This window comes from Amphiura filiformis, chromosome 7 (assembly GCF_039555335.1).
Source record: "Amphiura filiformis chromosome 7, Afil_fr2py, whole genome shotgun sequence".
NCBI lineage: Eukaryota > Metazoa > Echinodermata > Ophiuroidea > Amphilepidida > Amphiuridae > Amphiura > Amphiura filiformis.
The window spans coordinates 22,186,837-22,464,208 of record NC_092634.1 but is presented as its reverse complement, the minus strand read 5'-3'; the positions used below and the strand labels follow the sequence as shown (position 1 = coordinate 22,464,208).

The window sequence follows — 277,372 nt, the reverse complement described above, 5'->3', positions numbered from 1 at the left end:
ACTGTTACCGACATTATGATTGCCAGATAGTGGGTTTCACATGTTTTTTTTTATAATAATTATATATAATTGAAATACAGTAAATTTGGTAAGATAATTTATGACAGTTTTGAAAATTGTGTTAGCTTAAAATTATGGGGAAAAAGCAAACTTTACAGGCATGCACAATAAATTATTATCTTTATATTTCATGATTGTTATTGGGGCTGTAAAATTTTTTATTGGATTTTAGTGTCAAATTTGCAAGATGAGTCTTTGTCAGTTCTAATAGAGCGAAAATAATATTTTAGTGTCCAAAAGTTTGCTGTTGAGTGTATTTTTAGCACTTACAACATGGATCATTGTTTCAGTTGGTGAAATAACAAGTGTCTAGTATCTATTGAGAAATAATGATTAGCAATTTAATTACAGATCATATTCATGGAAATTATTGTCATTTAGGGTTGTATTCATGCAAATTATTGTCATTTGAAAATGAAAAACTGCATTTTTGTTTGTCTGGGGGGAATATTTCTTCAAATTATGCGAATTAATTTAAATATTTGTGGATTTGATGATGTTTTTATGCAGTGTTTTATTGCAGTCAAGATGGTAATTTTTAACCCCATGAGAACTACCTGCCTATTGGTCAAAAAGGAGTTTTCATTATTAATTAGACCAATCAGCAACATTGTTATAATAAAAAAAAAAAAAAAAAAAAAAATGGGGTGAATTATTTGCAAAACTCCATTCTGATTGGTGATTAAAAGGAAGATATCATGTAATTGACCAATCAGGGGCAATGTTAGATTGGCAGGTAGTGCTCATGAGGTTAATGTTTTGTGCAGCAATTTCAACATGCAGTTTGGTGATTATACATAATGTAAACATTAATTTGTTACAACTTGCATTTTTTTACCAATGAATATAAAATCATACAAACTTGGCAAAATTTAATTGTTTTAATGTGCATTTTATCTGCCCGAGTGGGATTTGAAGCCAAATTTATTTTAAGTGATAAAAAAGGTAGGATTTTGCCAAATTGTCATTCAAAACTGTATGCAATGGAAAAACTGAGCTTTTTATACAAAAAATTGCTTATCCTTTGTAAGTCTACACCCAAATGATTCCTGCATACAGCCGAATAAGAAATGTGCTATTTGTTGGTTGAGAATTAATATCTTAGCAACTTGAAATTAACCAAATGGACCACAATTCATCTTTATGGAAGGGGGTGGGCAATCTATTTTTAAATTTAACAAAATTTTAAATCAAGTAAAGCCTATTAAGCTGGATGCAGAAACCATAAATGAATGTGTAGCTCATAATATTACATAACCATGCTACATAGTGTACATTTATCAGGGTTATGGGGTCATTAAGCAACACATTTTGTAAATAAATGTTATTGTAGCCAATATTTTGATTATGGTTACCATGGTGGTTTATAATTTTTTGACCATGCACCAGCAAATAAAAGGCAATTTCATAAAATATAATAATGTTGTCGAGATATTTTATTTTGTTGATGTTTTCTTTGTATAGTCAAGTAGAAAGGCCAAAAACAGGGATGTAAATCTTCAGGATATTTCCTGATTTCAGGGAATTTTGCTTGGATCTTCCCTGTACAAAGTATAGGGAAATACACATTTTCAGGAAATGTTAAAGCAGTTTCAGGAAATTATGTCAGTGCTTGTTTTCATCCCTGTCAAAAAGAAGGAGAATGTAAATGTGCTCAAATGACACCCTAGGACAATCCCAGAAATCCATAGTTGAAATTGTATACATTTTAACTGAAAATTGTTCAAATTTGTAAAGCAAAGAAAGTATAATTTCCTCTGATTTAGAAAATATATAGTAAAATTGGGTAAAAGGGATATGCAAGGGTAACGTTTTCAGCAATTAGCAGGTCACTTTTTGCAAGTTAACCTATAGGCCTGTAATCTCGCAGAAAGTAATTGCCTTTGAAAAAAATGATTTCCTTCCAAAAAAATTAATTCCCGGTAGATTTATATAAAATTGAACTGGTAACAAGTGACTTGCAAAAAGCTGCCAAAGTGACCCCTGCATGCCAAAGTTGCCCCCTTTTTGCGGTACAGTTTGACCGGCAAATATCGACAGACTGGTAAGGTCAAAAACCTATGTTTAACAATCAAACTTAGTGATAATTTACCAAGAAAATTTCCCTGAATGGGTATTTCCGTAGCTTTCGACGTTTTCACGTATTTTTGTGCGACCTGAGAGCACATCAGATATATTGAATTGCATTTTGAATACGAGGAATGTCCTGATGATATCAAATAATTTTGACTTTTTTTAAGTCGCGATATAATACAAAATGTATGGCAAATTATTAAAACTTGACATTTTTTACATTTAATAGTGCTCCTAGTAAATTGTATAAATCTAATGATATGTACTTAAAGTGTATGTAGCTGGCATGATAAGCCGTCCATCATATGAATATTTTGACAGTTCGTATTAAAGATAAACATTTTTCCCCAAAACACCTAAAAATGTGGGTCTTTTGGGGGAAAATATTCAATACGAACGGTCAAACTTTTATTGATGGTCGGCTTTTCATCCCAGCTACATATATATATCGCGAATTCCAACAACAACAAATCAAAATTATTTGATATCAGAAGGACATTTCCCGTACCAGAATGCAATTCGATATGTCTGATGTGCTCTACTGTCCCACAAAAATACTATGCAAACGTTACTATCCTATTCCTTAACGTAGCCATGTATATCAATAATATAAAGTATAATAGGCCTACACATTTGTCATAACATCTCAAAAAAAGCAATTATCCCCCCCCCCCTTAAATAATGGCCATTATTCAAAAACGGGCCATTGTATTACAAATCTGTAAAATGCGTTGGAAGCAAAATTTATTTAGGCGCATTATGATACCTCATTTGATACGATAGCTCAGAAAGCAATAACACACCGGACAAATTAATGTAGTGATGAGGTCCAGATTTGAAAGTTACACTTACAACAATACAAAAACACTCAAATATCATTACATAGATTTCCTTCCATTATCCTGAATACAAATCAATAAAATTTACTGCAAGTTTCAAATCTTGGGTTTTTGATTTTAAATGTACGCTGTGAGGCTGTGACGTCAATATTTAGTCAATTGCTACAAATGAGGTGTCAAAATGTGCAGAAATAAGTTCTACTTCCTACTCATTTTACAGATTTGTAATACAATATCCCGTTTTTGAATAATGACAATTATTTAAAGGGGGTAATTTCTTTTTTTGAGATGTTTACAATAAATTGCTAAAAGCGTTCAAAAGGGGTAAATGTTTGGCCAAATCATTAAAAACGTATATTTTATGCCCACTTGTGAATTTTAGTTTTAGTTTTGACAAAAATTTTATTTTTTATATGGGATTTTTTTTTAAATGATTAATGCATTGCATCATGAAAAGTATTAGGGCGAATGTTAGGGCTCACTAAAAGCTAATCACCGACAAGAGCAGCGTGGCACACTGGTTGAGGTATTTGCCTTTGGTGCAAGAGGTCCCGGGTTCAATTCCCCGCAGGACCCAAAAAAAATAATTCCGCTCTCCCCGTGGCTCATCAGGTAATGGCGGGGCAGATGACCCATGACAAAAGACCTCGTTACAGTCGGTTCCGATCAGGGTGATAAGCCCGATTGTTGGATACACTTGACTGTCCTGCAAAAATTCTCCGACCAGTTATCTACGGCGACCCCCTTCGTTCACCAGGTCACTTGTGCCTGGCCGAAGTTTCGTCAGCGTTTTCTCCTAGATTTCTGTAGAAATTAACCCCACTTGAAATGAAAATAATAATCGGCGTGCGTTCGAGTCGGGTTTGAACGTTTTGTAATCCCCATAATTTTGGACCTGTATCAACCGATGATGACCGTTTGTCACTAAACAAAAAATGAAAGTTTCACCCATAAATTGCCATAATTATATTGAATGATGTTCATAGATATTTATACCCATGTGACGTTATAATTCTACATTCAAACTGTGAAGTTTCTAGCCCAAGAAATACCGTAGTTAGTTAAAATGTGACATTTTTGGCGTGCGAAACATCCTTTTTTTAATTGTTGCAATGAAACGGTAAAGAATACTTGCGATCAACTGCAAAAATATCAGATATGTGTTTAAGGGTACTGGGTCGATATAATATGAAAACAACTTGAACTTGAAGAAATGCAATCGGGAGAAATCGGTATGGCCATTGTGCGTCTATCCCCTCTGCATATACCTGTTTCCAAACTTTTTATTGTCACTCCCTTACAGGCTTTTTAGCCTGGCGTGGGTGTTTCGTATGAGCCTGGTCCCATCAGGACCTACGTGTGTCTCCACACGGAGCTGAGCGACTTTTTAAACAAACCAAAGAGGATGCTTCATTTCATGTTCTCTGCACAAACAAACCATTATTAATCATTGATCAAACTTTTTAAATTCTCCCTAGCGTGTGTTTGAAAATCTAAAACCAGTGAACGTAAAAAAATTGTAGACAATTTGCTATCTACAAAATAATATTATGCAAAATATATTATAGGATTGGAAAAAAAAGAAAAGCTGTTTATTGGAGTGCCGTGGTTAAACCAGACATGCCAGAGAAGATGAGAATCATCATTATGATGGTGGTAATGGCGCTGTGATAAGCATAAGCTGCCTTAATTGTCTATGGTTAAAACACTTCTTCAGAAAAGGTACACTTTTCTTTTCTGAATCTACTTATTTTTAAGGCACAAAAGAGTTTTGGTCAAACAATTACAGCATATTGAGCATAATACGATAATGATTTAAATTTTTCTTATCACAGCTCTGGATACACGAGCTTATCCTATAGAAATGATCGATTAACTTATGTATTCAATACAATTGCATATTTTGTGTTTGTCTGTTCATTGTCATTGAAAAAAAAATTCAATATGATTTTTTTGACAATCAATTTCTGTTCTCTGTTGAATATGTTATGATATTGATCATGTTGCCTCGAAAAAGCAACTAGGGAACCACGCAGTGGTACTGGCGACCTTTCGATTGGCATACTATTAAGTCTATTATGTTTATTACCCGCACCTACAACATGGATACCATTAACAAAAATGGATTTGGATAAAATCAAACCAAATTCCCACCAAATTTGTTTTAATTATATTACTTAAATGAGTATATTAGCCAGAATGAATGAGATCAACAAACGGAGGCCATCTGGGACAAGGAGTTTGACGAAGCCTGGTTTCAAACGATCTTTTCCAGAGGCACCGACTCATGCCAAGAAGAAAGTTGGTGGATATCTGATCGGTGATACGGTTGGAGAAGGCTCGTTTGCTAAAGTTCGTAGTGCTACGCATATATTGACGCAGGAACGGGTAAGATGACCTTACTATCATTAATATTTGAAATGTTATATTTATTGCCTTAATAAAGTTAGGGCCTACTATAATTGGCAGGTCCCTGCTATATACTATAAGCATGCATGAGAATATTTGATTTCCCGATTGTATATCGTACATCGTATAATTATGATTCTGAAATGTTGGAGAGACTGAGCTTCATCAGGATGTGCTAAGATCTGTTACATGTATAGGCACTAGGCCTATTGCAGTTTAGATAACATCTACATTTTATGTGATATTGTTACGCAAGAGTTCTTTGAGTCTTTCATTCCTGATTTTACTCCCGATTACAGAAAAATACTGTACTAATGGGGAATAAAAAATATCTGGATTTGCTAAATAGAGCATTATACTTGCTTCGATGCATAGTGCACTCATGCTTCTTTAGTTGAACCTAACAGGGAAGAAAGTTCAATTTAATATTTGCCAAAAGGGCCAAAACATGCATGCGTGCTCTAGAAAAGGTTGAACACAAGACGACATGCAAGATGCTCTCAATTTAAAGGTGCTGAGTTCGAATCTGCTGCATGTAAAATTCTCATTTTAAAGGGACACTACCAGGTACAGGGGTGGAATTTCAAAATTGCTCAAATCTTGTTGATAAGAGCTAGGGGTGTGAAACAGTCCAACTTTCGATCCCAGATTAACTTTCTCATAAACTAATGTAATGCACAAGAAGCGAAAATATGCCATTTTGAAGCTAAACTGGTCAAATTTGACGGGTTAAATCGGAACAAATATTTTAAGTATTATGTTCAAATATGAAGTCGCTTAGTTTGATCAAAAACACTCGTATTTTGGTCGATCCTTCGTGTAATTATTTCGTGTAAGCTAATCCTACCCCTAACCCTAAGCCTAATCCTAACCCTATAACCCTAATCCTGACCCTAAACTAACCATAACCCCCGGGGGCACTTCAATTTGAAATGGATATAGGTGTAGGGCTGGCGCTTTCGCACTAAGGGGCATTCGGTGAGAGCAACATGTAAAAATATGGGGTCATTGGGTGAGAGCATGATTTTTGGCATTCGGTGAGAGCAAAATGTAAAAATATGGGGTCATTGGTGAGAACATGACCTTTTTTTTAAATGGAATCTTTGGGTGAGAACCAAAACAGCGCCACAAAAACCTCGAAAATTGAATTTCTAGTTCTAAATGGCTTCAAATTTCTTTATTTTTTCAAAATAAGTAACAAAATCAGTGATAAATGAAAGTTGCTGTTCAAATTGAACTTGTAAGGGTCTTTGGGTGACAGATCAAATGGAAAAATAGGGGTCTTCGGGTGACAGAGCGCGGAGCGAGCATGTGTTCGTAAAAAAATATGGGGTCTTTGGGTGACAGCGATGCTGAAAAAGGGGGTCTTAACAGCCCTACATACGCGTCACCTCCAAAGTTGGAGTGCCCCCCCGGGCCATAACCTTAACCCTAATTTTGTGTAAAATTACATGAAATTGTGCGTAACAACGGGAGGTGATTAATTGGACCATCCCCCATTCAACATGTTCAATATCATAGCTTTGAATAATGGGTATTTCCCGCCGTCCCCTTGATTTACCCATATGGAATTCATTTAGAAAACACATTAAGAAAACGCAATTATAGACTTCTTTAGTCAAAATATGTCTTTTTGTGTTTTTTCCAATCAGGTTGCAATCAAAATCATCGACAAGAAACTGATAGCAAAGCGTGATTATGTGCGTCGTAATTTACGTCGTGAGGCCGCCATGCTGCAAAAACTCAGGCATCCATACATATCTCAACTATATGAAGGTATTATTATAACTTATTGTAACTGTTTATTATGTTGTTGTTTGTTTGGATTTTTGTTTTGGGGGAATCGAAGTCTTGTAATTGGCAAAACATCTTTTGAATTTCTAAAATCACCTTCAGACATTATACACTATTAAACTGTCATGTCATTTTGTTGAAGGAAACACACCATCTTTAGTAGCAAAGTTGGTTCAGAGGTTAAAAATCAAAATATACACCATCTTTAGTAGACTTTAGTGGCATGCAAAGTTGGTATTTTCAAAATAATAATGAAAAAAAACCAGATCATCTTTAGCAGCAATGTTGGTATTTTCAGAGGTAACAAAATCATAACTTAAAATGCTTTAAGTTATTCAATGTTGATCTTTAACTACTGTAACTGCAGACGGTTTTCAAAGTTAACTAGAGCGGTTCTCGGCTTTCGCGGTTCTCGGCATTCGCGGTTCTTGGTAGTGTGGGTTGGTCCGTATGTGACGTTTCTGTTCAGAACCTTGTGTGACCCTTCCCCCCCCCAGAAAAAAATCATCCGCCACCACTGGTTATAACAAGGGCCTTGTAAATGCAACTGGTGAGACAGAGCCTCGAATGACGTTTGTGTTTTCAGTCTGATTTCAGTTCCCTAACAGGTACAAAGTTTACGCATTATCATAAGGCCTACCAAGTATTGTATGTCCTATAATCTCTTATGTATGACATGGATCTTTACCATGATTGTGCAAGCCAAAAAAATATCATTTCAATACCCCAAACATGCGTTAAAAAAAGACCATGTTTTACACATGCAACCTGAAGTTTAGACATATAATTTAATTTTCCCTAAACCCTCACGCACGGGAAAAATCATGCCGCCACCATTGGTTATGACAAGGGCCTTTTAGGGTGCACACCAGTAAATAACCCCACTGACTTTCTGTACAGACAGGGGCCGGGAAAACAACTCAGTTCTTCAAAACTTCCCTTTCTGCAAGCAGAAGGTCAGATGACGACATCCATTGTAAAAATTAATATATGGATTTCAGGTTTTTTTCCAGAAATATTGTAAAAAGTTCAACCTATAACCCATACAGCTAACGCCACCTCACAAACAGCTTGGTGTTTCTGAAATGTAACACATTTTGAAAAAAAAAAAAAAAAGTCGGATCCTGCTAAATTTACACAGACAATCTAATTTACAGGCCTAAATGATGATTAAATATGAATCAGGGCCTAATAGTTGTCTTTTAAGCCTTTTCTAATGTATTACATTAAGTCATATTGCACATTTCCTCGTTTCAAATACTGTTTTTTTCCCTTCCAGGGTGTAGCTAGACTTCTCCGTACTCCACTTGCCAATTGTGCTTCTGGCTATTGCATTTAAGCATTTCTTCCCTGATTTAAGCTTAAAACTCTGATTATTATTTGTGCACAATTGATAGATTTTCACATCTAATCTTTTCAGTCACCGTACACCCTCTGTTTGTTAGCTTCCCAAGTGGACTACTGACTTTGGATTGCGGATAACTTTTTAACACGGGATTTCTGGCCTAACTAAAATTGGTCATGATGTAATGCATCTTTAAATGAATCTGGCTTGTGATTGGTCCCCCAGATATCGTTATTGATTGAACAAATTCATCAGGATCGGTAGAGTAAACTAGTAAACCAGAGTTCGTAGTATCTGATCCAAGAAAATGCACTTACTGTGTACGTTTCAACAACCACTGTTGTCTTTGTCAACACTTGATGAGGAGTGACTGCAATCTACTGACAACCAACGCTAGAGGGATATGTAAAATCAGGCGGTTTTTGGCGATTTTAGCCATTAAGCCCCCACCGCATAAATCTGAAAGCCCCTCTGAGCCCCCCTCCTGGAGACGCTATTGCAAAATCAATGGAGAAACTATACTACCTTGTTTCTTAATAAAATGTAACGGGTACATCAGGCAACTATGAGAGCCAAAAAGGCCTCAAATTGAGCAAAGAAAGACATTAATTTTCACGTGCATTTCAACCAAGACGCTTCATTAGCGGTGTTCGCCCTTAATGTCATATTATCATGACCGTTTTATTTTGTTTTATGTTAAGGGCTGGGGTATGAACGTTTGGACAGTATTTATTGTGGGACATTAGAGCACATCAGACATATCGAATTGCATTCTGAATACTAAGAATGTCCTGATATCAAATAATTTTGATTTTTTGAAATTCGCAATGTAATACACATTTTATGACAAATCATTAAAAATTGATATTTTTGATATATAACAGTCCTCGAAGTAAATTTTATAAATTTAATGATACATTCTTTAAGTATATGTAGCTGGGAGGAAAGGCCGACGATCAATTGAAAATTTTGACCTTTCGTATTGAAGATATGGATTCCCCCAAAAATAGGTCTTTTTGGGAAATAAAATCCATATCTTCAATATGAAAGGTCAAAATTTTCAATTGATCGTCGGCTTTTCCTCCCAGCTACATACACTTTAAGAATATGTCATTAGATTTATAAAATTTACTTCGAGGACTGTTATATATCAAAATTTGAAAAAATATCAAATTTTAATAATTTGTCATAAAATTTGCATTATATCGTGAATTTCAAAAAATGAAAATTATTTGATATGAGAAAGACATTCTTCGTATTCAGAATGCAATTCGATATGTCTGATGTGCTCTCATTTCCCACAAAAATACTGTCGAAACGCTCAAAACGCTCATTCCAGATCCCTTAAGTATATGTCATATTACATGTTTCACATTTGTACGATTTTAAATAATTCTTTATCATGTTTATAGGACATGCTCTGTTATATTTTTATATCCTCTTTTCATTCTTGAAAAGATAGATCATGCTTTTATTTCACCCATTGGGTATTTCTTTATTAATTTGTGTTTATAATATGGCGATTTCAAGTGGGATAATAACTCCTGGATGACGTAAGCATAATGTTGATAGATTTAAATATCATTATAAATAGGCACTTAATAATAATGATATTGAAATAAATTGATAAATAGATAAATTAATAGATAAATAAATAAAAGATATATAAGCCTAGATAAATAATAAATAAATGATAAACTAGGAGTAAATTGCAAACATTAAATATCTTAGAGCAAATGAGCATTTAATAAGTTTTTGCGACAAATATTTTGCCCCTTCTTGTACGTTTTATCATTATTTTATCTTTTACTAATTTTTTTGGGACATGCTCGCTTATTTATTTTTTATGTGTTCCTCTTATCATTTGTGAAGTATTTCTTTATTTTTGTTTTAGTACAAGTGATCACTGAGTATGTTTAACTGTGGAAATATCGGTAGATAAGATGTTTTTTATTTCACCCTTGAGTATTATTTATAAATGTATCAACATACATTTCACATGTCATGATTTTTCATTGTTTTATTTTAAAGCAATTCTTTATTGGGGTGCATGCTCTCATATATTAGGTGTTTTTTTTCATGTTCCTCTTGTCATTCTTGATAGATGGCTGTTTATTTATGTCGCGTGTTAAGTATTTTTTTAAATTTTTGGTCGAAGTGTATAATTATCATCACATGCTGTACGCTGTTTATTTATTTCGCCCTCATTTTCTTTACTTTTGTTTTTAGATCTTTAGTTCTTTATTTTTGTTTCTGTGAATATCATCCGAAAAGTAGGCCTTCTGCACATTATGATTTTTCCTTGCTTTATTTAACTCTTTACTGGGGTGCATGCTCTCTGCTGGTTTTTTTTCATGTTCCTCTTATCATTATTGACAAGATAGCACCTGCTGTACGCTGTTTATTTATTTCGCCCTAAATTATTTCTTTACTTTTGTTACTTTTACTTTATATCATGATATCACACGCTATGTTTTATACCAACCGCATTGTCTGGTTAAAGACAGTTCTTGTTTTAAATCCTGAATACAATGTCAACATTCAGTTCGTTCACCTCACAATGCGGTGCGATGTTATATAACTGTATATATTGCAGGGTTGCCAAACCCGCGATGTAATAGGCCTAGGTCAATAGGATGAGTTTTGAAGATTTTCCTCGCGACAATTTCCTGTCCTATAGACACCAATTGATGGTTAAGAAAAATATTGCATGACTTCTCAACATTGGCTTACGCGACTTCTGGTAGTTTTTTATCTCATAGAAACCAACGGTTGATAAAAAAAATATTGGGCGACTTTTCAATGATTTGACCCGCGGTTTGCCCTCATTTGTTTGGCAACCGTGGTCTGTGTTAAGTGAATATATTTCGGTAAGAAAATAATTATCATAGACCATGTAGACAGAACGGACAATAGTCATAGGCGCTCTCCTCCATTTTGAGAAATATACTTTTACACACACACTACATTTATAATTAAAATGATCAGCCTTAAAGTTTTACCTTTTAGTGGGTTAAGCCAAACCTAAGTGGATGAAATATAAATCAACACTTCTGGCACTGATTGGTTTCCGTAGTTGTTATATGGAATACGAGCTGTCTGTAGCTACAAAATTGTCTGCAAATTGGCTTTTGCCGGGCCTCTCTTTTTCGGCGTTTTTCTCATTAAATTAGGGTCCCGTTCAAATAAAAAATAAACTGGTGTCTAGATGTAATCACAGTTAACACACCAGGAAAATTATAGAATATACAACAACCTAGTTACACCTGTAGACTGCGAACAAACATGCACCTGGCCAGACCTGGCCGTAAAACAAAGTGTTCTCCCTACGGATACCCTTAAGGGTCACACAAAAAGTTATCAAAATTAATGTTTATTAAGTCAAACCCTTTAACACTCTTGCTTCTATTTCTCCTAATTAGTCATGGAAACCAGCAACAATTACTACCTCGTTTTGGAGTTCGCTGATGGAGGGGAATTCATGAAGTATCTATGTGAAAAACGTAGACTGAGTGAGAGGGAATGTCGTAAATATATCAGGCAACTGGTGTCTGCAGTAGATCATATGCATCGGGTTGATATCATTCATAGGTAAGGACCCCCCCCAATACACACACACCCCATCTGACAAGCTACCACACTGATGTTATGCACAATAATGCATACTATTTGCTAGCACCTATAGCAACACAAATACTGACAGAATACATAGCATGTAATATTAATTATAATATGGTTACTAAAACTTTCCATGCTCCGGATTTTCTAGCAAATTGATATAAAGAGTAGGCCCTGCGGTACTATAGCCACCACTGAAATAATACTTAATTAAGACCCACGGCAACGCCCGCAACTGACTTAGGCCTATACACTTGACACTAAGGTAGACTTTCCATGCCCTGGATTTCCTTGCAAAATGCTTCATGTAAATTTAGATAGAGTGCACAATTCTATTTACGCATAAAACATTCCGAATATAATTTGTATTACAAATATCCATGCGGCTTCATGTAGATTTTCCGTGTGCCGGATTTCATTGCAAAAAGTTTGTTTGTTTGTTTGTTTATTTCTTCTTTATACTGGGTCCATATTCAGGGGAAAATTATGCATATTACAGTTAAGTATTCCCCTGTTCTTCCATATGGCCCAGTATATGCATATTACAGTTAAATGTTATTGGAGTATTAATTATTGTTTAACAAATATGTAATAGGCCTACTATTGGACCCACCCCACCCCACCCCACAAACCATATACCGCATCCAAACATAACCACCATATGAACCCCATACATAATGATGTTCACACGTGTAAACCAAAATAATTTTATAAAATTGCATGTAGAATCTGTCTCAAATCATTCAACTTGTAAGAGTATAAAAGATTTCTTTTAACTGGATTTAATAATGCAATTATACCAACATGAATTATATCTTATGAAGATACCCATCTACTCAACTATACTAAATTAAAATAGATAATCAATTAATTTATGCACAAATAGAAAGCTGTTGAAATAATCGGCACTGAATTCGAAAAATAGTACTGTAGTCAATTTGAATGTACGTTTTATGTTATTTATTTATACAGGGATATCAAGGTAGAGAATTTTCTTCTTGATGAGGACATGAATTTGAAAGTTATCGGTAAGTTGAAACGAATGAAAACAACTCTCCCTTGAAAATATTAATGGCAAACTGAGACTGCGAGCGTATAAAGAAATTGTTTTCAGATACTTAAAAAGGCATTTCGTGATCCACATCATCACCACCACACCCCCATTTGTCTCCAAAAAAAGCTGAGATTTGTATACCACTGGAAACCTCTGGCTACATCATGTTTATGTACAAAAAATTCTTGCAGATAAATTCGTTTTTCAAATATATCGTGGAATTTGAATTAAGTTCTGGTACACCAGAACGAAATTACAACACATTGTCCATGGAGCAGCGTAATGCACATAATCATACATAACTTGTAAACGCAAAATCGAAATCAACTGAAATTTGTGGGAATAAGCTTTTTTCGTGAACACCTACAGAAAAATGTCATAAAAAGAGGATGCTAGGATCACAAAATACTTGGAGTTATAGGAAACTTTTATGTAAAATTGACATAAATATCATGCGTGGTAGGGACTACTGATGGATTCAACTATCTTATATCATGTACACCATTTAAATTCTTACAGACTTTGGATTGAGCAATATACTAGGCCCAGATGGTCTTCTAAGCACACAATGTGGGTCTCCCGCCTATGCTGCACCAGAAATATTCTGCAACTCAAGTTATGGACCAGCGGTAGATGTATGGAGCATGTAAGTAGGCATAATATCTAAAAGATGTTAGACGGTACCTCATTTCAAGAGCAAAAGTCAAATAAACAAGTTGAGCGAGTTTGAGAGCTATATCTATAGCAACTGTGAAGGGGGGTAGTCCGGAGATAGAAGAGCTGAAAAGAACAACCACACACACCGTCCGCGGAACACTAGAACAACATGAAACAACAACGACAACAATGCAAATAGACACACAACAAGATTCTGAACAACAAACCGCAACGACTAGGCCTACAAACCGTTCGTCAGGGAAGTGGTTACATAACTCCCTGGTAACTGCATTGGTAATTTTTGGAATGCCATAGACTTTGTCAGGGATATAAAGGGATAGGCATCGTAGCTATTACGTAACACACCGAATGATGTAGTTTAACTCTAGACAATAGGCGCCATATTGCAGGAGGGTTAGAGTTCATAGAGGAAACGTTAAAGGTTAGTAGATTAGGTCACCCAGGCACATCACTAATGTGTTTCACGAGTTGTAATACCGACAGGTAAAAACATTGATTTTGTAAAATTCTCCCGATTTTTTTTTTTTTTTAAATAAGGTTAGTACTTCAAACCATTCTTTGATGAATCTATGCAATATGACGGTAATTTTTGAAACATCTAAGAATCAATCTTAAACATCTTCATGATATTCATTTTTTGCGCATGGTCAAAGCATGCTCTTGCGCTATCCACAGACTATCCGGTGGAAACTTCAAAGCAACGATCATGCGTTAATATTTACAAAATGGCGAATGATGTAGTTTAACTCGAACAATAGCGTGACCGGCGTGACGTAGTTTTTGGCATTGTTCCTATATGCACTTTCACCCTCCTGACTTTGTGTTGCGATCATTTCGATCGTGGTGCAGAATTCAAAAGCGTGACCCAGTTGACATGGTGATAATCGGATTACACGTAACACTTCGCTGGCGAATATTACTGTTTTGTCTAAGAAATGATTCATTGCAGTAGCGTAGCCAGGATTTTGGTGTATAGAGAGTTCCCGTGTTTTCAAGCGGAACGGACTACAATAGTGTTTATAACGTGATTCGCACCGCCGTATTCCTCATTCCTTTGATTTGGTCAATGACCCTATTGGTGCTACATTCTACAAAATAACATTTGCTAATTATTGCGCGAGTGTTGGTATTCTGAAAATTGTAAACGGAGTTTAGGTTTCCCTCCAAGATGGCGGGTAACCCAAAACACGGGAACTCTCTATTGGGGCAAAGCCAAATTTTCTTTCCCATTTGTTAATTTTTGTCCCATATTTAGTAATATTAAGGCACTTACTCTTTGCCGTCCCTATTTTATCCCTGAAAATCTGCCCTTCCCCTTGCTACGCCCCTGATTCTTTGTTCCATGGACTAGAATGATGATATCAATGTGTTCTTTTGTTTCAGTGGTGTAAATATGTATGCAATGCTGACAGGTGAGCTGCCGTTTGTCGTTGATCCTCCTAATAACATGACCAAACTACACGCCCGAATCTTGCAAGGATGCAACATTCCCGTACATCTCACCAAAGGTAAATAATAATTTAGTCCTATAAATGTACTTCGTATATAGGCATTAGTGTATAATGTACATTTTGAAATTACTTGGTACTCTATAGGTCGGTAAACAGGAGTAAGATTTAATCTTTCCTATAGAGAAGTCCTTTTCAAAGGGCTGAGCTTTCGGAACTCTATAGCAAGTGCCATCCATCTTCAAAGCAAAGAAATGTTATTGCTCTGACGATGGCACTCGCTAGAGTTACGATGGCACTCGCTAGAGTTCCGAAAGCTCAGCTCTTTGAAAAGGACTTCTCTGGGAAAGATTTTAATCTTACTCATAATGTACATTTTTAAACAAGTATTGAATTTTGTACATCCATAAATTTTCCAATGACTTAATTAATATCCCCATCTTTGATCCGACTCGACCCGGCTTTCAAATCCAAAGACTGGACTGGACTTGATACTCGAGACTCGACAGCTCATTGACACCACTCGACTCGACTGGAGATTCGAGACTTCAGTGACTCGACTCGGCTCAACTCACGACTTCACACAAAACTGATCATTCCATTTTAAATCGTCACATCGTTTCAATGTTTCACACGAATTTTATTTGAAATCTCTTGATCGTTTTTTCCAGATTGTCAAGATTTACTCGGTAAACTCATGACGATCGGTGAGAGAGAACGAATTACAATCCACGGAATCATGAAACATCCATGGATCAACCGCGGCTATTCCCATCACCTGAAACCTTCCACCAATACAGGGAAATTACAGGACACCATCAACGTTGACGAACACATTCTGTCTTCAATGAAAGATTGCGGGTACAATGAAGACGATGTAAAAGAGACTGTTCTTGCCAATAAACCATTATCCGAGAATGCGTCGTATTATCTGATGATAAAAAGACTCAACAAAGGTTGGGGCTATCCCGAAGGTCGTGCTCCAGCCCCTTCCTACACCGAATCCACATTTGAGCATTCTCCTCGACCACATTCTCCTGCAGAATCTCTGTCTCCATCAATGTCTCCAGTTGCGAAGGTCGTGAGGCCACTTAGTGGAAAGACGAGACCGCAACACACCAACGGTAACATACAAGTATCTGAGGTGAATCGCAGAAATGAACAAGCGAGGCGACTTAAGAGTCCTATTGTAGGAGAAGATTATGGCGAATGCAATATTGTACCTTCTAGATTATTAGCCACGATCAACATCGTGAGATCACCTTCTAAAGAGTCCATATTTGAAGATATGAAAAGAACGCTTGAAAGGAGCATGACGAATTTAGATATCAACAACAATAGGATTTCTGATGATGACAGCATCTATCAAGATGCTGATGACGCCACTACGGTGCAGCTGAACACACCCGAACCACTTAGAGATTTGGAGAGTAGATTGTCGACTCATTCGCACCACAAGAAAGTAGCCTCAATTGTGTGTGATAAGAACGGCAGGACGGGAACTCTTTCATCTGCCTACCTTCAAGGCAAACCTGTTACCGAAAAGCAAGATATGAAAGATACTGATGTTGACAATAGAAGTACCTCAAAAAGAACTAGACTGTTCCATAAAAGGTCAGACAAAGAACGAAGGCACAGTAACCATGGTAACAAATCTGGTGGTTGCATTGTTATAGTTAACGGCAGGTTAACTGACACTGGGGAAAGTGACTCAAAACCGAGGACGATATCTAGGGCAGAGGGTGCTAGGTCGATCTCAAGAGCCGATGTTCCTGATAGAGTTGGAAGTGCTCTGAAGACCGGACAACAGAAAAGACCATTGCCGCTAAGAAATACGCCAAGATCTGAGATGCAGAGACCACATACAGAAGGGAGTGTGGACATAGGAAGAAGTGGCGACTTGTCCATGGATTTTGACAAGTCACCTTTTGCTGGTCGAGGTAAGCTCGAAAAGGTTATACATAATTATAGTATTTATTGTCCCTCGTCGACGACCCGGTTCGACGACTCAATAATCCGGGGAAATGGTTTTGAAGGAAATGTACAAAAAGAAATGATAAAGAATGTAAAGGGGTGTTAATGAAAGTGATGTTAATGAAAACATTGCGCTTTAACGAGAATGGTACAAAAAAGATCGGGGAACGGGAAAAGAAAGGGGAGATACATAAGAAGGCACACCTTATATACCGTAAACGTTCGCCTAATGGTGGTATGGAGTTCATGGAAATGAGAGAGCGCCATCCCTGTAAAAGCCGACAATTATCACTGATCATTAAGGGTACGTGTAGTTAAAGGATGAAACCTATCGACACATACAATTATGAGCAAGATCGAACAAACTTGTTCATGATAATGCGGTAATCATTCACCTGATACGTTGTGGCCCAGTGAGCAGAGCATTAGACTATAGTGCGAGGATAAAGAGAACTTGTGGAGAAGATTGATGGTTCGAATCACAGATTATGATGTCTGTCAATGTTTTTTTTCTGATTTGAGGAAATTTTATTCTCTATTTTCTTGATTTTATCTTTAACATTGTTTATATAATTTTATTATTTTATCTTGTATGTGTCTTTTTTCGTTTCATTGTAGAGTAACTCAGTCCATTCAATCAAATGTTGTAATGAACCTATTTGATTGTATAGGCATTTGTTATGTGTGTGACACGAACTGTCGCGTGCGCCAAGTCTTTCAATTCGCGCCAGTGTCCTTGCCTATGCATCAGTGGTCATAAGAGGTATATCATTTTATTCGAAAGGGGGGGTCCCAAATATACGGGGGTCATAAAGTCTTGGAAAGAATAATAACAGGGGGTCATAAAATGTTTTATGACCAAAATGTAGGGAGTCACACGATGACCACAGAAAGTGTGTTATTTTATTCAAAAAGACTGATTTCAATACAATTTAGGGGTTTGGGATCATAAAATTTTTGTTGCCGAAATAAGGGGTGCGCAAGTTTATTGACGCAGACTTTTTGTAAATTTGGGACCCCCCTTCCTCTGCCCCAATAATCCCTAGCTATATTTGTTTGAAACTGTTCCACGGAGGATGTATCATAATAGGCTCAGTCTTCAAATGATATAAATAAAATTTGAATGAGTGAACGAACAAAATCATACAACGACCAACTGAATAGAGGCTGTGCATATGAGGTATCATCCCGTAAATCTAGTGGCGGACTACTCAAATGCATTCAATAAAAGCATAATTGCATCTACCGCGACAGTTCGTCTCACACACATAACAAAATGCACTACGATCAAATAGGTTGATGACAATATTTGATTGAATGGACTGCACTGCGCCATGATTACGGGGAAGAAACCGGTTCAATTCTTTTGTTTGGAGCCAATCGATAAACACAAGGCCTCTATAGCTATCAATCATTGAATACTGGCTAGGATTCCACAACACAATGAGAACATGTTATAAGGCGCTTTGGAAGGCACACAATACCCCCAATGGCTTTCCATATTATGTGCACTCAACAACTATTCAGTATCGAAGCCCGGTATCGAAGTTACGTAATGTTACTATGTCAACGGGATCACGCGCTTAAGTAATGAACCACGATCGAAACAATCAGTACACAAAAAAGGCATATCAAAATAGCGTGATCGTAATGAACGCCATATAAACAGTGCTTGGTTCCGATACCATCGCGGAGTTACGTATAACTACTTCGTGGTCTGATAGTTATATGATCAATGGTCTGATCTTCTTGGGTTCGATCCTTTTAAGAAAAGAAAAAATAGCTGATCATTTATAATGCATAAATGAATAAAGTAGTTACACAATTTGAAACATTCCCTCATTTCAAATATATAGTTTTGGTTTCTCTATTGTTCAGAAACCAAAAATCAAGGGATTAAAATGTGGAGATGAACTGGTATGCAATCATAACACTATTGTGGTGGGAGGACACAAGAGGGTATATATAATCAAAAGTATAATGGCCTATAACCATACGTATATAATAGCCTATTGTGCTAACATTTTCATTATCGATATCTATCAACGCGGGCGTACTTTTGCCGTAGGTGGCACACTTCCATGACACCATAAAATTACACCCGAGTTCCGAGATTCGTTTGATAAGTTATGCATAGACATCGTTGAGACATAAAGTATGGATATATACGAGACCTAGGCCTACATGTAGAAACCATGGGCATATATTGAGGGGTGGGGGGGGTTTTGTTTATTTGTCTGAAATATAAACGATGCATGATGATGTAGATGATTTGATTATGAATTAGATTATTCCCCGGAAAGCACAACCCATACCTCTTACCTATGTTCCCTCCGCCACCTATATATAACCTCCTCCCTCCCCCTCCCCACACTCGATATCGACTCTTCCCTATTATTCCACTCCACTCTTGAGCCCCCTCTCTCCCTCCTTCCCTTCCCACTTCCAATGCTCTCTCCCCTCTGTTTCTCTTTCTCCCTTACCCTTACCCCCCCCCCTCTCCCCACCTCCCACACACACACACACACACCCTCTTTCCCTGGCGATCTCTTCTATCTCTATCTCTCTATTCTCCAATAAATAAATTGAATAAAAGTTAGTTTAAACCAGCTTTCTATGATATTGATCTTCCGTCATGCGACATGCACATAAATAGAGTTGTGCATAATAGTGTTTATATCAATGAAGTCATAATCTGTCAAGTGGCTATTGTAATGTCTGTGGAAATATTTCGATGGTCTATATATTTTCACAGTGAAATCAACTTAGGCTAATTCGTAGTCTCAAGTCAATGCTTTCAAACTAAATCAATGCTTTCAAATGTAGACTGCTTTGTTCGACTTCTCTGCTCGTGAATATTGCACTGCGAAATTTAAACATTTCTTTTGTATAGTTAGAGTAGGTAACTTCAAATCAAATAATTTTACGATCCACACCACTTATAAGAAACTGAAACCAAAACCGAAACTGACTGACACAACTGTTCGGATTTAAACAAAAGGTAGAAACAATGAGTTCGATATCTTATGATTCAAGTGGTTAGGCAGGACAATAGGAAACCACGTGACCAAAACCAAAACCAAAACTAAAACTATATATTTGAAATGAGGCATTGAGGCCGTTCTATTTTTCAAAGGTCATTTAACTGTTAAATGTAGTGGAATATATCACGCATTGATAGGTAGCAGGTGGAGCAAATTTTGTCAGCGGTTTTTGTTGCCGTTTGTTCGCAGTGCCTATTTATCTAAAAAATAAGAAAATTAAAATTAAATTAAAAAAATTCACAATATTCTTTCGTAAAATGGGGACAAAATCCAAAAACATTTCTTGACCCTTCTTCACATAAAAGTGGGGCAGAAATCAAGATTCGAACAAGTACCATTCACCATTCAAGGCGCACCCTCTACCGACTGAGCTAACGGGTCAGACAATAGAAGGGTGTAATTTTGAACTGAAGAATATTACAAAAATATGAAGAAATTACAATGTTATAAAAAGATTTACCAAAATGAGCTAGGTATAACGTATGAATCGATTTACAAATTAAGTCCAATGACACTTTGAGAAAGAATACCTGAAGAAACCCCAAAACATTTGCTGCTCTAGCAACTAACCTAGTGACCTAAAGTATTGGGTCATGTCACGATATTTTTTATGAGGCATTATGTCCAGGTTGCTCAATTTAACATACACGTATCCTTAATGCTGTTAAGATTTTACAAGGATGGCGCTCTCACATTTCTAAGAATCCAAAAGCGCCATTAGGCGAACGTTTACGGTATTATCCGTTGCTCTACAATCTATTTTTGTTGTCGCTTTGAGAACTTTGAGTTTTAATAATGATAAGTTTTAACGGTGAAAAATAATGACGATATATCTTTTGCAGACAAAACATGATGCACTTTGATGCGGTATGGTCAGATGGTAGGCCTATATTACCGCATATCCAACATGTCTATTACAACAGCTAGATTAAGGGTGATATTCCGTGGTACATTATTGAGATAGCGATTTTTGCGATCGTGACTTCTCTCTAGTCCGAAGGGTCGCTAGTCCGAAAGTTCTCTAGTCCGAATATTCTCTAGTCCTAACGGTTAGGGTTAGGGCTTATGGTTATGATTAGGGTTAGGGTTAGGGTTAGATTTAGGGTTTAGGGTTAGGGTTAGGGTTAATGTTTAGGGTTAGGGTTAGCGAGTCTTATTCTATATTCGGACTAGAGAACCCGATATTCGGACTAGCGAACCTTTTTCAGAATTCGGACTAGCGAATGGTAAGTTACGTGTTTGGACTAGCGAACATTTGGACTAAGGAGTCTTCGGACCAGAGAACCTTCGGACTATAGAGAGTTGTCACCTTTTGCGATTTCGTTAGTATAGGAGACTGAAATAACTAAATAGATAATAATAGTCTTACATAGTTTTGGTTCTCTGTAATACTTATTTGCAGGTTTTCCACAACATAAATTAGGTCTCTACTACTCAACATCAGGACGGCATACCAGGTCCGTAACTTACGCAACGTCGCCACTCAAAACGTCACCGTCGGCCCCCGGGCGTCCCAATAACGGACGTCCCAGACACGCCGGACAACGTCACCAACGGTCTTTCACGGCACCAAACCCAGTTAGATATTATAATGGTACGTTACCAACACCAAAACGACATCTGGCAACGGCACCTAGCAGTGGAAACTATGGCAACATCAGATCGACCAATCAAAAGCCTTTTACAAAGGGAGGTTTACCAAGTATTTTTATAAGTTCTTTTAAAAACATGTAATTTAATAAGAAAATATGTTTGAAATGACTTTTAGGGTTCAACAAGAACTTTCCCGTTGACAATCGTGGCCTCTCGAAATGTGTTAAAGAGGAAGCCCCGCCAGAGCAGTTCTTCTGGGGTGAACTAAACCTGCCTGGTTTTCAAATTAATCAGTGACAAGGTTATCTCTGAATTTGACAGGTGCTAATTGATGCAATCACATTAAAACATCAATTAGCACCTGTCAAATTCAGAGAAAACAGTGTCACTGATTAATTTGATAAACAGGCAGGTTTGGTTCACCCCAGAAGAACTGCTCTGGCGGGGCTTCATTTTTAATCTATTTAACAATCTGATCTCAGGGTACTATGATAATAAAAATAAATAATATGTATCGTCCCCTCCCTCACCGGGTTTCATATATTTTTCTTATTTGCTCCCTTATTTTCTCTCTAAAATTGTTGTGATGAAAAGACTAGCCTAATACATAGCCTATAGTAAGAAACGACAAAAACATAATTGGAACTTTCTCGAAAACTTGTGTTTGCTTCGCTGGAAACATGCACGGACCGGGAATCAAACCGGACCTCCCGAGTGGTACTGTGGCAGGCGAGAATTCTACCACGGAACCATCCGTGCTTCCTGATGTACGAATGCAAAATATTGTTCATCGATCAAGCCTCTTGTGAGAGAGAGAGCGGGGGGATTTAAGATATATGAGAATTTAATTGAGAACTTAAATTGACTTACATGCTTGGAGAGAGATGAAGAGAAAAATTAACAGTATTTTAAGAGAGAGATGGAGGAGAGAGAGAGAGAGAGAGAGAGAGACAGGGGAATTAAGAGAGGAAGGGGAGAGAGGGGAAAAGGAAAAAGGCGAGTGAGAGTGAGAAATTAACAGTATTTTAAGAGAGAGAGGGAGGGGAGAGAAGTTAAGAGAGGAAGGGGAGAGAGAGGGGAAAGGAAGAAGGCGAGTGAGAGGGAAGTGCATTTAACAGGCAAGATATAAATAGAATGGAGATCATTTATATGATTGAAGAAAGATCATGAAGAGAAAATGGTTATTGAAGAGAGAGTGGAACAAGCTAGAGAGGGAGCAGTGAGCAGTGGTGACTGAGATACAGAGAAAAAATAGGACATAGAATTATTTTTATAAGCTTTTATAGGCCTACGTTATAATACGTGTATAGGCTTTAGCTTCGTAATGTATATAGCATTAGAGATAAAAACAAACAAAACAACAGTATAGCAAAAACGCCAATATATTATTATTGAATTAAAATAAAAGGAAGCGGCTTAATTGCTACTTTACATACCCAGCTAGCTGAAGATGTTCATGTCTTATTTAATTTAATGTGTCAATAATTCAGTATAAATTTTTAATCAACTTAGATAAAGGGTATTGTTTTTCAACAATAAACAGTTATTATAGTGATTATCGATTGAAAAACTTAGTTTCCAATTATGCCAAATGCTAAGTATTGATTTATAGATAAACTTGATCTATAAACAAGGTTTCTTGCCCGATAAACGTTTATCTGTTGCATATACTGATGCGAGTTCCAACGGAATACGGTATTCCGTTCTTGAGATATTTCAATTTTAATATTCACCATGTAAATCAATACAGGCGCTAAATAGACACAGGGTACCAGAAATTATTACGGCATGTCTTGCGACGTTTTCTTTGATATAAAGATAGCAAAACCAGTATGAGAAACAAATTAATCATGAACTGACTTTTTCCCAGTCTGAATATTATAAGTAAAAGTTGTGTTTGACGGTATTTTGTTATTTCAATCAAAACATTCATGCTTATGAAACGTGTTTTGCAATGTTTCCCCCGTTATAATGAATCCATGCGCACTTTGCTATCTACCGAAGATAACTTAGATTTCATGTATTTTGTTATTTTTATCTCATGAACGAAACAGATTGATGTTTTTACAATTGTGATAGTGGTGCTATCTTTTCAAGATCAAATTACAATTACTAAGTGTTGCGACATTTTCTTTTGGTAGGCCTATAATTATGCTGAATCCACATATTTTTCCTATCTACTGAAGATAACTCAAATTAAAAGCATGTTGCCATTTTGTCTCAACGAGATAGCTTATTATTTTAGAACCGTGTTAGTGGTGCTGTGTATCTACTGAAAACAAAGAAATAATATGGCGGTCAAAAATAAACATTTTAAAAGCAAGCAGTAAATAAAAGTGTTTAAAGCAAGTGTTCACTGCTTGAAATTTTATTTGGATCTTCCGTAGATATATATAGCATCAGCAGGCCTCATTTGATTCTAAAATATCAATCTATCTCGTCCAGGAGACAAAAATGTCAACATAGGCCGGCATTTTATTTCAGTTTTATTCAGTAGATTGAAAAAGAAAACCGCAGGAATTTAAAATTAAACCAAAACAAAATGTCGCAATACATTAAACATTAATTTGATTCTCAGTAGATTAGCACCGGTAGGCCTAATTCGATTCGAAGATATCACTCTATCTCGCTCAAGAGACAAAAGTATCAACATAGGCCTGCATTTATTTCAGCTATATCCAGAAGATTGAAAAAGAATACCACAGGAATTTAAAATTAAAAATTAAACAAAAACAAAATGTCGCAACACTTGAAATTTTAATTTGATCTTCAGAAGATAGCACACCAGTAACATGATTTGATAAAATATCGCTTTAACTCGTTTCAGCAGACAAAAACGACAACCAACGGGCATTTAAATTTGAGCTATTTGCGGTTGATAGCAAAACCATACGAATTCAGCAAACACAAAATGACATCAACCAGATAGAGAAATGTAAAGGCTTTATTTCAAAGTTTGTTCCAGCATCATACGGTATTCCGTTCTTGAGATATTTCAATTTTAATATGTACCATGTAAATCAATGCAGGAGCTTTATAGACACCGGTACCAGAATCGAGCAAATTACGGCATGTCTCGACACATTTTCTGTTAATGGTATAAAGTTATGGTAAGTTCGTGTTTTTTACTAGCTACTGAAGATAGCTTAAATTAAATCGATGATGTAATTTTGGTCTCCAGTAGTGCTATCTACTGAAGATCGAATTAAAATATCGATGCAGTTAGGTCTGCAAAATGGTGTGACATTATTTTTGAAACAGAGTACGTGAACGTCATAACCGCAACGGATGCGAGCATAACGCGTGCAGCATCAATTAGCGCGTTGTTTTTACGCAATCACGTGCGATATTCGAACTAACATCTTCAGTAAGCTGAATTTATACTCAATCGCTTTTGCAGAAAAGCGATTTTCACGCATGCTCAATGTTTACTTACATTTCCAGAGCGTCATGCCGATCAATCGATTCAAATCGCGGAGGCAAAAACGACGTCGCTTTTGCAAGTTGAAGAAATCTCAACTTCCCAGCGATATCGCTTGACACGTGAATGCGTCAACCAATCATATACAACCAACTGGATCTATTATTTTGCTAATTAATTTACCTTTCTCGATTTTTAACTTTTAATGATGAATTTATTCAAAGCAATAATTATTGACAGCAACTGATGTTTTAAAAATGTATTTTGTGGCATTTAGAATATTTCAATTGTCGTCTGCAATCGCTATCGCCGTGATAAGCATAAATGCAAAAGCGACGGGCGATGCATCGCAAAATTCGGCGATTGCAAATCGCTTTTTCAAAAGCGATTAATCGCATCGCTCGGCGATCGAGTATAAATTCAGCTGTACATAGCAAACCACGGGTGAATAATACGTGCGTTGCGTGAGTTAGGGATTCAATCATGTTTCACCGTTGTTCATCACCGAGACGCGCCGGACGCGAGTTGTTAAACGGTGATGAACAACGGTGAAACATGATTGAATCCCTTTCAACAACGAAAAGAAGCTAAAGATCGTATAATTCACGATTATTTCACGAGGAAATGTCAGTTAATCATTGTCACTAAGCCTTACAAAAACTTCGATGATTTCTCTCTTAATATCATCAATAAAACTACAGAATAAAACGGCATAATTTAGCCGCTATCTGAAAATACTGAATTCAACTTGTAAGCTTGCATACGCACAAAGGTTCCAAGCATGACGAATTTTACGCGCTCTCGCGTAACGCGTAGTCTCGCTCGCGTTCGCGTATACGCTACAGTAAAAGTGTGGATTCATCACGGATTAACAACGGTTGGCTCCTGTACAAAGGTATATAGGAGGAGTTGTTGAAAAACAAGTTAATACTGAAAAGCTTTTGTTCACAAACGGACTTTTTCCCAGTCAGAATATTATTAATTAAAAGTGTGTTAGACAGTATTTTGTTTATTTCAATCAAAGCATATCTGCTCATGAAACGTGTTTTGCAATGAGTTTCCCCGTTATATAATGAATCCATGCGCACTTTGCTATCTACCGAAGATAACTTAGATTTCATGTATTTTGTTATTTTTATCTCATGAACGAAACAGATTGATGTTTTTAGAATTGTGATAGTGGTGCTATCTTTTCAAGATCAAATTACAATTACTAAGTGTTGCGACATTTTCTTTTGGTAGTATAATTATGCTGAATCCACATATTTTTCCTATCTACTGAAGATAACTCAAATTAAAAGCATGTTGCCATTTTGTCTCAACGAGATAGCTTATTATTTTAGAACCGTGTTGGTGGTACTGTGTATCTACTGAAAACAAAGAAATAATATGGCGGTCAAAAATAAACATTTTAAAAGCAAGCAGTAAATAAAAGTGTTTAAAGCAAGTCTTCACCGCTTGAAATTTTATTTGGATCTTCAGTAGATATATATAGCACCAGCAGGCCTCATTCGATTCTAAAATATCAATCTATCTCGTTCAGGAGACAAAATTGTCAACATAGGCCGGCTTTTTTTTCAGTTTTATTCAGTAGATTGAAAAAGAAAACCACAGGAATTTAAAATTAAACCAAAACAAAATGTCGCAATACATGAAACATTAATTTGATTCTCAGTAGATATAGCACCGGTAGGCCTAATTCGATTCGAAGATATATCACTCTATCTCGCTCAGGAGACAAAAATGTTAACATAGGCCTGCATTTATTTCAGTATATCCAGTAGATTGAAAAAGAATACCACAGGAATTTAAAATTAAAGAAAAACAAAATGTGGCAACACTTGAAATTTTAATTTGATCTTCAGAAGATAGCACACCAGTAACATGATTTGATAAAATATCGCTTTAACTAGTTTCCGCAGACAAAAACGACAACCAACGGGCATTTAAATTTGAGCTATTTGCGGTTGATAGCAAAACCATACGAATTCAGCAAACACAAAATGACATCAACCAGATAGAGAAATGTAAAGGCTTTATTTCAAAGTTTGTTCCAGCATCATACGGTATTCCGTTCTTGAGATATTTCAATTTAATATGTACCATGTAAATCAATGCAGGAGCTTTATAGACACCGGTACCAGAATCGATCAAATTACGGCATGTCTCGACACATTTTCTGTTAATGGTATAAAGTTATGGTAAGTTCGTGTTTTTTACTAGCTACTGAAGATAGCTTAAATTAAATCGATGATGTAATTTCTGCAAAATGGTGTGACATTATTTTTGAAACAGAGTACGTGAACGTCATAACCGCAACGGATGCGCGCATAACGCGTGCAGCATCAATTAGCGCGTTGTTTTTAGGCAATCACGCGCGATATTCGAACTAACATCTTCAGTACATAGCAAAACCACGGGTGAATATTAAATACGTGCGTTGCGTTAGAAACAAGTTAATACTGAAAAGCTTTTGTTCACAAACGGACTTTTTCCCAGTCAGAATATTATTAATTAAAAGTGTGTTAGACAGTATTTTGTTTATTTCAATCAAAGCATATCTGCTCATGAAACGTGTTTTGCAATGAGTTTCCCCCGTTATAATGAATCCATGCGCATTTTGCTATCTACCGAAGATAACTTAGATTTCATGTATTTTGTTATTTTTATCTCATGGACGAAACAGATTGATGTTTTTAGAATTGTGATAGTGGTGCTATCTTTTCAAGATCAAATTACAATTTCTAAATGTTGCGAAATTTTATTTTGGTAGGCCTATAATTATGCTGAATCGACATATTTTTCCTATCTACTGAAGATAACTCAAATTAAAAGCATGTTGCCATTTTGTCTCAACGAGATAGCTTATTATTTTAGAACCGTGTTAGTGGTGCTGTGTATCTACTGAAAACAAAGCAATAATATGGCGGTCAAAAATAAACATTTTAAAAGCAAGCAGTAAATAAAAGTGTTTAAAGCAAGTGTTCACTGCTTGAAATTTTATTTGGATCTTCCGTAGATATATATAGCACCAGCAGGCCTCATTTGATTCTAAAATATCAATCTATCTCGTTCAGGAGACAAAAATGTCAACATAGGCCGGCATTTTATTTCAGTTTTATTCAGTAGATTGAAAAAGAAAACCGCAGGAATTTAAAATTAAACCAAAACAAAATGTCGCAATACATTAAACATTAATTTGATTCTCAGTAGATATAGCACCGGTAGGCCTAATTCGATTCGAAGATATCACTCTATCTCGCTCAAGAGACAAAAGTATCAACATAGGCCTGCATTTATTTCAGCTATATCCAGTAGATTGAAAAATAAAAACCAAAGGAATTTAAAATTAAGGAAAAACAAAATGTCGCAACACTTGAAATTTTAATTTGATCTTCAGAAGATAGCATACCAGTAACATGATTTGATAAAATATCGCTTTAACTCGTTTCAGCAGACAAAAACGACAACCAACGGGCATTTAAATTTGAGCTATTTGCGGTTGATAGCAAAACCACACGAATTCAGCAAACACAAAATGACATCAACCAGATAGAGAAATGTAAAGGCTTTATTTCAAAGTTTGTTCCAGCATCATACGGTATTCCGTTCTTGAGATATTTCAATTTTAATATTTACCATGTAAATCAATGCAGGAGCTTTATAGACACCGGTACCAGAATCGAGCAAATTACGGCATGTCTCGACACATTTTCTGTTAATGGTATAAAGTTATGGTAAGTTCGTGTTTTTACTAGCTACTGAAGATAGCTTAAATTAAATCGATGATGTAATTTTGGTCTCCAGTAGTGCTATCTACTGAAGATCGAGTTAAAATATCCATGCAGTTAGGTCTGCAAAATGGTGTGACATTATTTTTGAAACAAAGTACGTGAACGTCATAACCGCAACGGATGCGCGCATAACGCGTGCAGCATCAATTAGCGCGTTGTTTTTACGCAATCGCGCGCGATATTCGAACTAACATCTTCAGTACATAGCAAAACCACGGCCACGGGTGAATAATACGTGCGTTGCGTGAGAAACAAGTTAATACTGAAAAGCTTTTGTTCACAAACGGACTTTTTTCCCAGTCAGAATATTATTAATTAAAAGTGTGTTAGACAGTATTTTGTTTATTTCAATCAAAGCATATCTGCTCATGAAACGTGTTTTGCAATGAGTTTCCCCGTTATAATGAATCCATGCGCATTTTGCTATCTACCGAAGATAACTTAGATTTCATGTATTTTGTTATTTTTATCTCATGGACGAAACAGGTTGATGTTTTTAGAATTGTGATAGTGGTGCTATCTTTTCAAGATCAAATTACAATTTCTAAATGTTGCGACATTTTCTTTTGGTAGGCCTATAATTATGCTGAATCCACATATTTTTCCTATCTACTGAAGATAACTCAAATTAAAAGCATGTTGCCATTTTGTCTCAACGAGATAGCTTATTATTTTAGAACCGTGTTAGTGGTGCTGTGTATCTACTAAAAACAAAGAAATAATATGGCGGTCAAAAATAAACATTTTAAAAGCAAGCAGTAAATAAAAGTGTTTAAAGCAAGTGTTCACTGCTTGAAATTTTATTTGGATCTTCCGTAGATATATATAGCACCAGCAGGCCTCATTTGATTCTAAAATATCAATCTATCTCGTCCAGGAGACAAAAATGTCAACATAGGCCGGCATTTTATTTCAGTTTTATTCAGTAGATTGAAAAAGAAAACCGCAGGAATTTAAAATTAAACCAAAACAAAATGTCGCAATACATTAAACATTAATTTGATTCTCAGTAGATATAGCACCGGTAGGCCTAGCCTAATTCGATTCGAAGATATCACTCTATCTCGTTCAAGAGACAAAAGTATCAACATAGGCCTGCATTTATTTCAGCTATATCCAGTAGATTGAAAAAGAATACCACAGGAATTTAAAATTAAAGAAAAACAAAATGTGGCAACACTTGAAATTTTAATTTGATCTTCAGAAGATAGCACACCAGTAACATGATTTGATAAAATATCGCTTTAACTCGTTTCAGCAGACAAAACGACAACCAACGAACATTTAAATTTGAGCTATTTGCGGTTGATAGCAAAACCATACGAATTCAGCAAACACAAAATGACATCAACCAGATAGAGAAATGTAAAGGCTTTATTTCAAAGTTTGTTCCAGCATCATACGGTATTCCGTTCTTGAGATATTTCAATTTAATATGTACCATGTAAATCAATGCAGGAGCTTTATAGACACCGGTACCAGAATCGATCAAATTACGGCATGTCTCGACACATTTTCTGTTAATGGTATAAAGTTATGGTAAGTTCGTGTTTTTTACTAGCTACTGAAGATAGCTTAAATTAAATCGATGATGTAATTTTGGTCTCCAGTAGTGCTATCTATTGAAGATCGAGTTAAAATATCCATGCAGTTAGGTCTGCAAAATGGTGTGACATTATTTTTGAAACAGAGTACGTGAACGTCATAACCGCAACGGATGCGCGCATAACGCGTGCAGCATCAATTAGCGCGTTGTTTTTAGGCAATCACGCGCGATATTCGAACTAACATCTTCAGTACATAGCAAAACCACGGGTGAATATTAAATACGTGCGTTGCGTTAGAAACAAGTTAATACTGAAAAGCTTTTGTTCACAAACGGACTTTTTCCCAGTCAGAATATTATTAATTAAAAGTGTGTTAGACAGTATTTTGTTTATTTCAATCAAAGCATATCTGCTCATGAAACGTGTTTTGCAATGAGTTTCCCCCGTTATATAATGAATCCATGCGCATTTTGCTATCTACCGAAGATAACTTAGATTTCATGTATTTTGTTATTTTTATCTCATGGACGAAACAGATTGATGTTTTTAGAATTGTGATAGTGGTGCTATCTTTTCAAGATCAAATTACAATTTCTAAATGTTGCGACATTTTCTTTTGGTAGGCCTATAATTATGCTGAATCCACATATTTTTCCTATCTACTGAAGATAACTCAAATTAAAAGCATGTTGCCATTTTGTCTCAACGAGATAGCTTATTATTTTAGAACCGTGTTAGTGGTGCTGTGTATCTACTAAAAACAAAGAAATAATATGGCGGTCAAAAATAAACATTTTAAAAGCAAGCAGTAAATAAAAGTGTTTAAAGCAAGTGTTCACTGCTTGAAATTTTATTTGGATCTTCCGTAGATATATATAGCACCAGCAGGCCTCATTTGATTCTAAAATATCAATCTATCTCGTCCAGGAGACAAAAATGTCAACATAGGCCGGCATTTTATTTCAGTTTTATTCAGTAGATTGAAAAAGAAAACCGCAGGAATTTAAAATTAAACCAAAACAAAATGTCGCAATACATTAAACATTAATTTGATTCTCAGTAGATATAGCACCGGTAGGCCTAGCCTAATTCGATTCGAAGATATCACTCTATCTCGCTCAAGAGACAAAAGTATCAACATAGGCCTGCATTTATTTCAGCTATATCCAGTAGATTGAAAAAGAATACCACAGGAATTTAAAATTAAAGAAAAACAAAATGTGGCAACACTTGAAATTTTAATTTGATCTTCAGAAGATAGCACACCAGTAACATGATTTGATCAAATATCGCTTTAACTCGTTTCAGCAGACAAAAACGACAACCAACGAACATTTAAATTTGAGCTATTTGCGGTTGATAGCAAAACCATACGAATTCAGCAAACACAAAATGACATCAACCAGATAGAGAAATGTAAAGGCTTTATTTCAAAGTTTGTTCCAGCATCATACGGTATTCCGTTCTTGAGATATTTCAATTTAATATGTACCATGTAAATCAATGCAGGAGCTTTATAGACACCGGTACCAGAATCGAGCAAATTACGGCATGTCTCGACACATTTTCTGTTAATGGTATAAAGTTATGGTAAGTTCGTGTTTTTTACTAGCTACTGAAGATAGCTTAAATTAAATCGATGATGTAATTTTGGTCTCCAGTAGTGCTATCTATTGAAGATCGAGTTAAAATATCCATGCAGTTAGGTCTGCAAAATGGTGTGACATTATTTTTGAAACAGAGTACGTGAACGTCATAACCGCAACGGATGCGCGCATAACGCGTGCAGCATCAATTAGCGCGTTGTTTTTACGCAATCACGCGCGATATTCGAACTAACATCTTCAGTACATAGCAAAACCACGGGTGAATATTAAATACGTGCGTTGCGTTAGAAACAAGTTAATACTGAAAAGCTTTTGTTCACAAACGGACTTTTTCCCAGTCAGAATATTATTAATTAAAAGTGTGTTAGACAGTATTTTGTTTATTTCAATCAAAGCATATCTGCTCATGAAACGTGTTTTGCAATGAGTTTCCCCCGTTATAATGAATCCATGCGCATTTTGCTATCTACCGAAGATAACTTAGATTTCATGTATTTTGTTATTTTTATCTCATGGACGAAACAGATTGATGTTTTTAGAATTGTGATAGTGGTGCTATCTTTTCAAGATCAAATTACAATTTCTAAATGTTGCGAAATTTTATTTTGGTAGGCCTATAATTATGCTGAATCGACATATTTTTCCTATCTACTGAAGATAACTCAAATTAAAAGCATGTTGCCATTTTGTCTCAACGAGATAGCTTATTATTTTAGAACCGTGTTAGTGGTGCTGTGTATCTACTGAAAACAAAGCAATAATATGGCGGTCAAAAATAAACATTTTAAAAGCAAGCAGTAAATAAAAGTGTTTAAAGCAAGTGTTCACTGCTTGAAATTTTATTTGGATCTTCCGTAGATATATATAGCACCAGCAGGCCTCATTTGATTCTAAAATATCAATCTATCTCGTTCAGGAGACAAAAATGTCAACATAGGCCGGCATTTTATTTCAGTTTTATTCAGTAGATTGAAAAAGAAAACCGCAGGAATTTAAAATTAAACCAAAACAAAATGTCGCAATACATTAAACATTAATTTGATTCTCAGTAGATATAGCACCGGTAGGCCTAATTCGATTCGAAGATATCACTCTATCTCGCTCAAGAGACAAAAGTATCAACATAGGCCTGCATTTATTTCAGCTATATCCAGTAGATTGAAAAATAAAAACCAAAGGAATTTAAAATTAAGGAAAAACAAAATGTCGCAACACTTGAAATTTTAATTTGATCTTCAGAAGATAGCATACCAGTAACATGATTTGATAAAATATCGCTTTAACTCGTTTCAGCAGACAAAAACGACAACCAACGGGCATTTAAATTTGAGCTATTTGCGGTTGATAGCAAAACCACACGAATTCAGCAAACACAAAATGACATCAACCAGATAGAGAAATGTAAAGGCTTTATTTCAAAGTTTGTTCCAGCATCATACGGTATTCCGTTCTTGAGATATTTCAATTTTAATATTTACCATGTAAATCAATGCAGGAGCTTTATAGACACCGGTACCAGAATCGAGCAAATTACGGCATGTCTCGACACATTTTCTGTTAATGGTATAAAGTTATGGTAAGTTCGTGTTTTTACTAGCTACTGAAGATAGCTTAAATTAAATCGATGATGTAATTTTGGTCTCCAGTAGTGCTATCTACTGAAGATCGAGTTAAAATATCCATGCAGTTAGGTCTGCAAAATGGTGTGACATTATTTTTGAAACAAAGTACGTGAACGTCATAACCGCAACGGATGCGCGCATAACGCGTGCAGCATCAATTAGCGCGTTGTTTTTACGCAATCGCGCGCGATATTCGAACTAACATCTTCAGTACATAGCAAAACCACGGCCACGGGTGAATAATACGTGCGTTGCGTGAGAAACAAGTTAATACTGAAAAGCTTTTGTTCACAAACGGACTTTTTCCCAGTCAGAATATTATTAATTAAAAGTGTGTTAGACAGTATTTTGTTTATTTCAATCAAAGCATATCTGCTCATGAAACGTGTTTTGCAATGAGTTTCCCCCGTTATAATGAATCCATGCGCATTTTGCTATCTACCGAAGATAACTTAGATTTCATGTATTTTGTTATTTTTATCTCATGGACGAAACAGGTTGATGTTTTTAGAATTGTGATAGTGGTGCTATCTTTTCAAGATCAAATTACAATTTCTAAATGTTGCGAAATTTTCTTTTGGTAGGCCTATAATTATGCTGAATCCACATATTTTTCCTATCTACTGAAGATAACTCAAATCAAAAGCATGTTGCTATTTTGTCTCAACGAGATAGCTTATTATTTTAGAACCGTGTTAGTGGTGCTGTGTATCTACTAAAAACAAAGAAATAATATGGCGGTCAAAAATAAACATTTTAAAAGCAAGCAGTAAATAAAAGTGTTTAAAGCAAGTGTTCACTGCTTGAAATTTTATTTGGATCTTCCGTAGATATATATAGCATCAGCAGGCCTCATTTGATTCTAAAATATCAATCTATCTCGTCCAGGAGACAAAAATGTCAACATAGGCCGGCATTTTATTTCAGTTTTATTCAGTAGATTGAAAAAGAAAACCGCAGGAATTTAAAATTAAACCAAAACAAAATGTCGCAATACATTAAACATTAATTTGATTCTCAGTAGATATAGCACCGGTAGGCCTAGCCTAATTCGATTCGAAGATATCACTCTATCTCGCTCAAGAGACAAAAGTATCAACATAGGCCTGCATTTATTTCAGCTATATCCAGTAGATTGAAAAAGAATACCACAGGAATTTAAAATTAAAGAAAAACAAAATGTGGCAACACTTGAAATTTTAATTTGATCTTCAGAAGATAGCACACCAGTAACATGATTTGATAAAATATCGCTTTAACTCGTTTCAGCAGACAAAAACGACAACCAACGAACATTTAAATTTGAGCTATTTGCGGTTGATAGCAAAACCATACGAATTCAGCAAACACAAAATGACATCAACCAGATAGAGAAATGTAAAGGCTTTATTTCAAAGTTTGTTCCAGCATCATACGGTATTCCGTTCTTGAGATATTTCAATTTAATATGTACCATGTAAATCAATGCAGGAGCTTTATAGACACCGGTACCAGAATCGAGCAAATTACGGCATGTCTCGACACATTTTCTGTTAATGGTATAAAGTTATGGTAAGTTCGTGTTTTTTACTAGCTACTGAAGATAGCTTAAATTAAATCGATGATGTAATTTTGGTCTCCAGTAGTGCTATCTATTGAAGATCGAGTTAAAATATCCATGCAGTTAGGTCTGCAAAATGGTGTGACATTATTTTTGAAACAGAGTACGTGAACGTCATAACCGCAACGGATGCGCGCATAACGCGTGCAGCATCAATTAGCGCGTTGTTTTTACGCAATCACGCGCGATATTCGAACTAACATCTTCAGTACATAGCAAAACCACGGGTGAATATTAAATACGTGCGTTGCGTTAGAAACAAGTTAATACTGAAAAGCTTTTGTTCACAAACGGACTTTTTCCCAGTCAGAATATTATTAATTAAAAGTGTGTTAGACAGTATTTTGTTTATTTCAATCAAAGCATATCTGCTCATGAAACGTGTTTTGCAATGAGTTCCCCCCGTGATAATGAATCCATGCGCATTTTGCTATCTACCGAAGATAACTTAGATTTCATGTATTTTGTTATTTTTATCTCATGGACGAAACAGATTGATGTTTTTAGAATTGTGATAGTGGTGCTATCTTTTCAAGATCAAATTACAATTTCTAAATGTTGCGAAATTTTATTTTGGTAGGCCTATAATTATGCTGAATCGACATATTTTTCCTATCTACTGAAGATAACTCAAATTAAAAGCATGTTGCCATTTTGTCTCAACGAGATAGCTTATTATTTTAGAACCGTGTTAGTGGTGCTGTGTATCTACTGAAAACAAAGCAATAATATGGCGGTCAAAAATAAACATTTTAAAAGCAAGCAGTAAATAAAAGTGTTTAAAGCAAGTGTTCACTGCTTGAAATTTTATTTGGATCTTCCGTAGATATATATAGCACCAGCAGGCCTCATTTGATTCTAAAATATCAATCTATCTCGTTCAGGAGACAAAAATGTCAACATAGGCCGGCATTTTATTTCAGTTTTATTCAGTAGATTGAAAAAGAAAACCGCAGGAATTTAAAATTAAACCAAAACAAAATGTCGCAATACATTAAACATTAATTTGATTCTCAGTAGATATAGCACCGGTAGGCCTAATTCGATTCGAAGATATCACTCTATCTCGCTCAAGAGACAAAAGTATCAACATAGGCCTGCATTTATTTCAGCTATATCCAGTAGATTGAAAAATAAAAACCAAAGGAATTTAAAATTAAGGAAAAACAAAATGTCGCAACACTTGAAATTTTAATTTGATCTTCAGAAGATAGCATACCAGTAACATGATTTGATAAAATATCGCTTTAACTCGTTTCAGCAGACAAAACGACAACCAACGGGCATTTAAATTTGAGCTATTTGCGGTTGATAGCAAAACCACACGAATTCAGCAAACACAAAATGACATCAACCAGATAGAGAAATGTAAAGGCTTTATTTCAAAGTTTGTTCCAGCATCATACGGTATTCCGTTCTTGAGATATTTCAATTTTAATATTTACCATGTAAATCAATGCAGGAGCTTTATAGACACCGGTACCAGAATCGAGCAAATTACGGCATGTCTCGACACATTTTCTGTTAATGGTATAAAGTTATGGTAAGTTCGTGTTTTTACTAGCTACTGAAGATAGCTTAAATTAAATCGATGATGTAATTTTGGTCTCCAGTAGTGCTATCTACTGAAGATCGAGTTAAAATATCCATGCAGTTAGGTCTGCAAAATGGTGTGACATTATTTTTGAAACAAAGTACGTGAACGTCATAACCGCAACGGATGCGCGCATAACGCGTGCAGCATCAATTAGCGCGTTGTTTTTACGCAATCGCGCGCGATATTCGAACTAACATCTTCAGTACATAGCAAAACCACGGCCACGGGTGAATAATACGTGCGTTGCGTGAGAAACAAGTTAATACTGAAAAGCTTTTGTTCACAAACGGACTTTTTCCCAGTCAGAATATTATTAATTAAAAGTGTGTTAGACAGTATTTTGTTTATTTCAATCAAAGCATATCTGCTCATGAAACGTGTTTTGCAATGAGTTTCCCCCGTTATAATGAATCCATGCGCATTTTGCTATCTACCGAAGATAACTTAGATTTCATGTATTTTGTTATTTTTATCTCATGGACGAAACAGGTTGATGTTTTAGAATTGTGATAGTGGTGCTATCTTTTCAAGATCAAATTACAATTTCTAAATGTTGCGAAATTTTCTTTTGGTAGGCCTATAATTATGCTGAATCCACATATTTTTCCTATCTACTGAAGATAACTCAAATCAAAAGCATGTTGCTATTTTGTCTCAACGAGATAGCTTATTATTTTAGAACCGTGTTAGTGGTGCTGTGTATCTACTAAAAACAAAGAAATAATATGGCGGTCAAAAATAAACATTTTAAAAGCAAGCAGTAAATAAAAGTGTTTAAAGCAAGTGTTCACTGCTTGAAATTTTATTTGGATCTTCCGTAGATATATATAGCATCAGCAGGCCTCATTTGATTCTAAATATCAATCTATCTCGTCCAGGAGACAAAAATGTCAACATAGGCCGGCATTTTATTTCAGTTTTATTCAGTAGATTGAAAAAGAAAACCGCAGGAATTTAAAATTAAACCAAAACAAAATGTCGCAATACATTAAACATTAATTTGATTCTCAGTAGATATAGCACCGGTAGGCCTAGCCTAATTCGATTCGAAGATATCACTCTATCTCGCTCAAGAGACAAAAGTATCAACATAGGCCTGCATTTATTTCAGCTATATCCAGTAGATTGAAAAAGAATACCACAGGAATTTAAAATTAAAGAAAAACAAAATGTGGCAACACTTGAAATTTTAATTTGATCTTCAGAAGATAGCACACCAGTAACATGATTTGATAAAATATCGCTTTAACTCGTTTCAGCAGACAAAAACGACAACCAACGAACATTTAAATTTGAGCTATTTGCGGTTGATAGCAAAACCATACGAATTCAGCAAACACAAAATGACATCAACCAGATAGAGAAATGTAAAGGCTTTATTTCAAAGTTTGTTCCAGCATCATACGGTATTCCGTTCTTGAGATATTTCAATTTAATATGTACCATGTAAATCAATGCAGGAGCTTTATAGACACCGGTACCAGAATCGAGCAAATTACGGCATGTCTCGACACATTTTCTGTTAATGGTATAAAGTTATGGTAAGTTCGCGTTTTTACTAGCTACTGAAGATAGCTTAAATTAAATCGATGATGTAATTTTGGTCTCCAGTAGTGCTATCTATTGAAGATCGAGTTAAAATATCCATGCAGTTAGGTCTGCAAAATGGTGTGACATTATTTTTGAAACAGAGTACGTGAACGTCATAACCGCAACGGATGCGCGCATAACGCGTGCAGCATCAATTAGCGCGTTGTTTTTACGCAATCACGCGCGATATTCGAACTAACATCTTCAGTACATAGCAAAACCACGGGTGAATATTAAATACGTGCGTTGCGTTAGAAACAAGTTAATACTGAAAAGCTTTTGTTCACAAACGGACTTTTTCCCAGTCAGAATATTATTAATTAAAAGTGTGTTAGACAGTATTTTGTTTATTTCAATCAAAGCATATCTGCTCATGAAACGTGTTTTGCAATGAGTTTCCCCGTTATAATGAATCCATGCGCATTTTGCTATCTACCGAAGATAACTTAGATTTCATGTATTTTGTTATTTTTATCTCATGGACGAAACAGATTGATGTTTTTAGAATTGTGATAGTGGTGCTATCTTTTCAAGATCAAATTACAATTTCTAAATGTTGCGAAATTTTATTTTGGTAGGCCTATAATTATGCTGAATCGACATATTTTTCCTATCTACTGAAGATAACTCAAATTAAAAGCATGTTGCCATTTTGTCTCAACGAGATAGCTTATTATTTTAGAACCGTGTTAGTGGTGCTGTGTATCTACTGAAAACAAAGCAATAATATGGCGGTCAAAAATAAACATTTTAAAAGCAAGCAGTAAATAAAAGTGTTTAAAGCAAGTGTTCACTGCTTGAAATTTTATTTGGATCTTCCGTAGATATATATAGCACCAGCAGGCCTCATTTGATTCTAAAATATCAATCTATCTCGTTCAGGAGACAAAAATGTCAACATAGGCCGGCATTTTATTTCAGTTTTATTCAGTAGATTGAAAAAGAAAACCGCAGGAATTTAAAATTAAACCAAAACAAAATGTCGCAATACATTAAACATTAATTTGATTCTCAGTAGATATAGCACCGGTAGGCCTAATTCGATTCGAAGATATCACTCTATCTCGCTCAAGAGACAAAAGTATCAACATAGGCCTGCATTTATTTCAGCTATATCCAGTAGATTGAAAAATAAAAACCAAAGGAATTTAAAATTAAGGAAAAACAAAATGTCGCAACACTTGAAATTTTAATTTGATCTTCAGAAGATAGCATACCAGTAACATGATTTGATAAAATATCGCTTTAACTCGTTTCAGCAGACAAAAAACGACAACCAACGGGCATTTAAATTTGAGCTATTTGCGGTTGATAGCAAAACCACACGAATTCAGCAAACACAAAATGACATCAACCAGATAGAGAAATGTAAAGGCTTTATTTCAAAGTTTGTTCCAGCATCATACGGTATTCCGTTCTTGAGATATTTCAATTTTAATATTTACCATGTAAATCAATGCAGGAGCTTTATAGACACCGGTACCAGAATCGAGCAAATTACGGCATGTCTCGACACATTTTCTGTTAATGGTATAAAGTTATGGTAAGTTCGTGTTTTTTACTAGCTACTGAAGATAGCTTAAATTAAATCGATGATGTAATTTTGGTCTCCAGTAGTGCTATCTACTGAAGATCGAGTTAAAATATCCATGCAGTTAGGTCTGCAAAATGGTGTGACATTATTTTTGAAACAAAGTACGTGAACGTCATAACCGCAACGGATGCGCGCATAACGCGTGCAGCATCAATTAGCGCGTTGTTTTTACGCAATCGCGCGCGATATTCGAACTAACATCTTCAGTACATAGCAAAACCACGGCCACGGGTGAATAATACGTGCGTTGCGTGAGAAACAAGTTAATACTGAAAAGCTTTTGTTCACAAACGGACTTTTTCCCAGTCAGAATATTATTAATTAAAAGTGTGTTAGACAGTATTTTGTTTATTTCAATCAAAGCATATCTGCTCATGAAACGTGTTTTGCAATGAGTTTCCCCCGTTATAATGAATCCATGCGCATTTTGCTATCTACCGAAGATAACTTAGATTTCATGTATTTTGTTATTTTTATCTCATGGACGAAACAGGTTGATGTTTTTAGAATTGTGATAGTGGTGCTATCTTTTCAAGATCAAATTACAATTTCTAAATGTTGCGAAATTTTCTTTTGGTAGGCCTATAATTATGCTGAATCCACATATTTTTCCTATCTACTGAAGATAACTCAAATCAAAAGCATGTTGCTATTTTGTCTCAACGAGATAGCTTATTATTTTAGAACCGTGTTAGTGGTGCTGTGTATCTACTAAAAACAAAGAAATAATATGGCGGTCAAAAATAAACATTTTAAAAGCAAGCAGTAAATAAAAGTGTTTAAAGCAAGTGTTCACTGCTTGAAATTTTATTTGGATCTTCCGTAGATATATATAGCATCAGCAGGCCTCATTTGATTCTAAAATATCAATCTATCTCGTCCAGGAGACAAAAATGTCAACATAGGCCGGCATTTTATTTCAGTTTTATTCAGTAGATTGAAAAAGAAAACCGCAGGAATTTAAAATTAAACCAAAACAAAATGTCGCAATACATTAAACATTAATTTGATTCTCAGTAGATATAGCACCGGTACGCCTAATTCGATTCGAAGATATCACTCTATCTCGCTCAAGAGACAAAAGTATCAACATAGGCCTGCATTTATTTCAGCTATATCCAGTAGATTGAAAAAGAATACCACATGAATTTAAAATTAAAGAAAAACAAAATGTCGCAACACTTGACATTTTAATTTGATCTTCAGAAGATAGCACACCAGAGAAATGTAAAGGCTTTATTTCAAAGTTTGTCCCAGCATCATACGGTATTCCGTTCTTGAGATATTTCAATTTTAATATGTACCATGTAAATCAATGCAGGAGCTTTATAGACACCGGTACCAGAATCGAGCAAATTACGGCATGTCTCGACACATTTTCTGGTAATGGTATAAAGTTATGGTAAGTTCGTGTTTTTTACTAGCTACTGAAGATAGCTTAACGCGGCTGTGTACTATAGACATTGTTTCTTTTGTTAAATTGAGTTTTTTTGATATTTTTGTACTTTGTTATGTTTTTTTATAAATACAAAGAATGAAAATCCAGATTTGTAAACACCAACTGCAATATTTTAAGGATTTTATTTCACTATTCCACTCGTGTTTGAAATTGAAAAGGAAAGAAAATCTTTGTTGTACCAGCCAGGGTACACGCGCGCAACAACGCATCGCTTTGCGTATCGCGCAATTTATTAACGCACAAATACGCTACGCATACGCGACGCTTATCTGCATGTGCGGCGCATCTTATAGAAACAACACGGAAGCACTAATTTCACAAAACCTAGTGGTCAAATGGCTCCGTTTTAGCTGATAAAATGTGGGATTTTTCAAGTTCTTTCCCCCGATTTAAATAACAAGTTATGAATGGATTTCGCTCAAACTTCTCAAGGGGCCGTGGAATTACCCGATGTTCATGTAATGTAAGGTAGAAAAACGAAAACTGCCGCATTCTCATGTGAGATTCGATGAAAGTGCAAAATGTGACCACTTTAAACTTCAACGGCCATTATTTCAATGTTCATTTTCTCGGTAAAATGACGATTTAGGTACACGATAACTCAATAAATACAGCATCTATAGGTAAGCAATTATGCTCATCATAAAAAGCATGATCGACTTAAGAAACGGTTTTCTCATTTTTTTTATATTTTGGTCTATTTCCGATTTTAGGCATCATTTTGTGGAAATATGCGTTTGCGAATTTTAAAAAGTTCATTTTGATGCTTTATATGGTCAATATCTCAAAAAATAAGGCCAATATCAAAAAACTAAAAAAACCGTTTTTGGAATGGAGCCTCAAGATTGAGATAAACACAAAATAAAATATTTTGGAAAGAGTGCTTTTTTGTTATGATGTACCGAACATATATTGCCAAAAACTCACTTTTTTGGGATTTTCTTCATAACTGTTGTTTTTACACCAAATCTATATTTATATTAAGATTCATTGATGTCTTGCCTTTATAAAAATGTATACTTTTATATGTCTCGCGCGAATAATTACAAAGTTATTGTACTTTTACTACATGCATGTCTGAGAGTACACAGCTGCCTTAAATTAAATCGATGATGTAATTTTGGTCTCCAGTAGTGCTATCTACTGAAGATCGAGTTAAAACAAACGGTAGGCCTAATTCGATTCGAAGATATCACTCTATCTCGCTCAAGAGACAAAAGTATCAACATAGGCCTGCATTTATTTCAGCTATATCCAGTAGATTGAAAAATAACCACAGGAATTTAAAATTAAACCAAAACAAAATGTCGCAACATGATTTGATAAAATATCGCTTTAACTCGTTTCAGCAGACAAAAACGATAACCAACGGGCATTTAAATTTGAGCTATTTGCGGTTGATAACAAAACCACACGAAATCAGCAAACACAAAATGACATCAACCAGATAGAGAAATGTAAAGGCTTTATTTCAAGGTTTGTTCCAGCATCATACGGTATTCCGTTCTTGAGATATTTCAATTTTAATATTTACCATGTAAATCAATGCAGGAGCTTTATAGACACCGGTACCAGAATCGAGCAAATTACGGCATGTCTCGACACATTTTCTGTTAATGGTATAAAGTTATGGTAAGTTCGTGTTTTTACTAGCTACTGAAGATAGCTTAAATTAAATCGATGATGTAATTTTGGTCTCCAGTAGTGCTATCTACTGAAGATCGAGTTAAAATATCCATGCAGTTAGGTCTGCAAAATGGTGTGACATTATTTTTGAAACAGAGTACGTGAACGTCATAGCCGCAACGGATGCGCGCATAACGCGTGCAGCATCAATTAGCGCGTTGTTTTACGCAATCACGCGCGATATTCGAACTAACATCTTCAGTACATAGCAAAACCACGGGTGAATAATTAATACGTGCGTTGCGTGAGAAACAAGTTAATACTGAAAAGCTTTTGTTCACAAACGGACTTTTTCCCCAGTCAGAATATTATTAATTAAAAGTGTGTTAGACAGTATTTTGTTTATTTCAATCAAAGCATATCTGCTCATGAAACGTGTTTTGCAATGAGTTTCCCCGTTATAATGAATCCATGCGCATTTTGCTATCTACCGAAGATAACTTAGATTTCATGTATTTTGTTATTTTTATCTCATGGACGAAACAGATTGATGTTTTTAGAATTGTGATAGTGGTGCTATCTTTTCAAGATCAAATTACAATTTCTAAATGTTGCGAAATTTTCTTTTGGTTGGCCTATAATTATGCTGAATCCACATATTTTTCCTATCTACTGAAGATAACTCAAATTAAAAGCATGTTGCCATTTTGTCTCAACGAGATAGCTTATTATTTTAGAACCGTGTTAGTGGTGCTGTGTATCTACTAAAAACAAAGAAATAATATGGCGGTCAAAAATAAACATTTTAAAAGCAAGCAGTAAATAAAAGTGTTTAAAGCAAGTGTTCACTGCTTGAAATTTTATTTGGATCTTCCGTAGATATATATAGCATCAGCAGGCCTCATTTGATTCTAAAATATCAATCTATCTCGTCCAGGAGACAAAAATGTCAACATAGGCCGGCATTTTATTTCAGTTTTATTCAGTAGATTGAAAAAAAGAAAACCGCAGGAATTTAAAATTAAACCAAAACAAAATGTCGCAATACATTAAACATTAATTTGATTCTCAGTAGATATAGCACCGGTACGCCTAATTCGATTCGAAGATATCACTCTATCTCGCTCAAGAGACAAAAGTATCAACATAGGCCTGCATTTATTTCAGCTATATCCAGTAGATTGAAAAAGAATACCACAGGAATTTAAAATTAAAGAAAAACAAAATGTCGCAACACTTGAAATTTTAATTTGATCTTCAGAAGATAGCACACCAGAGAAATGTAAAGGCTTTATTTCAAAGTTTGTCTCAGCATCATACGGTATTCCGTTCTTGAGATATTTCAATTTTAATATGTACCATGTAAATCAATGCATGAGCTTTATAGACACCGGTACCAGAATCGAGCAAATTACTGCATGTCTCGACACATTTTCTGTTAATGGTATAAAGTTATGGTAAGTTCGTGTTTTTTACTAGCTACTGAAGATAGCTTAACGCGGCTGTGTACTATAGACATTGTTTCTTTTGTTAAATTGAGTTTTTTTGATATTTTTGTACTTTGTTATGTTTTTTATAAATACAAAGAATGAAAATCCAGATTTGTAAACTCCAACTGCAATATTTTAAGGATTTTATTTCACTATTCCACTCGTGTTTGAAATTGAAAAGGAAAGAAAATCTTTGTTGTACCAGCCAGGGTACACGCGCGCAACAACGCATCGCTTTGCGTATCGCGCAATTTATTAACGCACAAATACGCTACGCATACGCGACGCTTATCTGCATGTGCGGCGCATCTTATAGAAACAACACGGAAGCACTAATTTCACAAAAACCTAGTGGTCAAATGGCTCCGTTTTAGCTGATAAAATGTGGGATTTTTCAAGTTCTTTCCCCCGATTTAAATATCAAGTTATGAATGGATTTCGCTCAAACTTCTCAAGGGGCCGTGGAATTACCCGATGTTCATGTAATGTAAGGTAGAAAAACGAAAACTGCCGCATTCTCATGTGAGATTCGATGAAAGTGCAAAATGTGACCACTTTAAACTTCAACGGCCATTATTTCAATGTTCATTTTCTCGGTAAAATGACGATTTAGGTACACGATAACTCAATAAATACACTACAGCATCTATAGGTAAGCAATTATGCTCATCATAAAAAGCATGATCGACTTAAGAAACGGTTTTCTCTTCTTTTTTTATATATTTTGGTCTATTTCCGATTTTAGGCATCATTTTGTGGAAATATGCGTTTGTGAATTTTAAAAAGTTCATTTTGATGCTTTATATGGTCAATATCTCAAAAAATAAGGCCAATATCAAAAAACTAAAAAAACGAGCCTCAAGATTGAGATAAAAACAAAATAAAATATTTTGGAAAGAGTGCTTTTTGTTATGATGTACCGAACATATATTGCCAAAAACTCACTTTTTTGGGATTTTCTTCATAACTGTTGTTTTTACACCAAATCTATATTTATATTAAGATTCATTGATGTCTTGCCTTTATAAAAATGTATACTTTTATATGTCTCGCGCGAATAATTACAAAGTTATTGTACTTTTACTACATGCATGTCTGAGAGTACACAGCTGCCTTAAATTAAATCGATGATGTAATTTTGGTCTCCAGTAGTGCTATCTACTGAAGATCGAGTTAAAACAAATGGAGTTAAAATATCCATGCAGTTAGGTCTGCAAAATGGTGTGACATTATTTTTGAAACAGAGTACGTGAACGTCATAACCGCAACGGATGCGCGCATAACGCGTGCAGCATCAATTAGCGCGTTGTTTTTACGCAATCACGCGCGATATTCGAACTAACATCTTCAGTACATAGCAAAACCACGGGTGAATAATTAATACGTGCGTTGCGTGAGAAACAAGTTAATACTGAAAAGCTTTTGTTCACAAACGGACTTTTTCCCCAGTTAGAAAAAAATAAATAAAAAGTGTGTTAGACAGTATTTTGTTTATTTCAATCAAAGCATATCTGCTCATGAAACGTGTTTTGCAATGAGTTTCCCCGTTATAATGAATCCATGCGCATTTTGCTATCTACCGAAGATAACTTAGATTTCATGTATTTTGTTATTTTTATCTCATGGACGAAACAGATTGATGTTTTTAGAATTGTGATAGTGGTGCTATCTTTTCAAGATCAAATTACAATTTCTAAATGTTGCGAAATTTTCTTTTGGTAGGCCTATAATTATGCTGAATCCACATATTTTTCCTATCTACTGAAGATAACTCAAATTAAAAGCATGTTGCCATTTTGTCTCAACGAGATAGCTTATTATTTTAGAACCGTGTTAGTGGTGCTGTGTATCTACTAAAAACAAAGAAATAATATGGCGGTCAAAAATAAACATTTTAAAAGCAAGCAGTAAATAAAAGTGTTTAAAGCAAGTGTTCACTGCTTGAAATTTTATTTGGATCTTCCGTAGATATATATAGCACCAGCAGGCCTCATTTGATTCTAAAATATCAATCTATCTCGTCCAGGAGACAAAATGTCAACATAGGCCGGCATTTTATTTCAGTTTTATTCAGTAGATTGAAAAAGAAAACCGCAGGAATTTAAAATTAAACCAAAACAAAATGTCGCAATACATTAAACATTAATTTGATTCTCAGTAGATATAGCACCGGTAGGCCTAATTCGATTCGAAGATATCACTCTATCTCGCTCAAGAGACAAAAGTATCAACATAAGCCTGCATTTATTTCAGCTATATCCAGTAGATTGAAAAATAACCACAGGAATTTAAAATTAAACCAAAACAAAATGTCGCAACATGATTTGATAAAATATCGCTTTAACTCGTTTCAGCAGACAAAAACGATAACCAACGGGCATTTAAATTTGAGCTATTTGTGGTTGATAACAAAACCACACGAAATCAGCAAACACAAAATGACATCAACCAGATAGAGAAATGTAAAGGCTTTATTTCAAGGTTTGTTCCAGCATCATACGGTATTCCGTTCTTGAGATATTTCAATTTTAATATTTACCATGTAAATCAATGCAGGAGCTTTATAGACACCGGTACCAGAATCGAGCAAATTACGGCATGTCTCGACACATTTTCTGTTAACGCGGCTGTGTACTCTAGACATTGTTTCTTTCGCAAAATTGAGTTTTTTTGATATGTTTGTACTTTGTTATGTTTTTTATAAATACAAGGAATAAAAATCCAGATTTGTAAACTCCAACTGCAATATTTTAAGGATTTTATTTCACTATTCCACTCGTGCTTGAAATTGAAAAGGAAAGAAAATCTTTGTTGAACCAGCAGGATACACGCGCGCAACAACGCACCGCGTTGCGTATCGCGCAATTTGTTAACGCACAAATACGCTACGCATACGCGACGCTTATCTGCATGCGCGGCGCATCTTATGGAAACTCCACGGAAGCACTGATTTCACAAAAACCTAGTGGTCAAATGGCTCCGTTTTACCTGATAAAATGTGGGTTTTTTCAAGTTCTTTCCCCCGATTTAAATATCAAGTTATGAATGGATTTCGCTCAAACTTCTCAAGGGGCTGTGGATTTACCCGATGTTCACGTAATATAAGGTACAAAAACGAAAACTGCCGCATTCTCCTGTGAGATTCGATGAAAGTGCAAATTGTGACCACTTTAAACTTCAACGGCCATTATTTCAATGTTCATTTTCTCGGTAAAATGACGATTTAGGTACACGATAACTCAATAAATACAGCATCTATAGGTAAGCAAATATGATCATTGTAAAAAGCATGATCGACTCAAGAAACGGTTTTCTCATTTTTTTATATTTTGGTCTATTTCCGATTTTAGGCATCACTTTGTGCAAATAAGCGTTTGAGAATTTTAAAAAGTTCAATTTGATGCCTTATATGGTCAATATCTCAAAAAATAAGGCCAATATCCAAAAAATAAAAAAACCGTTTTTGGAATGGAGCCTCAAAATTGAGCTAAAAACAAAATAAAATATTTTGGGGAAGAGTGTTTTTTGTTATGATGTACCTAACAAATATTGCCAAAAACTCACTTTTTGTGATTTTCTTCAGAATTGTTGTTTTAACCCCAAATCTGTATTTATATTAAGATTTATTGATGTCTTGCCTTCATAAAAATGTATACTTTTATATGTCTTGCGCGAATAATTACAAAGTTATTGCACTTTTACTACATGCATGTCTGAGAGTACACAGCTACCTTAATGGTATAAAGTTATGGTAAGTTCGTGTTTTTTACTAGCTACTGAAGATAGCTTAAATTAAATCGATGATGTAATTTTGGTCTCCAGTAGTGCTATCTACTGAAGATCGAGTTAAAATATCCATGCAGTTAGGTCTGCAAAATGGTGTGACATTATTTTTGAAACAGAGTACGTGAACGTCATAACCGCAACGGATTCGCGCATAACGCGTGCAGCATCAATTAGCGCATTGTTTTTACGCAATCACGCGCGATATTCGAACTAACATCTTCAGTACATAGCAAAACCACGGGTGAATAAATAATACGTGCGTTGCGTGAGAAACAAGTTAATACTGAAAAGCTTTTGTTCACAAACGGACTTTTTCCCAGTCAGAATATTATTAATTAAAAGTGTGTTAGACAGTATTTTGTTTATTTCAATCAAAGCATATCTGCTCATGAAACGTGTTTTGCAATGAGTTTCCCCCGTTATAATGAATCCAGGCGCATTTTGCTATCTACCGAAGATAACTTAGATTTCATGTATTTTGTTATTTTTATCTCATGGACGAAACAGATTGATGTTTTTAGAATTGTGATAGTGGTGCTATCTTTTCAAGATCAAATTACAATTTCTAAATGTTGCGAAATTTTCTTTTGGTAGGCCTATAATTATGCTGAATCCACATATTTTTTCTATCTACTGAAGATAACTCAAATTAAAAGCATGTTGCCATTTTGTCTCAACGAGATAGCTTATTATTTTAGAACCGTGTTAGTGGTGCTGTGTATCTACTAAAAACAAAGAAATAATATGGCGGTCAAAAATAAACATTTTAAAAGCAAGCAGTAAATAAAAGTGTTTAAAGCAAGTGTTCACTGCTTGAAATTTTATTTGGATCTTCCGTAGATATATACAGCATCAGCAGGCCTCATTTGATTCTAAAATATCAATCTATCTCGTCCAGGAGACAAAATGTCAACATAGGCCGGCATTTTATTTCAGTTTTATTCAGTAGATTGAAAAAGAAAACCGCAGGAATTTAAAATTAAACCAAAACAAACTTGTCGCAATACATTAAACATTAATTTGATTCTCAGTAGATATAGCACCGGTAGGCCTAATTCGATTCGAAGATATCACTCTATCTCGCTCAAGAGACAAAAGTATCAACATAGGCCTGCATTTATTTCAGCTATATCCAGTAGATTGAAAAAAAGAAAACCACAGGAATTTAAAATTAAACCAAAACAAAATGTCGCAACATGATTTGATAAAATATCGCTTTAACTCGTTTCAGCAGACAAAAACGACAACCAACGGGCATTTAAATTTGAGCTATTTGCGGTTGATAACAAAACCACACGAAATCAGCAAACACAAAATGACATCAACCAGATAGAGAAATGTAAAGGCTTTATTTCAAGTTTTGTTCCAGCATCATACGGTATTCCGTTCTTGAGATATTTCAATTTTAATATTTACCATGTAAATCAATGCAGGAGCTTTATAGACACCGGTACCAGAATCGAGCAAATTACGGCATGTCTCGACACATTTTCTGTTAATGGTATAAAGTTATGGTAAGTTCGTGTTTTTACTAGCTACTGAAGATAGCTTAAATTAAATCGATGATGTAATTTTGGTCTCCAGTAGTGCTATCTACTGAAGATCGAGTTAAAATATCCATGCAGTTAGGTCTGCAAAATGGTGTGACATTATTTTTGAAACAGAGTACGCGAACGTCATAACCGCAACTGATGCGAGCATAACGCGTGCAGCATCACTTAGCGCGTTGTTTTTTCGCAATCACGCGCGATATTCGAACTAACATCTTCAGTACATAGCAAAACCACGGGTGAATAATACGTGCGTTGCGTGAGAAACAAGTTAATACTGAAAATCTTTTGTTCACAAACGGACTTTTTCCCAGTCATAATATTATTAATTAAAAGTGTGTGTGACAGTATTTTGTTTATTTCAATCAAAGCATTTCTGCTCATGAAACGTGTTTTGCAATGAGTTTCCCCCGTTATAATGAATCCATGCGCATTTGCTATCTACCGAAGATAACTTAGATTTCACGTATTTTGTTATTTTTATCTCATGAACGAAACAGATTGATGTTTTTAGAATTGTGATAGTGGTGCTATCTTTTCAAGATCAAATTACAATTACTAAGTGTTGCGACATTTTCTTTTGGTAGGCCTATAATTATGCTGAATCCACATCTTTTTCCTATCTACTGAAGATAACTCAAATTAAAAGCATGTCGCCATTTTGTCTCAACGAGATAGCTTATTATTTTAGAACCGTGTTAGTGGTGCTGTGTATCTACTGAAGACAAAGAAAAAATATGGCGGTCAAAAATAAACATTTTAAAAGCAAGCAGTAAATAAAAGTGTTTAAAGCAAGTCTTCACCGCTTGAAATTTTATTTGGATCTTCAGTAGATATATATAGCACCAGCAGGCCTCATTCGATTCTAAAATATCAATCTATCTCGTTCAGGAGACAAAAATGTCAACATAGGCCGGGCTTTTATTTCAGTTTTATTCAGTAGATTGAAAAAGAAAACCACAGGAATTTAAAATTAAACCAAAACAAAATATCGCAATACATGAAACATTAAATTGATTCTTAGTAGATATAGCACCGCTAGGCCTAATTCGATTCGAAGATATCCAGTTCTATCTCGCTCAGGAGACAAAAAGGTCAACATAGGCCTGCATTTATTTCAGTTTTATTCAGTAGATTGAAAAAGAAAACCGCAGGAATTTAAAATTAAACCAAAACAAAATGTCGCAATACATTAAACATTAATTTGATCTTCAGAAGATCGCACACCAGTAACATGATTTGATAAAATATCGCTAACTCGTTTCAGCAGACAAAAACGACAACCAACGGGCATTTAAATTTGAGCTATTTGCGGTTGATAGCAAAACCACACGAATTCAGCAAACACAAAATGACATCAACCAGATAGAGAAATGTAAAGGCTTTATTTCAAAGTTTGTTCCAGCATCATACGGTATTCCGTTCTTGAGATATTTCAATTTTAATATTTACCATGTAGGCCCTAAATCAAATGCATGGGCTTTTATAGACACCAGTACCAGAATCGAGTTTCCTTCTATTTTTGTATAAAGATATGGTAGTTTTGGTAAGTTCGTGTTTTTACTATAATGAAGATACTGCTTAGAAAAATTGATGGTTTAAAAATTATTGTTTTTTGTTATTTTCATGATTGTGTAATAAACACAAATTTGAGAGTGTTAATGTGAATATAATAATGACAATAAAAACCACATGAATTTAAAATTAAACCAAAACAAAATTAACGCAACACTTGAAATTTTAATTTGCACACCAGTAACATGATTCTATATAGTCTGTGTTTTACATCCTTGCATGATTAACAACATAAATCAAACTTTTTCATATGTTAGGCTAAAAAAAAGTTGTTTGCTTGTATTCCACCGACCGACCCAATGTTTGAGGACTACCCATTTTTTAAATGTTTAATTTTTTTACAAAAATTTAAATTAGTATGCAACGCTAGCTGATTTTTTTTAACGTTTAAACAGCCGATTGTTTAACTGTTTAACCGTAAACGGAAATCAATATGCATTCATGTTGCTGTACAACCTAAACACCTTGTAACAACCTTAAACATTAAACGTTGTCTTTAACTTACTTTGCCTCTCAGTTTTACTTCCACAAGGCCATATAAATAGTAGGCCTAATAATAATAATAATAATAAAAAATTCGACCGACCGACCTTACCTTTTTGGATCAGTTGTAGTACAACACTCATAAAAAAACAAGTTATTTTATTATGTTTTATGTTTTTCTAAAGTGTTTTCTGATATTTTGCATTTTCCCCTTTTGAACAGAAATTGCCTGAAATTTTGCGTTATTTTTGAAAATGTTCTGAATTTTTGTGTTATTTTACAATATTCTGATTATTCTCTTTTTTCAGCATATAGAGTGTAAAAATGTGAGTGCCTATATAAATTTGGAAACTTGACCATCAGGGCAGAGAAGCCTACAGTTTTATAATAGTCTATAGGCCAAGTAAAATAAAAATGTTTCACGTCCGGATTTTTGAAAAAAAGGAGGAGGAGGGGGCTTTTTATTTTTTATTTTTTATCTCAAAATCGGTGTAAATACCCATAATTAGAGCTGTTTTAGCGTATACAATAAACGCCTGGAAAAAGGAGGAGGCCCTTTTTTATTTGTTGTTCTGAGAGTTACACCCCCTCTAATGATCACAAAACCTTCCTAAAGTGTTTCTTGTATCTTAACAAGACTAGGCCTATAGGCCTATATAGAAAGCATCCCAGCTTCCTAGACATATTTTTTGAAAAGTTATAGGCCCAACTGAATTAAAAAAAAAAACATATTTGAGGAAACCTCTAAAAAGGAAGCGGGAGGGGGCGTGAAAAAAGCTATAGGCCTACTGCAAAAACTCGGTTGTTGCAATACCTTCCTGGCGGCTTTTGTCAAAAATGACACCATTAAAGAGTGTACAAATAACACCCAAAAGTGTTAAAAAAAATTAAAGGTGGCAGTGAACAATTGCCCATGAGGCGAGACAAAGGTGACTAGCATTCGTGTTGGGAAAAATAGAAAAGAGAGAAAAAAAAGGTAAAGAAACGAAAACTGTGCTCACTGGAGCAATTTGTAAAGTAATTAACTTTATTTGAATTCATCATTTACAGCAGCAAAATATTTAGTACGGATGGGGTTCGAACCCATGCGGACATACGTCCATTGGAACTTAAGTCCAACGCCTTAACCACTCGGCCACCGTACTCCAGGATAACTGGCAGGCTCTCAAGCCATTTTATAACTAGCAATAATTCTGATAAAAAATACTGATTTAAAACCAATATTTAGCTTATTCATGCCCCATAACTCGGCATACATATATAGTACCAGCAGTATAAGTACCTAAACTATATTTCAATATCACGTATTTCATACAACGTGAAAAACCGGTAATTACCTTACAGTCGCATCATTTTTGCAAAGTTCAAACACTACAATCAACTTTGCGTGTCGTTGGATTTTTCTCTGCGGTAGTAGCGATGAAGCTATTATTAAGATTTTGAAAAATATTATTTTTCACAATTTTTGGTCAAATTGTGAATGATCACTGTCCATGAAAACTTCAAATAAATAAATATAATATACTTTGCAAGTTTAATTTAGATGTTTCAATCACAATTTGCTTGGAAAAATAATTTTGATAGTTGCTGCGGAAACACAACAACATCACGTGATAATCAAAACATTACCTTTGACCTCGCATGTCTGATTAATTTTTTTTCACGGAGAAACAGAACTGAAAATGCTGGCTAATGTAAACTGGATTTATCTCAACATATTGTGAGCTCGATGGCTCAAAAGTACTGCGTTAAAGTGAATGTTATTTGGGCATTTCATATGTTGTAATCGATGTTTCATTGTTATCCATTTGCCAGTAAAAATTGTTTTGTAACGGTTAAGCTTACTAACTCACACAGTCACACACACACACCGTCACTCACAGCGCCGGTGACAACGATCACTGACTTTCTGCACTGTCTGTGTAGGCCCTTCAGCTGTGGTACTGCATTGGCTTCATACAGTCTTCAAACTGATGAGCTGAGACACTGAATAGCTGCTTAAAATTTACGTTCAGAGGACAGCATATAAACAAACTTTGCATGACAGCGTAATGTAAGTAAATCATGAATTTTTTGGGTTTTTTTGTATTAAAGGGGCATTTCGTGATCCACAGCCTCATCCCCCACTTTTCTCAAAAAAAAAGTTGAGATTTTTATATCACTGGAAACCTCTGGCTACATAATGTTTATGTACAAAATATTTCTTGCAGATTAATTCGCTTTGCAAAGATATCGTGAAATTTGAATTTCGTTCTGGTGCACCAGAACGAAATTACAACGCATTGTCTATGGAGCAGTGTAATACACATAATCATGCATAACTCGCAAAAACGCAAAAATCGGAATCAACTGAAATTTTGGGAATAGGCTTTTTTCGTGGATATGTACTGAAAAATGTCATAAAAAGAGGATGCTAGGATCACGAAATACTCCTTTAAATGATCAATTCATTGTTTGGCAAATGCCATTTTACTCGAGAACTCTAGCTTTACACAGTGTCATGCTTCAGCGAATCTGACTAGATTTCGAATGCAATGGTCTCTAGCCTAGAATGTGAAGCTATCGGTGAGCAATTTCTTGGCTAGACTTATCGAGCAAATGGCATTGAATTGATCACATAATTCTTGTAAAAAAAGTCATTTCTTTAATAATCAATGACGAATGTTGACAGTGATCATTGTCAGTATCCAAAATAAGGAAAAACAGAGGTTGTTCTCACTCAAGTATAGATTCTTCATGTCATGCTTGTCCTGTGAAAATGTATAGGTCTACGTATTAACGTTGTCCTCAAAAATGTGCCATATTTTTTTTTATGTAAAAAAATCATTTAACTGAACATGCTGAACAAAATCATACGGTATGCTAGTGGTGGGTAGGTAGATCTTTCTTGATGATACAATTTAACATGACAAGTTAAACTTTAAACATTGAGTTTTATAATTTATTTATGTAGTGAAACCAATAAAATTTACAAATTGTCTGTTGGACAAACTAATAGTTCATGATTGTCCCCCAGAATTGTGCACAAGCAGACTGTACAAGAGGATGATTGCTTATTTCGAACACTGCTCTCAGAGTGAAGAAAGATATTAGATATAGTATGTAGTCAATCTAAAAAATTAAGTACACCCTAATAAACCTCTAATTTTACTCTAAGTGGCCTTCATTTGAGTTGACTTATAATTTGTTCTTACATTGATACATGTACCTTGTCTCTTCATTTGTGATATTGCAGGGGAATGTTTGGCCTGATGGCCAATTGCTTCAGATGCCTCAATAGGAGGCGACAGCCTCCCAGGTAAGATTGCTTTCATAATATATATTCAGATTTAATAAAACAAACCCACAAAATACATTAATAATATCATAATTTGAATACTGGTACTACACATACATGTACATGCACATGTTATTGGCAAGTTTTTATCCTAAGTAACAAGTTTGAGAAGCCAGGATATAAAAATCATATTCATAATTGTTTTTTTTTATTCCTGCCACCCTCCCCCCTTTTCGAGATTACTTATGTAGAATTAAGTGTGGTTGTCAAATTTTAATCTGTTGCCAACCAGTACAGCAGGGTGGGCAAAATTGAATCTAAAATCTGTTGCTATTTACTTCTCGGATGTGACAATTTACAATTTGAAAGCAAAGAGTGTGCCCACAAGCACCATTCACACATCGCATATGATGCCGTATGCTACGCCTGGGTCGGAAATAATTAAATCAATCACGCTACGTAATATTAACGTTGTTATTAGGCCATACCGGTACACCTTTTGTCCAAGAAATAAAAATAGCAACAGCAACCTACTGTAAGTTTGTGTTTCAATTAACCAAAAATGAGAGTGTGTTAATTTATAAGCATGGTAAATTTTTCCTAATTCCTGACTTTGTATAAATATGTATCTCCTGTTTTATTGTTTCAGGAAAATAACTCTTGTTTTAGTCGGCCTGGACAATGCTGGAAAAACAACGACAATCAAAGGAGTGCAGGGCGAATCTATTGAGGATGTCGCACCAACAGTGGGTTTCTCAAGCGTCAATTTTAAAATGGATCGTTGTGATGTCACGGTGTACGATCTTGGCGGTGGAAAGAAAATTCGCGACATTTGGAAGAACTATTACGCTGAAGTGTATGGTGTTATATTTGTGATTGACGCCAGTGATGAGGCGAGGATTGATGAATGTAGGGATGTATTACAGAAGGTGCTGAGACAAGAACGAGTTGTAGGAAAACGAGTTCTTGTGTAAGTAACAAATCACATCATGTGTTCATTTTATATAGACTGAATCAAAGTGCTTTCATATAATCATACTATGACATTAGTTTTTGGCAAATAAAAAATTAGGGTATTGGATGGCAACCCCTGGCATGTGTGCCAAAGTTTGCATGTACATGTAGAAACCTATTTAGTAGTACACTGGCTTTCTTTGAAATCGTTCCCGATTCGATAGCCAAGTTGCTCCAGCACACACAACACAGCAGAGACTTAAGATGAGATGGAGCACGGAGCATGACCTAGCAGTGTGCGCAATCAAATTTTTAGACAAATATAGCCGACACACAAGAGGAGTATGTTCTAAAAAGACCTGTTAAAATATAAATGCACTTATTGACTTCCGTAATCATTTCCTATAAGATCAATGTATATTAAGAAGTTCACTGCAGTTCTTTAGTGAAATGGCTAAAATTGGAAAACTATAGCTCCTGCCGCCCTACAGCCTACCCCCCCCTAAACTCGGCACTCTGCCTCAAAAGGTTGGGGTTAAGGTAAAGGATTGAATTATCATATCCTATCAGGCAAAACATGAATTGAGTTTGATAACTAAGCAGGTTTGGCTCACCCCAAAAGACTGCTCTGGTGGGGCTTCCTAAAGCTCTAGCACCCAGCACTCAAGTGTCAAAAATTGCAAAATCACATAGAATTTGGCCAAATTTAGGCAATTTTCAATAAAATTGTCAATTTCATGAAAATTCCCTCAAATACCACCCAGCACTAAAAATTCTCTAGCTACAACCCTGCGAGGAACATTTTACCTATTTAATTGATGTTCTGTATTCTGTTTGTTTTATTATAGACTTGCTAATAAACAAGACCAGGAAGGTGCTTTAGATGAAATTGATGTGTGTGATCAACTGAATCTTGAAGACATGGTCAATGAAAGCAAATGTCCATGTAAAGTGGTAAGTTCAATCTTTTGATGAGCACTATCACAACACTATCCCCCTAGGTGACTCTGTATTAGGGTCAAATTCTGCGCATAATTTGTAATTTTTTGGTAGGCTTCAAAATTGCTCCCAAAAACAATAATGAATGTACTTTACATGAAACACCTTTTTTTGTTCCAACTTGATTAATTTGGATTATAATGCTTTATCCAATATAGCAATCATGCTCTGCTGTGCAGGGTATCGGCAAGAAGATGGACAAAAGTATCAAGGAAGGAATGCAGTGGCTTTTACAGGGTATTGAGAGAGACTGGGATACATTACATGAGAGGGTGGAAGGAGAGGTAGCTGACCAGAGAGAAGCGGAGGCTGCGGCCAAGAAGGAACGGATAGCAAGGGTCAAGAAGATTCGAGAAGAAAGGTAAATTTTTATGCCTGCAAAAATGTGAATCTACTCTCAGGAAGAATTTCATTTAAATGAATATAGCATAATGAACATTTGTGCAGTAGCGTAGCGTCATAGAAGCATGAGGGGGCATTTTTCCCCCAATCAGACCTGGTGCCCCCAATCATGGTCGGTGCCCGTCCAATAGAATGACCCACGCTATGCCACTGTTCCTGTATACACTGCATAACTAACATGTGCGTACATGCCCGCGTAAGTGAATCCAATTCACTCCTGATTGTTTGGTATTTGCACACATTTGTCCTTTGAAATATGATCGCGTGCTGCTGTGTTCATTCAAATAAAATTATTACTGTAGGAAGCTCCTTCCAGGAGGGAAAATGTTAAGGAATTGGAGGGACATTTTACTTCTCCATTAAAGATAAGAAATTGTGTGAAACATTCTTGTAAAAGGTGTAGAATGTAAACATGTGTATCAAACCATGAAAATGGGGACATCAATAGAAATGTATCATATCTTCATTTTCATAAGTACACCTCCCATCCAATGGGCTATTCCAGTTGAAATCCACACTACCCCTGTGGAAGCTTTTGGAAATTTCTTCCACAGGGGAAGTATGTTTTTCAAATGTAATTGATTAGAGTTAATCATTTTGAAACCCATACTCCCTCCATACTGTGGCTTTACACCTATCTTCCACAACTGGAGTGAGTATTTCAAATGGAAGTTATCCAATTGTCTATTCTGTTCAAAATTCATACTCCCTCTGTGAAAGACTTTAGCTAAATCTTCCACAGGGGGAGTATGGATTTGAAATGGAATAGCCCAATTAGACACACCCTGTATCCTTAACCACAACTGGGTTTGTGCTAGAGTGGGAAAGCGCCAGTGTTAATGATAGTTATGTCTTCCTAAACATGGAAAAAATAATTTTCATTGTGAGCTTTGCTTTAATGATAAGGTTTATTCAGATATAATACTCAAAACAATTCCAAATAAAACAGGTACAATTACTTACCTTCACCAGGTAACTCTGGATAAATGAAAGGGCTATACAAGCTCAAACACATTGCACATGAATGTATCCACACATCCATATTGTTGTGTATTTGTTGTTACTTTTATTCATTGCACTCATATTCCAGGAATTTTGTATGTGTAGTGAGTTGCCAATCAAATCAGCCTGTGTAAATTAATATTGTGAATTGTGATAATTTTGTGTTACAGAGAGAAAAAGGAAGCAGAAGAAAAGAAAAGACTAGGCATTACAGAGGAGGAGAATCCTGAAGATGCAGATGTTATCATGGGTGATCCTTTCAAGAAGCTAGATAACAAATACTTTGACGGAAAGGTTAGTACAAGGTTGTTCTAGGGTGTTTTTTTTGCACTAAATTAGTTAAATGATGTTGTTTCCTTTGGCAGTAAGTTAAATTATTACGTAGCATTTTGAACTGTTTGAGAAAAGCTTGGTTACATAATGAGTGATCCAGTCACCACAGATATATTATTGTTCAAAACCTTGGCATAATAGTGAAAAGAGGAAGCTATTGTAGACTTGTCTATTATTGAACACACAACTCAAGCCTTTGGTCTATAATTTGGTTCATCTCAAGTTCGGTAGTGACGTAGGTGCGTAGTTCGATCACCGCACTATCGAATCGCGCGCGTAAAGTTAAATGCCCTGAGTGTACATGTACAGGGGCGGTTTGTTGGCACGCTTGTGGCTAAGCCGTGAAAGAGCATTGATGTCACTACCACACTTGAGGTGAACCAAATTATAGTGTTCTGTGGCTTTTAATGCTCTGTGTGCTCGCCATAAGCTTCAATATATAAAATCCTAAGTTTTGAGATATTTTCTCGAAATATCAAGAGATTTCTCAAGAACCACTGAACCAATACCAGGCTTGTTTGTACTCATTTTAAAGCATTTTTCATGCTGATTCCAAATGTAGTCATGGAAATGTTCAATTGTGAAATTTTTGAATTAAAAAAAACCAAAACTTGTTGTTTGCAGTCCACATCAGTGTGGAGAGAGTTGAAACAAGAGAGTAACATAGTACCTTCTCTTTCCTATACCAGAAACAAAATGAAGGTGGCAGCAAGAAGAAGAAGAAACAAAAGAAATCAAAATCAGAATCTAAGGAAAATCTTGCGGACAACGACCAATCAGAAACCGTCGCAAGCAAGTCATCCGACACCGTCCGAACAGTACCGAGTTCGGGCTCACAGGACCTTGATGAAACCAAGGGATCTGGAGATAGAGTGTCGTTAACCAAGGAGGATGAGGATACAGAGGATAAGGGTAATGGTATGGCATTAAAAGTGATGTCAGGAAGAGATGCAGATGGAGCAGAGGAAGATCCTGGTGAGTTGACTCGAGTTTACATAACATATTGTAGACTTTTTAATTGGTACAGGGTCGAGGAATAAATCCTGTAATATATTATTTTGAATTATCACAATTTGAAACTACCCCATTTTCAAACCCTTCCACAGATTCAAATATCAATCAGTGTTCTGTGTGTCCGGAGGGTCAATCACTGCGCACGTAGCGTTGTTCATTGATTGATATTTGAATATGTGGAATGGACTGAAAATGAGATACTACACCCCCTGATAAATTTTGTGACTAATTTTGCATTTTTTTCAAAAATAACTTCACACTGGTAACAAAAGTTATGTATATTATAGGGGCAAGGAATGCAATTACTTCACTGAAATTTCAGTGATTCAAGACAAGTGGTTCATTATATATGTTAAGAAATGAGGTACATTTGTACATTCTATCGGTACCTCTTTTCTTATCATAAATAACGTACCGCTTGTCTTGAGTCACTGAAATTCCAGTGTAGTAACTAGATTCTTTTGCCCCTATTATATACATAACTTTTGTTACCAGTGTGTTATTATTTTTTGTGAAAAATGCAACAATAGTCACAAATTTATCAAGGGGTGTAGTACCACCTTTAAAAGAACAGAGCGGTCAATTGTCAAAATTTAAAAATTATGTGATAGCTGATTTAATACTCAACCTCATCAACTACTTAGTTCTGTTTGGTTCAGGCACTAAATTATCCAAACATTAAAATTTCAGATTATACAGTTCTTTCAGGGACACCCTGTACCAATTCTAGGCCAGAGTCAGAAACAAAATAAACATATTGCTCTTCTCTTGTTTGAAGCTTTCCCCTTGTAAATTTAATTGGGTGAATCATTTAGTGTTCAGACATTGCTCACCATGGGAAAGTGTACAAAAACCAGGTACTACCCTGATCAGAACTAGCTGCACGGCCTTTTTCATCTACTGTGTCCTCTCCCCACAACTCAAATGTTGCAGTTTTGAGGCAGGAGCATTGTTACTTTGTTATGATCACCTAGAATGATGTTCTGATACTTTGTTGTATTAATATGCATTCTTTCATCGGAAGGAACTTGCAAGCTACTATAGGCCTACAGTTTTTGCACTCTTCGCTAAACTTTGAAGCCATGTCATTATAATTACACTATTTTCATTTTTTTTTTTCATTATTATTTTTTTCCTACAGATGAAACACCTCAACCTGAGGTGAAAAAGAAGAAGAAAAAGAAAAAATTCAAGAAAAACAACAAGACAGCACCGATGCCTTTGGACGATATGGACGATACAAACATAGCTCCACCACCAATTCCATCCTGGGCAAATCCCTCGATGCCTAATCAACATCCCTTATTGAAACAATCTCATCAACCAACATTAGAGCCTTTAATGGAGGGACCAACTCCAAGAATTAGTCCTAGACCAACTCCTAGATTACAGCCATTACAACCGTTACAACCCATTGGTGACAGTAAGTAATTTTACGCTTTTCACGGCTCTGATCACGAATTTAAAAGCAGTAAAAAATTTTTTTGACCCATAGATTTTAATGTGTAGGCTAGATGTTTGAAACTGTGAATACAAGAAACTGTAAAACTGCTCAGATGCTCAAAACAGTTCAAGTTGCAAAAAAAAAAATCATACTGCTGAAATATCCCGCTATGTACAGTATTATTTAAAACAGTTACTAGTCTCAACCAAGTCTTGAAGTTATACAGACATGTGCAACACATTAGGGGCAGATTAAATAGAATGTAATGAAGGTTGCTTATTTGAAGAAGAAAAGTAGTGACTTGCTCTGAAGTTTGTAAATTACTTTGATAATCATTTTGTATAATTATATGAAAATCTAAAGGTAAAGAAGAAAAGTGGTACCAAGTTATGTAAGCATGTTGGCTCACCTCAAGTAAGGTAGTCATGTAAGCATGTTGGCTCACCTCAAGTTAGGTAGTGATGGTACATGTTTCGTTGGTCGCAGTATCAAATCGCACATGTAAAGTTAATCATGCAGAGTGAACACACATGCATACAAGGGTGGTTTGTTGACATGCTTGCGGCATAACTGTGAAAAAGCATTGACATCACAACCAAACTTGAGGTGAACTAAAGTAGTGTATAACAGTTTGTGGTCGTATTAAATTTCCAACACTTTTTTACTCTTTTTTCCTTTACATTACAGTAAGCAGTAGAGGAGGCAATTTACCACCATTGAGTGATCCATTTGGACCTAGACGAACAAGACCAAACAGTGAACAAGATGATGAAGTGTTGACATGACAACAGTTACCATTACTCAGCACTGTCCCTTAGCAATTATACGCGTACCCTGTTTATCGCTTGAATTGAACCAACTAGGTCACGTCTGGGTCACACGATGTTACGCAGCTTGTTCAACGAATGAGGTACTGAGATTGTATGGTGTGATTCAATCAGCCAGTCATAACTCCACTTTCGTATTTTTGCAGTATGTTCGCTCCATCGACAAAAAGTGCCAAGAAACTTGGATGAAAAGTGCAGTTTTTATTCATGGTACTGTAATAAGGGATATTTAGTAGTGTTATTTTTTGTCCATTTTTTTTAACAGTTCTTAACAGTTTTATGATTGGTTAATTCTTGATTTCAATCACGGGTTAAAATTACATTTGCAGGCTTTATAATATCTGGCTGTGAAATCAACCAAGAATAACAATAAAAAATCAAACCTTGCAAATATTCCTGCTGGAATTGTTTCAATATCAACAGTAGATTATTAAGTTGTAAAAGTATTAGTGTTAGAAAGTTGTTTGTGCAATTATATGGCTGACAAATGTTGAGTTTTTAATTGAAAATGATGCAGGGTTCAAACCTGTTTTTTTTAAATAATAATAAGAAGTGAGTGAGGAATGTGTTTAAAGTGCCATACATGCAGAAAAAATGACCAACTCCAATTTTGTGTGAGGACCGGTTTTAAATAATAAATAAATAAATGTTGGTATTTATACAGCGCCTTTCACATGTGCATATGTACCAATGGGCTTTACATTTATTCCGCTGTTGTTAGAATATGTCAGCTGCCATACAATGCCCAAGGCATGCTCATACCTTTGGGCGGTGCTCAATGGACAATATTCATAACAGCTTCCCATTTCACCCTTGGGTAGAGAGAGCCAAGTAAGGTAAAGTGCTTTGCCCAAGAGCAGAACACGGTGGCATCGCCTGGGCTCGAACTCGCAATCCACAGATTCAAAGGCAGAGCCCGTACCACAGCGCCACTGTGCCCTTATAAATTCCTTATCTTAGAAGAAAATATCTTGATTATACAAATCACAAAATCCAGTCAGTTTTATGTTTTATTTAGTAAGCTTTATGGATGTATGTTAAACTGTCTATTAACGAAAAAGAATAATAAATTTGTAGAAACATATTCCCAAATGTTATCAGTTATTGTTATGTACTTACAAATCCATAGTTTTTTGTTTTAAACCCATCGGCTGATTGTAGGTTGTATTTTTATTATTTTGTTATACACATTTTATAAGTTGGTAATGATTTTTGTATGAGTTTGTAGCCTCATGTTAGAAAAAGATAATTATATTTGTTAGTGTGACTCTTGTAATTGTTAAAATACTACAGATGTGCAGGTGCATGTATATTCACAAAATTGCAAAAGGTATATACTTAATAAATGTATACAGTGACAATGAATTTGCTGCAGTGATTTTCTTTGTCAAATATTTTTAATATCATATTTTTAGTACTTATTTTATCCAACCAAATCCATGTTTTGTACTTAAAGTTTTAAACAGGGAAAGCTAATTATTGTGCAAATACAACATGGTTTCATGCAAAGAAAGTAGTTAAAATTACTGGGCCACTGCCATGGATGGTGATGATGATGAATTCCTATTGCATATAAAGTGCAGATAGTTATTCAGCAAAGGACCAGTAATTTTTAGTACTTTAACTCAATATGAACCAGGTTGTGTTTTTTTTTTTCTATACCTCATGAATATTTTTATCTCCAGAAGTTTGAATAAATGCAGCCAAGTCTCTTTTAGCTTTATTATAGGTTTGAGTACTGATTTGACAATCAAAAGATGTGGGATCTGTATTTATTATTAATCAGGTATGAAAATGTAACATACCTTTTGCAGCTTTATGTTGTCTATAGTGGGAATTTCAATTGAATAAACACAGCTTTCAACAGCTGTACTCGATCCAACCATGATCGAATATTGCATATTTCAAACTAAAATGTGAACGCACGACCTTGGATTCAAAACCAACCAATCACAAGTGTTTGCTTCTGTGTTACTCGCGCCAGTCACACACGCTGATGTACACCGCGCAGTGTCACAAAAAGTCGTCACACTACGTCAGGCTGTGTTCATTCAATTGCAATTTCCACTATAAGTAGGGTTACGTTATGGAGGAAGATCGTTGTAGGTTAGTGTTATGATTAGGGTTAGATATATTGATAATGATTACTAGTAGATATACATTATACAGGGTGTAGTGAAAACATCACTTTTATTGTTAGGTATATAGGGTACACCGAAAGTATTTCCATTAGCTAGGGACATAGGGTGTAGCAAAGGTAGATTTCTGTAAAAGTAGTTGCAATTGTGCAATATGTAGTAAGTACTTTCCTCTTATGTACCAAATCGTTTCTTTCAAGTTCTAGTCCCACAAAATGTACTTTAGTTTTACAGAGTATGCAAGTCAAATGTATCCCTCTTGGTCATGTAAGTAATAGTGTGTGATAAAAATTGTTCTAATACATGTGACATTGGTATTACCTATTTTAATAAATATTTGATATAAAGTTCTTATTTAGAACTGCCATTGAAATTGACAAGAAAGATAGATAAATGAAGATATGAATAATAAGGGCATGGTGTATTTATACAGAGCAATGGTCTATTCCAGTTGAAATCCATACACCCCTATGGAAGACATGATATTAATCTTCCACACAGGGGGTGTACATTTCAAATGGAGTAACTGATTCAGATAACCCCCATTTGAAATTCACACTCCATATGTGGAAGATTAAGGTCAATGATTCCATAGGGGGTGTATGGATATCAACTAGAATAACCCAAGATGATATCATAATCTGTACATTTTCCACATACTTTTTTGATAATAAAATAATAAAATAACTTTTAAATGTTCTGTATAAATACATTGTCAGTGGCGGGTATAACTGTACTGTGTTTTCCTAATGTAACTTATAAATTAATCATACAGTTTTACCAGATATGTTGGTACCAATGAGCAGTAAATATTTTCCATTTGTATTGATTTAAACTACTCATAAAAAGTGCCATTCCCAAAGTGCAACTACTTACAGTTACACAGTAGTGAGTATATAGCTGGATGAAGTTTTGATAAAAATAATCAATTAACACATTAAGTATAATTTGGTTCACCTCAAGTTTGGTAGTGACGTCAATACTCTTTCGCGGTTGCGCCTCAATCGTGCCGACAAATCGCTCCTGTACGCGTGCGTGTACACTCAGGGCGTTTAACTTAACGCGCGCGATTCGATGCTGTGGCGAACAAAATACGCACGTACGTCACTTCCAAACTTGAGATGAACCAAATTATAGAACATGAACTCTAAATTGTAAATGTAATGTAAGAGTTACTGTAATTCCTTTTCAAGAATTTGCGATACACTGAATCCATTTAAGAAAATATTAATTTGAAATATTTTGTGATACTTCAAAACTTTGCAGAAACAAAGTCATATTGTTTCAACTGATTGCTTTACTCCGTCTAATTTTCACTGGCTGACGGTAAGGGATGTATAGTTAGATTTCACAGGGTAGGCAGTTAGGGTCAGCATTTTTTGGTTACCTTGAATGCTACCATGCCCTCACAGAAACTAATGGTGCATCCTTAGGAACTACCATGTGTATGCACTGACCTGGCTATCTTTCAGGAATGGAGCATCACAGTACGTAGGCTATTCCAGTTGAAAATCCTACACCCCCCATGGAAGACATGACCTTAATCTTTCACACAGGGATGTAAATTTCAAATGGAGTCGCACATTCAGGTAACTCCATTTGAAATTCACACTCACTGTGGAAGTTTAAGGTCATGTCTTCCATAGGGGTGTATGGATTTCAGCTGAGATAGCCAAATAGGTAACTGACAGAGGATGCAGTCCAAATTCAGGTATTAAGGGTAGACGAGGTTTTGTTGGTCGAAGCAACCAAAAAATCCATTTTCATTATCTAGATCCATATATTATCGAAAAATAACACCTTGATGTTTTGCAAAAGTTCATTCTACAAATCCTATACCTTGAAAACTTGCTTAATTTTTTGTTGTTAATGAGTTATGTACGTTTTACAAAAGTGTTGTTGTTTCAGCCCTCTTTACAACATAACTCAAGAACCACGGGACCTACCAAATATATCTGTGATATTTGAATTCTTCTACACGTTCGCTATGAAATGAGCAATGTAGTTTTTGCCAAAGCTCACTACCATTCGCAAGATGCTGTGAACGACCAAATCGCAACAGTTTAAAATAGTTAATAACCTTAAGCCATTTATTTAATTCATAGGAACCTGTATTAGGTAATATTTAACCAAATTAAATTTTTGGTTGAAATCTATTTTCTTAACATTTGTAATTAATTGATATTTAAATGCCATATAAATCTTGTTTGTAACACAACTATCACCTTGTTAAACACATACTAGTTATGTGTCTGTATATTCTGTATTCGAACAAAAACAGTGTATTATTAAATTATTCATGCCTTGGATGTATCGATGTTGATGTCCATGATCTTGTTTTCAGAAGGTCAATTTTGAAATAAGATTCAATAAAATATAAATTTGAATATTTCAATGCTATACAGGTGTCATTTGTTTTCATTCTAAAGGTATTACGTCTCTAAAATGAGTCTAGTTTTGCTCCCTGCATGTATCATTATGAGGGTCAAGTCTGGGTTCTTTGGATTTAATTGTGATTAGCACCCAAAAAAGACAACACCCATGCTAACTCAATCAACATCAACAAAATTTGTGAACATTTGTGATGTTAGAATACACATTCTACTGATAGTAGAATCCCATGTTACATTCCTGATGAACTAACGAAGACTACAGGAAAGGAAACCCACAAAAATAATTTGTTAAAGTTGTATTTATTCAAATACAAAACAGGAGTCTTGTTATCAACTGGACAGAGAAGTATCAAATAATGTGACATCTACATTTCACACAATAAAAAGCTAAACAATACAAAAGTGTAAACTTAAACATGTTAACCCCCTGCGCACTACCTGCCAATCTAACATTGCCTCCGATTGGTCAATTACATGATATCTTTACTTGTAGCACCAATCAGAATGGAGCTTTGCAAATAATTCACCCCAATTTTTTTGCATGGTGAAATAATATTCTAACAATGTTGCTGATTGGTCCAATTGATAATGAAAACTACTTTTTGGCCAATCGGAAGGTAGTTCTCATGGGGTTAAGACAAACATGTTTTCATACAAATCGGTAGCTTAGTGTAAGACAACCATATCTGCAACAGCTGCCAGGTGTCATATTTTTAGATGTGTCCAATAATAGAATGCAGAAAATGTTGAATGTCTTTAAGGGATCTAAAATGAGCGTTTATTGCGTTTCGACAGTATTTTTTGTGGGACATGAGAGCACCTCAAACCTATCGAATTGCATTCTGAATACTGAAGCATGTCTTTCTGATATCAAATAATTTTCATTTTTGAAAATCACAATATAATACAAATTTTATGACAAATTATAAAAATTTGATATTTTTCAAATATTTGATATATAACAGTCCTCGAAGTAAAATATATAAATCTAATGACATATTCTTAAAGTGTATGTAGCAGGAGGAAAAGCCGACGGTCAATTGAAAATTTTGACCTTTCATATTGAAGATATGGACTTTTTCCCCAAAAGACTAATTTTTTTGGTGTTTTGGGAAAAAAATCCATATCTTCAATACTGAAAGGTCAACATTTTCAATTGATCGTCGCCTTTTCATCCCACCTACATACACTTTAAGTATAATAAATCATCAGATTTATAAAGTTTACTTCAAGTACTGTTAAATATCAAAAATATCAATTTTAATGATTTGCCATAAAATGTGTATTAAATTGCAATTTCAAAAAATCAAAATTATTTGATATCAGAATGACATTCTTCGTATTCAGAATGCAATTCGATATGTATGATGTGCTCTAATTTCCCACAATAAATACTGTCCAAACGTTCATACCCCAGCCCTTAAGGCAGCTAAAATTTGCAGATACGGTCTTCTTGCACTAAAAATAATAATTTTTCTTCAAATCTTTACAAAGAATGAAAATGAAAGCACACAATGACAGATAAACTTTGGAAGATGCATTTGATCGTCTATGACAGGTCTATGTGACCATGGAAGAAAGAGATGAGAAGGAACCACAACGACTTCGATCGGCCAAGTTTTAATCCGCTTATCTATTGACGCATGAAAAGAAAAGCTATCAATGGTACTTACTTTCATGTATGATCCATTTACCGCGATCGATGCTTGGCAAAATCATTACTGGAAAAAATTATAACAAACCCATCCACGAACAAACAAACGCTAACCAGAAGTAAGATTATGGAATTTCACTGATGCTCTGAACATGTATAGTAGCTTTGTTTTGGGATCTACAGTCAAACTGTTTTCTTGATCGTGTTGTGTAGAAAATGTCCTATAAAACATCGAAAAGGTAATCAAAATCTGCCGTTTTTTTGCTGAGTTTCATCTTTAGCAAATAAGGTAAGATTTTGGTGACTTTTTCGATGAAAAATAGATGTAAAATGTTCTTAAATAATGCACAATGTTCCGGTTGAGTCCGGTACATAAAACCTGTTTAATTTAATAGTTTATATGTGTATAATCGTAACTAGCTAACTTGTTTCAGTGCCAAAGACTGCCAACTCTGAGAAAAAAGTCATCAAAGTTCGGAAAAATTGGGCAAAATGGAAGAAAAAGATGTAGGCCATCAATGACCGATGATCACGTCACCAGAGAAAATCCTATAGGGTGCTTGCACGGAAGGTCATTAGTTCAAATCATCCTTCACACACGCTCCAGAAGACATGCAAATACATGGAATACAATACCAATCACCTATTTAACGCGGGGTATTGATCAAAGTAAATCCTCATGAATAACAATGTCAATTAAATGTCGGTAAAGGGAGTTGTGATTTTTATACCACTGGAAGCCTCTGGCTACATAATGTTTATGTACAAAAATTTCTTGCAGGTTAATTTGTTTAGCTAAAATATTGTAAAATTTGAATTACGTTCTGGTGCACCAGAACGAAATTACAACACATTGTCTATGGAGCAGTGTAATACGGACAATCATGCGTAACTTGCAAACACAAAATCAGAATCAACTGAAATTTTGAGAATAAGCTTTTTTCATGGATATCTACTGAAAAATGTCATAAACAGGAAATGCCAGGGTCACAAAATACTCTTTTAATAAAAGCAAACTACTTTCTACAGTAAACATACATACTGTAGAATACAAATACAACAAACTAACAAAAGTAACAAGGGTTGACTTCTAACAATGTTAAACTTATCATGTCATTATCATTTACAATCTCACACAATTAGTGAATACATGCATTTGCATCAGATCTGCTTGAGGGATCGGTCACCCACCTTTACACAATATTTTTGCGAGTACATCAGACACACCAAATTGCATTCTGAACATGAGGATTGTCCTTCTGATATCCAGTAATTTAGATTTAAAAAAAAAAATGCGATATAATACATAATTTTATAGCAAATTATTCAAAATTTAAATTTTTTATATTTTAGATATTTAACAGTCCTTGAATATGTACTTAAAGTGTATGTAGCTGGGAGGAAAATCCGACCATCATTTGAAAATTGTGACTTTTTGTATTGATGATATAATTTTCCCCCCAAAAGACCTACGAAAATGTGCATCTTCAATACAAAAGGTCAAAATTTTCAAACAATGGTCGCCTTTTCCTCCGAGCTACATACACTTTAAGTATGTATCATTAGATTTATAAAGTTTACTTCAAGGATTGTCAAAAATATCAAATTTTTAATAATTTGCCATAAAATTGGTATTATATTGCAAGTTTCAAAAGATCTAAATTATTTGATATCATTAGGACATTCCTCATATATTCGGAATGTAATTTGGTGTGTCTGATGTGCTCTCAGGTCCCACAAAAAATACCGTGTAAATGTTGCTATTCGAGCCCTTAATGCAGTCATAATGTTGTATTTAAGGTTACTCCACTAGGTTAATTCACTATTTCGTCCAATTTTCAGGGGGTCTATTTTCTCCATTCATTCGCTTCTTTTAGTCCTTACTTTGCATGCAGCATGCATATTATTCTAACGAAGGAGCTCAAACAATACCATCTTATAGCGAGTGAACTACTGACTTCGGATTCCTGTAGCATATTTTGAAAAGGGTCATGAAACTATTCTTGTCTTTGCACACATTCGGTTATTCCAGTTGAAAACCATACACTGCCTATGGAAGTCACAGGGGGGTGTAGACTTCAAATAAAGTCACTCATTCAGGTAACCATTTGGAAGATTATGCATGTCTTCCATACGGGGTGTATGAATTTCAACAGCTCATTCCAATAAATCTGATGAGTTGGAGGAGAAGGTTTTAGACTATTCCATATTTCAGACAAGAACAAATGTTGCAAATTATGTATTCAAATGACTAAACCACAAAGAAACTTTGGCCTAGCTCCTGCATGCTCCAATGTATCAATCTAAAGTCAGTAGACCATTAGCTTTCAGCCCATGAGGGAAACCAAACTACAGGTATACAACATAACAGATCTAAAGGAATCACCTGTTCGTGCATACTTAATTGCACTGCCCACTTCATTTCTAAGGGAGTGGGACAGACTACAAAATATTTGTAAACAAAACCTTGTGACGGATCAGTATAAATAAATTTTCTGATGAGTGTAGAGACATTTTCCAATAAAAATGGATTCACTTTAGTGAGTACAAAAGTGATTACTTACATTGCTAATTAGCAATGTAAGTTACTAAGTTTAGTAACTTCTAAAATGATTACTAATTAAGTACAAAAATATTTGGTTTGTCAAGCACACCTTTAAGATCTAAAATATTTAAACAATTCAGTAAAAAACTATGAAAATGGAAGTTACATTTTATTTCCAGCTCCAGTGACACCTCATTAATTCCCACTCACCTTTGGATGTATTGTAATAGGTATTAGCATTTTACTTTGATAAATCAATATAGCGGACTATACGGCTAGTTTGCATGCCCCTCCAGTGAAAATTGGCCTAAACCTACCCAGGAAAATATGCATGAGATGTCGCTGGAGTTGGAACCGATACTAGGTTTACTGTTATTTTCAAAAAAACTTGCCCTGTTTTTGGTTAAATTAACAATTGCTTATGCCGGTTAGGGCTATGCTAAAAAACGGAATCTGTCAAAAAAGGGCAAGACTAGCTAGTAGCTATAGATAGTATAGATATGTGTTATCAAATATAGTTAATTACTTTTTTTTAATACAAAATATACATTTTTATCATGGTTTGTTTGCAGATCTCGATTTTAGAATTTTAAAGCTAGCAAATCCAATCCAAGATAACTACCGTATTCATTCCAATAAGCGCCCAGGGCGCTTAACAAAGTCATTTTGGGTGGGCGCTTATTTTATACCTGGTTTCCGTAATTTTTTCGTAAGGGCGTTTATTAGAGACAATTTTACATATGTTATAAAGGGCTCTGAGATGTTTTAATAGCTTTTCTGATGCAGAAAATGTATTGCAAGTTTACACAGGATTGTAGCCCTCCAGCTATTTCACTGTATCGATGTCTCTCTGTCACTTCAACATTAATGGCATTCTTTAGCAAATTGAAAATACCCTAGGTGGGCGCTTATTGGGGCATGGGCGCTTATTGGAATGAATATGGTACATGTTTTTTTTGAATGGCTTGAAATTTGGGCTTACAATGTCTTGTGAGCAGATTATGTATGCATCAGGTATCTATTTGAAGGTTATCTAAGATAACTACATGTTTTTGAATGGCTTGAAAACAGGTGGAAATGTAGGGCACCAATGCAACATATTGGGTACCACAGGCAATTGCCGTTAGGCCATCTTAATTAAATCCTGTGTCTCAAAGCTTGTGAGAAATTGAAAACCTAATGCGGAATGCGTTTTTTTTTATTGTATTTTTTCCTGTTTATTATTTTATGTGTCAGCACAGGAATTCGGACAAGAATTTCGTGCAAAATTACCCATTGTTGCAAATGTTGGAATAGACAAATAAAGTCACTGCTACAAACTATTATTCTTCTCTTTTAATGTTTTTGTGTCCAAAATTTGCAAAAAGATCTGAAACTTATGATCGAATATGAATTTTGAGTTTTATTTTTGCCTTTTTGTTTAAAAAAAATAAAAAGACATTGAAAAAAAAATTCTTGATTTTCAAAGAGGACTATGCCCACGATTTTACTAATGCGCATGGCAGTTTTGAGACACAGGATTTAATCAAGATGGCCTTAGTGCCTTTGGTTATTGAGGCTTTTTTGTATGACAACATGCAAACACCTGTTTTCTACATAGCCTGCAACTGGTTACTTGTATTACAAGCTAGATATCATGTACTGATTCAATCAGCACAAACACATCCATAACAAGCATTCTGTTTTGTCATTCCCACTCTATGTTGCACATCAATCTACATATCACAGCATTTAGGACACCCTTTCCAATTGACGACTTTTGTTAGTTGTATTTACCAACCAAACAGGTAATCTTTTTGAATATAATATAATTATATAGTTGACCATAGTTTTTCAATGCCTGAAACTACATGTTTTTGTACATAAGCATGATATCTAACATTAAATACAAGCGACCAACCCCATCCTCTGGCGGAATATTAGAGGCACCTTATGTGTACTACTACTCTTCCTCTACCATATATCCCGTACCTAACCCAAGGGTCTTCAAGTTTATTTGTGTGTGCCAAATACACCTTGTTTTGCTATGTTTACTGCACATTTCAGAGTTGGGGTCAAGAGTCAACCACCATTACAAAGTATGATCATAAAATGGTTAGAAGCCTTGTGTTCAAAAACTGACCACTGTCAGACAAACCCCTTCATATGTATAAATTAGGAAATGTTATTTTGTAGTCCTTGATGTACATACTACCAAAAACCAACTGCTCTTTTTCATGAACTATGATTTTTTTCATCAAACAACGGGTAAAAATATAGTCTGATATTGCAGACTGTGCATATATAGTAACCTGTACTGCATGTTTACTGCCTGTACACCTGGTCACAACTTTCTAGCCAAGTTTGGCAACATACGTATCCATAACATTGCTAATATTTGCTCAACAGACATGATTGACCCCTCATTGTTGTTGATATGTCATATTGGTTGCAGAATAAATGTAAAATGCATAAATTGAAAAGGTAATATAAAAATACTGATTAAAAATACTGATATTTGAGGTGTCATGTTTCATATTACTTGGCAGTGGTACGTCATGTAAAGTGGGTCATTTACAGTAAAATATTCTCCCAATTGCATTGTGCCACAATGGGAGCTGGAACAACAGCCATCAGGAAACAGTCAGACACACTTTTCCTGTGTGCCTTGAGGTAAGCATCATTCAGTTATACTGTAGCACAGACTAGCCACCTATATTATTGTATACTCAAAAGACTATCTTTGTGTACAAAAATATGAAAACTGGAAATGTAAATTTTCTTGTTACAAGCTGATTTATGTAATGGATGTGATTTCACGTTTTTGAATTTTCTTACATAGACACATTGTACAATGTACATAAAAGAAAATATTCATGCCCTTTACTTTCCACGGTAACTGTTTTGAGCACTAGCGGAAATTAATGTTCCATTTTTAAAGTATTTTGATTATTTCATAACATTTGCACTTGTTTTTCAAACACATATATTCCTCGATAGCTCACTAGTCTGCTCTTTTCCCTTTCAGTCATAAAAAGAATATTCTGGAACAAGGTGCATGGCCATTAATATTGTTACATAGCCGCCACCTGATGGTCATCCCAGCTCCTACGGACCCTTTACATGGTAATCTCTAAACAAGGGTCTACTTGCCAAGTCTATGTTGTTTTTTCATACACCTTTCATATACATGCATTAACCCTAACACGGCTAGGTACCACAGAATACCACAAGGTTAACCACAGCGCATGCACGAATCCCATGTGATGCAATGATGCAATCACCCTAAGTGCTATATGCTCAGGGAATCGCTGGGTTCTAAGGTTCGAATCCCAGGGGTACCAAGTGACTTCTTTATTCATCTTCTCTCCTATTTCATTTCTTTAACTTCAGATTACAAAAAGCAGTGTTAGGGTTAACTATTGCATGCATCTTGCTTAAATGTGTGAAAGGAAAGTGCAAAAACTATAACACACTTGAATTTGTATGTGTATGATGAACCTTGTTTTGTTAGCAAGATGGTGGATCCATGCAAAGGGTCAATCATGGCCCATTGCAAAAAAAAAAAATATTATGTGACATGATCTGATCCAATCAGACTAGAGTCAGAAATTTTGAAAATTAGTTATTACCATTTCTAACTTACTCAGTATCAATGCTTTACTGATGTTAAAATTACCTCATCCTTTGCATATTTTGTTGCAAAGTTATGAACCATGGTGCGTAAGCCTCTTCCCTTGTTTGCACTTATTTCTTATGTTTTTATTGAAATGTGCTCCTTATTTTTGCCTATATGTGACCATCCACCATGAAGTGGAAGTAAAGTCGGCTCTAGATCATTTTCTGTTCATTACAAATTTTGAAAGAATACACTTTCAGCTTTAAAATGACACCTCAACCAGCTTCATCAGACATCTGGAAGTTATGGGTCATCAAAGGTGAAATTCCTAATATAGTTTACATAGAAATCCATATACTGTTTTTGATTGTATCTCAAAATGGAAAATGCTGACTTTACCAACCAGTTTGTGGTGGATGGACACATATCACAATTTCATTATTGCCAACTTTGGTTAGATTGGATTGGTTGTATATATATATATATATTAAAATCTTTCCAAATCCATGATTAGCACACATCAGACATGTCATCTATCATCTCATCATATCATCTATCAGACATCTCAGCTTTCACTTGCTCCCTGTGCCACTTGGTCTGTGAGAAACATTGTTGCACATCACCCACACTCTGAATTGCATGTGGTCAAAATCACCAGCATAAACCAATGATATCCGGCATTTTAGGTTTCCTCATGGTCTGACCCACTTGAGTAGTGGTAGTTAGTTTGAGAGAAGAGTTGTTGTAGATCAGCTAGGGTCAGATTACCTGTGTCGGATTCAACAGCACTATCCATCGATGTACTGTGAGGATGAAAGTACAAAAATATTGTGTCAGATTCTTTTGGTTTCATTCCCTAAATAAATAATGCTAACAGGGTTCCTGCACCTTGAAGCCTTTAAAATTCAAGGACTTTTCAAGGACTTCCAAGGTCCAAAAGCAAAAGGACCTACCACAACACAGCTCCTCTCCACTCCCCCAAATTTGGTCAAAATTATACTTTAGGTAAAATTCCAGTTTTCAAGCACTTTCAAGGACTGTGTGCAAATTTCCAGGACTTTCTCAAGATTCAAATTCAAGGACCAAGGACCGTGGGAACCCTGTGCTAAAGTGTAAAATACTAGCACAAAACTATGAGCAAAATTTGAACCACATATCATTATGCTTGGTCTGTGACCCCCATTTGAGGCAATATATGTATTGGCTTAATTTGACCCACATAACATTACGCTTGGTCTGTGACCCCATTTGAGTCAATATCTGTATTGGCTTAATTTGACCCACATAACATTACGCTTGGTCTGTGACCCCATTTGAGTCAATATCTGTATTGGCTTACCTCATTGGATTAGCACTAAGCAAAGCCTGTAGTCTCTCCTCAATTGTGTCATGAACAAGGAATCTGTGCACCACAGTGGGCCTGTTTTAAAAAGAGATCAATAAATGGTTAAACTTTTGATATGATTTACATGAATGAAATTATGTTAGTTTTCTAAAAGATGACTCCATAGACAATGATATTAACAGCAACTCATTGGTATACAAACATCATGGAATTAGAGAATAAACATTAGGATTTTTTGTGTTTACTATCCTCTACCATGTGATAGGTGACAAACAGGTCCAATAATTTGATTAGTGGATGCTGGCACTACAATAAAATATTGGACCTGCCTGTCGTCTAGCAGACGGTAGAAGATAATAAAAACAAAAATTCATATTGTTTATTCTCATTCTTAGTCAGTTAAATATTATTTTAATAATTATAAACTATTTTATTGAGCAAAAAATTAAGTTATAAAAATACCCCTTATTCTAACATTAAATGGAATTTGTTTACAACCTCACATCTTCAGTTGCATGTACTGCAATCATTGGGTTCATTTATCCCCTACACCCTCGGGTGCGGGCTGTGGGCGAGAGTTGCTAATCATTGCGAAACCAGGGATGCGCAGTTCAAGATCAATTCAAGCTCTAATCCACCTAAATAAACTACTGTAAAAGCAGAAATTTTTGTGAGGTTTTTATTTTCGCGAATTTCGCGAGCGGACATAAAATCGCGAAAATAAAAACTCGCGAAATAACCTTTTGCATTAGGTTTCTATTGTATCAATATCAAAACCCCAAAATTTAATTCTCGTGCAATTGACAAAATCTTCAAAATCGCGAAAGTATCTTCTCGCGAAAATATTGACTTTTACAGTATTGCAGCCAGAATCAACTCCCCTAGTTTTGTATGTGTAGACTGGGAGAAATTATCTGCAAGTTCCTTGTCCAGGGAAATTTGAAGCGGACTCTCAAATTGACACTGCAGAAGTGCAATCTCGTACCGTCACACACCCCAGTTGAGCTAAATGGACAGCTAATTGAGTCCTCAACTCCAACAAATCCCTGCATTTCATAAAGACACTGTAAACTTTTATTTTGAGTAACATCCTACCTTGATTGGCCAATACGATGCACTCTTCCTACAGCTTGTAGCTCACTAGCTGGGTTTAGTATAGGTTCTACCAATAGCACATGGGTAGCCTCTATTAAATTCAGTCCATGACTGCCTGTGTGCACTGGTATGAGTAGTGCAGTGATGCCTGGCTCTTGCTTGAAGTCCATTAGGTTTGACTGTGAGATTTAAGAATAAATTGTAGTCATGGTTACGATGCTCTATTAACAGCAGTTTATAAAGTAGTAAGTGCCATTTGAAAGGCGCTATTAAAGAACTGAGGATGATGATGATGTTGACAATGACGTTGATGCTGACAAAGACAACGATGATGATGATGCTGGCAATGATGACAACAGCAGTCCATGGTCTATCACCCTCCTGGTATATTACTCTATGCAAGGTCTTCAGATTAATCCCTAAAAGTGCCACTTGCCAAGTATTGACAAAATGCAATTTAATTCTGATTTAGTTGATGTCACCTACAAATTACCATCACAATTCTAGCATGAAAGTTCATCTGTGTTGGTACACTTCATAATTAATTAAACTTATGATCTCAACACACACAAAGAAACATCCCTGTCTGTGTTTGCCTCCAAACGTGGACATTGTGTTTTGCTATCTAACCAAGGACGTGTGTATGATGTTTTCATCGCCTAACCGTTTACTAAAATGGGGGATTTTTTGTGTGTATAATACGAAACGAAATTTTAGCCATCACCCTGCGGACGGTAGTTTTTACACGTGTGGTCCTCGGTTTCAGGCAAATAGCGTTTAAAGCATCTAGCATGCATTTGAGGTCTTTTGCAGCAGTTTGAGACCGAGGACAGTCCTCGGTTGGAAGTAGGTCCACAGTTTAGGGTGAAAAATCTTGTGTGTGTCCTCGTTTGTCGGCAAACACATACGCAGGTACGTCTTAACTTTGCGTTGAGATCATAGATTTAAATAATTAATTATCATACATGTAACTCTACTCTCTTGAAGTACACTTGTCCTAGTGTAATTTGACCATAAGGGTTCGCTGGCCCTTGTAGGGATGTGAAGCTTAGATTTTAATGCAGTGCCAGTAACATTACATATGATTGCAGTGAATATGGTGATATGTTATCTAAGTTCTGATGTCCAAGATAAATGACAAATGTTGCAGAAGTATAGGATAAAGTGAATTCTGATATACAGCAGCAACTTATGGACAAAAATCCAAATCAAACAAATAACAGATGAATAATTAGGTTTAGTACCCAATTAAGTCTCCATATTTAGTAGCTTGCATATCTTTACCTGAAATAGCCTATGTCCTGGTTGACTGATGCTTCTATATTCTACTTTGTTTTCTCTCAACGCTCTACCAATGATATCCAGCACATCAACCCACTGTGAGGAGAAAAAAGAAGAGTAATGTTTCAACGTACTACAAGGTGGAGTAAATACAGACTACCTTGCACATATGTGTCTTAGAAGCAGGGTAAATGTCTTTGAAGTTTCATTTCTGGTTTTAAGGGTTAGCAGTGGGACAAGGATTAGGGTTAAGATAATGTTTAGGTTAGGGTTAGAAAAAGGTAGGAGTCATGACAGGTACCGTAAAATGGGGTAACTTCGGTCTGCGGGGTAACTTCGGTCGGTCAAATATATATTTTTAAATGGTCATATTTTCGTACAGCAATATTGTTTTTGGTCATATTTGGTATCAATTTGTTAAGAAATATATTTGGAAGAAATAATAGTCGCTCATGTCCAATTTCCTCGAAATTTACGAAAAAATCTGGATTTTTGACCAAAATGAGCATTTTTTACATTTTTTCAGAAAAATAAAAATTGATATTTGTGAGCAAAATGTGTGCTTGATTAATTTTGCAAGGGGTCAAATGTGACAAAAAATAACAACTTGCCCATTTACAGCGAAGTTCAATTTTTTTGATTTTTTTCTCTTCATGGAATGTAATACTCTGACCAAAGTTGCCCCAAATGCGGGGTAACTTTGGTCAGGCTATTTTCAACCCCTAGAGCACCCTTACAAAATTATTTAAAAATCTTTTTGAACTTCAAGGTGTAGAATGGAACCCTAATGTCATAAAAAAGAGATAATTAGAAATGTAATGGGTTTTGTTTGGAAGCAGTGGTTTAAAAACTCTGAAAAGTGCCCAAAGTTACCCCATTTTACGGTACTGTCGGAATAAAGATAAAGAGTTGTGTTTATGGGTTAGGTTATTAGATAAAGAGTACTCGAATAAAACCATGAAACAGCCTGGGCTTCCAGAACATTTTTTGCTGTGACAAAAATGCCCTGATCTACAACATAAAACTATGTGATATGTTTGCTTGTTTATTTGCATGCTTGCAAGAACCTAAAAGTGGACCTATATTTACACCAAATTTCCAAGAAATTGGACCCATTTTTATACCATATATTTTTTATACCAAATTTAACACAATTTTGCAAAGGTTTTACAAAATTTCAAAATAATTTTGAAATTTAGGCTCCAGTCACGTTACAATGGCTTTTTTTTCTTCAAAAAATTAGAATAAATTGCCCATTTTTATACCAAAATTTACCTAGTTCAAAGGTCAATTGTATTTTTATTTCTATTTATTACTTTTTTGTTCTTTTCAGTAAACATGTGACCCCCAAATTGGTGTGCGACCCACTCACCACCCACAGTTTGGGAAGCTCTGCCATAAAGCATTTACTTCCATATCAGTGCTTACAAAAATTACAATCTTTTTGTTTCAAATCCTACAAAGCATGGATAGTGATTTATAAGGCTACAAATACTGAGAGTACTTTGGTTGCCTCATTGTAGTCAATTATATCCAAGGTATCCTATCAAAAAAGTTGGAAAACTGTATTATCACCTGTAAGAGATGGTTGTTACAGCTTACAGCTTGACTGAATGTTTACCATTTCACATATCAAAAACACTTTTCCCAATGACCAAGCAGCCACCCAAGATACGAATTTGTAAATCAATTCACAATACCACTGATGTTCACCTTTTTCTAAACACAACAAATAAATAATAATACGACAGACAATACAAATACTACTTACAGTTGAGAATACAAGAGCCTTTGCTGTTGGATCCTCCAGTCTGATTTGAATCAAAGCTTTGACTATAGCTTCTACTTTGGTGGAATGACTTCCCTGAAAAAATAATAAAGATAAAAACACATGATTTCAACATTTTGCAAGCCAATGTCACACAAACATTTATTCATATTTTAATACTTTTGTAGCATAATACAACAAATAAAATAAAATAAGTTTTCTTACATTGGAATCTAACATTTATAAGACAAGGGGGCTAAAAACTTCCAACACTCGTTTACAGGGATGTAAATGGGCAACATATCCATTTCCTGAAAATCCATCTGGTCCTTGGACAGGTGGCATCCGGGGAATACATTGCAGGGCATCACCCCCTCCAAAAAAAGTTTTTTTGGCTCTTTTTATGACAAGTTATCATCATCCAATTCCGGAAATGGACATTTTTTTATGGCCAAATTTTCGGAATTCCGACAATTACATCCCTCAGTTTATGTCGATTTATAACGGGAACTCATTGTAAAGTTAGGACAAGTAAAGAATACTCAAAACTAAATGACAGGTTATTTACGATAGAATGGTTTAAAAGGTTTGTGAAACAAATCCAAGTTTAGGAATTACATGATTAGGTGGACAGGTATATGATATTTAAGTAAACTTTATACCAAACTTTTTATGTCTCTTAATTTTAAAAACAAGGGCATGTTCATGAACAAAGAGCTCTTACAATACCTTCAGTTTAATTTCACTGCTGTCTGATTCTCCTTGCTCCTGAGTCACAGTGCTCACATATGACACTTCTTTCATCGCTGTGGGAGTACGACAAATTGGGCAGCGGAAACGTCCAAACATGTGTCGCTTAATGAGGACCTCTATGCAGTCTTTGCAGTAGCAATGACCACATGTTAATACTGACCACTGTAAAAGTAACACAAGTGATGGTTATAGGCATGGGACAGACGACTTGTATAACAGGTTACAGGTCGATAGTCCAAAAGATTATTAATACGAAAACCCAATAGCTTGGTTATTAATCTGTTATTAACCCTAACCCTTACCCTAACTTAAGTTCCAACCCTAAACATAATATTAACCCTAACCTAAAACCTAACCATAACTCTAATCCTAACACTAAGCCTATCCCTAAGACTAACACTAATGTTAACCCTAATCTTATCCCTAATCTTAAATGTCATAAACCCTTACTCTAATCCTTTCTGGACTAATGACCGTTCAGAAAATTGGGATGTTCCTTTTAAAACCCATAAGGCATGTCCACTAAAACCAACCATAGTTAGGTTATGTCCACACCAAAAGTGGAAGACCTGTGACCACAAATCATGCAATAACAACAGTTTACAAATTTCCTCCCAAGATGCTAAAGTACTGTTACTCAATTTCTACCTGTCAGATAAATAATCAGTAAGGACAAACTTTTATATTACATGTAGTACTTGCCAATATCCCTTTCACATCCTGAACATGGTTTATTGGATTCTGTCCACACTCTTGGTCCTCCGACTTGACAAATTCCCGAAGTAAAGTAATCCAATTGACCAAGCTTTTGATAATTCTTGGCATTGATAATACTTACACTACTTCCAAGATCCCTGGCACATATTGGACATGGCTCTGGGTTCTGACCACCATCTTGGTCTTCTGACTTGGCCAGATTCTCCAAGTAAACCAACTGACCAAGCTTTCTCCTCATCTCATGCTTGGCAACAACCTGATCATTCAGAAGCTTCTGTCTTTGTTGATCCAACTAATTATAGGAACAAAAGTAAATATACAGCTTGACCAAGGAAAACAACTATTGTCTGTCCAATTAACTTAGACACCCAGTTTTTGTTACTTATTTGAAAAAATATGCACTTTCTAAGAAAGTCATGAAAGAAAAGTGTTAACATTTGCTGAGACCTAACAGGATTTGTGTGTTTCCAAAGCATTGAATGAGAGTTTACCTGAAATTCTATTGAAATTGGAAGGTTTTTCTCAACACTTTAAAAATAATCTGGTAGAAGTTGGGTACCATTATTTTGGAAGGTCATACGGATTTGTAGGTGTGGTGATTTTGGATTGTGAATGGATGAATAGAAAATTAATTATACTCCTCACCAAAAACATTTGTTCAATATAATTCAGTTCATAAAATGCAGACAGTGTTTCTTAATGGTATAATTATTCTTAGTGTATTAACTCAGTGATCCTAGCTATCCCTCAACCAATTACAACAATTCGACGCTGTGTTTGAATCTTTTTCTGCGCATGCTTGTTGCTTGGCCCAATTCTATAATAAATACAAATTGTATGCCCTATGAATGTTCTGATGTTATCGGTGAGGAGTATAATCCACAATACACTCCAGACGCATAGTAACTTGCCCTACCATTTGTTATAATGCATCAACTGTGACATCTTTTGAGTTATAGAGGCAGAGATGCCACCAGTAGTTGTCAAAAAAATCTGAAAAGGCGAACGGAGGGAGCGAAGCGACCGGAGTATCGCCCCTCACGGCCGGGGGTCCAGGGGCCCGCTCAAGGGCCCCTGGCACACCGACACCGCCTGGCTAATAATTATTTGGTGCAGAAGGGACACTAAAATGAATACACGGGATCGATACACGTGAATTGCTGTGCGATTTTGATATCAGACGAAAATCTTCTGATACCGGGTTAGAAAATGATGAATATCTCCCGTCATGATTTTTTTCTCAAGAAACCAGATTTGGTCTCATAAACTTGGAAATACGTGTTGAACAGATATGATAGTCGCTAGAATGCGCTTTGAAAATTGGCCGTGCGCTTTGAACTCAAAATTTGACCATTTTATATTGCGTTGGTCCTGTTATGGACTACAGCGTGCAGCGTGTAGTACAGCTGCACTCACTGTAGGCAGTATAAAAGTCGATGACCATTGACCTCAATGGGGTATACAAGCTTAATCACGCACAACCAAGATCGATTACCCGGCTATTGTGAGTAGCCTTAGTTATGTCCCTCGACTAATTATTAGTTTAAAAGAGCTTTAAAGGTTTGAACCAAATGGCTAATCGTGGCTGTGGATTTAACCTACCATGGCGATTCCTGCCATGAAGATATAGGGTCGAAGACACTGTGCCTGGTGGGGTCCAGGGGCAAGGCCCCTGGTGGGGGTCTAGGGGGCGAAGCCCCCCGAAGCCAGAGGGTTTCTGTACATTCTGAGCTACAGGAGAGGCCATTTCTGAGGGTTAAATACATTCCAAGAATGATTACAGTGATTTGCGAAACTGCAAAATTCGGAAGAGTTGTACCCACATGTCATGCATTGACTATTAATAATAAGTATTATAAGCTTACATATCTGGAAGTTTCAGTTTTCTCATGTATGTAGAGAAGAAGTCTCCGTTTATATCTTTCTCCTCTAACCACTGCCAATTAAATCTGTCTCGTATATCCTTTTCAATCTCCGCCAAATCGTCCTCACGAGTGACAAAATTCATTTTTTTGACGACAATTTTCACTTCGATTTTCAATCAGTTCCGTAGCCTCGCTCATTGCTTGCCGGTTGCAGCGCATACTCCGGTATCTGTTTCGAGTCTGTACTCGAGACCAAGTATATACAAACAGTCTCTTTCCAAGAGTCGGAAGGAACGTATTGCGTACATACGTAGTGCGATCCAACGACATGTATTATTGATCAAGAGATGGAAATTTCACTTCACGATTCTAACAAGAATTTCTTTTTTAAAAAAAAGGTGCTCCGTTCGGAAAAAATAAAAAATAATAAAATCAGAATTTTAATTTTTTTAAAATCGGAATTTTAGTGAGGATTTCTAAAAAATCGGAATTCCGATAAAAATCGGAAAAGTGGCATCTCTGTAGAGGTTGTGCATGAAAGCTCATAAAATTATTGATTGGCTCCAAACAAAGGATTTGAACCGGTGTCCTTCACCGTAATCATGGCGCAGTACAGTCCATTCAATCAAATATTGTTATCAACCTATTTGATCGTAGTGTATTTGTTATGTGTGTGAGACGTACTCTCGCGGTAGATTGCAATCATGCTTTTGTTGAATGCATTTGAGTAGTCCGCCATATTTAAGGTATGATACGTCATATGCACAACCTCTATTGTGAATTAGTAAAAGCATCTATCTTTGTATTGCATCGATGATAAGGAACAAAGAAAAAAGGGCGGTATTACTGATCAATATGCATGGTTACATTGTTCAAACACCCCTTATTGTAAATAGATTATCCCATCAAAAGTTTCAAGTCATTAGGAATATTCGCCTGGACCCAGATATCTTGCTGTAAATCGGTCAAAATTGAATAAAAGTAGACATGGAAAAATATTTTGTCATCGCTTTACTAATAATTTCTGTTAGGTCTAACATGACTTTTTGCCAAAGTGAAAACTTTTCGAAATAAATTCATAACCTCATTAATATACGCAGCAAGTGCGATCCAATCACAGATAATAACTTTTAAATACGCGGACGCAAATGCAGGTCATTGAAAAAGTATAATGACCGCGTCTCGTGACGTAGCTAAAAGTACGCTCTACAATGACTGTGTTACGTGACGTGTTACGCGTTCGAACAATTTACGCGGACGCTGGTCGCCGTATTTGGATATGCATGATTGCGTGCTAGTGTGATTGGTCGCTAGCGGTATTTCCTTAATGGGCTATTCGATTGTTTACAGGGAAAACGACAGATAAAGTTAAAATTGTGTTCTGTTTTCAAATTAAAAGAAGAAAATGTGATGTAAATTGAATTAAAAAAGTGAAAAGTGACGGTTATGAATGAGGTTAAAGAATGTATTACTTTTAGTAATTTATGTGAAGATGTGTACTCCAATGCCTTCACATAAGAAATACTCCCACAAGAGAATATTAAACATTAGTCATGCTGTTCAACTATCTTGATCTAAATCTTCTCTACCTAATCCCAAACTTCATAAAATCACAGACAGTCAGCCACTGATTAATAATGTAACAGAAGCATTTTGTTGTTGGATTAGAAATCATAGATGAACACCCATACCCCAAAGAAAATAACCAAATTGAGCATGTAGCACATACATAAGAAACTTGCATTAATTATGTAGTGAAGTAACTCTACACTTGACCAGTATGGGGTGGACAGGCAGATTTAACTTTGTTATCAAGGCAAGCAACAGGTGCACTGCCAACAGCAACAAGCCGGAGAGAGGGCCTAGATCTTGTGTGAGATACAAGTAAATATATGAGTTCCAACAGGGTTTAACAGGACACAGGTTTAGAGTTATGCACAAAACTTTCGATACAATATCATCTTCAGTGTGTTAATACTACAATCTACACTCTACAACAGCAATCACAGAAATGACTGCAATATTTAACCTTACACAACTACTACAGGTACTACAAAATGATGAAATCAAGTTATAAGTGAGAACTGAAATGAAGAACTTGTGATAATCTTTTATTACCTCATATGGTTCTATAATGTATGGCTGTGATGCTTTGTCTATCTCTTCATCTGGTCCACGTAATCTAAGCCTCATTGTTGCCATCTCTAACTCATCTAAGGCAGCCACACGGTCACGTAATGCTACATACACGGCTCGTAGACACTGCAACAGGGATAAACAAACACATATGTACCTTCTTGAGCATGGAAGTTAATGTTTCAAGGCATCTCCTCTCTAATATGTCACACTACAATAAGTAAAAGCGATGCTCATTATGGCATAAACAGATTTCTTTCTTTCTCCCCCCCTTTTTTCCCCAGATAATTTTATAAGAATATTAAAAACTTGCACCGGATTGTGCTAGACTTTTGTGATTCTTAGTGTCAGAAAACAAAAGTTGAGGATAACCTTTAATCATGTCAATATTATTCAAAATACTACATTTTTGACCACAGCCTGAATGGTACAGAATGAATCAAACAAAACAAAGCGTAAAAAATGTACAATGTGAACGTTTGAATCATGAAAATAACTCTTTACCTTGAACTCTTTCTTCTGTTGTTCCAGAAGTTGCATATGTACATTGGAGTACTCCAACATGAGTGAGTCACCACCAACTTGCCGCATGAATACCTGGACGACACGTAGAGCACGCTCAGTCTGACTGGCAGCCCATGTACCCCGAGGTCGGTTGAGACCATATTGAACATCATCCTGATTGGTGTGGTCCATATCTATAAGATCTCTGTTCAAATAACAATACAATATTTAACTTGCTTGGTTCAATTTACACAAGTGTTTGAAATAAATTAGAAACAACAACAAAATATAGATGGTATTTCTGAAGTTTGTTAGGCTTATAATTGGCAAAAATTACTAGGTTTTTATTACTTCGCACGTCAATCATGCATTACGCATTGCACATAAGCGTGCACGCCATTCTATATCAATACACAATGTTATGAGCCTCAATTTTGCAACAATTAGAAGCTGAACAAGCTTAGATAGATTCTCAGATTTATGAATTTTCAAAAATATGTAGCAAACTTTTAGAGTAAAGTTAAAATCTGGGGAAAATATATCAGTTATATTCAAGTATTCAGTTAGTTTCATCATTTCAAATTTATTCAGAATACACATAAAATACAAATATATTGAAAAGAAAAACCCTTTATATATATCTAAAAAAGTAGTAACGGTTGCCTTTTCCAGAGGTCTATACTTTGAATTTGTATCTTAAAAAGTATTACATTTACTGAATATAACAAACACATAATGACTGCAAGTGACTGTCAATGACATCATTGTACTACTGTGTAGTTTCTATCAATGCATTCTTGCATAACATGTAAAATCGTGGAGCAAATGTACAGTAAATCTTACCTTTCTTTGAACGAGAAGAGTCTCATCTCATATTCAACCAGCTGACGATCTAACTTGCAATATTCACAGCTAAATCAAACAAATAAAAATGAAAATCAAAGTTTATTTCAATTGATTAATTCTTAGGTTTCTTGCATCAATTCATACAAATATTGAGACACTTCATTTCTAACATAATTTTTTTTAAATGTGACTAATAACAGGGAGTTATGATCCTGAATTTATACACCATAAATATCCCACATTAACTTGTCAGATCTTGTTACAAGGTGAAAACTTTGTGTTGAATAAAAAAAGCAAATGTGACATTAAATAGTACCGAAGAACTGTTGAATTTTTGAGAAAGACAATAAGGCAAGATCTTTACTTATATGAATTTTAAGGAATGACGCCAACTGGCAATAGGTTTATAGGGGTACTGGCATGATATGGAAAGTAGAAGCACCAACAGCAATTGTCATATGCATCTTTTCCATTATGTGTCCATGAATACTGAACCATGTTTCGGCGCAGTTTCAAATCACTAGCATTTGCTCAAAGCGCTGGCGTACACATGTACATGCTGAAAGATGCCACATAGGTATGCGCGCGAAAAACAGCTGCTTTAATGCATTGACGTCTCTGCCACATCAGGGTGAAAAATGGTAAAGCATATATTTATTTTATTCAGAGTATCACAAGATGCCAGAAAAATGGCAAACTTAATGAAAAAACATAATTTTGACTTGCAATGCACTGTATCTGAAAAAGTTTGCTGTGTGTTTACAATATTCTTTCCAAAAATCATTGGCAGAAGAGCAAGACTATCTACAATAATCTTTCATTCTTGTAATGCTATTATGCTGGTTTCATTCCACCATGCCGCTTGCCGCTGAGCGGCGTGGCGCAAGCGCATTGCAGACAAATGGACACAATTAAGGCTTGTAATTGGTTGATACGTCATGCTGCGTGCCGCAGTGGTAAGCGTCAGGAAAGTCTGACAGGGGCATTAGTCTGAAGTACTTACTTGTTTTTCTTTTTGCCTTGCAATGGCCTGAGATGACAGTCTATACACTTAGCTAGTGTGGCCTGGTCAATAGGAACATTCAGTTCCTCTAGTTTATTGCATACTGTGTCTCTTGATTCCTTCATTTCATCCAGCTGCTGGCTAAGAACAAACTGGAGACCACGAACATCACGGAATCTGACAAAGGAAAATACAACATTAACAATTATTTTGGGTCTTCACTATAATATGATCCTCAGCAGTAATAACTATTTAAAAGAAACAAAAAAACAAAACATCATTTTGTTTCACTGCTGAATGAAGTATTTTAACTTTTACTATTGTTTTCCACTTCAGTATATCTGTGGCTGTCCTATGGCATATGCATCCACAAATTATGTATAAAATAATAATAATTCATCCTTATGCTGTCAGAAAATGTGTTTTTTTTTGCACACTGTTTTTTATTTTTAAAAACATATTTATATATTTTTTTGCATTACATTATATTCTATAAAATAAAACAAACGAAGATGGGAAACAGTTGTACATTATATTCTATGATGTGTGAAAAGAATGTTTGAAGCTTATTTGTTCAAAAGGTTATCTTTTTTTAATGTCATTGTGGTTAACTGGGGTCGTACACAAATTATACACAACTTTTGACATATAATCCGGGACTGATTTTTCATTATCACCAATAGGGAACGCATTCTCAAATGCATTTTTAGATTATTTGCAGCCCATTGCAATATTCAAAATGCAGGGAAGGTCCCAAGTTCCCAGGAGTCCCCATTTGGAATTTCAAGTTTCTTAAGAATTTAAAGTTTCATACAACATCCCTGTTTGAAGGTGATTACAAACACAAGTGCACACATCTTACCTGTTACAGAAGTTGAGGAAGTCATCAGATCCTGCCCCTGAGCTGAGTTCATTCTTGACTCTTAAACACAACTCTTCATCATAGCCTTGTCCCATTGCCCACACAAGGCCATCTAGCCACCAGGGACAGTCTTCATCATACTTAATGACAAACACAATGGAATCGACAATAAGAAGAGAAAATTGACAAATATTAATACATTCCTGGAACCAAGTTGCCAATCAGAATAGATGTTAGAAAGATATGCAGGTATTGAAGTGTCTATTTTGGTGGATTCACAACCAGCGGTTGCTGGTGTTGTTGGTGAGAGGCCAATATACAAAGTGTATTATGGGAAAATGTCGACATCCATATAGTGTCCGTGCATCGTATTATGAATCACAAGAATTGCAAAGTGTGTAGAACACTGTTTGCAAATGTGTAAGGCTGATTAATTTTCCTTGGAGGTGGATGCATTTATATTGACATATATAGTGAAAATTTTATTATAAATAAATTATGCTGAAGCATTAGTGCAGTAAAGTTTGTTCAACATGTATCTCAATAATTTCTTTCCCAATCATCACATGTTAATTAACAAAGACCAGAAAATTACATACTTGTTTTGCTTTATGAAGTTAAGGTGGTACTACAACCCTTGATAAATTTGTGACTATTTTTGCATTTTTCTCAAAAAATAATAACACACTGGTAACAAAAGTTATGTATATTATAGGGGCAAGAAAATCCAGTTACTATACTGGAATTTCAGTGACTCAAGACAAGTGGTACATGATTTATGATAAGAAAAGAGGTACTGCTAGAATGTACTTCATTTCTTAACATATATAGTGAACCACTTGTCTTGAATCACAGAAATTTCAGTGAAGTAATTGGATTCCTTGCCCCTATAATTTACATAACTTTTGTTACCAGTGTGTAGTTATTTTTTGAGGAAAATGCAAAATTAGTCACAAAATGTATCGGGGTATAGTAGTAGTACCACCTTACAAGTTTATGACAAAAAGCAATGCTGATGTAACATCACTATCACCATACCTGGCTGTTTATTTCTGTCATTTTCCGATGTATGGGATCCAATGTTTTCAGAGTACTTGCCACAAATGCATCTGCCTTTGCCATATATGCATCTCGAATCTCTCGCATCTGAAAGAAGCAAAGATGCAAAGTGGAGAAATAATAGCAATTGGATAATTTAATGAAGGTAGTTGGGTGAGTGTTTTCTATGTATAACATCTTGTTAATATATCAAACTACATTACATACATTGGTATTTCATTCCATTTTGCTTGGCATCAAAATGTTTAAGAATCAACCCTGTTTGACCCCTGCATGACCTTGAACTCCAAATATAGTAAAAATACAAGGCAGTAGAACTATGATTTGAGAAGTCATCTCCCAATTGATTTTGTTGCTGCACTTCTTGAATGAAATGAAGTAGTACGGAACAATTTCTACTTAAAAAACAATACATAACTGGTATCCAGTACAGAGTCTCACTATCCTTTGTTGTGATAAATTGACCTCTTCCCAAATATCTGTACCATCTTTTCCTTGTTGCATTAATTGTAGTTGCATAAAAGTGGCTTCCATTAAAGCATATTTGAGCATCCATTTGGATACTACATATGTAAGTTGCAAAATATTTTTTTAACATCTTTGAATTTAATACAAAGCTTCTTAACTTTAGTGTCTTGTCTGAAGTTGAGAGTAACGTCAAGTTGGATTAAGCAGTGACAGATTCGAATCAGTGCGTTCACGAGGCTGCGTAACCAGTATACAGACAATTCACCCTTCTACACATGTTTATACAGCCTGCAGGAATAGGTTATCATACACAATTCAAATCTGCCACTGCAAAATCCAAAATGGCATTTCTCTCAACATGAGATGAGACAGACTATAGAGCAAGCTGAAACAACCCAATAACACTAGGCAGATTAATTGTACACCAACCTGTGGTTGAAGCTGATCATCCCTGGTTGTTGGTGCCACACCTTCAGGTTTGGTCTGCAGTAACTCCCATAGATTGTGCATAGCGTGTAGTCTCTGAAGAGAATCAGTCTTGAGTTTATCTTTCTGTTCTTCTGCTGAGAGTAACACCTCACGATACTTGGTGACAGCTTCTACTATCTGCAGCAAATTATGAGAGTGAAATTATGGATGTTATCATCATCATCCTGCGGTTGTAGAACAGGGAACCGCTAGATTTTTCTATGCAGTGATTTTGGCAAGCGCAGTTAAGTATGGCTATTGTACATTCAATTATGAATTAATGTACAATTGTGTAACAATTTACCAAGGGTTCCCAAATTGTTTTGGAACATACAACACCATTTCTTGAAAGTCAGACCGCCCAAGACACCTTTTAAACATCATGTTCCATTTCCCAATCTTATTCTTGGGAAGTCTTGCAATCCCACATTTTGAGTTATGATGCACCTATACTGCTTGTACATGTTAAATGAATAAATCCACCACTGTACAAGCACATTGAAAGACTACACTGACAGAAGAGAATGGCACAATCTTGCTCTGATCGACCCAAGCACTCTATTAATGAGCAACATATGCTGGGCTTTGGGCCCACTTCATGAGCGCTGCTCTGCGCCAACAAAGCATTGATGCATAATCAGCCAATCAGATTGCCGGTCTGTTGTTATGATTATGAGGTGATTGAATTAGCCCATTAGAACCCTACTTCCGTGTTTGCTGTGCGTGCTCTCAAATGTAATATGTACATAGGAAACACACTATGCAAAAAATGTTACATAATATAAATTCATCCACTCTTACAGTAGATGTGTCCACTAAAGTGTATGCTACAACAAGTCAATTTTACTAAGATGATAAATCATACCTCATCTTTCATTAGATGCACTGCCGCCTGACCATTGAGGGCGCACACTAGCTGTCTATGGGCTTCCTCGCATTCCATCTTTGTCTTTGTCGTCAAAGACTTGAGTAGTTCAGCCATGGTCATAGTGTTCTTCTGCATAGCAAGGAATTCACCTCGTACAGCCTGGGGATGGCAGCAGGCTTGTCTTAGACGTAACAATGGAAACAATAGCTGGAATACAAGGCAAGTTAGAAATCGGGATATTGAATACACTATATCAGCTAAGACTATACACTAATCCGAAGAGCCAAGTGATGGTCAGAATTCATTCCGCCATTACGGGGTGCATCCGCACCAAACTGGTGTTGTAACTGCCCAATTGGGTGGACCTGCTTCAAAATCAATCTTATTATTGCTTTGCATTGTAAATTTTCAGCATCTTTTTGTCAGACGTGTGATGAAACACAGTTTAAAATTCCTGCAAAGCCTGCATCATTTCACATTTCAAGTTGTTTCAGGTTGGATACCCCCATCAATGGCTGCCACTGAGGTGTAGGAATGCGTGGAATTGGATTTGTGTATAGTTTGATCAGCTCGTAGTCGGTGGGCCTTATAACATCGTGGATTAACATCAATATATTTTATTTGGAGAATTGTCTTTTGCCATCTCGTCAGAAGTATTACAAATTACTAATTGAAGTCCTATACTTCGTCTACTTTCTTTAACACGCAAAATATAGACCAGGCAGATCAACTATATCACTCTCAACGTGGGTCTATTTTTCGGCGTAGTGGTAAAACCCTAATTATTCCTGCCAATTACGAGCTGATCAAACTATAGAAGCCCATCTGTTTGAGCACAATGTCAAAATGTGGAGTGAACATGAGACTTGTGTTGGATTGATTACTTACTGTGGATAGGTGTATTTGTATTGCTTGTGTTCCTATACACTTATAGGGGAGAGAGGAAAGGATGTGCATAATTCCTTTCAATAATGCCTCCCTGTTGACTTAACTTGCCTCTCTTGGGCTCGGAAAACTATTTACTGATAGCCTTACATGTACATGGCCAACAGATTAAATTTTGTCAAACTGACTTCAAAGGAAATAACACACAAGCAGCAGAACAATTAGCTAAATAAATTGGTAAAGCTCTTTACACTCTACTTTGATTTTAAAGTCAAACTGGTACCATTCACCAGTTTGCCTCTAATATTTATACAAGCTACACTGTTTGTGTAAGTTGAGGTTAACCCTATGAAAACTACCTGCCGATTGGCCAAAATGAATATTGTGTCCAATTTTGAACCAATCAAGGAGGGTATTAATAAGATCATCATCAAATTCAAGTTTGACCGTAAATATTTAAAAGCCTAGTCATAATTGGCAATTGAAATGAGCATTTCAAGTTATCAACCAATCAGAAATGCTGTTAGATGACCAGTAGTGTCCAGGGGGTTAAGTTGACTATTACTTACCTTTCTGGCAGAGACTTTATCCAGTTTGTTGAGCTTCACATTAGATTCCATATGCAGACGATTTACAACCTAAATGAAGAGAAAATAAAGGCCGTAAATTTTTTACTATTTCATATTTCAACATCTCTCTACCTCTCCTTTCTCTCTCCTTATATATTCTCTCTTCTTCCTTTCCTTTGATGTTATAGTATTTAACCTGATTTGGATCACTCTAAAATTTTGTACATCAACTTACATGGCTAAAATCCTGCGTGCAGTCTTCATGTTTGCGTTTGTAGAAGTGAGCCTCCACTGGAGAGAACTTGAGCCAGTGAACTTGTTCTGTCTGGGGTGGGATGTCAATCTGAAAACAATCATAGTAAAATAAACAAGGTTTCAGGCTGGTTTTTATCAATTATATTCTTACTTAAAGAGTTTACAGATTTTGAATTAGACATTGTGTGTTACCAGTAATTTCAGTTGACATTTAACTGCACATAAAAATCACATATCAATTCTGAGCATAGCTAATGTGAATAGCTTTGTTTAATCAAACAATCTTAAATAGAAAATATAAGACTATAAACAGTTTCTGAAGCACCACTTAATATGTGGCTCTGCCATATCATCAAAAAGTTAAATGTGTCCAAAGGGCTATGTGGTTACAATGTGTATCCATCCTCCTACAAGTTCCTAATCCTAAAACATGGTTATTGCAAGCGAGTCGGCATTGGTAAGATAAATAAACGTGGGAAAGCCTAATCAATACTGAACATACAGAGATAAATACCCATACACACAAGAAAGAATTCCAAAAGTTTCTGTAGAGATTTATCAGGTTTCTTATTGTTCAACTATTGACGGTTGCTTTTAAAAAATCAATAGAATAGTGGTGAAATGTAGGTAGAACTCCCCAACTAACATTTTATCTGTCGGATATCTTCAACTTTACAACTCTGAAGAAATCTGACTGGCCTATACAGATGGAACATCAGTTGGGGAGTTTTACCATCATTTCACCACTATTCTATTTCTATTTGTAAAAACAATCTTGAAGTTGTTTGTTTTGCATTACCTGTTGAATCACATCTTTCTTAGCAGACCTCCACAGCACATCCGCTAGCACCTGTTTCATTGGTTTCTGGTTTCCACGGCAATAAGGCTTATACAACATTTGGTCCCACCACTTCTTCACCCAGTATGGCTCTACTCCAAGGAAGAGGAACAAACCATACAAATCTGAAGAGAAAACAAACAAGATTGTATAATTTTGAGGAGTGGTGGAAGAGAACAAGGCGAAGGAGGAGGAGGAATTAGAAGCTGAAGAAGATAACGATGATGATGACAAGAACTACGACAACAACCAAATATGATGCATATTACACAAAGTGAAAGAATAAAGAGGAGAAGAAAAAAGAACAAGATGATGATGATGATGACAACAACAACCAGGTTTTCCAGGTGCATAAGCAGTCTGCTTGTTTCAAGGGGTACCAGCTCGATCATCATTTTCATTTTCCATCCAAATTTTATCTGATTATACTTTTCCAAAGATGCATCCTGCCTGCTCTGCCACCACCCTGGTTACAAACCTAAGGTTTTCACATCTAATGTTGTCAGTTCCTACATCATTTCCAAAGTGATGTTTTTAACCTTGGGCAAGGGTTGTCAACATAGGTCAAAAGATTTATCAGTTACAGAGGCCCTATAATATTGAAAATGAAAATAATCATGATTCATCTTGCGCCCTGTGATTTGTCTGGCTTTCAAGATATAGGATCTTCCTGAATAAAGCAAAGGTTGAGAATCTCTTGACCTTCCGATGGGAATGTGCACATAAACAACTTACCATCCAAGTCTCTCTGTATCGGAGTACCAGTCACACACCACCTGTTGACACCTGTGAGTCTCAGTGCCATCTCAGCAACCTGTGAAAGAGATTGAGGTTAAATTACCAACTTAATACTCCATATCAACAGACACTCACTGAGGGAATATCCATACACAACAGCAATCAAAATGGCCCTGATCAGTCAAAACTATTTCTCTTATATGCGATAATACAACACGCATAGATGATATGTAAGTGACGGGCTGGGCTATGAACGTGAGCCTTGTACCAATGATGGTAAGTATTATCTTGTAAATCAGCAGTTGCTGGTTTTGTTCAGATTTGAGTCAACATGAATACTACTACTACATGCACTGTGAATAACATGGATGAAAACACAGATTCCCTAATAAATTTACATTTAAAAACTCATAGAAAAGAGCTCCCTTTATCACACATTTCACTTGGGATTGAATTTGTTACTATTTGAGTAAAAGATTTGCAGAATTAGAGAAGGAGAACCGGGACTCCCTATACCGCCACGTAAAATTGCGCCGTCAGCTATGGGGAGACAATTGGGGGTATTCGGGTCCTTGCCGACGGTGCGCTCATCTGAAGCGTCTTTGTACTCGCGTGCTGGTCGCATCAAGTGCGTCTCTCATATGTGCCCATCATCCATGTCGCGCTTGCATGATAACGAATGCCTCGAGCGCATTCCAAGGGAAACCAAATACCCCCAATTTTTGCTCCATGCCTGTATCAAGATGGCTGTCGAGTCCTGGTTCTCTGGTTTAAATTCTGTGGTTAGTTCACACAATTAAACTTTTAGCTTACCTTGGCTGTTGGACATTCTACCATTTGCGCTTCATCTAAACATATACGCCACCAATCTACAGCAGGTAATGGGCTTGGCACTGCCATGTAACGCTTAGCATGACGTAAACGACGCCCTGTATCACCTATGAAGGGAATTTAAATACAAGGGGTTAAATAAACTTCAATGCAAACACCAGCCTTGCACACACCATGCTGCAGGGAGGCACATATGGCTGTAGAAAGAGAGGAAGGCCTGTAAAGATGTGGTTAAATAAACATAACATCAACAACTGGACTGGCCTAGACTTTCAGCAGCTCATCTGAACAGCTGAACACAGAGAGTTTTGGAGATCTTGTGTTTCAAGAACCATCAGTACGTTGCCCCAACGGCCACCAAGCTATGGGACATAGATAAAGATAAATAAGTTTCTGTCATATAGTTAAATGCGTTAAGCTGTCACTTAGAACAACTTCGGTTTCTTTGTACCACATTTTGTGTTTGTTTTAATGGGAATCCATTGCAACAGATGATTCATAATGATATCAGACGATCAAGAAAACTTTGTACAGGAATTCAGAAACGATTACCATTTAAACAGCCTTGCTATGCCCTACTCCTTTTGTTCAAGACCAAGCATCATTGACCTACATGAGAGGTAGTCTTGTCAAATGATAACAAAAAGCCCTGTCATGATCAGTTGTTCATTTTGCAAGGATTGGAAGACAGAGTAAACTCAAGCATCATTAAGCGTAAACAGTGGCCAAGGTTCTGACTTGGTTCGGAATGTACAGGAACTGTTCTTTCTGGTGATTCACTGTCCCCATTTCTCTCCTGATCTGGGCCTGGATTGTGGTTACTGCTGGGTGAGGCTGTACATCTTTTAATGTGAGATTTATCTTCTTTTGCTTTCTGTCATATCTTTACCTCTTGCCTCAAATGTTGTTGTGTACCATATTTTAAAATGATTTGTTACCTTTGATCATTTAGTAATTTTCATTCTATTGTAATTTTTAAGCTTAAGTCTAATTGCTGTTGTCAGAAATTATACATAATTGTGTTTCTTGTTACCTTTTCATTTTTAGGGAAACCTTTTTAATTTTTAGCATGTGAATATTTTTGCTTTTTACTTTTTTGCAAATTATGCTCTACAAAATTGGTGACAGATTGGAACAAAAATATGGGCGCTGCTGTAGCCTATCAAGCCACATCCCAAAACAAAATAGGGCCTCAGCAGTAGGGGATGAACAACAACAATTTACAAAATAGGAGACACATTCCACCAAAACAGAATAGAGAAAACGGAGGCCAGCCAATGATTGAAACATCGGAGAAGATGATTGAAACATATCTACATTTTCTAAGAAAAGGCGGGTATCTCTAGACCTATGGGAAACTGCATGGTATAGTAGTATCTACTGCCTATTTCTCCTGCATATAGCACCTCTTCATATCTCCCTTACAGTGGGATTCATATCACTTATCCACAGGAATGGTGGATGCTAGACAGTTATACATTTCAGGGATACTCATACTTGCTCATACACTGGCAGATGAGTGAATTACCCATTGAAGACAAAAATAACTTATCATTCCAGTAGATAAATTTCTTTCTCTGGTGATTCATCTTCCCCATTTTTCTCCTGATCTGTGCCTGAATTGGGGAGGCCATTGGGCAGTGGCAACCAATTGTTTCATGAAGGAGTTATTTTGTTTTCTGTCACATCTTTACCTCTTGCCCTGAATGCTGTCAGTGTGCAGGTGCCATATACATGCTATTTTGATATAACTGATTTTGTTACCTTTAAAATTATTTTGTAGCTTTTACCCTATTGTAGTTTTTAAGGTATAATTTTAATTCACGTTGTCAGAAATTGTTCACAATTGTATTGCTGGTTGTTATTTGTATTTGACCTAAAGAAAATCTTTCAATTGTATTTTTAGTGTGTGGATATTTCTTATAAATATAATTATAATAATAATAATTATTATTATTAATGTAAAAGGCCCTGAATTGGTGACAGCCAGGGCCAGATATATGGTTGCTCCTATAGCATACCAAACCTGAGCCCCATACAAATTGAGAGGCCTACAGTAGGGGACAAACAGTTTATCCGACTAGATCAACAACAGTTTACAAAATGACAAACAAATTCCACCTATACAGAACAGAGAAAAATGGAGGCCAGCCAATGGAAACCACAAAGATGCTGGAAACCTTTCTGTATTTCTTGAGTGGTGGTGGGTATCTCTAGGACTATGGGAAGCTGCATGGTGTAGCTGTGTCTACAGCCAATTTCTCCTGCATCTAGCACCTCTTCATATCTCCCTTACAGTGGGATTCAATCACTTATCCACAGGAATGGTGGATGCTAGACATGTCATCTTGATGGTTGATGGTTTACATTTTTTGAACAGAATGTCTAAGGAAGTAGACACTTTTCATGGATACTCATGCTTCCTCATACACTGGCAGTTGAGTGAATTATCCAAAGATAAAAATGACTTATCATTCCAGTAGCTACATTTCTTTCTCTGGTGATTCATCTTTCTCCTGATCTGTGCCTGGATTGGGGAGGCCATTGGGCGGTGGCAACCATTAATTGTTTCATGTAGGAGTTATTTTGTTTTCCGTCACATCTTTACCTCTTGCACTGAATGCTGTCAGTGTGCAGGTGCCATGCTATTTGATATAACTAATTTTGGTTACTTTTAAAATTATTTAGTAGCTTTTACCCTATTGTAACTTTTTAAGGTATACTTTTAATTCCTGTGTCAGAAATTGTACATAATGGCTGTTATTTGCATTTGTCTTTAAAAAGAAAATCTTCTTATTGGCTTTTTAGTGTGTGATATTTTTGTGTTTACTTGTGTTTTTTTCAGCACAATAAGGCATCTGCCATGCAATTGCGCTCTACAAATGTGATTTTTTATATATATATATAAATATAATTATAATAATAATTATCATTATTAACGTAGAAGGCCCTAAATTGGTCACAGACTGGGACAGATATATGGTTGCTCCTGTAGCATACCAAATCAGAGCTCCAAAAAATTGAGAGGCCTGCAGTTGGTGACACACAATGCATGCGTCTAGGTCAACAACAGTTTACAAAATGGCAAACAAATTTCACCTACAATGTATGCATACCAAACCGGACCCCCAAACAAATTGAGAGGCCTGCAGTAGGTGACACACAATTCATGCGTCTAGATCAACAACAGTTTACAAAATGGCAAACAAATTCCACCTAGATACAGAACAGAGAAAAATGGATGCCAGCTAATGGAAACCACAAAGATGCTGGAAACCTTTCTGTATTTCCTAAGTGGTGGTGGGTATCTCTATTTCTATGGGAAGCTGCATGGTGTACATAGCTTTGTCTACAGCCCATTTCTCCTGCATATAGCACCTGATAGCAGTGATTTTGTTACTTTTGATTATTTAGCAATTTTTATACTATTGTAATTTTTAAGGTATAATTTTAATTCCTGTAGTCAGTTCTAATTTTACACAATTATTTCTTTCACAATTATTTCTTGTTGAAATTCATATTTGTTTCAGGGAACATTGTGTAAAATTGAATTTTTAATGTGTGGGTATTTTTGCTTTTAACTCCTCTTCTTTGTTCAGCGCAATGAGGCACCTGCCATGCAGATTGTACTCTACGAAATGTGGGTAGTGCTCCTGTAGCATACCAAACCCGACCCCAAACAAATTGAGAGGCCTGCAGTAGGGGACACACAATTCATGCATCTAGATCAACAACAGTTTACAAAATGGCACACAAATTCCACCAATAAAGAATACAGAAAAATGGATGCCAGCCAAAGGAAACAACAAAGATGCTGGAAACTTTTCTCTATTTCTTAAGTGGCGGTGGGTATCTCTATGTCTATGGGAAGCTGCATGGTGTACATGTAGCTGCGTCTACAGCCCATTTCTCTTGAATATAGCACCTGATAGCAGTGATTTTGTTACTTTTGATCATTTAGTAATTTTTATACTATTGGGTCAGTCCATGTCGAAACAGATTGAGTGTACACCCACCCTCTTGGATTTTGCTCTCCTTTGGCTCAGGGGTACCTTTCATGGATCCCTAGGTGAGGTCACAAGAAAAAATTCAAATTCCATTTCGCTTTGCGAATGGCGGCAATCAAAGTTTGGCGACCTCGACCAAAATTGTGAATTTAAGGGTCCAAATGACAAAGTGCTCTCTTTGAGGGGCACTTTCTTCTTAATTAAATCAGTTGTGATCCTCTTTTTGAATGTGGTCACTCACTGGCTGTGTCTGAAATACCTAATGCCAAAAAAGATAGATTTGAATTTCGTTGGGATTTCAGAGGGGGTCAAAATCAGCACTTCGTACTGTTCAATCAAATTATCTTGATTTTGAAGGACCCATGATAATGTCACAGTGCACTTATAGGTCCTAATTATGTTCAGAATGGATTAACCATATGCCAATGTCTATGAGCAATTAAAAAAAAGAGAAAGTTCTAGACCCCTACAGAATTTTAGGCCACCCCTAAAGTGGTTCAGCCACAAATGGCACTTAAAGTCGGCAAATTTTGACCCCTAATAACTTTAGGTGTACACCAGATATGAATTTCTAGTCTTTTGCATCTGAAAGAATGTAGTTTAATGTTACTAGGAACATAAGATTTGTTTTGTATTTTTTGTGTTTTAGTATTAAGTTGACGCTTTCAAAAATAGTCATTTTTGCCTAACATACCATGCATACAGGATACGGTACAAAATGCCAATTTTAGTATGATATTTTTTTATATTTTTGATCACTTTATAGCCATTTGTATTATTTATCCTGATATTTCAAGTTGCTCTTGAGTCAAGTAATAAGAAAAAACTACTTTCTAATCCTCTGTATGGATTTTTAAGGGGGTCAAAAATGCACTTCCTGGCAACGATGCACATGCAAAATACAGGTTATGGGGGTCAAATTTTCAGAATGCTCCCAATTATGTCAAGTAATATATCAAATTACTCGTATGGTCATGAGGATTCCAAAAATGTATAGTTTGTTATGTGTCAGACCTTTCGGAGGGCGCTATGACGAAAAATGTTCATAGGTCAACGACCTTTTTGAAAGTATCAAAACACAAAAAATACAAAACAAATCTTATGTTCCTAGTAACATTAGACTACATTCTTTCAGATGCAAAAGACTAGAAATTCATATCTGGTGTACACCTAAAGTTATTAGGTGTCAAAATTTGCCGATTTTAAGCGCCATTTGTGGCTGAACCACTTTAGGGGGCCTAAAATTCTGTAGGGGTCTAGAAATTTCTCTTTTTGAATTGCTCATAGACATTGGCACATGGTTAATCCATTCTGAACATAATTAGGACCTATAAGTGCACTGTGGCATTATCATGGGTCCTTCAAAATCAAAGATAATTTGATTGAACAGTATGAAGTGCTGACTTTGACCCCTCTGAAATCCCAACGAAATTCAAATCAATCTTTTTTGGCATTAGGCATTTCAGACACAGCCAGTGAGTGACCACATTCAAAAAGAGGGTCACAACTGATTTAATTAAGAAGAAAATGCCTCTCAAAGAGAGCGCTTTGTCATTTGGACACCTTAAATTCCCAATTTTGGTCAAGGTCGCCAAACTTAGATGGCCCGCCATTCGAAACGAAATTGAATTTGAATTTTTTTTGACCTCACCTAGGGGTCCATGAAAGGTACCCCTGAGCCAAAGGAGAGCATAATCCAAGAGGGTGGGTGTACACTCAGTCTGTTTTGACATGGACTGACCCTATTGTAATTTTTAAGGTATAATTTCAATTCCTGTAGTCAGAAATTTTAGACAATTGTATTTCTAATGTGTGGACATTTTTGCTTTTTACTCTTCTGTCTTTGATCAGTGCAATGAGGCATCTGCCATGCAGATTGCACTCTACAAAATGTGGGTTTATAACTGTATTATTGTTATTGTTAATGTTGTTGTTGTTATTATTATTATTATTATCAAGGCCCTGAATTGGTGACAGATTGGGCCAGATAATTAATTGGTTGCTCCTACAGCATACCAAATCCAAGCCCCAAACAACTTGAGAGGCCTGCAGCAGGGGACAAACAGTTTATTCATCTAGATCAACAACAGTTTACAAAATGGCAAACAAATTCCACCTATACAGAATACCGAAAAATGGAGGCCAGCCAATAGACCTATGGGAAGCTGCATGTTTAGAAGTATCTACAGCCCATATCTCCTGCATATAGCACCTCTTCATATCTTCCTAACCAGTGGAGTTCGGTCACTTATCGATGGGAGCGGTAGGTGGTAAATAGACATGTCATCTTGGTGGTTGATAGTTTAGTTTTGACCAGAATGTCTAACGAAGTACACACATTTCAGGGATACTCACGCTTGTTCATACGGTGCTGGTACTCATGCTAGTACATACAATGAATAAATACAGGGTGATGCAAAAACAAAGTACAACCACCTCAGAAATATTCTCCTGAATCAAACAACTTCATACCATCAATATCAATAACAACTGCTACAAATGTGCATTTATCCATCGTACAATTCTGGAACAGAAACCCTTGCTGAGTTGATGAATACAATACAAACAGACACAATTTTGAAGCAACAGTCCATAATTATACCAGCTGGTAAATTAACTCTCCTTCTCTATCTCCACTTCTATCACCAGTGCACCACTCATGTCCGGTTGAAATTGTGGAGAAGACAAATTATGTACGAAGCCAGAGAAGCTGAGGAAGCACTACCTGGTAAAGGTACACAAGGAAGGATCTTATAGAGCAGGTGTGTGCAGAAAAGAAACTCTGTGCCTTTGGTTAGTTTGTCGTGGTGAGTGACCCAACTACGGTACCAAGGAACCAGCAAAGGGCAGGAAATATGCACACAAATGCAATCAATGAAAAAGTATATCCAAAAGCATATGTGACATGATCAAGGGGAAACGAGTCGGATGTCGCTAATATTGATTTTGAGATATTGACAAAGAAAGTGTTAAAATTCTTTTGTTTTATTTTGTTTTCGGTGATTGATAAATTGACGTAACTTTGCATAGAATAGTTGTATCAACATGGGGTTTTCAGTTTCTGAAATCTCTCAATGTCCTCTTTAGAAACATGTGTAAAACTCATTTTCGACCAGGGTCGACATGTGACTCATTCCCCTTGATCATGTCACATATGTGACCATCCACCACAACTGAGCCCGGATGTTGCCAGTGCCACTATTGAGATATGCTCCATTGAACTTAACAATAAACAATAGGAAACAAAGGATTTATTGACTGTTTTATTGATTTTCACTACTTAAATGTCAAGTACTATAGACAAGATATACATCATTTTAAAGCTAATTGCAAGCAGAATATTTTGGTTGAATATCTCAAAAATGATGATTGGTGACTTCAGGGCTCAGTTGTGCTGGATGGTCACATATACTAAATATCCCAGATTCTGTTACTGGTCTTCAAATCGCTGAATGGATTTGCTCTGACAAATATGTAAGTCTTCTCCCACTTTGCTTCCCAGCTCTCTTGGGACTGCTGCAAAATCTGTGGTTCTTGTAGGACCCTTTCTATGTATTCCATGGGGACAGATCCTTCTTGATGATAGCAACCAATAGAATAGCATATTCTTTCAGAACATATCAGAAATTCTCCTGTCAGCTGCTTCAAAGTTTGCCTGAAGACTGAACTTTTTAAAATTTTAATACCATCTACACTTTTTATTCATTCACTTTGTTTTACTTACTATTAGTATGGGGAAGATCCACATAATTGATTTCTTGTCTGAGCGTATCATATGTTGTGATGACTATATCATGATTAGCCAGAGCTCTTGGCTGTAGAAAACCATGCTTCTTTACACCTCTGTATACCTGCAATGATAGTAAATGAAACCAAAATGCAAGAAATAAAATATGATTAGTGTCAGTTCTAAACTTGTCCAACGGCCAACAATTCCCGTCGTAAAAGCCTATCCCACAAATAAAATGTGATTGCTTACATAATCTATATTTACCCATGGAAAACTTAAAGTCATTTCTTGATTGGGAAGTTGATACATAATTAGATCTGAAAATTACGAAGGGGTGGTCTCATTTCAAATTAGTCATAACCTTTACATGTACAATTGTATTCTTATTAGTGCTGTCAATGAAATGGATTTTTTCTTGTCGACATGTCGGAAAAATTTATCGACATGTCGGCAACATGTTGACATAAAAGTATGCCCATGACTCGGTCAAGAATGTAAATGAAGTTGAATAAACAATTGTATACCACAGTAAATACCAAAGTAAATGCATATTCTATTATTCTTTGCATTATCTTTAAAATGCATGACGTAAGCTGAAGTACAAGCTAGTGAAGCTACTTATTAAATGTAAGACATCATGGCTATTTTAAAAGATTTTTTAGTTCATTTTACCACTATTTCGTAAGTACCATGTGTCATAAACAATGTCGATATATGTTGTAATCCAAATTTTATGTCAAAATCAGCAATTTTTTCCGATGTCAACATAATTGCATGTCGATGACAGCAATAGTATCAGTTTAGTTTCACTTCCCAAGACACTCAATAATGCACTGTTGACATACCCATTGAGGTCACCTAACCAGATATTGCGCACCACTTTGTGAGGAAGAGCCGCAAGAAGCACTTGCAGATATGAGACTGTAGAAGAACTTAATTCTATCAGTAAAGTTTAGCACTTACCAAGACTCTCAATGATGCATTGTTGATATGCCTATTAATCTCATCTACCCATTGATGGCATATGGCTGTGGGAGAGACTATCAAAGTTGCTTTGGAAGACACTGGTTTCTACAAAGCAAAGCAAAGCAAAACATTGCAGAGTAAGTTTCAATCAATTCATCCAATCAAATAATTTTATTCCGATACATTTTTTCACAACAAAAGTTTTTTCTAAATACTTAGTTGATAGTACTCCATTCTGCAAAAGCAATTGAAAACATAACAAGCAGAAATGAAAATGTGCAGCTACATGTACACGAAGGTCTTCATTAAGTTTTAACAATAAAGTGTGTTTGTTTGATCTTTAGATGGCTAAAATTGTGATATTCGTAAAAGGTGAAGGAAGCCCCATAACTATAAACCTATGCAGAACTGACTTCCACCTGCTTCACCAATGATTGAATAATTCAATCTTATCCATCTTAATGTAGCTGGCCAAGTGGCTTTAACTACAGCTGAGTTAAAGTATAATGCACACTCACAACATTTATTCATAATCCTGTAAGTAATTTCAATGTTCTCGCTTTTTCAACAAAGCCTAAATTTTAATGGAACTATTTTTTCACTTACCAACGCTATGCAACAATGTGGGCACAGATAAACTGTAATATCCCCATGACCAAGGTCAAAGTTTACACATTTCATATGTTGCCATACATTGCACTTGATACACTTCACACACTTGGTACTATCCACCCACACTTCCTGCATACCACAAATGCACTGAAACTGGCCCTTTGATACACAGATCAGAGGGCTCGGTTCCTCCTTAACTTTCACATCTTTGCTGTCCGATGATGGATTTTCCACATCACCACCATCATAGTATTCTATGGTAGCATCAGAGTCTGCTTCACTAAGTGTGTCTGTGTCATTTGACAACTCCATTTTCAAGTTGTCTCCATCTGTGTTAGGAAAGCCATCTACTGGTACTGATTGGTCAGTTTTCTTGTCTGCCTTATCCCCAGATACCAAATCTGTAAGATCTACATTACCAGCATCTACTGCTTGTGCATTGTCACTGCTTTGTAAATGTGGCAAGTTGTCAAGACTCGCTTCCATAGCACCTTCACTTGTATCTCTTTGGTCACTTTGTGTGATCTCTTCCATAGCACCTTCATTTGCATCTCTTTGGCCACTTGGCGTGATGGAGTCCTCAAGTCTAGGATTTGGTTCTTGGGACTCACTTGGTCTTCCAATCTCCAATGATGAGGACACATCAATGCTGCTTGATTCTGTCCTAGCTGAAGAGGAACATATTGCTTTTAGAACAACATTCTGTGCAGTTTCCACATTTGAGAGTTCACACTTATTAGCACCGGTAGGTTCTGACAAAGTCTCTTTAGTTGAGACATAAGTTGTTGACAGTTCACTTGAGAGTTGTTTATTGGGTTGGTTTTCAGCACCCTTTGATTTATCATCAGGAAGTTGGATGCTGGTTCTCTGTCTTCTTGGAGGCTTATATGCTCACTGAACTGTTTCTGGTTTGCCTCTGCAGACTGGCTATCATGCTTTGCTCCTAACAAAAGATCACTCTGAGTCTTATCTGTGTTGCCATTTACATTTTGATCATGTAATGGTTTTTCATAAGATGTGATATTGTTGGTAGCACCTGCATAGTTGGTATCAACGTCCTTTGACACATTGTCATCTTTAGTATTAGCATCCTTTGACACATTGCCATCTCTAATATCAGCATCCTTTGACACATTGCCATCACTAATATCAGATGTATTTTGCTCATTGACTTTAGTTCTCCCATCACTACTGCCATTTTGCTCCATTTCTTCCGATTCAGATTTCACTGTCTTAGTCTCCTCTAGATGTTCCTGAGAAAATCCTGGTCTTGGATGTGCCAAGATGCAGGCCAGGACCTCCACTGTTTTTCCCAGACCCATCTCATCTGCTAGGATACCCCCAGGGATGCGAGGAGTACCTATAAACTTGTGGTTGGTAAATCTGATAAGAAAAACAATGTAAGAAAGAAAACACATTGAGATTAGACTAGTTCTGATGATGCTTATATGTTATTAGAGATGCCAGTAGGTCCTCTGAAAAATTCAGAAAATTATGCTAGAGGTCTTAGGCCCCAGGGCAGCACCTTGGCAGAGCCCAAGGGGTGAAGACTCCAAAATTGCAAGGATTTTAAGCCACATTTTAGAATAAGACCTAGCATTTTGGATTTTTAAATGACTTGAAAAATTTGTCAAAACTGTAACAAAATTTGCAAAAAAAAAACACACCCCAAAACACCAAAATGTTTGTCAAAAGTGCACAAATTCTAAATTCTGGATTCATTCGAAAACCTGGCATCTCTGTGGTACCTTACTCTTCAAATTTAATTACATGACAACATTCTTTACGAGTCCTTCCAAGTCAAAGCCCCATGTACAGCATGGTACAAGCCCCAATCAATAAAACTGTAGCAGTATGCTCCAGTCTTTTGGACCTACTAATAGGCATGTCCACTAAAAATTGAAGTACTTTTAAATTGATTCAGACCTAACTTATTGGATGGGAATTGATGAAAGAAACATTTTGGCGTTTAAATAATCTTAATCGGACGTTTCATTCCAGAGATATGGCCTTTCAAGTGTCACGGTTTTATATAGGGCTGCTAGAACATGTTAAAAAGTTAAAGTCCAAAAAGGAATACTAACAGAAAGTGCAACTTTAAGGTACTTTTTCTTAATGTATTTATTAACTATCTTATCTGGAACATTATATTTGCTTATAACAACATGAAAATAAGATCATCCTGAAAATTTAATCGATTTTGTTGACATACAACAAAAACTATAAGACCTCAAAACCCATGGTTTGTTTGTTGAAACCTCAAGCATGATCATAGATGGCCGCCATGGAAAATATCTCCATAGAGGAGATGAACAATAAGTGCATTATTTCAAATGAAAAGCGGTAGTCTTAAACATTGTTCAATCTTTTAAAGTCAGCACATTTTATCTTCAAAAATTATTATATTTCATCATGGCATAAGTTTGGTAACATTAATCACTACCAATTTTGAGAAATTTGCTCCAACTCAAAGGTTATCTTTACTACATTGAGCAATACACTGTGTGCATGGAAGCCATGATGGTCCCCGGTTTTATACTCCCTATGAAATGGACATGGTAGTGAGAAGTGCACGGGAAGTGCATGATTTGAGATGGGCATGTAGGCTTAAACATTCTTAAATTTCTTAACATCCTACACATTTTGTCTTCATAAATAGTTAAATTTTATGAGTATATAAGTTTGCTTGTCTGATAAACACATAATACCCAAATTATTGCGTTTGAACACCTGATGCACGGAATGGTGTCACTTCAACCTGTTGTAGTTCTCATCTCATTAAATTTTTCATTAAAAAGTTGATCTCTTCATGCAGGAAGGTCCTCTCTATTTACTGACCAAACAGGAAAAAGTTTGGTGAATGTTTTCTGGTGGAATCAGGAATTTCTTGAAACACCCTGATATAGGCCTACATTTGGATCAAAACAAGTATGTACGCCATTTAACATGCCTGGGATTTCTTGTATCGATCAGTTTCTCCATAGACAATACGTGTGTGAGTGCACGCACACAGTAAATGAAAAATCGTTCTAGTGGAAACTGTATTGAGAGTGGGCATCCCTACTACTAAATCTTAGGCCCCCAGCAGCACCCAGGGGTTGCACCTTGACACAGCCCAATGGGGTACAGCATGCTACAGTCTCTTAGACTTATACTTCAGTGCCTACATTGGTTTTTGTCCCTCTCTGCACACTGTCTTTGTTTCACTCATTTCCACACATCAAGTTTGTAAACCTTGCTCTTTTTTTTTTTCATTTTTTTGCATGTATTCAAAATATCATGTTGCATCATTGATCCTGGATGTTTTGTGTCCTCGTCCGTTGGTATCCAGGCATGAGACTGCACTTTCCTAAAAAAAACTGAAAAAACTGAAAATGCGCGTGAAATTGGGCAAAAAGTACCAAAAACAGGCTGAAATTAAATAAAGTTGCGGAAATTTTGACTATAAAAAAAAACTGAATTCAGTTTTTAAACTGAAAATTCTCATGCCTGGGTATCACATTACCTACTTTTACCTCTTCATAAATTATGTTTATGAATTCCATGAAACTAAACTTCCTGTAACAAGTAACATCAACTTACTGTCCACTTTGTGAATTGTAGTACACTGCATCCTCGCCATTACCACTGACCTTGTGCCACAAGATGTGCAACTTGGATTCTACAGGAAAAATATGTAAAGTGTTGAGTTAAAATAATGCAAAATAAGCTGCACTTGGGAACTTGATCACTCTTGCAATGGAAGACTTTTGTCACAGTGAGATAATCAGTCTTGATTCTTACAAAGGAAGTTTGTAGGAATCATCTGATTGTCCCAACTGATCAGCTGAAAAATTTATCCCTGCATTAAACTCTTTCCTGGGAAATTAAGCCATTTGGAAGGAAATTTTAGCTTTTGGATGAGAATTTTGCTTTTCTAAAGAAACAAATACATAAGAAATTATGGGAAATACTGCTATATTTTTAGGAACTAGGCCTCATTTTCCCGGGAAAAGCACATTTTTTCTTAGGCATGCATGCAAATTGTTTTACAAGTCTCTAATTTTTGACAAACTTTCAATTGTCAATATGGCAAAGCGGCATTTCGGTATATACGATAATTTTTTTGTTGCTTTTTATTGTATTCACAATATCAAGCCCTTCTCGTTTACATTGTTGTCTTTGTATCAGTTTTTCAATGATATTCTGTTTTGCATAATTTTGTGGTATATAATGTCCTGATGTAATTGTTTTGTTTACAAATTTTACTTTTAGTTCAAGTGATTTATTTTGGTTTTGTTTTGATGAGCTCCTTGTGAGTTTTCTCCATGGATCCAAGCGTAACTGACCCTTTGCATCTTGCTACCAAAAGTGTGCAATCTTTGTTTTTCAAACATTTCTTGTATGCTCTTGAGATGCATCAAAATACTTTCACAAAACGTACACAGTAATTAAAAATAAAAAATAAATAAAATAAATTTTGGATTTATGGCATTTTTAGAGTATGGCATGAGCAACCAGGGTTGTCACTATGCCGGACGGCGCCGGTCGGGCCGTCCGGCACTGTCCGCACTCACCAAAAAAAAAATAAATAAATAAAAAATAAAAACACTTTTTTTTTTTTTTTTTTTAATTTTAAATTTTTCTTTTTACATTTCCGGAAGTGGATGATGATATTTCATCATAAAAAGAGCAAGAAAATTTTTTTTAGTGGGGTAGTACCCTCAAAGCCTATTCCCCAATCCCTAGCGTTCACTAAAAAGATAGTGCGAGGCGCAAGAGCTTCGCTCGCTATGCTTCGCCTTCAATATTTTAACCAGTACTTTTTTGGTCCTGGTGACAACCCTGTGAGCAACACAACAATCTTTGCTTCAATTTGTGATTACCATGCAAAGGGTCAATATTTGTAGATTGCTCTTTATATTATTTGCCTCATGTTGCTCACAGAAACTTGTAAGCCTTATATTTTACCTTTCGAGAGTGTAGAGATTTATTAATGTTGGTAGTAGACACCAAAGAAAAGTTTAAAACTAGTCAACAACACTCACGTTTTTGTCCAAATAATTTCAGAGTAACCATACTCTGTCATCAGCGGTGTGATACTGGTGAATGACTGATGTATGACCTTTACTTTTTGACAATGTCCTTTTTTGACCTTTTGGAAGGTGTTTCTAGAAGTAAAGTGTCATACAGTTTGTCCACTCTGAAGTACGAAGTGACAACTCGCGCGTATACAGCGCGTAAACAGTGAGCAGTGCTGCGTCTCTGCTGCTCCTTGAAAGCCGACACAATGTGTGTGTCCGCGTCTGTACGTTGTACTTCAGAGTAGACTGACTGTAGATTTTGGAAAGTTCATGGCCCCCGTCGCTATTATGGGTAGGGCTGGTCTCTTTCTTGATGAAAATTGTCCCTCTCACTTTTCTTGGCAACAGTTTTTCACGCTGTCAGTGTCAGCATCATGTCCTGTGTGTTTGTGGTGCTCTGCCATTGGTGATGTGTTTAAGGTAGTGTCAGCAGTATGTTCTTTCAGTCGTTCTCCTAAAACTTGCATTGTTTCTCCAACATTATACTCTGCTGTAATCTCCACAGGGAACGCGATACACCACTCCAGATTTTTCATCATTCCAGAGTTTGAAGGTCATACATCAGTCATTCACCAGTATCACACCGCTGATGACAATGTATGGTTACTTGAATTTATTCGCACAAAAATGTGAGTGTTGTTGAATAGTTTTAAACTTTTCTTTGATATTTTACCTTGTTGGTCATCCTTGGCCTTGTCCCCATCTATGCAATAATTTTCTTTTTCTGTCATCCATTTCACTGCTTGGCTCTGATATGGTCGGAGTTTAGGAATCAGAGCTGGATGTTGGAAGTCCCATACCTCCTGGCTCTCATACCATGGTCTATGTGCTTCTCTTAGACAATCAAACAGTTGGTTGAAATCTTGTTGTCTTGGCTTTAAATACAATAAATCTGCATAAGAAAACACAATATAAATTGATTCACTATGACAGTGAACAGGCCAAATATTAAGTATGCCTTGACCAGGAGCTAAAATGAGCTCCTGGTCTGGTCCCAAAGATGGCTCCTGGTCCCATAGTTTGTAGTGTAAAATATTGGACACACCAGGAGCCAAAACTGGGCAACTATGGTGTAAAAAGGCATGGGTGCCTGCTTAATATAAGCCTTGAAAGTGAAACATGTAACAAATATTTCAAGAGCAGCAAAACCATTTTTCAATAACTCATTCATTTGTAAATGATTTAGTTTTCTTTGACAACTGTGAAATATTGCGAGTAGACTTTCCACCCCTTTAAAATGGGACAGTTATATTTCTGTCAAATTAGGAGGGACCCAGAATGTTCTGAATATAAGACCCTCTACAGCACACCTCTACTGTGCACTGTGACTCCATATCTCAAAATATTTTGCTCTATTGATCGTAACTATGCTACACTGACACATCAAATTCTTTTACTCATCTGCAAAATTTCGGGCAACAAAAAAAGTACCAGACAACAATACATATTTTGTGTTGGACTAATCTTATAATCAAACCTACAATCCCCGAAATATGTCCTTGAAACGCTTTAGGCATCTTGAATGAAATCAAAAGTGTATTTTTAATGTGGATAAAAATGTTCAATATTTGGAATTAGAAGAAAGCTGGGCCATCAATTAACACTTTTCCGTTCCCCACCATTCAATGTTGCGACACTTTGGAGACACGCTGAACACATTTGCACGTTTCAACATTGCACGGGGGAGTGGGGGGATTTATTTTCCCCTAAAGACGCTTTAATGTTTCAAATATAGACTTTCAGAATTTCTTAAAAGGGCAGCCATTGTTATGTTTAGTTATGAACATAACATACTATAATGTTACCTTACCTGGTAATGTGAATCCTTTCATCCAAGTCATTAACTTCATCATACTTAACACCTGTGGTGAGCGTCCTATGTTAGACTCTGCTGCAAACTTTGGAGTGAACAATGCACCTTGCAACAAACAAACAGACATTGTCAATGAGGCATCGTTCCTCTTATAATCTTTCAACAAGAGCTTGATGACCTTTCCTTTCTTCACTCTGCATAGATGTTCCAAGGCATCAAATTGAGACGGATGATTGGTAGGAATATAAGACCCTCTTAAGCACACATAGGAAGTTGCTCTTGAGTTGTACCCACAAAGTATGTTCTCTTGATTGCCATCTACAACATCAAATATAATAAAAGTTGTATCCGTTGATGCCCCCACAAAAAGAGAAAACCTCCCCTCAGGTAGAAACCTAGGTAGAGCCATATCTGAGATTTTCTTATCAGTTTCTTCATTTTTAAACGACCTATATTCAGATAATGAAAATTTGATTTCCCCAAGATGGCAGACGAGTTCTTCCGGTGGTATTCTATCATGGACCTCGATACTGTAATTAGCAGAATCCCAGATAGTTTTGTATTCTGTGTGAGATATGTGTTGAGATGGTAGGTTTGTTGGGTCCTCGATGATCGGATGCGAGTTGTCACTTGGATGGGTTAGAGCGCCTTGTGGTATGTCTTTTATTTCAATGGTTTGTTGTATACACATTGGGGTGTCATCTACAATGATCTCTTCATTGGTGTTGTCACCTGGTAAAACATCTGCAATGGATCATGAAAACATTGGTTATTATGAAAATATTTATATACTGGTTAAATTCGGATATTGCGGTGTGATGTTGCATTAGGGTATGAATTATTTATTTTATTTATTTATTTTTTACAAACTACAAAATCCTCAGGGTCCAGCTTTGTGAATCAAGAACCACCCAATTGTTTTACTTTTGTTACGATACCAAATGTACAAATGTGGTGTGCAGGGTATTCATAACATATCATATGACCAAACGCAGTACCGATTCACAGAGTGACACACATTAGCGATGTAGGTACTGGAATTATATAGCAGTATTTGGTTTTACCTGTTCATTTTGTTCACCTCAAAATCAGAAGGGACATATAATTATCTGACTGTGAAAAAACTACTATTTTGTGGAAAAAAATAAAATCTATCAGTAGAGAAATGTTACCAGGCCTCGAAATAAGCCATAATTTCTGAGGGCCATTTGGGCCCTTGATCTTAAATGTTTGAGGGCCCTCACAAATTTTTGTGGGCCCAAATTTGGGCCATTGGTTTAACCTATGAACCCCACAAAAAAGTGAGCAAATTGCAACAAATTTTGCGGGCTATTTGGGCCTGCCAGATGTGTCTTTTGTGGGCCCTCACTGATGTTTGGGGGCCGAGGGCCCTTGGGCCCTCCTTATAGTTTAAAGGTAGGCAAAAATCCCTGCTTTACCATCAGTCAACAATTAAACAAGATGTGTACCTGCATTATGCTGGCTTGAAGTTGAAGGAATATCCACCTGTTGTGCAGCATCAAGCATATTCCAGGTAAGACACTGACGTTTGTCTGCATCCAGCTGATGCGCCTTTCGTTTTTGGCGTGGCATTGTGATGAGTTTGTGTGCCTACACTAGTTGTCAATTCCATGTACGACCTAAAAGAAAGAAAGAAGACAAACCATCAGCTTTTGACTGACTGTTTTAGCTTTCAATATCGAGGGGGTAGATACAGGGATATGTGTTGGTTTCCGGTATATAATAATATATAAATTTAATGTATAGTGCATTTTAGTGAAAGCCTCTGAAAGGTGCTTTACAAGGAGACTTTAAGTATATTTAATTTAAAACTATAAAATAGGCATAGGCAATACAGAGTAGAACAGCAATATGATAAAGCAATAGTTCAAAAGAAGGAGCGATGACAGCATAAATCATTGTGCGGATATAATCCCATAAACTGAAGAGGCAAAATCGTAAGAATAAATCCATCAGTGATAGCTTGCTTGCTGTGTAGCCGAGCCAATCGTCAGCAACACAGAGTTGCACTTACAAAATTGTGTACAATTTCATGAAGCCAAATAAGGCAGATCGTATCCAAATACAGCAGATTATACATGTATGTATAGGTCTGTTCATTATAATGAATAAAATGCCTTCATAACGTTCATGTGAGCAGGAAAGTTGAAAAAGAAGGAGGAAGAACGGAATTATATCCTTGAGATAATCCCGTAGGTTATCCTGTCGCACCTATTCATAGTCCTTTATTCTCAAGTAGTTACACATCTACTTGAAAGTAGCCTTTGATGTGATGTGCCTTGCCGACTACGGTTGATTAATTTTCACTCCAGAATTGAAACCATATCCAATGTTTCTATAGATAATTCCTTGAAAGTATGACACGTGTGTGTTAAGTACCTGATGTTGCTCTGCAGGGATACCGCACGTGGATACTATAAAAAAAGAAATGTAGTTTTGTAAAGATTCCAAAAAAATCCGCCCATTTTGGAATATATATTAATTATTTAAGAGCGTGTTTTAGGATTTTGTTAGAAACGGGATGATTTTTGATCATCTATATTTTATTGTTTTAATGTATTTTCCTGTCATTTCCTGCAAACCTAATAAAGATATTTTGATAATTGAAAATAGTCTGTATCATAAATCGTAGAGGTTGAAAGCATAACCAAGCGTGCAAAATTATTATTTGCCATGGAACTTCGGTCATATTTTATTTGAAATAAACTGGATGTTAGGATCTGCATGCATGGTATGCATGGTATTGATGGTATACAGACACTGACCTTTCCCTAAAACCAGTAAGCAGCAACTTGTGTATCACACCCGTCATGGGTTCGAACCCTTTTGTTGTATTTTATTGTTAAACCTAAATAGCGTGATTGCTTTTGAATGAGCGGCAACACACATATTTTGTTTGAGGATAGCTGGATCTATCTCCTTCTTTTACATCTTCTCTGATGTGAGAGAATGGTGTTCTGGGACCCCGGAAGGTGGGAGCTGCCATTGGTTGGTTGGTTGGTTGACTGGATATCCGCCTTTTATCAGGCACACCACATAAATATGTGTTGAAATATATAGAAGTTCAAACATTAATAAATTGTCACTGATGTACATACAAAAACGACTACCACGTCAATGAAGTCCCAACTCACACTCACGTAAATTCACATAAGCGTGTGCTAGTCACGCATGACGCAACGCACACATAGCATAAGCATTGCACCCAACAGCGTGCACTCTATCGCTATTCTCTATCAATACACAGTGTTATGAGCCTAATTTATTCTGCCTTATATAAATTGAACAAACTTTACAACCAAAATAAAATGTTTACGTTCATAGGAGCAGGTTGAACAACCATCAAAAGGATACTGTAATTTAATTTTAGCGAAGCGCACTGAACATTTAGAGCTTGTGCATGTGTGTAAGACATGTATGCATGTGACTCATTCCAGGGGTTTACTAGATCACTAGTGCCAATATACATGAAAAGATCTAGGCATACACCAAACATTAAATACAACTATGTATGGTATCATGAAAACTAGATATTACAGCAATTGATTGTATCGCATACACCGAAAAATGGGTTACAGCAAGGCAAAGGATTAAGAAAGCAACATTATTTGCGATTGTTCCGACATATTATCATAATCTGAAAAATTTATGATATTGGCCCTTCGCACTTATTAAATTATTAGTTTCCTGTTTACCGCCCGCGTCCAAAACTGAAAATATCAAAATAATTAATTATTTTATTTTTATTTCTAATTTTCTCCTTTAAAATAACTTTCAACTACTTCTACATTTGCCATTTTCTGACTTTAATAATATCAACAATAATGATGAATGAACAAAGAGTACAACTCCACCTTCACTTTATTTATTTATAAAATCAAATATTGTTGTGAAATAATTAAACGCCCGCTCTAGTCAAAACGAGTCAATTGTTGCTTGTAATAGTTCAAACTAAGAAAATAAAAGATAATTAATAATTAAAAGTCACCTCATCCGGCCCTTTTTCAAAAGATTTTGAAAAAGGACAAGGTGGATCATCCCGTTTTACTACAATTATAGGGCAAATTTGACAGTGTGATCATAGTATATAGGTATCACAGGGAAACCTCAGTTAACACATTTGTTAGTCAGTCAAAATGGCCTAAACCGGCAATACAAATTTACATTGAAATTAAAAAGAAGCTTTTTAAGAAGGAAACCTTCATAAATATGTTGTCTATACTTCACTTGACCCAAATATGATTTTTTTTGGTGATGAGAGACTCGCAAATGGAATTTCAGAGAGATTATGATAGCAGTTCCATTAAAAAAAGGTGCTATCGTCAGGAGACTAAAGATCTAGAAACACCCCCGTAATGCTGTTTTGGGGAATTTTGCTAGCAGAATCTTTTTGATGAAAGTCAATCTTTGACAAGATGTAACTTTGCTACGGAAAGTGCTATGACAAAAAGGTTTTCAGTGTTGGCTTTCTTTACTCAAGGGCTTTAATTTGATATATAAAATGATGCAGTTTGATGGCAAATTTGAATTCACCTGGCATACCTATAGTATAGATCATATGTAACTTTGGAAGTTGGAACATGTGTAGTGTATTAAAGACAAAGTATTAATACAAATATGCCAAAAAATCGGTTTTGGAAAAAAATAAAGATATATTCTGAAAAAAGATCGTACATTAAGGCTTTAAGAAATGAAGGCAACAAACAAAACAGAGTCACACATGGAGTCAGAGATCTGATTCTGAAAAAAAAGTTCAATTAAAATTTAAGCTTACCCATCGAAATCAACTTTAAAGACAACTTATTCATTACTTTGTCAAGTATGGCTTAAAATTATTACAAAGCATTTATTTAATTTGACTGAATTTTTGTTTTTTACATAATTTCCGCAATAAAGCATGAAAGTAAAAGTCTCTAAATAACAAACACTCACTCACCAAAAATCACTTTCCGACTTTTTCGCGCAAGGTGATTACCCCCTCTAGTGGTGGAAAATGAAAAATGTTTTGGAAGAGTTACTATAACTTTTCCTAAATTTTGATTCTCTTAATTGTGTTTTTAATGCAAATATTATTCACTAAAAACATAGTTAAATACATTTTGTAGTGAAATTTAACTATTTTGCTTTGTTAATATGCCTTTAAATGTCCATAAATGTAGAATACTTTAGGGAAATTTTAGCTCAATTAAAAAAAAAACTTATCACCTGACATGACGCGCATGCTCAAACCAATTTGGGCAGCACCAATGCAGAAAGTTGTAGGAAGAAGTATCTCGAAGCCAAAAGTGACCAGGAAATTCGCGCTTTTGAGTAAGTTAACAGTTTAAATTAAAGTAATCATGTAATGCACTAGATTCTCAAAATTCATAATACGTTAAAATTGTTATACTTGGTAATATATGAATTATAGAAATGCAAAAAAACATATGGTCTACAATGCAAACTTTTTAGCAAATCACTATTGAAATTGCCTTGCAATTCCCAAAATTCATTAAATTGCATGTAAACTTGTAAACTTACCATACACATGATACAAGCATGACAAGTTGGTTGTTATACTTAGTATGTTTATTTTACAATATCATTGTCATCTGAGAAATCCATGTCAATTTGAGATCATTCAAAACCAAGTAAGCACTGCGAATTATTTAGTAATATTAATTTCAGCGACAGCGCATACATTTGGCGATTTTAATACTTATTGCATTGACATGTAGACTACCTAACTAGCCTGTATCTCGTTTCGGCCAAAGAACGTCTGTAATACATACCTGTTTTTAATGACTTTTCAACAATGTTTCTATTGTCAGCAATAACAGCTTGCATTCATACTTTTGAGTTTATATGGTGAATTTTCGTACACATCATAAATAAGTGAAATCAGAATATCCTGAAAGGAATTTAGGTAACTAATTCAATGACACTGACCTCGCGGCAGCTAATGTTTTCATGTAAACATGGCGTCATTCGACATTTTTAGCCTATGTTTCGTATCCTACTATCGGATCGTTGAAACAACAAAACCTCATTCCCCGGCCTCATTCACGAATTCACTCACCTTCCTACACCACCAGCTGAAATAAAACTCGAAACATCCAGTGTTATTCCTCAAAACTACATGCACCAAAAAAAAAAAAAAATTGAAATCCTAGTAGAAATCCGTTATCGAAAATTGTTTGATATAAAACGTCAACAAAAGTAATTTTTCTGAAGAGTAGATACCGCGTGTCAAAATGGCGGCCGCAGTCGCATCCCCCAGCTTTGTACGTGTACCCAGGTCACGCTATGTCTACGTGACGAACGGTCAAGGTCAGAGGACAGCGCAACCTGTCTGCCGTAATATAGTGGCTCCGCCCAATGAACGGCGCTGTCAATCATCCTTATTCACAATCGCCTTTGTCGAACAGACTTTTACGCAGGTAAGAGCTCACGCTGTCCTGACTTTAGCGATTAGGATCAACGGAGCGTCAGGCCGACACAATCTGGTTGTGTACGAGACTATCATCGTGATGCCCACGTTGGAACCATTGGATTACGGAAGAAATATTCATACCAGGACTGAAGCAAATGTGGCCATTTCTATGTTTGTACCGGGCAAGTATCGGACATTTTTCAACACGGAGCTAGCGGAAAGTACTGCAAATTCGTTCAAGGTAAGCAAAGGGTTGGGGATCGCATTTTTAACTTTGACTAAACTGTTTCGGAGTTAAGCCACGCTAAAAGTAGACCATTTCGGGGGCTGTATTTGGTGTACATGTGACGTTTTGAACAGAGTAAAAAACGACCACATATTCGCTATTGCTGAAGTATACTCGCCGAATCATGTACCAATACACAAGGTATTGGTACATGAGATCAGGTATAATTGACATGATTGTACTATAGAAAAATTTGTGTACATCGTGGAACACTCAACTACGCTTGTCTGCGACTAATCATGCTATATACACGCGCGTACAACGCTACTCTATGCGTCCATATTAGCGAGGTTATCTGCATACAACAGCTTACATGTATTACGCACAGCCACGCAAAAGAGTATGTTCCACGATGTACACAAATTTAATAATTTTTCTATAATACCATGACCATGTTTACTCTCCGACCTGAGTCTGACTCAAAATCCAGGCCGCGACAAATTTTTTGTCAGGCAATTACAAGTTTACAACTCTGAAGTGCTGTGCCCGATCAGGCAAGACTAAATTAAACCCAATTAAATCTTGATGATGCAAAATGGAGTATTTCTGTCAAACTTGGCGTGTTCACATAACAGTCAAAACCAAGTAGAAAACTTCTTGAAACAATATGTGAATAAATACCATAGTTTCATACATAATATTATCAGGGGTAGAAATAAGGGACCATTTCCTTATAGCCATCCGGGCTATCTAGCCATTTTTTCTGATAGCCCTGAAGGAAATTCAATAGCCCTGAAAAAGACATTGTTTTCGCACAATTCAAACCAATCGTTTGTTCAAATATTCAGTTATTAGTGAGTAACCCTTACCCCCCCCCCATAATCAGGTGTAGCACTAGGTTTTAAAACCAGGGGTTCTCAGAACCCCTGAACCCCCTGAAAGTGTTAAAAATATGCGCTCAAATCCTAAAATGAAGGGTTCTTAATCTCGAATCTGTCAAGTATTGAATGTACCGTTTTAATTAATTGGTATCAGATTTTGTGATTTTGGTTACAATGATGTGTTACCGGTATAGATTCATGGTATAAATAGTTAAAGCCCGGCAAAAAATGTGATCTCGCTTTTTTTCACGCCACGATTCTCGCCTGTAACCAACTGTCTCGCTTTTTAAGAAAGTTCCCAAGCAGTTTACTTACTATAAAACTGTTGCTTTATGCCATAAAAGTTCGCGAATTCCACAAAATGCAGTAACTTCGACAAAGTGCAGAATTCAACACCATTGGCACCACATGGAACCCATGCATTTCTCAATAAAAAATGACATTTCATTGCAAATGAGTTCAAGTTTAGGCCAAATATTATGATATTTATTGATTACTGGAGTATGATGACTATAAAACATAATTCAAGGGCAACTTTTTGTCATTTTTTTTTCCTTCTACGACCGATCATTGTGTCGTATTTCACCGATGGCATATCTCTACACACCACCCATAAAGCATTTCTTTCCGATCCCTAGAATTATAAATTTTCCAACTCATGTACGTGTCATCATTCAGCACTGCAATAACTTAGCAGCAGTGGTTCTAGACAATATCGCAATCTGTGTAATTATGCCGGCGGAGTGTATTTTATTTCTATTTTTAAATTATGTTACAATGCTATGGTGACTTCACTTCAACAAATGTCGTTACATTGCATTTTATGTTACATAATTTCTGGACAGGCCGTAAATATTGGAGATCAAAGCTTTTATTTGTCTTTCACATGTTTTCATTTTTCTGCGCGCATGAAAACCCCTGTAGCCCGACGGGCTACATGGAGATAAAACCCAATAGCCCGACAGAAAACCTAATAGCCATGGCTATCGGGCTATCGCTTATTTCGACCCCTGTAATATTATGCCGTCAACGGTCAATGACATTAGCTAGCTGGCCATGTATTTACAATACATACCGGGGTACTATACTACTAATTGAGATTGAAAAATCTAAATCGAGATTCAGACATATTGGCTAGAAACAATTTGTAAATCGACATGACTTAAATACAATGTAATTTAAGTTAACTCACAAAATTTCACATATAATGCAGAATATTTTCCACAAGAAACAAACAGTATGAATGAACTGTTTATTTCTTGTATTTGTAGTGCTTTTAATCATGACTCATTTATGTATCAACTTAAACTGAGAAAGGTCGGATTTCTGTAAGAATGAAATTGCATTTCGGGTTTTTCGGCATACTTTACCATGCATGCACTGCATGATGAGTAATTGAGTATGCAACTTTTCAACAATTGTAGTAGGGAATAGGGATAATTTTGTGACAATTTCAGGCAACCGATTTTTGACTATTGCCTGCCCGACTGTCAAGCTAGAAAATAAAATTTGTCACGCAGCCCTCGAATTAAGGATTTGAAGGGGCACAGCAACTTTTTTAGGGCAAGTTGATAATTGCCGTGGATTTTCACTGAAAATGCAAGGCAGCACGGCAATTTGTAATATTTCAAAAGGGCATCAAGGCAACTGTTGAAAATTTGAGAAGGGCACCAAGGCAATTTTTCAAAAGCGAATAGATGCATTTAATACCGTCAGCCGAATTTGACACCAAAGTAAAATTCGACTCTCAACTTTACACTAAAACTAACCTGATTGCTTAAAAAACCTGCTTTATAATACAAAGCAATCAAAAATCAACAGTTTAATTTAGTTAAATTTTGCGATCCCTAGTTCTGAGCTGCAAAACTGACTCGAAACAGCGATGAAACAGCTGTAACTTTGGTAATAATATTGATAAAATTCGCCGGGATAAAAACTATTTCGTGCAAAACATATCTAGAGATGGGCTCACATGTACAAGATAAGACGAGACCGGAAGGGTATCGCCATCGGTTTGCAATGGGAAGTCAATGTTTGATAATCGAGAGAACAATTGATTTGCCCAGCGCTCAGATTTTGTTCACGACACGAGGTCGAGGAGTCTTAGTTACTAACAGCGTTTCTGATTGGTCGATATAGTACGTTGAAGGTATTTCTCTGACCAATCGAGAAAATGAAGTCAGAATGTCAGATTTCTAGCAACCAGATAATGTATAAAAGCCGATGTGATTGGCTGAATATGTAAGCTTACGTAGGGGTAATGAATATTAATTCACAACAAACTATTGTGTATACTCTGATTGATAGCTGGGTTACGATGCTCAAAATTTAGCGATCGTGTTCAAGATTTTCGATTTAATTTTCCACAATTTTGCGGGGATTTAACCAGTACTTGTTAATGATTTTATGAAGGGACAGGGCTGGCCGGCTAGGGCACCCACGGCAACTTCATTTAGGGGCACGGCAAGTGACTGCCGTCGGTATAGGACATATTTTGAGGGCATTGCGGCAATGGGGGTGGGCACCCACGGCAATATGCTGTCGGTGCCGTGGGTTAATTCGAGGGCTGTTGTCACGGCCTGTCAAAATCCATGTCGGTGAAGGTTGAAACATGATTTATTTGAATACCCTTCAACAGTGAAATTGAAGATATGAGCAATTAAAGAGTTTCCAAAACAACAGGAAACAAAAGGAAATATATTGCATTTGTTTGGCTATACATGTAGCTCAAAATCAATATTTCCAAGTTCCAACTGATTTTGCTTGATTGCATCACATTTCATGAGGAATGTAAGTTAGTCATTGCCAAGCTCAACATTCATGATTGACAAGTTATAAGAAGATCAATGGTTTCTCTGTTGGCAGCAAAATGGCTTCTTTCTTACTTGAGAACTCTAGTCTAGCCTTGATATTGCTTATCGAGATCGATGGGCAAACGTGATGCATGCTGGGAATGAAAAGGGCTCAATTTAGCTATAAAATTTGTCGCCCGAGATCAAAATTTGAGCCCTTTTCCTTCCCAACATGCATCATTTTGCCTATCGATCGCTATCAGCAGTATACCTTATTTGCACACGACAGTTATGCATTTGATTTTGATGCTAAAAGTGCTCGGTTTCAGAGAAGAACGGCAGTCCCTTGCGCAGATTGATGCAAGTGCCTAAAGATAGTATTAATAGGGGTGTCACACCAAAATTTGAAGTTTGTTCAATCACTTTGATTTTGATTTCATTTTAAAGATTTCATCATTTGCTCTCCAAAACTGGTAAATTGGACATAGCCTTGGAGTTCGGGGGTTGTGGAGTTATTGTGAATTTAAATGCAAATATTGGTCTTTCGCTAGACAAATTGGGGCATTTTTGGATCAAAAAGTGAAAAATCTTAATTTTTAATGCCCAATTACTCGAAAAGTAAAAGAAAAAACATTTGTCCTCAGAGGGTGTTAGGCTACGTGCACAGAGAGAAAAAACAACTCATCACACAGCCAATTTTGATACTACCCAATTAACTTTTATTTTTGCGGATATAGCTGAAGCAGTCCGAGCACCACACTGATGCACACACATGTAGGAATATCTGCAAAGATTTCCCATTGATGGGGAACAAAAAAGGTGGGAACGGATTCTGGACATATTATTTGATGATTTGGATGGTGGATTCCACCTGGGGCAACACACCTCCAAATATTTCCCGGACACGACCATTGAAACTAACAAAAAAGAAAAGGTCCAGACCCTGATCCCCCTGAAAAACATGCCGTACCCGGCTGAACACAAGGCTGCAAGATATCTTTGTCAGCCCACCCCCACATCCGGAATGGGGTCTGTGCATAGACCTGGCCAGCTACCCCCAAACACCACTAGTCTGGAGATGAACCACCAAACCCTCCCCCAGCTACAAAACTGGGCGGGTTGGGCGGGATTTTCAAACGGACTTGACACTCGCTAACAAGAGATCCGATTGGTCCGAGCAGCCTGGCAAGGTCGTTAGGCAGCCAATCAAGAATGCTGAGGGAAAACTAGCCCTGCCACAGTTACTACCTCACAAGGGTGACATTACTGATATGGCTGGCGCTGGGGCAATTAATACTAACTGCCTTACTCCCCCCGAACAGCAAGAAAACACCCAGCCAAAACTAAAACCAAACAGGGAGACCCCATGAGACCAAAAATGCTTTTGAATAGACAAGCTATTAAAAACCGCACTTATAAATGCACAGGATATTGGAAAACTTGTTTCCAGCCAATACTGGATTAATTGTTTTAAGGAAAGGATTTTAAGAACCATTTAAGCAATTTGGTCAAAGTTCTTGCTTTTTCATGCCAAAATGTTTGCAAAATTGCTCAAATTGTGTGTATTTCAATAGGAAAACAGGTAAAATAATACCCTTTTTCCCATCCTTGTAACTTATTAACAATGCAAGTTTTAATTGCTCATATGACAACATGAACTTCCAAGTTCCCAGCAACAATTGACAGCTTGGGTTTTGTGATTGGATTTTGAGAACCATTTAACAAATTAATTTATAATAATAGGCATATATGCACACAAGCATTGTAGATCCAATGAAGAGCGTGTTTGGCACCCCTACTACCATACACTCGGCCATACTGCGTCTTGAATATCAGGGCTCGAAAAAATGTTAATTTCCCGGGAAGCGAGCTAAATTTCCCACAATTTATAGCATGATTTTATACAACAATGACACAATTCCCTCCAAATACCAGAATTTCCCTCAAAACACCCAACATTTCTTGGGATGGGAATGAGCTTCCCAAATTCCCCACTTTTTCGAGCCATGTTGAAGATGACGAGCCTGTGAAAGAATATGCCCTTTGTATTCCACCACATGGGAAGAGGAAACTGGGACGGCCGCACACACTGTACTTACAGTATGTCCAGCACCTCCTGGGAGATACTGAAGGGATGCTGCAGCCAAACAAAATTGTTTCGCTTGCCCAAGATCGCAATAGTTGGAGAAAACTTGTAGTCGTCTGCCTCGCAGCCGACTGATGATGATGATGACTATTAATGAGCGACATACGCAGAGCTTTGTTTGCGCCAACCAACGTTTTGATGCATAATCAGCCAATCGGATTACCATGTCTATTGTTATGATTTTCAGACGATTGAATCAGCCCACTTTACGCTGTGCATGCTCTCAAAATGTAAACAAGTGTCGTTCTTATTTGGCAGAAACTGTAGAGTCCAATTGCTAGATTGTGTTTCGGTCTGTCAATGTTGACGGATGTTATTTATTCTGTTAATGTTGAAATTTGGATTTTAGCAACATTTTTGATGTGATCGCCTGTCGTGATCGGCCGTATTTACTTCAGTCAATTTAAGAAAGAGATTAACAATTATCAAAAATGGTAAAAAATGGAAAAGTTGATTTAAATCAGTGATTTAAAAAAAATTCAAGTGATTTAAATCACGATTTACGGTGTGATTGAAATAAAACAACCCTGGGTGGAAATAAGTCAAATAAAAGGTTTGAAGCTGCCCATATTATTGCTATTATTGTTTATCACAATAAATTTGGCTGGCGATTTACAATAAAGAAATGGTGGCGGTGAACATGCCTGAAATATTCAGTTACGCTAGAGGCTAAGAGGCCTTTTCCCATTTTTTTTTCAGAACCTAATGGCATTAGTTTGTGTGTAGGAGATGGAGCCTGAAAAAAGTTTTTGACGATAATACATGTATACCAAAAAAATATAAAAAATATTTATGATTTTTGAACAGGGCTGTATATCTCATTTATGCAAAATCACGTCTGTTTGAAGACCTTACGTCTAGATTCATATAAAACCTTCTGACCTCTGCGATTCAGGCTTGGATGTACATACTGCTTCTGTGCGTGTATTTTTGTCCATGAAATACACGGGTTAGTCAGTGTATCAAGTTTAGCACAGGTTAAATTTAGGGACAAAGCAAAAAATGGTCATCACCTACTCTAAAATTTAAAGTTTGCTATTTGAGTAAATTTCATTAATAATATAAGGGGTACCAACTGAAGTTTGTGAAACCAAAAAAAAATTTTCAGATAATTTGTATCACTATTGAAATATTAGCTGTCAAAGTTGGAAGTAGCACCCTCTTGGCACAACAGGACGGAATTTGAAGAAAAAAAAGTGATGTAAATTACAAAAAAAAGAGACTAAGGAAATTGATGTTTTTCTCATTTGAATGTCCTTTTTTGTCTCGCCTGAATGTTCAGGGAGAGACTTAGTAATCACTATGGTGTGTGTGTGTCCGTGTGTGTGTGTGTGTGTGGGCGTGTGTGCGTGTGTGCGTGTGTGTGTTGGAAAAAGCTTGTGAACGCGTTATCTTGAGAACCGTAAGTGCTATGATGATGAAACTTTATAGGGGTAGCATGACCAGAGGGTGTCGACCTGATTAGATTTTGAGCGCAAAATATGGTAATTAAGTACCTAATTTGCATAATTTATGCGTAATAAGCAAAATACCTTGTGAACAGATTATCTGGAGATCCGTATGGGGTACAGTGACGTAACTTGGTGGGGAGTAAGCGTGGCCAGATGTTCTCGACCTGATTAGATTTTCAGCGCAAAATATGCTAATTAAGTACCTAATTTGCATAATTTATGCGTATTTGATGCGTATCAAGCAAAAAACCCCTTGTGAACAGCTTATCTGGAGATCCGTATGGGGTACAGTGACGTAACTTGGTGGGGAGGAGGGTGGCCAGATGTTCTCGACCTGATTAGATTTCCAGCGCAAAATATGCTAATTAAGTACCTAATTTGCATAATTTATGCGTATTTGATGCGTATCAAGCAAAAAATCCTTGTGAACAGCTTATCTGGAGATCCGTATGGGGTACAGTGGCGTAACTTGGTGAGGAGTAAGCGGGGCCAGAGGTTCTCGACCTGATTAGATTTTGAGCGTAAAATATGGTAATTAAGTACCCAATTTGCATAATATATGCGTAATAAGCAAAATACCTTGTGAACAGATTATCTGGAGATCCGTATGGGGTACAGTGACGTAACTTGGTGGGGAGTTGCGTGGCCAGAGGTACTCGACCTGATTAGATTTTCATGAGGTCAAAGGTCACATACAAGGTCAAAGGTCAACTGAGGTCACCAAATCTTTTAATAATTAATTTTTAACTGTGCATCACATATCCCAATAACAGCTTGATCGGTCATGTAATTAAGGAAATATGACGACTTTAAGATAGTCGCTTTCTTTGTAAAGTATAGCAAAGTAGCACTTTCAATGAGTGATAACTCGTAAAGGAAGCATCTTTCTGTTTTGATTTATTTGATGAAATAGTTCTTTGGTATTGCCAAATTTGATTTTTCAGCGCAACATACTTTTTCTAATTTCGTGAGATCAAAGGTCACATACAAGGTCAAAGGTCAACTGAGGTCACCAAATCTTTTAACAATAAATTTTCAACTGTGCATCACATATCCCAATAACAGCTTGATCGGTCATGTAATTAAGGAAATATGACGACTTTAAGATAGCCGCTTTCCATGTAAAGTATAGCAAAGTAGCACTTTCAATGAGTGATAACTCGTAAAGGAAGCATCTTTCTGTTTTGATTTATTACTTTGATGAAATAGTTCTTTGGTTTTGCCAAATTTTTGGAAGGTCATTACGGGGTCATCCGAGGTCACTCAGGGGTCATCTGAGGTCAAGTTATTAAAAACTCAGTATGGGCATGAAACTTGGTGGGTACAGTCATCATTTAAAGCCAAATTTTTGGAAGGTCATTTTGGGGTCACCAGGGGTCATCTGAGGTCAAATTAGTAAAAACTGTCGTATGGACATGAAACTTGGTGGGTACAGTCAACATTTAAAGCCAAATTTTTGGAAGGTCATTTTGGGGTCACCAGGGGTCATCTGAGGTCATATTAGTAAAAACTGTTGCATGGGCATGAAACTTGGTGGGTACAGTTACCATCGGCCAGATAATCGTGCCCAGCCGATAACCGCCAAATTCATTTACCTCTCTACCAACAGTTATCGCAAAAGCAGGCGGTCACAAAAGCAGGCGAGACTCGTGGTTCGAGAACCGCCTTGTATATATAAAGGTAAATCAAACATACAACCCAACTTGAAAAAAAAAGCAAGGAAATGTTCCGGCATGGGGATCAAACCCACGACCTTCCGATCTCTAGAAGGACACTCTATCCATTAGGCTACCAGCTCCCACTGATAATCGGTGTTTAAAACTGGGTCTAATGTAAGAAGTTGAGGTATGGTATACAATACACACAAACAAATATTACGCAAGTACACAACTAACACAAGTGAAGGAGATCATTACTGATGCTTAATCGTTTCCCCAGTATAATATAAGTAGGTAATGGGGCTACGCATCCTGCACAAGAACTAATAAACACAATGGGGAACAATTATTGCTCGCTACAAGAGGAATCTGATTAACAAGAAAGAAAGAACAGTTTACTTACCCAAAGTGTTACAATTAAACAAGACAACAAATAAACACATTCCCGACCGGCGCACAACCCAACTTGAAAGAAAAAAAAAGGAAGGGAATGTGCCGGCATGGGAATTAAACCCATGACCTTTGGATCTCTAGACGGATGCTCTTATCCATTTGGCTACCAGCTCCCATTGATAAATGGTGGTTAAAACTGGGTCTAATGTAAGTCAAGGTATCAGCCCTCGAATTAACCCATGGCACCCATGGCATTTTGCCGTGGTGCCCATCCTACTACCGTAATGCCCTCAAAATATGTCCTTTACCCAAGGCAGTCACTTGCTGTGCCCGCTAATGAAGTTGCCATCGGTGCCCCAGCCCTGCCCCTTCATTATAAAATCATCTATCTATGTTTGTGTGTGTTTTCTTCACTTTTGTGAGAAATTGCCTTGGTGCCCTTCTCAAATTTTCAACAGTTGCCATGATGCCCTCTTGAAATATTACATTTGTACAAACTGCCGTGCTGCCTTGCCTTTTCAGTGAAAATCCAAGGCAATTATCAACTTGCCCTAAAAAAGTTGCCGTGCCCCTTCAGATCCTTAATTCGAGGGCTGGATACAATACACACAAACAAATATTACGCAAGTACACAAGTGATGGAGATCATTACTGATGCTTAAAATCATTTCCCCAGTATAATATATAAGTAAAGTAGGTAATGGGGCTACGCATCCTGGACAAGAACAAATAGACACAATGGGGAACAATTAGTCGCTACAAAAGGAAACTGAATATATTTTTAAAAACAAGAAAGAAAGAACAGTTTAAATACTTACCCAAAGTGTTACAATTAAACAAGACAACAAATAAACACATTCCTGACCGCACACAACCCAACTTAAAAGAAAAAAAGCAACGGAATGTGCCGGCATGGGAATCGAACCCATGACCTTTGGATCTCTAGACGGACGGTCTATCCATTTAGGCTACCAGCTCCCACTGATAAACGGTGGTTAAAACTGGGTCTAATGTAACCAGTCGAGGTATATTCTTACATTTTAGCCCCTGTATTTGTGTATTTTTGAGTTATATTTTTTAGAGTGAAAGTGTTCCCAGAAAATGATCAGAACTGCAGAAAAAAGATCTTAGCATATTTTTCCCATGTCTTGAAATCTTTCTGCGACACTGAATTTTTTTCTTGGAACCCCGATACACACTCGGAAATCTGAAGCGAATCTGTGAATCAATTCATGCAAAGATTCTCGTATAACATCAACCGGGCGAATCCATTGAGTTTGACTCCCAGTTTGACTATTTACATGTATACTATACATTTTTCTAAAAGCAACTGAACCCCCAAAATGGCGAATTATGGTTTAATTTACTTCAATCAATAATACTGATTTGAGAGGGCATTTTAACCGCAAAATCAGCCATCGGCTGCGTGCGGATCTTTTGTTCACCAAAGCTGCCATCTTGGATGACTAAATCAGACTACAAGACAAGAGGGCAGTATTTTTTTTCAATCATTGTGCAGTGGGAGCGGGAGGTATAGATTTGTCTGAATCAAAGATTTTCGCAAAATTTTCTTGCAAGATTCCAAATGGATTCACCCTCACTGCAGCATATTTCTAGGCCTGCGATACCAGAATACTGTGGATTTTTTTAGCCCTGTGCATTGTATAAATTGTTACATGAAATTGTGAATAAATGGAATAACATGTAAACTTTAGATCTAGCTTTCAATTATTTACTAAATTATTGTCTAGTTCATCTCAATTTGGACAAGTACAAATGAAAAAGTCAACAAAGCTGCTGGCTTCCATTTAGGATTTCCTTTTTACTAGAAATCTTGAAGGATTTCCCTTTTAGAAATCCTTATCCTGAATAAGTTGAATAACATTTCCCTTAGACACACTACATGTACTCTTTGTACCATGTGTACTGAGCATATTCAAAGTTGTTTTCATCAAAACTTTCCGTCAACGTCATTTCTATTCAAATCCTTGATTCAGTACCATTGATTCATCAATCTATCAATTGGGCTATTAAATCATTAAACTAAAAAAATTATGATGCTCTTTTATACGTGCTGAAGCTAAAAAAGAACCGATACTGCTGATATTCATATTTCATTTCATCAATCATCAAATTGCCAAGTGCTTTCAGGCATTTCTTGAATGTGTCAAATCCACTGTTTTAACCTCTTATAAATTATTTTCATTCAGCTGAGAACTACTTTTGATGGTGTAAAACATGTTTGTGTTGATTTTGATTGCCAGGCTATTTATTCCATGTTTCATGATTTTTATAAAAAATATTTTGGTAATTTGGTTTAGTAACTCTGTATACAGTATTAGTACTAGTAGAATGAATTCTTTGCATCTATTACTTGGAGATATATTTTTTTATATTCTTTAAAAGTATTTTATCATCAGCCTGGTAAATGTAAAATAGGTTATTAGTGTCAGGGCAAGGTGGCACAGCGGCCTCTGCTTCACAATCAGAAAAAAATACTGTAATACTACATGTATGAGTTCTGGATATTCTGATATGTGTTTGACATCCGGTACCCTACATGAATGTAGAACATGAATATGTTATAAACTTTCCTGGAACATCCCTAGACTACTGGGCATAGGATCTACATGTGTATGTGCATAATGTGCTGTGCGTGCTGCACGTACTTGCATGGGCCAAGGACAAGGTCAGATGGTGAATCTCAAATATGTATTGTACATATACATATACCCAATTGTACAGGTGTCTACATATGTATGGATCATTGCACATCGTTGGCTCAGTGGGGCTAAACAATTATTGTGAAGTACTTTTCAGACCCTTATAATCAAGGTACTTTTGCAATTACAAAATGGTAAAAGGAAAATCAAATTTATAGTACTGTGAAATTGCAGTCTTTGTTGTGAGACATGAAATGAATGTGTATTTTTAATTCTATTATAGTACCGTACTACTACTATAAGTGTACGTACTAGGTAAATAGGTACCGGTTCTAGAGATTGTTAAACACAGACCCTGGCTAATTTAAATTCATGTTGTGGGAATAAATAAAATCACCCATGCAGAAATCGTGGGACTTGCAGCCCTTCGCAGTACCTGGGAATCAGGTCAAGTGAGGTCAGTAAACAGGATGTGGGGTTTCCCCTAAATTATTTTCTCTGGAGTGGAAAAAAAAATTTTGGAGATTGTTCTTACACATCCAGTGCCATGGTTATCTTTTAAGAAAAATGAAGGTTTGATTTGATTTCCATTATTTACTATCAATTACGGTTCAGATGTAAATCATATTTGATTATAATGAAGTTGATTTATTTGAAGTTAATTAATTAAAATACTCAGGGGCATAATCAGTAGGATTATAGTAATGGTGGGGGCAGTTTGTCCCATCTGAAAATATTTTCAGATAAAATCAGGTTGGAAAAAGTGATTTTTGGGTGATCTTTGCGCTATAAGGCGAGTTGGATGGCAGGGGCCATATTTTTCCAGTTTAGGCAATTAAAACAAAGAAACTATTGTACTTTGTAATATTATACAGAATTGATAAATGAGTCAAGGATGGCAATTAATTGCAATATATATTTCCATAGGCCTTGTGGTTCTTAAGTTTAAGGTGCTCCCCCCCCCCTGAGAAAAATCATGCATATAGGGCTGAAGTAGTACATCCCTTAGATCAAGCCCAGGGATCCCCTAAATAGAACCCATACCATTACTCTTGTGTGTGAGTGTGTCAACTTTATTTGTTTCAATATATCCAAGTGCAAATACTGCTAGGTCATGCTTCCCCCATGGTTTCATTTCTGTACTCATACAATTGGTATTAAGTTACACAATTTAGTAAACTTAAGACTAACACTATATGAAACTAATGTGTACACATTTATGCAGTCACATGAGGGATGTCATGGGCTATTGGGAAATACCCTGAACGGTCTATACACTGTCAGTTAAATGCAGATGATGACAATACATTGTAAATTGATGTGAATAGATGTCACACTTGCTTGGTTTGGAAGAAAGTACAGTGTAAGTTAAAGGGTATTAGGGTAACATTAATATCACTTATTAGTGTAGATGTACATATTAACAACTTAAATGTAGGTGCACTGCAAGAAAATTTACCTTTTACTTGCCCCCCCCTGCAACATGCACTCATGGGATCCAGGAGAATCATGACAATATTTGAATTGTGGATTTGTATTAAATTTCAAGCCATGATTAAGACATTCCATTCTATGTACCATACTGGTAAATTGCAGAATCAGTTGTGAACATTAATAAACATGTTTTGCCAAATCCCTTTTACAAATTAAATGTACTTCTAAAGTTTGTTTGGCTTATATGAGGCGACTGCGCGCATTAATAAAGTCCCAACTCTCACTCGCATTATAAATTCACATAAGTCTGCGCCAGTCACACATACGCAATGTACAACTAGCGTAAGCATTGTGCCCAACTGCATGCATGCAATTCTATGTCAATGCACAGTGTCCGCCTTATATAAGCCAAACAAACTTTAGCCATCCAGCACATTACAATGTATTTTGCACAAGGTCCTATGCACATGTTTGACGTTGCGTGCGTAGCGAGGACTAATACCATATTTCGTCAAATAAACGCCCCCCTCAAATAAACGCCCCACCACTTTTTTCAACCAAGATGTTTCAAAAATGCTGATATTTCCATGCTATCTTGTGTAGTAAGCTTACCAAGTTAAGCACATGGTCGAGAATAAGCGTCAATAATTGGCGAAAATCTGGATCAGAAACCCGGAAGTGAGCCAGAAGTCAGTGTTTCTAGTTCATAGTTCGTCATTTTAGCGTATGTTTTTAGTTTACCTAATGATTTAAACGGGAATTATCGTTCTAAAATTGACCTTGAATAAACGTCCCCCCTTGGGAAAATGTAACGCCCCCCGGGGGCGTTTATTTGACGAAATACGGTACTTTAAAAGGACTTGGCAAAACATTCAACTTTAATAAGAGGATATTTCACTAATTGTTTGTTGCTTATAGTCACTCTAACACTAATGCATGGTGTGTAATTTTTTGCTTTTTTCTGCATGCTTCTTCTTACCATGATCTGACAGTGAGCTTGCTTTGTGTGTAACCCACCTGTCACAAGTGTGTCTATGTCATCATCAGCATGGCGCTTGTTACCAGGGAACTTAACCAGGAGCATGTGGGACGCATGATGCAACTTGAGAAAGATTTCCCCGAGATCCCTCGGGAGATAATCGACACTACATTAATCAAGGTATTCTGTGATTTCTAACATTGTCTGTTGGTGTAACAGTTTGTAATATGTATTTATGCATTGAGAAGAAAAAGTCATAGTTCTGCTCAAGTATATCGGGAAATTTTTTGTGAGGTTCATATTTTTTCGCGATCAACTTTGGAACCACAAAATTTTAAAAGCCCTTGAAAATATTTTGACCCCCAAATGTGTCTACAACTGTTTGAAATAATTTACAAGAAACCACAATACTCTTCAGGATAGCTAAAATCATGAAAAATGTATACCGCTAAAATATCCCGCTAAACAGTATTTCACCAGGAACGCAATAATAGGAATCAAAATTGAGAGGGAAAAAGTGGATGTACTTAAATGTTCTCTCTTCTGTTTTACTCAGAAGTACAGTCAGGCTTGATCAAAGTTCAGTTCTGTTCACATGTTCCAAATCCAATGTATACATGTATTGACCTTTTTGAACATTGAATGCTACATGCTCATAGATCAAATTGGTAATTGCTACATATTCCATCTCATTATATGCTGGGTCATTTGGTAATTGTTTTTCATATGGCTTGTCCTTTTGTCATTAATTTGTCAATTATGTGAGATAATCAGCCCTTACATGTATGTGTGTCCTTACATGTATGTGTGTCCATACCGATCAGTGGATGAACGACTGTATTTTGTTGAATCTGCCGTATTTAAAGAAAGTTTAGAATTGACTTGACTTGAATAAATATGGCAAAAATATCTTCTCTTGTAAAATGTCCAAGAAGATTTGTTATTCAAAGAATTCAGTAATAATGGTCTAAATTATGAAACATACCCCTACAATATAATATTTACTTAGGAGGAGCTCAAATTTACTGTGCAGGGGTATACTTTTGTGTAACTTGTAACAGGTTTTTCACTATATTTTGTGTTAATGTTTATATGGATTAAAAACTTATTTTGTACCTTCAAGTTCAATAAGATAGGTCTGTTAATAAGTTGTGATATTTACCGGTTCAATGTATGAGCGGATGTCACATGTACAATTGTATGACTATGACTATTTATGTACACAGAGCAAAGGTAAAATGATTACTGATTGACATCAATTGTATTTGTAAACAATGCAAAATGCAATGGGCTGAAAGTAGACCAGTGAAATGGGATCGTTGTTTCAGTACTACCAAATGGAATGCCATCAGATTTTATTGTATTGGATCTCATGTGTGGTAAACCAAAATGCATGCTACCATTGTTGCAGGCATTTTATCTTTTTATCTGGCAAAATGTACTGTACATAAAAGTGGTTAGCAACTTGCTTCATGTATTCTGTCATTGATATGTGGTCACAGATATATATTGTATTCCAATATCTGTGATGTGGTGTAATCTCTGTACCAGGGTTGTAGCGAGAGAATTTTAGTGCCGGGTGGGATTTGAGGGAATTTTTCTTGAAATTGACAATTTTATTGAAAATTGCCTAAATTTTGCCAAATTCTATGTGATTTTGCAATTTTGACGCTTGAGTGCTGGGTGCTAGAGCTCTAAATCTGAGTGCTGGGCTCTGCCACCCGCCACCGCCTGCCGTAGCTACATCCCTGATCTCTAGTACCTAGGTATGTGACTGCAGCTTCAGTGAGTTTAATGAGGGATGTGAGTAAGTGTGACATTTAGTGAATGTGTGCCTATTAAAGTGCGTACTGTATATATGTTTATTGACAAATGAGTACACACACATTACATTTCACATTTAAACCATGGACTTCTCTGCAACAGGGGACTGTCCTCAGTTCAAGGAGGTCTGAAAATGACCACAATTGCATGTATAATGCACTTGCAAAATACATCCCGTTTTATACTTTAGATATACCGTCCGCAGTTGCTAGGTAAAAAATGGCAAAAAGCATCCTCAGTATGTTGAATTAATGCGGATTCAGAATCAGACATCCATGTTTCCATAGTACTGTGCGGTGACAATGAGTGAGTGAGTGTTAGTAAAAGAATGAGCGACTGAGTGAGTCCTAGTATGTAGGTTGTGTACATTTGCAATTTAGTTGAATGCAAACTTGGTTAATTCTCATTGCAGATGAATGGCGATCTCGGCCGTGCCCGCCAAGAACTGGATGTTGTAAGTGAGCGATATCTCTTCGGTGCCGGTGAGGGAGTTGTGTCTCCAATTCAGACACCATCACCCACATCACCTCAGTCACCCATCAGGTACCCACTACACCCAACAGTGCCTGGATCACCAAGCAGAAGTCGCACTCCAAGCAATCCCAGCACTCCTGGAACACCACCTATGATGGATCCATTTACAGGACGGAGTAGTCCTAGAAACGCATCGCAATATCAACAACCCAAACCGGGACAGTTTAGTCCACAACATGCAAATTTTTTATCTCAATTACGTGTGACTATGGATAGACCACCAAGCCGGCCATCCAGTAGGCCGTCAAGTGGTTCAAATCAAGACGAACAATTAAATAATGGAACAAATAGTGCATCGTCTAGTGGTACGCCAAATAGGACGCCCTCGTCTACGCCCACAAGAGATCTGCCGAGGCCTCAGTTTTCATCACCATCCCACTCTCAGTCCCAGCCTAGTGGTGCCTTCAGTATCGATGATGACTTTCCAACAGATTTTAGTTTGACTCCAACACCTGGTCCTGAACCAGTAGATAGAAGATATAGACACATGTCCCCTGACTCTAGGTATCGTGCAGAAAGAAGCAATCATGGTGGTAGAAGTACCCCTCCACCTCATGATCGTAGCCGTAGATATACCCCTCCGCATTCAGGGCAAAGGACTCAAATGGACTGGTATACCAATGTTGGGGATTACCCTGTACAGAGGTGGAATGGGCCAGAGTATTCACCACGTCAAAGGCCGATATCACAAGGTGCCTACTTTGACCCAAGAGCCCCTCAACAATATCAAGTCCATCCGTCACAGCAGCAGCAGCAACAGCATTTTCATAATGCCTCAATGTTTCATTCTCAATCTGTGCCAAATCTACAAGGACAACTGTTTTATCAACCTCAAACTTCTAGAAACAATCAACCGCATATAGTACATGCAAGAAGCAATCAAAACATCTCCTTACAAGGGGGTCAACCTTTGATCCCTGTAGATATTCATCCTGAAGTAGTGACTTCAAGTCATGTGATTCCCCCAACTCCGCATAGTCCACCCAGGCCAGTGACTTCAAAACCACCGAGGCCTCACTCAGAATCATACGATCCAAGGGCTCGCTCAGAATCATATGATCCAAGGGCTCAATCAGAATCATATGATCCGACAGTTTCTGATCATTTTATAAAGGATACTACCACAAGTTTACTAGTATTTCCCACTGACTCAAGGACTCATGATACAAGTACAAGGGAAAGGCCAATAAATGAAGCGTGGATGCACGCAAATGCAACTCCGCCTGAAAACAAATTCTATAGTCTTCCTCATCCAAAGCCAAAAAATGCAGATGATGAGTATACACAAGGTAAGGGGCTATCATATCGGGGGTTTAGGGCAAGAAAGTCCTATCTACAATAGCTGCCAGGTGTCATAATTTTCAGATGTGTACAATATTGAATGCAGAAATTATCCAAACGGCTATAGGGCAGCTATTGCAGGGAGGGCCTTCTGGTCCTAAACCCTCCATATAATGTATCTTAAAATTATCGTAAGTATTGACTACATGTAAGTGGCAATTTTGTCCAACTAGTTTCAGCTTACTGAGTGAACAAGGAATAGTGATTCGTTCAAGCATATCGATAGACCGGTCCCTCGCCTTTGTTGATAAACAATGATGTCAAGTGGTCTATACTCTTTACAAAAATCTGGTTTTCAATTTGAATGATTTGTTATTAATTTCTGATTTAGCAAATTACATGTACTGATAGTGTTTTTAAGTGGAATCTTACAAGTTTAAACTTTTGTCATGTTTTTGTATTGATTCAATGTTTGATGTTTTCTGCTTTCCTTTTTTGAAGCATTAATCCGTCATCAAAATGCAAGATTTCAAAAACTATTACAAGATTTGGAAAATGAGAGGCGCAAACTGGAACAGTACAGGACGCAAGTTTACGACATGGAAACAGAATTGGCCCACAAGAGTATACGCAGGTCACCATTTCCAACAGTAAGTCTACACTCAACAGGATGTACATGCATAAAGAAGAAATGTATCTTATTTATGTAGAGCATTGTTATTTTTACATGTTACCTCTCAAAATCATAGTCAAATCAGTGTAATTTCTTTTATCTTGTTTGATTATTTTGATCTCATCTTACACAAAGATTTTACATCATACCGTATTGTTTGTAACAGATGCCCTCTAATAAAAACCCTCCATAATTTTTCAACAAAAAGGTGACTGAAATGCAGAAATGTCCATGCCATATCATGAGAGTAAGCTTAAAACTGACTTGTGCTGGCTATCACTATCGCTAAATTGCATGGACAACTATTTTAACTTCAACTTTTATCCAGTTCATTGCCAAATTATAGGAGAATTTTACTAAACAAAAAATTACATGCTTGCATAAAAATGCACTTACAGGTGTATTAAATTTAGTGGTATTTACTGTTTATAAGCTATTTGGGCGCCAGCGCTGCCATCTTGGATTTGAACTCAGAAACAAACTGGAAGTGAGTTGTACTTGGCAATTTTCACCCCAATTTTGAAAATGTGACATGATCTGGTCCATGGGGGCCAAAGGCGGCAAATTTGAAATGGAGATAAAAGCACAAATATGGAGTAAAAAACAATAAAATACATAAGAATATACACATCACAAAACCTCATAACTTTAGAACCAATTATGCTAGACCGTTGGTGTTTTCAGTATATGATAGCCTAATGTTACTACAAGGTAGTAATCACAGTAATTCAATTGTCAAAAATGCCTACTTTGGCCCCCCATGGAGCAGACCGTGTCACAAATTTGCTGTTAAAACCTCCCTTTCGAAAAAATTGCACGCTTGGGCCGTTTATTACAGACAATACGGTTGAAGTTTTGGAAGATGCTAGATTATCAGTGTAACCAATAAGGCATACTTTTGTTGTAGTCTCCTGCAGGCAAAATGATTTCATGATCACTTTGTTATATTCCCTATTTCGTACTCAGAATACTAGCGTCAATGACTCTTCAAGTTCACTGGTAAGGGCCATAAAGTAAACACTAACAAGTTTTTTTGTTTCACCTGATGTCCACATTGATTTTTGTATCACTTTCAGGGGTATATAAACTTGAAAAATCTATATTAATTAGGTAAGGCAAAAATAAGCACTATTTGAAGTTATGGAAGTATGGAAGGGGAAAACCTTTTACCCATTGAAAAACATTGTGTGGGGGAAAAACACCTTAAATGTAAAAATATATACCCCTGTTATTAAGGTTTTCATGCAGCGTGTGGCGTAATGATTAGGGTACTCACCTTTGATGCATGAGGTCCCGGGACCAATTCCTGGCAGTGTGGTCTTGCCTTCATGTAAGCATTACAAAATTTGTATAACCCTAATCATTAACCATTATCCTAACTCTAACCCTATAAACTTAACCTTAAATTTTGTGACTAATGCGTACATGAAGGTAGAACTGTGGTGGCGACTTGCTGGGTATTTATACAGTAGGTGAAGTCTGAAATTAATTGGTAACATTTGTAGATTAAATTTTGTCCTGTGTACAGAGAGCCATACCTGTAACTCATAGTCAGTTTCAAAAAGAGGTGTTAACCCCTGGCCAGGGGTCGCATAATAAGGAGTCTGCGCGTCCAGGGACTCCTTATTTTATTATTTTGGCCATTTTGGACTCCTTAAATCACAAGTTAAAAGTGACCAAAGGGTCTGATAAAAACTGTATGGACTCCTTAATTTTACATGGCACAGAGAAGAATCGTCGATTAAAAATAAAAAAATACAACATTAGTAAAATCTTCCGAATCGCCATAGGCCAACGACACTAATAATTGCACTGGAATATTTGACCATACAGTTCCAAAGTTTAGAATTTTGGACAAATGAACTCCTTTAATTCTCTTTGGACCCCATAAATATTGGTTTTGCAGGTACCAAAGGGTCCAGAAAAATTAAATTGGACCCTTTGATTTTTTGTACTTGTGCTACCCCTGCCTCACCCCCCCGACCATATCTGTCCTGTTGCTGTTTGGATATTTCAAAATTTAAGTACGGATATTTACGTTCACTGCATGGAGTTCAATATTCAGCATTGTTGTGAGGTGATTTTCACATTTAAGCGCTATATAAATTTGGTATTTATTGCTGTTCTTCACACATGTTACGGCATTAAAATTGCCCTAAAATTCTTATGCTTTGCATGTAATGGCTGAAGAGCGTGGTGGTTATCTCAAGATATATATGCAGGCAGAGATTTGTTCTTTATCTGATTCTAGTTGAGCTTGATAACATTTAACATTTAGGAATAAGCTTCAGTATTGAAGCTAATTTGAAAGCTGCTTCAAACTTGTTCATCTACGAGTGTTTTTCTTTCATGAATAAATGTTCATTTTCATAATAAATGTGAATGTTTGCTCACCTGAACCAGTAACTATATATTTGATTCCATTTCATATTTTCTAGGCGGAGGAAGTGAACAAGCTTAGGGACGAGAAGAGACAACTCCAAATAGATATTGAATGTATGACAAGACAAATAGAAATCAACAAGTCTCAAGGTATGTATATAATATTGTATAAGGGCTCATATTGAAATACCCTACCACGTTTTCACACAGAAAGAAGGCAGGATTCCCTCGCTAAGCGCGTGCCTCAGGAAAGCTTGGTCATAAAACGGATGGATTATATGCATCAGTGATACACCTAGACTGGCCCCCAGTCTCGGTTCGGTTCCATCTCTGGATAATGTAACAATAAATAATTACGTAATGCCCTATGAAAAAAAATGCCACCCCCCCTTATTTTCTTCAATGCCAAAAACCCATTCCTCTTCATCCACAAATCGACGCCACTAATTACACCCACCACAGTCAACCATGCAGCAATATAGAAATATACTCGGATTATAAGTGAACGCGAAAGTCCATTGAGCGCTGATTCCGAGACTGGTCCAATCTGTTAGAGATCTCACTTCCAAATATTCGTTCAACGAAGCACGGTGATTCCGATGTCAATTACGAAAGCCCCGCCCAGTTTCAATTCAAATATGGTAGCACAAAGCTATGCCGCGGGATGTGACGCCTTAAGATCGGATGAGACACTTGTCAACAACTGAGAGGTATTGAGCTCAAGTGGCACGCGTCTGATAGACCCATGGTACAGCGCAATAATAAAAGGCAACCACTGACTCGGACTTAGGCCTATTGTCCATATTATGTATATTATCGCGTGCGGTTTGCAAATGTTTGCACATTATTTAGCTAGGGAAGCCTTTTCAAATATCCCCGCTGCCAAGCTGCGTTGATTGGTCGGATACAATATCGTTGTTTAGTCGCTACACAAACGTTAATGTAGTGAAAACATGGACGTGGTATATAGAAAGATTATGCGTGACTCCAAATCCGTAAAAGTGAACTCCCAGCATTTTGTGGGAACTGGAAGTCAAATTGCTTACAGACTGGGAGGGTCCATGTATTGGGTTGATTTTTAATGCTATGTAATCTACATTACCAGTCGTTCTCCATGGACCCGAGGGAGGGTCTATGATACACCCTGCCCAGGATTTTAACAAAAGAAGGCTAGCACAGGAAAGCTGCAGGATGGCGCACACCTTCCTGTGTAAGGGAATTTCAATATGAGCCCTAAGCAAGACTTAAAACAACATTGAGATGTCCTTCACTGCTGAACCACACTTTCACAATACTTGTTATTTTCTTTGCATACTTACAATATTTACTTCCTTATTAAGGAATTGGATAGCAATGTTTGTACAGTATTTTTTGTAGGACTTAATATTCTGACACACCAAATTGCATTTTGAATACAAGGAATGTCCTTCTGATATTAAATAATTTTGATCTTTTTTTATTAAAAAATTCGCGATATAATACAAATTTCATGGCAAATTATTTCCCCAAAACACCTAAAAATTGTAAGTCTTTTGGGGAAAATATGAAAGGTCAAAATTTTCAAATGATGGACGGCTTTTCCTCCCAGCTACATACACTTTAAGTGCATATCATTAAGTATAAAGTTTACTTTGAGGACTGTCAAAAATATCAATTTTTGACAATTTGCCCTAAAATTTATATTATATTGCAATTCCTTGTATTCAGAATGCAATTTGATGCATCTGAAGTGCTCTGAAAATGTCACTATCAGATCCCTTAAGGAAGTCAAATTCAGAAGCCATGGTCAACATACCTACACTAACAGGCAGTACTTTCATCATATGCCTATGGACACTTGAAGAAAACATTAATTGACCTATTTCAAGACCTTTTATCTTCAAATCGAACTATTTTGTGATTATTGATTTATTCCTGAAGCAAATAAAATGTTTTGCCAAATCCTTTTTACAAATTTAAGCACACTACTCACTGTCCAGTGCATATTATTTTGCTGAAGATCCTATGCACACACTTGAAATCACACTCGTATACAGGAGGACTAACACTTAAAAAGCATTTGGCAAAACATTTTAGGCAAACAATTTGGCATTGTATACGAGTGGTTATTCCTACGTACAGGTAGTGGTAAGAGTTGAACACTACACTATTTTTTGCTCACCTGGAATGTTTTCCCTAGGTTGACTAGCATCTTCAACCTATGGTGTTGCTGTGATGATATCTTGTCTACAATCTATGAAGTAAAATCCTGTGATGTCATTGTGTCAATCATATGACGTCATCAGTAAGGATAATTCTGATTGTGAACAAGATATCATCTGCTGAAGACGCTATTTGACCTAGCGAAAACGTTTCACATGAGTTGAAGTTAAAGTCTATTTAATTTTGCATTGATGGTGGCTTTAAATCTAGCAAGGCACTTTATAGAAGCATATCATGCTCACTGGAAATGTTATTTTTGAGCTTGGTGATCAGCCAACATTAGTGTTATCACTCAATATTAAAGGATCTTTGAAGGACCCAACAAAATCTGTATAATTTTTTGCAATAACTCATATCAAAAATGAATGGTTGATAAATGATTAACCATTTTCTTTTCTGAAATGCGACAAAACTGAGAGGTTATGTGATGTCCGTCTTTGAGATTTCATGGAAATGGATAAAAGTAATGACACTTTTATTCAATGGAAAAAACATGGAATTGATGTAGAATGTGTCTTGAATTAGATGGAAGAAAGCATTTGATCATTAAAATGTACCAACATTACTTGTTTTTGATGATCATAACCAAACTAACACTGTCTTATTTTGTATTTTTAATACCAGGTCTTATGGGACAAAATCAACATACTAACTTCTATGCCAATATGTCAACAACAGGCCCATCAGGGCCAATGCCACCAAAGCCACAATTGGAAGGTAAGTTGGCAAGGTCAATGATTAAGCACAAATATAAATCACTAAAATCAGGAGGAAGTTGTGAAATAGTATCAGGAAATGTGATATTATTTTTGCCACAATTTCTTATTTTAATGGCGGTGGACTTCCTTCTGTTTTAAGTCATTTAATAGCATATAATTGTGAAGGTGTCCTGATTGGTGAAGTCGTCATGATGAAAACCTACCAGGATCATTCAAGAGAATGCCAGCATGTCATGGAATTGGACTTTCACCCATTAACTACAAAGCAATTTGTTGAACTCGCATAATTTCTTATCGTCACCCTCATAACAAAACTGCCTAAGTCATTATAACATGTTTCTCATTTGCAATTTTGATTTTCTGAGTAATAAATCCACCATAATTATTCAAATTTCCAACCGCATTCTTCATTAACTTGTGGAATACATCTCTTTTGATGTATTCCACAAGTTAATGAAGAATGCAGCTGGAAATTTGATTAATTATGGGTTTATTACTCAGAAAATCAAAATTGCAAATGAGAAACATGTTATAATGACTTAGGCATGAGGGTGACGTTATTATAAACAATATATACATAGAATGTATGTAAAATAAAGAGAAAAGATATTGGTAATTGGGATCACGGTCCATCATATGGCTGGATAGCTCAGATGGTAGAGCCGTGGTCTCGCAAACCAGAGATCGCCGGTTCAAATCCCTTTCAGGCAAATTTACTTTGCTCCCCTTCTTCACAAATGATCGTGATAAACCAGTTGTCATTTGAATTTGGCATTTGCAGAAAACTGCTATTTTGGTCCTCTTACCTGACAAGCCAATATGACTGGCACTCTGTAATACTATGTGATGGAGTCTGCTGCCTTCTATAAAATTTCTATTTATTTCACACATATATACAATTATCACTGTACATCAATCTAAGTTTGATTCTTACCACATATATTACAATTATGTGTTCAAAAAATTTATAAATCCAGGTTGGGTTCAATTCCACAACTGTTTATAATATTAAATCATACATTACATTTGGCAGTGTGTCACATTACATGAAAATACTGCTTTCATACACTAAATAGATTCATTAGGTTTGTTGGTATACATTATTATAAAAGATTTCCTTTGATGAACAAAACCAAAACTGTTTTACTCATTATTTTACCTATCGTGATCGATAGGCATCATCAGAATGATTGTTGTTGAATCTTGCTTCAGACTTATCCCAATTGAATAGGGTGTATTATCAGTCAAGAGGCTGGGTGATTGTTTCATTATTAGTCCTTATCACCCAATGTTATGAACAGAGACGAGGGGGCCCACTTCTGAAGTCATCTGTATTATCCTCTCCTGACTCATGATACACCCTCTTCAGTTGGGATACATCCAACCAGAAGTGATAAAGATCAACGATCATCATTCTGATTATGCCTATTGACCATGAGAGGCAAAATCATCAATAGCGAGTAAAAGTTTTTTGGTTTGGTTTAAAAGAAATCTTTTAATGCTTCCATTGCAATACATTAAATTTTGTTCATTTTTCACATTCACAGGTCACATAGTACATCCTCCACCACCACTACCACCACCGCCTCCATCTGTAGAACCAGATGAAGGCCAGCAATGGAGCTGTAATTCTTGCACGTTGTTAAATCACCCAGCCTTGGACAAATGTGAATGTTGCGAGATGCCAAGGATGTAGCGTCTCGTCTGATATTTCATCCTTTCTTAAATCATCATCTGTGTGAAATTTCAAAAACATACAACATACAAGCTTGTGCATTGATTAATCAGATGGAGCAAGTTGAATTTCATGCTAATCCAGTATGTTGTGTTTGTGTCATCTGTAGCATCTACAGGTATAGTGCAACCACCGCCTCTATCGCTGCGTGCCTCGTTAGAACCAGATGAAGGCCAGCAATGGAGCTGTAATTCTTGCACATTGTTGAATCACCCAGCCTTAGACAAATGTGAATGTTGCGAGATGCCAAGAGAGATGCCAAGGATGTAACATCTCGTCGTCTGATATTTCATCTATAAAAATCATCATCAGTGTGAAATTTCAAAAAACATACAACATACAAGCTTGTGCATTGAATAATGAGATGGAGCAAGTTGAATTTAATGCTTATCCAGTATGTTGTGTTTGTGTCATCTGTAACATCTACAGGTATAGTACACCCTCCGCCACCACCACCGCCTCCACCGCTGCGTGCCTCGTTAGAACCAGATGAAGGCCAGCAATGGAGCTGTAATTCTTGTACGTTTCTAAATCATCCGGCCTTAGACAAATGTGAATGTTGCGAGATGCCAAGGATTTAATGTTGCCTTGTAACAAAGGAAACGAATCATCAGTTAGTATGAATATTTGTTGGATGCAAAATTTTCGCACATTCTGTTTAAAAAAATATCAATATTGAGCTAAATTCATTTTAAGTCCAGACTCCCCCCTATGGAAGATTTTTGAATTATCTTCTACAGGGGGAGTATGAATTTCAAATGGAATTAGCACATTAGCACACTCTAATTGTAACTCACCCTCCCTCTGGAAGATGCAGGTCGAATTGTTCTCAGAGGGTGTATCAAATTCAAATGGAGCTGCCTAATGTGTTCATTTCAAGTGAAATTCATATGCTCCTTATTACTAACATCTTCGGCAGGAGTAGTGTGGATTTTAAATGGAAAATCCTGATGTGTGTCAAAAGTGAAGCTTTTATTCATGAAGGATACAAAAGAGATCCTGAAAATGACTTGAAGATCTGAAATACAGGCATGGTTTGTGAAATGGATGCTCCAGGAGTTTTTAGTCAGCAGTAATGTTGACTATAGTGCTTCATGTCTCAAGTTGAGAGTAACACCATGTGCATATTAATCATTGGTAGTTTTGAATTGTGTGCGCTAACCTAATCCCGCAGGGCATATATATACACACTTGTCGAAGGGCATCCTTAAATGCATGGGCAGCACTCTCAGTGTGATCTGAGATGAAATGGAATATGAATTTCAACCACAGAAGTTATTTGCCCTTGTAGGACACTTTTGCTTACCAGGAGAGGGCAGTTTGTTCGCACACTGTCGACATAAACGCATTGACATCACTCTCAACTTGAGATGAGACACAGTATACATAGCCGCTTTCGCCATACGTTTGACAAACATTAAGCGATCGTAAATGTTTGTCAAACATTTACGGGCATTTACAAAAATGTTTGACAAACTTTTGTGATCGGCAACTGTTTACCAAACATTTGGCGAAAGCGGATGTGTAGGAATCACATTGAATATGAAGTTAAGCCAAATAAATTGTTTGCGCTTTGGAGAAGAGTTTTGCTTAAACCAGGGAATGGGTGATCCAAATGCCAATCAAAATGTTATAACTCCACCTCGATTAATGTCTACTAGAAAATACTTATCCAGATGTATAATGTATAACCATGCCTTTACATGTAATTTGATGATTTGTATACAGCATGCTCTCAATGCTTATATGTGCAATGATTTGCCAATCAGTTAATAAACCTTAACTATAAAATTGCTCCGGCAGGAAACAAGCCAACTTCAGTACATCTTTTCTGTTTTTATGCAAAATCAAGTCTAGCTTTGCACTTTTAAAAAATTATGCAAAAACTTACATGTAAATGAACCTTGTTGTTGAATTTGGTATTTTGTTACTGAAATACATGATCATATCAGGGAAAGACACATTTGGCAGGCTTAGTTTTTCCAACATGCATGGGGTACTTGACTTTCTTATTATGTCAATTTCATGTGACACAATTCAATATACTGTAAAAGTGGATTTTTTTGCGACATTTTCGCCTTTTCTTTTTGCAAGCAGCTAATGCAAAAATAACACCACACAAGTACATTCCCTTTGTAGAAGTCAGTGAAGCTTAGAAATGCCAATTTAAAAACAAGTGAAATGGTTCATAATTGGCAAAATGCAAAAAAAAAGAATTCTGAAGAAGTTCCAAGTGTACTGAACTTTCACAGCACTAAGTAAGTGGTACTTCTGTCTAACTGTCAATTCTTATGAAAATAACGATTAACACAGGTTCTTGTGGTTGGAGCTTATTCTAATGACATCACATGTTCATGTAGCATATTGTCTAAATTAATACAAGGCTAACCCTGTCAACTTCTGCTTGTGCTTCAACAGTGCATGGCAGATATGGCACTATAATTATTTGCAGGCCTCTATTCCTTAGACTTGTATGCTCATGTGTGGTACTCTGCTGCAAATATTAAGTAAAGATCAAACAAATTTTGGATTGAAATGAACATAAGTGCTTATTGGCAGTATCCATTTTATTATTGGGTTTATTTATATAAAACTTTTCAGTTTTAATAAATGTTCAATAGTTTAAGGTAGTATGGCTTTTGTCAAAGTAAAACTATATAACCATATTATTATATTACTGAAGTGACCACAAGATTGTTTGTACTAAACAGACACAATTTCTTTTAGACTTGAGCATAGTTGCAGTAAATAGTTGTTGGTTTATATTCCAAAATTGGTTACTGTTTATATTGAATGTCATCATAAAAACCAAGTATTTCATACTTTCTGTCATAGCCAAATTTCAAACAGTCCTGGCAACTCACTCTAAGAGCCAACATATGAAGATCTTGTTTCCAAACTATGTTAAGTCCACAAACACATGTTTCTGATTTACCTGTGTGATATCGCAATGGGTTGTGATGCTATAGGTATAGCAATGTCAGTCGGCAGATTGTTAAACAGCATTGTTGTGGTAAATAATGGCTTGTTGATGGTACAACTCATTGTTGCTAATGTCAAATTTGTCAAAGTAATTGCGATTGTATCACACAAGTAAATGAGAAACATGTGGTTTTGGAATTAACATGGTTTGGAAACAAACTCTTCATATGTTCATCACCCAAGTATTTTACTATATGTTTAAAATCTGTGTCAGATGTGAACTTACTAAACTGTCAAGCTTTTGTCAGGTTCAGCTCCAACTTCTGCAGGACAAAACTATGAGTTATCCTGAAGAATTTGGTGCTAATTTAGTGGTGTCCCCAGAAACGGAAGGCTATGAGTGCAATCGGGGAGCCTGGCTGAGTGGCTGAAATGGGCTATTCCAGTTCAAATCCGTACAACCCCTATGGAAGACATGATCTTAATCTTCCACACAGGGAGTGTGAATTTCAAATGAGGTTACCTGAATGGGTGGATCCATTTGAAATCTACACCCCCTGTGTTGGAAATTAAGGTCATGTTTAACATAGGTGTATGAATTTCAACTACAATCATGACAATAGCCCAATGTGCCCAAAATAGGCTGGTTTGGCATGATTTTTCAGAAAACCTGGGTTTTTGTGAAAAATTCAAGTTGTAAACTCCATTTCTGGGGTGCTTAAGCCCCCTAAGCCATCACATGGGCACACCACTGCTAATTCTTATAAAAGCTTGACAGTTTCATATTTTTCCAACAGTGAACCGGGGACTGAACCCATTGAATCATGACCTGTATTATGAATACTTGACATAAAAACCTATCCAGGAATTTGAATCGATAAGCATTGTAAAACTGAAACCAGATCTTACATTTGGTTGTCTACTCTAACATAGTATGCGTAGTGCCTTGTTTTTGTTACGGTACACTTGTCAGAGGAAAAAACGTGCATTACTCAAAAATTGTAAAGGATCAGACTTTAAAATCTTGGCACTGAGAAATGGCAATGAAAGAATGCAAATCAGGAATGTCAGTTTCTTTTTATTTGGCAGATGACCTTTCCTCAACACTGTGTATCCTGGCTAGCTTTTCTTAATGTGAATGATAGCAAAAAAGGAATAATAACCAGTTCAGATGAATGATGTGAAGGAATTATATACATGTATCAAATAGTATCATTGTATCTACTTGCTTGAAAAAACATACAGGCCCTATTAATATTCATTCATTTCATTCATCATTTATTTCCATATCAAATAAATACATAATTACATACATCAAAATCAGACAATAAAAAATCAAAATACATCAAAATCAATATGTACACATTCTATTATCTGAAGAATAACCTGCATTATACACATACATATAAATGGTGTTGTCAGTTAATGTCAATGCAAAAGTTATCAAAATCTTTGAGATGTGTTTATCTAAAATATGTGGGGTGAATAATTGTTTAGCACATCACTCAGTTCTGCTGCATGATTATCAATTTGCAACTGAATCATGTACTCTATTTTATGAAACTCCTACGGTCCTACCAATGTTGTTTGTCAATCAAGGGTGTTACAAACTGTCCAAATTGGTTGCATGAGTCCAATTGTGTCATAAAAAATCTATAATCAGAAGAAAAACTGTCAACTTTCAAGTATATATAATGATGTGCCATAATTAAAACTATTAATTTATTTCTCACAGTTTCCAATATCAGTGTGATCAATTAACATTGGTTAATGAAGAATTTTGATGATAAGTTGTAATACTGATTTACTGAGAAAAAAGCAATTTACTGTTAAAATGTGCATCATATTGTAATCTTGCCAATATCCATACACATTTTATTAGTAAAATAAGCCTTGGCCATTCACATGGATAGAAATGCCCAGGCCTAGAAATTCGCAATAAAACATCACCAGCACAAATAGTCTCCTACGTAGCCAGTTTGGTTACGCTCCCTCCACACAAACAGTCTGCCAATGACCACGTATACGTCGTTTCTGATTAGCTAAGAGGGCGACAATGCAAAGTCTATGAGAACCTGATCAGCAGCGATGCATCCGGGAACTTGATTGCCCGTGGGTTGAAATCCTGACTGAATAATCAGATACGCGGGCAGCACGTGCTGGATGACGTCATGGGAAACGGCTAGCCAATCAAAAAGAACTCGTTCATTGTCATTGGCAGACTGTTTGTGTGGAGGGAGCAGAACCAAACTGGCTGCTGTGGAGACTACAGCACAAATCATAATTATTTAACTTGTTCATTGTCATTGGCAGACTGTTTGTGTGGAGGGAGCGGAACCAAACTGGCTGCTGTGGAGACTACAGCACAAATCATAATTATTTATTATAAATTGCGGCAATCATAAAATTGTGCAAATAAAAATTACTTGTAAAATTCTCCTGCGAGAATCCCGAATGTATTTGTGCTAACTTTGTCAGATTTCTAGGCCTGAATGTTTCTGTTTATCGCCAAGAGAGTGCATGATTTCCATTCAATATTGGGACTAAGAATAAAAAATGCAGAACCACAGTGTCTCACCAAATTTTCCTTCTGTAGTACAGGCGATATTTAATCACAACATTTATAGTGGAAAACAAGTTGTTATCGTGTCTATAATAATTTTTATTACAGCAATAATATCTGTAATGCCACATATTGTTTGATTTAAAAATGCTGATCATAGTGGTGCCAAATTGTAAATTAAGAAACAAAACTTTGTTATATGTTATTGCTTTCACTAGTATAACAGCTTAGTGTTGAAAATCATCATATAAACAGAATAACATTACTACTGAAATGCATTTGCCAGTTGTGATAAAATCATGTAAACAGAATAACGTAATACACAAAGCACAGTTGACAGTTGTGATTAGTATGCTTGTAGAATCGTTGCAGGGATGACAGACGCTGAGTGACAAGTGATTTGGTATTTGGCCAATGAAGTATTGCACTTCTCCCAACGCAACCAAAAGCAGTCTACCTCGTTGGCTAGAAACCAATTTTGCTGGTCGCTCAGCGATGGGAGTATAAATTCAGCTTGAGCAACGTCATGCCGACTGACAAAATGCTTGTAGAATTATTTGATCTTGTAGGGATGTCAGTTGTCAGAAATTGCGGATTTCTAACAATTTCCCCAAATTAACTGCTTGCAACTCATTATGGTAACACCAGCATATCTGAACTTCTACAACAGTAATTTTACAAGTGTTCTGTCACTTTGTGGAAAGTATAATATTGTAACTGTAACTAAAATAAAAAGTTGTTAAATCTTAAATACCAAGCTGATTATACTTAAAACAATTATTATATCTATGTTGTATCACCTGGTTGGATTTTAGTGAATCATCAATTCTGTCAAAGCTTTATAGGTACAGGTTGATCAATAATATTGATCAGCCTATTCGCCTATTGCACGTTTCCGCCATATGCGGGGAGAGCCTCGAACTGGCAATAGAAATGAAAGGAAATATTACGTTACTTTACGTAATGTTATATGACTGGTTCAATTCCCATTCATGCATGCTGCCGGATCGAGGCTCTCCTCGCTTATGGCGGAACCGTGCAATAGGTGAATACCTGTTCTGTTCTGCTACATGTATATTATGATCATTACCAATGTAGTTTCTAATGATTATTGACAAGACTGTCCCATCAAAATGCAGGGCAAGATCCACTGATTTGTAGATTTAAAAGTTATAAGCACATTCAACCTCAGCCATACTCCTTATAATACCATTGTTAACATAATGAGGTTCAAGATAAAACCTTAAATGAATGAGGAAATTGATTATACTCTAAACATGTAGATGCAGCTTTTTTTGATTATGCGGAATAATATTTTTGTATTGGATCAGATGAAAACTATGTTATGGTGCTAATTTGATATTTTTTGTCTTGCAAGACGATGCATAAAAGAAGTCAAGGTGGCCGAGGGCCAGTATATATGGATTGGCGTTTTGTGTGCAGCTTGCCGCCAGCACATGTATACTATGTTGTAGACCATAGAATATAGGATGCATTTATACCTGGCACTGGCGGGATTTGATATGCAGGCAAATTTAATGGTACACTGTTATCATGTAGTCATGATATCAACCTAGCATGAAGGCCAGTTTATATATTTTAAAATTTTGCATGCATTTTTATTTGATGCTGTATTTTTCAATGCAGCATAATGCATATAGTAACGAAAATATCAGACAGAAGAACAAAGACCTGAACAAGGAGGCGGAGAATACGATGTAATTGGTGCGTGGTACTAAAATTTTGTCAGCTGCATCACATACTGTTGTATCTTAAAAGGCTGCCTTTAAATATTAATTTTGAGGTATTATCACAATATTACAATCTCATACATCCATTAATAAAATAAAGTCGCATGATGAAATGTTAAATACCAATATGAAATACAACAATGATAATAAAAAATTTTCTTTTTGAGATACAACAGTATGTGATGCGGCAGAAAATGCAATATTTGTTGCAACTGAAAACAGATACTAGATTTTATACAGTCCATTTGGCTTCCTCGAGGCAGAGACACCAGTGCATGCTCCAGTGGGCACGGGTACTGACTTCACTGCTTGGGGGAAACCAAATGGATTGAAGACATTTGTATAGACGAATCCAATGAGCCATGTGATGGTCAGAATTCATTCGGTCATTACTGGGTCCCCAGCGCACCAAACTGGTGTTGTGACTGCCCAATTGGGTGGATTAAAGCTGCTTAAAAATCAATGTTATAATATTATATTGTGTTGTAGACTTTCATCATTCTTTTATCTACGTATAACACGGGTGATGGAATGCAGTTTAAAATTCCTGCCAAGGTTGCATCATTTCACATTACAGGTGGGATAGACCCACCGGGGACCCAGCTATGGCTGCCATTGAGGTGTAGGAATGCGTGAAATTGGATTCGTCTATATTGGATTTTATTGGTTCTGTATGAAAGCTTTTATTATTAAATAATTGTCATACCACATTTCGCCAAACTTTTGGCAAACAATTGCTGATCACAAACATTTGTCAAACATTTTTATAAACACTTGTAAACGTTTGGAAAATGTTTGTGATCGGTAAATGTTTCTCACGTTTGGCGAAAGCTGCTATGTAGCAATGTCACCTAATAATACTGGATAAAAGATTAAAATATCAAAACAGATAAAATTGTTCACTTATGCAGTGTTATGTGAACTTTCAACATGATATCTTTTGATGGCTCTACTTTCATAAATTCTTAAGCAACCAATATGTAACCTGAATGGTGACTATCAAAATTTTGCCCAGTGGGTCATGAGGTTTGCTATCAACTAAGATTGACCTTTTGAAGCACAAAATAGCTTTCATTGTTAAGTTGTGTTTTGTTGTTTAATAGGCACTTTTAAAGAAGTTGACCATGAAGTAAAATGCTCTGGAGTAGCCAATCCATACATGATTCTCTTTCATTCACACCATATGGAGATTATGAACAGAAATAATACGATACGCATGTATGATTCAAGTGTAACCCGTTTTGTGCCTCATTTATGCTCGTGTAACAGTAACTAGAGTGGCATTTTGAGATATGTCCATTTCAGGCTAAAAGGTTAGTCAGTAAGTAAGTTAGTAAGTAAGCTACTAAGTAAGTAAGTAACATACACTTATAAAGGTGATGTATGAAAATGGTGTTGCCAGAAATATCAACCTAGCTGTTGTTTTTTCAATTGACAGTTGTTACCAGAAATGTCAACCTGTTGTTTTTTTTTTTAATTGCCAATTTGTTACCAGAAATGTCAACCTGTTGTTGTTGTTTTCAGTTGCTAATTTGTTACCAGAAATGTCAACCTGTTGTTGTTTTTTTCGATTGCCAATTTGTTACCAGAAATCATCAGCCTGCTACGCTAATTACCTAAGTCATTTTTACATGTTTCTCATTTGCAATTTTGATTTTCTGAGTAATAAACCGATAATTAATCAAATTTTCAGCCGCATTCTTCATTAACTTGTGGAATACATCAAAAGAGATGAATTCCACAAGTTAATGAAAAATGCATCTGGAAATTTGATTAATTATGGGTTTATTACTCAGAAAATAGAAATTGCAAATGAGAAACATGTAAGAATGACTTAGTCAATTAGCATAGCAGGCTGACAAAATGTCAACCTGTTGTTTTTTCAATTGCCAATTTGAAGGTTTCTGCTTTATCTACTCATTTCACAGCATACTGCTGCTGCATATCTACGCATTCATAGCATAACACCATAAAATAAGCTAATCACTCCCTGTCTGTAGTCAGCACTATGTAGGATTTTATTACCTGCTCAAAACTACACGCTGTCTTAAAACGTCAAGTACCATTACATGCCATAACTTAACATATAATTTGACTTATTCAATCTCATATACAATCTATGGTTATTGTGTAGTGTCAAGTTGTAGAAAAGATGTTATATAATATCTTCTTAATCATGTTAACACCTGTGCACAACCCATAAATGGAAATATTCCCTTCACTGTGCATCAAAGATGGCCGCCATGGCATGAGCAGCCATCTTGGATGCATAATAAAAGGAAATTTAAAACTGTTTATGAGGAATAATGATTTGAATTGTTTATGAACTAATTATTGTAGTATATTCTCACTTGCATATCCAACATGGCCACTATGGGTTTGTGCTATTGGCGCATTTATGTGCTGTATAAGTGCGCCATGAGTAAAGGTGCATTCATACTACGCCGCAATTGCTTTGCGTTGTGGTGCGATGCAGCACTGCATCGTACTGCAAAATACCGTCTGCATTGTGGTATCTCAATAAAGTTGTGGTGAGTTGTGGCAAAAAGTAATTGATATATCGGCAATGCACTGCACCGCAAAGCAATTGCAACACCATTGAGTACTGCACATTTTCAGACATATGTATAGGCTTGCATTGCATTCAGAGTCGCATAATGTGAAGAATATCTTCTATTATGTCAGTGCCTAATGTGACTACGTCTCAAAGTTCCAACCATGTAAAGCTTTGCATTGTGGTTAAGACAAGGGCTTCCCTACCCTTAAAAGTCGGACAACTCTCGACCCCAGCTCAAAATTGTGTCGCATGGCAAATGGATAGTGTCATGACCCCAATGGAGTCATGATCCATGGGTTTATAATTATTCCTGATTTAAAGGTAGTTGTGATGCTCTTCAAGTCGTAGTCGAACAAGTGACGGAGTAACTTTGTTCAATAAGGAATGAGTTTTAAAAAGTCGAAGATAGTCAAAATATTTGTCACGCTTAGCCTTGCCTACACAAATAACAAAAAAAATCATTTCATTTATTTGTTTCAAATGTTTCTCACACATTTCACATTTCTAGAGCATATTTTCATAGCACTATATATACCGTTTTGAAGTGTAATGTACCCATTATTATCATTATTTTACCAACTCAACAATATTCAACATCTACAACTGGACTTGAAACAAATCTCAAATGTGTTATGTAATAATTAACCTGCAGCTTCTTTGAATTTATTTTAAGGCTGATGGTGTGTATGGGCTTAAAACTGTCTAAATCATTGTATGAGTTTAGCCAATTCTGTGTTTCATGCACTTTTCAAGAAAAGTTTCAACCAATGAATTTGGAAGAGCACGCTGTTTAAGTAATTTGGGTAATGTACACAGAAGTATACTTAGAATGAACTGAAATGAATTAAACTCAATAATTTCAAGTTTTGCTTGTTAAAATCAAAATTATCTGACCCAATTTTCCAATTAGACTCATACACCGTCTTCAAAGTGGATCATATGATATTATGATACTGCAAACAAGTTCAATGCCTTACAATTGACCCTCCCTCTCTGCAGTTCCAGTGCTTCACAATTTTCTGTTGATTTTGTTTACAATAAAAAGCAATTCAGATGATGCTTATTTCTGATGAAGGCATATTTTGAGATGGATGATTTATTAAAAGGAACAGTTCTTGGTTTGGACAAACAAAACTTGAAATCAATGGCTAAGCAGCAAAAAACATCCCTCCATATCTGCTGTGTATATGCTTATTTAATACTTGTGATATGAGATCACTAATGCAAATTGCATGACCTATTCGTTGTTGTAGGGTGAACTGGTTCACGCTATGTGTTCAGAACCACAATCAAATGATCACAACACAAATTCAATGGGTTGCTAACAGGTATGCACACCAAGTGTGAACCTGAAACTAAGGTGTGACGTTAATACGAGGGGGTATCCTAAAGTTTTTGACATCACTCAGAAGTGAAAGAGCTATACCGATGAAATTTTGTCAGTGTAGTCACTGGTCCTTATGTACATTATGGTCCAAAAATGGTCTCATAAGTATGTTTACTTTTTTTACAGGTGGCGCTAGATGGGCAGTAGGCGCATAACCTTCAAGATGGTCAAAATTGAGGCACGCAGCGTGATTAAGTTCCTGCATTTGAAGGGTTAGGCTTACGATGCTCAGAAAATCTATGATGAAATGAAAGCAATCTACGGTGATGATTGCCCATCATATGGCACTATTGCTTTTTGAATTTCCAAACTGGCCACATGTCCCTCACAGATGAGCCAAGAAGTGGACGTCCATCACTTATGGATGATGTGGCCACAGTGAAAAAACTCAAGAAAGTGGAGGATCTTATCATAAAAAGGTTATGAGCCTACTTCCCATCTAGCGCCACCTGTGAAGAAAGTAAACATACTTATTGAGATCATTTTTGGACCATAATGTACATAAGGACCAGTGATTACACTGACAATTTTCATCGGTATAGCTCTTTCACTTCTGAGTGATGTCAAAAACTTTTGGATACCCCCTCGTATGACACAAATATGAGCGCATGCACTATGCATGAGAAGTGCACTTTGCATGAGTGAACTCGTGCATCACAGCAACCATACACGGGGTAGCCGATGGAGATATGTCTTTCTGCTTCTAAGCCATTAAAATGTTGATAACAAAACCCGATGTATTTATGCTGACCTAACTAAACTTATTAACTACATGTAATGTCATAAGTCTGCAATAATCTTTTTGATTCACAATCACAAGATTCCACTGTGCTTGTGTCGAAGCAAGACACTGGATCTTTCTCTGCTCTTTAAAGACCATAACATCAATCCAGAATAAAAACAAATTCTAGGTGAGCCAATAAAGGTCAAGCTTATTGCTATGTTCAGGGTCCCTTTGACACCATGTTCTTAGGGTACACCCCATCAGGCCGAAACACCGTCAATCCGAAGCCCCGTCAGTCCGAAAATCGAATTGAAAAAGACGTCAACCGTAACCCTAACTCTAACCATAAAACTTCAATTAGATTTTTGGACTGACAGTGGTTCGGATTGACTTGTGTTTCAGACTGACGGGGAGACCCCTGTTCTTAAATCAACTCAATGTTAGCCCTTCATACACATCTACAGCACTACTTAATTTTTTTGTATGTTTATTTGTTTGTAAAACATTGCTAAATTATGTCACATGTCAATTTTGATAGATCTTTGTTTGGATCTGTGTATGTGATTTGTTTTAAAGAAAATATTTAAAAAATATAAAAATTGTTAAAAAAGGAAAATAATGTTCTAATATACATAGTCTATGATCTGTATAGAACTCATTATATTATTATAAATTGGGCTATGTATATGTACAGTATATATATTTACAGTCCCTGTTGTTTGGGATGTATATTAAACTTATTCTTGTGTAACAGGATTGTTTAACAAAGCTAAAATAAAATTTAATTATGCTTATTAAATTAACTGTTTTGTGTATGGATTGGTTTCTTTTATGCATGGAATAGGTTCAGGAATGAGTTTTGAAGGGGTTGATTTGCGAAGGGGGTTGATCCGAAGGAATTTTTTTCTGGAAGCTTAAAAGATCTATCAAATCTAGATCACATCTCAAATCTTGACCCGACCAATAGGTGGACTTTTCGTATGTATGTATATCATGCGCTATAAGGCATTTTGGTGATAATGATCGATAAGCAAACATGATACATGCTGGTAACGAAAAGGGCTCAAAACCTATCAAACTTGTCATCTGCAATGGCGGATTTGAGCCCTTATTGTTCCCAGCATGTGTCATGTTCGCTATTTGGCAGTACACCTTATGCTGAGATTGCTGACAACTTAATATCAACTTTTTCCAACTCTTTTCTCATATTCTGTAGATAAAATTAAAATGGTGTCCTGTCCTTAGGGAAGTTAGGCCTAATTATTGTGAAGCGATCGCTCACAATTTTGAAATGTGTAGAAAATATTCCTTTGACTGTAGAAATAGTTCATTTCTCGCATCACCATGATGGACTTGAGGAAGAATACTTGGGCAACTATAGTGTAATGCATAGCACCTTTAATGTAGTTTCAATTTGCCCAGGGTTGGTCAAACTTTTGCACAAAAAACCAAGATGCAAATTTCTGTGCTAAAGTGGTAGCTATAGTGGGGTGCCAAATATTAGTGAACCCTTAGTGACAATTTTTAGAAAAATCCATAAAAATTGCATGCCCATTGCCCAGGTTTATATAAGGGTAGCAAATTGAACACCATTGTTTTTTAGGTAATGTGAAGCTTTTTTGCAATACCTAATTAAAGTTTGTTCGGCTTGGTAATTGGCAAAAATTATTCAGTTTTTGTAAACGCACACATCAAAATAGTCCCAACTCACGCTTGGGTAAATTCACATAAGTGTGCACCAGTCACGCATTATGCAACACGCAACTAGCTTATGTGCTGTGCCCAACTGTGTGCATGCCATTCTATATCAACACATGATGTTGCGAGTCATTTTTTCATCAATTATAAGCCAAACATTTAGAAAGATCAGGATGAACAAAAAGAAATAATTTGCACCTGAACTCTTCAATTTTGCAATCTCTCTCAACTTATCTAATGATCTTGTTCGAACACGTCATATTTATTAAGGACAATTTCATTTCCCCCAGTTGTTATTTTGCAATTCTAACTTGACAATCACCACCACAAATTAATTCTTACAAACACTTTTCTTTTGTTTAGAATGTTTATTGAAGATCCCAAATTCTACAATTATACAAAAAGTTGCACATGTCTTAAATGATGACACAAATTGTTCAACCATAGCTCCCAATTATATCAAGATCTTAGACTAGAGGCAGAACAGGCCATGTCCCCATTTGATATTTTAGTTTGATTCTTTCTGAAAAATTAGATATTCCAGTCAAAACAATTATTCTTCAATTCTCTTTGATGTTATTTTTAAAGTAGGACGTATACAACTGTGGTACAGTGACCATGTCCAAGTTCAAGTTTAAAAGGCGAACCAAATCTGGTGGAAAAAAGTGGACATCACCTGTTTTTGGATCTAAGCGCTTGAATTGTCATACATTAATGAAAAATCTAATTGAAATGATCAACTCTATATTAATTGTTTGTTTCACGATAATAATTGCACCAATTTCACAGATTCATCATTTAAGACATGAAAACAAGTATATACCTAGTAGAATACCAAGATTAAGGCGAGGAATGAAATTTAACATTTTAAAAATACAACAGCTGTTAAAGGAATTTTCTGATTCTTTGCAAAAGTGATGCTGTAGCCTGTTACCATGGCAACTGGGTGTGTTCCAATCATCAACATGGCTTATTTATTGACGTTGAACCAATACATAACATCTGTTTGAATCTCCACGATGAACAGCATCACATCTGTGGTAATTTATCAGAATAAATCCACTACATGTATGAACATGGATTTGTAAGATATGATAGAAATGCTGATTGGGCTATTCCAGTTAAAATCCATACACCCCCTATTGAGGACATGACCTTAATCTTCCACACAGGGAGTGTGAATTTCAAATGGGTTACCTGAATGGATGACTCCATTTGAAATCTATACTGCCTGTGTGGGAGATTAATGTACTATCTTCCATAGGGAGGGCGAGTTAGCGCAGCGGTATTTCCCTCGCTTTGCACCACTGAGGTCCCGGGTTCAAGCCCGGCGCGCCCAAGGACTCATGTGCACTTGGTTTATCCCGATCCATGCTCGCTCTCTCGCAGGTTTTCTCCGGGATCTCCGGTTTCCTCCTGCTTTCAAAATCGGTGATTAGTTGTTTCGTTATCAAAAACTTCCTTCACCCAATGGAATTTGGGGAGCTGCAGAAAATGGGTGGATGTTACAATCTAAGTGCGGATAGGTTTGCGCCGGGTTCGGCTGCAACTAGCCTAGTTGATGCGATCTGATTGTGATGATTCACCACGCAGCGAAATTACAGCGCTTTGAATCCTCTGGAAAAAGCGCTATATAAATTCCAAAATTTATTTATTAGGGGGTGTATGGACTTCAACTGGAACGGTCCATTATAGCGCATATCAGGAGTGTAATCAGCCTTGTGTTCTAAGGAGGCATGGGCCCACATTTGAGCCTCGTTATTGAACATAGAGGAATGGAAAAAAGGGATGAATTAACAGAAATTTGCACCATTTTTCACCCAAATTTCATGTGGAAAAATATTTCCCCTGTTGCCTCCACCGGCTATGTCCCTAGCCCTGATAGGTCATCACTTTATATTTTGGTTTTGATATCAAACATACAGTGTGCATTAGTAAGTAACAAGGCCATATGACCTGTTTGTTTTTGACAGGCAATACACAAATACTTGTGTTCATACATCACAACATACTAATTTATACAGAGTTGACAAACATTTATTTTTAAACAACAAGTTTATGGTAGGCACTTGTGCTAGAAAATATGTGTACGAAAAGAAGTGTGCAGTTTTTTATTCGTATGTACACTTCTAATAGTTTATTGTACATATCAATTTGTTTACAGTGTTTGCAGTAATAAGCACAATAATTTATAGTTAAATTGATATAGTGATCTGAAGTAACATTTAAATGCACATGCTGCAAAAATTAGAAATGCTCTTATAAATGTCACTGCCTCATAGAAGCAATGGACACTGTAGCGAAAGAATACCCAATATGTCCTCAGTAGTTTCCAACTGAGACATTATTTCTAAGACTTCAGAATAACTGGCACCATCCTTATATATGTAGATTAGGCTTAGGTTTTAAGGTTAGGAATAGGTATGAATTAAGAGATTAGAATGATAATATTGAGATTTGCATTACATTCATGGTTATGGTTGGGTGGCAACCACTTTCTATAAGTTGTTCTGGTTATCCTTCTGAGCTAATTTTGCTCAACTCATTAAAAAGTTGTGCTCTATTGTACATGTACTTAATTGTATAACTGATCAAATATTTTTCCCTACGACGACAAAACTTTTAAAAGTAAAGAATAACTAGTTTTGTAAAACATAGAGAGTAACAAAAAAATTGAAAAAAAATGAGCCACCATACAAAATCTGATTTTGTACAGACCCTGTGAAAAGCTACAAACATTGCCACTATCTTTACAATAACATACACTACACTAACAAAACAGGACTTGACAATTCACACCAAAATTGATTTAGCACAACTTATAAGAAAAGTATAGGCTTAATTTTCTGCAAATACCTTATATATAGACCACTTGACATGTGTCATTGCCCGGCAGTATGCGCATGCATTATGGTACTTTCCATTGTTCTTTGCCCTGCAGTGTGCATATGCATCGTAGTTTGCTCAGGGCATGTGTATTTTAAATCTCCCACCACATTTCATATAATACAAGAAAGCCATTGAACAGTGAAGCGGTTCGTTCAAGCATATCGAAAGACCAATCCCTCGCCTTTGTTGATAAACATTGATATCAAGTGGTCTATACTTCTTCTTGTAACTATATTAATTTTTCACTTTGGTGGGTCAGTAACATCATTGCCCATTTCATTGGGAACAGCTTCAAATTGCAAGGAGTTTGTTCAAAGCATTGGCGTTCACACTCATGGGTTTAAAACACTGCATAGATGTGCTGGTGCAACAGCTGACTCAATGCATTGACTCATCAAGATGAAATATAGAACAAAACAAAGTATCAGTAACTTAAAACATAATGACTCCAACAACTATCTGCAAGCATCAAAATAATCATGTTTTTTTTTAGAGTTATTCCATAACTATCCCATTACTTTTCCACCATTAATACTGAAACTACTTTGGTAACCTTAAAACAAATATCAAATGGATGGATATCATATTCATTAACTGCTTCACATACTGCCATACCTCAAATGGCTGCCCTGTGTGATTTTTTTTATTGTCATATAATCATAAACACTGTAAAATTAACACTATATATTAATTTTGAGGTATCACCACAATATTACAATCTCATGTCCATTCATGAAAGAAAGGAGCATGCTGAAATGAAAATATCAATATGAAATACAACAAAGATAATAAAAATCAAGCAAGGCAGTCTTTTGAGATATGACAGCATGAGACGCAGACAACGATTCTAGTTCACTGGCATGCTACTGGAAATCAAATTTCCTATAAACATTTTATATTTTAAAATATAAGAGAAAAACCGAATTCTTAATTACTAAATTAGTTTTAATCACTTTGTGAAGTCAAATTACAACAGAAACATATTTTCAGTTATGATTATTTGGTTTTTGATGGAATTAGATATTAATTAATTTCATTCTCACCCTAAACAATTATCAAAATAATGTATGAAGTAGAAAAATAACAATAGTCAAAGTTAAACTTTACCAAAATAAAATTTATAACCATAGTAAAGTTGCTTGTAAATTTAAAATTGCAATGGCAGTACTTCACAAAATTTACACATAAGTGTAAGAAAACCTGCCTCAAAATACACCTGAACAAATATACATTATACAAATTGAGAGTTTCAATGGGTTCCCTGTTAAACCAGAATAAAACTGTTGATGGCAAACCTGTTGCAACCCCAATTTACATCATGAATACCCACCGTAAAAGCCTATCATGAAAATTTAAATTAAAATTTTATTTAAATATACACCACACAATTACAGTAAACCTTATGATGATTGATATTTCACAGCAAAGAAAGCTTTTAAAATTGCACACAACCAATTTGACATTATCATCTTGACTTGAAAAATTGTGAATTCCCCCTCTGACATAAATACTGTTTGGTCCCTCTGATTCACTATATTTCCATAGTGCAAGGAGCACAAAATATCAAGGATGATTGTTGGTACGCACAAAGTGTGTGGATAGGCAACTGTCACTTACGATCTGAGGACATCAACGTTATACTTTTGAACATAAGTCTTGATATCAATACACTGTTATACTTAGGCTATATTACAGCTGGCAGTATCATTCTTCTGCTTCTAATAGAAAGATTAGTCCTGTGTAATACACAGGTTCTGAGTTGTGCTGTCCCCACCTTCTTGAAATGCACTGGTATATAAGTTGCAAGGGCCTGATAATAAGCTACATCATGTATTTCAACAATAGTGGATCCAAATACATGTAATATTCATGTATGTAGATGCAGACTAACCCAAAAACGTACAGGCTGGGATTGAAGTTTTAGAAGTGGTGTTATTATCATTATTCTCTTCCCAGTTAATTCTGCATTTAAATAGGAATGTAAATACTGCACTTCATCTTGGGTAGCAAATTTAGGCCCTGGATTAAAAGTGCATGGAATATAAACCATTGCCCATCTTCCAAATCAGGCATACATTGGACAAAAGTGCTTCCTACCAGTTTTACAAGCCCTCTGCCTGCTCCATATGGAGTAGACAAATGTTTGGATTATCCACCTCTGACATTGAACTTACTGTCTTGATATAATCTGTCCCAACCCATTTATGAAATAAGCATGTGGCACAGAGAAAGCACAAACATCTTAGACGAATAGTCAAAGCATGATAGGCAATAAAACAGCTCCAGATATGGAGTGCTTTACTTCAAGGTGACCTAAGTATACAATGCCAGTTGGGACAATGGTTCCAAACTTTGTAATATAACTATTATTATTATTACAAATGAACAAGATTAATACATCATTTTATCCATTTCAACAAATTGTTACCTTTATCTTTTAAGAAATGGTAAAAGGTAGTGTGATGAGACAGGGACCCTGTTCAATCCTCAGTAAATCGAAGCTATATTGTTATTATTTTTCATAAATTCACTCTACGCTCCATTCACATGTTTACCCTCCCCCTGCCAATGAATGGAATGGATTCAAAAATGATGTCAGAGGTAAACAACCTACAGTTTGATCAGCTGGTAATAGGCGGGAAATGTTAGGCTTTACCAGTACGTCGAAAAGTAGACCCACCGTAAGAATGCTATTAGTTGACCTGCCTGGTCTTTATTTTGTGTGTTAAAAAAAGTATAGGACTTGAATTAATAATTTGTGAGGCTTCTGGCGACATGTCAAAAGAAAATTCTCAAAATAAAATATTTTGATACTAATCCGCGATGTTATAAAGCCTGCCGATTACGAGCTGATCAAAGTATAGCTGAAATCTAATATAGCTATTATCTGTTCCAGCTGCAGTGACACCTCATTAATTTCCTTGGACCATTCAATTAATTGCAATAGGTATAAGGATATTACTTGGAATATCAACTGCTAGTTAAAAAATTCAATTCAACACATGCCCCTCCTGTGAGCATATCATACCCAGGACCATACACAAGAGGTGTCAATGTAGCTGGAACCGATAATAGTTTTTACCATAGGCCCAATTTCACAAACACTTGCAAAGTTTGAACTATCAAGGATTATGATAATTGTGCACTTTAGAATCATTTCATATCTTTGTGAACCTGGACCTTGACTACATCGCATTTGGTTTTGTACTGGTGAGTTATTTCATGCTGCATTAGTGAAACTGGTGCATCCAGCAGTAAAAAGAGGCAAGAAGTGAAGTTGCTGCTGAAGTCATCAGTTCTCATTCTGTTTGCTGAAATATTTGAGTTTATCTTCTGGGTTGGGAATGATCTATGGAAATAACAGAACAAAAATAAACATTAAGTTAAACAAATCAGTATCAAGTTATATACATGTTTGGCTACAAAGTTTGTTTCCTGTTGGCCATTCATATTATTTCATTTTTGGAAGCAATTTTACTGCATTTCATTTCGTCGGTCGCAACACATAGTGGCGTAGAGTGATTTTTCAAATTTTCCGTTTCACATAGTGGCGTATAGGTTTAGAGCTAGCTATTATCCTATAATAGTCATTCCTTGTTATAGTTTAATAGTTGAACCTTAAACTTCAATTTCAAATGGAATCGAGCCACTGAGAGATAACAGTGGAGAAGTATCGACTCCGTTACTAGTAGCATGTCCTTCAAAAACATTTTTCTCGGACACATATTTTGTCCTTCACGTACGCCACTATGTGTTGCGACCGACGATTTGTTATTTGAGGAATCCAGAAAAAATGGAATGTTGACATACATTGCAAACTTGCCCAGAAGCTCATCTATATGCAAGACTCAGCAACTTGGCAATAGAGAAATATCAAATATAAGGAGTAACAAGAAGCTGTCTGGGTGAAAGGTTGTTGAGTGTTTTGTGTGGGGGTGTGTGTGTGGGGGGGGGGGGGTGTGGAGGGTGTGAAATAGAGTATGATCTTACTGTATCACTGCCTGGTCTCCAGCCAACAGGGCAGACTTCCCCATGTTTATCTGTGTACTGGAAAGCTTGTACAAGACGTAGTGTTTCATCAACAGAACGTCCTACTGGCAAGTCATTCATGGTGATCTGACGAAGAGTACCCTTATCGTCAATTATGAAAAGACCTCTGTAAAATAAAGTGAAACACATCGAGATTAAACTAGAGGTGGGCTACATTTTATCGAAAAGGTGGATGGTTACAAATATCTCGGCCAAACAGTGAAGATGGAGGACAACACCAGGGAAGAAGCTTTGATCAGAATAAAGGCAGGTTGGAGTTGCTTTGGAAGATTCAAGGACATTCTATGTGACAAAAAGTTACCAATGTATCTGAGAAGTAGAATGTTCAACCAGTGTGTATTGCCAACAATGACATATGGGGCAGAAACATGGACAACAACCAAGTACCTGGAACAGAAATTACAAACAGCCCAAAGAGCAATGGAAAGGAAGATGCTTCACATTACCTTAAGGGATAAAATTAAGAACACTGAAATAAGGCGTCAAACTCAAGTCAAAGACATTATGGTGAAACTCAAAGAAGCGAAATGGAGATGGGCAGGTCACCTTGCACGAAGGGAAGATAACAGATGGACTAAACGCGGCTTACAGAATGGCAACCAAGAACAGGGAAAAGATCAAGAGGAAGACAGAAGAGGAGGTGGCGTGATGACATTACTGCCTACATGGGACCTACATGGACAAGAAATGCAAGAGACAGAGAACAGTGGAAGAATCATGAAGAGGGCTACGTCCAACAATGGTCGAACACAGCCTGGTGAGGTGAGGTGAGGGCTACACGTGGATAAAAAAGGTGTAAGTTAAGACACTAGTAGAGTAGATCAGTAGATGAGAAATTGGACCAATTTGAGTTGAATCTGTATCAGGGAAAATTTTGCCAGCTCACTGTTTGTCAGGGGGTCAAAACCCCACCCTTTATATTTTTCCCCCACGCTTTTTAGACAGACACCCTTTTTATCAAAAATTGAACCCCACCCTTTTGCAGTGTTTGTGTTCAAAGCTTACAACATTACTTTATCAAATTCGGAAGACTGAACATCGGCACTACCACAGTTTCATACAATCACTTACGGGTCCATTTTATCACTATCTGTATCAATCCATTTCAGCATCCGAATTGATACAGAATTTGAGATATGACACCATGATAAGCAGACAGCGATTCTAGTTCACATCCAACAAACACTCATGATTTTCTTATTCACCTGAAACATTTGCGACATTATTGGCACAACTGAAGCACTGCAATCATCTTTTGAAAAATACGACTTTCAACATTAGACTGTTTATCATGAAACACTTCGGCGAATGGTAAAGGGCTAACATCCTGAATCAATTGCGATACGTCAGTCTCTACACAGCCGCAGTGGTTCCGCTCCCTCCACTTCTAGTATGGAGCAAGCGGAACAAAGCGGCTGTGTAGAGTATGCCCTAAGTTACTCACCTCAGAGTATGCCCTAAGTTACTCACCTCAGAGTATGCCCTAAGTCCTCTAGAAGTACACCATAGTCTTTTGATATTTGATGAGTCATGTCTGATAGAAGTGGTATTTGGATTGGACCCAGACCACCTTGTTTCCTTGGGGTGTTAATCCTGGGCAAAATAACAATAGATCATACAATATAAATAAATTAAAACAAACAAGGAAGCAAATAAATTGCAAGTGAAAGTCAGGCCTCAAAGTTCACATTTTCAGGGGCACCCAGTGATCAAAGGACACAAATGCCACTATATATACTGAAGAATTAATGCCTTGAGATTGAGGCTGCCAAGGCTATGCCAAAGGGCAACAGAGATTCACCCTGTACCTTAAATAATTGGCCACGGTACTTTCTTTACTATGTTAGTGACCAAGTAGGGTCCCTATATGGATCCAATCTAAGAGAACCAATTGCATGTTTCACCTTTCTCTAAACAAGGTAGAAAAGTTGAACTGTAAAAGCATGCCTTATATGATGATTTTTAAAGTACACAGAACTACTATAGTAAGAATTCCAATTGAATGAAAGCAGCTTTCAACTGCTGTACTCGATCCAACCGCGATCGTATACCGCGTATTTCAAACTACAACGTGAGCGCACGACCTTGGATACAATGCTAACCAATCATGAGTGTGTTGGCATGGGTGTAGTTCTCGGCGTTACTCACGCTCAGTCGCACATGCTGGCGTACATCGCGCAGTGTACGCAAAAATTCGTCATGCTATTGAAAGCTGCGTTCATTCAATTGGAATTCCCACTAAAGTGATCCTTATGCATAAAACAAGTTAGACCAGGTCTAATATTAGACCTGGTCTTACCATGGAGGTTAGAATTAAGGAGGTATCTTTCTACTCTTTTTTTCCTCCTTTACTCCCAGCAAAGTCTAATAGCTTACCATGCTAGATGTGTGAACTGTGAGTCCACTGATACTGCTACAACTTCTGTTTCAATATCGCGGAACTCTTTGGCTCTGTCACTGAATGCTATGATCTCTGTGGGACACACAAAGGTACTGAAAGAAAACATCAAACAGAAAATATTTTGACTATTTGGTGAATATGGTATATAACAACAAAGCAATTAATACTTGAGACATCCAAAACATTAAAAGTAACAATGATTATACAACAATTGCAATAAATATTAGTTTCTATGAAAACATGATCAAGTTTTAACTTAAGGGTATACGAGGTATTGTTGGTCGAAGCAGCCAAAAAAAAAATCAATTTTCATTATCTGAATCAATATATATTATTGAAAAATAACACTTTGGTGTTTTGCAAAAGTTCATTCTACAAATCATATAAATACTTTGAAAACTTGCTGAATTTATTGTTGTTAAATGAGTTATGTACGTTTTATAAAAGTGTTGTTGTTTCAGCCCTCTTTACAACATAACTCAAGAACCACAGGACCTACAAAAGCATATCTGTAATATTTGAATTCTTCTACACACTCGCTATGGATTGAGCAATGCAATTTTTTAGTGATGTGGTCGGCACCGTTTTTTATTGTCGACATGTCGATATAATTCGTATACCAACGTCGACAGTGTGTCGACATAAAAAAAAATTCTAAAAAAAAACCAAAAAAATTTTTTTTTTAATTTTCAAAAAATATTTTTGGCCAGAAAATCAAGTTATAGGCCCAAACTGACTTGTTATTCAAGGTTGTTGAAACCAGAGAAATACTGCTACTCAAAAAAAAAAAAATGCCAATTTTTTTACAAAGTTGAAAAAAGTTGTACATTTGAATTACTTTTGTTTCTATTGAACAGCAAGCAATGCATACTAATTCAATGTGTCCCTGACTGTTCAATAGAAGCAAAGGTAATCAAAATGTACAAGTTCATCCAACTTTGTAAAAAAAAATTGGCATTTTTTTTTTTTTAGTAGCAGTATTTCTCTGGTTTCCAACCTTGAATCACAAGTCAGTTTGGGCCTATAACTTGCTTTTCTGGCCAAAAATATTTTTGAAAACTAAAAAAAAAAAAAAAAATTTTTTTTGTCGACATGATTTTTGATGTCGACATGTCGGCATACGTGCCGACGTCGACATTATGTCGACATAAGGCATGTCGACCACATCACTACAATTTTTGCTAAAGCTCACTACCATTCGCAAGATGCTGTGAACTACTTTTTTTCTGCTGCTTCGACCAACAATACATCGTATACCCTTAAGGGGGTACTACACCCCTGGCCAATTTTGTGCCTATTTTTGCATTTTGCTGTTATGTGAAGTATATTTTGGTCAAAGTCCTTGAAGGCTTTATCAACCCAACCCCCCCCCCAACACACACACACACACCCCTACACACAAAGTGACACACAATCAATTACCAAATATAAACTGTACTTACAAGTCTAGTGGATAGAAGACCAGAACCAAATATTTGCCTTTGAAGTCAGCTAATTTGAGTTCTTTGAATTCTCCTTCAACCACAGCAGTGCCTTCAAAATTAGGAGCAGGCTTGGAAACTACAGAGTATAAATAGAGGAGTTGGAAATATTTCAGTGACGGGTATAGATTGCAGCAAACATATTAAGATAGATGTCATTGTGATGAGGCTCTCACAATTTCCTGCTGATCCTTGATGACCCACCCAGTCAAACTTTTTGAAATCTAATCAGAAAAAAAAAAGTTGATTAAATTGACAAATTGAAAGATGCAATACAAATGGGTTCCACCTCAAAAAACCTGACCTGCTATTGTCTGAAACTGCTGCTCCTCGGAGGATATATTCATAATATTGAATGTTTATGAGTTCAATGGTAAGAATATTTTAATGAGGTGAAATATGGACTGTTCTTTTAGGCCCTTCGCACTTGATTATTAGTTTCCTGTTTAAGATTTTGAAAAAGGGACGAGGTGACTTTTAATTATTAATTATCTTTTATTTTCTTTATTTAGTCTGAACTATTACAAGCAACTATTGACTTGTTTTGACTAGAGCGGGCATTTAATTATTTCACAACAATATTTGATTTTATTAAGTGAAGGTAGAGTTGTACTCTTTGTTCATTCATCATTATTGTTAATTATATTAAAGTCAGAAAATGGAATGTAGAAGTAGTTGAAAGTTATTTTAAAGGAGAAAATTAGAAATAAAAATAAAATAATTAATTATTTTGACATTTTCAATTTTGGACGCGGGCGGTAAACAGGAAACTAATAATCAAGTGCGAAGGACCTTTATCAACAACAATAATTAGCAGTATTTCAGCTCCTCACTTCCTCAGACTGTTCCCTGTCATGCCTGTGTAGTGTGTTTACACAGAAGTAAAATTACACTAGTACAGGGAACCCATTACCTTAGGGCAGCATCAGGCCCGTACGCAGGATTTTTTTTGGGGGGTGCTGATTTTGAAAAAGTGGACTTTTTTTCCAAGGGGGGCAATTTTGTGAAAAGTGGACTTTTCCCCCCAAATTTGGACCTTTTTGACCAAAAAACGTTAAAAACCTGATTTGTTTTGCTTGCTACGCCCGATCGCAAATTCTTAAATTTTGGGACTTTTTGTATACTTTTGCAAATTTGGGGAGGTGCGGTCGCACCCCCCGCATCCTCCCTGCGTACGGGCCTGGGCAGCATCAATAACGAAAATGTCATACCAATAAATTGACAGTGTACACATCTGTTTTGCCCATTTTTACAAATTTTAAGTTTGCCTGCCGCCTGCCCTAGCCTTGCGAACTAAAATTAGGCCTACCCCGAGTGCAAAATTGGCAGCATAAGGAAATGACCTTGCTGAATATAATCATGCAACAGTGTGTCCCTGGAAGAATCATAGGCCTACTTAACTTTGGGCTAGCTTGATTAATATGAATTAAGCTTACACATTCATGACATGTATGTACACAAATTCCAGTAAAGTTGCTGAATTCGACAGACAAAAAGATTTAGGCCTATCACTTACTCTGTGCTTTACTCCAATGTACAGCATGTTCTGAGGCTCTCATGCCTTCACCTGGATACACATGGCCTCCGCCAAAGCTATGGCAAACTTCCTCGGCAATCGCAACACAGCAACAAGCCAAGAGTAAGCTTAAAAGAGTGATTTCCATTTCCATCTTGTTGGTAATCTCAGTGCTACACACAGCTTTCTGCCGTAAGAAATAGAGCCAGTCACCGCACACGTAGGCCCTACTATCGCTGCGCGACAAACAATTGATATTTGACTAATGAGGTAGCGGGCCTTTCTCTATACAACTAATAACGCTCTATTTCATTGGTCAAAAAACAAATCAATCGTCGCTCAGCGATTTAGTGTAAATTCAGCTTGGACACGTTGAACGAAAGGATAAGCATGATAAGGGAGTGTTCAGAATTATTTGGGGGGGCTGGACACTTGGAAATTTTTGGAGTCAAAACTTTTTGACCCCCTCCAGAGAACCTGAAACTTTGACTCCCCTCTAGACATATACAAAACTTTGACCCCCCCTTTTCCAAGAGGTTAAAAAAAACAATTTCCTCCATTTGTGCAGTTCACAAACTCAGAAAATTACAGTTTGTTTGATTTATTTATTTCATAGGCCTCTGCAAGCTTTAGGGTGTTTTTCACATGTTGTGATGACTTGTATTTTGCATAAAGTTTAATTTCAATTTATGCATTCTAATTTTTTCATGTTTCATTCTTTTATCAGTAAATAAAAGTAACATGCAAAAGGGAAATTGAGAGCAACATCTGGCCACATCAAGATTTTTAATGCCTTAAGACTTGTTTATCAGGGGCGCAGTCAGCTTTCTTGGTGGGGGAGGGGAAATAGGGGGAAATATAAAATTTGGGGCAAAGGGCGGAAAAAATATCGGTTGCATCATTGGACCCGGTATTTATCAGTGGGATACATAGCTATACTTTTCTTAGGGACCGTTCACAAACACTTGTTGGGGGGTGGGGCCTGATGCAAAAAAGGGGGGCCCTGAAAAGTTTTGACCCTTCTAAGGGGGTGGGGGCCTGAAAAAATGACAAATTTTCCTGGGAAAATTGAGTATATGCTTTTCTATGGGGTTGACCCATAATTTTCATGTCAAAAAGGGGGTCCTGAAATTTTAGTGAGGGGAAGGGGGGGGGGCCCGATAAATTTTTGCGATGAAATTTTTTGTATCAGGCCCCCTAACAAGAGTTCTGACTGGGGGCCGGGGGCATTTTCCCCTCATGCCCCCAGTGGCGCCGCTACTGATTAGGCTAATGAGAGTTGATTCGTAATTTCCCGTCACCCGCCCGCATCACCTTTTCAATTTGGCCAAAACTTACATTATTTTCATAAAAAAGTCAATCTGAAAATTGAGAAATAATCAAAATTGAAACTCTCAAAATGTTTGACATCCCCGACTGATCATAATCAGCAGTTTTTCTTAGTTGAAGGGGTAGAGGATGTAGTAAATAATGAAAATTTAAGGACTGCCTCATCATGTTTCTATATCTAGTGATTACAAAATTGCAAATTTCTTTTCATTTTGATAAAAACAAATTCAAATCTTTTCTCATTCTGTCGCAAAATGTCTGTAATGTTGATCACGCGGCATTAGGCCTAATACCTGTTTTGAGATGGTCTTTCATCAACAATACTGTACTAGGTAGGCCTAATAGCCATAAATGAAAGTTTTGACAATAATGAAATTTTCCAAAATAATGAGTAGGCCTATAGGGCCTACATTTCACTGAAAAAAATGTGACGGGAAACTACCGTAGGCCTATCATTTAATTAACCTTAAAAAGTCTTTGAGCTTCCCAAAGGCTTGGGATAATGTGAGCGCATAACATGCAAAAAAAAATGTATTTTACACTAATTTTGCTCATGATCGGGGCAAATGTTTTAAAGTATTTTCTTGTTCTTTTGGTATCATTTCTTGTTAACAACATTTAACACCCCCCCTCATACCTTTTTGGAGACCGCTAGAACTTTTTGGACCCTTCCATTTTGCCCAGCTCCCCACCAAAGTATTTCTGAACATTCTGTTCAACAGTGTTCATGCATTCTTTTTAACCCCCTAGAACTCCAAAAATGACCCCAATATTTTCCAGCCCCCCCGGCCCCACCAAGGTAGGCCTATTTCTGAACACCCCCTAAATGTGGAATCAACAAATTCTCTAATTTTTATCCTTCAAGTATAACATTAAAATATGTAGACTTACATCATATTTTTAAATCTAATTATTGACCTGTTTAGTGTGTTGATTTTTCTATATTATTAGTTTCATACATAAATTAGTATGATATTTTAATTCGGCTAAAATAAATTAAAGCAAAAAGTGCACGTTATTTAATTTATTTGTACCCGATTTATTATCTACCTGTGTAAATTCAGCATTCATGGTAGATGGAAGCCAGCGAAAGATGTTGTCATTATAAACAACGTTGGAGGTGCCTGGTAACCATTGAAAATTCTGAAATTTCGATGACCACTAAATCTTCGATTCCACTTAAATGATGAATCATTAGTCCACACAATAAGTGGGTAATGATAGTGATCTTTGTAATGGATTATACAGGGCGTACAAACTTGATATTTTGTCTGTAACAGGTGAGTTTTTCGCAGTGTGATTTACGTGCATTTTTGCCGATAGCGATGATGATATTGACGTCGCGTGATTCATTTCTAATAACTGAATTAGGGGTTCATTCATATATTTTCATGACTAAACGGTTGTTTATGCCCGAGGGGCCGCTTGCGGCCCGTTCATACATGAGTGATGACATGCATTACTGGTCGATCACGATAGAATTTCAGTCTTTAAAACTTAGACTCCGTGGAGCAAGCGTTAACATTGCTACCCAAGCCAAGCAGGCTGGGGTCTGGGACTCAATGTTGAGTCCTACTTTTTTGGTCACGCGCGCCTAGTATAGTGACATCAACATTGATTGGTGGGGAAGGGGGAGGATTGAGGTGTTTGGAAAAAAATATAGACTTGACACCAAAGAAACCTTCATTTCATCACGTTAAAAATTACGGAAATAAGGCCATAACATAGTGTACGCTTTTCCATAAGTGTTCTAACACATTTGTACACACAAAGTAAATAAGATAATTTTTGTTATAATGAGTGAAAAATAAATAAATAGATAAATAAATAAATGAATGAATGAATGAAGGAAGGAATAATTGATACCAAATTTGAAACCGTGGAAGTTTCTATCATTAATTTCGAAATTTAGAGACTGGTCACTTTAAAATCTTAAAACCATATTTTGTGCCCTGTTTAAGTTAGGGATGTTCATAAAATTTTGAAGTTCAATATTTTTGGCTGAAAGTTCTTTCATTTGAAAGAGAATTAAATTACCTAAACAATAAGGGGTCAATCATGTTTCTAGTGCATATACTTTTGAAGTTACAGACAAAAATAGTGTCATCAAATTGCCCAAAATTTTGTGTGTGAAATTGTGACAGCAGGCACATGTACAATGTACACTACTGTATGTGACCCCAGATGACCTCCTATTCTTTACTGTAAGAAAGCTGTTTTGGATGGTCTTGATTTACACACAAATTGCTTTTGAGCTAAATCGAGTGTCCACTTGGTGGAACATGGATTGCACTATGTGATAGTTTATGAATCCAGTATCATGCCAGTACCTACATAAGTCAACATCACTTAGGTTTTGGTTGTCAAAATTAATTTTTAGTAATTTTTTCCATTGAGCCCTACAGTAAAGCCATTTTTGCACCGTACAGGCACATTCCACTTCCCTATGGACGAATAGCGCCACCTATAGTGTGTGATGTGAGCCTGACTATTTAAGTTTACTATTCATGACTGTAACTGTCAAAAAGGTAAATTGGAAATGTGTGAATTATTGTTTTCACCAACAATTACTCCATAGAAGAAAATAAAAGTAAACGAAACATCTCTTGATTAGAAAAAAAAAAAAAATAAACCCGTGCATACTTGTTTTGTTTTATAATTTTAAAGAATGCGGTCTACCTCAATTGAAGTAACGGAGTAAGAAAAAGAAATAAAAGAGAAAAAGAAAGAAAAAATAACAGCATTACATGGATTCGAACTTATGATCTTCGTGTGAGAAGCGGGTGAACTAACCATGAGCCACTGGGGAAGCTTATAATCGCAATCAATTTCAGTGTATTTAATGCTCTGTCCATGCTACTGTATTGTGTTAAAACCCATGTTTTTTTCCTATTTTGCTGCATTTATCTCACTTTAAAAAAAAATATGCACGCAGTTACATTACACATCTTTGTGTCTGCGATATGTATATAGGTAATTATTTCTCCATAAGCCAAATTAGTACGGTCTACCATGGTGTAAAATAAATAGATATTACCTTTTGAAGTTATATTATGTTGGTAGACCGTTATTGCGTCATTAATTATTGTTATCCTTATTATAAATAAATTCGCATGACTACCAACAGTTCTGCTACAGTGTAGTGGTTAGGTTACTGACTTGTGATCACGAGGTCTAGAGTTCGTGTCTCGTTATTGCCGATTTTTTGGCTTTTAAATTCTGCTCTGTATCCCTTTTATAAATTTCAGATGACACCTAAGACTGTGGAATTTATGGATTCATATTTTTTTTCAGTTATGATCAATCGGTGGGATTAGAAATTACTTTAATGGGCGTTCTCGATAGAATTTCATTTATAAATACTTAGACTCTGTAGAGCAAGCGTTAACATGGCTACCCATACGTTTTTAGAGGTCTTTAGGTGTATAATTAAGAATTTTGATTTGGGGTTACAAAATAGGGTATACGTATTAGGGTTAGGATTTTCTATTAGAGTTAGAAATATGTTTTGGGGTTAGGATTTGAAATAAGAGTTAGACCTACCATGGTTACAGTTCCAAAACGGAGGGATCGTAAGGCCTCCTATATAGATATATCTTTACAAGCTGTTGCGGCGACTGAGGGCTATATCACAATTTCATGTATCACCAGAACCGGGGATCAGAAGTGTATCAGAAGATAGGAAAAAATGCTAAGTCCGCAAAGACTGAAAAGTTATCGAGATCAACCTGTAATGTGAGTGATGACATTGAACCTATGACCAGACGCTTATGTTTCAGTCTACATGCGAAGAGAGCATCGCTTCTGAACATCTACATTGGTTAAGGCATGTGACTAGTATACCTAACTAGTCTCAGGTTAAGGCTACCCATATATTTTAAAACATTTAAAATCTGTGGGCTACCCTTAACTAGTTTTGGCATTGTGGCATTTTTTTTTTTTTTTTTTTTTTTTTGCCAGCATGTTTATATATATATTTGCATGCTTTAATTTTGTGTGGCATTTTTTTTGAGCACTATTGAGCACTTTTGTATATTTTTCGCGGTGACGGGAAAATGAACTTTTGACAATTGTTGTCTTTGTGGATACGTGTTTGAATGGACAAGTTATTATTGTGATAGAAGACTGTTACAATAATGCTAAACACCCTTCAAGTTCAAGGCCAAGGGGCTAAAATAAGCAGGAGTGGTGCTGCAGAACGGTTGGTTACTTGAACTTCTTCTTGGTTGCGTAAAGTTTTTTTTTTTTAAACTTCCGTGGTCGTGCCTGTGCGTATCGCGTACACCAGCGTAAATGCAAAAGCAATAACAATCACGCTGATTGGCTGATCAACGCACTTGACAACAAGCCGGCTGACCCATTGGTCTTCGGCGCGGCGCGTAGTAGGCGACCTACGTGATCGCAATTCACCAGCGCGTACCGGACCACGGAAGTTTAAAAAAAACAACTTTAGTGCTGTTGTATTGCTGCTTTAAACTTTTCTTTACCCTCTATGGAAGTTATGTTGTCGGGTAGAGCATTCCACTCTACCAATGTCCTTGGTATAAAGGAGAACTTGTAACAGTTTTTGTTAGCTAGAATTTGTGTAAACTTAGTGTGCCTTGATGAGCGTAGGATCCTGTACAATTATTTTCTTCTTCTTCTTCCTTAATAGTGCTGGCCTCATATCATGTATGAGTATTAGCACACTCATGCACTGCATACTTAGTATTACTCTGGAACCTAGAACACAGCTTTCAACACTGACACTGTCACTGTATATTTTCATGATTTTGATCCAACCGCGATACATGGATTGTATTTCACGTATTTCAAACTACAACACGAACGCAATACACATAAAGTTTTTATTACCGTACTTCCGTGGTCCGAGCTGTGAGCCAAGCTGTACACACAGAAGAAATAACTATCACGCTGACCCATCATTGGTCATCGGCACGGCGCGTTATACGCGACCTTGTCACTTCTATGCGATCGCAATTCACCAGCGCGTACCGGGACCACAGAAGTAATAAAAAATTAACTTTAGGCAATCCTGTAAGCTGTACTAGGAATCATTTTCAATTGAATTTATATTTTTCTAGGACGTTTTCATATTGGTGACGGAAGCATTAGAATTGAGAGGAGGGGTTGGGACAGGATATTTTGTTCAGCCCCCAAAGCACCCCCTGGACACGCCACTGAGAGAAATATGTTGAGTTGTTATTTCTGATTTTGGCCAAGCAACACAACCTAAATCCCCAACAAAAATACAACGACTGAAGGTCATGCATTTCCGGTACAAGTGGATCCACTTGTTGTAAACGCGTTCTCACTAGGCTGTTTGGTACCACGTCCTAGGTGCTACATCTTGGATGTAGCATCGAATCGAGACCATTTATTTCGTGCTCACTAGGCTTGGAAGTGGATTCGATGTAGGATCGAGTCCATGTCCTGGTATCAAGCAGGCCTAGTGAGAACGTGCCCTAAGTCACCCAATAAATTTATTTATGACTTACTATGGCTCTATATTGTAAGTCACCTGACTCCCCTGACCCAACAATACCCTGGGTATATACATACATGTACAATGTATTTAAGACCATGTATTTTATCTTGTCTTTCTAATTTTGACTTAAAGACCATGGCAACAGCAGCAGAGATATCCAGCAATCCTCACCTGACATCTTTGGCTCTTAACATCCAGGAAGATGATGATCCAAAAATGATGTCAGATGAATCTACTGAATCAAATTGGCAGAAGTACAATCAGAAACATGAACAACAGGTAGGCAAACTGTTACAATACTAGCAGCTCTACATATATGTATACTATCTGACCACGGAGAAGCCTGTGCCCGGCAGACTGGGACAACCAAAACTTGATACTGACATGTAAGCCCTGTGAGCACTAGATATAAAATGATGGGTATAATTAAAATTATGCAAAACTGATAATCCTGCATACTGTATTAATTACACCCCTCATATACACCACACTGCATGTTCCCATACGATACGCCTTGCCTGATGACTACTGTAACATAAAATAAAATTAGTAGGATTGAATGGGAAAGTTACAATCAAATCAGGCAAGTGGGTTTAGCTTTCAGGGCAATCATGATTTCAGGGGCTAATTATCTGCATTTATTTTACACCACAAGTTTCCTCTCAGAAGCTACTTTCTATTAAAAATCACCCAGGCTGTAATTTGGTTTTCGATGGCAATTTTGGCATTTTCGGGGGAAGGGGGGATTGCCCTTGGTCCTGTCTATTTTGAGTGATGATTAGTGAGCTTAGCTACATAATGCAGTCAAGGATGTTGCATGTGTATCCAAAACACAAGAAAAATCAAAAACTTTTTTCTGGCTTCAAGTAAAGTTCTCATTCCGTTTACATAATTGTATCTTGATTCCCACAGGAGACATCCACTTAAGGGGGTACTACACCCCTGCCAAATTTTGAGCCTATTTTTGCATTTTTCTCAACAATTATAGCGCATTGGTGACAAGTAAGATGTATAATTATTATAGGGGCAAGGACTACAACTACTGCACTGGAAATTTTATTTCAACACAGACAATAGTTGTGGAGTTACAGTCAAAAATGAGAGGAAACCAATATTTGATCAATAAATCAATAACTACTTGCCGTGAGTTGCTGAATTTTCAGTGCAGTAGTTGTAGTCCTTGCCCCTATAATATACATATCTTACTTGTAACCAATGCGCTATAATTGTTCAGATAAATGCAAAACTAGGCACAAAATTGGCCAGGTGTGTAGTACCCCCTTAAAGGCTATATATTTTGTATGATCAATACATACAAACTTGAATCTTACAATGGGCTATTCCACTTGAAATCCACACATTGGCTATTGGACCTTAATTTCCTACAAAGGGAGTGTATTTTTCAAATGGAGTCGCCCATTCAGGTAACTCCATTTGAAATTCACACTCCCTGTACGGAAGATTAAGGTCATGTCTTCCATAGCGAGTGTGTGGTTTTATGCATGTAGCTTGATCAAATGTTGTACAACATTTTATAGTTGATGATGTTAGGCTTTTTAGAAGTAAAATTTGAGTGTTGGTTTTTGCATTTACCAATTACTATTAAATCAGTGGATTATAATATTCTGCCTATGTTATTGGATTTGAAAGGATGATTTGATCTTTTCACATGTTTACTATATATCAAATTTCTTTGTACTAACAGGAACCAGAGCTTCAAGAGTCCCACCAAGATTATTACAAACAAGACATAGACAATGATAGACCAAGTACTCCCAGTGATAGATCACAAACTCCAGATTATAGACCAGAAAGTACTGGGGACTTAGAGAGAGCAGATACTCCAGATTCAGCTGGCAATAGATCACAAACTCCAGACTATAGACCAGAAAGTCCAGGAGAGTCGCAGAGAGCAGATACTCCAGATTCAGCTGGAGATGCAGCAAGTTTTGATGATGACAAAGAGACAGACGACTACTATGATCAAGCAGCCCAGCAACAGCTTCTCCAGCAAGAGTTGCAGAAACTGAAAGATGAAGGGATACTCCCACAATCAGATGAACCCGTATTTGACTATGATATTGCAGAACGTGTCAAACAACTCAATGCTGAATTGGAGCAGGAAGAGTCCACACCTGAGAAGAAGAACCGGAGAGTGATTTTCAGTGACAATCTGGTGGAGTTTTCACCATCTCCGGATTTTAGTGGAGAGGATGGTAAAGTATCTAGAACTGAGGATCAAACAGATCCAAATGATTTGGAAGTTGCAAAATTAAATTTGAATGATGATGACGAGGAGGAAAACAGACAAAGATTGCATGGTAAAGATGGTGGTGGGGATATATCTGCATCTGGAAATTCAGATGCAAGTGATCTTCCAAATGGTAACCATCAACTTGATAGACTAACTAATGGGGATAGACATAATCTAAATGGTGCTTCAGGAGGAGCTGATGAGAGTGATCAGCCTGATGGTAATTCACAATATATGCAACAACAGTCAGATGAACAACATGAACAGGTACTTTTAGAAAGAAACGGCAAGTTTGAACTCGTAAATGTGAAAGACTTGAGCGCAGAAGAACGGTTCATGATGGGGCTTGAACCGGCTAAAGACCAAAACAGTAACAATTCTGCTCATTCATCCTCTGGTGCTGTGGCATTTCAACCATCACCCCCACCAAGAAAGCAGAGACCTTCCACAGCAACAGGACAGGGGGCAGTCCAACGTCAGCAACTCGCACCACGCAGGATCCAGTCTGCCAAAACTCACCGTGAAGTTAATGGTGCAGAAGGGCATGTGAGTTACAGTACTTTTGAGTGGGATGCCCGGTCCAGTGGATATGGGATGACACCAGAGCAGAAGGCAGCAATGAGAAAAGCTTACAGGTTGCAACTCCAACATCAAAAGGAAGAACAGGAGCAAAGGGAAGAAGAGAAGCAGAGAGCAAAGGAGGAGAGTGAGAAAGCATTCCAGTGGTGGGTCGATAAGAAGAGAGAAGAAGATAAACAGAAAAGGAAAGAAGAAAAGGAAAGAAGGAAGAAGGAGCAGGAGGAAAAGGTAAGAAATTGATTGATTTATAGAATATATTTGTGATGTTATTTGCCATAAAAGTCTTGTAATTTGGTTACAAACATCCAGTGGTCTGCAATTAAGAAAAAATATTTAAGATGATTTTAATGCTCCTAAACAGTGATCCATTGCCAGACTAACTGTTTGTAAAATTTGTGACATTGAATATATTTCAACAATTTTCAAACCTGCAAAGGTGACCCCTTTGTCAAGAGCTCTCAAGTAGTTTTGAAGGTTACAATATTTTGCACCTTATGATTTTCACTCCGTCCTTGGCCTTCTGATCCCTCTCCCTTTTGCTTATCCCAGTCAAAATAGGAAATGAAAATGACTGTCTGCTTTTTAGGCTAATTTTTTTTTTTAATTGACTGTTTTCGCAAATCTTTGGATTTTTATCCCTCCCCGTACAATTTTCTTCTCATCCTCTTCCCTCCCCTCCAAAAAAAAAAATCCTGGTACTGCCACTGATGACAAATCACATGTTTCTGGATGCCCCTGACTTTGTGTTTATGTGACAATAACTTATTTTAGGACAGAAATCAAATCAACAAACTTTGAGTTGATTTGATACAAACTGCCTGAACTTGTGTGAGAGAGCATAACAATTCATTGCTGGGCATAGTATTATTCAAAAATGATTTATGAAGGGGTCTTTGGGCTACATTATATTGGTCATCAAGAATCTAAAAGACCTTTCTTATGGGTTTTGCATAGACTATACATGTATAGTACACTCTATGGACACGTACAGTCGCACTACTATGCTAATCCCATAGATTTGTGTACAAAATTGGGGTTAAAAAACATCAGTTTTTCTTCACAGTAGTAGCGACAGCTACATGATGGTTCAAATTAGCCCCATCTGATCAATCTGACTAAAGGAAAACTATTCATCAGATAGAGCTAAGACCAGATGGTGTGAAATCATATCATTACATTTGTTTTATCATGAAAGTTCTACATGTACATGTTGTAGTAGTGTCTTTTGACAGGAGAGCAATCTTAGAATCATGTTAGGCTGAAAAAAAAAACAAGTTTGCTTCATGCAGGTGGCCTGAAAACCAAAATGCATATACATGTAATAGTCAACATTTATAGTAAATATTACAACAAATCACCATTATATTGTCAAATCAGTGCAGACTAGATTGAGTTATTCCATTTAAATTCCACACTACCCCTGTGGAAGATTTTGGAAATAACTTCTACAGGGGGAGTGGGGGAGTATGAATTTCAATTGGAGGCAGCTCCATTTAAAACTCACCCTCCCTCTGTGGAAGTTGAATATTTCTCAGAGGGTGTACATGTATGAAATTCAAATGGAGCTGCCTAATGTTTTAATTCCATTTGAAATTCATACTCCCCCTGTAGAAGATATTTCCGAAATCTTCCACAGGGGTAGTGTGGATTTTAAATGGAATAGCCCATTAGATGTGAAAATTATAAATTTTGGAAAATTCTAGATTGACTTCATGGGATTTGTGGGTTTCATTTTGCTAAAACAAATCTCAAGCAAAAAATGAGTTCTCAAATATAAAAGAAATGCAGTAAAATGGCACCCTAAAATGAAATATGTACAGCCAGGAAACAAACTTGTCGTTGTTGGGCAGGAAAAACCTCGTATGTGTCATTGGCCCCTGAACATGTTTAGAGCAAAACCTCCTATCAGCCCTCGAATTAACCCTAATGCCGTGGGTGCCCATCCCCACTGCCGTAATGCCCTCAAAATATGTCCTTTACCGACGGTAGCCACTTGCCGTGCCTTCGAATGAAGTTGCCGTCGGTGCCCCAGCCCCGCCCCTTCATTATAAAATCATCTATCAGACTGTTTGTGTGTGTTTTTTTCGCTTCTGAGAAATTGCCTTGGTGCCCTTCTCAAATTTTCAACAGTTGCCGTGATGCCCTCTTGAAATATTACAAACTGCCGTGCTGCCTTGCCTTTTCAGTGAAAATCCAAACCTATTATCAACTTGCCCTAAAAAAGTTGCCATGCGCATTCAGATCCTTAATTCGAGGGCTGCCTCCTACATGTATGTAATCTGTTAGCAGTTTTGTTTTTAAAAACATGTTCAAGGGCCACAAGCAAATAGGAGGTTTTTCCTGCCCAACGATGTTGTGTTTATTAGCCTTTTTAGCTTAACCAGCAACCCTTTATTACATTACCCATCACACATGCACACCTTAATTCATACATCAGGAGTTTAAGGATCCAGAGAGTGTATTCCAAGCGTGGGTAGAGAAGAAAAATAAACTGATGAAGGAGGAAAGACGGATGAAAGCTGAAGAGGAAAGAATCAAATCTCAGGAACAGGTGGCTGAGTATCGCAAGTCTCCCTCATCACATCCAACCTTAGTAGCGTCATCTTACTCACATGTACATTAACATAGATTGAAACTTTTCTATCTCATTTTAATTTGTACGTGTACCTGTGTGTGTTTTAATTTGTTTCATGCGTATTCTTTTATAGCAAGGTTTGATCTTTCCCTAGAGAAGTCCTTTTCAGAGGACTGAATTGTGGAACCTAGCGAGTGCCATCTTCGTCCCTCTGAAGATGGCACTCGCTAGAGTTTCGAAAGCTCAGCCCTCTGAAAAGGACTTCTCTGGGGAAAGATCAAACCATACTTATGTTTACCGTCCTAGTGCCAATTAATTTCAAATTGTATTCTCTTACAGTTAATAAATGTATATCATGGCTTGTTATGGGGCTTTGCAAACTGCTGACTAAAATTTGAATATTTGCTTTTGGAAACTGAATGGAAAGTTTTTCATATATTACAAAATATATTTGTACCAGCTAGCTTTTAGTAGATGATTTGGAATCATGCAAGTTGTATTGTGTATGCAGTTACGGGGGGTGGGGGAGGGGGGGGTACTACACCCTGGCCAATTTTGTGCCTATTTTTGCATTTTTCTCAAAAATCATAGCGTATTGGTGACAATTAAGATATGCATGTTGTAGGGGCATGCAAGGACTACAACTGTTGCTCTGAAAATTCAGCAACTCAAGGCAAGTAGTTATTGATTTATTGATCAAATACTAGTTTTCCCTCATTTTTGACTGCAACTCCACAACTGCTGTCTGTGCCGAAATAAAATTTCCAGTGCAGTAGTTGTAGTCCAACAACTGCTGTTACCACTACACAAATATGTTTCTAAATTAATTAGTGAGTAGGACTTAGTTGTACGGTACTATGACGTAGTACATGTAATCATTATTTAGCATGCATGCATGTCTGTCAATTTGTATGTATCTGAAACTTGGCAGTTTGAAAAATGCTTTATCTTAGCAGGTCTTTACAATATGTAGCTGATTAATTGTCATCAGAATTGATGCTAGTGGCTGATTAAGCTCACCACAGCATGTTGATTGTTGATATGTACATATTTTTGTAACTTTCTCTCTTGACAGCATCGATTAATATATGGTCATTTTCACGGTAAAGGGTGTAACTTTTGATTTTTAGGGTCAAAATTTCAAACCACTTAAATATGTTTCTGTTTACTGTAATCATGCATAGAAGCAACTTAAATTCCAGTAAAATAGTGTTTCAAGGCTTAAACCTTTTGATTTCTGATAAAAAATTTGACATTTCCATAACATTTTGGTTAAAATCTAAGAAAAAATGTATTTTACATAAGCTCAGAAAATTATGACATGAAAGCTGGAATACATGTGAAATCCCATTCCAAAGTAAGTCAACAGATATAAGTTAAATTTTATACCATGTTTTGCTATGTTTGTAATTGCAATTTTGAAAATTTTTAACATCAAGGGTCATTTGCAATGGAAATTTCCCAACCTTAAACATATTTTTTAAGTTTTAATTGGGTTCCTAAAATAATTTAAATGTCTAACTTCATGTACAAATACTACTTGATGAAAGGAACCTCCCAGCCAAGTTTCACAGAAATTGGAGTCATTTTTTAGAATTGGCAATTCAAGCGATTTGTGTTTCGGAGGCTTCAGTTAACAACACAGGTGATCATAAAAGTAAAATATTTGGCTAACTACTACAAGTTGACATGAAAAAATAGGTAAAAAATATCACAATTACCAATTTTCATGCTTTGCTTCTAAGTATTGAATTTCAGTTGTGACAAAAATTAAATTATCACAGCAAGTCATTTTTTTGTTTTTGAGGCTTCATGTTTACAATGGTTAAACATGGCAGAAGTAGTTTTTTTGAAAACAACACTGTTGGGATCATCTAAGCTGTTATTTTCTTGTGTGTATTGAATCAATGATTCTATGCGGCAGATATTGCAGATTTATAACATGATAATTTTTTCACCCATTTGTTAAGTATGGTGTTATTTGCATGTGAAGCCTCCAAACGGGCTTTCTTGGATATCAGTATATTTTTCAAGCATTAACCATAATATCAATTTTTTTTTTTTTTTTTGACATTCTGCACATATCATGCAACAATTACAATGCAGATATCAATATGGAACATACCAATTTAGATATGCATAGATGATAATTAAGTTTACTGTTGTTTCGGAGGCTTCATTTGTTTCGGAGGCTTCAATTGTTAACGGAAAGTTTGTATTGGGTCCCATTTTCAAACGGTGATATATATCTCCATGATTTAAAAACAAGTGACTTGAGGATCTACTTTGCTACATTTTGATAAATAGATTGGATGAGCTCTTTTATTTATATTTGCCCAAGCTTGCTGAACAGTTTGTTTCGGAGGCTTCAAAAAGTTAACGGAAAATCGGCTCTTTGAAGTCAAGATTTTATAAAAATTTTAAAAGCTTGCAAATCAACTAATTTTTGTTACCCATTTCAAGTTAAGATATCAACTGTTATGAATCAAGAAGAAGTGAAGAAATAACCAAGAATTATGAACCAAAGCTATACCCACAAAGTTTGTTAACAATTGTTAACGGAAAATGAAGCCTCGAAACGACAAATATCAAGTCCGGTTCTCAAAAATACAGGGCTGTTCACAATTAAATCTAATGTGGCAGTGTTTACTGAACACATGACCGTACTTTCAGGATAAGAAAAATTATCCATGAACTAACTGAAGAAAACACAGGGTTTTACAAAAATGTTACTGTTTTTTACAGTTTTTCAAAATGGCAATATTAGGTACATTTAAGCCTGCTAAAACTGAACGCAGTAACTCCCAAAGATGATTATGCTACCCAAGGTAGCTGCTAACTAGATGACTTATGTGGCCAAAAATCATGGAATTCTGTGGCTTTATTAGAAAACTACGGATCAAAATGTTAAAAATCCAAAGTTACACCCTTTACCGTGAAAATGACCATATATTCTTTTACTGTTTTACTAGTCTAGTAGCTTAGTTTTACATCTTTTGACTCCATAAAAAAGAAAAGAGATTAAAACTAGCTAGTTTAAAAAGATTATCTGTTTAAATGTAGGTAAATTTGAAATGTTTTTTTGCCCCAAGTGCATGTACACAATGAAGAAACATGTTGTTGCAAAGTCATGTATTCTTTCCTATGGAGTCAGAAGTAAATCTTGCTGATCATTTTCATTAATTTGTACTTCTATCATTTGCATGTGCATGGACATAAATATATGAAAAAACAAATCACAGCAAGTAACTTCATCATTTTTTTAGAAAGACTACATCTCATATTTGAGCTGTGCAGGTAACCCTAAAATGCAATGCATTCACAAAAGTCACCCTTTTTGAAAAACCTGTGATACTGTTGTGTGATAAATTAAATCCCATTTTTTTATCCTCTCTCTAACACTCGAAAGGTTTCCATGATCCAGTGTTTGTGAAATTGGAAAGAAAATGAGGCGGTAATTTGCGCAGAAGCAAAGTTCATCCTACTTTACAATCATGCCACTGATTTCATGCCTAGAATTTGAGATGTGTAAGGTTCTAAAAGAATGGAGACGTTTTCTGTTGTGATTGGCTCATTTTCCTTCTGCGTAGTTTCCTATAGATCAGGTGACACAAGGTTTATGCATATAAAAAAGTCATTAAGGGATTGGTCTACATGTATGGACGGACATGCTTGAGAGAATGCATTTGACCAATTCACTTTTTAAAAGCAACATCAAGCCATGTATCTGATTTGATGCATGCATACTGGCAAAGTGGCAGAATAAGAACAATGCCAATTGCTCACCAACTGTTTGGTATATGGCAGCACATGTCACCTCATCTACACATGTATATAAATGTAGTTTTTACATTTTCATGATATATTGCATGTTTATTACTATTTTGTTTGATATTTGACATAATTCTTGGCACTTTTGTTCCATTACCATATTTGACTTAATTAGCACTCCTCCCCCAGTGCCTTACAGACACAGCTAGGTAACAGAGTCTTTAGCAACCCCTTTTCAATGTACCTGTAAACTAAATTTGGGCAAATGACTTATTTTCATCAAAACCTTCCAGCTTAGGATTGTGACTTCAGATAGAATGTATTTTAAAATCCCCATTCTGACATTTTAATATAATATGCGCCTCCAAATTGAATGACTTGACTCACTAAGCTGATTAGGTCGAATAAATACAAAATCTTTTTGGTTATTTATTTGCATAGGGTCAGGTGGCATATACCCGTAGCAAAAATTTTAAAGAAAAACCGAGGACCATGTTTTTTTTTTAAACATTGACCTATGACTTGTTCCTATCTAACCAAGAACTTTGCACGTCCGAAGCTAAGCTCCAAACAGAGGACCCACTTGACCTTTTATAAACCAACCCAAGACCTGACCCTAACCGGCCTGAGACATCATTTTCATGTTAGGGGCTGGTTTTCTGGTAATTTGGTTTTGGGTGTGTGTTCATTTGCAGGTATTTACACACAAACCCATACTACAGACAGTCACTCCCACACATAATCGATATCTTCTCTCAATTTCAGTCTTTTTGTTGACTGTTCTACCTACTCTTTACCATGTTATGCCTTTCTTACTTCTCACTTGTCCAGTTTAGCAAAAATTGTACTTTGTATTTAACGAAATTGTTTTAATTGATATAAAAACCCATTCATTTATTTCTTGTTTCTATTTGTCTTTTTGTAGGAATCTGAGGCTCAAGACCCAGAATCAACTTACAAAGCATGGCTAGAGAACAAGAAGGAACAGGCCAAGTTGGATAAGACAGTACGAAGGAAGATGGAAGAGGAGAAGGACAGGGCATTTTATGTCAGGGATAGGAAAGACTGTGACAAGGCATTCAAAGAGTAAGTTAGATTCATTTTACAAGTTATAATATGAAGAGCTTTGTTTCAAAACCCCTTACATCCACTTGCCCATTTTTGAGAACACATCATGATGTGTTCTCAAAAATGGGCAAGTGGATAAGGGGTTTTGAAACAAAGCTCTTCATATTTGTTATATCCTCCTCCCTTTCTCCTGAATCACAATCATCATTGTCATGTTTTGAATCAGTGGAAAAAACCCTTTATTTTTTGTATCAAAATTCTTTTAGATTAGTGCAAATTTAAAGGTGCATGTCGTGATCCACAGCCTCATCCCCCCCCACTTTTCATAAAAAAGTAGAGATTTTTATTTCACTGGAAGCATCTGACTACATAATGTGTATGCAGTACAAAAAAAATCCTTGCAGATTAATTTGTTGCAAAAATGTCATTAAATTTGTATTTCCTTCTGGTTTAACAGAATAAAATTACAACACAGTCGCTATAGAGGGTATGCAATACTACGTCACTCATGACAGAGTCATCCTCATTTAAATAAAGTTCTGTCCTCCGTAAGGTACCACAGGACAATTCGCATGAAAATACAATAAAACAGAGAATAGGTACCGGTATGGTTGTGGAATCGATCTAGAGACCTGTCCCTCTGTCATCTTAAGCTATCTTAGAACTGTCCTCCAACATGTCTGCCATTTCAATTGTTATACCGTTCCGGTTGGTTTATTGCATAGGGTCTATATATGAGCACATATAATCATGCAAAACTCGCAAACGCAAAATTAGAATCAACCGGAAATTTGGGAATAAGCGTTTTTCCTGGATATCTAATGAAAAATGTCATAAAAAGTTGATGATCATGAAATACTCCTTTAATTAGTTAATTAAAATGGCCGTTTCGTGACAGGTCCATCATTAATATTTTGTTTCAATGAGCTCTACTCCATTATTGTTATTGGTTAGTTGAGGGTTCGCATTCAATTATTTACCAAGCCATTTTATGTAGCCACTGATATCAAAAGGTTAATTTATGTAATCACAATTGATCTTGACAGACCTATCAATTTTAGATGGCACTAGCTTTGCTACATGTATGAATGTTACTCAATGATTGGAGTTTAGAAGCAATTTTAAAATAAGGTTGCTAGGCCTGTTGGTTTGTTAAAATTGTGTTCTTTTGTCTATATGCTGCAAAATGTGTAAGCCTAAATATACATAATTAAAACCTATATAATAATCAGGCGGCGGATGACATGATCGAGCCGGCAACTCGTGAAACCGCCCGGCCGTATGGCATTTTCCATATACTCGGTTAGTTTTGGGGTTCATTATCGAACCCCAACGGTTTTAGCTTATATTTATATTATTTATCAACATAGGCCTATTTGTTTGTGATATTTTAAGCGTTTTAAAATTTCAAAATAATCCCATTCAATTACACGCGGTTGACGATGAAAATTTACTGAATTTAGGGAATGCACGTCATACACCACCTGATAATAATTGAAGGTATTTTGTTTGCAAATGTTTTTTCTCAAATTTAGAGTTGGGTTTAGGGTTTTGAATTGTCAAAATTGTTTTTGTTTTTTTGTTTCTCTTGGTTTACAGGCCTTCATTTTTGAAAATTTGCAGGAGCTCTGTTAATCACTCTCCTGAGTTTACTGAGGTGCTCAACAAGGAGCTCAATCTTTTAATATCTGTAGGGATTCAAGTAGTGAGGGGCTCAGTAAATCATATATACTCCTGGAATGTTGTTAAGGAGAGCTGTAGGAGCTCTGGTACAATCAAGCTCCTCAAAAATGAAGGCCCGGGTTTAGTTTGGGGTTAAAGCATAAACCCCAGTAAAAACCTCCTTCAGATATATGCTGTCAAGATTTTGCGTTTATTATCATAAATTGATCACCAATATGCATTGTAGACTGATCAATAGGTACATGTCCTCCCATAACACTGCCTTTTGCCTGTTACCATAGTGTCATAATCACCATGGTTACTTGTCGTAATCCATAGATTAAGATATAGCATCAATATATGTCTCCAAATTACGCTCGCAGTAGATGGACAGATTGATTATAAAGCAATAAAACTCATTCTGCTCTAATGGAATTACTGAAATGCACATTAGGCTCACCATAGCAACTGCTTGAATTATGAAATACTGTCAAGTACCAAATTTTTGTGTTCATTAAAATTTCACAAATTTTATGAGGGACATGGATTTGCGAAAATTTTCTTTGGTGTTAATATTTCATTTCCATATGCCTTATAAGAAAATGTATAAAATTTGCCAAAATTACATGCTGCAAAATTTATGGTTCTTTCAAATCCCAAAAATAGTGTGCTGCGAATATATTGTGCTGTATATCATGTGAGTGTATTTTTAAAAATCTACAGAGAACTATAGATTTCTTGAAAAAGGGAAAGCTGCATGGTGTGCAACAGCAATTTATTAGAATAAGGCCAGAAATCTTTTGGATAAGCCTCAAATATACCAAAAGATGTTTATTTAGTTGGTTGGGTTGGTTGGGAGTTTCGCTTTTTATATTTCCAGCTTTAATATATTCATAATTGTAGGGAGCAAAGATGTAAGATATTCTGGGATAATATGTAGGGTTTTTTTCTACAAGTTTTTGATTGAAAATGTGGAATTTAAACATTTGCTTCTATTGCCAGTTGTATGTAGGTTGAACTAAATACTAAATGATTGGGATTGAGCTATATTTTATTTGGGATTGAGATATATTTTATTTGGGATTGAGCTATATTTTAATTGAGATTGAGCTATTTTAATTGGGATTGTGTAGACATGTTTGAGCTAAGGAGATACATGTGAATGAGACAAGCTGTTAAAATTGCAAGGCAAGTTATATTAACACTGCCAGGATTTGGACCACAACCTCAATCCCTTTGCCAGTATAAGCTTCCATCATTGTATTCCTTTTAAAGTGCGAGCTTATTATTACTATGTACAGTTTCTGGCAGAAGAGAACAGCAGTTGTTTACATTTTGAGAGCATGCACAGCGTAAACACAGAAGTGGGGTTTCTGATTGGTTAATTCAATCGTCAGACAATCATAACAGCATACTGATAATCTAATTGTCCGATTACGCATCAAAACATTGGTCGGTGCAGATCGGCGCTCTTAAAGGGAACACAAAGCCTCAATCTGAGCAAGGGACTGCCTTCTTCTCTGAAGCCGAGTGTAACCATGAAGTGTTTTTTCTTTCATTGCAGATGGCTCAGGTCTAAGAACTCCCAACTGAAAGAGGACAGATCAATGAAGCGTACCGCAGCATCTCACACGCAGAAGAAAGCTAAATTATCCAGGAAATCAAGACAACTGGCCAAAGCCTTACAGATTGCAGAGGCCTACAGGTATACAGACTACTATGGCTATAGATTCTGATAATGGTTACAATGTATGTGTGTTATTGTGGTATAGCTAGATTATTCATCCAGTAGATTATTCATCTAGTTCAAACATTGATTTGAAATTAAATCAAATACTGCATGGAAATAAAAATGTGCAACTCACTATAAATTGAGTTTGGTAGCGATGTAGGTGCATATTTCGCTGGTTGCTGTGATGTATCACACTTACTATTCTAATCCCGCAGAGATTGAGTACATGTGTACTTACTGTACAATAGCAGGTTTGACCGCATGCTAGCAGCTCAACGATATAAAAGCACTGACAGCACTACCAAACTAGAGATAAAGTGTATACTACGTTGCATCCAGAACCACAGAATTTATCAAACATTTGATTGATGGTGATCTGAGAGTGACGCTTAACTGTCTCAGCTGTCACACACACATATGGGACCCAATGGCTGAAAGGTTATCCTGGTCTTCTATAATGAATTACATCACCATCAGTCAGTTGTTATGAAGTCTGGTTGTTCCAGATGCAACATAGCATAATGAGTCTAATAGAGTTGCAAATTTTATTTTCAGTTTTTGTCCAATATTTGAATGAATTTCAAAATGAATTTCTATGTATTGTTTAAACATACATGTCTGCTGATTATATTAAGCCATACACCATGTGCACATACAGGGAGGCATCTGTAAACTGTAGCTATATACAGTTTGATCAGCTTGTGATCGGCAGGCCTTATAACATCGCGGATTAATATCAGTACATTTTATTTGGAGAATTGTCTTCTGACATCACGCCAGAAGTATTACAAATTATTAATTGAAGTCCTATACTTTGTCTACTTTTATTTAACACGCGCAGTAGACCAGAAAGGTCAACTGACTCAACTCTATCCCTCAAAACGTGGGTCTACTTTTTGGCGTCGTTTTAAAAAGCCGGACAATTCTTGCCGATTACAAGCTGATCAAAGTATAGTGTAGATTTTGATGAAGAGCTTTACAATTTAAGAAAGCTCCACCATAGATTGGTACTGCTATAAGATTTGGTATAGGGCATCATTTCAAGTTGCTGGCCTTTATGTTTGAAAATTATTAGATAATATCACTGTAAAGCCAAAAATAGTGGAAGAAAAATATACCTCAATGCTGTTCACTGTGAAACAAAAAGAAAATATACCTCAGTGCTGCAAGCTGCAGCTACACAAGTAGATCAACTGAATGCCAATGTAAAAAAAAATCAGGATTTTACACATTTTGAATGTAAGTTGACATGAAGTCATCGGTTTTTGACAGTTAACAAATAGGCTGAAAATATAACATTTGTTCTATTATAGTTGCAGAGGTATCGATCAAAATATGATCTTTAGCTCGGGTAGTTTCCAGCCTTGTTTCCAGAATTATAAAATATTACAGAAGTTTTGGTACATGTCCTATAAGGCGCATGTGACACTTTGTGTATAAAAATCAGAATGTAGTGGGGGGGGGGTGCAGAATTGGAAAGAGTCTTAATATCTAGAATCCAATTTTAGTGCATGGAAAGGGTAAAGGAAAGAATGGGGAAACTAATTCTATAAAGTAAAATTGCTACACTATGCACACTTTTTTGTATTATATGCAGTGATGTAGTCGAGACCTACAAAAATGAGACAGAGACCTTTACCTCTGAGACAGAGACCAAGACCAAGACCTCAAGACCGTGAAAGAGAGTGAGACCGATAACAATGAAAACTGAAGATAATCTTGCAAAACACAATCTCGCTTCTGTTATTGGCAACAATATACTTTATGCCATTGCTTTTACTGTTATAGTATTTGTCAGCAAATATGTCTCCTCCAATGCTATTGGACATTTTCATAATCTGACAGAGGAGGATGGATAAGCTATGTGACTGTAATGACAAAACAACTGCAAGGTATCGGTAGGTCTCAAGCACAAGACTGAGACTTTTACTACCGAGACCAAGACCAACATGAAAGGTCTCGAGACTGAGACCAGTTCACAAGACCTACGTATACATTGCTAATGAATTGATAAATTGAAAGACATATTCTGTATTTTCTGACTGCATATGCTGCAAGTTAAAACCACACTACAGAGAAAGTAACAAGAATGTGCTATTCAGATGAAAGCCATACCTATGTAAAACATGAGGGTGTGTGAATTTCAAATGGGGTTATCTGAATGGGTGACTCCATTTGAAATCTGCACCCCTGTGTGGGAGATTAAAGGCATGTATGGATTTCAACTGGAATGCTTGATGGATGAAGGGTAATGTGAAGTAATTTGTTAATAAATCATAGACAGTAACACTATGGCTGTTAAGATTTTTTTTTAAGTCCCAAGATCTAAATATTACCATTTAAATTCAGATTTTTGTTTTCAATTAAGTCAATACCCAGTAAGGGTTGTTGCTTATATCACACTATCCCTGATTCTTGTGCATTTGCATTGTGACTTGCAACATTTATTCTTAAGTAATCAGGATTTGTCCTCTGAAATTAAACACCACAAATGAAATAGGTTGGAAAATGTAAATGCTATGTGTATTTTATATTACAGTGAGTGTAAGCTTTGCTTGTGTTGTGTGTTTATGCATTTGTGTGGGCTTTCACAGCTAGCAGCATATATGCTGCCTATATGTACTTGTACATTTGCTTGTTCTCAATTTCACTTGGAATTGGTGGCATAACTCAAATTCACACCCTCGCGGATAGTGAGAACCAATCAGAGCAAATGTTAGTAAAATACGAGGTGTGCATAAATATTGTATAATTGCGCGGGCGTGCACTCCGCGCAGTGCTTTCAAACACATTCATGTTTGTTGCATTTTCCAACATTTTTAGTGACAATTTTGTTATAAAATAGCAAAAATCACAGGATTTTTTCCTTGTGTACGAAATTGAATGAATGAGAGTCTACACAGTTTAACATACAATATTGAGAATGATCAAATTTTGAAATAGCTCAGCAATGTTTCTAATCCAGTTGCATTTCTTTTCTATATTTAATTTTCAATTTTATTATTGTTACAAGTAAAATTTACTTAAGTTTGTTGTGAGGAGCAGTTTTATTTATATAGTGCTGTAGATTCAAACTTAATGAGTTGCATAAGGTGGGAGTACTTAGGTTTTTGTATACATTGTATAAATGCTACATTTTGATAGCTCTGTGGCAAAAACAATGTATTTATGTCCATTAGGAATTAGTGCCAACAGTGTTCCATTGAGAAACTGACCAAAACTCTTTAGACACAGTTTGGGCTATTCCACTTGAAATCTACAGTACCCCTGTGGATGATTATGAAAATATCTTCCACATGGGGAGTATGAATTTTAAATGGAATGAGCACATTACGCAGCTTCATTTGAATTTCATACACCCTCTGAGAAAGATTCAACCTGAATCTTTCACAAAGAGTGGGTGAGTTTACAAATGGAGCTGCCTAATGTGTTCAATCCATTTGAAATTCATACTCCCGTGGAGAAGATATAAAATCTTCTACAGGGGGAGTGTGGATTTCAAAAGGACTAGCCCATTGTACAAAATCGACCTTGGGCCCCAACAAAATGCATATAGACGAATCCAACGCGCCAAGTCATGGTCAGGATTTGGTCGGCCATGGCTGGTGTAGTGACTGCCCAATTGGGGGGATTAAAGCTGCTTAAAATTCGATGTTAGATTCTTTTGTGTTGTAAACTGTCATTATTCTTTTGTCTACGTGTAACACAGGTGATAGAGTGCAGTTTATAATACCCTCCAAGGCCGCATCATTTCACATTTTAAGTGAGATGGAGCGGACGGGGACCCAACTTTGGCAGCCATTAAAGTAGGAATGCGTGAAATTGGATTCATCTATAGTGAGCGTTGGTTTCAATTCCATTATGCATGTATTTGCAAAAATCTCAGAGCAGTTTAGAAAATATATGACCCAATCGGATCCACTCAGGCCAAAGTCAGATATTCAGTGGCAGCACCAGGGGGGGGGAATGCCCCCAGTCAGAACTCTTGCCCCCTCCCCCCGTTGCCCCCAGTAAAAACCCAAAATTACAAAAATTTTAACTTTTTGCGGTAATTTTCCCCGTATGAAATTCACTTTTCCCTCTCAATGCCCCCCGAAAAAAATTCCTGGCACCACCACTGCTACCATTATTACTAACTTGCTCAGTACCTGCTGATGTTGAATCCCCAGGTCTCTTAAATACTTGGTGGCAAAGTTATGAACCTTTATTGTATGTTTTATTGTTTTTTCTCCTCACTATTTGCCTATATCTCAGTTTCATTATTGCCAACTTTAGCCTGATTGGACCAGATCTGGTCACAAACAAAGCATTGTAGGAAAATCCATGCAGTTTACAATGATATATCAAGCTCTTAAGAATGAACTCATACGTATCACAGGCAGGCATATATATTAAATGCAGCAACTGGACATACATCTTTTTACCACTGCCATCAATTTCTAAAATTGCTGTCTGTAGTAAAAAGATGGCACTCATATAAGGGATGGGGTATGAGCGTTTGGACAGTATTTATTGTGGGACATTAGAGCACATCAGACATATCAAATTGCATTCTGAATACGAAGAAAGTCCTTTTGATATCAAATAATTTTGATTTTTTGAAATTCACGATATAATACAAATTTTATGACAAATTATTAAAATTTTATATTTTTCACATTTTTATATAACAGTCCTCGAAGTAAATTTTATAAATCTAATGATATATTCTTAAAGTGTATGTAGCTGGGAGGAAAAGCAGGCGATCAATTGAAAATTTTGACCTTTCATATTGAAGATATGGATTTTTCCCCAAAAGACCTAATTTTTTCTGGTGTTTGGGGAAAAAATCCATATCTTCAATACGATAGGTCAAAATTTTCAATTGATCGTCGGCTTTTCACCCCACCTACATACACTTTAAGTATAAATCGTCAGATTTATAAAGTTTACAAAAATATCAATTTTTAATCATTTGCCATAAAATGTGTATTACATTGCGAATTTCAAAAATCCAAATTAATTGATATCAGAAGGACATTCTTCGTATTCAGAATGCAATTCGATATGTCTAATGTGCGCCAATGTCCCACAATAAATACTGTCCAAACGTTCATACCCCATCCCTTAAGTTATTGTAAAAATGATTTAAGACATCTTTTGTACATGTACCTTCTGATCATTCCATTATATTGTGCAGTTTGTAAATATTTCTTTTTCACATAATTATAGCATCAACAAAGTACTATTATAAGATGGCTTCCGCAATTTAAATTTAACTACAGATGAAATGGTGTATTGGGCAGTATTCACACAAAAGGATTAACTTTAATTCAGGACTAAAATGGACTAAAAGGATTTTGATTTCTATAAATCAAATTCTTTTCTCTAAAAATAGTGATTGTCGGATCAAATCACTTTTTGGCATGTGTTTATGATTCACAGAAGGATGAGAAGTAACTGATCTTACACATGGTGCAAAGTTCACAGGGGCTAAAGGTCATTGGGTTATTCCATTTAAAATCCACACTACCCCTGTGGAAGATTTTGGGAATATCTTGCACAGGGGGAGTAGGAATTTCAAATGGAATGAATACAATAGGCAGCTCCATTTGAATTTCATACACCCTCTGAGAAAGATTTAATCTGAATCTTCAAATAGACTTGCAAATAGACTTTCAAATAGACTTGCAAATGTGTTAATTCCATTTGAAATTCATACTACCCCAGTGGAAGATATTGCTATAATCTTCCACAGGGGTGGTGTGGATTTTAAATGGAATAGCCCAATTGCTCCTATACATCACTATTTTTCATACTGACAAACCCCAGATAAATATAAACCATCCCTTTGGCCTTTGTATTATTGACTATTCGCCAGCGAAGTGTTACGTGTAATCCGATTATCACTATGTCAACTGGATCATGCTTTTGAGTTCTGCACCATGATTAAAATGATCGCAACACAAAGTCTATGGCTTGTACTACCAGTTCCAAAAGGTGCGTGATCCAGTTACCAGGGAGTTACGTAACTACTTCGCTGGCGAATAGAGGGTGACATTATTGTTTTACAATGTAAGGCTATTTTTACCATGGTTGCTAGTCTTGCTATCATGCTCAGCAAATTGTGTGTATGCCATGTTTGTTTGTGTTGTGGGTTGTTTAATCTTAAAAGCTCAAGATTTTTGTAAAGAGAAACTGAGCAGCAGCAATAATCCATTTGATTTGATCCAGTTCTTGAATGAGGTGAAAACTATTAGTATAATTAAGATGGCAACCTGACAGCCATAACAAATGTTACAAAAAAAATGTGCAGTGCACACAGTGTCAACACGCTAAATTATAAAAAAAAAATTTTCATAAAGCTCCATGCCCTGTTGGTGATCAATATTCTATTGTTGACACAGATAAAGAAAGTTTACATATGCATTGTGATATACATGTGTGATCGAATTTTCTATTATACACGCACCTGGATCATAAATGTTTTCCTATAATTGTAATTCTCAAAATTAAATATATCACAATTTTAACTTTCGATTTAAAAATCATTATGCCAAAAATGCAGTAAAAATGTATCCAGAGCAAACAGTGATGGCCGCTAATTAGTGTATTTAATTTCAAGTTAGTGTATTTAAAACAAAACCTTGGTTTTACCTCAAAACAAATCAATTTCCTTGTAATAGTAACACCATATGGGATACTAGAGCATGCGCAAATCGTAATGTGTAGAATAGAACTTGATGGTATCTCATATGATAGTCGTACTATGCTTAGCCCGAGTCGCTCGGCCTATCTCGCCATGCGTAGCTATTGAAAAACGAGAGGATTCGCCATACTATCACTGCAATTTTTGACACAAAGATATAGGGATGATGACAATGTGGGGCACTTCATGGGTTTAGGGATGGTTTATTGTATCCAAGTATTGGTCAGTAAGCAATGCAGATATGGAACTTGTGAAACATTTGAGCCTTGAAGTTGAATTTAATCTTTTTATGTGAATACAAACCATCATTTTTTTACTTTTTCATTTACACTTTATTATTATTATAAATAGTTTGTGAAAAAATTACTGTCACAAAGTGTTTTGAATAAAGCAATACCAAAGATGTATGATGTGTTTGCTTGTACTCATTTAGTATTTGGTTTGTTTCATTATATTCATTTTACCTGAAGCAAGTAAGTAAGTGTAAAGCCGAATTTATACTCCATCGCTGAGCAACAAGCGGTTGGTATTTGACCAATGAGGTGGCACACTCTACCTCATTGGTTAAAGGCTGGTCACTATCGCTCAGCAATGTAGTATAAATTCAGTTTAACACTTAGTGAAATTCATAACAGTTAACTCAATTTCTGCACAGAAAAAAGGAAAAGGGAATGTATGGTACCCAAGGAAAAGTTAGCAGCAGGAATTGTCATAGATATATATATATTTAATAGCCACTGTGCTTAACATTGGGTATACTTTCAAGCCATCACCATATGCCTACAGCCCATGTAAGATTGATTTGGTTGTAATAAATAGTCATCTTGAATTGGCTCCAAGGGGCTTCACAGGCCAATAATTGGCCCTATCTTAAATAGATTCTAGAAAGTAGAAAGAAACAAAATTAATTTTTTTGAAAAAAAGCTATAGTGTTTTGCCAGATGAAATGACTCAATCTTAATTCTTGAGTTCGACCTAACAAAAACAGTTGTCTTTCAAGATGTTTAGAGTAACAATAGCTTGTCGAAATTACTTGAACAAGCAATAGCATCATAGTAAACATAGTAAACATGTCCAACATGTGTGGGGGCAAGTGTTTTACAACCTACCACAGGAGCTCACAGGGGCATACAAGTGGTTAATTGTCAAGGGAAGGGAGGCAATGATAAAATGTTTCCCAGGGTGCATCATTTTGGCATGGTATGTTCAGTGGCGTATACATACTGAGCTATATATTAGGGGGAAATGTACAATCTCCCACTGGCCTGCTCCAAAAATGAGTACAGGGGTCCGTTTCACTCAACTTTTTGAAGCTTCGTAAGTCTTGAAGTTCCATTTCACTTACGAATGGTACCCTTCGTAAGTAATAGGTATTTACTACAGGGACTCTTCGTAAAGTTACGAATACCCAATACTAGACGTAACTAGTGATGATGGTGAATTGAGTTACGAAGGGTTAAAAGTTTAGTGAAATGGCCCCTAGATTGAAGTTTACATTATTTGGGCCCATTAAAGTGAACTTTGAAATTACTGCCAGTAGTCACAACTGGCCTACCCAATTGGAGCCATTTGGGGAATTCTTCCCCACCCTAGCTAATACACTACTGACTTTAGGGGGTGTGACCAGATAGACATCCTCACCCTCCCACTCTATGATCCCATCAAATCAGAATGTAGATTTTAGTATCGGTGGAAAGCTCATATTTTTCTAATAATCCTAGCGACATTTTAGGCTTTAAAATTGTAACAAATCACAATCTAATCAAATCACAAGATAACACAACTAATTGTGGTAAGTACTAGTTTTATTATTCCCATTACTTATATTACTATAGTACTTTGCATATAACTCTGCTTCACTAATAGAAAATCAGTGTTAGTCTTTGTTTCTGCCATAAATATAATCATCCCATTATAAAGCCCTGCAGGGTTATTTACAAGGAAATTGCACAAAACAACACAAAAATATTGGTTCTCATCAACTTTTTTTCAATTAATCAAGAAAGTATAGAAGTTACAGAGAAAAATTAATCATACAATTTGAAAGGTTGATCCCCTTTCTGGATTAAAAAAGAACAAAACAAATTTAACTGCAATGTCAACTTCTTGCAACTCACTGAAACATGGGATGGGCTATTCAAGTTGAAATCCATACACCCCCTATAGAAGACATGACCGCAATCTTCCACACAGGGAGTGTGAATTTCAAGTAGGGTTACCTGAATTGGTGTTCAAAATCAATCATGTTAAGAAGTATGACCACATAAACAGGTGTGCACTTTCTTTTTGAGCAGTGTTTATTTTACCAAGGCGGTGTAGGGTTAGGGTCTGTGAATGTCCTAACACAAGCAGTCTGTTCAGGACCAAGTGTGAATTTCAGCGCAAGACAAGACACTGCCAAAATATTCCTCCATGCCCAAGTCTCGTGGCTCCATGGCTGCAAGTCGGGATTCTAAGTATTTGAAAGCGTAAGGAAGAATGTGTTATGGCGTTACAAGCAAACAAGTGATGAGAACCAATTTCTTTTGTCAACTGAGTCTTATTTACATCATAATATTTACACTATCAAATAGGTGCTTTATTTAAGCACATTACATATTATATACACATGCTTCCAAGGTTACAAGCGCTAGATGTTCGATGCAACCAGAATTTACTCTAGAAACACTCTCTGCTATAATTTGGTTCACCACAAATTCAGTAGCAATGTGTGTGCAAATATATCACAGCATCGAATCATGTGCGTAAACTTAATTGCGCAGAGCATATTCATACGTGTACAAGGTGCATGGTTTAAATTGTCAGCATGCTTGTGGCACTATCCTAAAAGAAGCATTTACGTCACTACTGAACTTGAAGCGAAACAATGTATAGTGTGATAAAACCAAATCACGCTTTATGGAATTAATCACATCATGCATTGCAAGTACTTGAGAGAGGCTAAAAAAATACAACTTTACATCGAACATCAACGTTAAATGCCTATTATACAACTTAGTACTAAATTATATGGAAGTATTTGTTCCCAATCAAAAAAAGGAATTGCAGACCTGTCCCTAGACTACCGTGTTAAAGGAAAGAAATAGCTGCATGAAACAACTCGGCAAAAATCATGCTAAGTATGTAGCAGAGACGAGCATTGTAGGAAATCACATTAACCACCTAACAGAGACATAGGGCTGATTTTACAAAGAGTTGCATTAGACTGACGCCCCAAGTCATCAACATTCTGGGTTGATGGCCCACAATATTAGTGTAAAGACTCCATTGAGGAATCAAGCAGCTTATGGAATAAAGCTTTATAATCCTTCAATAGAAGATTTACGTACTAGGCTAATTATGTGCAGTTTCACACAAAGGAAAAACCCGAATTGGCAGAATATTATCACATCCCAGCAAACACAAGAAAGTTTTTTAACTACCAACCTTGTGCGCCTTTTTAAAAATGGTAAGAAAATGTTTTGTGCTTGCTAGGATGTTACAATTTTTAAGTAAAAGTGCTAAACATATTGTGCATACAGAGATAAGAACAAAAATGTACATAAAAGACTTTACAGTCGATAAAATTATTTAAAAGAAAGATGTTGGTCAACAAGTACAATATACTGGAATGCATACTATGTGCAGGGCTATTCCAGTTAAAATGCACATGCCCTCATTGAAGATGTGACCTTAAACTTCCACAGTGAGAGTGAATTTAAACATGTGGGAGATTAAGGTCATGTCTTCCATAGGGGTGTATGGATTTTAAGTGGAACAGCCCATAATAAAAGACATGATATAATACCCAAGCACCACAAAAGAATTCAAATAACTAATAAAAAGAACGAATGTGTACTTCCATATCAAAAGGATGCACTGGTTGGCTGCTACATGAGTCTCTTTCACATAATAGCTAGGAATAAATACCAGACTCATCTCTGAGTGGAGGTCACTTCAAATCATCCCTAAATTCAAATGATTTAGGAATACAGAGAACATATCTACACCATATGACTTAGGGATGATTTGAAGTGACGCAAATAATAGATTAAGATTTTAGATGAGATGTGTGAATACAGCCATCACAACATGATCCTACCTAATTTTCCTCCACATAGATAACTGGTAATATAAAAACATATTAGACCATCTTTGTTACACCTTAAATTACATGTCTCAGCATTTAATCAAATAAATCAAGTGTTGCGGCTCTGACATCTTTCCAACATAACTTTCTCTAGCAAGTGCAAATTGATTAAGAACTTAAATATCTATTACCTGCAGTTAAAGTAACCCTGGTGAACAACAAGCAGAAGTGTAGTCTGAATCGACTGAATACATGTATGTGATAAGATTAGTTACAACAGAGTACACTGTGATTATATATCTGTGATGTAAGTTTGATGTTGTTGACATGTGCTGATCAGTCATAAGCAGGTATGTGACATCAAATGAACATCACACACGAGGGATGTGTACCCAGCCAAAGATCTTATCCTACCAAAAATTCATTTGCTTCTACTTATGAATACCCATCAAGTACATATTTTTTATAACAAACGATAGATTTAATTAAGGGCTGGGGTATGAACGTTTGGACAGTATTTATTTTGGGACATTAGAGCACATCAGACATATCGAATTGCATTCTGAATACGAAGAATGTCATTCTGATATCAAATAATTTTGATTTTTGAAATTAGCAATTTAATACATTTTATGGCAAATCATTAAAATTGATATTTTGATATTTAACAGTACTTGAAGTAAACTTTATAAATCTGATGACTTATAATTAAAGTGTATGTAGGTGGGATGAAAAGCCAACGATCAATTGAAAATTTTGACCTTCCGTATTGAAGATATGGATTTTTTTCCCAAAACACCAAAAAAAAATTAGGTCTTTTTGGGAAAAAATCCATATCTTCAATATGAAAGGTCAAAATTTTCAATTGATCGTCGGCTTTTCCCTCCCTGCTACATACACTTTAAGAATATATCATTAGATTTATATAATTTACTTCGAGGACTGTTATATATCAAAAATTTGAAAAATATCAATTTTTTATAATTTGTCATAAAATTTGTATTATATTGTGATTTTTTAAAAATGAAAATTATTTGATATCAGAAAGACATGCTTCGTATTCAGAATCATTTTCCAGATGGGGATTCGAGTGCCGTGTAGACGCTTGCTATTCTGGAAGATCGCATTGATGCGTTTTGATGCAGATCCCAATATAATATGACTTTATCATATCAAGTGTACTGATATAAAATCTCATGAATTATTACATTGTCTACAAGACAATTTTCCATCTTGATGTGGCAGTGACGTCAGTGAGCATTTCATTGAGCGCAGCTAAAAATCGCTTGTGTTTGCTCAAAGCGCTAGCGTACACATGCATGACACCGCATATATGCGCACCAAACAGTTGCCTCGATGCGTTGACGTCACTGCCACATCAGGGTGACAAATGGTATACAATTCATCCCTTTTAAAACTCCCAATATGGGTATGACAACTGATCATTCTTTGATTTTTATGAGACATGATAGTTGGAATCAGTTGGAATTGAGGATCAAACATAACTTATGATATGTGATTGATCATATAGGTGTCAAGAACAAAAAAGTAAAATTAAATTATTTGTGAAAAAAGTCGCAAGATCAGAAAGAGAGCCCAATTATACCAAGACCTGCAACACTCCAATATTTTTTTTGATAATCAAATTCAAAATTTCTGTTTGATAACTGAGAAAAGATGTTAAAGAATACATATTGAACAAAACTCACACACATTAATAGCTAAATAAACAGAGCCAAAGATCATTTATACAAATTGTGAAAGGTTTGATTTGATGTCTAATTGAGATGAATTACACTGCTTCCTTTATCCCGTATGTCTTATATAATGTACTATTTTAAATATGTGACCATCCACCACAACTGAGCCCGGATGTCACCAGTGCCACTATTGAGATATGCTCCATTGAACTTAACAATAAACAATAGGAAACAAAGGATTTATTGACTGTTTTATTGATTTTACACTACTTAAATGTCAAGTACTATAGACATGATATACATCATTTTAAAGCTAATTTCAAGCAGAATATTTTGGTTGAATATCTCAAAAATGATGATTGGCGACTTCAGGGCTCAGTTGTGCTGGATGGTCACATATATGCTTGACGAGAAAATTCCTCCCTTTCATATTATGATGACTTTTTTCCCTAATTTCAGCACATGAGATCATCGGATGCCAATAACGTACAACAATAACACATAACTGACCTTTTAACACATCTGGAGTGAGAATGATCACAACAGAAATATAAAATTCAGTATGAAATGGATTAGAAAACTGACTTTCTCATAATATTGTGTTTTATTTACAAATTTTGATTCATGGTTGTTTTTAAATTGATTTTTTACAATTTTATCGACAATGCTATTTCAAAACACTTGGCATTTAAGGAATACATAAACTTCATTGAAGGCATATACAGGAATTTCAATTGACACCCAAACATAGACCACCTTATCAATATTTTGATAAAAGTTGTGATTAAAACAACTTGACCCTACTACTGAATTTGACTCAACACGGTTTTGTTCATATAATCTTTTAAAGTACCCTTAAATTCCATCATGCATTTAGTATAGAGCTGTGCATACACACACAATGCCTTTTTGGATATTATTTTGCCATTCTCCTTGAATTGAAAGTGTGAAACATTTGATGTGAAAATCTATTTTCCTGACAAAGTGACTGTATATCCCTTATTAGTTGTAAATTGGTTACTGAATACAGTATCAAATTTGATTGATTAGTACACAGGTTCTCAATAGGTGGCCCACAGGCTGTATCTAGTCCACAGACCAATGATGGTTGACCCTTGACCAGCTCTGAAATTTGCAGGATACATAGCAAAACAAGGTGTATTTTGCCCTCAAATACAATTAGTTCTTTGCAATGAGTTTAGCCCTCCATGGGCCATGGCCACATATGTGACATGATCCGGTCCATGGGGGCCAAAGGCGGCAAATTTGAAACTGAGATACAAGGTAAAAATATGGAGTAAAAAACAATAAAATACATAAGAAATTAGACATCCAAAAACTTCATAACTTTAGAACCAAGTATGCTAGAACTTGGGGTTTTCAGTAAATGATAGCCTATTGTATTTGTAAAAACAGCAACTCAATTTTCAAAAATGCCTCTTTTGGCCCCCATGGACCAGATCATGTCACATATTGAGAACACCTGGATTAGTACATAAATGCACATAATGTGATGTGATCAAGCAAAATGAGTAGGATGTCAGGACTATTGGTTTTGAGATATAGCCAACAAAAGTATATTCCTTTGTATTTTATTATTCTGAGCGACACTAAAATTAACATATTTTTATCTCCAAAACCAAATTTTGATTTTGATAGATCTCCGCCTCATTTAGCTTGATCGCATCACATATATCCCCAATTGCTAAAACTTTATCACATAACCGTAACTATCAATTTTTTTTTATTGAATTATGCAAATGAATATCTTTTGACGTTCCCCGATATGTGCAATGAAGTTTGAACAAATACAATTGCCTCAAGAATGGGCATGTATTTTGACATAATCTTTGTTTTGTAAGTTTAAAATGATAATCAGAATAATGAACACAATAAATAAAATCTATACAGACTCTTAATATATGCAAAAAAATTCAACATAAAACAAAACAATAGACAACTTTAAAATGTGAGGTACACTCAGGTACAGTCCAGCCTCCTTTATCCAAACCTCTTTTATGCAGCTCTCTCTGTTATCCACTGTGTGATCTTAATAGGAAAACATATCTTTTAATTCCATGCTCTGAAGCAGTTTGAAGGACACATAGTTTGATCAGCTCGTAATCAGCGGGCCTTATAATATCGCGGATTAATATCAAAATATTTTATTTTGAGAATATTTTGTGACATCTTGCCACAAGCATCACAAATTATTAATTCAAGTGCTATATTTTGTCTACTTTCTTAACACACACAATATAGACCAGACAGATCAACTAATAGCACTCCAAGCGTGGGTGTACTTTTCCGCGTAGTGGTAAAAGCCTAACATTTCCCGCCAATTACAAGCTGATTAAACATGTATTTATGTAGCATACGGCACTAAAATACCATCTTTCAGTGTTACTCCATTGAGTATTTTAATCACTTCAGACATTCAATGCATAATTACACAAAATTCTGGGTTTTTTCCCCACTTATCTGGCTAATGATTGGTCCCATGGCCTGATAAAAGAGGACGGACTGTAGTTGATGAGGAATGTATCTAAAGTAGTGCTGAATGAAGCACTGATTTTGAAATCAGTCAGTAAATTAGTTCTATAGCTAACATTATGAATGATTGTCTTGACCTTTGGTCTTTCTACTGCTAGAATAAAAGAAGTCAAGGGTTCTTAATCAAAGACAGACTGTTGGATAACATCTTTATCCAACCAAACCAATGGCCTGTGATTTATCACTCACTGCTACCAATTAAACTATCAATTAACTTTATCACTTTACTGCCACATGCCAACTTTTGTGAGTTATTACAAAATATTGACTGGTTGGTATATATCCTATCAAACAGCTTGTCAAAATCATTCAGCACTTCTCTTTATATGCAGCTATAAAGCATGAAATCAGTCAATCAATGCTAAACCTAATCAGACTGCCTTCCCTTGTGAATCTTTCATGCACCACATGCTCTACAAAAAACAGGGATTTTCATCCATCACACTTCTTTATGACCACAAACTTCATGTCTCAATACACAATACACTGTTAAAATAGAATACTTACTCAATAAATTAGAATTCTCTTATACCTTATGAATATGTACATCTCTTCTATTATCTCATTCTTTCAAACCGCTATACAACAAAGAAGACATTTCACATGGACACTATAGTAAGACACAACAGCCAACGACGACTCTTAACAGCCACAATTACGAAGACTAACATCACAATTGTAACTCCCGGGTATTATACATCGCAAGTACTTCCATCGCTAGTTTTTTAACAACCCTGGAGATCTGGTACTGATTGGTCCAAATGAAAAGCAAAACTGTGTTTATCAGTGCTGCCACCTTGATTTCCAAATATGCATACAACAAATGTCCAAGAATTGAAGATGTTTTCTATACTGTTAACTCAGTCACTATCTTGGTATGGTCCAGTCAATGATGTGCGGGCTTCATCACTGTCACTCCTAGATAAGAGAAAAAGAATATGAGATGCATTAAGTAGTAATGGATTTAGCTTAAATTTGAAAGTATGATCAGTAGGATACTAATCCTGTTTAACCTCTAACGCCCCTGGTTGCTTTTTGGAGAGGGGGAAGGAAAGAAGAAAGAAAGAAATTTTTTTCCTGGGTGTGGTTTTGAACCACTGACCCCTTGCTTGCCATAGACGTGCACAGGCCTACCTTGCCACCGGTGTGTAGCTTGGCTGGCCAAGCTTTCCGTCGCCATATGACTGTTCGCATGATGATGCAATCGCATCATGTGGGATACCTGCCTGTGAATATGCTTTTGGAATTGATATTTTTTGATGTTTGGTACGGTTAGGGTTAACGACTTTTGGTTGCACAGAATGGCCAACCCAGTATATTTTATTAACTTATGAGCAAACAAGCAAAATGAGGACAATATTATACAAAGGTCGATTCTCACATTTTTGCATGATAATATCGATAATATCTTTTGATGTAACATACAATATAATACCATGAAGAGGAAACAACAAGTAATTAAATGTAGTTTCGATATTTATGAACTTTACACACAGGAAACATTTGTTTCTCTAGTCTACACAAACAACAGGTTGCCAAAAATTGTAATTTACTAGCCCAATTGGGCTAAATTGCAGCCTGATTTAACTACTTTTTCACTGACTTTTAACCACTTATTGTCCCATAGATTTAGTGGCTAAATAATTCCCTGTCTCATTAAAAATCAGACTAAATGTTTTTGGAAACTCTGAGCAGGTTAATGGTACTATCAGTAATTCGCTCAATCCAAAAAAATCTGTAAATCACATTTTGCATTTTTCTGAGAAGCAGTGGCTTTGGAAGATTTTCAATACTGGGGGAGCTGACCCAACTAAATAGACAGCTTGCAATTTTCAAACGTACATATCATACGCCCATTCAGAATCCTGTCACATGATAGTGATTTTGAATAGATGCACAGGTGTATGATACGTACGTTTGGAAATCGCAAGCCCTCTAATATTTTGTTCATAACCTATGGGGTGGGGGTTGCACCATGTCACAGATTTCAAGTACTTGGGTTCCATGGAAGCAGACAATTTTTGCAAAAAAGAGGTAAAAACACAAATTTTTCTGGTATTTTATCACTTTTTTTCTTAACCCAGAATCATTTTATATTTTCATGCTTTTGCCAGGATCACTAGCAGTGCCTTTAATACACTTTTCCCCTTTATATGAATACAGTTTTTACAGGAGTATTACTCACCCATAAATGAGTTCATCTTCAGAGTCATTCAGCATGGAAAACGTTGGGTTATCTTTGAAATAGGAATCTGAAACAAAACAGAACCAATTATTTTACCAGGTGCTACATGTACTATGATGCAAATAAACATATCATCGCAGATGGTTTTAACATTGTCTTATTTTGTCAATTATTCAAAATTTAAGAGCGATATTCCAAAAATCAAGGAAAAACATCCTTAAAATGGAGTCGCAAGATTAAGGAAAAACAATTTTGAACAAATATATTTTTTAAACTTTTGTTTCAAAACAATGGGACAAATTCTCCAAAATGGTTGTTTATAGAACAAATCTGTGTTTATATCTTGAGAATGTATTCTTTTGTATGTCATCCCTAAATCAACTAAATGCATTTGGGTGATAACAGTCCCTTTAATGAACTTTAGATTGTGCAGTAACTTATATGCAATGGACTATTTGGCAGTTAATTATATGAATGGATTAATTGTTATATCTCTTTGCGAAAGTGGACTCCTGGATTCTTATTTCTGAAAATATCTACTATTGCACTTCTCTACAGACAAGTCAGTGTGATGCGATTAAGCAAAATGAGTCGGAAGTCGGGAATATTACTTTCGAGATATAGCCAATAATAATATTCAATTTCCTGTTATTGTTCTGAGCAACACTAAGTTTAATCATGACATTGTTTTCTGCAAAATAAAGCTCTGGTAATGGCACATGTAAGGAAATTGAAAACAAAATTTTGATCAACATCAAGACTCATGTAGCTTGCTCGCATAACAGTTTTTTCTTTATTCTAATTTGTCTTACCTTTATGTGCATTTTTGGAAGGTGAATACACAAAGGCCATTGTGTACAGATAGAAGTTAAGCAGACCGTAGAAGGCTAAGAATTCAACAGGTACAAAGAAGTCAAGGAATACAATAATGGTACAATGGCTAAATCAGTGGCGTAAAGAGCAAAATTTCCACAGGTGGCAAAATGGCAAAGTCGTCAACCTGGCTGATTTCCAGAATGATTTCCTGGGATAAATTCCCACAAAAATGTGCAATTTTTATGCTTAAATGGTCAAAAATTAGTTACATTTTGTCTGGAGCAAACACAACAGATAATACACACAGGAAAACTGTCATCCCTGTTATCATATTAGTTAAAACCCTTTTCATCATGCACCACATCTTTCCCTCATGGTAAATATACCACAGGAAGAAAAAATTTCCCAACTTAAAATTACATCACTACATTCTTTGAACTAGTCCCTAACTTTCTCCACTGAGTTATTACCGTCTCACATGGAGTATCCAAAAGGCTACATTTTCTCCATCATACTTGTTTGTAAGTACATATTACCAAAAAGCAGGGAAAATCTGAAATCATAACCTTTGATGTCAAATCCAATTCATTAGTCCTAAAAAAGTCCTTGTAACATAGGGTCTTGGGTTTACTTCTTATCAACAATTCATTCATTTGAAATTTGGAAATCAAAATACTGGACTTACTATTTTTAGCCATGCTACGTTGCGTGTGAAACCATCACACTTCATCAGGCAACCGACCCGCTGGACTGATGTAGTGTGAAGGTTTCACACGCAATGTAGCATTGCTAAAAATAGTAATCCAGTAGTTTGATTTAATTCCAAATTTCATTTTATTACAATTGGACGACAGAGAACATTCATCAATTCATTCATTTCTTAATGTGCATATTTTGGGTATATTAAGTACAAAATATGATGGTTCCGTATAAGATGCAAAGGATATAATTCTCGTAGTAGGACGACAACTCGGTGACAAAGTTTTCATCTAGGATGCTGAGTCCAAATCTTAACGCTGTCACTGAGATACTGACAGCCACCACAAATAACATCAGGATGGTCATGAACTTGAGCCTTAGATCTGAAATGATAAAAGGAGGTTGATTAAATAAGACCCACTCCACACTAGTATATTTTCGTCATCGTGTAGTAATTACCTGATTATGACACAATTATGATAAACGAATGATGAGAGTGTCCACACGGTCAGCACATTGTCGTGTCGTAATAAATTCTAGTTGTACACTCGCCACGACAATTACTAAGTCCATTGAGTAAACATATATACAATGACAAAATGCGTACACACAGGTAATTTTCATCGGCAATTTCGACATGATCATGCTAGAAACCGTCTCAATGATGGAAATTTTCATAATTCACAAATGATGACATGATTGTAGTATGCTGACGACATTGAGCGGACACACGGTGCTAATATCATAATAAGATTATGACACGATTGTAATCGATGGGAAATAACACACTCCTGTGGACCGGGTCTAAGCTACTTGATCCTATGCATTATTTCCTCTTGTCATTTTTGGTTACACTTTTGTCGTTTATTCAAGAAATAAAGGGTAATGCGTTGCAGGCATACCAGACATGAGTGGCAATGACTAAACTGGCCATTCCTCATGAAAATTATGTGAATAAAATGATCTTTTAGCTTGTTTTCATTGTTGAAAGGGATTCAATCATATTTTACCATTGTTCACCATTGTTTAATAACTCGCGTCCGGCGTAACTAAATGGTTTACTTCGTTCAGGCAGGTAAAGTTACCTTCACTGCCCTTCACAAAGTAAACTACACAAATGCTGTAAACATATTGTTGTTAAACAGAGATGAACAATGGTGAAACATGATTGGATCCCTAAATATGTTACAAGTTTTTTTTCAAAGAAATCAGGACCTTCCGTTAGTACTTACTCATGTATGGTAGGGCCTTGAGTTCTGTGAATGCCCTGATGATTAGGAAGATCAGATACAATAAATACAAGCCACCCACTACACTGAAGAAACTGATTAAACCCTGAAAGTAAACAAATAAAAACAGATTTACAGATGTTAGATCATTTTAACTCATTATAGCAAAACCATCCAAAAGGGACATAAATTCACTACATTCACTGAAGTGAAAATCAACGTAGGAACTTTCTAAGTATGACACACAAATTTGTCATAAATCTGTTGTTGTGTTGTGACCTTTGCCCAAAGATAATAAACGCCCCGGGGTGTTGCACTTTTCCAAAAGGGGCATTTATTGGAAGTGAATCGTCAATGACAAAAACAAATCGGGATCAATTTCCTGATGGTGCTCCTGTTGAAAAGAGGGCTTTGTGACTATACTGATGCTATTTCCATGGCGTAGCCCACGTAAATCAAGTGGAAAATGACATTTTCGTGGCAAATACAACAAAATTACACCCGTAAGTGCATCATCAAGCAAGAATCTGGTGAAATTCTACCATAAGGCAAAAAAAAAAATTGTTGTGTTGCCCTCAACCGCCTTGACCTTAAATCCTGAAAAATCAGGGTTGGCATTTTTTTTTTTTTTTGAATGATGATTTTTACAGATTTGTTCAAAAAATCAATGTTTTTCACTTAAAATTAATATTTTATTAAAAGACTAGTCTTTAAATGATATCTAACAGGTATCCAGAAATCAAAATTTACAAATGTCACCTAATTGAAGAAGCATTATTTAATATTTGAGGGGATTTTTAAAACCTGAAGGTTTGAAAAAAAAAAAAAAAAAATCTGACCGTCCGACCCAAATTTCCCATTTTCCCACTTGAGGGCAACACAACAATATTTTTTTTTTTCCTAATTAGGTAATGAAATGGATGGAAGTTCGAGTCATAATACAATGTAGTTTGCAATTTAGCGATCGTCACTGCATGACTGACATGACTGATGTTTTAAGCTTACTTACACGATATGACATGGAAATGTTTGCATTTTTGTCAATTTTTCACGGAAATATTGGAGGGGGCATTTATTAGAGTGGGAGCGTTTATTACAAACAATACGGTACTCAAAAGATCAAGATGTTGCTTCACAACTCTAGAAATACCACTTCCTGTAGATTTTCAGCAGTGCTGGAGATCCCACCTTTATGAAAGGAAGTGAAATTAAAGTAGCACTAAAGTACACTAGGAAACCGCAATGTACAGGAATACAGGTTTTTGCTCAGGTCTGCCCAGGGTTGCACAGGAAGGAGATTATCATATTACAATATGTATCTCATGGATTTCATAGGGTTTTGGAGTCCATTAACCCAACACTGCCCATGGTTTTTTGCTATTGTAAGGGAAAGAAGGAACCAAAAAGGAGAGAAGATGAACAAAGAAGTCACTTGGTACCCAGGGATTTGAACATAAACCACTTGAGTGCCAAACACAAGATCACCAACTGGGGTTTTACTGGCCCAGCCAACAAATCTGTGCGTATATATGACTTATGGTGATTACGTCATGGCATCATGTGGGATGCATGCACTCAAAGTGGTATGATTTTGTAACATTGTTTGTGGTTAAGGTTAATGTCCAGCACCAACACCCACACAAATCATGCCCAGGTATGTTTAGAGATGCCCAGGTATGTTCAGAGATGCCCAGGTATGTCCAGAACCTGGATTACAAAAGGTAATCTGGGAGGAACCATAACAAACAAGCTGTTTGCAGAGCATTACAGGCTATTGTGTGAAGGGATAAGCAAATAAATGGCTGAGAGATTGGCAGTCACAGGTCATGGGTGACGGTCATTGGATCAGTGACTTTGTGATAATAATCAATAAAAGCTCTTCTCCAATCCACTTTATACACTGTCCAGTACAAAATAAACGGGATTGCTCAGCAAATAGTCTGTTTGATGTGGCAAGGAAGCTAATCCAGCTACTGGATATACCTGGCCATCTCTGAAAATTCCTGAGCATGATTTGTGTGTTTGGTGCCTGGATATTAATTGGGAAAACCCAGTGTAATCCTTCAAGAAAACCCCCTCCTCAGCCAGACAGACCTGGACAAAACCATGTATTCCTGTAAATTGGGAGTTCAGCTCATAATCGACGGGAATTGTTAGGATTTTACCACTGCGCCAAAAAGTAGACCTACATTAAAAGTGATACAGTTGACCTCTCTGGTCTATATTGTGTATGTTAAATCAAATAGACAAAAGTATAAGACTTCAATTAATACTTTGCGATGCTTCTGGCGAGATGTCACAAGGCAATTCTCAAAATAAAATATATTGATATTAATCCGCGATGTTATAAGGCCCGCTGATTAAGAGCTGATTAAACTATAGTGGTGCAACATGTGTCCTGAAACAAGAAACTGTTCTCATGACAGAAATAGTGATTCTCAATCTTGTTTAGAACACAACCCTAAAAGTATTATAAGCATCAGGCCATAACCCAATTGTCAAACTTAAGATACTTTTCCCACCTTTCCTATGCTTGTGACCTCACATAAGGTTACAACATCCAGGTAGAGAATCCCAAATCTAATGGGAGTAACATTGTACTTACGATATAGTTTCCACTATCAGATTTATAGTTGAATGTAGGGTCGCCTCTTGCTTCATACTCTTGCCAACAAGCCAACAGGATTGCTGATAACCATATTAACCCTACTATGGTCACCTTGGGAAGGTAGAAAAACACCCACTTGTGATCACTCTGAAAACAAACAAACAAAAACAAACAAACAAACACAAAAAATGTGTAAAAGTGAGAATCATGGTAATCTTTGCAGTCCTGACAATAATAAGATGAAAGTAGTAAGCAACCAAAATTAATGTGAAAATTTTGGACCTTGAAATATCACTGACGAAGGAGGATATTCCTCAGTTCTAAAGGTTACATACAAGTTTAAATTTTCACAACACCCTCCGAACATCTCAGATGCACAGCACTTTTTTACCTCTAATAATGTCGATTATGATCAGTTTTACATCATATAACTTCTTTCTTTCCTTAGTATATCCATGACCTTTTTGCAACAAAATAAAGTTATGGTATAGCACAATTGGCACTTTTGAAAATGGCCAAATATGAGGTTAATTTGGTCCGAAACCCACATACAGGCATCAATATGGGGGGGATGAATGTATGGACCATCCCCTCTAGCAAAATATTGGGGAGATTTATCCCCCCCCCCCATCCCCCCGGAATCTACGCCTATGCTAGTATTTCAATCATATGCATAAAACAGGACATAGTTTTATTAAAAATTAAAAAAATTATTGAAAAACATTCAGGATATCCTCAGCAAATGGGCAATTCCAAGCACCATCATTCCGCAAAGCGAAGTTTGCACATGAATTCTTTTTAATGCAGCAGCCAATTAGGTAGGTGACTAGTATAATGGAAACTATTTTTGGTAAGTGCAAGATTAAGGTGGGAGAAACTTTACCAAACGACCCTAATTTGCATATGCAAACTTCGCGTTGCGGAATGATGCTTGGAATTGCCCAAATGTTACAATATTGCTTGAATTCAAATACTGATCTAGTGACCTAGTACTTACATGTCTGATACCATGATATGCACAAAGCCAGAAGAGTAACAACGCCGACAGGAAAGTTGCTTGGAAGATGGTATCTAGAACTAATGGTATCCAACTGTCAACTAGGAAAACCAATGGGAAGATGGGATCTGAAATGACAACAAATTGACATCAAATAAATATTAACTTCTGTGGTATTATACCGAGACGAAAATACCTTTTCGTCTCAGGTATTATACAACCAAAGAGGATACTGTTGGTAATGCAGGTTTTGAAAAATGTGACATACAAAAATTTGCAATTGATTACCGTAATTTCCGGAATATTAGCCGCACAGAGTATAAGCCGCACTGACTTTCGGCGGCTCCAAAAATAACGTATAAGCCGCGGCTTATATTCCGGAAATTACGGTAGTTTAATTTAATATTACTATTTTTCACAGAACTTGAGCACTTTTTTCGGCTAATGTACATTAGTTGATTAAATCACGTCATAAAACATCAGCACCTCATTTGTAAACAAGTCATGATGTAGCATCCTGTGACCCTGGTGTGACCCAGTTCTTTTTATGCCACTAATTCCCTGTCATGCTATAAAACAATATACATTTTACCACCACTATAATTATTAGTTTAATTTGAGCATATACAATGTAGGGAGATGCAGGGTATCGTACAGGCAAAAATAATTTGTGAAATCAGAGATGAAAAATAGAACTAAATGTTAAATCAGTCTTCTTTTGCATCCTGGTGTCCAACTAAAATGTAGCATTCTCAAAATTATTACTGACACTTTTATTGAAATGACTGGATCAGATTGCCCAAACCTGAATATGTAGCAAAAATCCTGCTGTACCTGAAATTCAAATTTCCTTGCACTTTGTATAAATTTTATTTTCTTAGTATACTGTATAATCTGTTATTTTCAAGGAAAGAAATTTTGCAGTTGGCAAGTTTTTGGGAAATTACACTTTAGTGCCCTTTTTGACGAAATCTTGACAGTTATATATGTCTTATATTTGTGATTCCCTGCCAACGCACAAAAGTCGCAAAATGACAGTTTATACAGTATGGCACATGATGCATAAAAAAAAAGCCCGAGGAACAAAACAATTGATGTACACCCTGAAACCATTGACGCAGGAAGTGGTGCCTAGAAGTATAATAAGAGTTTATAAATATATTGTGAAAGTTGTCCAACATGGCCTGTTTGCCAAAAAAGCCGGGTTTGGAAGCCACTGTAATAATGCATATATATAAATGCATCTAGCTTTGTCCGGCATGTAATTCACCCTTTGCCCGGATCCATCATCTTGCTACCAAACAAGGTCCCCCTGCAAATGCATGTGCATATACAGTATGCTTGCAGACGGAGTTCTATGGTATGTGTGTGGGAGTGCTATCATGCATAATCTACACCTTTACATATCTTCTGATGTCCATTATATTCAACAAAATATTCATGAACAACACCAATTCCCATGGAGGAGACAATTGATATTAACGGGAGACATGTGGAGCTATGAATGAACTTTTAGCTTATACTCACAATCTTGAATGCTTAAACATGTATCAAGTCTTTGAATTTTAGAATTGCAATTGTAAGAAAACAGGCAAAATTGCATGTTTTTGTCCCATTTCCCCTAAAATTGCAAACATATTAAAATTTGATGTTTATGTATAGGATAATGGCCAAGGATTAGAACGTGAGTGGTTAAGAATGGCCGTGGGCCGGAGGCCCTAGGCCATTCTTAGCCACTCACGTTCTAATCGAGGCCATTAACCGACTTAAATACACACTTATGACGTCGCGCTATTGTTTTTACCGCTCCATTATTTTCCCACGAATGGAGTGTTATTGAAATTTGATGCTCTTTACAAATTGATCAATTGCTCACACTGAATACACTATCAAATACACTAATAGAATGATGTCGTACTAGAGTGCGGTGAAAAATACACGGACTCAGCTTTATGTAAAATTTCTATAGAATTACCCATCATATCACGATCCAGGTGTTTAGTTTAAATCATCCGTAACCACGTTCTTGAATTATAAAGATCTAAAATGTTTGTTACCCAAATTGAATAAGCGTAGATTCGTAAAATCATTAAAGTGATTAGAAGTACAATCAATAGTTCTTTATGCCCACTTCTAATGTGTTAACTATTGACATGATTGAAGTAGTTGCGTTTAGGTCTGTATTTTGCATAATAAAGAAAATTGGCAAACTGGTCATAGGTTAATATGAAATAGTTAAATGCAGATCATTGCAGTTTTGTACCTCAAGAAAGGTAGACCTGCCGCTATCATGAGCAATGATATTCTTCTCTATGAATCGAGTGTTAGATTTTGGACAACCTTGCAATTATGGACACTATTTATTTATCTTGGATACTAGTAATTATAATTTGTGATGGAATCATTCCGAGGATATATATCGTTGATTACAGCAAGGACCTAAATCAGGTATGATTCTACTTTAAGCCAAGTAAGGTACGAAAATTTTAAATGTGTAAACTTTGTTTTATTTGGTTGGCCTTATTGCAACCCATTTTACCTAGGCCTATTATGTCCCTGAACTTGGTGACAAAAAAACAACAAACAAACTTACGCCGCTTCCTCTGGCGAAATAAAAGCTCAACTTCCAGTCCCCTCCGAAATCAACTGGGCGTCCCTAACATTATAATATTTAATTATCGGATAGGCCTACTGATCGATGTAAGTAAATATTCAAACATGCCAAAATACTATCAGATGAAACATCAGATGTACTAAAGTGAAATAAAAATTATACAGAAAATAGACCTACTGTGGCTTTTATCATTATTAAACATGCCCAAAGCAAACAATTTAAAAATAAACAGATACATAGGCCTAAATACATGATACATAATGTGTATTATGTAGCAATGTTGCCCAAAATATAACAAATAAATCGTTGCTCCCAAGCCACTGAAACCGTATAAAAATATAAAGAACAAAAAAAATGATATAAAAACACTAAGCGTAGAAAGAAAGGTCCAAATAATTTAAAGTTACGGGCTTACTAAGTTAAGCCTAAATAAGCATTTTCCACCAAAGTGAGGGTAAAAACACATCTTGCATAATAAGTAGGCCTATATACAACTTTTAACCTGCCCGTTTGATCTTGCCTTACTTTTCACAGATTGCATTGTAAATTTATGTTTAAGGGCTCGGATAGCGACGTTTTCACGTGTAGGCCTATATAATATATTTGAGGGACCTGAGAGCAAATCAGACACATCGAATTGGATTTTGAACACGAGGAATGTCCTTCTGATATCAAATAATTCTGATTTTTATTAAATTAGCGATATATACATTACACATTTTATGGCAAATTATTAAGAATTGTAAATTGTAAAAAAGTAAATTGTATAAATCTAACGATATGCACCTAAAGATTATGAAGTTGGGATGAACAGCTGTCCATCATATGAAAATTTTGACCTTCATTATTACAGATTTTTTTCCTCAAAACACTAAAAATGTAGGTCTTTTTGGAAAAAATGTTTATGTTCAATATGAAAGGTCAAAAATTTCAATTCGGCTTTTCATCCCAGCTAGGCCTACATAGGCCTACAGTTTCATTACATATCATTTATTTGATTTATAAAGTTTACTTCGAGGACTGTTAAATTAAAAAATATGACATTTTAATAATTTGCCATAAAATTTGTATTAGGCCTATATCACGAATTTCACAAAATCAAAATTTTTTTTTTTTTTATATCAGAAGGACAATCCTCGTATTCAGCATGTAATTCGATATGTCTGATGTGCTCTCATGTCCCATAACAATAATGTGCAAATGTTGCTATCCGCTTCCTTAATTTATTGTATTAATGAAAATCATAGTTTTGTTGTTTTTCGTATCATTGTTTTGCATGAATGAAGTGATGATAACAATACTGCACTTTACGCAAATACATGCTTTTCGAAAGTGCAATTGTTATTAACACTACATTAGTAAATGCCAGTACTTTTCCCTGAAAAGTATTTGCTTTTCAGAAAAAGAAAGGCATTTACGAATGGCGTGTTATTGTAATCATCGCTCCATTAAGTGGAAAATAATGGAGCGATAAAACAATAGCGCGACGTCATAGGTGTGTATTAATGCCAGTTAATGCTAACTAAAGGATTACGATTTACACTAGCTTCCAGAGAAGTACGGCACTCTCTTGCTCTGATTGATGCACGTGCCTTGTTAGTGAGCAACGTACACTGGGCTTTGATGAGTGCCTCTCTGCGCCAATCTCTTCTTTGACACGTAATCAGCCAATTGCTATGATTGTCAGATGATTGGATTAGCCTATCAGAACCCTACTTTTGTGTTTACTGTGTGTACGCTCTCAAAATGTAAACAAATGCCATTCTTTTCTGCCTGCAAGTGTAGCTATGCTTCATTTGGCAACATAGTGATGTGATTTTCTGGAATTGGATAATATAACTAAAACAAACTGTAACTGTTATTCCTTTCTTCACATAAAAGAATGTTCAATAGGGTAGATTCAATTCAATTCACTTTTAATTTCTATAACCAAAAAACAAACAAAAACCAAAATGAAAAAAAAAAATACATATTTTGCTACAAACAGAAGATCAAACAAAATGATTATGGAGGAATGGTCTAAAGGCTAATAAGGCTATACCGAGACGAGACAGAAAATATGTACAAGACACAAACTCGGGGTTGTAGATTTTTAATTATACACATGTACCTTGCAAACCTTACATTCTTATTTTTAAGAACACATATCATCAACACAAAATTGATATTACATAGAGTCAGTATTATTTATTTTCAAATTATGATCTGATAGTTGACATTGTAAAAAATAAAATGAAATATATCTGTGATTTGCTACCCTAGAACATCCCTAACTTTATCAATTCAGATTTTTGCAATGTGGAACAAGTACTTATAATAAACCTTGAAAATAATAAACGTGAAAGCAACTTACTAAAGACAAAATGTGACTGGCATTGAATATGAAGGTAAAATAAAAATATGCTTCCTTTTTCTTGCTCAATCAACACTATCAAACTATGGTTAACATATGAGCAATCGATGCTGGGATAACTTTTAACATATTTTATACAGAACAAGTTATTTGCAACATTTCACGCAAATGAGTATAAACCTGAGTGTTTGTGTTTGTTGATCAATTAGTGGAGAAAGCAGGCAAACTAATACATGTATGTACAGAAAATATCACTATAAACTTAAATATCACTATAAAATATCACTGATGCCTCATGCCTCAGCATAAAAATGTCCATTCAAATTTCAGTACTATCACAGAAATGCCTTTATATCAGGCCTTCTCAACTAGTTTATTTGAAGTGCCAACTAGGAAATTTTAGTAATCATGAATTGCCTACATGTTAAGGGAGGATTTTGCGAGGGAGCATGGTGCACGGTGCACGACCGAACACATATCGGGTAGGGTCCAGGGGCCATAGGAGGGGTCCAGCATGAAAGCCCCAGCCGCGGGAAGCTCTGATGTGGTATTTTCACAGCTTTTCACCGAATTGTTCAAAATTTATGTGAAATTAGTAAATTTACCATGTGCCACTTCGACTAACTCCATGCACCACAAGTTGAGAAGGCCTGCTTTATATAATAATGTATTCAACCCATTCATATGCCCAGGCTGTATTTAAGTCATTTTAAGTGGGTGGTCAGAAGTTGTATACTTTTAAAATGAGCAGGAAATTTCTTACGGTTAGAATTTCAGGAGAAAATGAGAATATTATTATAAAGTTAGTTCCCAATTGCTCAAAATTTTTGTAATAATTAAAACAAATTAAAAGCTATTCTATATTAGGATTCAGAAAAAGAATAGTTTGCACTATCTGTAATGTCTTGTTCAAGTGCAACAAAGAGTAAAATGATCAACAGGATCTTTTTAAATTTACATCGCAGATGGTGGAAACTTCTTTTTCTGAATCTCGTAAGCTAGAAGAAGAATTAGGATTTATGAAAATTAGAGCAACTTTAACTTTTGATGCATGCACTAGGCAAATTGTCCTTGGATCTCCTGTGCCCATAACTCTGTTCAACTACAGGTGCACAAATGTTTAACATACATGTTATTCTTTGACTAGACAAATAATTTGATGCCTTTGATATAAAATTAGATCGATCTGAGCCCATATTTATTGGTAATAGCTAGGCCAATAAATATTGGCGTAAAGCATCCAATTTTATCATTATTATGTTTGGGATCCAATATTTTCACACATTTGGATTCATTAAAACCTAATAATTATTACAAATGGACCATATTTGGAGGATTTTCAACTAAAATAAAGTGTTTGACAGCTGTTCACTCAATAAGGCCTAAAAAAAATTGTTTGATTGGCGTAACATGAAAAGAAATTAGGGTAGGTCGGTCGGTAATTTTTTTTTAAACACATTTTACGCTGAAAATCACGAATTTTTCTTCTTTTTAAAATTTTTTTAATCCATTTTTTGCAAAAAAATGAGAAAAAAAGTCTAGGGTCGGGCCTATTTTTAGGAATTAGGTTGGAGTTCACGTCAATCAAACAATTTTTTAGGCCTAATACTGATCACTTTCTAAAATAAGCATTTCATTTTAATCTAGACTTTGTCTCACTATTAAAATATATGGGTCTTCTACATGGCAACAAAAATTGTTTGATTGTCCTCATCAGACCGACCCTAATCTGGAAAATCTGAAAAAAAAAATGAGTTTTTGTTTGTTTTACTGTACAAAAGAATACCAACTCTAATTTTGGAAATTCCAGAAGAAGGTTTTTTCATTTCAAAGTTTTTAACATCCTTAAAAGTTTTTTAACAGTATTTTTGCATTTCTAAAACTATTTTAAAACATGAATAAGTGTCATACAGTAGGGAAATATCACAATTCAAAACTGTTAATTTAGGCCTATACATGTTTTGGCTATGACCTTCATTTCTTTTTTAATCCAACTGACCAACCCTACACCTTGGATGTGATCTATGGACAATCAATTACTCTTTTGGCCTAAGAAAAACATTTGTGGAGATTATCAAAAGCTACTCATACAAATAATTATGTTCAAAATGTTCTCTTTTGACCAATATACAGTTGCTAAATCAATTCACATGCCGTATTTTCAGTTCAGTTTTCTTAAGCACATGCCACTCCTTCCAATCATACCAAACCATGCCCGTGCTACTGTCCCCATCAGCTCCAAGATACAGGCCATTGGGATTGGAGCGAGTACATCTGTTGTACCACCAGCCACTACGATGATAAACTCCACACTGAATACCATGAGCATCATGGTCCTGGTCCTTGGTAGTAAATGCCATGCCATTAAGATCTTGACTTCTTCTCATTGAATCACCTGCAGTTCCCTGTGTGTAAGTTCCAATGGTTAACCTATAGAAAGATGAACTGTCTCCAACTTGGAAATTGTCATACAGAGCATACGTATGGTTGCCATCAAAATCTTCTAAATCAACTCTAAACTCCCACCGATTAATGTCGCTTGTCAATGCATGAAGCTTTTTCAAACCCAGCCAAAACTCCCCATCCAGTGAGCCAAATCCATTCTCATAATCTATCCAGTTGCGATAAAAATTGATGGAGCCATCAAATCTACGCTGGAATATCAGCCACCCACCTGGAGTAGTGTCCATGTCACAGATCACTGGGAATGAACCCAAAGTTCCAGGTTGAAGAGGTGATATTGTGTACTCCCCAGTTGAGGTAACACTTGAGCAATCACGAAGCAAGTGAGATTCCATTGGTTGAGTTGGCAGCGATTCCATTGGCTGAGTTGGCAGTGATTCCAGTTCCTGAGCAGTTTGATTTTGCAGCACACTCTTAATGTTTGTAAGCTCCTGAAGCATGCCTTGTTGCATCTGCACCATACTACTCAAAAGGGATGGCAGTACAGAAGAGACTGAGCTATTGATATTTGCCAGAAGTTCAATGTTGCGAGTATTATCATAATAATCCATATCTACATAGCAGTCTGTCCCATAACAGTCATCCGTTGCCGTTCTTTTAACAGGTATCCCAACGCTGGGGTCTATAACCGCAAAACCAATAATCAATGCTATTACCAGAGACAAGAACATTAACTGTGAAGCAACAGCCATTTTGAAGTCAACGAATCTTATTAAGTACCCAAAATATATGATACCGATTGCAAATATGTGACTACTCTCAATGTATACACCGAGAGAATGAATGACTACTTTACATTAACATACAGGATATAGGCCTACCTACATCCTCCCAGGTCTAGGTTATTTACATCCAGGTCACTGGGTTTGAAGTTGGTATGCAGCATATATGAAACAGCTACTACTATATAAACTATTCTTATTCAATGGGTGCGTCTTGTAAAGAATTCAAGTAATTTGATTGGTTTTCTGGTGTATAATATCTCACAATAATTGATAGTGATATAGTCAGGGCGCGCGCCGCCACGCAACGGCGGCACGTTTGTTGCTCCTCAATGATCGCGCGATAATGCGTTCGCATAATACATGTGCGAGACCAAAAACGCGATTCGGCGGCTTAGATGTTCGTGATGGTTTTGTTCATTTAAAACAACGGGGATGCCCTCACAAAAGTAACTTTATTTTTTTCTGTTTATAAGGCAGTTTTTCTCGCAAAAATTACATTAAAACTGAATAAGTATGAGAACGAGATCTGATTGCGTTCGCCTGCGACCGCGAGCATGCACAGCCAGCAGTGACAAATGAGTTATGACCCCGAATCTGTGAGAGCCGGAAGTGATCCCTTAATTACATTTGACCCCGCAAAAATATTACATAGTGCTTAGGATGTCATACATGTAAGGAATATTCCTGGTGAATTTCAGCTTATTTGGAACTTATACCTGGATGGCGGCTGTGCAATAAAAGATAGGATTTTGTCTTTTGCCTATCCAATATCGCGTCATACGCCGGCATCCACTACTCAAAATATTGGCCAGCCCATCCATTATGACACGATATTGGATAGGCAAAAGACAAAATCCTATCTTTTATTCTCTAACTACATGTGTATGTAAGTTTGTTACATGTGTATGTCAGTTTGTTAGTAAGCAAATTCTCGAAATACATGTAAATGTTTTTGCCTAAAATATCACCAATACATTATGTCTTTCTGGAATGGGTTCTGTGACAAAAATTTTAATCAGAATGAAGGTACTGTTTGTAGCCTCTGCCATGCATCTTTAATATATATATATATTCAGGCGGCGGATGACATGATCGAGCCGGCAACTCGTGAAACCGCCCGGCCGTATGGCATTTTCCATATACTCGGTTAGTTTTGTGGGGTTCATTATCGAACCCCAACGGTTTTAGCTTGTATATTATTTATCAACATAGGCTTATTTGTTTGTGATATTTCAAGCGTTTTAAAATTTCAAAATAATCCCATTCAATTACACGGTTGACGATGAAAATTTACTGAATTTAGGGACTGCATGTCATACACCACCTGTATATATTATGTGATCCAATAAGTAGGTGGGGTTGTTCTAGATCCCAAAAATAATACACACATAGTTTTGCCTTGTGTGATATACCATTCATTTGTGTGTAATAGTTACGGGGAAATAAGGTTTAATTGGGTCAATTCAATTCAATTCAATTCAATCACTTTTATTTTGATGAAATACATAAATACATTGCTACAATGGAAGATCAAACAAATTGATTATGGAGGGAATGCTTGAAAGCCGGTAAGGAAAGAACTGTCTACTCCTTTTGTGTGACAGAAAAACAAGCAAAAAGGAGTCTGTCACACCAGACACAAAATCAAGGTTGTACTTTTTGTTTTCATTTGATATCTATATATATGTTGCATAATAAACTTATGTCTTATTAAATGAATAGATATGTATCTCGCAAACTGAACTAATATTTCTATTTATAACACATACAATGTAATTGATAGAGTCAGTATGATCTGATAGTTACATTGCATAAGATAAAGCGACAATCAGAATTTGCTACCCTATAAATGTATAACACCCTAAAATTTATCAAATTTAGATTTGTGCAGTTGTGGAATAAGCTAATATGCTTATAATAAACTTTAAAAATAATGAATGTGATGATGTGAAGCAATTTAATAAAGATTGACATTGAACATGAAGGAGGATAAAACTAGTTGCGTTTACATTGTAGGACACACGCCCGGTGGAACAAGTTGCTAGGAGTAGCGGTAGGTGTAGCCAGGAGTAGTGACAGTGTGAACAATGGTCAGCGTAAGTTCCGCCAGGCGTAAATTTGACGATAATACTCCTGATAAAAGTCAGGTAGCGAGCAAGGTGTAATCTCCGCAAGGTGTACTAGCAATGTGAATGCTACTACATCTGGCACCCAGTGTAAGTGTTACCTTTTTTGGGCAGGAAGCTAAGAAATTACATTTCGCACGGTTGAGAAAGGTCATGGAAACACCGGAAGTGGTAGCTGATGTTTACATCAACCAAAGTTTTCTCATGGAAAATTTCTCATGGTTCGAATTTCATTCTTGTAAAGTTAGTTACAGGAGTTGTGGCACAGAAGGTCCAAGGTCAATGTGCATATTGTACAGGGATAAAAAATTTAGGTTGCTGGAATTTTTGTAATAATGTACTTACAGTATGTACAGCACCTCCTGGGGGATACTGAAGTGATGCTGCAGCCAAACAAAATTGTTTCGCTTGCCCAAGATCGCAACAGTTGGAGAAAGCTTGTAGTCGCCTGCTCCGCAGCCGACTGATGATGATGATGTTTGTATAGCTAACCCTAACACTCCTTGGTACTACAAAATACTACATGATATATGCACTGTGCGTGCATGCATCCCACGCTGATGTGATGAGGCTATCACCCTAAGTGATATATACTGACCTCAGGAAAATAGTACTATTGATCTCACCTCGGACCCATAGTTATACCCAGAACCTCTAATGGCAGTATATACTATCTGCCATGTCTTGTTCAAGTGCTACAAGACAACAAGTTAAAAGGTCAACAAGATCTTATTAACATTGCAGGTAGTGGAAACTTACTTTTCTTAATCTCGTAAGCTAGAAGAACGAGGCTTTACAACAATTAGAGCAACTTTAACTTTTGATGTCTGTACAACATATACAAATTGACCTTGGATCTCCTGTGCCCATAACTCTGTTTAACTACACATGCAAGAATGTTATCCTTAAGGGGGTACCACACCCCTGGCCAATTTTGTGCCTATTTGTGCATTTTCTCAAAAATTATAGCGCATTGGTGACAAGCATTGGTGACTACAACTACTGCACTGGAAATTTTATTTCAGTACAGACAACAGTTGTGGATTTACAGTCAAAAATGAGGGAAAACCAATATTTGATCAATAAATCAATAACTACTTGCCTTGAGTTGCTGAATTTTCAATGCAGTAGTTGTAGTCCCAGGGTTCGAATTGTGGTTTTTTTTTTGCATAGCAAAAGCTGCTATGCAAGTTTTATCTTGCATAGCAGTTCCAAAATTTTGTATAGCAGTTTAAACTGCTATGCAAAAGATGTTTTGCATAGCATTTTTTTAAATTGCAAAAACTGCTATGCAAAATATGTTTTATGTAACAAATTTACTTTTATAATGTTATGTATTATTATGTTAAATGATTGTTGTGACTTATAATCACTTATTAAAGATACTGATTAAAATATTGTTATTTGTTAAAAACAAGTTTTAATAAACATTTCAATTTGTCATTGCAAAAGTGCAAACATTCAGACTTTTCACTTCTTGACTGCCAGTTAGCTTGACTAATAAACAGATTTCAGTAACAGACAGCAGCCAAATTTGGCCAACACAACACGGACTGAAGAAAAATGGCTGAATGATGAGTGATGATTCAAGAATCAAGACTAAAGACTGTCAAAACTAAAAGTATTATTATGGCCAAGTGTTAGGCCTACTAAAAATAAAATTAGGTTTCGGTAACCCGCCGTCCCTCTTTTTGGTGCCGCAAAAAAAAAATTTATGCCACTTTTGGAAAAATAAAATTTTTCAAGAGTCGTCCGTGTCGAAATTCTGACATGAAGTTGTTGGAAATCACATATATTTTATTTTTCCCCCGACTTTCTGCCATTCAATGATTAAAGAAATACAGTTGAATTGATAGATAATATTTATCGCGATATAGGCCAATGCACAACTTTTTTATTTTATGAAAACAGCGTGCAGCAGGACTCGTAATATTAAGTAGGCCTACAACTATTGAAAACCACTGAACTATTTTGTCTGTGAAAAATTAAAGCACCAAACATCCGCACAAAACCAACCAAATAGGCCTTGTAGCATAAAACCATAAAAAATTTAATAAAAACGGTAATAGTAAAACTAATTCCCATAAAGCTCGTATTAAAAGAGCAAGTAATAAAAAAGTTAAAATGCTAAAAATGATGTAGGCGAAAAATTGTGTAATCTTCCTTGTCCTAGACACTCAACGATAAACCCCTATCAAGTATGAATAAAAGACTGTTCATTGTCCAAATATTTCAATTTATAAACGTTGAGGAAGTTGTGCATTTTGTTAGCACCGAAATAACAAAAATTAAAATAACTAACCTGGCAGATTTCAAGATTAACCAACATTTATTTTCTCATGCCGCTCGCCCATGCCTGCATATTTATATCCCGTCAAGAAACTCAACCCTAGGCCTACATTTTTCAACATGTAAATATAATTCTCCAAAGTGATAAATAGTGAACGTTGCATTGGAGATGAGGATGCTTGGATGATAGGCCTACAGATATTAAGCACATGTTAATTGGGGGTATGGGGATGTCCCATATCTGTATTATTATAGGTCTACGTTATTTGTTTAATTTTGTAATGATAATGCTAAAATAAATAAGACCCGGAAATACCCATGCCGACGGAATGGCTAAAATATGCGTCCAACTTAAAAAATTGTGCAACCATGTAAAATTAGGCAGACTAAGATCATGATACAACTAAGCAAAACTTGCCGCTGATCCCCGATGATTTTTGTTCGATCAACCCCATGGGAACAAACGGTCAAACAAATGTCCCGACCGTCATATTGGAATCGCGCACTTTCGGCTTATCCTGTTGAGGACGATTTCATCTCTTAATCTCCCAACACATGAATTCTGTAAACAGCTTTGCACAACCAACCAATCACGAAGGGAATTCCTAGGTATTCCCTAGTACGTCATATGCATAAATTATTATAATGTCGATGGAGCTGCAGTTGTTAAAATCAGCTGTCGGACAAGACAAGCAAGGTATTAAGCAAATGTTTTTATTAAAATTTCTCTTTATTTAAAACTTTTCTCACTGACGCAACGTCAACATGATTAAATTTACATAGTGAGTCAACATTTGTCAGATTTTGCAAGATACACATTCTGAGCATGCCGCATCAAGTTTCTACATGTGCGGACCGCGGACGCTCATTGTATGAAAGGGGAGATTTGGGAATCCGCCGGCGATAATTATTTAAAATAAAATAATGAACTCATTACCAGCGCTATTAATTATAGTTCATAACGGGCAATTAGTCCATAAAATGTCAACTGATACAAAGTAAGACCGTATTTCATTTTACTTATTTTTTCTCCACAACCCTCGCTCACGCCACCACGCCACTTCATACATGCCTTACCCATGCCAAATAGTGAATCGTCCCAAAAGCATCACTCAATATACTCATGCATGATGCATATATGCTAATTAACTGCCGAAGTCAAGTTTGGCTGTGTACGATATGACTGTCCTCCCTGCGCAACATGTATGAAACGCAGTACACTGCTTAGCATCAGCGGGGTAGAGATAGAGAATATAAAAGCATAAACAAGGTAAAAAAGAGGGGTATCGAATGAGTCGTTCGTAGCACAACACAGGTGGTCAAAATTATTTTAAAACTGTTTATTGTTATTGTACAAGCGTTCACACGCAAGTATGGATGAATTTCAGGAACCCAGTCGGCTATTTGGATGAATAATTTGGTAAGCTTATTTAGGAATTTATAGGAGAAATTATGCATCGCACATGTTGCGATGTATAGCAGGGAAGTGTTTAGCAATTGACAAGTTTTGCATCGCATTCTGCGATGCGATACGGGCAAATTCGAACCCTGTGTAGTCCTTGCCCCTATAATATACATATCTTACTTGTCACCTATGCGGTATAATTTTTGAGAAAAATTCAAAAATAGGCACAAAATTGGCCAGTGGTATAGTACCCCCTTAATATGACAAGATAAATAATTATTTGATGCCTTTGAGTAAAATTAAAGCATATTTAATTGATGGTTTTATATAGCTTGGCACACAACAGATTCACATCCAATATCCTCAAATGAACTAAAATGAAGTGCTTGACAGCTGTAGACTCAATAATGCTGAGTGCTTCTTATAAGCATAAATTCCATTTTTGATCTAGTCTATATGTCTCAACATTATTAAGAATAAGATGAGGCAAAAAAAAATGTATGATTATCCCCATCAGACCAACCCTAATCTGGTAAATTCTTTTGTATTTACAAAAGCATACCGACCATAATTTTAGAAATTCCAGAGGAAGGTTGTTTTTTTTCTTCCAAAATTGTCAACATCCTGAAAACTTTTTAAAACAATTTCTTTGCATTTCTAAAACTGTTTTAAAACATGAATAAAGTGGCATACAGAAGAGAAATATTAAAATTCACACCAATTTATGGGTAAGTTAATATTAGGCCTATAGTGATAAATGTTTTGGCTATGACCTTTAAAAAGGTATTCAAAAAATAATCTGACCGATTAACCTACCATACCAACCTACCCCCTTAGAGGTGATCTATGGATAATCAATTACTTTTTTGGCCTAAGGAAAACATTTGTGGAGATTATCAAATGTCTCTAAAAGCTACTCATCCAAATAATTATGTTCAAAATGTTCTCTTTAGACCAATCTACAGTTGCTGAATCAATTTACATGCCGTATTTTCAGTTCAGTTTTCTTAAGTGCATGATAGTGCTTCCAATCATACCAATACATGCTTATTAAAGTGTTACCACTATTAGCTCCAAGATACAGGCCATTTGGATTGGAATAACCACAGCTCCTGTGCCACCAGCCACTACGATGATGAACTCCACACTGACCACTAGACCAACCATCATGGTCCTGGTCCTTGGTAGTAAATGCCATGCCATTAAGATCTTGACGACTTCTCATTGAATCACCTGCAGTTCCCTGTGTGTAAGTTCCAATGGTTAACCTATAGAAAGATGAACTGTCTCCAACTTGGAAATTATCATAAAGAGCATATGCATGATTGCCATCAAAATCTTCCAAGTCAACTCTAAACGCCCACCGATTAATGCCGCTTGTCAATGCATGAAGCTTTTTCAAACCCAGCCAAAACTCCCCATCCACAGAACCAAATCCATTCTCATAATCTACCCAGTTACGATCAAAATTGATGGAGCCATCAAATCTATGCTGGAATATGAGCCATCCACCTGGAGTAGTGTCCATGTCACAGATCACTGGGAATGAACCCAAAGTTCCAGGTTGAAGAGGAGATATTGTGTACTGTCCAGTTGAGGTAACATTTGAGCAGTCATGAAACGATTGAAATTCCATTACCTGAGTTGACAGAGATTCCATTGGCTGAGTTGGCAGCGATTCCATTGGCTGAGTTGGCAGCGATTCCATTGGCTGAGTTGGCAGCTATTCCAGTTCCTGAACAGTTTGATTTTGTAGCAGGCTCTTAATGTTTGTAAGCTCTTGAAGCATGCCTTGTTGCATCTGCACCATACTGCTTAGAAGGGATGGGAGTACAGAAGAGACTGAGCTATTGATATTTGCCAGAAGTTCAATGTTGCGAGTATTATCATAATAGTCCATATCTACATAGCAGTCTGTCCCATAGCAGTCATCAGTTGCCGTTCTTCCAAAACTTGGGTTTATAACCGCAAAACCAATAATTAATGCTATTACCAGAGGCAAGAACATTTGCAAAGCAGCAGCCATTTTCAAGTCAAAGAATCATAAACTTATTCACCAAAAAATAAGATAGCGAATGAAAAGATGAGACAACTCTAAAGTGTATCCTGAAGCAAGCACAATGCATATATTGTAGTTTGAATGAACTAATGTGTAATTATTTTGTTTACAAACTTGAAGGAAGTGAAACTACTCAAATCCTCCCAGGTCTTAGGTCATGCACAGCCCTGTGCCTGCACTTGGTGTGTCATATATCCAGAGCATATGCACAGGGCTTCGAGCCAGCCCTTGTAAAAGCCTTGTGGCTTTGGCGCAGTGCACCATAAATCCCCTATTTTATTGACCGATCCCTGACAGTGAGACACTACTTACCATTATAGAGAAGTAACAAGGGAAGAAGAACCGACATCCATTTTTGTTCTATTGACCAGTCCCTCATGGTGAATTTCCGAAGTGAGTGTGCAAACATACACTGTAATGCAAAGAAAAAAACCCATAAAAGTTGATGGATTTTAACTTCTGTTTACTCAGTAATTAAAAGTATAAATCTTGTCATACGACCTATGTTTTAATGCTTCAATTATTTAAATTTCTGCTAATTAAAAGGGCATTTCGTGATCCACAGCCTCATCCCCCCAAAAAAAAAAAAAAAAGTTGAGATTTTTATATCACTGGAAACCTCTGGCTACATAATGTTTATGTACAAAATATTTCTTGCAGATTAATTCGCTTAGCACAGATATCGTGAAATTTGAATTTCGTTCTGGTGCACCAGAACGAACTTACAACGTATTGTCTATGGAGCAGTGTAATCACATAATCATGCATAACTCGCGAACGCAAAATCGGAATCAACTGAAATTTTGGGAATAGGTTTTTTTCGTGAATATCTAATGAAAAATGACATAAATAGAGGATGCTAGGATCACGAAATACTCCTTTAAGATCCTGTTAGGTAAAGTTCAAGCCACTGGAGTGCTTGTTGTAACTGAGAAGGGTTTGGCATGTAAACTGAAAAGAGTTGTATCGATATCAACCATTTTGCCTATACTGCAAGTTCCTTCACAAGTATATTTCTCTGGACACTCAACTCTGGTCATTTGGACATGTGCCAGGTATATAACCTCTGCAACAGCAGCAGTTGTCCCACTTTTGATGCAATTCAATTTGTTCAGTACAAAGAAAGAAATTTACAGCTAAAGATTAATATATACATAAATCTATCATTTTTAACTTTGAGGCACAATATACTGTGCAAGACTCAATTTTAGGGAGTTTTATGCCAATAAGCATTTTATGTGGTTTGCCTATTTGGAATGACTAAACTCTATTATATCATAATCATGTATCATAATTCTGCAATACTCTTTATTTGACATAAACCTCACCATAATCTTATCACTTTTAAGCCAAATTGATAATTTTTTGCCATCAACTCCCCACTGCCATGTGTATCAACCTGGGCCAAACATGTTTCATCATCAGAAATTAAATTATCATATGGCCTATTGAATATTAACAATAGAAAACAAAAGCTTGAACCTGTCAATGAACAATAGAAAACAAAGGATTTCTCAATATAGTTTTTACTGCCTTACTAACAGGCAACATGCATTATACATGTATATCAATGTAAAGCTTATTTTGAGGGTGTCTGTCCAATATGTGAAAATGCTGAATTTATACAGCCCATTTGCAGTGGATGGTCACATATGTGACCATCCACCACAAAGTGGTAGTAAAGTCGGCTCTAGGTCATTTTCTGTTTATTGCAGATTTTGAAAGAATTCACTTTCAGCTTTAAAATGACACCTCAACCAGCTTCATCTGACATCTGGAAGTGGAGTTATGGTTCATCAAAGGTCAAATTCCTACTATATTTTACATAGAAATCCATATACTGTTTTTGTTTGTATCTCAAAATGGAAAATGCCGACTTTACAACCAGTTTGTAGTGTGGATGGTCACATATTAGGGTGATGATGTGGAATTAAGTCAAATGACACATTTAATATAATGGAAATAATTAACTTACTGTGACAATAAAACTGAGCACCAAGAACACAAATCGGAACCATATTTCCATATTTGAAAAAGATGGGTTGTATGACCGGAACTGCAAAATACAGAAATAAGATAAAACAATAAAACACACCAAAGATATTATTATTTTCAACATGGTAAAAGTAGGATTTTAAAACCCTACATATCCTAATTTGAATGGTTGCCTACATCTCAAGAATATTAAAATAATGTATTAATTCATCATGTTCTATCATTTTATGTGGGTGCCAGTAAAATTTCTAGCATTAAACAAGCATTAATTTCTAATATGCACATTATTCCGATAGATGTATTTAATATTTCAACGTACGCAATATCACAGATCAGAATAAGTTGTATGTTGATAATTCATTTTCATTGCTTATCTTTATTAAGTGACCCTTTTTGTACCAAAACCCAACCAAAATGGTCCCTTAAAGGACAAATCAAAAGATCAATGAGGCACCATAATCGTAACTATTTTTTTTTAATGTAACTATTTTATTGTTATAACCAGTGCAAAATTTATGGGAACAGATCAAAACATTTTGAACCCCCTTTTTCCTTCAGGATAAACTAAAATTATCCACTCGTATACCAAAATTATTCATATTGAAGGCCTTGTTGATGTTCTGACCTGTGTCCATAAATTTTATACTGATGATAGCAGTATTACAGAAAAATATAAAAAGCTATCACTTTTGGCAATGTGAAAATCAATATTCTCAACAAACATGTATCTTAATTTCATCAGATCGTGGCATCACATGGATAATATCCATCAATATTGACAGGTGGTGTTAATAGTTTTCTTCTTTAGGGCTCATATTGAAATACCCTACCACGTTTTCACACAGAAAGAAGGCAGGATTCCCCTCGCTAAGCGCGCGCCCTCAGGAAAGCTCGGTCATAAAACGGATGGATTATATGCATCAGTGATACACCCTGCCCAGGATTTTAACAAAAGAAGGCTAGCACAGGAAAGCTGCAGGATGGCGCACACCTTCCTGTGTAAGGGAATTTCAATATGAGCCCTTACATATCCATATCCAAAATAATCAAATGCAGTACTTGTATGATGAACCAGCAATGCAATTTTTAATTTTATTACTGAGTAGAAAAAAATTATTCAACCACAAGTACCATTGCGATTTTCTTTGCTCAGTTTTGAATTTTAATTAAATATTTTACTGTTTTCCATTTCACTTCTTAATTTTGAAATTTACACAGACATACACTGTAGAAATGTTTGTGATATTAACTGTCAAACAAAATGAGAGCATTACCTTCACGTAAACATACTCGGGGTTAGCCTAGTATCAAGACAGGATTATGCAGCTTATGGAATAAAGCTGTCTAAATCCCTTAGTGAAGTCTTGACAAGAGGCTGATTTTGTGTTGAGGATAAAAATGAATGTCATGTTGAACACAATAAATAGTAACATCACATCTATAAATGTAGATGTCTGTTTTCCCTGTGTGGTACATTTAGAGTAGGAAAATGAGCCATGAAAGTGTTTAGTCCTTTGGAGGCAATGTTAAGCACCTGGTCTAGTGTACAGAAAGCCAAACCTGTATGTAAAGCTGATAATGTTGCATTTTTATTGGTTACTCAGATGAATATATCATGTAATTAACCAATCAGAGGCACTGTAAGAAAGGCGTTACATTATAGGTCAACTTACATAGAAATCCAATTCTGTGACTTTGGCTGTAATGTCTTCTAAATCATAGAAATGTATAGTGAATATGTAGTTGGTGTACTCGAAGGTACCAATGTATAATAGTAGTAATTCATTGCACTCGATACCCTGTGGATAAAAATACAACACAAAGTGTCAAATCAGATCATGGTTAGATTCTGGTTTATTGTAAGGAAAAAATAACATAGTATGTTTAGATCTGGCAAAGATTTCAAAATCTAGACACAAAATAGTTTCTTTATTTCAGACGTTTATTATATTAGAAGGTGGCTCTTAGTTGAATGTAGCTATGGGGGTTTGCAGCTGTAGAGGACAGTATTTTCAGGCTTTCATGTATGTCAAATTGTCAATGCTTTGTTTGAATTAAAGGTGGGTGGTTTGCTTTATTCGTCTTGTATTTATATCTTACATTGAGGCCTATCATTAAAAAATTGGTTTCCAAATTTTGATATAAAATTGGATGGTTGGAACCCAATACACAAATTTATTTGAAGTCGAGTCCAATATTTTAAAACTCATAGCGAGACCAATAAATTTTGTATTGGGTGAAAAAACCATCAAATTTTATCATTATTATGTTTTCAGAATCTTTTTTTGGTCAAAAACATGACTTTTGGTCAAAAATGTGATTTTTGGTCAAAAATTGTAGAAAACAAAATTTTGGTGATACACTCACTCAAGATTGACTTTATATATCAATGATCTGTCACAACTTTCTAAAGATTATCTGTAATTTGTCAAGTAAATTGGATAAATTTCAGAGTAGCATTCAGATTTCACACACACATAAGCTCTTTGAATGGAAATACATACATCACCAAGTAAAGTCATTTCAAGGGTTACAAGTGTTGTAACCAATATGGATATGTAGCCATATAAGGCTATTCCATTTGAAAACCACCTCCCCTATGAAATTCCAACCAAATGCAAGTTTTAGCCATTCCAGACCCAGCATTTTTCAACCAAAAACAGTTGCATACAACACTCAACTGGATTTCGCAATTTTCCCATTTTCAGCTGGATTTTAACATGAAATGTGAACAAAATGTCCACCTAGATTGAGCATATAATTCAACTGGAAAATGAGAGGCATTGCGAGCAGTATCAACTTCCACAGGGGTGTATGGATTTCAGATGGAATAACCTACTCCAAGCTCCTTCTGTTTTGTCATGTCAAAGCTACCAGATTGAACTAAATCCTGACCAATTGTGTCTAATAGTTTGTTGATACAAGCAACAAGATTAAGATGAAGAAATAAATCAAGGGTTTAGGGCAACAAAGTCCTATATGCAATAGCTGCCAAGTGTCATACTTTAATATATGTACAATATAGAATACAGAAATTATCAAAATATCTATGGGGTAGCTATTGCAGGTAGAGCCTTCTGGTTGTAAACCCTTGATATTATTCTCAATGGGGACATATCTTTATAAACTCACCTTTTTACATGATAATGTTCTTGAGTGGTTGGCTTTGGTTTTTGTTAATATTTCTAGGGTGCTGTCATCACATTGACCTTTGACCTCTACACTTAAATTAAATTTGTCTTGAAAACTAGCGGCTGTGAATACAAAAGATAAAGTGTGCAGAGTTAGTAATCACAAACTGAAATCATGCGCATATTTTGGGGGGCTTTGGGGGTGCCAGCCCCCCCGGGTAAAAGCAAGGGGGCGGCCAAAATGAAGGGGCAGCGGAAGAAAAAGGGGCGGCAAAAACAGGGGCGGAAAAAAGAAAAATAATTAGTAAATAAAAAGGGCGGAAAAATAAAGCATCAAAAATTTTGAAAAAATGGTACTCTACATCAAAATGTGCTGCTTTTAGGGCGCTAGCGCCTGAGACCGTTTTTTTTTTTTTTTTTTTTTGCTCCTCACTATTTTCAAACGACCGAGAAAAAAATTGGGTCAAGCTTTTCGGGCTTTTGAGGAAGGGGCGGCAAAATTAAATTTTCTTCAGCCCCCCGGGGTTGGGGCGGCCACGGTACACCACTGGAAATGCTGAGTGCAGATGCCATGATTGAGTGCAGAATCCTGCAGATGCCATGATCCTTGATAGTGTTACAAGCTATGTTACTAGTCAACAAGGACTTTGTATTTAAGCAAAAGTTCTGCAACATTATTTTAAGCAGCAATATGGGTTTTTTTGCGTACACTGATGTCATCAGTATTAAATATGTAACAAAATTTCCATAGAGTGCTTAACGAGTCAGTAGTTGGATTTCTTGCATCATTTCCTTACATAAATTCAGAATGGGTAGTGGGGCCGGGTGTCATTCAAATTTGTTCACATTAATCACAAAATAATTAAACCCATCCTAATATGTGTACATCCATATCAAAACGATGCACTTGTCGCCTGCTACATGTGTCTCATTTTACATAATAGTTAGGAATAAATACCAGACTCATCTCAAGTGGACGTCACTTTAAAACATCCCCATGTCACATAGTTTACGAATATGTTCTCTGTATTCCCTCAAGTGACTTCGGTATCAAATCATACCGAAGTCTTTAAAGTTAGGAATACAGAGAACATATTCGTAAACTATGTGACATGGGGATGTTTTGAAGTGACTTCCACACGATGCACTTGTCAGTCGGGAAGCCAGTTCACGATTTCGAGCAAATCTTAAACATGGACGTAGCCCCTTGCCGAACTTCGCCCCTTTGGTCAGAGTCGAGGCTGTTTTGGCGCCTTAAATAGAGGGCGGTAGTTTTACTACTATAGTTCAGGTCAAAAATAACCAATCGACGCGGAACTTTCAGAATCGGATCGCCATATAAGGATACAGCTTATGAATAATTATAGTTCATTTCTAAGGCAGTAACCGCATCCCTCGAGCACTGATTAGTGGCCCGCATCGCAGGTGAGTTTTTGATCTGTCACTTTTATTTACCTTTTTCCTAATCTGCCACAGGTCGTATAGCGTGTGTCAGTACTATGATTTATTGAAATTTTGATTGAAACATGTCTTAATTTACGAAAAAAAAAAAAAAATTCGCCGGACGCCTCATGAAAAATGAAATAATTGGCTGTTACTGAGGCTCGTCTGTGAAATGACTAGGGTGACGAATTTTGCACCACTGCGCACCACGCAAATTATACTTTATGCGTATAAAAACATGAACATGATGAAACTTTTTCCTAATCTGCCACAGGTCGATAGCGTGTGTCAGTACTATGATTTATAGAAATTTTGATTGAAACATGTCTTAATTTCATAATTATTAAAAAATATTCAACGGACGCCACGCGAAAAATGAAATAATTGGCTGTTTACTGACATGACTGAGGCTTGTCTGTGGCTACCGTGAAATGACTAGGGGTGACGAATTTTGCACCACTGCGCACACAAACAAATTTTAATGTGCGTATAAAAACATGAAATGCATCCAGTTTGTATGGAATACGTTCAGCTTGTGCTTTTATAAATTGTCCTCGATCGTGAATTTATAAATTTGCGATGAACGTCGATGAATTATTCGTTTTCGAGTTAGATTTTTTCACGTTTTCAGTGAGTGACTCACACTGACACTGTGACTTGCAAGTTGCACAATGTCAATGTGCATGACTTGTCGTCATGCAAGCATAAATATGAATAATGGATGGAATTGAATGTTGCTTATTTGCACGTTTTGGGTCAAGCTGGGAGAAAAATATCCCAGGACACCAGGTGGACCCAAAATATCGTATCACACATATCGTATCACACACGATACGATAGACCATCTAAGTTATCGTAAATCGGTTTCTCCCAGGTAGACCGTAAAATTTTGGTTGCCACATTCGGCCCACAAACGCCCAGGATTTTTATCAAGGTCGACCCACGACAAGCATGCAATTAGCTGAATTAGGCCTACGTTATCCGACCATGGCGATACACATGTGACGAGTATAAATCATTGTACAGCATTCATTCATAACTTTGCAAGCACCGGTTTAACACTTGGCATCTAAATTAATTCACAGTCATAGGCCTACTCTCATATTCGTATATTAATAAAGTATTCTTGTTTTAGTTTGCAAAATACAGAGGCAAATTTAAGGAGATATATAGTAATACTTCCAAGTTTTCTACTTTCTTGAATTTGCGTCAACGTGTACACACACGATAAGCTTAAGCTTAGGCCTACATAGTTTGCCAGCCCATACAGCGCTCTATGACTATGTTTTCAGACTGAATAAATTATGAGAAGATGTCATAGGAAATAATCCAACAAAGAATCACCCTGTTGAAGTGCCGGACATATACATGTTTTATGGATACTTTATTATTATTTGGTCTACAACCACAGAATTAAAGACAACAACCCGCCACGAAAGTGGTGCCAATTTCTATTAGCCTAGGCTGTCTTTCGATGAACAAGCACAGAGTGTGCAATGACACTCTGCAATGAATCTCCCAGCTTGACCAATTCGGCCTTATTTGCAGGCCTACAAAATGTAATCAAAAAGAATTGAAATAGATGCTAGCGTGCATGCTATAGGCAAAATATCTTGACCAATCACCGTCCTTAGTTGAGCGATCGTGTTGTTCCACCTGAAAAGTACGGTGATGCAATGGTACGCAGAAGAAAGTTTGCACATTCTCTCATGATGATCAAGAATTATTTACTTTGCCAAGACATTTTTGATGTATTTCTCGCTCTCATTTGACATTGCATTCGCACATGCACATGCACAGCAGTAAATGTACCGTAAGCTTACCATATGAAATATATGATTAGTTATTTTATCCGGTTTATTATACTTTTAGAATTTGATTATCAAATCTAATGGTCCAGTGACCGTGCCTTGTGGCACACTAGATTCCCCTTCAACCCATTTTGAGCACTCTCCGTCGATCACAACACGCTATGCATTTTCTTTGCGTGAGAAACAACTCAATATTTTTGCATTTTTCTCAAATATTATAGTGCATTGGGGACAAGTAAGATATGTATATTATAGGGGCAAGGACTGCAACTACTGCACTGGAAATTTTATGTCAGCATAGACAACCGTTGTGGAGTTACACTCAAAATGAGGGAAAACCAATATTTGATCAATAAATCATTAACTACCTGCTTTGAGTTGCTGAATTTTCAGTACAGTAGTTGTAGTCCTTGCCCCTATAATATGCATATCTTGACTTGTCACCAATGTGCTATAATTTTTGAGAAAATGCAAAAATAAGCACAAAATTGGCCAGGGGTGTAGTACCCCCTTAAAAGCATTCTCATGTGTGGCACCTTATCAGACGCTTTTTGTTGTCAAGCTCCAAAGCTTGTTTCAGTGTTGCAAGTTTTCCGGTTTTTGCCAGATTTCCAGGTTTTTTTTTCTTAATCCGGATTTTGCCAGGGGGAATTTTTTTTTTTAAATAACATTTCTGGAAGTGGACTGGATGATGATATTTCACCATAAAATTAAAAAGAGCAACAAAAAAAAAGGTGAGGGAGGGGGTTGATACCGTCATAGCCTATTCCCTGATCCCCAGCGTTCTCTAAAAAGAAGATAGTGCTCCTGAACTTGTGCTAAAATTCAGTAGGCCTTTTGTTCCTTCTCTACATTGGCTCTAATTTCTGAAGACAATAGAAGTAAGTGACATTGACACACATTATTGCCTTGACATTTCAGGGAGAAGGTATTGTCTGATATACTGACTTGAGTGGCTCGATCATGGAACCTGATGATACACAAGCAAAGAAGACAACAGTGAGTGAAGCAAAGGACAGGATAATAGATGTGGAAATGCCTGACACACAGTTTGTAAGTATGCAGCAGTGGTGTAGTGATCCTATGGAGGGCACCAACCATGATTGGGGGTACACAAGCCATTTTTGGCAATATTCCTGTGAGATTTCCCCTTCCAGTATGCCCCTATGATGATAAGCCACAGAGGTGTAGGATTATCTTAGGGTGCTGAATTGCAGGAAAGTGGACATTTTCCAGGGTGAGGCAATTTTGTGAAAAGTGGAAGTTTACAACAAATTTTGGACCAAAGCCCACCCCCACCGTGGGGGGGGGGGGGTGGTAGATATACATGCCTGTTATCATTTTTCATTTTGTTTCCTTGAATATTTGTGAGTCATCCAATCTCGTCCAGTATAAATCAGCGTGCTGGGCTGTAGAATTTTTAACAACTACCCGATCTCCAATGTCTACATGTGCACTGTGCAGTCTAGCTAGTTGGTTGCTATGAGCACACCACATGTGGTAAAGAGCTGCTGTAAACTTGTGTAAAGAGGATAACATGCTGTCATGTAGATGACTGCTAACTAGTATGAGGCATCGAAATTCATTCATATCAATCAATACCTATCCACAATTGCAATCAAAGGCAGGCTACATGTAGATCCATTGAATTGTTTTTGCATGTGCCGTTTCAAGTGCAGGATATTTGAAATTTATAAGCATTTTGTGATACAATTGGTTGTCATTGAAAAAACAAAACTTCAATGCACAATTATTTTCCGTACCATTCCTCCGCTTCACCTTACAGTCTACTTTTTTTCAAATTAAACTTAGGACATATCTGGCATTCTGGCTATTGTGGATGAACTTAAAGAAGGAGGATCATTGCATGCAGCTCACTACAGCAAAATGGTGCACATTCTAATCAAGAAATATGGATACAGGTAAGAAAATAATATGCAAAAAAAGTAACACCAAACTAAGTAAGGTGTTTCCAGATATTTCAATATGTCTCAAAGTTGTCACGTTTGCTCATTTTATGTGCACATTCACTTTTTGTTTGTTTCCACATTGGATTTAAAATCTTCATAAGCTTTGAGACATGTATATGTATGGAATTTTATTTCCTAAGTAATTGTATGATTAAGCCTGGTCAGAATGCTAGATGCTGGTTAACTAGGTGGTTGACCTGACCATCATTACCTACATGCTCCATGCTGTTTTTCCTGTCTGCCAGCCAAAAGAGAATTAATTTCTTTCTCCCACTCCCAGGTTTGCAAATCTTTTATACCCAAATTTCTTTTGTCCAAACCAGTTTATTAAAAACAAGGTTAATTATTAAATTTTTTTTGTCATCTCTTTTTCAGATGTGGATGAACAAAGTGTAAAATGTGGTTCTGATAGCACTGCCTTTCATATTGCTACAGTGAAGAAAGGAATGGCATCTTTCATTGATTTTCAGCCAGTAAGTTTTATTCAATTACCGTACTGACGCGAGTATAGTCCCACCTTCGAGTAAAGTCCCACCCCCAAAAAAAAAAAAAAATTTCAGAAATTAAAAAAAAAAAAAACATTTTCGGCTTTGGAGTGTCCCAGGACCTTGACCTAAATGCTAGGATCATTCATGGTTGACCTAAAAAACAAAAAAAAACAAAAACAAATTCAAGATGTGTTGTATTTTTAATATGAAAATTGATACTTGACGTGAATACAAATTTTTTTTTTTTTTTTTGAAATTCAAGTATAGTCCAACCCCCCCCCCAATTTTGAAAAATGTTCACCCAAAAACGGGGTGGGACTATACTCGCGTCAGTACGGTATGTGTATTAAAAGGAGCAGTACGTAAAATAACACATTGACTTCCTCTGTACTTTAATGTCAGAAATTACCACAGGTAGAATTTATTTTAATCTTGTGAGAATCCATTGGATTCTGAAATTTTACCAGAATCTGTAATGTTGACAAGAATCTCTTTGAATTCTCGTACATCTATTCAAGAAAATCCCTGCAAAGAATTTCATGGTTTCTAGGATTCTCTCTGAAATTATTAACCCTGATTTACTATAACTGAAATGAAATTTAATTGAGAAATAACAGGCAGATTTTCCCTAACTTTTTAACAAGGGGCCCTTATTTCTACATCAGTGTGGTGCAACCCAAAACATACTGTGGAATAAATATTCAGGTTTGGGTAGAGGTACAAGTGTGAGTTGTTCCATTGACTATTTACTGGTACAAGTGTGAGAAATCAGTGAATTACACACTATGAAGGTGCAGTTGCCCTGCAAAATGACAGTTTGATAAACAAGAATTTCCAGTCACTTTTGTTTTATTTTTGATGTTTTATGTTTATAATCTTACCTGAATGTTTTTTCTATAAGGTTTTTGTTCGCGACCCATTTTCAAATGGTCTGCGACACAAAAAAGGCTGTGACCCAGAATGGACCATTTGTAGAATCGATCTAGGCATTACCGCATACTTGTTGATTGTTAAATCCTTGACAGACACACACTTTTGAGGCCTGTTCACAAAGCATGGATATTAATTTTTCCATATTGTCATGGATATAAATGCAGCAAAAATAATAATTTTAAAACTAGCATGGAAAAGAAGGGGAGGGGCAAGGGAGTGATGGTAACTTAAGCCACGATTAAGAGTGATAAAGTGAAAAACAATTGGCTTGCTGTGCAAACTATTTGTGTTGTGTACAGTGCTTGTTGTGCTCCCTGCCTACTCCCTCCCACTCAGTGTTAGTGATTAGTGATAGTCCCAGTAATTATGCTACTCCTACCCCTTTTCGGGTCTCAAATACTGCATCATTTTATTTACTGGGGTATATTTATCATTTTTTACAGGCAAACCTACCACAATACTTGGATGCTCTCTCGCGGAAGAGACGACTGCCATTTGTTCTCATACTCGACCCACAGGATCTACCGTCGCCATTGTTGAAGGGGGTGGAGGGGCCGGTTGTGCCCTAAACCAGGAGAGATTGCAGAGGGCATTGGACGTGTGTTTTCAGGTTTTTCACGTGCTAGACCAAGAGGTTGCCACATGTTTTACCACATGGGAATTCACACAGAAAGTTTTTATTTCAATACGTACAAAGAAAAAACAAACCTAAATATTGCAGTTAATGTAGCTGGTGAAGGGACTATAAATATTCTGTACTAGAAAAATACAAATCTGATACCATGTTATAAAAAAATCAGATAGCACTTTCTGTGTACTTGTACAGTTGCTAACCTGAAGGATTGTGCACTTTTTAGTAGAAGCTTGAGAATTTCCACACATGAGATACAAGGTCAAATGTTGATTTTAAGATGTGGAGCCAAGAAGTGGGAGATGGGAGACGGTTAGCCCCCAGAAACCCTGAAATGGCCCCTGGTCCCATCTAAATTTCAGGTGACCAGGGGACACTTTTCTTCAGGAACTGGCCCCTGGTCACTATACCCAAAAATTCAATTCCATAGCCATTAATGCATGATGAACTTATTCAGAACAAATATTGGCCCCTTGTTGATTAGAAGTGGCCCCTTGTTCCATGTTGAATGAAGTGAACCAGGGGCCATTTTATGTAAAAAATTAGCCCCTGGTTCATCATTCCTTATTTTCACCCTTGATCAGATCCTTTATTGAGCTATTCCAGTTGAAATCCATACACCCCCTTTGGAAGATATGACCGTAATCTCCCACACAGGGAGTGTTAATTTCAAATGGAGTTACCTCACCATCATTTTACAGATTTTGTCATAGGTAGAGCCTGTAATCTCACTGTACAAAAACTGTAATGCTTCCGCCAATTGCAAGCCCGGCTACCAGGGACCCGGGGACGTAGCGGGGGAGATTACCAAAGGCAATTGTAATAATCCCCGCTATGCCCCGGGTATTGTTCTGGGTACCGGGGCACAAATTGTGGGTGAAACCCCCGGTACTGTCCCCGCCCATGCCAGCCGGGTTTCAAAGTGCTGTATTAATTTTCAATGTTTTTAATCAGCAAATCCAAAATTTAAGTATTTTCATGGCCCCGCTACCGGGACGACTGATTGTACATCCTGGTACAGTCCCGGTACCGTCCCCGGTACCGGGATGTACTTTCTGGTAATTTCAGGGTGACAGTCCCGGGTATTGTGTCTACAGTGCCCGGGTCCCTGGTAGCCGGGCTTGCAATTGACGGAAGCATAAAATCACATTTTATGGGATTTCTGTGAAAAAAAACTCCCTAGTGTTTCTGGATCTGGTATTAGGTCTTATGGCATCACAAGTCGTGTGTGTCTGTCAGCAATTGTGTGTGCACGTCAACAATTTGGTCTCATACATGTATGAACAGTTCAAATCCTATGATTATCCTATTGCAATCATTATTATGCTTTTAAAATCTTCCATCCTATACTTTAAAAATACACATTTTTAAAAACCAATTATTCTGGATATCTGCCCTCAAACTGAAATTGGCGACCAATTACACCTGAACATGGAGGTCTCTGCATCAGCTTGCAGTCCACGATCACCATACATGTAGCGTATAGATATTGAAATACCATTTAGCGACCCAACTTTTAAGCAGTTACAGAATGTAATTGAGAAAATTAAAATTTTTCACATTATTGACCAAAAAAATCACATTTTTGAAGAAAAATTATATTTTTGATCAAAAATAACATTTGTGACCAAAAAATCATATTTTTGACCAAAAAATCACACTTTTGAAGAAAAATTATATTTTTGATCATAAATCACATTTGTGACAAAAAAATCACATTTTTGACCAAAAATCATGTTTTTGACCAAAAATTAATTTTTTTATATAAAATCAGATTCTCAAAGCATAATAATTTTAAATTGTATGGATCCTTTCACACGATACACAAAGATATTGGTCTCGCTGTGAGTTTACAGGCATGGGATTTTCCAGTGGAAATACTGGAACCAGTCTTTTTTGATGTAAAAATTCCCACAGTTTTATTTATTGTCAGCCCATTTTCAGGTGTTCTTGTCCAATTTTACGCGCTTTTCCAGACTTTTTTTATAAATGCGTAGTCCCATGCCTGGTTTAAAAGATATCGTATGCTGCTATCGCCTCGCACAATATCTTTGTGTATCACGCAGTAAGGTGTAAGAATATAGTTGTGTGTTCGTATTTTGATAAATTGCCTCTTCTAAACAATAAAATGTTGGAATTATAATAAATATGCAATTTCCAATTATAAAATACAATTTTATAATTGCAGTACACATTGCATGTTCTAATTAACAGAACTATATTACATGATTATACCGGTACTACAAAATAAACAGATGGACATCTGTGCAGGCAATTGTGTCCACCAGGCAAGCCCGACGCACGGAGGGGGTGCTTCCCCTAATTTTGGAAAAATATACCAGAAGTCCCAAAATTTCAGAATTTGAGAGCGCAGCAAGCAAAAAAAGTATAAGGATTTTTACTTTTTACAAAAAAGGTCCAAATGTTGGTAAGAAAGTCCACTTTTCACAAAATCGCACCCCCCCATTGAAAAAAAGTCCACTTTTTCAAAATCAGCACCCCAAACGTAATCCTAACCAGGTTGCAAATGGCTGTCACAGAATTAATCCCAATACTATAATTTTCATAAATGAACAGAGTGTCCTAAAAAGTAAAATGTTGTAAATTAACTCTGTTAAAGCTGTGGAACTGAATTGACCTCAGTGCAATATTGTATAAAAATAAAAATGCCCTACAAATAAATGCCTTGTAAGTTGTATTACTAAACTGTAGTCATTGTGTTTCATTAAAATGTACATTTCATTTGCAAGCAGTCAGATTTACTGTTGAAGTCAAATTTGACTACAATGAAGTCAAAGGGTAAAGGAATAACATGATATGGGGAAATGAGTAAATGATCCTATTTTGATATAAAATTGGATTGGTTTTGCGCCTTAATACACAAATTTATTGGTCTTTTTAAAATATTGGATGAGACATCTAGTCTAATATTTTAAAACTTGGCAAATCCAGTAAATTTTGTAAAAAAAAAAAAAACATACAATTTTTTCATTATGTTTTCAGAATCTGTTTGTGGTCAAATGTGGTTTTAGAGTATAAAGGTGCCAAATGTGAGCCAAAAATTGCTTGCACTTCCCGCTTGAGCTCCTTTTGACCTGCCAAAATTTGTTTGCCTCTTTTGGGTTGCCTCAAAAAATTATTGTGCCCCCCTAACCTATAATTCATAAATCTGTCAAAGAAACAAGGGTGGACCTTGAACCTAGCTTAACCACAGGCCCGTAGGCTTAGCATAGCCCTCCCAAAGTGCAAATGCCAAAAACGTCGCATAGGCCTATATTTACCCAAACAGTCCATTTGCACCGCAGGCCTAGCCTAGCCCTCCCAAATTGCAAATGCCAAAAACGTTGCATAGGCCTATATTTTACCCAAACAGTCCATTTGCACCACATGCGCCAGTAGGCCTCAGCCTAACCCTCCCAAAGTGCAAATGCCAAAAACGTTGCATAGGCCTATATTTTACCCAAACAGCCCCTTTGCACCACACGCCCGTAGGCCTAGCCTAACCCTCCCAAAGTGCAAATGCCAAAAAACGTCGCATAGGACTATATTTTACCTAAACAGTCCATTTGCACCACACGCCTGTAGGCCTAGCCTAACCCTCCCAAAGTGCAAATGCCAAAAACGTCAGATAGGACTATATTTTACCCAAACAGTCCATTTGCACCACACGCCTGTGAGGCCTAGCCTAACCCTCCCAAAGTGCAAATGCCAAAAACGTCGCATAGGACTATATTTTACCCAAACAGTCCATTTGCACCACACGCCCGTATAGGCCTAGCCTAACCCTCCCAAAGTGCAAATGCCAAAAAAACGTCGCATAGGCCTATATTTACCCACACAGTTGATTTGCGAGGCAAAAAATAAGTTTCTTTGTGCATTTTTGGTCAAAAAGGTCAAAATTTTGAACAAAAAGTCCACCTTTTCAAAATTCTCCCCGTCAACTTTTTTCAAAATCACCCCCCCCACAAAAAAAAATCCTGGTTACGAGCCTGCTTAACCATTTACAAATTTGAAGAAGTCGGGAGAGAGAGTAGTGGCTTCATTTTCTTTTTTGACTAGATATTACCGGGTAGTGGATGGGGGGTTGAATTAATTTCTTCTAAAGTGTGAATCCAGCACCAGTTTAAAAGGATCAGAATATTTTCCTGACAGCAAATTTAGTAGTATTATTTCATATATATTTTTGACAAAGACAAAAATACTATGAGGGGTAATAGGCCTATAGCCTATAAACAGTTGACCTAATATTCTCACTTTTAGGGTAGGCGTACATTTGTATATTCAAAGTGACATGAACAAATCAAAAATACAGGCCTACTAATATTAACCCCTCCCGGTGCCGCATTTGAAAGTTGTAGGCCTATTAGTATTATTAGGCTATAGCGGCCGTGAAAACAGTTAGCCCTAAGCCTACCTTGAATAGCCCAGTAGGCATATAGACCAACCTACGTGGTCGTATGTGAGTAAAAAAGTAAATTTATGAAATTCATACAACCTACTCCAACTCATACACGCCGCTGTCGGGGCTAAAATCGAGTTTTCAACGTACTTTTTACGTAAGGCCAGAGAGGCCATGAGTTTATATTTGGTGCTGTGCGCCCGTAATGTACGAAAACAACAAGCTTCGCCGTTCGCCATTTTGTTTACGCTGCTGCAGACGACGGCGATATTTTGTCAGATATTAAATCTGCCACAGGTCGTATAGCGTGTTTTTGCGTATTCCCCTTCACACACAAGTTAAGTACTGTATAAAACTACATTTTGATGAACAAATTAGTGATGGACGTGTTAACCGACAACTTATTACAAGGATTTTCCTGTGTTTTTGTCGTCACTCACTGCCGAAAACGGCCGATTTTGGCATAGTAAATCGCGATTTTACCAAAACGCCATTGAATTCTTTCAATCTAATTCTTGAAATATCATCATTCAAATGTCCCTTACACAATAATTTCACTGAATTTCAGAGAATTATCTAGTAATTGAAGCATTCGATGCATTATTGAAGAGGTCACTTTCACTTGAATTTGCCGCCATTTCTGGCGAGTATGTCACGTGACAAAATCGTAAGGTCACGGGTCAAACGGCAACTGGCTTCCCGACTGTTGTCGGCTGCTACATGTGTCTCATTTCACATAATAGCTAGGAATAAATACCAGACTCATCTCAAGTGGACGTCACTTCAAAACATCCCCATGTCACATAGTTTACGAATATGTTCTCTGTATTCCTAACTTAAGTGACTTCAGTTTTTTATTCCTAGCTATTATGTGAAATGAGACACATGTAGCAGCCGACAAGTGCATCGTTTTGATATGGATGTACACATATATTAAATGCTGGATCTGCAATTCACATACCACTCGTTTGAGCAATCAGTAATGCAGTAAAATGGGTAAAACTATAATACAGTACTGCACGCCTCAGGTTTTTTGGTTTTACTCAACTTGTTTTTTCAAGATGTCGACATCTCTAAATTTATGTCAACATGTCAGGATATTCGTCTTGTCAACATATGTTGTTGACAAAATGCATGCCCACAACAGCACTAAAGTAATATTCAGATTTCCTTTACAAATTAAGCGTGCATTGCTAGTCAGTCCAGCGCCAGTATTATTTTGCACAAGGTCCAATGCATGCGCTTGACGTCGCGTGCGTATACGCGATGGTTATGCTGTCAAAGGAAATCTGAATATTACTTTACACACATGTGTAATAACCACCATAGCAAATGTGGACTGATATACATCACTTAAGAGTTTTCTATCCAACTGTGGACAGACCCATATTTAAATATGATTGTTCTTGATAAATAAATAAATAAATTAAATAGGTTTCAAAGCGCTGTAATTTTGCTGCCACTGGTGAATCATCAGAATCAGATTGCATGCAACTAGGCCGGTGCAGCCGAACCCGGCGCAAACCTATCGTCACTCAGATTGTAACATCCATCAATTATCTGTGCAGCTCCCCAAATTCCATTGAGTGAAGGAAGTTTTTGATGACCAAACAACTAATAACTGATTTTGAAAGCAGGAGAAAACCAAGTGTACACACAGTCCTTGGGCATGCCGGGGCTTGAACCTAGGACTCCAGTAGTACAAGGCGAGGAAACAACCCCTGCACCAACTTGTTCCCTTTGTATTTTCATTACCTAAGCATGGACTGACCCTGGCCTACATCATCAACTGCATTTGTTATTAATAATCTGTTTTTATACTCCTTTCAAACTGTTAACGCTGTCCACAAACCATGGACGTCCACAGATCCTTTGGGTCCGCTATTACACATTATTATGTTTTCAGAATCTTGCTTCCTATACCTCTCCACACAGTTTAAAACGTCAAAAAAATAGCATATTGGATGCATTTCGGATCCAATTTTAGCGCCATCTGGATCCCAATCCCCCGTGATTTTTAAAATCGCTGATATTGCCGCCAATTTTAACGTATTGTAAATCGACCGTTCGTATGTGATCAATAGAGAACACAAATGCACTGTATGAGACTATTCATTCATGAACTCGATTTTGTTTATTTTGCTGTCAAACCGGGAGAATTTGATTTTCTACGGACGTGGAAAGAGATGTTTAATTTCATGATTCTAGACTTGAAAATCAACGTTGTGGTGTACTAAATGCATGTTTCAGCTGCTAAGAAATGAAGAAATTAATGTGGTTTATTGAAATATCCTTGGAAAGTACAATAAACTAGTAAAAACCGGTGCTAAACCACTACGTAAAAGCTGCAGAATTCGGCAAGCTCACACAATCGGACATCAAAAATGATCAAATTTTCTGACCAAACCAGAGGATTTATACCTGCCAAGTGCCAAATATCACTTTTTGAACTATTTGAGACTCTGCAAGGTATGAATGATGTTAGCACAGACAAGGTAGGGTTTTAGATAAGCTTATGAAATCGGCAAATATAGTCCACCCAAATGCATAGCTGCACTGTTGCCTTGGCTCTTGCACTGGCTGCAGGCTTGCACTCTGTTTTTGTAGCTTAAGTTACGCTTACTTTATCAGTTTATTGCCTATCAAAATATCATTATAAACACTTTATTACTTCATATTTTTAAGCCTCCTAATACAAGTATACCATTTCGCAATTGAGAAACAACTCGGAACTAGTACGTATCTTCATGAGACACAGGGATTTTTTCCCAATTTTTTTTCCCTCTAGTGTTGGTACTGGTCTCTGGGAAGTGCAGATTTGTAATTATTTTAATGGAATGTATTTTATAATGCGTTCTAAAGTTACGATGGATTTTGAGACTTAAGAATCGCTACGAATCGTCATATATTTTGGCGAAATGGATCCCCATTGACGGAAACGTTACGGAAACTTATGGAATTCCGGAAGTAGGGCCAAAAATGTCTGGAAACAGGCCGGAAAAAAAATTTCCTTTTTTTTTTTTTTTTTTTTGTTGCTCTAGACATGTAAGATCAGTCGATTTTGACCCCCAAAAAAATCACGAAAAAAAAAAAAATTGAAAAAAATTTGAATTTTGTCTTTTGAAAAAGATTCTGAAAACATAATAATGATAAAATTGATGAGTTTTTTCACTAATGCAAAATTTATTGGTCTGCTATGAGTTTTAAAATATTGACTCGACTCACGCCTCGGCCCAATATTTTAAAACTCATAGCTCGACCAATAAATTTGTGCATTGGGTTCATACCATCCAATTTTATATCAAAGATGTTTCTTGTGTTACAGTACGGAGACAGCTTTGTACAAAGTGAAAGATGACATCATGAAATGTATGTGTCAACATCAGGGCGTCTTTCTGGTTCTGCTGGATCTCAGCAGTGCCTTTGATACGGTTAACCATAAAGTGCTGCTTAAGAGACTGGCTGACTAAATTGGGGTTCGTGGTAGAGTATTAAGATGGGTCCAGTCATATCTGTCCTGTAGAACAACTAGGGTGTGCATAAATGGTGTGCTATCTGACCCTCATGACATTGAGTTTGGTTTACCTCAGGGGTCCATTGTAGGACCTTCAATGTTCACAATTTATACTCTTCCTATAGGCAGTATTGTAAGACAGTTTGATGTATTGTATCATATGTATGCCGATGACATACAACTTTATGTTGGCTTTAACCCAAAAGATCATGTTTCCACAGCTTCTTCGCTTCACCGGCTCTCTGAATGCATCAAGTCCATAAAGAACTGGATGAATAACAACATGCTCAAGCTAAACGATGACAAGACAGAGTTTATGGTTATAACATCACCACATCTCAAACACCACATGTATCCTATTTCTTTGCTAGTTGAGGACGCTATAATATCTCCTAGTGACAGTGTTCGCAATCTTGGTGTCATCTTTGACTCACAAATGTCCATGTCTTCACATGTAAAATCTCTCTGCACAAACCTAAACTTCCAACTCCGCAATATTTCAGCAGTATACGTAGGTTCCTGGACTATGACACCTGCCATCTCGTCACGCTGCGCCATTATTCTCTCCAGACTGGATTATTGCAATGGACTCCTTCTTGGATCAGCCAAAACTGACATCCAGAAGTTACAGAGGATCCAGAACTGGGCCGCGAAAGTTATTTGCCAAGCTTTGAAACGAGATCATGCCACGCCTTATTTACACCAACTACATTGGCTGCCCGTTGAGGATAGAGTTACCTTCAAGATCTTGGTGCTAGTGTTCAAATGCCTCAATGGGACGGCACCGGACTACTTATCGCAATGTCTTTCTCTTCACATTCCAACCCGTCAAGGTCTCCGCTCAGCAGCAGACACAACTCGCCTCTCTGAACATAACTCAACTAAGACACTAATATCTTTTGAAAAAAGGACATTCTCTTACACAGCTCCTCGCATCTGGAACAGTCTACCTGTCATCATCAGAGAGTCTACCACATTACCTGCTTTTAAGAAATCATTGAAAACACATTTGTTTCCTGCTTAACTGACTTTGTTTGTCTTATATACATGCCTGTAGGTTCTCATATTTGTAGTTTTATTATGGTTCTTCTTGTTCAGCGCTGCGTTCTTTATGTAGCAGCGCTATATAAGCATTTTGTATGTATGTATGTATGTATGTATGTATGTTGTGTCCTTGTTTGCCAGTGCTTACAAACATTACACACGCCTGCCTTACCTTTTTTCTGTTCCACTCGTATAATTGCTGTTAACCATAATGATCTGTTGAATCTCGTTACCATTGGAGATTGTAGTTCATATGGACCACTCTGTAGTAACAAAAGGCAATTAAAAATAATATTATAAATATCATAGCCATGGATGTCGATCGTGCAGTTATATGTATGTTACAATTTAATATAGGCTTGCCATAATTGAATATTTTCATCAGAAAACAAAAGTCGACTTCTTCTAAAATTACATTCCTTTTAAATCTACATGTATAAAGAGCATAAATAGCACTAATTAATATAGGTATATATGGTACTCATAAGTAGATAGGCTTCTATCTTCTACCGGAATTCATAATATATTGAGTGGGCAAGATTTCATCAGATGTGTCTCTGCCTTCAGGACTGATGAAGTCAGAGACCGAAAGCATTGCAAGATAATTCAAATAGCAGTACAGACTAATAAAGTCCTCCTTCTTTTAACTTAAATTCCTTGATATCAATTGATATACTCACTACATCAGGTGACTTGGCAAGTATTTTCTCTTCACTCTGTACATGTATACTGGGACCTGTAATATATAAAGAGAATCAACAGTACATTACTTTATTGGGACAATAAAGTCACAATATCATCTGTGGTCATGTTGGCCTTATGTATACATTCGGACTCATCATCACACATGTTATAGAAGGTTTGAGGGCTCAAACCCCAGTGGCTGTGTTAGTGTTGTGGCCCCTTACTAGGCTCTTAACCTCTCTTGTCTCTTTCTTCCCTGGTATATAAATGGGTACCGGAAATTGCTGGGATGGTACAGTATACAGACTTGTTATGCGGGAGGAGTGGCAGACAATGAATTTGATACATAGTCTTGCCAATGGGTGTTGCATACATTTGTATATAGTAAACCCCAACGAGTGAAATTCACATGGCGTGCTTGGTGTTCAGGCATGAGACTGCACTTTCCAAAAAAAAATGAAAATGTGTGTGAAATTGGGCAAAAAGTACCAAAAACATGCTGAAATTTGATGGAAATAAGCTTCAATAGAGGCTTTCTTGGGTTATCCAGGGTTGTCAAATCCAACAAATCAAATCAAATCATATCAAAAAATTAAATTGAGTTGCGAAAATTTTGACTAAAGAAACTGAATTCAGTTTTAAAACCAAAAATTGCTACATTTTTGTAGGCCTGAGATATTTCCGAGATCTGTTAATTACACTATTCCCCACACATGGTATATTTTTCACTGTTAGAATATTGACTTATTAATGTGGTCAGTAACCCCTACATTGAATAAGCATTTTTCATGACAAGACAAATCTGAATTCTTAAAGCCCAGGCATAAAGAATTCTGTGCAAATCCAACAGGGAATGTTAAATGTCAAAAACGGAGGTACTCTGTCAATTTTATTCATATTTTATTGATATTGTAAAATGACCTTAAAAAAAAAAGCCAGAATTCATAATTACACAATTTTGGGTCCTCGGCAGACCTCTAAAATAGAGATAACCTGTCAGTTGTTTTCATATTTTGTCGATATTTTTAAAAAGAGGATATTACAAGTATATCCTCAATTTATCAACCATTTTATATTGACTTTAAAATACATAATATAATTACATATTTTCTTAGTCCTCTGCAGACCTCTAAAAGTTTATGCCATGCGGTAACACTAATCTCCTACCTTTTACCAATTATTTTACTCTTATTTGCTGGTATGACATTATAAGGGATAAAGGAAGATTGCATAACTTGTATGTGCAATGGATGCTCAGTCAATAACTCAATGTCATTCACTCCTACAATATATTATGCAATGTCATATTATTACTTCAGGTACTGCACAGCGGGAAATTTTCACAGGGGTTGAATTTTCGCACTTTTCAAGGTCGAATAGGCAGTGCAAATTTTTAACCCTGCAAAAATATTTATTACACATAGTATTTAATGTGAATTTATTTGGAAATGCGAATTAAACACCCACTGAACTGTCCAGAATTGATAAAATCGCAAAAAATTAACACAGCGAAAATATCCCGATTTACAGTAACAGGCGATGAGTGCGACGACACGGTAAAAATCAACAAATCAGTTTGAACACAAAGGATGCATACAGCCATGGTGATTTGTATGTAAGAGTGTAAGGAGACAAACAGAACAAGAGACATATTGAAGATAGAAAGCGAGAAGCATTGAAGAAACTGATAGGAGGGACAATTGTATAGAATTAGAGCTAAAAAGAGAAGTGTGAGAGACATCATGTGTTTCTATACTGAGCAAAGGGTTGACTGGAGATGCGAGGTAAATGAAACAGTCCCAGAAGATATGTATTAAGTGAAGGGTGATACCAGGTGATGTGGGATAACCTTACTGTCAAGTCAACCACCTTTTGGGGTGGGTAATTACGGTTGATATACATGTACTGCAACATTCCCAGTAGCAAAACCATGGGTGATGGAAGTGGATACATCTTTAAAACTGATGTGATGAGCTACAATACCGAGTGTGTGATCCCGGGGGAGGGGGGGTACTCAGTACAAATGACCATACGGGGATGTGCCGCAAACATGATTAGCATTTTCAGCCTTTTTTCAAAATTTTCTCAATTTTTTCGAAAATAGCCCAATTTTTCCTTAATCTAGCTAAAATTTTCAAAATTTTCCAAAATTTTGGGAAAATTTGTGAAAAGTAAGACAATTTGGGTTCAAATTTCTTGAAAAATTGGTATATTTATGGGTCCACTTTCAAATTCTCAGCGCACGTCCCTACCAAAACCAAACTTGAGTACCCCCCCCCCCCCCCGGGGTGGTCCAAATCTGACATTCAACCAGCTTGAAGGTCACAAAAAAGTTCTAGGAGTTTCCATACTTCTGGTCTCCACACTAAATGAACAGGGAGTGAATGGTTGGTTACCTGCCTTTTTTTAAAAGTTAGTAGAAACAACCCAGTTGACGGGGACACAAATTAAAAAAAATACGGGGGTAAAGCGAGGTGCTCAGTATAAACAGCGTTGATTGAGACTGTGAAGGTAGAGAGATAGAAATACGGATACATGTAGCAAATTAATGCAGAGAGAAAGAGAGCGACAGAGCTATATGGATAAGGAAATAAAGAGAGTAATGAGGGAGAGAGCGACAGGGAGACAGACAGAATGGCGAATCTTGATAACTGACTGCACTGCCAAGTTATGTGTGCACAAGATGTTACATCTTATGCTTGCATACATGCATAGGAACATTTTAGAAGGAGTTGAGTTATAGGGGTACTACACCTGTGGTAAATTTAGATTTTTGCATTTTTCTCAAAAATAAAACACACTGGTAACAAAGTTATGTATATTATAGGGCAAGGAATCAATTACTTCACTGAAATTTCAGTGACTCGAGACAAGCGGTTCGGTATATATGATAGGAAATGAGGTACATCCTTGCGGTACCTCATTTCTTATCATAAATAACAAACCGCTTGTCTTGGATCACAGAAATTTCAGTGTAGTAATTGATTCCTTGCCCTATAATATAATGTAACTTTTGTTACCAATGTGTTATTAGTTTTTGAGAAAAATGCAAAAATAGACACAAATTTATTGAGGGTGTAGTACCCCTTAACAATGTTTTTGTAACCATCTCAAGGGGTTCAAATATATTTGCGAGTCAAGTCAGACGCATCGTTTTAATGGATTTAAAGCTAAATACATATCCTCATATTGCTCCAATATTGATGCTTTGAAAATGTTAATGTTTAGAAAAAAATTATGTGCAGGAAAAACAGTATGTCAATTTTTAAAATGCCACCCAGCATATTGGATTGTCACAGCATTGGTAAATCCATTTTATATTGTCACACTTAGGGACAAAATAGAGTACTGCCTGTATTTCTCAGCAAATGCTTGTATATATGCTGAATCTGAACAATTTGCCGAGGCGATGTAACAGGATTAATTTACCATAGCGATGGGTTTAGACCAGGCCTTCTCAACTGGCGGCGCACGCGCCACTTGTGGCGCTTGGAGTCAGTCGAAGTGGCGCATTAATAATTTTTTCACATAAATCTTGAACAAAAAGAGGTGAAAATTCCCAATCTAGGCCTTTTAAAAAAAAACCTCAAAATCAAGAAGCTTCTGGGGGCGCTGCCCCCTGGACCCCCAATAAAGCACCATTGCACCTTACTCGCTTTGTACAAGTGCTACCTCGTCGGACATGTTGGCACTTCATGATCACTAAAATTTTCCAGTTGGCACTTCAAATAAACTAGTTGAGAAGGCCTGGTTTAGACTATTTTTGAAAGTATTGCTCTGCACTATAATATTTTTGAATGTATTGTCCTGTACTAGATGTTACACCATTCTTTTGTATTTGCATATAGATTATCAAAGAACAGGGATAAAGACTGGATCGGAATTCTATAGAATTTTCACATCATGCTGATCACTCGAACCTTAGATTAGGATCTTTGAAAAGAGTGGTAGTCAATCTATCATTGATCCAGGGTCTTAGCTACATGGGGGATTTGACAAATGCCTGTCATTTTCACCATAACTGCCTTTCCAAAAATTGACCCCGACAATCAAAACCAAACATCTGCCCTTTCTGGGGGTTCAATCAGTTCAAATAGCTATTGCTATAGCCTTGAATTCTTTTGTCTGGTCTTGTTTTGGTTCACAGAACTTAAGCATTATTTTTTTATAATTTAGTATGTCACAGGGATTAATTTTGTCCAGGAAGCAATCTGCCTATCCTAAATAAAGGGTGGACTGGTGGCAAGCTAACACCCTGCACTGCACACATACGGAGGTGATGAGTGAAGCCTGCTTAGTGCTTATAGTGCAGTGCAATAAAATTGTGTAAACCCATTGGTATGGTATTTAATCCTGTTACATTACTACTTCTATGGCAAATACTCAAAATCAAAGGTTTGGAGGTGTAACATGTGTAGTGCTTAGTGCAAGTAATAAGCAGGGACAGGCGATTTGCGCGGAACTTTTTTTCCGCGCAATTGGCTATTTTTTCCCCTATGGGCAGGTATACATGATTTGCACTGAAAAAAGAGTTCCGCGCAATTCCGCACAATTTGCTATTTTTTCCGCGCAAATCGCCTGTCGCTGGTAATAAGCAATTAATTAATCTGCATCATAAGCATATATTGTAACAAACATTTTTCGTTGGGCAGGAAAAACCTATATAATTGATGCCCCTGAACATGTTTAAAACAAAAGTGCTTTAAATTAAACATGTTCAGGGGCCAATGACACATAGCAGATTTTCCTGCCCAATGACGATTTGCAGATGTACATGTATCGGTGTAGTGCTTAAGCACTAACCCATTACACACATTATCACAAACAGTCCAACTTTGTTGGAGGATGGAGGTACACTATTGTCCTCTCCATGATTGACAAGAGCGAAATACACACATACAACACTACCAAACTGAAGATGAACAAAATTATAGTGTTATGCCACTTGCCACACAATGGTGATATTTGTGCCACTGCACAGTCCTACTAGAAATACGTAACGGTGACCGAACGCCTTGCAGCGCCTTGCCGATAAATTGATCACTCTGCCACTTTGCTCAAGATGGTAAATATCAAGGAGTTGACTTTGACTTCAAGTCAACTCGGGAGCGGTGCCGCTCATCATGACATATGGCATTGCACGCTATTTTGGCCAATGAGAACAGAGCAGCAACACTGGTTTTAGAGTCAAGCCTCTGCTGCTGAGCAGAGTACCGTTTGGTGACTGCAACTTGCATTAATTGTCAAGCAGCATTATCACAAAGCATTTGCTGCAAAGCAGTAATTAAGCGGTATGACACTATAGTAGGAATTGAAAGCTATTGAAAGATGCGTTCATTCAATTAGAATTCCTACTATAAATGTATGAAACCAGCATTATTCAAATGTTATGGATATCCAATCTAACATTGACTCAATTTTGAGTTAATCTACATGTACTTACCCGCTATTCCTATGAGTACTGTGAGAACAAAGGCAGCAAAGAAGCAAATAAACACAAGCACGAACTGGCGCTTGGTCAATGTGTATAACCGCATTTGAACAGACCTGCGAGCAAAATAGACAACACATATCATGAGCAAATTCATTCTTTCTGAAATGATCTATACTTTGTAAATTTTGTAGCAAGAAATATTCCCATCGGCCATCCAGCATGATTGAAGCTTATAAAAAGGGAGTGCAAATTGGCATGTGTTCACAAAACTGGTAAAAGTCCATTTGAAACCAATTACAAAAATGACAGCAATTTGCAACAACTGTGCACATATTTAAAACTGTATGAACCATGACCAATAACATTTCTATGTATATGTAGAATATGTGGCACTGCAAATGTGACACAATGGTAGTGATGATATAACAAAATATGTACACACAGGTAATTTTCATCGGCAATTATGAGACAATCATGCTACGAACAGGCCTAATGATGGAAATTTTCATTATTCGTGAATGATGACATGATTGTACAATGCCGACTTCATCCTAATTTCATAATACGAATTGTGCGGATCGCATTTATGATATCATATTCATCATCAATGAGCAGTAAACTAATTATAATATTGTATTAATTACCTAGCATATTGGTTCTCAAGTTGCTGCAAAGTTATAAGCTTTCATCAATGTATTTGGATTTTGTTCCCTATATATCTCCCTAATAGCCACTTGCAAAAATGACCAAGGGCCTCTTCTTTGGTTACAGATCAATACAAAGTAGGTAATGGTGCCTCCAACGGACAAGGTACAGATCAATAGTCAAGGGTCATTTATCCGAAAACCTAGTAACTTACATAAACCCTAACCCTTACCAACACCCTAACCCTAACCTATAACCTAGGCCTTTTATAAATCATAATCCATAACATAAGCCTAACATAATATTAGTTATAACTCTAATCCTAACACTTACCCTGGGACACTTACCCCAATTTTAATTCGAACACTTACCCTATAACCTTAACCTAACCCTATTCCTAACACTCTCCTGATCCCTAATGCTATTGCTAGCCCTGGCAATGTACCTCATCCCTAATCCTAACATAAAATGTCCTAAACCTTAAATTTAACCCTTGTCAGACTAATGACCCTTTAGACTGATGGGCTGTTCCCCTTTCTTCCACGTTCTTGCAGTCAATTTTCGCTAAATATACTTCTTCTCACAGTACAGACTTAAAACCAACAGTGTGCGCAAATTTTGTGGCCCATCATTTCCTCTGTATAAACACATCAATTTCACAAATTTTTGCCTGTTTAATTTGGCATTGCTCGATGAATGTTGGATGATTGTTCAGTCAAGAAGACCACATGTGATGACAACTTACATTATCTGCCTAAATGAAGCTATAGACCATACATATGGTCGCCACCACATGGTCACTCATACATAATCATATCCATAAATCTCACATATAATGTAGTATCACCTTAAATCGCATTCCTGTTCCATCTTTCAAAGTGTATGTCACAAGCAAAATTAAATCAAAATTTGCACAAAATTGCATATAATCCACATAGAATCACAAGCTATTGTGTTGTCTGATGAATACATGTACCATATACTGAACTTATTGGTGCAGTAGTCAATTATTTTATGAACTCCCTGAGTTTTCAAATCACTGCACAGTGAAGCAATATAAATGGTGCATTGGACAAATGTCATTATTTGAAAAAGCAAAAATCAGATAAAATTGCTGACATTCTGCATCATAATAAAAATAATTATGGACATATCATCAAAATCACCAATGCATTCAACCGAAACAACATAATATCTGAAACTACAATAACTGGCTGAATAATCTATAGTGAGAATGATTAACTGTTTGTTGCCTACACATGTACACGTAGATTAACAGGTAAACAGGGCAGTTTGTTTGAACAGGGACAGATAAAAGAAATCAAAACAAATCAAGAACCAGGTGACTATTTTTAAATGTGTAGCAAGGATGGATAAATTCCAAAGTTGTCAGAATGCACAATAAAAAGGGGCATATGTTTATTAAAGCACAGGAGGAAAATGCCATTTTGGAAGCCAAAAAACACACCTTCATTTTCTAAAAAAAAAAAAAATTGTTTTTCAGAAAATTCACATTACATTTGTTTCGTATATATTGGAAAATCAAGCGACATCTGAATATGAATTTGTAAGTGGGATCTTTGGCATCAGAGAGGAGGCCATTTGTAATAAGGGCTCCGTGATGAACTGCTTTATGTTTGGAATTAAAAAGTACTACCAGTATCAAAATAAATAGTAATAATAATGTTAAAGAACCAAAAATTATGATAAAATAAATCTATGTAACATTTACAAAGAACTTTATCATGTAAAATAAGCATCTCATACAATGTAGTCAAGGCCATACAAAATTGGAGTAGTGTTTTTCTCTTTTGGTTCTTGTCCCTGCTCGCATTGTTTTCTGAAGTTGGTCCTTATTTTTTATTTTCATTTTCAAGTACATGTAGGCCTATAACTTGTGATTTTAAACCTCCAATAATTTGTTATGAAAGTTAATTAAGCAACACAAATCACTTTCTACCCCACAGTACCATAAAAAAGCACCTTGCCATCTTACAAGACTGCATTGAAAAAGGATGGATTAGCAATGCTAGCAATACCAATTTGCATTCCCCCAATCCCCCAAAACACCTCCCACCCTCAATTCATGACAATCCTCCAGAATCCAGAATCCAGATGAGAACCAAACAATAGTACCCGGGTCCTGTACACAAAATATTTCATACACTCATAGATAGTGGGAACCAATCAGAGCAACGTTAGTAAAATATGAGGTGTGCATAAATGTTACATAGATACATGTTGTATCATTGCATAGAAAACGCACTCCGCGTTGTGCTTTTATAAGTAAATGCATATCACTTGTTGCTCGAGAAATTGAACACAATAATGCACTAGTACAGAGACGTTGATGCACGCATCTAATACACTCCATTTGATGCATCAACAATCAACGTCTCAGTACAGATGCATTATTTTGTACAATTTCACTCCCAACAATTGCAAGTGATACGCATAATTTATTCATCTACAAATATTTTCACATACTGTAATCATTCCAATAAGCGCCCAGGGCGCTTATCAAAGTCATTTTGGGTAGGGCGCTTATTTTTTACCTGGTTTACCTAATTTTCGTAAGTGGTGTTGATTATAGACGAATTTACGTACATGTTATCAAAGGGTCCTGAGACATTCTAATAGCTTTTCTGATGTAGAAAATGTATTGCAAGTCTACACAGGACACTCCAGCTATTTCGCCGTATCGACGTCTATCTGTCACTTCAACATTGATGGTACCCTTTAGCAAATTGGAAATTTCCTGGGTGGGCGCTTATTGGGGCACGGGCGCTTATTGGAACGAATACATTAGTTATTTTTGTGGCAGCTACCTGGAACTTGAAAAGAACTAAAATAAATATAACACAAAATTTTCAACTTTTACATATTCATGGTCATGGTCATAGTATTTTTCAGTTGGGGCCTGAACTGAATGGACACTATACACTAGGATCCACAACATGCTCATCTGTCAGGCCACAGTTCTTTAACCCCAATACATTTACACATTCATTGAATGACCTTTAAAGATTTGGGTACAAAAACTCATACTCTGCAACTTGAGGTCAAATTTTGCACTATGATTGTTTAATTGAGGTTATTGAACTATGCCATTGGGATGAGGTCATTGGGGTCCATAGTGAATTTAGTGATATTCATGCAACAGATCCCAGCGAAGGTTACATGTGTTGAGTACATTGTGATATCAGTATTTATACAGTAATGCCAGATGTTGTCATATTGACATTGGGTATCAGCTTGATCAACTTTAACTCAACATGTCTAACAAACAAAAAATGAAAACAGAATTGGTTAAATTCATGCCACAGATCCCAGCAAAGGTACACATATGCGTTCGCCAAATCATTCAAAGTGAGGACAAGATATAGTTTCCCACATTCAAAGTGAGGACATTTTTTTGGTTCTTGCTTTGTGAATACATGTAGGTGCACTGGATGACACTCTGTCTGTGGGGGAATAGGGGTGGTATGGGTGATTTCCTCTCTTTGTATATTCAGAGATGTCCTCGCTGTGAAAAATGTCCTCACTTTGAATGCGTGAAATACACTAATTGTCCTCGCTTTGAATACCGGGACAGACACACTTTTATACTTATACACACACTTATACACATACATCCTCTCTTTGGTAAAGGTACTGTACACACGTGTGTTTACTTGTGTGATATCATTTCTTATCAATGTTACAATGTTTATAGTGTCAGGGATACCAGATGTTGTCATGTTGATATGGTACATCAGCTTGATCAACTTTAACTCAACTAATCATAATCAGTAAACAGAACATGTCTACAATTAAAACATAAAATAATATGCATACAATCAATTAACAAGTCAAATTCTGATTGTTTCCTTGTTTTTTGTGTTGGCCGTCTCTAATCTAATCTGCCAATCTCTAATCACAAAATTGATAGTTTGGCTGAACCCGTTCAGGTCCAATAATACTTCTCTGAAAAAACATGAATTTCAATTTGCCATGTTTGGCTAAGTAACAGTACAGAAACAGTTGAACACATGGGAGCAAAGTGGCAGATCGGAACGGGTTCCGACTCAGAAGGTTGATGGTTTAAGCCTTCCTGAAAGGGAGGAAACAGCGTGTGGTGGTAGGTGGTGAACATTCCCAATGGTCTAGTGTGGAATCCGGAGTTCCCCAAGGAAGAGTTTTAGGCCCTTTATTATTTTTAACATACATAAACGATCTTCCTGATAATCTCCATTCAAGTGTGAGATTATTTGCAGATGATTGCGTCACTTATAATAATATTTCATCTGCCCAGGATGCTGAAACGCTCCAAAAAGACCTTGAGTCTCTGTCCTTGTGGGAAAAGCGCTGGCAAATGAAGTTGAATGCTGAGAAGTAATTTGTCCTCCGGATTCCAGCTTCTAGATCACCGCTAATTACCAAATACAGATTGGGTAATATCACACTCCAGGAAACAAGAACTCATACTTATCTTGGGGTGGATATCCAGGATGATCTCAAATGGAACACACACATAAATAGAATCACATCAACAGCAAACAAAACCTTAGGTTTTGTCCGGCGTAATTTGGGATCCTGCACCAAGGATATCAAGTCTTCAGCCTATATGACCCTGGTACGCCCCACAGTCGAGTATTGCTCGGCTGAGTGTGACCTATACACCCAAGACCTTACTAAAAAAGTAGGTAAAGTCCAACGAAGGGCTGCCAGAATGGTCAACAAAAATTATGATTGGAAGACAAGTGTTCAAGGACTCATACAGGAGCTGAAATGGGACAATTTATCAACAAGAAGAAAAGTGAATAGAATTGGCATACTACACAAAGCCATAGGGGGGCACCTCGCTATACCGGTACAAAACTACCTGACGCCAGCCCAACGGCGTACCCGCAGATCAGGATCAAATAACTACATCGAACAGCACGCAAGAATTGACTACCACCGTTACTCATTTATTAACAGAACAATAAGGGATTGGAATAATCTCCCAGACACCATTACATCTTTATCCAACCCAGACCACTTTAAAACGCCACCATTGACTATCTCAAGCGAGTGCAGGACAGTCAACTGAAGGACCAAGTTATACTGCGCACACCACACCCCTGCTTGTGTTATCTCGTCAAGGGAAGTTAAGCAGTATTAACGAAGAAGAAGAAGAAGCCCCGGCGACGCCATCGTGTTGTGCCCTTGAGTAATCTCGATTACTCCTCTCCACCCAGGTGTATAATGGGTACCGGCATTCTTTAATGCTGGGAAGGTAACAGACTTCCTATGGAGGAGCTGTACGATCCACCTGCAGCAAAATTACATGGAGGAGTCTGGTCCAATCACCAATGAAAGAGAGATGGGCACTCTGTTCACTGTTTAAATTTTTCCCAATAAGACCTAATTTATTTTTTGCAATCATTAGTTGAGCAAAGATTTCTTCATTCCGATGGCTATATAGTACAGTACAGCACACTAAACCATGGCGTCACATACACAGCACTTTTTGGTACTCCCGGTTGGAGCCGGTAGTTTCAATTATTGGAACTCAGTTTGGGATAAGCGCTCAATTGGGCAATGACGCTTGGTTTGGTGATGTCGCTCGATTCAGCAATATGTCGCCCAATCAGCCGATTTCATATCGCCCAATACGACGAGGTTCTCAAAATCATTGAGACACATGTAACAAAGGCAATTGTGCAATTTAACAAAATTTACTTTTGATATAGAATCTCACCGGGTCAAAAATATCTATTGACTAATTGAGGAATTCTTCTGCAGCATAGGACTAAATAAGCTAGCGAATTGGGAAAATAAGTGGAAAATGCAGTGCCATCCAGACAAGTGTCAAGTCATCACCATTTCCGGTATTAAAGAATCTTACCATGAACAATTACACCATGCATGGTCATCAATTAGAACATGTTGATCACATGAAATATCTTGGCCTTTACTGTATCTCCAGCGTTGGAAATAGCCTGTATCGACTATCGCATAGCAAAATGCTATTTTATCAATTTGCTACACAATTTTGGAGTTGAGTAGCATTTTTATGACATACATTGTAGACTACACACTGAAGTACTGTATGTGAATGTACCCAGAGAAAAGTACCGAAAGCAAATTTTGCTATGCATAAAAAAATGCTTAATTCCAACACTGTGTATCTCATGATCTTCGCTGTATGTTGATTACGTGGTGACTAAGGCAAATAACACTCTGAATTTCCTTTGTCGCAATTTGAATGTCAAAAACCGCAAAGTCAAAGTCAAAGCCCAAGCCTTCAAGTCGCTTGTCCACTGTTTAAAGTATAGTTGCTTGGTCTGGAACCCTCATACTGATCACCTCAACAAAAAGCTTGAGATGGTCCAGCGCCATGCAGCAAAATTCACATAATTACACAAATATTGTCGCACCCAGGGGTAGCGCTAGAACTAAACACTCCAGTGTCCGTGAGGGACCCCAAACAAATGCAGCATTTAGTATGTCTGCAATAGCGCTAGATTGAAAAACTGGGGGGTCTGCAGGGACCCCTGAACTTGCAGAAAATTTAAAACTAGCGCTACCCCTGGTCGCACCGACAGCGTAACTGGAATGCTCAAAACTCATTCGTTGCATACTCTGTCACAAAGAAGACAGAATGCAAGACTTTCAATGTTTTATAAATTGCATCACAATCACGCTGTTGACCCCGGTCAGTTTATCACATCCAATAACCTCACCACACCAACACACTCCAAAAACAAACTCACATACCACACTCCCATATATATACTGATTATCATAGAACCAGCTTATTTCCCTGCCCTATCCGGGAATGGAATCTTCTACCCAAAGCAGTCATCAAAGCACCATCACCAGCAGCTTTTAAGGAAGCCCTAAACAAGTTGGACAAAATAGCATGTCACGCACACACTCTGTGTCTGAGCCTTCATCAATGAAGTTGACACTAATTTGGAAGTAGAAGGTAAATTTGGAAGAAATTTACAAAAGAAATTGTATTTTGAAACATGCAACATCGCCATTCACTTGACTTTCGTCGGCTTTGGGGAATTCACCAAGTCGCCATCTGAAAATAGGTCCGCAAATAACTGATACATGTTAACATGTACCATTTGCATGGATTTGTGGATAAACATAGCCTCATCTTTCAGATGCAAAAGGATAAAAAACAGTACTATTCTGAAAGAAATTGCCCAACGAGATGCTGTAAATTTGGAAGGTCAAGCCCTGGGTGAAGCGGTCAATTTACACAATTGTACGTATGTATATAAGGGCATTCATGACCATGGCATGACGTCATGACGATGCTTTGTGGGCTTGAGCTGCAAAGTAATTCTGCAACTTTGCACATCAATTTACACACTTAAAACTTACATGTACTGGATGAATAAAGTTACATATTAATACATAATATGTTATATGTATATTCTGATATTCTGACTTTTTTGAACAAAAATTATGCATAAAAATATTACATTGAATGTCGCCAAATTTGCCAATGTCGGATCATGTCACTCTATTCCGCGATCGCCGAATTGAGCGCTGTTCTCGTACTGAAATGACTGAACAGTGGTGAACTGCCACAGCTACAGCAGTTCTAACAAGAAGTGGCTACGGGACGCCAGGTAACTTTAATATTGTTTAGGTATGCTAGGTGAATTCAAATTTGCCATCAAACTGCATCATTTTACATATCAAATTAAAGCCCTTGAGTAAAGAAAGCCAAAACTGAAAACAATTTTGTCATAGCACTTTCCGTAACAAAGTTACATCTTGTTAAAGATTGACTTTCATCAAAAAGATTCTGCTAGCAAAATTCCCCAAAATGGCATTTAGGGGTGTTTCTAGATCTTAGTCTCATGGCGATAGCAGCTTTTTTTTTTAATGGAACTGCTATCAAAATCCCTCTAAAATTCCATGTGCGAAGTCCTGGCTCATCACCATAAAAAATCATATGGGTCAAGTGAAGTATAGAAAACATATTTACCGTATTGTTTGTAATAAACGCTCCCCCTCTAATAAACGCCCCCTCCAATTTTTCTGTGAAAAATTGACAAAAATGCAAACATTTCCATGCCATCCATCGCATATCGTAGGTAAGCTTAAAACTTGCAACAGTCATGTCAGTCACGATCGCTAAATTGAATGGACAAAACCTGTGATGACTCAACTCCCATCCATTTCATTACCTAATTATGGTAGAATTTCACTAATTCCATGCACTTACAGGTGTAATTTTGTTGAATTCTACGAAAAATATCATTTTCAGTGGGCGCCGCCATCATGTATAGTCGTAAATCCTCCTTTTAATAGGAGCACCATCGGGAAATTGAACCCGATTTTCAAGCTTTTTTCAATGACAATTCACTTCCAATAAACGCCCCCCTTTTGGGAAAAATGCAACGCCCCCGGGCGTTTATTACAAACAATACGGTATGTAGGTTTCCTTCACCGGCCTGTTCTCGAAAAAAATTCAAATTTCGATGTAAATATGCATTGTGTTTGGGCCCCGGTCTCGGCGAATTTCCCTGCCTAGCAAATGTGTTAACTAAGGTTTGCCTGGGTCTGGGACATATTGTTGTTACATGTACACAGTGTAACTTAAGTACTAAGTGCTTATCCATTGGTGTTGACCGCTATCCCGGACCGCTATCCTGTCAATCGACATCTAATTGGGGGGTTAGGATTAAGGTAAGGGTTAGGGTTAGTGTTACGGAGGTTACCTGGTGTCCCGTACCCGTGGGCCGTAGCCGCTTGTTTTGTAAAACAAAAATTCTCCACACGTTCATCTACTGTATAGCCTTTTATTATTATCATTTTTATATTATGACCTTTTTGTGACATGTACATGATGGTACATAGGCTAGTACAAGTATACATGTATAGCGGCAGGTGTAAAAGACAGAATGCAGAAATGACAGAAAAGACAGAAACAACAGAAATGAGAAAAGACAGAATTTGCAAAAAGTTGAGGAATTTAAGTGCGAGTTCATTAAACCAAGGAGTTTCGTACATAACATGTATTGTTTAACGAAATCTCAAGTGATATATACATTGAGGTAATATATAATCGGGATATTTGTAATTAGTATTTTTTGGGGTAATTTTTAAATTAAATTAAAATTTTATGGTTGCCAAAACTTTATTTTTTGAATGCTGTAATAAATAATAAATTACTAATTTGTGACCCCTCTAGAGCTATTAAAATCAAATTGCCTATGGCCTAAACATAGGTTTAACATCAGCCATTAGTATTCTGAAGGATAATCAGGGAGAGATGAAACCTTGACTCTCCACCACCAGGGTGCTTCCTGTAACTTATGCAATGCAGATATGTAAAATCGAATCCCAGAATGCATTGCCTATTTTAACTAGGTGTAAAAATATGTTATATGAAATAATAATTCTTTTTTCTGATTCCCTCATCAATTAAACACCAAACAATAAACAACAAGAATACAAAACATAGGCTACACCTTTGACATGTTTGAGCATTATAATTATTACTATTATTTGTCCCTATTATTATTTTGTAATCATCGTGCTTGATCATTTCCAGTGGAGGTAGGCCTAATGGGATATCTTGGCCCTTTCTCTTCAGAGTCATGGCATGCAAATGGAAACCCCCATTGTTTACTATAACAAGTTTAACTTTCATCATTGAGGTAGCACATGTAGTGTTTACCATGATAAACATAACATAATGCAAAATGAAAACATGACATGTTGATCTCATCTGGGATTCTGAGATTGTGGCCTACAACTACACTGTTTCCCTGGCCACTCAGGCGTGGCGCACCCGCACCTTATGGGGTGGAACACATTCAACACAACACATATTGCGTCCAAACTCACAAACAAACATCTATTTAGTATTAAAAAACTTTTGCACAACATGACTACAAAAATTTTAGAACTCCTGAAATGAAAACTCAGTAACTTCATTTCTGCATTTCCTGGAATTTCTGTTGTTTCTGTCGTTTCTGTCATTTCTGCTTTCTGTCTTTTACACCTGCCGCATGTATAGTACTATTAGTATTACTATAGTGGGAATTCCAATTGAATGAACGCAGCTTTCAATAGCGTGACGAATTTTTGCGGACACTGCGCGATGTACGCCAGCGTGTGCGACTGTGCGTGAGTAACGCGGAAGTGAATTCAACCATGCCAACGCACTTTCGTGATTGGATAGCATCATTGTATCCAAGGTCGTATGCTCGCTTGTAGTTTAAAATACGCAATATACGATCGCGGTTGGATCGAGTGCAGCTGTTAAAAGCTGCGTCATTCAATTGGAATTCTTACTATAGTAGTACTAGTTGATTTAAATATGCAGTACTGTCATGACTCTAGTTCAGCTCATGAGCTAAACATGAAATAGTGCATGCCTGACGAATTCTGCTCTCTCTATAAATAGAATGGAACTATAATCCATAAAATGTGTTGTTATTATAATCTTGTTGCACTTACGAGTCGAGTCTCATGATTCAGAAATGTTATCGCTAATATACTCTGCCCTGTAACTCTCAAACGTGGAAATCTTAGGCCAGCAAGCTACTTTTAATCTATGACCATTTTACATTCCACGGTGGCGAAAAATCATAACATGGCGATCTTTAATTGCCAGTCTCTTGCACACAATAACAATTATTGCTTGCATATAACTTTGTGTGTGTTGTCATATCAAAGCAAAAGTCAACATCGAGTGTAAGAGATAACGTAAATATAAAGTTAATTTCATCTGATTTCATGAATTATTTTCTTAAACAAAAATAATAGGCCCCTATATGGAATAATAATTTGATTACCAAAATAAACAGCTATTATAAACTACAGACAGAGTAAAACAAAAGTCCCACGAATCAAGATCCGTGTCATTTTGGTTATGCATTGTAGTAGTACGGTATACCCGCGGTAGTCATTTGGCCTGAAATGAATGAGCTAAGGGACCGTTCACAAACACTTGTAAGGGGGGGGGGCTGATGCAAAACGGACTGCCATGAAACATTTTGACCCTCCTAAGGGGGGCCCTGAAAAAAATGGCCACAAATTTTTCTGGGAAAATTGAGTTTATATGCTTTTCTATGGGGTTGACCGATAATTTTCATGTCAAAAAGGGGGGGCCTGAAATTTTCGAGGTCTGTAAAGGGGGGGCCCCGAAAAATTTTCGCGATAAAATTTTTTTGCATCAGGCCCCCCCTTACAAGTGTTTGTGAACGCGGTCCCTAAAAATAAACAGGTTGATTCTGCTGACAATGTGCTATCTTAGGTAGGCCTAGACAGCACAGTAGGCTTTCCATTTTTCCCATTCTCCTTTTGTGTAGTAGACTATGCCTACTTTTTTTAGCCTATTTATGCTACATTATAATAATTTATATAGGCCTACGCCGTATACATGAGGGGAGGGGTATTCGGGATTGAAGGTCTGGGCCGGATTATTACGGAAATTCCGCACTTGAAAGCCTAGTGTTAGGCCTACTACTATATCTGTAGTACTCTGGTGGACGTGAGTATCTTGAGAGCTGTAGTTTGCTATCTACTGTAGATAGCACTGGTCCAATGTGTGAAAGAACTCGTATTTTTTATATTTTGATGTGCAATCCAAACATGTTGGATTATGTTGATTAATTAACACATTTAGGCCTATCAAATTTTACAATATCTAATGATTGAGCATGATGTACGATTTCCGTTAAATTTTAATTTTGTTATTCTATATTCAAAATGTTGAAATAATATTAGTAATCTAACCGGAAGGGTTGATGTCCATTTAAAGCTGAAATAACAAGGTAAAGTGAAAGAAACCCCACTGGTTAACATGCAGTTCTATGGGAGGACATATTATCATAATTTTTAAATTATGACAATATGTCGAACTTTGCTCTGTTGACCTACAAAGACAACAAATTTGGCCGATTCCATTTGTGTGCAAGTTGGGACATGTGTAACATTACAAATAGGCCTATGCAAAAAAATCAGGTTTGAAAAAAATTAACCGATTTCATATTATAAGATCGTACATTATGGCTTTAACAAAAATTATGCAATGCGAGTGTAGAATTCAAAGCGGTATATAATATGTTTTTCTAACTTGAACCTGTAATGATAATGATATGCACGTTCCGGCAATTAGTGACAATTTCATGTTTTAGCCCATTCCAAACATGTGTGAAGTTCCGTAATGATGATATTAAAAATAAATTAGTTTATCTGCTATTTTCTGTACATTTTGAAAAAATAAAAAAATGAATAGGCTCATAGACATCAAATCCTTTGAAAACCCTTTGCTCTGAAATCTGTGACGATAATCATTTGACGCGGTACAAACTGGCAAAATGTGGCCCAACTCGAGCGATTAAGCCAAATCGGGCATAAAGCGTTTGAACTTGAACTATAGGAAAGACACCAAGTAAAGTTTTTCTGTTAGCCTAAATATTACTGATAATAATAGCATATCCCATTTTATTTACGCCCATAACTTTTTTCATTTTTTTTTCTGTAAAGCAAAAATGCAATTGCTTATCACTAAAGATGGTTTTATACGCAATTGATATGCACGAAAATGTCAAAAGTGGCCCAATTCGTTTTCTGGATGGACGATTTAGTTTGAGCATAGCGTTTGAGCCCGAACTAAAATTTAGTAAAGGAACCAAGGTAATTTTTCTGTTAGCCAAGATGTTATATTGATTCCACTGTATAACATTGTTACCATTATACCATGATCTCTTTTATTTTTCTGAGAAGCGAAATTGCAATCCCAGGGGGGGGCACTTCCATGACAGATATGCATCATGTGCCTCGGGATAGACCCCCTTTTTCAAACCGGCTTGTACCCAATGACCCCCTTTTTGTGTTATGGTCCTACCTATTACCCAATGACCCCCTTTAAAAAAATTCATGTACTCAATGACCGGTGACCCCCTTTTTCTATTTCCTGCTATAGCCTACCCAAAGACACCCCTTTTAATTCCCAAATTTAGGTGGTATTTGTGTTCTCCTCCAGGAATAATGAGATTTTTCACATTTCCAAGGTGATAATCTTGGCTATTAATGATACTCTTTTGGCAATCCTGTACTCAATGACTCCCATTTTACTTTTTGTTACCCCAATGACCATCCTTTTTTTTTTTTTTTATACCGAATGACCCCATTAGTTGTGTACTGAATGACCTCATATTTTGTAATTGTACATTTGACCTGAATGCCCCCTACTTTTAACATGGCCGAGGCACATCCCTGCCATTTCAGATAGGGAGTGCCTCCCCCGGGATTGCAATTGTAAAATGTTATTGTTACAGTCTGTTCACATGTACACGTTGTAATCATGGTAATATTGCATTGCCAAATCACCGGAAGTCCATGGACTGCCGCACTTTATCAACCCTAAACATGATAAATCCTTAACCTTTATGTCCGCTCAGATGATGTTATCTACGGTAGATAGCGCTCGATGTTGCTGTAAATAAAATCTCGGTTGAATCTAATTCTTGCATTTTGTGAAACTGCTATGTATTTCACTGCTTGCCGTCATAGCCAGCAAACACAAAAATGTTATATTTTGGGTTTTGGTTCAGGTAAAAACGTTTTAATAAAACGTTTTAAAATGTTTTGTATGAAAACACACTACAACAATATTTTTTTAATGTTTTCAAAATGTTATTGTAAACTATTTTTGCAAACATTTTTTGCCAAATAATTTGTCAACACTTAAATAATATTATGTTAAAATATTTAGCAGTAGGTTATCAAAAAATATTTTGGAATGTTATGAAAACGTTAAATAAACCCTTTACATACCGTTTATATAACCCGACATTTAAACGTTTTCTGACAACCTTTTATAACCTTTTGCAAATAATGTCGAAAACGTTTTGTGTTTGCTGGGAGGCTATATACCGTATCATTTATCAAGAAAAATCTACCTGAAGTCGGGCATATTCAACTGTCAGTTTTTTACATGATTGTAGCATTTATCAGTTGAAGTGTTTCCAAAACAATATGCAACAGAAGAAATTATTGTCTTTATTTTGTTATATCTGAAAAGCAATATATCCGACGTACTTCCAACTAATCACATCACATAATACATTGCTACAAATTCAAATTAAGACGAAGAATTTTTTTTCGATTTGTTTACATACATGTATTGTAGATTTGTGCATTATACCGGCCACTGATTTATAACTCGTACATTATTGTTGAGGGTGTCATGTTCATGCACTTCATCTCATTACATAATTGTAGTTAAGGGTGTTCATGCTCAATGTGTTAATTAATTTCCAACATAGGGCCTATATCACATGTTTGGAATGGACATCAAAATATATTTGTAAAAAATACGATTTTTTCACATTTGGGATAGATATCTGACCAGTGCTATCTACAGTAGATAGCAAACTACAACTCCTCAATATACGCGCCAATAGTAACGTTAAACATTTCAAATAATTCTCTTAGCTTATTTCGTTTGCCAAATTATACCTTTCAATGATGATTTAGCATAATCAATTGATTATAATGATAATCATGATAATGCTCGATACACCCCCCACACACACACACATATAAATATAAAGAAATAAAAATACTTTGCATATGAGTTGCAGGCAGTTAGGAGTGAAAAAGTTTAGTTTTCACAAATCTGCCAAATCTGACACGAAGTTAATGCCACTCCAACTTAAGAATGCAAATATAAATGCAATTTTCTTGTTCCTGATTTGGAATTATATACATTGTCGTTGTTAATTTCGTGCCTCTCTATATCTCCCTCTCGAACATCTCCTGCATTGGGCTATTCCAGTTAAAATCCACACTACCCCTGTGGAAGATTTTGGAAATATATTCCACAGGGGAGTATGTTTTCAAATGTAATTGGTCAGAGTCAATCATTTTGAAACCCATACTCCCCTTGTAAAATGGCTTTACCTATATCTTCCACAACTGGAGTGAGTATTTCAAATGGAAGTTACCCAATTATCTATTCTATTCAAAACTTATGCTCCTCTGTGGAAGACTTTAGCTAAATCTTCCACAGGGGTAGTGTGGATTTTAAATGGAATAGCCCATTATATTGTTGATTTTGATGTTGCAGAATGTGAATAAAAAGGGACTTGCATGGAAAATCAAATGCTAATGTTGGTTTCAAGTTGAAGTTGAAGCTATACTAAAATACAAGAGTCTGCCAGCATAATTGCTTAGCGTGACGTCACAAGCTTGAAAAAGAGGCAAAATAACATGGTGATATGACATCATTAATTGCCAACTGGAAAGAAAAGCCCGACTACCAGGCTCTATGATGACAGCTGTGTCATAGCATAGCATGCAACGATTGGGCCAATTATTTAGTGGTGATCATATGTTTTTGTTTAACACATTATTTTCTCTCTTATTGGCTTTCGCTCTGAAGCTTTCTTCTTAATTTCTTTATCTCAGTTCCCCTCCGTCAAACATGGCTAACTGATAAATAAACTTATCATAAACATTAGGTTTTCTGGGTTTTTTATTTGATATAATTAACGATTATATATTGTAAAACTTTCGAAAATCATTCAAAAAAGAAATCAATTCAACTATAAAACACAATATAACGGTGAACAAATTATATTGACAATAATTCTGTGTCGTTAGGTTGTATACCACTATAAACCTTGACCCACAAATAGACAATTTGTATATTTTACCGCGATAATTGTATTCATTGTTTTTTAATCAATACATCTGGCACATAATTTACACATTAGCTTCCATGTATAACCAAAAATATTACGCCGTAAAAAGCAAATAAAAAAACTACCTTTGTTTTAATATAAATCTACTTATAAATATTTATCTATTTTTTGTCGATTATTTATTTATTTATTTATTTATTTATTTATTTATTTATTTATTTATTTATTTATTGTCTATACTTTGAATTTGTTTCTTAGCTCACCTGTAATGGGGTTGAACACTTTTAATTCCAAAGATAGTCACCTGTGAAGTAAACTTGTTTTATCTATTTATGTATGTATTTATTTATTTATTTATTTATTTATTTATTTATTTATTTATTTATTTATTTATTTATTTATTTATTTATTTATTTATTTTTATTTTTTTCATTCATTTATAGTAATTTCAATACTTGTAGATCAATTTACCTTTTTAAATATTTTTTATTTAATGCCCTGAAATAATTTATTATTCGAAAAAATAATATTATTTTATATATCTTTTATGTATAAACGATTCATGTGCTTTAATTATCTAAAATGAATAAAATCACCATAGCAATATTATTAATTGAATGACGCATGACCGAGGTATATCCTAGTCGTATTTATAACACAGCCCCTTCACACACCATTAGCTGTGCAATATTACCATGACATTTAAAGTCGCCATGCTGGTTTGAATAGCAGTTAGTGCTAAGGCCAGTGTTGTTATACCCATGAAATACGCTAGGATATACTATTAGCCATATCAGCTTTCAAATCCAATTTGTGAACCACATATCATCAGATGTATTGTCTTTAATTTTCTATTATTTTATTTTTGATTAGCGTAATGGCTAAGGACGGTTTTTACCGGCTTTTTTTTTATCTCGCAGGTGGTTATTTTTACATTGTACACAGCAATTTCAATGTCAATGTGAGATACAGGTGGTATTTCTCAAATTTACAATATAGTACTGATATTTTTAATCTGCAACTGGTACTTAAATAATGAAGAATGTGTTCGATAATTTATTAATTAAAATGGCAAATGATTACATATGTATAACATCCTATTGTTTTTGCAGATATCTCTTTTAAATGAGCATTTCGGTATCGGTCTTGTTTACCACAGAATCTATACTCGTATAAAATACAGATGATAAATAATGGTGGCTAAGTAAAGGTCAGAAGATCATTATAAAATCAAATGTCGTAGAGTAAACATGTCTATGCATTCACAACTGCATGTATCATGTGCAGTTATATACGTTTTTCTATTAGCAATTAATGAATTCGAAAATAAGATAATGTTATTTTAAAATCATAGCATTAACTGTCATTTAGTTCACAGCTGTTTATTGATGTTATTAATTGACATTAGCAACATCCAAATTACTACTCCATAACAAAACTATACCTTGCATGCAATAGCGCATTCTAGTGACATTAATTATTTGAAATCACACACGCACATCTGCAATATCCATCATATATTTTTTTCTTTAAATTGAAAATTCCATCATATTCACTAATAACTTACCTGTACGATCTGTCATGATAATACTTTGGCACAATAAAATCCTGGGCAGCGTTATATAAATTAACAAGATGCGATGTGACGCCTTTTAATTTCCCTTTCCAATCTGGCGTCACAAAGGCAAATCCTATCGAATCTGCTGGCGGTTCTTCCATCTTTAATAATTCCGTCTTGATTTAGTATATTCCAAATATCCTATACATACGTTATATACATTCCAGACTGAGTGCAAGTGGAATTTTTAAAATGGCGTCGCACTTAAAAGTAGAAAGATGCGTGTGAGGAGGATACTGATGATGATGATGTTCGGCGTACACACAAGTTGAGATTTTCTTGAGCTTCAACGCGAGCAGAAACAACCATCTCCCATGCGAATTTTAATATATCTTATACAAAGGCATGTATATAGAGATCCATATACACAAATTTCCCGAGGTGTTCCGGTGGGACATAGTAAATTTGTGTGGTGTTACAGCAACGACAGACCTAAGAAATAAATAAATGGTATGTCAGCGATTTATAAATAGCATGCAAAGCAATCTTAAAACAGGTCTTCTCCCTCAGTGCGGTAGCATGTGTTTTTTATTCACAGATGAAGTCTGCATGCCCTGACAATTAATATATCTTAAGTGTTACTAGATCAAATCACCCATAACACTTTATGCTCATTTCAGTTTCAAATGATAAGCAAAAAAGAAACCAATCAATCACAAAGATAGTGGATTTTGCATGTCAGTAAGAAAATTTTGAATTAAATTTTTACAAATATTTTAAAAACATAATACACGATATGAAAAATATCCATTGTATAGATCTAAATTAAGAATGACTATTTCTCTTTGATCAATATATCTACTTCGCTCTGTATGCGCTTTGTGCGTATGATAAATTATTCATAATTTGTGCTGTAGTGCTTCACCATAATCATTAATTATACACACTAGCTTCCCTCCCTATGTGGGTGTCCCCGAGACAAAAGCAAACTGTATTTATGTTTGACGTCATTGAATCGTACAAAGAGTAACACGGTCATCCCGAGATGAAACAAAGACACTAATTAGAAGTCGCATCAGTGTGTTGACACTATGTTCAATTTAAAATACTTCATTATCATTTACTTATACAGCTTTATACCAGTCGCAGTATAGAAACAGCAAGATTAGAAAATAATTTAATATATATTTTATTAATAGTATATACTATATTTTACTTAAAAAAGTAACAAGGTAATAAGTGAACAACAATGTTAGAAAATATTAGGTTTGTATTTAATTATTGAATATACTATCTTATTTTATAACACTAAGAAGATAAAAAGAGACCAACTGTTTTTGAAAATAATTTACCACTGGCAAAGAATAATAAGCCAACATAATTGTCGACTGTTTCAAGTTCAAATACATTTGGATCAGGGTTTTCTACCACTTAAGGGTTATATTATATAATCAGAT

The 277,372-nt window shown here is 36.3% G+C and overlaps 7 protein-coding genes and 1 non-coding gene across 12 annotated transcripts; 4 read left to right on the top strand and 4 right to left on the bottom strand.

The window, feature by feature from the left end:
* The first annotated feature begins 5,021 nt into the window (after positions 1–5,021).
* On the top strand, positions 5,022–22,849 carry LOC140156885 (uncharacterized). The gene is made up of 8 exons (XM_072179903.1): positions 5,022–5,360; positions 7,034–7,157; positions 11,943–12,111; positions 13,111–13,166; positions 13,712–13,838; positions 15,254–15,378; positions 15,990–17,258; positions 21,739–22,849. Exons 1-8 carry the CDS (start codon positions 5,154–5,156, stop codon positions 22,068–22,070), a joined length of 2,409 nt encoding a protein of 802 aa, XP_072036004.1. The 5' UTR covers positions 5,022–5,153; the 3' UTR covers positions 22,071–22,849.
* Positions 22,850–53,332: 30,483 nt separating this feature from the next.
* Positions 53,333–53,415, bottom strand: Trnal-uaa (transfer RNA leucine (anticodon UAA)). The gene has a single exon. It is a non-coding gene; the product is annotated as a tRNA-Leu (tRNA).
* A 453-nt stretch (positions 53,416–53,868) lies between these two features.
* LOC140156884 (uncharacterized) lies at positions 53,869–63,054 on the top strand. Its single transcript, XM_072179901.1, has 9 exons — positions 53,869–54,323; positions 55,506–55,568; positions 56,197–56,517; positions 57,350–57,455; positions 57,659–57,861; positions 59,075–59,198; positions 59,927–60,212; positions 61,393–61,674; positions 62,383–63,054. Coding segments are annotated over exons 1-9 (1,485 nt in total). The 5' UTR covers positions 53,869–54,321; the 3' UTR covers positions 62,481–63,054.
* A 12,334-nt stretch (positions 63,055–75,388) lies between these two features.
* LOC140156883 (E3 ubiquitin-protein ligase SHPRH-like) lies at positions 75,389–117,202 on the bottom strand. The gene is given in 29 exon segments (XM_072179900.1): positions 75,389–75,653; positions 76,190–76,270; positions 77,291–77,469; positions 78,575–78,667; positions 80,343–80,435; positions 81,069–81,254; positions 81,931–82,101; positions 85,793–85,936; positions 86,315–86,519; positions 87,158–87,226; positions 88,164–88,340; positions 89,026–89,165; positions 90,064–90,171; positions 90,982–91,158; positions 91,886–92,095; positions 93,343–93,411; positions 93,578–93,685; positions 94,397–94,560; positions 95,171–95,249; positions 95,987–96,111; positions 103,736–103,862; positions 104,705–104,812; positions 105,314–106,009; positions 106,012–106,702; positions 108,902–108,980; positions 111,056–111,274; positions 112,193–112,939; positions 113,665–113,835; positions 117,153–117,202. Coding segments are annotated over 28 exon segments (5,490 nt in total). The 5' UTR covers positions 113,789–113,835; positions 117,153–117,202; the 3' UTR covers positions 75,389–75,532.
* Positions 117,203–132,897: 15,695 nt separating this feature from the next.
* Positions 132,898–148,775, top strand: LOC140156882 (uncharacterized). 2 transcript variants are annotated; one of them, XM_072179898.1, is made up of 7 exons: positions 132,898–133,431; positions 135,488–136,898; positions 137,392–137,540; positions 138,530–138,562; positions 140,002–140,095; positions 142,772–142,864; positions 144,414–148,775. In XM_072179898.1, the coding sequence occupies exons 1-7, from the start codon at positions 133,321–133,323 to the stop codon at positions 144,560–144,562; spliced, it is 2,040 nt and encodes a 679-aa protein (XP_072035999.1). In that variant the 5' UTR covers positions 132,898–133,320; the 3' UTR covers positions 144,563–148,775. The 2 variants fall into 2 exon arrangements, with proteins under 2 accessions (XP_072035999.1, XP_072036000.1); XM_072179899.1 differs by lacking the exon at positions 138,530–138,562.
* An 11,440-nt stretch (positions 148,776–160,215) lies between these two features.
* Positions 160,216–170,758, bottom strand: LOC140156880 (peroxiredoxin-4-like). Its single transcript, XM_072179896.1, has 6 exons — positions 170,541–170,758; positions 168,986–169,103; positions 167,519–167,635; positions 166,613–166,735; positions 165,083–165,248; positions 160,216–164,441 (listed from the first exon to the last, which is right to left on the bottom strand). The coding sequence occupies exons 1-6, from the start codon at positions 170,692–170,694 to the stop codon at positions 164,385–164,387; spliced, it is 735 nt and encodes a 244-aa protein (XP_072035997.1). The 5' UTR covers positions 170,695–170,758; the 3' UTR covers positions 160,216–164,384.
* A 2,197-nt stretch (positions 170,759–172,955) lies between these two features.
* LOC140156879 (uncharacterized) lies at positions 172,956–193,298 on the top strand. 3 transcript variants are annotated; one of them, XM_072179894.1, is made up of 7 exons: positions 172,956–173,149; positions 177,490–177,636; positions 179,063–180,418; positions 182,628–182,741; positions 187,462–187,622; positions 190,831–190,971; positions 192,596–193,298. In XM_072179894.1, exons 2-7 carry the CDS (start codon positions 177,493–177,495, stop codon positions 192,675–192,677), a joined length of 1,998 nt encoding a protein of 665 aa, XP_072035995.1. In that variant the 5' UTR covers positions 172,956–173,149; positions 177,490–177,492; the 3' UTR covers positions 192,678–193,298. The 3 variants fall into 3 exon arrangements, with proteins under 3 accessions (XP_072035995.1, XP_072035993.1, XP_072035996.1); XM_072179892.1 differs by having other exon boundaries at positions 182,628–182,804; XM_072179895.1 differs by lacking the exon at positions 182,628–182,741.
* Positions 193,299–202,823: 9,525 nt separating this feature from the next.
* LOC140156878 (transmembrane protein 181-like) lies at positions 202,824–276,568 on the bottom strand. 2 transcript variants are annotated; one of them, XM_072179890.1, is made up of 15 exons: positions 275,925–276,568; positions 258,063–258,166; positions 252,616–252,671; positions 252,108–252,198; positions 235,704–235,825; positions 234,245–234,370; positions 232,552–232,632; positions 230,889–230,988; positions 214,543–214,670; positions 213,543–213,692; positions 210,941–211,043; positions 209,957–210,091; positions 209,006–209,095; positions 208,194–208,260; positions 202,824–206,926 (listed from the first exon to the last, which is right to left on the bottom strand). In XM_072179890.1, exons 1-15 carry the CDS (start codon positions 276,074–276,076, stop codon positions 206,869–206,871), a joined length of 1,563 nt encoding a protein of 520 aa, XP_072035991.1. In that variant the 5' UTR covers positions 276,077–276,568; the 3' UTR covers positions 202,824–206,868. The 2 variants fall into 2 exon arrangements, with proteins under 2 accessions (XP_072035991.1, XP_072035992.1); XM_072179891.1 differs by lacking the exon at positions 275,925–276,568 and adding an exon at positions 269,160–269,318.
* Positions 276,569–277,372: the final 804 nt, after the last annotated feature.

Coding starts and splice junctions, on each gene's coding strand:
- LOC140156884 (XM_072179901.1), top strand. Junction 57,456..57,658: donor GCAAATGTCCATGTAAAGTG/GTAAGTTCAATC, acceptor TATCCAATATAG/CAATCATGCTCTGCTGTGCA. Junction 61,675..62,382: donor GTTACAACCCATTGGTGACA/GTAAGTAATTTT, acceptor TTTACATTACAG/TAAGCAGTAGAGGAGGCAAT.
- LOC140156880 (XM_072179896.1), bottom strand. CDS start 170,694: ATGGAAATGGAAATCACTCTTTTAAGCTTACTCTTGGCTTGTTGCTGT. Junction 166,736..167,518: donor CAGTTCACACATCTAGCATG/GTAAGCTATTAG, acceptor TATTTTGCCCAG/GATTAACACCCCAAGGAAAC. Junction 165,249..166,612: donor GACTTAGGGCATACTCTGAG/GTGAGTAACTTA, acceptor TTTATTTTACAG/AGGTCTTTTCATAATTGACG.
- LOC140156885 (XM_072179903.1), top strand. CDS start 5,154: ATGAGTATATTAGCCAGAATGAATGAGATCAACAAACGGAGGCCATCT. Junction 5,361..7,033: donor ATATATTGACGCAGGAACGG/GTAAGATGACCT, acceptor TTTTCCAATCAG/GTTGCAATCAAAATCATCGA. Junction 7,158..11,942: donor CATATCTCAACTATATGAAG/GTATTATTATAA, acceptor TCTCCTAATTAG/TCATGGAAACCAGCAACAAT.
- LOC140156879 (XM_072179892.1), top strand. CDS start 177,493: ATGGCAACAGCAGCAGAGATATCCAGCAATCCTCACCTGACATCTTTG. Junction 180,419..182,627: donor AGAAGGAGCAGGAGGAAAAG/GTAAGAAATTGA, acceptor TTCATACATCAG/GAGTTTAAGGATCCAGAGAG. Junction 187,623..190,830: donor TGTGACAAGGCATTCAAAGA/GTAAGTTAGATT, acceptor CTTTCATTGCAG/ATGGCTCAGGTCTAAGAACT.
- LOC140156878 (XM_072179890.1), bottom strand. CDS start 276,076: ATGGAAGAACCGCCAGCAGATTCGATAGGATTTGCCTTTGTGACGCCA. Junction 232,633..234,244: donor TCACAGAATTGGATTTCTAT/GTAAGTTGACCT, acceptor TGTATTTTGCAG/TTCCGGTCATACAACCCATC. Junction 214,671..230,888: donor CTTGTTACTTCTCTATAATG/GTAAGTAGTGTC, acceptor TTGTCATTTCAG/ATCCCATCTTCCCATTGGTT.
- LOC140156882 (XM_072179898.1), top strand. CDS start 133,321: ATGGCGCTTGTTACCAGGGAACTTAACCAGGAGCATGTGGGACGCATG. Junction 133,432..135,487: donor TCGACACTACATTAATCAAG/GTATTCTGTGAT, acceptor TTCTCATTGCAG/ATGAATGGCGATCTCGGCCG. Junction 142,865..144,413: donor ACCAAAGCCACAATTGGAAG/GTAAGTTGGCAA, acceptor TCACATTCACAG/GTCACATAGTACATCCTCCA.